The 256,666-nt window shown below is 40.0% G+C and overlaps 29 protein-coding genes across 38 annotated transcripts; 18 read left to right on the plus strand and 11 right to left on the minus strand.

Annotated features, from left to right (window-relative positions):
• Positions 1-3,391: 3,391 nt before the first annotated feature.
• On the plus strand, positions 3,392-8,201 carry adprh (ADP-ribosylarginine hydrolase). Its single transcript, XM_068304808.1, has 8 exons — positions 3,392-3,505; positions 4,447-4,561; positions 4,724-4,832; positions 5,390-5,488; positions 5,568-5,673; positions 6,565-6,831; positions 7,001-7,215; positions 7,752-8,201. Exons 1-8 carry the CDS (start codon positions 3,498-3,500, stop codon positions 7,898-7,900), a joined length of 1,068 nt encoding a protein of 355 aa, XP_068160909.1. The 5' UTR covers positions 3,392-3,497; the 3' UTR covers positions 7,901-8,201.
• A 1,272-nt stretch (positions 8,202-9,473) lies between these two features.
• On the minus strand, positions 9,474-22,131 carry LOC137588055 (ataxin-2-like protein). Of its 2 annotated transcripts, XM_068304802.1 has the most exons (23): positions 21,456-22,131; positions 20,659-20,698; positions 18,916-18,972; positions 17,604-17,675; positions 17,270-17,429; positions 16,554-16,675; positions 15,707-15,798; positions 15,123-15,359; positions 14,222-14,664; positions 13,682-13,768; positions 13,485-13,592; positions 13,281-13,361; positions 13,031-13,092; positions 12,204-12,562; positions 12,042-12,111; positions 11,756-11,890; positions 11,579-11,642; positions 11,290-11,471; positions 10,998-11,139; positions 10,760-10,869; positions 10,460-10,639; positions 10,197-10,368; positions 9,474-10,103 (listed from the first exon to the last, which is right to left on the minus strand). In XM_068304802.1, exons 1-23 carry the CDS (start codon positions 21,578-21,580, stop codon positions 10,054-10,056), a joined length of 3,150 nt encoding a protein of 1,049 aa, XP_068160903.1. In that variant the 5' UTR covers positions 21,581-22,131; the 3' UTR covers positions 9,474-10,053. The 2 variants fall into 2 exon arrangements, with proteins under 2 accessions (XP_068160903.1, XP_068160904.1); XM_068304803.1 differs by lacking the exons at positions 17,604-17,675; positions 18,916-18,972; positions 20,659-20,698; positions 21,456-22,131 and having other exon boundaries at positions 15,757-15,798; positions 17,270-17,587.
• Positions 22,132-22,267: 136 nt separating this feature from the next.
• On the plus strand, positions 22,268-28,118 carry mto1 (mitochondrial tRNA translation optimization 1). Its single transcript, XM_068304805.1, has 13 exons — positions 22,268-22,915; positions 23,215-23,417; positions 23,510-23,709; positions 23,800-23,917; positions 24,160-24,458; positions 25,233-25,345; positions 25,526-25,716; positions 25,804-25,934; positions 26,337-26,541; positions 27,070-27,241; positions 27,327-27,436; positions 27,545-27,702; positions 27,837-28,118. Exons 2-13 carry the CDS (start codon positions 23,228-23,230, stop codon positions 28,002-28,004), a joined length of 2,055 nt encoding a protein of 684 aa, XP_068160906.1. The 5' UTR covers positions 22,268-22,915; positions 23,215-23,227; the 3' UTR covers positions 28,005-28,118.
• LOC137588057 (tectonic-3-like) lies at positions 28,025-33,380 on the minus strand. Of its 2 annotated transcripts, XM_068304807.1 has the most exons (15): positions 33,200-33,380; positions 32,868-33,104; positions 32,135-32,249; positions 31,954-32,051; positions 31,710-31,822; positions 31,494-31,602; positions 31,253-31,365; positions 31,119-31,157; positions 29,929-30,003; positions 29,715-29,834; positions 29,528-29,632; positions 29,325-29,428; positions 29,049-29,196; positions 28,580-28,714; positions 28,025-28,465 (listed from the first exon to the last, which is right to left on the minus strand). In XM_068304807.1, exons 1-15 carry the CDS (start codon positions 33,204-33,206, stop codon positions 28,226-28,228), a joined length of 1,758 nt encoding a protein of 585 aa, XP_068160908.1. In that variant the 5' UTR covers positions 33,207-33,380; the 3' UTR covers positions 28,025-28,225. The 2 variants fall into 2 exon arrangements, with proteins under 2 accessions (XP_068160908.1, XP_068160907.1); XM_068304806.1 differs by having other exon boundaries at positions 32,868-33,380.
• A 5,587-nt stretch (positions 33,381-38,967) lies between these two features.
• On the plus strand, positions 38,968-44,261 carry sult1st6 (sulfotransferase family 1, cytosolic sulfotransferase 6). The gene is made up of 7 exons (XM_068305126.1): positions 38,968-39,429; positions 40,586-40,714; positions 41,451-41,548; positions 41,720-41,846; positions 42,827-42,921; positions 43,011-43,191; positions 43,783-44,261. The coding sequence occupies exons 1-7, from the start codon at positions 39,243-39,245 to the stop codon at positions 43,893-43,895; spliced, it is 930 nt and encodes a 309-aa protein (XP_068161227.1). The 5' UTR covers positions 38,968-39,242; the 3' UTR covers positions 43,896-44,261.
• A 152-nt stretch (positions 44,262-44,413) lies between these two features.
• Positions 44,414-55,013, minus strand: atp2a1l (ATPase sarcoplasmic/endoplasmic reticulum Ca2+ transporting 1, like). Of its 4 annotated transcripts, none has more exons than XM_068305125.1 (24): positions 54,747-55,013; positions 53,801-53,818; positions 53,366-53,448; positions 52,308-52,412; positions 51,265-51,403; positions 50,502-50,582; positions 50,240-50,325; positions 49,843-50,140; positions 49,591-49,757; positions 49,397-49,485; positions 49,193-49,295; positions 48,967-49,098; positions 48,678-48,794; positions 48,370-48,588; positions 48,160-48,271; positions 47,768-47,991; positions 47,453-47,673; positions 47,147-47,349; positions 46,969-47,054; positions 46,750-46,883; positions 46,491-46,608; positions 46,257-46,374; positions 45,902-45,937; positions 44,414-44,727 (listed from the first exon to the last, which is right to left on the minus strand). In XM_068305125.1, exons 1-23 carry the CDS (start codon positions 54,862-54,864, stop codon positions 45,933-45,935), a joined length of 2,976 nt encoding a protein of 991 aa, XP_068161226.1. In that variant the 5' UTR covers positions 54,865-55,013; the 3' UTR covers positions 44,414-44,727; positions 45,902-45,932. The 4 variants fall into 4 exon arrangements, with proteins under 4 accessions (XP_068161226.1, XP_068161225.1, XP_068161224.1 ...); XM_068305124.1 differs by having other exon boundaries at positions 44,414-44,730; XM_068305123.1 differs by lacking the exon at positions 45,902-45,937.
• A 6,799-nt stretch (positions 55,014-61,812) lies between these two features.
• LOC137588694 (serine/threonine-protein phosphatase PP1-gamma catalytic subunit B-like) lies at positions 61,813-67,762 on the minus strand. Its single transcript, XM_068305911.1, has 7 exons — positions 67,365-67,762; positions 66,239-66,370; positions 65,480-65,710; positions 64,408-64,512; positions 63,174-63,397; positions 62,809-62,943; positions 61,813-62,708 (listed from the first exon to the last, which is right to left on the minus strand). Exons 1-7 carry the CDS (start codon positions 67,417-67,419, stop codon positions 62,613-62,615), a joined length of 978 nt encoding a protein of 325 aa, XP_068162012.1. The 5' UTR covers positions 67,420-67,762; the 3' UTR covers positions 61,813-62,612.
• Positions 67,763-67,965: 203 nt separating this feature from the next.
• On the plus strand, positions 67,966-74,189 carry pelo (pelota mRNA surveillance and ribosome rescue factor). The gene is made up of 13 exons (XM_068306123.1): positions 67,966-68,329; positions 68,712-68,804; positions 69,871-70,021; positions 70,404-70,494; positions 71,819-71,982; positions 72,487-72,547; positions 72,740-72,901; positions 72,984-73,030; positions 73,118-73,191; positions 73,274-73,345; positions 73,647-73,721; positions 73,799-73,830; positions 73,990-74,189. Exons 1-13 carry the CDS (start codon positions 68,289-68,291, stop codon positions 74,082-74,084), a joined length of 1,158 nt encoding a protein of 385 aa, XP_068162224.1. The 5' UTR covers positions 67,966-68,288; the 3' UTR covers positions 74,085-74,189.
• A 322-nt stretch (positions 74,190-74,511) lies between these two features.
• On the minus strand, positions 74,512-77,082 carry paqr4b (progestin and adipoQ receptor family member IVb). Its single transcript, XM_068306124.1, has 3 exons — positions 76,770-77,082; positions 75,746-75,964; positions 74,512-75,247 (listed from the first exon to the last, which is right to left on the minus strand). The coding sequence occupies exons 1-3, from the start codon at positions 76,987-76,989 to the stop codon at positions 74,811-74,813; spliced, it is 876 nt and encodes a 291-aa protein (XP_068162225.1). The 5' UTR covers positions 76,990-77,082; the 3' UTR covers positions 74,512-74,810.
• A 750-nt stretch (positions 77,083-77,832) lies between these two features.
• Positions 77,833-81,632, minus strand: LOC137588857 (uncharacterized). Its single transcript, XM_068306162.1, has 16 exons — positions 81,621-81,632; positions 81,435-81,479; positions 81,291-81,329; positions 80,869-80,937; positions 80,662-80,730; positions 80,440-80,505; positions 80,266-80,322; positions 80,041-80,112; positions 79,859-79,924; positions 79,676-79,741; positions 79,474-79,533; positions 79,315-79,374; positions 79,210-79,245; positions 78,826-79,092; positions 77,934-77,990; positions 77,833-77,837 (listed from the first exon to the last, which is right to left on the minus strand). Exons 4-16 carry the CDS (start codon positions 80,876-80,878, stop codon positions 77,833-77,835), a joined length of 891 nt encoding a protein of 296 aa, XP_068162263.1. The 5' UTR covers positions 80,879-80,937; positions 81,291-81,329; positions 81,435-81,479; positions 81,621-81,632.
• A 13,227-nt stretch (positions 81,633-94,859) lies between these two features.
• Positions 94,860-100,463, minus strand: patl2 (PAT1 homolog 2). Its single transcript, XM_068305953.1, has 20 exons — positions 100,440-100,463; positions 100,098-100,257; positions 99,674-99,697; positions 99,295-99,572; positions 99,150-99,212; positions 99,017-99,070; positions 98,775-98,933; positions 98,582-98,656; positions 98,341-98,489; positions 97,964-98,038; positions 97,747-97,870; positions 97,517-97,634; positions 97,251-97,357; positions 97,118-97,171; positions 96,906-97,048; positions 96,638-96,794; positions 95,987-96,115; positions 95,813-95,910; positions 95,596-95,736; positions 94,860-95,522 (listed from the first exon to the last, which is right to left on the minus strand). The coding sequence occupies exons 1-20, from the start codon at positions 100,461-100,463 to the stop codon at positions 95,489-95,491; spliced, it is 2,166 nt and encodes a 721-aa protein (XP_068162054.1). The 3' UTR covers positions 94,860-95,488.
• A 548-nt stretch (positions 100,464-101,011) lies between these two features.
• On the minus strand, positions 101,012-110,396 carry LOC137587989 (transforming growth factor beta-1-induced transcript 1 protein-like). Of its 2 annotated transcripts, none has more exons than XM_068304673.1 (11): positions 110,212-110,396; positions 106,390-106,538; positions 106,163-106,218; positions 105,308-105,441; positions 105,154-105,232; positions 104,527-104,611; positions 103,729-103,914; positions 103,437-103,610; positions 103,276-103,357; positions 102,708-102,856; positions 101,012-101,798 (listed from the first exon to the last, which is right to left on the minus strand). In XM_068304673.1, exons 1-11 carry the CDS (start codon positions 110,222-110,224, stop codon positions 101,532-101,534), a joined length of 1,374 nt encoding a protein of 457 aa, XP_068160774.1. In that variant the 5' UTR covers positions 110,225-110,396; the 3' UTR covers positions 101,012-101,531. The 2 variants fall into 2 exon arrangements, with proteins under 2 accessions (XP_068160774.1, XP_068160775.1); XM_068304674.1 differs by lacking the exon at positions 110,212-110,396 and adding an exon at positions 106,988-107,088.
• An 869-nt stretch (positions 110,397-111,265) lies between these two features.
• On the minus strand, positions 111,266-114,682 carry LOC137587992 (elongin-B-like). Its single transcript, XM_068304678.1, has 4 exons — positions 114,595-114,682; positions 113,746-113,880; positions 113,418-113,526; positions 111,266-112,612 (listed from the first exon to the last, which is right to left on the minus strand). The coding sequence occupies exons 1-4, from the start codon at positions 114,595-114,597 to the stop codon at positions 112,500-112,502; spliced, it is 360 nt and encodes a 119-aa protein (XP_068160779.1). The 5' UTR covers positions 114,598-114,682; the 3' UTR covers positions 111,266-112,499.
• A 38-nt stretch (positions 114,683-114,720) lies between these two features.
• pkmyt1 (protein kinase, membrane associated tyrosine/threonine 1) lies at positions 114,721-118,244 on the plus strand. The gene is made up of 8 exons (XM_068304671.1): positions 114,721-114,835; positions 115,288-115,701; positions 115,805-116,042; positions 116,140-116,419; positions 116,507-116,613; positions 116,707-116,879; positions 117,079-117,299; positions 117,544-118,244. Exons 2-8 carry the CDS (start codon positions 115,327-115,329, stop codon positions 117,893-117,895), a joined length of 1,746 nt encoding a protein of 581 aa, XP_068160772.1. The 5' UTR covers positions 114,721-114,835; positions 115,288-115,326; the 3' UTR covers positions 117,896-118,244.
• A 474-nt stretch (positions 118,245-118,718) lies between these two features.
• On the plus strand, positions 118,719-120,651 carry LOC137587991 (uncharacterized). Of its 2 annotated transcripts, XM_068304677.1 has the most exons (3): positions 118,719-118,862; positions 119,228-119,417; positions 119,522-120,651. In XM_068304677.1, exons 2-3 carry the CDS (start codon positions 119,228-119,230, stop codon positions 120,349-120,351), a joined length of 1,020 nt encoding a protein of 339 aa, XP_068160778.1. In that variant the 5' UTR covers positions 118,719-118,862; the 3' UTR covers positions 120,352-120,651. The 2 variants fall into 2 exon arrangements, with proteins under 2 accessions (XP_068160778.1, XP_068160777.1); XM_068304676.1 differs by having other exon boundaries at positions 118,719-119,417.
• Positions 120,652-121,538: 887 nt separating this feature from the next.
• Positions 121,539-124,377, plus strand: LOC137587990 (zinc finger protein 569-like). The gene is made up of 3 exons (XM_068304675.1): positions 121,539-121,755; positions 122,308-122,498; positions 122,622-124,377. The coding sequence occupies exons 2-3, from the start codon at positions 122,309-122,311 to the stop codon at positions 123,527-123,529; spliced, it is 1,098 nt and encodes a 365-aa protein (XP_068160776.1). The 5' UTR covers positions 121,539-121,755; position 122,308; the 3' UTR covers positions 123,530-124,377.
• Positions 124,378-124,657: 280 nt separating this feature from the next.
• On the plus strand, positions 124,658-128,098 carry LOC137588527 (sesquipedalian-1-like). The gene is made up of 4 exons (XM_068305656.1): positions 124,658-124,699; positions 125,079-125,189; positions 126,335-126,638; positions 127,389-128,098. Exons 2-4 carry the CDS (start codon positions 125,109-125,111, stop codon positions 127,808-127,810), a joined length of 807 nt encoding a protein of 268 aa, XP_068161757.1. The 5' UTR covers positions 124,658-124,699; positions 125,079-125,108; the 3' UTR covers positions 127,811-128,098.
• Positions 128,099-129,909: 1,811 nt separating this feature from the next.
• LOC137588228 (myosin regulatory light chain 2, skeletal muscle) lies at positions 129,910-132,696 on the plus strand. The gene is made up of 6 exons (XM_068305170.1): positions 129,910-129,974; positions 130,603-130,701; positions 131,688-131,868; positions 132,012-132,090; positions 132,209-132,257; positions 132,337-132,696. The coding sequence occupies exons 1-6, from the start codon at positions 129,972-129,974 to the stop codon at positions 132,439-132,441; spliced, it is 516 nt and encodes a 171-aa protein (XP_068161271.1). The 5' UTR covers positions 129,910-129,971; the 3' UTR covers positions 132,442-132,696.
• A 4,739-nt stretch (positions 132,697-137,435) lies between these two features.
• Positions 137,436-143,182, plus strand: pgap3 (post-GPI attachment to proteins phospholipase 3). The gene is made up of 8 exons (XM_068304782.1): positions 137,436-137,826; positions 138,617-138,714; positions 138,869-139,021; positions 139,150-139,212; positions 139,949-140,010; positions 140,249-140,385; positions 140,581-140,785; positions 140,946-143,182. The coding sequence occupies exons 1-8, from the start codon at positions 137,613-137,615 to the stop codon at positions 141,007-141,009; spliced, it is 996 nt and encodes a 331-aa protein (XP_068160883.1). The 5' UTR covers positions 137,436-137,612; the 3' UTR covers positions 141,010-143,182.
• A 3,109-nt stretch (positions 143,183-146,291) lies between these two features.
• Positions 146,292-169,391, plus strand: erbb2 (erb-b2 receptor tyrosine kinase 2). The gene is made up of 27 exons (XM_068304781.1): positions 146,292-146,548; positions 153,540-153,691; positions 153,965-154,145; positions 154,248-154,388; positions 154,983-155,048; positions 155,145-155,260; positions 155,392-155,533; positions 155,655-155,783; positions 156,811-156,952; positions 158,182-158,255; positions 158,435-158,525; positions 159,179-159,381; positions 159,640-159,769; positions 160,592-160,682; positions 161,206-161,360; positions 161,447-161,494; positions 161,608-161,746; positions 161,821-161,943; positions 162,036-162,134; positions 162,223-162,408; positions 162,541-162,696; positions 163,936-164,011; positions 164,373-164,519; positions 164,720-164,817; positions 164,963-165,154; positions 165,712-166,102; positions 166,206-169,391. Exons 1-27 carry the CDS (start codon positions 146,476-146,478, stop codon positions 166,565-166,567), a joined length of 3,903 nt encoding a protein of 1,300 aa, XP_068160882.1. The 5' UTR covers positions 146,292-146,475; the 3' UTR covers positions 166,568-169,391.
• A 1,459-nt stretch (positions 169,392-170,850) lies between these two features.
• LOC137588858 (lysophosphatidic acid receptor 6-like) lies at positions 170,851-171,717 on the plus strand. Its single transcript, XM_068306164.1, has one exon. It carries the CDS (start codon positions 170,851-170,853, stop codon positions 171,715-171,717), a length of 867 nt encoding a protein of 288 aa, XP_068162265.1.
• A 6,450-nt stretch (positions 171,718-178,167) lies between these two features.
• kcnh6b (potassium voltage-gated channel, subfamily H (eag-related), member 6b) lies at positions 178,168-184,168 on the minus strand. Its single transcript, XM_068305460.1, has 12 exons — positions 184,055-184,168; positions 183,559-183,716; positions 181,922-182,347; positions 181,341-181,734; positions 180,834-181,033; positions 180,465-180,717; positions 180,181-180,374; positions 179,727-179,835; positions 179,372-179,641; positions 179,056-179,203; positions 178,707-178,911; positions 178,168-178,620 (listed from the first exon to the last, which is right to left on the minus strand). Exons 2-12 carry the CDS (start codon positions 183,700-183,702, stop codon positions 178,330-178,332), a joined length of 2,634 nt encoding a protein of 877 aa, XP_068161561.1. The 5' UTR covers positions 183,703-183,716; positions 184,055-184,168; the 3' UTR covers positions 178,168-178,329.
• Positions 184,169-184,899: 731 nt separating this feature from the next.
• taco1 (translational activator of mitochondrially encoded cytochrome c oxidase I) lies at positions 184,900-188,139 on the minus strand. The gene is made up of 6 exons (XM_068305766.1): positions 188,028-188,139; positions 187,641-187,920; positions 187,446-187,552; positions 187,159-187,286; positions 186,045-186,207; positions 184,900-185,323 (listed from the first exon to the last, which is right to left on the minus strand). The coding sequence occupies exons 2-6, from the start codon at positions 187,915-187,917 to the stop codon at positions 185,114-185,116; spliced, it is 885 nt and encodes a 294-aa protein (XP_068161867.1). The 5' UTR covers positions 187,918-187,920; positions 188,028-188,139; the 3' UTR covers positions 184,900-185,113.
• A 1,783-nt stretch (positions 188,140-189,922) lies between these two features.
• Positions 189,923-197,627, plus strand: pth3r (parathyroid hormone 3 receptor). The gene is made up of 13 exons (XM_068305653.1): positions 189,923-190,114; positions 192,621-192,726; positions 193,240-193,350; positions 193,556-193,680; positions 193,888-193,982; positions 194,201-194,354; positions 194,923-195,076; positions 195,150-195,210; positions 195,295-195,361; positions 195,440-195,534; positions 195,624-195,765; positions 196,029-196,070; positions 196,165-197,627. The coding sequence occupies exons 1-13, from the start codon at positions 190,049-190,051 to the stop codon at positions 196,630-196,632; spliced, it is 1,686 nt and encodes a 561-aa protein (XP_068161754.1). The 5' UTR covers positions 189,923-190,048; the 3' UTR covers positions 196,633-197,627.
• Positions 197,628-198,833: 1,206 nt separating this feature from the next.
• rundc3ab (RUN domain containing 3Ab) lies at positions 198,834-205,195 on the plus strand. The gene is made up of 11 exons (XM_068305618.1): positions 198,834-199,123; positions 200,759-200,874; positions 200,998-201,125; positions 201,314-201,399; positions 201,488-201,577; positions 201,659-201,739; positions 201,952-202,117; positions 202,603-202,760; positions 202,948-203,067; positions 203,261-203,361; positions 203,464-205,195. Exons 1-11 carry the CDS (start codon positions 199,017-199,019, stop codon positions 203,604-203,606), a joined length of 1,296 nt encoding a protein of 431 aa, XP_068161719.1. The 5' UTR covers positions 198,834-199,016; the 3' UTR covers positions 203,607-205,195.
• Positions 205,196-209,244: 4,049 nt separating this feature from the next.
• Positions 209,245-216,196, plus strand: fam117ab (family with sequence similarity 117 member Ab). 2 transcript variants are annotated; one of them, XM_068305540.1, is made up of 9 exons: positions 209,245-209,475; positions 209,726-209,890; positions 210,291-210,436; positions 211,130-211,225; positions 211,534-211,650; positions 212,771-212,899; positions 213,045-213,222; positions 213,418-213,589; positions 214,541-216,196. In XM_068305540.1, exons 2-9 carry the CDS (start codon positions 209,767-209,769, stop codon positions 214,827-214,829), a joined length of 1,251 nt encoding a protein of 416 aa, XP_068161641.1. In that variant the 5' UTR covers positions 209,245-209,475; positions 209,726-209,766; the 3' UTR covers positions 214,830-216,196. The 2 variants fall into 2 exon arrangements, with proteins under 2 accessions (XP_068161641.1, XP_068161642.1); XM_068305541.1 differs by lacking the exon at positions 211,534-211,650 and having other exon boundaries at positions 209,245-209,890.
• A 682-nt stretch (positions 216,197-216,878) lies between these two features.
• ndufa4b (NDUFA4 mitochondrial complex associated b) lies at positions 216,879-219,446 on the plus strand. Its single transcript, XM_068305678.1, has 4 exons — positions 216,879-217,046; positions 218,620-218,708; positions 218,868-218,928; positions 219,142-219,446. Exons 1-4 carry the CDS (start codon positions 216,999-217,001, stop codon positions 219,196-219,198), a joined length of 255 nt encoding a protein of 84 aa, XP_068161779.1. The 5' UTR covers positions 216,879-216,998; the 3' UTR covers positions 219,199-219,446.
• Positions 219,447-220,286: 840 nt separating this feature from the next.
• cenpt (centromere protein T) lies at positions 220,287-226,155 on the plus strand. 2 transcript variants are annotated; one of them, XR_011034072.1, is made up of 13 exons: positions 220,287-220,603; positions 220,759-220,879; positions 220,979-221,123; positions 221,207-221,300; positions 221,496-221,632; positions 221,725-221,782; positions 221,970-222,106; positions 222,406-223,524; positions 223,759-223,932; positions 224,022-224,121; positions 224,339-224,519; positions 224,649-224,753; positions 225,798-225,915. XR_011034072.1 is itself a non-coding variant. In XM_068305792.1 (13 exons), exons 1-13 carry the CDS (start codon positions 220,518-220,520, stop codon positions 225,925-225,927), a joined length of 2,583 nt encoding a protein of 860 aa, XP_068161893.1. In that variant the 5' UTR covers positions 220,287-220,517; the 3' UTR covers positions 225,928-226,155. The 2 variants fall into 2 exon arrangements, 1 of the variants encoding a protein (XP_068161893.1); XM_068305792.1 differs by having other exon boundaries at positions 224,339-224,515; positions 225,798-226,155.
• Positions 226,156-227,206: 1,051 nt separating this feature from the next.
• Positions 227,207-238,255, plus strand: LOC137588324 (speckle-type POZ protein). The gene is made up of 10 exons (XM_068305333.1): positions 227,207-227,281; positions 232,413-232,610; positions 232,710-232,831; positions 233,035-233,186; positions 233,282-233,409; positions 233,504-233,681; positions 233,889-233,944; positions 234,986-235,108; positions 235,468-235,610; positions 236,632-238,255. The coding sequence occupies exons 2-10, from the start codon at positions 232,533-232,535 to the stop codon at positions 236,774-236,776; spliced, it is 1,125 nt and encodes a 374-aa protein (XP_068161434.1). The 5' UTR covers positions 227,207-227,281; positions 232,413-232,532; the 3' UTR covers positions 236,777-238,255.
• Positions 238,256-256,666: the final 18,411 nt, after the last annotated feature.

Below are 256,666 nucleotides of genomic sequence, written 5' to 3' on the forward strand. Positions count from 1 at the left end.
ATTTAAAAAACATGATAATCACATGTGGTGAAATGTCCCTGGCTCCATAATTAGCAGCGGTGAATGGAGGATATCTGTGATGCTGTTTGGTTTGGCTGCACTGCAGCATCATAATGGGCTTCTTCATTACCCAGTTCCCAGCTGACAACCAAGCCCTATCAGAAGTAAGAAAGTGAATTTTTTATTTATGCAATTTTCAGGCTAAAGGGCTTTTGAGCATAAGCTGCAACCAGAAAATCCTTCTTTTTTTTAGCCACAATCAGATGTGCTATGTCTCCTGTTTGATATTTAGAGGGCCATTGTTCTATAGCAAAATGTTCCACATAGAGTACTTTTTTATTTTACTTCGTACAGTATACAAAACTGTACAGTGAAATCAAGGTAGAGTGAAATAACTGCACTGACTGCAATTTGCTTTTGTTTTTGGACCAACATTGAAAATGACTTCATTAGTTACTACTTCTTTAGAGATTAATAATGTATACCTTCCATTATAACAACACAAACATTTACTTCTACCAAGAAAAGCAAAACGCAAAGTGCAATGCTGTGTTCAAGCTACAGTATATACAGTCCATGCAGACACAAGATGAGACAGGGAAAGCCTAGCTCATTCACTTCACCTGCAAACAGAATTTTATTGCTTGTTGATCACAGGATCAAAGTGGAATAACAGGCAGAACTGGTTTGGTTTCATATTGTGATGCTCATTCATGTGCTTTGTGTGTGTGCAGAAGAAAGATACTGCACTTAGGCTACTGCATGACACTGCTGTTTTCAAGTACAGGTGGTCTTGAGTGGATTTCAAGACAATTTTGTGAAAATGTGGGTTAGGGGAGGAGAATGAATAATTATATTTTAGGTTTATCCCATAGAGAGAAGAAGATAGCTTCTATTAGCAATTTTTATTTTATTTTGTCCATTTTTTAAATTTTTTTTACAAATCTTATCATGAAGAAGGGGCAGAGAAGATGGGGCAGAGCAGGATGTACTACCTGATGAGGCTGGCCTCCTTCAACATCTGTCCTAAGCTCCTTCTCATGTTCTATCAGTCCGTAGTCTCCAGTGTGCTGTCATACGCCATTGTGTGTTGGGGTGGGGGGGCCAGGAAAAGAGATATGGACCGTCTGAACAGACTCATCCACAGAGCGGGCTCAGTGGTCGGGCTGAGCCTGGACTCTGTGGAAACAGTTCTGGAGAGCAGGACCATGTCTAAATTCAGGGCCATCATGAACAACACCAGCCACCCCCTACACACCACCTTCTCCCAGTAGAGAAGCACCTTCAGCGACAGACTGCTGTCACACAGCGCCTCCACAGAGAGGCTGAGGTCCTCCTTCGTGCCCCGTGTCATCAGGGGGTACAATGACTCTCTCAGGAGGAGCGGGGGGTGGGGGGTGGGGTCAGCACACCGTTGAATGGATTCAATTTAATTTTATACTGTTTATATCTTAATTTTATACTGTTTATATTTTAGTTATAGTTTAGTATATAAGTCCTGTTAGTGCTGCATGTGTCTCTTAGTGTAGTGTATGTCTTGTGGTATGTCCTGTGATGTCAGTGTTTCTTTTTGTCTCCTGGTGTTTATCCAGTATTTATTCGGAATGTAATGCCTGAGCAGTGGATATGTACAATTTCCTCTGGGATTAATAAAGTATCTATCTATCTGTCTGTCTGTCTGTCCGTCCGTCCGTCCGTCCGTCCGTCCGTCCGTCCATGTATCTATCTATCCATCTATCATGACACCATGACTTGCTCTACTCAGATCAGATTTCTTCCTTTCTTTTCTTTTCATTTCTTTTCTTTTCTTCAACGGATATATCTCTTTGGAACTTGGATAGGTTCACTGAGTGAGTCAGTAACAGGCAGTTTTATTGTCTGGTCTGTTGGACATCGTTGATGCAGTCACTTTTCTCATCCACTCTAGAGCATACATTCCAAGACACCCACGTTCATGTTATATGAAGGCCCCTCAGCTACAGCACTTGTGATAATGAGACTTCGCTGGTGTCCGCCCAGACAAATCTGCACATGGACCATTTGTTTCACCACTTTCGCCGTTGAACCGCACCAGCTTTTCTCGCCATCTGCCTTTATGACCCCCCTGTCAACTCATTTGACAAATCGTCTCCAGACCACCTTAAACCTAACACCTCAGCTCCCTCTACAATCTACACTCTCACTTTGACAATTGTGATCTGGAGACACTCTAACCATGTGCATCGGCCTTGAAACCCTGTCAAGTACTGTCTGGGATCAGGATCCACCAGCTGCTAACCTCCATCATTCAGGTGTTGTTGTTGTGCTGTTGTAAAACTATGCCACCCTGTGGAAGGATCTAAGATGTGATTTTAATGTTAAGTGATCTCTAGGGGAGAGTTTTACTTTTCTCCATCACCATTAGGTAGGTACACCAGGTCAGCTACAACACAGTTGCTTGAGGACCTGTGGGCAGAGTGGACACTTGATGACACTGCAGCTTAGAACGGACTTCCCTCATCACGACGGTCTGCATACTCACATTACTGTTTTGTTGCATGAGATGCATACTGTATACGTACAGTAATTATCTGAGCTTTGATGTTCACTAGATCTGTAAATTATCTATTCTAACTGATTTCATCAGTGAAATTACTGTGTTATTTGGAAACTGTCTTTAGTCCCAACATTTTATCATACTTCAATAATTTATCTGTTCATGCTCATGCATGTGTTGCTGAGTGTGAATTAACTTGAACTGTAGTCTTCAGATGACAAGTTCTTACCTGAGAGTTTATTTTTCAGGTCAACCTTTGTTGTTCTGGCATCAAATATGGGTGATTGTTGACCTAAATGAATCTGGTGGGAAATATCTGCGGTTGTTAAAACAGAAGCATATTTAATAATTTAATAATACAGTACGAAATTATTTATTTGAGCCGCATGGAGTTTCTATAATACAAACAAATCCTTCAAAGATATGCCATAAATGAACAAGAGATACACAATGACAATATGTTATGTGTTATATGTGTTATAATACTATCACCAACTTCAAATAGATAATATTTTGACTTTTCATTATTTAATGAATGTTGTCTTTACTTAATGAGGCTTTACTTCTTTGTGTGAATGATATTACACAATTTCAGAATGCTGCTCCATAATAAAAGTTTGTTTGCTTAGGGTGATATTTGCCTGACAATATAAAATGACATAAACATACAATAAAATCTATTATTTAAACATCTGTGTTTGAACTGAGACACATTATTTTAATAATGTTCCATCAAACATTAACTAGTTTTACTGGTTGTAGCTGGTATTTATTATGCATATATTATAGATACTCTTTGGGTAATTTCGGACTTTAATCTCCCGTCACAACCACTTTGTAGAACTTCCTGGTTCAGTAACCCGGATGTTCAGTCGCTCCTAACGGACCCTTCAGTTCGCAGCCGAGGTGTTCGGCCGGTGTGACCGTCTGGTGAGGTGGATCTTCGCAGCGCGGGGCTACGATGGACCGGTGAGGCTGGCGGAGGTGTCCGCGGCTAACGCCATGTTTAATTTAACTTCCTCTGAAGCCCACAATCATTAACTTGGTTCTCAAAGACGTGATCACGTGTTTGAATGACGTTTATTAATTTATCTTTAAACTCAACTTTAAGTTCGCTAATAAAATGGGAAGTAAATTTGGAGTACGCCTTATTATAAAGCTCTCAAAATGAATGCTGTTTTGCAAAGTTTGCCTTGAAGGCACAGCTGTTCAAGTGGGAGACATTTCCAAAAATATGACAGCAGAAATAGTAGAAATAGAGTCTGACAGACAGGCTTAAACCCAACATGCATGACTTTTTACATCATCACAGATACAGCAACTAATGTATTAAAGGTCACAAACCCCAAAAGCTATCAGAAATAAAGTATTTTGATAAAACAAGTTTTATTTTTTATTTTTATTTTTATTTTTTAGTAATTTGTGGTGTAATGCAGGGGCTTTCCTACACATGAATGTGTCTGGGGCCCCGGCCCCCACAACCCAGGTTGGCTTCTTTCATCAGGAGCCTGCTGCATGTATGTGACATGGAGTACAGTACAATTTAAGGCCTGCTGAGTTGGATTATATGTTGTTGTTGCACCCCAGCGCTGCAGCTGTTGAATATTTGATATTAATATTAATTTTTTTCAACACACATTTGAATGTTTATGTGGTCTAAAATTCCTAACTAAGTAAAAACCAACTCAAATCCAGACGTTTCTATAAATGTTTAATTTTTCACACTTCACAAAGTAACCTGATCTGATCAATAGTTTGCTGTGTTCATGAATAACTTCCTGCTTGGCTGGTTTTTAAACTAATGGGTACCACCATGTATTTTTTTAGTAGCACCAGCTACCAGCTAGCTTTTACATAATGAAGAACTAAAACAAGTCGACTCAGGTAAAGCCACTCTTTCTTGTCTCCAGACCTGCTACACTGGAGCACTACAAGGCGGCCATGCTGCTCAGTGGTGCTGGCGACGCTCTGGGATACAGGAACAAGTTGTGGGAATACAACACATCAGGACCAGCTATTCTTGAGGTCAGTGCAGGACCTGGGAAAGAGAAGTCACACCACTGCGACGGTGAAAGAGTTTTAGGGGGTACAGTGGGTGAAAATGAGCGACTATACGAGGATTCTTCTTGTCACTTTTACACTTTGTGTATTTCTATCCTAATGGTTCTCATCCTTCCCGTCCTCCAGGAGCTGAAGGAGCTTGGTGGTCTGAATCAGATCCAGGCGGAGCTCCCCGACTGGCCGGTGAGCGATGACACGGTTCTGCATCTGGCGACAGCCGAAGGGCTAGCAACTGGTGAGCTAAAAATACAAGTGACCGAGTGAACCTTGCTCTCTCTGGGTTTCTGTCTTTGCTTTGCTCATTTCATTTCAAACAAGGAATTGATTGGATTAATCTGATAGTCAGTGTGGCTCTGATGAGACCTCATCAGGACGCACACCACACCCTCCTTTCTCATGGGCACTAACTAAAAGGTTAAATCAAATTTTCGGCTGTGCCTTGATTTGTTTCTGTACTATTCCGCAGTGCAAGTAGAAGGAAAATTGTAGAAATTCCACTTGACCTTTACCGTGATGAGGTAAACAACCTGCCTTGTTAACCGATCTGTTATTGTCCCCCTGATCATGAATTTGCTGCAGGACATATTCATTGATATATCTGTCTGCTCGCAATAATTTATTGTCTGCTGCACTTCTCACAGAGAACAGGCTAATTTCACCAGTCTTTAAACATACATAGATGATAAAACGTAGTTCTATCTTATAGTATTTACATTGTTTTACAAATAATATTTCTTTTAGTTCTCCATGGAAGTGAGTGAGTCTGAGGTCCATTCATGTTCTCCCTCATAGGGAAAGAAGGAGAAGAGCTTTTGCATGATGTGGCTGCTCGATACGTGGAGGGAATGAAAGACATGGAGGGGAGAATGCCAGGGCCATCGAGCATGTTAGGTGAGATGAAGTTGACTTTAGAAATCACATAACATTTTTTAGTTCTGGTGGAGACATGACTGTCATTTACCCTTATTAGGGGTCTCCCAGCTGAAGCCTGGAATGGAAGGGGGCTACAGGGTGCCCTATAATGCTGAGGGGACGGGCTGTGGAGCAGCCATGAGGTCCATGTGCATCGGTCTCCGGTAAGACGTATCCTTATTCATTCCAAATTCTGAGTCGTCTCCTTTGCCAGAGCCCTAAAAAGATTTGCTTGTCATTTATTGATTGTTAGTGACCTTTTATTTTCACTGTTTTGACGGACCGTTGAATTCCTGAGATACAAGATAAATAACGCAAGTTATTTATTTATTTTAATCACGTCATATGTCTGAATGTCAAAAGAGCAAACAGAAGCATTTATGAAGCTGCTGTGGTTGTATCATATGAAACAGTGAAAAGTTCCTTCATCTACAGTATTACCAATGTGACGTCCAAAGTTACTGTCAGGTCCAGACCTACTCGGTCTATTTCAGAGACAGTTCTTTTATTGGTTTTAAGGGCTTACAAAAATTCCTTCAGCATTGACTCAAGAAGAAATGGTGGAAGTAATGATTTGCTCCATTGCTAAAGGACCTTTGTCTTATTTTATCACATAGTCTTCAAAATGTAGTTAAACATTTCAATGAAAGTCCACATTTTACCTCTTAAAGTTGGTTGTTTTACATGTCCGCTGTTTGATTTATGATCTAGAATCCAAAGATACCCATTCATTGGGAAAATATTTGTTTAATTTTCTCTCAGGTAATTGAAGTCAGATTTGATTGTAGTGGGGAATTCATCCAAGTGTGCTTTTATTAAAAATTAATCAGTTATTCAACAGTAGAGAAAAAAGAAAATTCCAGGCATGGTGTCTCCATCTTAGTTTAGGTAATCATGTATGATAAAAGGGGTAAAAAGAGTATTTTATCGTTAAAATGAGTAAATCACTAACAAAATATGAATATCTGACACCTGGAAATATAAACAAAAGATTTCTCATAGAAAACTTATGTTAGATCCATAGTAAACACTGATAAGGACTGATGCTTCACCAGGTATCCAAAGCCTGACCAGTTGTTGTCGTTGGTGACGGTTGCGGTTGAGACCGGCAGGATGACCCATCCTCACCCCACTGGTTTCCTGGGTGCCGTGGCGTCGGCCCTGTTCACCGCGTACGCCACCCAGCGCAGGCCGATGACGACCTGGGGGCTTGGCCTACTTCAGGAGGCCTTACCAATAGCAAAGGGCTTTGTTAAGGATCAGGGCTTCGCTGTGGAGGAGACGGAGAGAGACTGGAACTACTTTGCTGAAAAGTGGCAGTGGTATGAGTCACTGAAATTTTGGTGTAAAAACTGAGGATTAGAAGTTAATCTCCCAAGTTTAATCAGTGATGCCATGATCTGATTACCACACAGGAGTTTGTACCTCATATTGTAAAAATGACATAATCAAGATTTTAGGGTTTCATTGAATTCCGTTCCATCTCCTCAGGTACCTGGATTTGAGGGGCATCTCTAATGGAGCGGGGCCTGTGATTTGGCCGTCCGCATACGGCGCAGCTGAGAGAGATGAAGCCTACAAGAGCTTCAGTCTGGCAGGTTGGGGGGGCCGCAGCGGCCATGATGCCCCTATGATAGCGCTGGATGCCCTGCTGGGGGCAGATTCAGACTGGAAGGAGCTGATGGAGAGAGGAGCCTTCCATGCAGGTTACAATGTTTGAACAAAGTGTTCCAAACAGAATTCAATTTGGGACTTCTATCCCAAAGCTGTTTCCTCTTGACCTCTAGTGTTAACATTAGACTCATATTTAGCTGAAACCCAGCTTCCTGGTTTTGATAGATGATTTTATAATTTCAGATCCTTTCACTGTCCTGTTGTTTTATTTTAAACTGATGTTTTCCTATCTCATCTAGTCAGGGTACCTTTAACTCAAACAAACATATGGACTAATGGTCCTCATTTATCTTTGCGTCAGGGACCGAGTCAGCTTTGTAGAGGCAGCAAGAACAGAGAGAGACTTCTCTGCAGCTGTCATAGACATTAACAGACTGACATTACATAAATCTTCCAGTCAACCTGACAGATGCTTTGATTTGGCCCGAGTGTCCGGTTATCGATATGTGGATATCCAAACCTGTCAGCGCAGTGATGGGTGACTGATGAGAATATTCTATCTAGACATGAAATGGATTTCTGATTCATTACAGGACTGCTTTCCTTTTCTTCTTCACCTTCTTGCCAGGTGATAGTGACAGCACAGCCGTGATCGCCTGCTGCATCTGGGGTCTCCTGTATGGCACCCAGGGGGTCCCTACGGGCAACTACTCCAAGCTGGAGTACCGGGACCGGCTGGAGCGCAGTGCTGAGAAACTGTACGCTTTGTCACACTGAGAACGTCGCAACTGCAGACAGAGTCGAGATCTCTCGCTCTTAATATCCTTCACTACTGAAGAAAATAGTTATGATTGATTTAATGACGCTTCATGTAACTTCATGTATTTACAGAGCAGATGAACGATTTTACTTTGCAGTCATATCAAAGAAATAATAATCAACATTTAATATGAATGCAATGTTGTAGAAAAAGAAGGAAATGCGTTTACTGGTTCTAAACATCACAGCTGACGTTTAAATGTGACCTCTAACCTGAAATAACCTGTGACATGAAAATCTTTGTAAATAAAAAAAAGTAAAGACAGTTTGAACATTTTATTACGTTAAATGAGGAAGAACCTGTGTTCAGTCCCCCATGAAGAACATCGAGCAAATCTCATTCAGTGTGTTTCTACTAACAGACTGATCCAGCTGAGTTGGGCAGTGACTGGGACGACTCTGAGGCTTCACACTCACCACTGCAATGACAGATAAGACGGTCACTTTGGACAAGTCAATACTTTTTTAGTGTTCCTTCTCAATCTTCAGATCTAATCAGTCAGTTTCTCACTCTGCCTCCAAATCTTCATTCAAAGGGGGGGAAGCTCCTGAACTGAGCTTAAGGGTATGATTTCAATTCATCATTTTAAACAAATTTTTAAGAATTATCATTGACTGTTGATTACTAAGAATGAAATGAGTTGTTTTTTGAGCTGCATTCTGCTAATATTATGCCGTCACACGTAACAGAAAAATTAAAAAAACTGTTAAACTTTTTGATCATTAGCTTTGAAATTTTGGGTTCAATTAAAATGTATTTTATGGGTCCAACAGGTGATTTCTAGCAATACAAAATAACTGATTCTTGTGATTATCTAAACCACTACATTTAATCAATCTACTGAGAGCTCAGATTACTGAAGTGGGCTGATAACGGATGTGGCTGACTTCATGTGCAGTTAAAGGGGTATTCTGTGTGCTTCCTCAGAGTCAGTGTGGTTGACATCCACATGATAGCAGTGAGAAGTTATGCAAATACCCATCATCTCATTCATTGGGAAACCTCCATCTGGAGGCTTCACCCCTGTAGAGGAAAGCTTGTTCCATTCCCCATCTTATGCATAGAAAGAGGACAAATCGGGAATCTGACTACCTCCTTCCTCCAAATATTTGACACTGAAGGGAAGCGGCCACCTGGTGATGCTGAACCCACAACTTGTGTTGATCCATCTGCTGTCATGCGTTTGAAGGGAAAGCAGCGTTCCACCAGCCCAGAGAGGAGTGGTTCACATGAAGGACAGCCGCGGTATTGGAGGCTGGTATAGTCAGGGGTCCCCCTAGTGACCAATTTAAATTTACATGCTGAGCTATACCACAGAATGGAATGAATCCAAGCTAACTACTGTAACTAGAGTGTGAAAGGAATACAAAAGGTCCCTTGGAGGCAATTACTTTGCGTGGTCAGCCTGACAAATACAAATGCTCAGCCAGCTTCAAATCGTGCCGTTATCACCTTAGAGATAAACTGAAAGAAGACAGGAGTTTAACAGTTGCAAAGGAAAAAAAACAAAAATGCTTTGTAGTTGTTGAAAACTTTATTTTTTGGTCATTTTGTTTTAATACTTTTTTTTGTCTTATACATTTTTAATAATCAGATTTTCCTACAGGAGAGAAGAAGGGGAAAGGGATGGGTTCAACTATGGGATCAAGGTTTTATTTTAAAAAAAAGATTAAAATATTCCTTCTATTCAAACTCGCCCATTTATGCTGTACTCATTAGAATTCTTGTGATCGGCTTGTGTCATGTACTTCTCAAAACCCCACAAAGCTATACATCGCTGGAAGATAAAATATCTGCTGTTTCTTATCCATGAGCTTCACCCGTCGGAGAAGCGGTGGACTGGGAGGCTACTGCTGCTGTTGTGTCACCTTCATCATTAGTATTAAAAGGTTCTCTGTCTGGGGCTGACACCAGGTCGATATCAATGCAGAACCATAGAAAGAATAAGGTGCTGTAAGACTATGTCCTCTGCCTCCTCTGCGCGATCCACTCACTTTGTTTTTGAGTCATGTTCAATCTGGCTTTCACATCCAGCAGGCAATGTAGATGTCGGGATTCGCTCCTTGGAAAAGTTTTAGAGGCAAGGTGGACGAGGTGGGAAAGGTGGGGTTCAGTTTCCAGGTGGATGATAGGAAGCAGGATGCGTTTGTACCTGCATTGCTGGGAAAGTATACAAAAACCACCATAAATACCACACTTAGAAAAACCATAATTAACGAGTCTGAACCAAACAAGTGGCATCGTGTTTTCTACCTTGTGGATGCCCGATGTAAAAGTGTTGGTGTGCTCCTTGCTGAGGTCCATGTTGGGGGTGCTGGGGCACTGAGCCTGGGCCCTGCTGAGGGGGCGGCTGCAACATCACTAACTGAGGCTGGCCATGGCCCCCTGAGTGGTGGGGGCCCGACATAGCTCCCTGTACGTGGGCCTGCACAAATAAAAACATTTTCAGTTCAAATTTGTGATTAAATTTTGAGTGAACATGCAGTCTGACACGTGGCACTACTGTGGATCCATACCTGTGCTATCTGTCCCAGGGGGTAAGTTGGTGGAATGCCCTGGTGGCCATGGATGCTGTAGCCCTGAATGGGGTAAGAGCCCTGTGGAGATGTGTGTCCTGGTGGCATGTTGGGAGGGGTGGGGGCTGACAGGGGACCTGAGTGGTACAAAGACTGGGGCTGTGGGCCTGACTGGGCATTCTGAAAAAGATCACAAAATGAAAAAAACATTGACATAATCACGATAACCAACTTTTCCCACAAAATTTCAGTAGTTGACTCTTATTGTGGTATGTGGCAGCCCTGTTGGGGGTGTCTCACCTGCCCAGGGCTGGGTGCAGCGTGCTGAGGAGGGGGTTGATTGCCTGTTGGGGTGCTGGAGGGCTGGGGCTGATGGACTGCACCTGAATGGTGGGAGAAGGACTGAGGAGCTGGAGGGAAGAAGAGTTTCAAAGATGTTATTTACAGTTTCAATGTCGACATATGGATGAATGCATTTATGTCAACTATTTGTGGTGATACTTGGTTTACTGCAGTATTTTGATCTAGTACCACGTACCATAGATGCTCTGCTGTGGTCCCTGAGGTCCATCTCCCTGAGCAGGGAACTGTGGGCCTCCAGGAGCTCCCAGGGCTTGTGGATGAGGGCCCCCACCTTGGCCTATCATTCTGGCTCCACCCTGCATCATGGAATACATCGGCTGGAGAGAAGAAGAAAATAAGTCATTTTTCACATTGTTACAAATGTAGAGGAGAAATACCTGGAAATCCTCTAATCCCTTTATTAATACATTTAATGTTGTGCTGCCGCAAACATTTAACATTGAGTCAAAGGGAGTTTGAGGCCCTACCTGTCCTGGATAAGGTGTCATGGTCTGAATGACTGGCTGCTGGCCGTACTGCGGGGGGTTATACTGCAGATAGGACTGGGGATAGGGTGACGCGACCAGCGGAGCTCCGGCAGCTGATGCTGCAGCTTGCAGCATGGGAGGTGCAGAAGTACCGTGGTCAGATCTCTGAGCCACAACTGAGCCTGGAGAAGACAGATTGAAGTTATGTTCAAGACATTTACAAATGTAAAAGGTCAACTGCAAATTAAAAGGACAAAAAACAAAACAAAATATATATATATATATAAACCTTTGGTCCTAGGAAATTTTCCCTGGCTGATTGTAGACATGGTGTACTGGTACATTGGTGGAGGCTGAAAGACAAATGGTCTACATTAGACAATGTTTCATCAACGTGATCAAACTAGATAACTAGAATTTATGATAGATGGATTCTGTTTCATAAACAGTTTTTTGGTTTGTGTACCTGTACAGAGTGGATCTGTGACACATAGGAGAGGAAAGGAGTGTTGTAGATGGGCCCCTGTCCACCTGGGTGCTGAAGGACCACTGGGCTTGGGGGAGTTGGACGTGGAGGCGTGGGCGCAGTGTTGGGTTTTGTCTGAAAGTTAACAATTCAACACGAGCTTAAGCTCACAGCATTTTGCCTCAAGGCTTTTGGTTTTATACTGCCAAAAGCAGTATAAATAACAGTGCAAATGTAGAATACAAATGTGCATGTCTGGGAATTGGCAAGAAGTTATTTTACTTACCATTGGCATTTGAGGTTTGATGGGGTTGAACTCTTTAGCATTTGGGTTTAAAGTAGATTTTTTTACTTGGCTAGAGGATTTAGAAAAAGGAGAATAAGACAATTAGCAAAATGAATCAAACTGAAATACTTCTCAAACTCAACCTTTGATTTTGAAACTCACTCTGCCACGCCCTCTGTACGCTCTGCTGCCTCGGACCTAACCTCCTCACTTCCCAGGGCCCTGGACGGCTGGGAGGCTGCAGGCGAATGTCTGTCTGCAATGGATGCTGTGGCGGTAGCTGTGGGGGCGCCATGTGTAGCTGCGGTATCCTTGGTGGTATCCTCAGCTGGACTCGGGGAAGGCTGAGGCTGGGGCTGAGAAGGACTGGGAGCTGGAGTCTGAGGTTTGGGCTCTGCAGCAGGGTGAACGTCTGATGGTGAGGACTTGGCTGCACTGGGTTGGGTGCTTTCGCCAATGGCAGGAGGGGTGGCTGCAGCTGGGGAGCTTGGAGAGCTGGAGCTGCCCCCACTTGCCTGGAGCTGGAAAAAAAAAGAATATGATCAATTTGACAGGAAACCAGTCATCAAAGATGGAAATTTTGTAGATTATGTAATTTTATGGCATCTAAATTTGTCCATTTTGCTTTAGATCTGAACTTCTACAGAAATTTTAATCAAATAAAGAAAATAAAGACAAGCATGAACTTAAAACTTTTAAAGTCACAAAGTAGAATAAGTTGTGCTATTACTCTTACAATTAAGTCCTTACTTGATTTTTTTTTATAAATGGTAAAAAGTAAAGATACCTTCTGTAGCATAGTGTTCTGACTGATCTTCATGGAAACAAGTAAACCAGAGAAAAGGTTCTGTGGACTATGATAATAGTCACAAGAAAGTGACTCTTTTAGGAAGTCAATAAGCACCAGTGGCGCCTTGGGTCACTGCCTCTTGATTTGTCACAGACATTAGAGGATTTCACGCTTCATAAAACGGAAAGTGAACTCTTACCCTGAACTCCTTGCCAAATTTCCGCAGCTCCTCAATTTGCGACCTCTGCTGAACTGAGGGACCTGGTGGAGGACAGAACAGACAAAGATGAATGAAAATGTGGTAATCAGAAAAAATGCAAACTCAGTGAATGCAGAGATACATACGTAAGATATGAAGCTAAAAGCGCAAGTGATTTATACATGCACAGACTAAAACGTATTTAGTGTTATGCTGTTACCAGGTTATTCACACACACACACACACATACCTTTGCTGCTCTTGCCTTCTTCTGTGCTGCTGGGACTCTCAGCTGAGCGATCCTTTGCAGCAGTACCGAGGATCTCATTCACTGTAAAGAGACAAACACATTCAGATGTAGTTCTCCCGCCTTCATTACCTCTTGTTTACTGTAGAAATTGAGGCAGAGAATGATGTTTATCATAAAACAACAACAGGAGGAGGAAGGTAGTACCGTCAACAGGGAAGAGAGGAGCGGGGCCAGACGTCTTCTGAGCCGGCAGGGAGACAGACGATGTATCTAGGTAGGGAGTGTCCTGGCCCGATTTTGGGGACCGGGTTGCTTTAAGGGTGGAACAGGTAACAACAAAGTTTTAGGCAAAAGCTTTTGATGATGCAGAAGTCAATTCTTTAATAGGTGACTGCATGTACCTGAGGACTGACTGTGAGAGTTTGTGGAGCGTCCAGTTCTATTCGACTGTGGAGGTCTTTGGGCTTTAGGAGATGTTCTGCTAGAAACTGAAAACGACAAAAAAATAAAATAAAATAAATAAATATATATATATATATATTGTAGGCATCAGTTTGATCATGTTGTGTATTCTGGAAACACTTCCAGTCATTTATTTTGAGATTTGGTTGTAAATTTGGGCTTTGATTATGGGTACCACAGGGGATGCAAAAAAACAAAAAAAAACCCCCAAACACATTTGTATTTCACACATATCATTCTTTCCTGTAAGTTTTATGAAGATTCGAATAATAAGTCTCCTTACATTCAACAGTGTCTTGTTTCCATAGAAACCATCTAATATTGTGAAACCTTTGGTTTCACTGTTCTGTTTTTTGCATCCCCGTCTATTCAAGATTTCTAAACTGAATAATGGAGGGTAATTATGAACCTGACTTCGCAATTTACATAACCTTTGCCAAATCCAGTTTAATTATTTTGACACAAGTTCAACCACTTGCCTCCATTAACAGGCCTGCCCGTCTCAGACAGCGAATGTGGGAGTGAGTGGGAATGAGGAACTGCGTGTCCGTGTGGAGCGGGGGGGCTGGCTGGAGATGATGCTGTAGAAGCTGAGGCTGACGTGGACGTCTGTCCTGGGGAGGCAGGTGTGTATGGGCTAGCAGGGCTGGACCCTGGGCCTGGACTGGGACTTCCCTGGGGATGGTGTGGAGTGTATACTCCACCTCGGCCTGACATAGGGCTGCTCCTCTCCGAGGGGGACGCACTAGGCTGTGGCCCGGAGGCAGAGGGCAATGGAGGTCTGGGAGAGGAGGAGGATGGAGGAGTGGAGCGGTAACCTCCACTCACACGGTTATGAGAAGGAGGCCCCCCAGGGCCTCTCTCAACACGCTCCCGATTCATCTCTCTTTGGCGCTGAGGTAATGGAATGTACTTGCCCTCCCTGAAAGATGGAAATACAAGATTATGAGCATCACAATCACGATAGACAGAAGAAATACTACACAATTTAAATCCACTTCTGCACGGAAAAAAAAAATCACAAATTCAAGAAACAATTGCAAATCTCGAAACACAATTGGGGAAAAGATTTTTAAACCATTAAACTTCAATCAAGACAACTGTAGAGATACATGATCAAACACTTCTCTCAACAACTTTGTAATGAGGACATTTGAAAAGCTGAACACTGAAGTCTTGTATTGCATGAACTGGGGCAGTTTCAGGGTCTTTGGGCTGTTGAACTTTCGGTCTTTGGACCCTTGACCAGAGCCGATACGTTAAGATTATGAGACAAGTCAGTCTGAACGTCTGTGGTGAAACAGGCCTATTTATCACATTAACATACAATGGGGTAAAACATTACCATCTCTATGCCTACAGACACTCTTCCCATCTAACCTGCTGTTGGCTCCGGGGCTGTCTCTGCCTCTCTCGCGGGGACTTTCTCTGCCCCTCTCACGATCGCTGCAGTCACGCACCACAGCGCTGTATTTCTCCTCCTCACTCTTGCCCTCGTCGTTTTCCAGGCTGACGCGATGGCGATACTGGGGGTTAGACTCAATCTCACTGGCCAGGCGAGCTGCTCGAGCCTCCCTCTGCCGGAAGACCTCAGAGTTGCCCTTTTCCAGAGGCACACTACAGAACAGCAGGGGTGGAAAAATTAAACAAAATGTTGAATATAGATTAAAAATAGCCAAAAAGAATCAACCAAACTTACTTTAGAGAAGCAAGAAGAAGGAACCAAATTAATGTGGAACATATAAATCAAAATTTTAACTTATTTCAACATTCAAAAGACAAGTATCTGGAATCAATCCCCTGTAAAACCCTGCTGGTGAAATTAATCAGCTGAGAGACAATCATTAGAAATTCAAAGATATGATTAATAACAAGTTACATTAATGCCAGTTAAACATTTTTTAAAATCTATCTAGAGAAAGATTTCTTGTGAAACGTTTCACAAGATATCTTTCAAAACTTACGTGTACATGGAAAGACTGGAATCGTAAGTAGATGTAACACCATATTTCACCTCATTGTAACGAAACATCTCGTTGGCATCCCAACCGTTGGACTGAAGAAAAAATGCAAGAGAAGAAAAAATGAGCAACAAGAAGTCTGGTCTGCAGCACAAAACAGTTCTTCCAGTAGTAGTCAACAGGATCACAGCATCCTACAGCGACTTCTTCAGCACTGACTGACCAGTGTGGAGGTTCAAGTGTTTATACCCATGCCTGGTCATTAACATGTTGATGGTCCTGAAAGTCGACACACCCAACACTATGATGGCTTGTTATTGTTGAAAGCAGTCCTGGCCACCTCCTAGACCATGTGATTGATTAGCATTGTAATCAGTTTCACTTTGTTCAAAGTGTTAATGGTGGAGTTGACAACTGGGGGGAGGGCTAGACTATATTGTAACGTGGGTTTTTAAGTAATTGCCCAGATATACTTACCTGATATGAGAGGTACTGCTCCAGTTTTAAAAAGGAAGCCTCTTTTATTTCTTCTTTAAAACATCTGCCCTGTGTTTATACACTGTAGTCAAATTAATCTCCCTTATCCTTTACATGAGGGAGGACCCCCTGACTCATCACGGGTTACAATGAATCTCTGTTTCCTCAAACGTGTCAATAACCTCAAATGAATATCAATACCCAAAACCCCCCACCAGTCAGTTAGAAGTTGTGAAACCCTTTGATTGAGATTAGATGTCTTCAAACTGGACCTTAAAGCTCCATTAATTCTGATTAAACCGTGACTGAGTAAATCGTGATTAATCAAATTGTTTCAAAAGATGACAAGAAACAAAGATAAAGAGCGACTCACTGCATCATTGTCCAAATCGTAACTTTCTCCGTTGCTGTCTCCCCCTTCCCATCTCTGTAAAACTTTTTCTTTGTGCTCCCCATTGACACGGCTGGAGCTGATGGCTGTATCTGTGAAAGTGTCTAACACAAAGGACACAAGAAAGGTTAAGCATTTTTCAGTCTTTAATTTGGCAAAATTTATTTGCAGCACACAGGGCTATTATTAGCGGTCTTTAAAAATAATGCATGGACTTCAGGATAAAAATAAAGCCAAGTTCAATGTAGGATTAGTATAATCACTCTTATTTAGTCACGGATAAATTTAGAGATTGTTATGCTTCATAGATGCATCCAGCTTACAGAAACATATATGCAGACATCCAAAAAGCACTATAACTGCATAACTGCTGTTACCATGTAAAGACACACATGGACACATGATGAATGATAGAATGCTCCCCTTCCATGAGGGTGAGAGCTAGTTTCTATTAAACAATAGCACTTCCTTGGTTCTGGTTTATTCAAATGATGACTCTTAAGTCGCTGTCAGAAGAGACCAGTACTGAGAAACTTTGTGAGAATATCACATATTAACTCAACCAGTTCCAAGGAAATCAAAAATCACAAGTCAATCAACTCAGACACTTTAATTTTTAATAGAATTGTGTCACTTTTTTTTCTTCTTTGTTATTTACTTCCTCGCAACCCTCGCCTCTGTTATGTGCACATTTGTACCTCTGGTAGCATAGTTAAGGTCGACATCTCTGCAGATCATAGTCACCAGGTCAGAGGGGCTAAAGATCATAGTGTCAGTGATCTCTTCCCTTCTTGGTGGAGCTGATGTTGAGCTCTCATCCTCACTGCGTTTGTGTACCGCGTCAACAGCCAACTCACACTAAGAGCCAAACATGAGGACAGCAGAAAATAACAGAGCTGTGTGATGTTGTAGAGTAGAAATCAGAAAACTAAAAAAGGTTGTGTTTTCCCTCAAAACATGATCAACATCAGAATGCAATGATTAGCAGCAGGGACTCGTTATGTGTCTGTACATGCACAAAGAGTTTCTTACCCGGGAGCTGAGAGTCTTGAATACCCCTTCAAATACACTGCCATTTTTTACTCTAATATCACAGGTGGAACCCTTAAAACAGAGAGAAAGAACGTGTTAAAGACATTTCTCTAACTAAAAAATACACAAGTTTTTAGTTGGTGTAACCTAATGTTATGATGTAAACTTGGGAACCATAACGTTGCTGGCTACAGTCTTTGTGCTGTTGGTGATAAAAAAAAAAAAAGAACAGCAGTGATACAATTGTTATTGTTACCACTGTTGTAAAAACAAAGTGTCTATGCTCATTACCATGATGCATACTGTGAAAGCTATGAAAGAGTTTTGCGTTATCTTTCTCTTTATCTGTAAAAGTAACACACACTTGTTTTTTGTAATTACATGTTTTTGAGGTGAAGTTAACAACACAAGCCTCAGGCCACAACCACATGTTGCTAGATCTTTTTGAAAACACAACTTTTTTCACCCGCATAGAAAAAGATTTGCAACCACACCACAGCGTTTTTGAAAAAATATCCGTCCACAAGTATTCGTAGGTGTCTTTGGCGAGGAAAGAATGAATAAATAACCTTTATGACTCATGAAGAGAGAAACAGACGAATATTGAAGTGTCAAGCACGTTTATCAACGCATCTTTGACGTGGAGCTGTTACATGCCAGAAAATAGCCGGTTTTAGCTCCGTTTGTACATGTAGACATGGGTCGCATAAATGACGTCACAGCAGTTTTTGTCGAAGGGAGATGCTCCCAGATAGAAAAAGTTGAGGATACAGCATCCACACCACAACGGAGACCCGGCGTTTTCAAAAAATTTCACCTTTGCCAGCATTTTCAAAAAGTTGCAATTTTATCCCGGATATCTGAGTTGTCGTGTGGACGTAAGGCGTAACATCAACAAAAAAGTTGCGTTTTCAAAAAGATCTGGCACTGTGTAGATGGGGCCCCAGAGAACAGCCCTCTGCCAAAGCAGCTTGGTTTCTCCTTTTATCACATGTCAAAGACATGAAAGCCCTGTCTCACAATGTTAAATTAGGGGAAACATTCCAAGATCCACTCCAAAATGCAAGAGTTCCCTGTCACATGTCTAACCCTTCCATGAAAACCTGCTGAGGAGCTTTAGCATAATTCCGATGAAAGGAAGACATAACCTTCTTTCTGCATCAGACAATGTTCTGCTAGCAAATATAAGCCTATAGCTGAGACACAGCTTTTACTCAAATGAAGGTGGTTTTATAGTCGGAAAAATTGTGTTACCAGTAACTATCACGGTATATCAGAACCTATTCTTTTTGGCCAAGGTCAAATGACATACCACAACTGCTGTGAGGAAATGAAGCATTCTGGCATTGTTGTACACACCCTCAAATACCTGCAGAAAAGAAAAGTATCCATCAAGAAAAGTTTCACAGAAACATTGTATAAAATACATAATGCTTTAAAAATTTTTTGATATGCTACTAACCACCATTTACAATTAGGTACACTGTTCCCTTAACCCTATAGTAAGTAGGGAAATTACAGACATGTTCTGAAGCCACTTTTTGTAGGTAAACTGATCTGTCTTTAAAAAATAATGCATGAGCTTGAGCTCTTTCTCCCAAAATAGAAAATTCTGCCACAATGCTTATGAAGGCTGTTTACTCCATTATTACATCAGCTGCTCAACGGGTTGGGACTTGGCTTGGGAACCGGAGGGTTGCTGGTTCAAGTCCAGTATGGACTGGTGGCTGGAGAGAGGCCAGTTTACCTCCAGGTTCCTAATCCACTGCCGTAGTACACTTTAGTGAAGCACCAAACCCAACTGTTATATCTTAGTTATATCATTACACACACACACACACACACACACACACACACACACACACACACACACACACACACACACTTCAGCAGCTGATAACTAAATTGTTTGTGGGCTTTTTGCAGGTTTAACACAATGAAGTCAATGATGTCAGCCGGACTAAACATCAAAAACGAAAATCTAAAATGCCACTGGAAGTATGAAAATTCAGTTATAGCCCCTTCCTCACAACAAGCTAGCCATGCAGACTTTCCAGGACTTCGGTGAAACATTCCCAGAGCTCTTTTCTCGCTTTGTGGGGATTCTCGATGTCCGTGGTATTCCAGGACGCTTCTTGTGGACATTCTGAAATGTTCCATGAGATTTAAATATTATCTCTAATTGAATTGATGGTAACTCGTGTTGGTGTTTTTTTTGAAACTCTCCTAAATTGTCTTTGGACTTTGGCTGTATCTTCATACTTACACTACAGAATGAAATTCCTTTCTTTGAAGTTTAGTCTTGTTGCTATCATTGACTTCAATGCGCAAAACACCCATAAACAATTTAGATATCAGCTGCTTAAAGGTATATACTGTACATCTTTTAGGACACATTGTATTTATAAAACACACACACATTTATTTTACAGACACATACATACACACACCTGTGTGAATTGTTTAGGAGGGCCTGTAGAAAGGTGTCAATGTCATTTCATTGTTTGTGTACTATGTGTGCTGCACAATGACAATAAACATTTCTTCTTCCGTCAATGACTTTTAGAAAGTTATGAGTTGAACTTAATATCCTTAAGAATTTGTACTGTCAGATCTTCACTTATTTTAATGATAATAATAACAATGATAATAATAATGGATTACATTTATATAGCGCTTTTCTAGGGACTCAAAGACACTTTTTACAGTGAATCTATTCACTCCTCATTCATACTTGATGAAGGGAAGCTACATGTGTAGTCACAGCCGCTCTCAGGTAGACAGACGGCCTCTCCGACTATCATCAGAACAATCACACACATTCACACACCAGTGAGTCCCTCCCTGGAAGGAAAGCGTCTCTCCCAAGGACACAAAGATGGGTGCCTGGGGGGGGAGGTCGAACTGCCGATCTTACGATCATTGAACGATCTGCTCTACTACTGAACCACTGCCGCTCCTAAACCTTGGACAACACGGTCCAAAAGACAGTGGCTCAACCATCAAACACTTCTTCAGTATCACCTGCCATAATTTTCTGGACTGGGATACTCACAGGAGATGACTGGAATGACGGCTTTGCAGAAGGTCGGTTTCTGAGAGAAACAGAATTGAGTTTGTCATCTTAAAGTTGAAGAAAGAACAGGTAGTGTTGCACACCACATTTTAAATACAGAACTTGGTTAGCTGAGAAGCTTAAAGGCCATGCAAGGTAAAAAAACAACAACAACAAAAAGTGCACGGCACCTCAAAATCACATTTTGTAGGTAGGCTCAAACTTTTCATGTTAACAGACTATCAAATGCAACCTTCCACCTTCAACGCTTAGAGGGAAAGCACTTATATTTTCAGGGCACAAATCGCATTAATGTTTACACTTACAGGAAACTACCTATATCATGTGCATATTTTTATTGATCTGATATTGATCAAATTCCTTTTTAACAACATTTATAGCAAAGACAGCCACATCATTCAAGCGATTTTGGACCACACATGACCTTGTGCTGGTGAAACAAGCCTTACCACGTAGGCTACATTTTATGGTAGCCTTTTTTTTTTCCCCCAGGAGCAAAGAAGCGCTGATGGAAATGTTCTACACAGTAGGGGTACTAGTCGCATCGGTTGTTTTTTAATTTGTTACTGCTAGACTTTCACCAAACTTTTTCGGTTAAACTAAGGATTTTGATAGGCCAACAACCACAATCAATCCAACATGGACCGATTCCATTGGAATGGGAATAGCTTTATTTCCGAGACACACCCACTGGGCACCAGCGCTTTAACCGGTAGGCCTCTGAACCCTAGCACAATCCCCGGGCTCGTTTCCCGAGAAATGCCCAATCCTCTTACCTTCCGGCCGGCGTCCTGTTGCCACTGTTGATACCGCTGACTGGGGACGACATGCCACCGGGGCCCGGGGTTCCGTTAGACGCTTTCCTTCCGCCTGAACCGGACTGCTGCTGTTGTTTCAGCATGGCGAAGCACAAGGCTTTAACAGTCTCAATAAACGGCTAACGGACGCTCGTTGGTAGCTCCTGATGGGAAGTGGCTTTAAAGGCGAACTATCTTGAAAAATACCACCGAAGAGCAGCGAGCCGGCGTAGCCTCAGCGAGACCGGCTATAGTAGCTAAGTGACCAACAATTGCTTGTGGCCTAAAATATGAAGGCAAAACAAGCTATATTAATAAAATGTAGCATATAACTCGACAACGGTGCTCAAACCATTAAACCAGAGCCGACCGTCGCTGTGCCAAAGCAAACGACAAACAGACTCATACGAGTCTCCGTGTAATTATTTAGCAATGGCTAGCTGAGTTAGCATTAGCTTTGATCCTCAAGCTCACTTCGGACACTTTCCATCCAGGATTTACACTCGTCTGGTTGTTGCGTGGCCTTAAATCCGGCACCGCTGATTCTCCAGTGAGAATTAAAGGTGTTGTCCTTTCTGTCAGATGTCTTATGAAGTTTAATTTGTCAGGTTTCGTTCTGAAATCCTGCTACGGTCGGTCATTACCACCTCTCAGTAGGTTTGCTAGACTCAATCCGCGCGCGGCTGAGTGGAAGCCGGCTGGAAGGGGGAGGGCGCTTTTACGTGCACGTGCGTCTTTGACCTACTAGTGAACGCGCGTACGTGGAATTTACGTCCTCCATTGGAGTTTACAGTAGTGCTCTTTTCTTCCTAAAGCCCCAGTGGGAAAATTCTTTTTACACTCGACATGCTAAACACACATAGAGGCCGGGAGTCTGTAGACACGCACCGGATGAATCAGCCACGTAGAAGCGTCCTTGGAGCTGCTTGTGGGGTTTGGTGCTTTTGCTGAAGGGCACGTCGGCGCAGCTCAGGAGTTGAAATGACAACAGCTCACATTCCACACGTTAGGTCTACGTTGGATTTGAACCTGTCACCTTCTGGTTCCCGAGCCAAGCACTTGTGGACTGGGCTGCAGCTGCCCTGACGTTTATTGATCGTTGTATGATTAATCCATATTTATTTCTGATTGAAACATGTGATTGTTTCTATGGGACATGTGGCAGTCAGCAGACAAATCAGATTTTTTTGTACCTCAATATGTATGAATTTCACCTGTATACCTCCACATGAGGTGTCTGTAATGTGGAGGTAAAACCCCAGAACTGAGAGCAACAGCTTTTCTCGTGCGCCATCACAACAGTTATTACGGCAAAGACAGTAAGCATGGCGGCTTCCATGAAGGGCTGCTAGAAGCGGTTGTGTAACTCTACCATTTATTTTGTAACTCTCTGTACACATCGCCATCTCAGTTTGCCAGCAACCTAAACATCGTAAATTGTAAGTAGCATTCCTATCTTAGTATTTATGAAATTTTCTTGGTTGGATTTCCTAGTTTCAACGTGCTGAAGTATAGAATGCAAGCTATCTTTATGTATCGTAGAGATATATACAGTAACACGTTTTCAGGGTTCATTACCAAACCTCCACAGTATCTCATCGATTGTTTTTCTACACTTTCACTATACCATCCGTTATTGTCTAAATAACTAATGATCAACACTGTTTTGCCTTTGAATGTTCCTTTTCAAAAAGTCAGCATTGTTCACACTTGTAATCTTATCACGCTCCTTCTGCAGGTGAACATCTCACATGCTGCTGAAGAAGATTTCTCCTTTCAGGAGTTTCCTTGTCCTGGTTTCCAGAAATGCCAGTCACCTTACTCGACAGCACTATGATGTCATTGTTGTTGGTGGGGGTCATGCAGGGACCGAGGCAGCAGCTGCAGCAGCCAGGACGGGAGCCGAGACCCTTTTGGTTACGCAGAAAATACTCACCATTGGTGAGAATCATGGTTTCATTCATTGACTTTCTTTTTTGTCCGTTTTTTTGTTGTTTGTCAAGGTTTTAATGAAGGATTTTCTGACTTTCTAGGAGCCCTGTCCTGTAATCCATCTCTTGGAGGAGTTGGGAAGGGTCATCTCGTGAAGGAGGTCGATGCCCTGGATGGGCTTTGTGGTCGAGCAGGAGATTGGGCTGGGATCCATTTCTCGATCTTGAATCGTAGAAAGGGTCCTGCAGTTTGGGGACCAAGGGCCCAGCTGGATCGGCAGCGGTACCGTGAATATATTCAGGTATCTAAGGCAGATGAAAAAGAAGGTCTCTTTTTGTATGTATGAATCACAAAATATCATTAACTGTTTCTGCTGGCTTTTTCTATTTAGTCTGAACTGCTGTCCACTTCCAGACTCACAGTGCTGGAGGGATCAGTGGAGGAGCTTCTGGTAACAGAACCGAACCCAGCTGAGCCCGGACAACACAGAGTCACTGGGATACATTTGGGTAGGAGTCTGCTAATATTTGCAGCTATGAATTTCTCATACAATATGGCTAGTGTGATTTGTCCTGTTTGCCATGTAAACACTATACACATATACTGTATATTAAAAGATCCATCACTGCTGTCACTGTAGAATTAGAGTAAATTTATTCTATAGAGAATCACAATATCTGCAAATAAGTTGACAGAAAATGCATTGAGCCAATTGGTGATTGATTTTTCACTTCTTCTGATATCTCCTCAGCAAATGCAAACGACCCTATCTCAGCCAGCTCTGTGGTTCTTACCACTGGTACCTTCCTGTCTGGGTCCCTCTTTGTTGGTCAAACCACATCGCCAGGTGGTCGCATTGGTGATGCCCCTTCAAGTGGTGGATTGTCACAGACGCTTAGGGACAGGCTGGGGCTGAGGACTGGCAGGCTGAGAACCGGGACCCCTCCTAGGATTGTGAAGGACTCAGTTGATCTCTCCTTGGCTTTGCTTCACCCCCCTGACAGTAATCCAGCTCCTTTCAGCTTCCTTAATAAACACACACACATCAAGGTAAAGTTTATATTAAGTGCTTTTTACCAAAATCCTAAAATTTATAAGTTATTACAGCACACCAACATCAGTAGTTCAATAATATATTTTCAATTTACTTCGATGTGAAGGTAGCAAATCTTTGTTTGATCCTTTAACCAACAAATGTTTAGAATGTTCCAGTACAGTATTTGTTATTTTAGTTTTTTTAAACTCCTTAAAGCTGCTTGAGAGGCAGAGAATAGATCCTGTAAATTTGTCTGCTGCTGTGGAAAAGCACGATGACTCCAGGATACGTTCCGAGATGTTTAATGTAAATCCAAACAGTCACAGCGGCTTACTGAATGCATTTGCTTTCCATGGAAACGTGCACATTGTTAGCGAACAAAACAAACGAAAACCAGTAGAACAGAAACAGTCAACAAAAGTCCCGGCTACCAAACTGGCCTCTCTCCTACCCTAGTGCAGGTGACCTGGCCCTGATATAACCTAACAACTGTCCTTTCTGGTGCACACATACCGCAATCTCCGCCATCACCATGACGACCAGACTCAACAGCTACAAAAATACAAAAAACTGACAAAATGATGTGTGGATCCTACATTTGTGACGTTTTAAAAATGTAACATAGGATCAAAGTTCAATTAGCTGCATTATCTGTGAATTTACCAACAGTGTTTTCTGCACTGACAGTCGATGAGATGTTTAGAACTCAAAGGACTTCTGTGTAATAATGTTCAGTTCAGTCCTTTATAAATGATGCATTTTTCATGTCTAACTTAATTCTTCGCTAGCCTGAAGAGCAGCTGCCGTGCCACCTGACGCAAACCACTCCCGGTGTGGAGAGAGTGGTGAGGGAGAGTCTCCATCTAAACAGTCATATACAGCAAGACACCAAGGGACCCAGGTACACGCACACACACACACACACGCACGCACGCACGCACGCACGCACGCACGCACGCACGCACGCACGCACGCACGCACGCACGCACGCACGCACACACACACACACACACACACACACACACACACACACACACATACTGTAAATGTTAATATTAACCCCAGTTCTCCTCTCTCACAGATACTGCCCCTCCATTGAGTCACGAGTGCTTCGCTTTTCAGGCCGAAATCACCAGGTGTGGCTGGAGCCTGAGGGGTTGACCTCTGACCTTTTATACCCTCAGGGCCTGTCCATGACTATGCCCCCTGATGTACAGCTACGCCTCATCAGAGAAATCCCCTGCATGCGCAAAGCTGAGATCCACACACCTGGTGACTCTTCCTAAACCCTGTTTGTCAGCGATGTGACGGAGTAACTGAGTAAATTGGTCCTGAAACTGAAAGTTTCTTTTGTTTCAGGTTATGGTGTCCAGTATGACTTTGTGTGTCCGACTCAGCTGAACCCTTCCCTGCGGGTAAAAAGCACTCAAGGTCTCTTTCTTGCGGGTCAGATCAATGGAACTACAGGTTATGAGGAGGCTGCTGCGCAGGTATGTGTTTTGTTTCTGTTGTCTATATTGCACTATTAAGGGTTCATACATTTTTTATGGTCCTAAAACAGAAATTCACTCTGTCTTTCATCACTGGGATATACACTTAAACAATGCATAGATAGTCATTAATCCACTGGTTGTCCACTGGCATCTATGATGTATTTAGTAATGCCTAAATATGAAATTTATATTGAAGCATTCGTCCTCTGTTATGGAGTAGATGCTGTGTAATAATATATTATTGAATATTATTTTTTATACTGTCTAGGTTGACTCTTAGTCCCATTTTGATTGCATGTCAAGAATAGAATAAATAATAGCTCTTGGTAGTTGGAGTGAATTCTTGCCACGTGAAACATACTGGTGTTATTTATCGACTAAGCTCCCTTGTTTCTGCAGGGTCTGTGGGCGGGGGTGAACGCTGCCCGCTGGGCGCTTTCCCTTCCTGAACTCGCTTTGTCTCGGACAGAAAGTTACATCGGTGTTCTCATTGATGATTTGGTGAGTCGGGGGGTGACGGAACCCTACCGCATGTTCACCAGCCGGGCAGAGTTTCGTACGTCTCTGAGGCCAGACAACGCTGACCTCCGCCTCAGTCTGAAAGGTGGGGGCAGGATCAGACACTTGAGCTGTACGTCTAAAATAAAAGGAAGAGAAACCGCTTTGGAGTCTGCTGTTCTGAACAAGGAAATACAACACAGATAATCTCCACCTCTGAATGGGTTGCTATGTGCACGTTGCAGCAGGTTATAAAGAAAGTAATGGTAGTAATCCTATGTGTAATTGCACTACTTCGTGTGTTTTTTGGTAAACACACCTGTCTAATTTAAACATATCTCTAGTGGAGGAGTGTCTGAACAACAGAGAACATCCAGGAACCACTGCCTTACAGTCGAATAATATGGTTTTGACATCTAGTCATTCTGTTTTGAATTATTTTAAAATCAATTGCTGTACGGGTAATTTTGTGATGAAGAAAAGACATCAACACCTTACATGTAACATTACACAGAGGAAGACTGCAGTAAACCTGCTTGTCTCCAACTTTTATAGATGCCTATTTGGAGCTACGACTACCTAAAAGGTGGTTTCAGGCTTCTGTGAGTTTTTCTTTCTATTCTTCCCTTCCAAGGTTTCGAGGAGGTGGGGTGTGTGTCTTCCTTACGCTACCAGGAGGCTGTGAGAGTTAGGGACAATCTCCAGGATGCAAGGGCAGCCCTTCAGGAGTTCAGTCTGTCCACTGACAGCTGGAGAGTTCATCTACCAGACACCCATATAAGCGAGTTCAAGCACACCGCACTAACGTGAGTGACATTTTTCATTACAAGATATGACGTATTATCTGTGATTGAGTTTTTGTTACTTTGCTTTCTCTCTCTCTCTCCTCAGTGGGATGGAAGTGTTGCAGTATAATGATGCTTCCTTTGAAATGTTGATGTCCGCCTTCCCAGAGACCTTTTCACCTTACATGGAATTTTCACAGAGGCTCAAGATCGAGGGTAATTATAGATGATGGCCAAACTACACATTTGCACCAACTCTAAATGTTTGAAGTTATAATGATGCCACTTTCTAAAAACAACTTCAGAATATCTCCTGTTATTCAGCTGTTTACAGATCTCACTGTGACCTCCAGAAGAAGGAAATAGAGAGAATCCAGAGGGAGGAGAACATGTCTCTCCCACAGGACATGGACTATTTCACCGCAAAGGTGCCATTGTCTCAGGAGGTCAGAGAAATTTTGGACAGAGTTCGACCCAGCACCGTAAGTCTACACATCCATTCAAAAAACTTTATCCCGTTAAATCTCAAAACATTAAAACTTTTATTCTTGGCTAAATTAAGCAGTCTGTGATGATGGCAATGAATATACAGCTAATGATATGCTTTGTCCACCAGCTGGGTGCTGCTATACGTCTGGAAGGCATAACTCCATCTGCAATCGTCCATCTCCTCCACTATGTAAATAACACAAGACAAAAGAAGAGACGAACCCACAGAAACCAACCAGACCAAAAAGAGAAAAGTGAAGAGGAGCAGTATGCTGGGAACACAGCTTTCCCTTAATGACACAATAACTCATAAAATATTTTATAATGTATTTATTCCAGAAAATGTACAAAAAATAAATTAGTTTTAACTGGGTTACTATTTACATTATAAGCAAAATCAAGTTTAGCAACAACAACAACAACAAAAAAGCAGTAAAGTCTTTCATATAAAACTATTTTTACTCCAGAAAAAAACACCTTTAAACCTCACTAGCTGCTCTACATTTACAGATCTAACTAAAAGAATGCTAATCCTGTTACCAACATTACTGTGAACAGCATTAGACTCCATGTGACCTTCTTAGTGCCACTGCCGTTAGTAACAACGTGCCCATCCAGCTCAGGCGCGCCTCTAGTGAAGAAACCAAATGGAAACTTCCAATTAGGCTGAGGTGAACCCCAGGGGGGTTCTGGGTAAACAGTTGCGTCTGCAAATGTGACTTCCATGGTGAGAGCAATAGGAGACGACACAGGGCACTGGAACAAAAAAAACAAGCAGCTTATTTGAAAAATTTTTTATGGAAATATTTGATGAATGGTTCATTTTTTATCCCGACCTTAAAATAATCCAGTACGAATATGTTTGTGTACCTGGAAATGTTGACACTTGAAGATGTATTTGGCTCCAAGAATGTAACTCTGGGGAAGGTCTACGAGACCCTGGCGAGCCCACAGTATTTGGATAGAGGCAGAAACAGGGAGGACGCAGCCTGCTTTACATGTTTCCTGAGAGTAAGAGAGAGAACAAAATGAAAAAACATCCTTTAGAAAATTCTGGAAAAATTTGCATGTGGTTAATTGTGGTTTGTTAATTTATTTTTTTGTATCTTTAAACTTTATGCACATCTTTCATGGGAGAAGGGCCTTTTGATATTTTGAAATTTTTTTACCATTTTTTCTCAGGTATGCAATTATTAGAAAAATACGTTCAAACAGTTTTTCCTTAACAAAATACAGCGGATTGTGAACATTTTGTTTGTTTTCATCTCAACAAGCATACAGGTGATTTAGATTTTCCAGAAGTTTTTTAAACTTTTTTCCTTTCCTGAGTCGGTGGTACCTTCAGGTTGACAGGACACTTCTGGGTGAGGACTGTTGTCCAGTCTGGCTGGGAGCCCCAGTTCATAGAAATCACGTCAGGAACAGCAACTCCCTGTAATATCCTGTAAATCTGAGCACGCAGCTCTGAGCAGTTAGCAGATTGAGGGCTAAACACCACACAAAGACAGCAAAGCGACAAAGAAGACAGAATTAAACCCAACATTGTAATAATAATAATAATAATATTCTTCAGGTAAGAAACATCAAACTAGACAGAGAACTAGTGAATTCTCACCTGAACATGCAGCCAGCGATGGCGTTGTGTTTGAAGAGGATGGGTGTTCGGCTGCCGGGGCCGGGGGAACACTCCCAGCTCTCTGACACCCCCAGTGTGGTCACCTGACTCACCGTCAAGGATCCTGGATCCAAAACTGACAAATCTGGTTCTAGAAATGAAATGCTACCTTGGAGAAAAGCTTGTGATGTTTGTTAGGATACAACTTCCACTTTTTTGTTGAAGCGACCCACAATAGGCGATCCAGCTCTGAATCCGACTGCAGGGACGACTGCAGGTAGTCCTGGAGTGGGTTCTGCTGTTGTGATCTGGAAGAAAGAAAAGGTTTAAATAATTGATCGAAACTTTTACTCAAATGTTGAGATCTACAGTATGGTCGTAACAGGATACCTGGAACTGTACAGAGTGTGTCTGCAGGAGCAACTGATTTAGATCCACATCAACCAGAACTACGTTCACTGTTGCATTAGTCAGCTCCCCTTTGCCCGTGTATCCTATGACAAACTCAACCTGGGGAAGACAAAAAAGTGAGAATTGAATTTGACAAATTTGCAAATTAAAGAAACAATTGCTGAATAGAAAGTCACTCTTTTATTGTGTTCACCTCTTTCACCACATTGACACAAGAGTTGTTTTGTACTCTTGGTGCTGGCCAGTCAGAAAGTGGAGTAACTGGGATCTGGAACGAAAGATAGTGCAGCTGCTTAGGTAAGAAGAAAAAACGTTTTGAAATGGAATTGACTATTGGTAGAAAGTGTTTCCTTTTTAATTCACACACTTGACCTCTAGGGGCCGATAACTCCATACTGAATAACCAGTTTGCTATTGACCACATGTGTCAAACTCAAGGCCCGGGGGCCAAATGTGGCTCGCCACATCATTTTATGTGGCCTACGAGAGCATAAAACGTCAGTGTCTTAAAATAATTAGGCCAAAAGTGTGCTTTGAGCAAAACTACACTACCCACAATGCAGTAATTAAGCCCAAAACTCCGACAAAAAACGTTTTGAACAAAGTTAATGTCATGACTTGTGTTTGATGTTATTTTTCTTTATTCACTTGGATAGTTTTGATCTTTGATTGATGAAATTATGTGGGTTTAATAACCTGACAAACATAACAGCAACAAACAAACATTTTTTCTGTGCAACTGTAACATTTGTAACTTCAACAAGTAATAAATACAGAGTTATTTAACATTAAGGAGTACGGTAGTTCCATTTATTTTACTTTATATCGAGTTACATTTACTTGCATTTTTAAGTTACATCTGGTCCTTTGAGGACAGCCATTATGCTGATGTGGCCCTCGGTGAAAATGACCCTCCTGATCTACAGACACTAGAGAGGATCATTTCTCTTTGCTCCAGGTCAGGGATGTGGACCATGTTTTATAGTTGGTACATGTTCGATATATATGTGCAAAGAGCACACGCATATACTGTGTCCATATCTCAGGACTTAAAACACTGCACATGTGTAACATGTACACGGAGCTTATCATGTTCCTGTCTTATACACTTACTGATGACAGAATGCACATTACAATCAAACAGCAGGGTACAATCTATGTAAAGGGCAGGTTAGAAGTTATGTTGCCTTGTTCATCCTCCTACTATATTTATTTATGTGGTTATTAATTTTAGTTCAACTGTACCTCGCCCCAAAGTGACCTGAAAAATCTTATCCAGATGTACTATATTATGAAGGACGCGCTGTTTATAGTGGTAGGTGAAGTGCCACTTGATAGCATTTCTGCCATATATGAATTTGAGCTGCACAATCAGCAACTTACCAGAAAATCTGGCACTTGTGTCATCTCAGCTAACGGAATCTGTAAAGAAAACATATGTATCAACTATCTGCAGTGAAATTCTGACAGAAAAACTACCAAAATATAAAAGCAATAAGTGCAAGCAGGGCTCTAACCTTAACCAGACAAAGATCGGAGAAGTAGGAGTGTGCATTGAGGTTTGGGTCAGTGCTGCATGACTGATAAGTTAACACACGGGCACAAGACTGAGACACGGACCTCAAGAACTCTTAAAGTAAATGAAAACGGAGGGCATTTAGAAAAAGAAACTAAAATGAGTGTAATTGGTTTTGAGATAAACTGTGGGTAGAATTTATCACATATTGTTTGCATCTGCTTTTTAGACTCTGAGCTTACTTGCAGGGTTGCGGTTGGTGCAGAAAGCAGAGGCGGTTCCTGGAGATGGCTGGCGAAGAACACCGTGCACAGATGAGTTGGAGAAATATGTCTGGATGACATCATCCACCTATTAAAAAGCAATCAGTCTTATGTGGATTTCACGTATTTAACACAATGCCATCTAATAATTTAGAGTCTCCAAACATTTCTACATTGTTATAAAAAACCATTTACTCTGTAGAAAGGTCTGCTGTAACTGCTACTCGTAGGTGCCAGTGGTGAGAAATGATATGAGTCCCCTAAAGCTGGAAACCGAGATATAGCTGGAAGAGTCTGGGGTTTACTTTCTGTTGGGAGATGTTGACATTTTTAAAGCAATTACTGGGACAAATATATATACTGTATATCACTTTTGTAACATGATCAAATATTTCCTTACTGATTAAGATTAGATATATTTATGAACAAATGTACGTACCTTCAGTCCTGATGCAAAACAAGGAGTCAGTTTGTGTAATGAGAGATGAATCCACGTTAGCTTTGAATATCAGCCATTTTTCAATGCAAACTCCAGACCTAAAAATAAAAAATATTGATCTGAAATGCTAACAATGTGCAACGTATGCCCTGCAAATTAATAGCATGTACAGATAACTTACAGGGATTTCTGTGGACATCCGGTGAAGACAGTGCTCAGATTGCTGATACCACAATCAACATTGTCACAACAGCAGCCAATGTCACAAAAGTTAGGGGTTAAATCACACAGACAACCTGGACAACAAAAGAATACAGTTCTTTGTGAGGACAATTTCAACTGTGTGTGAAAATACATAATTTCACCTGGTTTAATTTTTTTTTTTAAATTATTGAGCTATGCACCAAAAGCTGAAGAGTGAATTATATTCCATTTTTATTTATTCCAATGTTATTGACATTGATCTTTTTAGAAACAGCCAAAATAAGACTGTGCAGTATATTTGCATTGTGTACTGTACTTTAAAAAAAAAAATTCATTTAATGGTTCACCTTTTCATTTTAGACAAGCTCTTCTTAAAATCTCCCATTATGCCCTAAGAACTCAGTTGTTTCTTAAATTCACCATAATAATAATAATAATAATAATAATAATAATAATAATAATAATAATGATAACTGTTAAAAGAAGACAATTAAAACCATGAGAAATACAAGATCTTCTCAAATATCAACAAATAAAACAAGTAGCTTAGATTGCTAAAGAGCACCTAAGCAGGATGTAACAGAGTTTATTTATATGCGGTCCAGTGGGCTCTGGTGTGAATCCCGCATACCTGCACAGGCTAAAGACTGATGAAGGTATTCGTGAGGATATCTAACATTTAAAAACCCCGAGAGCTAGGTGATATTTACCCTCGGAAGGCACCACAGTTTGGGCAGTGGTTGCGGAGGGTGTCTCGGTGGAACCCTCAGACACAGCGGGCGTCGTGAACTTCAGATCGGAGCCCTGAGTGACCGGCTCATCGGTACCGACATCGGTGATGTTTACAGCCTCAGGAAGTCCCGGAGGCGGCGTTCCTGAGCTGAAATACTCCATGTCTGTCGGGCTGACATCGGCGTTTGAAGGGAACCCTGAATCTTTGTCTTTATCTGATAAACATCCACACAACACGACGCATATCTGAACCAGGCACCACTTGAGCAAATTCATTTCGTGGATGTAGCTCGCTGGCTATCACACTTACTACACATGAGCAGCAACGAAATGCTCCTGACATCTAGCTCGGAGAAACTCACTCCCGTCGCTCGTTACACCAAAACCTAGCCGTTAAAATAAAACAACCTTAAAGTTGACAAGAAATTCAGAGAGCGCATTTCCAGCTTCTTTACTGCGCACATGACAGTTAACGCTTTGAATCTTCTAAATCTTCTTGTTGCCAAGGAAGTGGTCACCTCCACTTCCGTTTCCTGTTTGAGATCTACCGTAAAACTTGTAAATGAAGACAATGACGCGCAACTGTATTCTATCCACTGCACTGTGTTTGTGTTATGTGACAAGTCTCTTTTGCCGCAATTGCTTCATGCAACATATTCAATGTTAATACATTTAGAACAAGAGCTGTCGTACCGTTTGAAATGGTTTGTAGAGGAGATTTAATCAGTTTTTTATGTTGAGATTTAAACTCATTGACCTCTCCTTCTCCTTTCAGCTTTTCCCTTCAGGGGTCACCACAGCGAATCAATTGCCTCCATCTAACCCTGTCTTCTGCATCCTCTTCTCACACCAACTACCTTCATGTCCTCTTTCATTACATCCATAAACCTCCTCTTTGGTCTTCCTCTAGGCCTCCTGCCTGGCAGTTCAAAACTCAGCATCCTTCTACCAATATATTCACTATCTCTCCTCTGGACATGTCCAAACCATCTCAGTTTGGCCTCTCTGACTTTATCTCCAAAACTTCTAACATGTGCTGTCTGATGTACTCATTCCTGATCCTATCCTTCCTGGTCACTCCCAGAGAGAACCTCAGCATCTTCATCTCTGCTACCTTCAGCTCTGTCTCCTGTCTTTTCCTCAGTGACACTGTCTCTAGACCAAACAACATCACTGGTCTCACCATAGTTTTTTACACCTTTCCTTTCATTTTAGCTGAAACTCTTCTATCACACATCACACCTGACACTTTCCTCCACCCGTTCCATCCTGCCTGTACACGCTTCTTCACCTCTTTTCCACTCTCCATTGCTCTGGACTGTTGACCCTAAGTACTTAAAATCCTCCTCCTTCTTCATCTCCTCTCCCTGTAACCTCACTCATCCACTTGGGTCCCTCTCATTCACACACATGTACTCTGTCACTGCAGCTAACCTTCATTCCTCTCCTTTCCAGGACAAACGTCCACACAATCCTCTGTATTTATCCGGACTTGGGACCGGCACAGTTAGACACTGGCTTGTGCCCTTTTGCGGCTATCAAAACTAATTGACCAAAGTTATTAAAACTTCCTTTTTTCGAAATGCCAAATTCCAATCATTACCAAGCCCACCCTCCCAATACATGATGGTTTTCTCTTGTAAAAATCTAAGCTAAAACTACAGTTTTGTTTTTTTCATAAATCAGGGAAAACAAAAAACAAAAAAACAAAAATGTAATCTAAAGGTGACATAGAACGGAGTGCAGCCCGTTCGTGTTTATGGATAACAGTCCGTGAACTATGTGAGTCAGTAGTCTCCCATAAACAACCCCTTGGATGGGATGAACTGTTATCAGTGGGGCAATTTCCTGAAAATGTTTGATTCCGCATTCAGATTTTGGAGATTAGTTTCCAGTTACAAAGGACCCACAGTAATGCCATGGACAAATGTTGCGCTCTACTCACAACAACTAAACGTTACTGCGTTACTGTTGTTTGACTTTGTACTCTATTATATAAATAGCTATGCTGATAATAAAACCCACTTATCTTAGGTAATGATTGAACTTAAAATGCACTCAATGACTGCCGTTTATTTACAAAAATTCCTAAAATAGTTTGTAGTACTCAACCCACGTGTATCTTTCAATAAGGTCTGGCAAATCAAAGAAATAAATCTAGTTTATCTCTGGGAAACCAGAGTTGACTCTAACTTCAACCTGTAGACAGACAACACAAAACTGTTGAACAGTTGTTTACAATGTAATGGCAGCAACACGTGTTTTACCAAAGACCTGTTCCTGTTTGTGTAAATCTAGCTGGTAGTCAGTACCCAAGACAATCTGGAGAGTTGTTGCCTCTTTGATAGAGGATAAATCCACTATTTCATGAAATGTGGTAGATTAAAACATAATCTTACATATCACATCACCTGTAATCAAATGGATTAAATCAATGTCTTTACAAAACCTCTAGTTGGGAACCGGTTTACAAAGAATAAATTCTTTCACCTGTTAAAACCCAGGAAATAGGACACCTCAGTGGCCATGATGGGATTAGCAGCACCCTGCAGGGCTGCAGACTGCAGGGAATGCCAATGTCAGTTGAAAGAACTGTTCCCGAAGCACCACACTTCAAACTAATTCAATCTATAGCCTGATCTTTGAGTTTTATTACTTTCCATTAATGAACTGAACAAAATTTAAAATATTAAAAATAATGTCATTTTTAGATAGCCACAAGAGTATTTAAATTGTACCTTTATGTCAACTCACAAATTAAGTGCAAAATAAAATAAAAGTACAGTAAGTTTAACAGGTCTCAATTTTTTTAATGTCTTTTAAGAGTTGAGGTAAAGGGAAGAAATATTGTGGAAATATTTTATTAAGCTTCATTAGACACAATGGATAAATGTGGCATTTTGTTCATAAGATGTCATCTAATCAAATGAAGATGATAAGCTACATCTACTCTGTCAAGATTTATGCTTTGGGTAACACTTTATTTTAAGATACACCTATTCACCATTAATTAGTTGCTTATTAACATGCAAATTAGTAACATATTGGCTCTTAATTAGTCATTATTAAGTACTTATTAATGCCTTGTTCTGCATGGCCTTATTAAACAACCAGTAAGCCATTAACTAAGAGTCTTCCCTCAATAACCTCAGAATTCTTGCTTATTAGTATTAAGTAAGGAAGTTGTTGTATATGAATTACGATCTCAATATGCTTTGCTTAGTATGGACTTAATAAGGTTGTAGTACCCCAGGGATAGTTATTCTCCCTTAATACCACTTAATGAACATAACAAAACACAAAATTACAAATATTAAGTGTCCAAATAACTCTAAATTAAGTCTTTGTTACATAGAATATGTTCCCCATACTAAAGTGACATCTTGATCATTACTAATTCACTAATAGTGGAACACTTATTAACCAACACATGTTCCCTAATCTAAAGTTGCCTCCTTTTCACAATTAGTTAATATGTTATAGCACATAACTACTGCTGCAATAAAGAAGTGATGGGTTACATCTTTGAAAAATGGATCTATCTATACAGTAGGTTCCCTCTCATTCAGTGGTACAATAACAAAGACAGCACAAGTACAAATACTTCATTTATTAAACCGCTTACTGGTTGTTTAATAAGGCCATGCAGAACAAGGCATTAATAAGTACTTAATAATGACTAATTAAGAGCCAATATGTAACGAATTTTCATGTTAATAAGCAACTTATTAATGGTGAATAGGTGTTCCTTAAAATAAAGTGTTACCATGCTTTGATTTAGACTCAAATTACATCATTTTTATTTTCCTGGTAACAAAGGTTTCCTCCTGAAACGTTACAGAAAACATTACGTGTAATTATTGTTCCTACTTTCCTGACGATAAAACAGCAAAATGACACTTTTGTATAGTGCATGCTTTGCAAAATATACAACAGGTTCACCAAATTTTCAATAAACTATATATTATTGATAATAACTACAGTGGCTGTGCCTTTTTGATATTTAAATTTTCAATAACTTAAAAGTTTTGTTATATCTGTGGAATTATTTGATTTTGTATGAATTTCAATGAGTTTGGATATTTTTCCATTGCATGTAGCCAAAAGAAAATGCACTAGACTCATTACAAGACTGACAGATGTGGTATTTACTGAATAATGTCATCTTGAGATGAATCTTGCATAATTCTATAAACTTGCTTATCCCTCAAGTTGGAATCCCATACATAGTTGGAAAGTGACTTTTTTCTTTTTCTATCTTATATTTGTTGGTCTCGCTGACAATATAAGATTTGAGCTGAAAATCTTGCATTTTTAATGATTCGGATTTGCTATGTCCATTTAATAAAAATATTATCAGTGAGATTTACTGCAGGCAAGATAAAAATGTGTTGCAGATGTGGAGGCGGTTACGCTGAGTTGTTTGGCTTCACTCTTAACGTTCCCTTTGGCATCTGTGCAGATTTTACATCTGTGACTACAGAAGAAAACAAAATTCTGACTTGAAGTTCATTCATATTCACAGATTTTTTTTACCTTTACATGCTTCTGCTCTGTTATTTTGTTACTGGACTTTTCTTTGCATGCTTTTATCCTTCTGAAACATCCCCCAACTCTGGTGGAGCTACATGCTAAAGAAAACACTGAGCTCCTTGGGTGGGGTGGGAGCAAGCAGTTCTCTATTAGCTTAACCTCTCTGTGGATAAAGCAATTTATCCACAGAGACATGAGCCAAAGGATTTAGTATTAGTACACACTGTTAGTGATATATCTTGTTTGGTCTCTTCCATGTTATTTTCCCCCTTTCTGCAAAGACTGTATGCTCTAAAGGAACAAATGTATTTAAAACATTTCAACTTAATCTCTCCATTCAGTTTGTTTTTTGTTCTTGAAGAAAATCGCTCAAAAATCCATTTAACAGTGTTTACTGATGTGGCACTGGTAGTCTGGATTATGATGAGTTCACAGACAGAGAGTGGGTGTGGGGAGGTAAACTGGCCCACAGCTGTGTATGTATGGTTAACTAGAAGATGGGGTGCGGTGAAAAGCTGACAGTCACAATGGAGTGTCTTGATCAAATTTCTTGACAATGTATTATGGGGCCAAGTTTGTTTGAGCATCAAAGATCACCTTTAGCTGAAGCGATAGCATGTGTGTTAATGCAACATGACCTTTCTGTTTTTCATTTCTTCATATTATCTTTATAGTTTTCCTTAGTTTAGTTCATTTCTTCATTCTGCTGAGGCTGCTTGTTTAGGCAAAGTTTCATCCACACGGGCTATATTACCTCTGATCTACATCTTTGACTTTAATACACTCAGGTGTAATTAAGCATGTATTCTAGTGTGTGTGCTTTATAAACTTAAGGAATATGAAAACGACTGTTAATTACTACATTATCCAAGTAACTGTCCACTTTAGCTTTTCTTTGTTGAAAATTTGGCAGAATTGTGACTGCAGAAAGCATGAAGTCTGACATTTATACAACTGTTTGTGGTTAAACTCAACATAATATTCCCCGAGGTCAAGGGAATTTGTAGTTTGCTGTCCAGCTTTAAGTCCACATACACACCTCGTGTTTTTAAGAGCTGAAATGAAAACATGTTATTTTTATTGGGCAATTCTTTGCCGATGTTTTATTTAAGTCCAAAGGTCTTTTAGCTATAAAGCATCTATAAATGTTATGTCAGCCTTAAAGAGTTGAATTTTACATTCAGTAAATAATTACACAGACTCAGTTTCTTCAGTGAGTGTGCGTCACATAATCCTGCATTAAATAATTATTTGTTGTCTGACTTTGTAATTACTGAGTTTGTATCTTTGAGGTTTTTAAATCACTTTAGAGACTTTTCCTTGTTCCCTCCTCAAATTAAAGCAGGAGCTCTTCAAAACATTAATGAGAACTGTATTAGAAGTAATATGCGAAATGAAACTGAAAATTAAATAAAGCCATTTTAGAGTATGCCCGCCTGTGAATGTTCCACTGATTACCATCAAGAACTTGAGACAAACACACCCACAAGTTAAAGTGAAAAAGATTGGGGGAGGGAAAAAGGAAATAGCCTCCGGTGTCTGAAGCACACAAGCTCCAGCCAGGACCTCAGGAACGGTTGTTTTAGGACTCAGATGGATTGAAACGGAAAGGATTAACAAATCAGGACTCAGACAAGGAGGGGACACAGAAAAAGCAGTAATTGTCTGACAGTCAAGGAGGAGGAGATTCAAATCAACTGGTAATATTAGACAAAGGTCTCAAAGCCTGCTGAGGGACAAGCAGCAGGATACAGGACTTTGGAGATCTTTTTTTGACCTGTTTCTGGAATTCTTCAAGTAAAATTCTAACTGCATCAGTCATGGCAGAGAAGGAAGAGCTTACCTACAAGGAAGCCATCCAGGAGGCCAGTGGCTCCATCACACGTTTCCCTCTCATCCCTGTGAAAGGAGTTCCTCTCATGAGCTACATTGTTGAGATCTGGGATTCCATCTGGGCTTTTTCTCCAGACCCCTCAGACATTCTCATCGCCACTTACCCAAAAGCAGGTACAGTTGTATTATTAATCTTTTGTAAAAATCGACCAATCAGCAAGCGAAATAGTTTGAATTATATTTTTCTGGTAAAAAATAGTGAACAGAGAAAAATCTGCTTATATTTAATATAATTTTAATAATAAACCAGTGATGTACAATAATATAACAGTTGGATTTTCTGTGTACCATTACATTTGCTCTTTATTTCCATTAGAAGGTAATGTTTTTGTTGATATTTTCTGTCTGTCTGCATGACTGTCAGTCAGAGGGATTACTCAAGAAGCAATGACTGGACTCTGTTTAAATGTCATGGAGAGGTATTATATAAATGCACAAACCAAAGTCCAGATCTTTACAAAGTTTCTCCATCCATGTCACATTTGCGATCTGGTGATCCAGAGTCTTTAATTAGTTTGATTTGTGCAATGCTCCTGCACCATACATGTGACAATAGCGACACTGAATATCTCTGAGAAGGTCAGATGATCCATATTTTTATCTAGAGCTCAGAAGCCTTTTATTTTGAAGGGATCAAGGTTAACCTGTGTCATAATCATGCTGTTTATTCAGCGCCTGTCAAATAGGTGTATTATCTTGGAAAAGGAGTAGAGTGTAGTGTGTAGCAGTGTTTCTAAAAATATTCTTTTGAAAATAGATGTTGAGAATTTTAATTTTCATAAAATCATACCTATTCATTCATTCATTCATTCATATGCTGCTGCTGAATCTGCTGTAGCAGGTTACGGGGAGCTGGAGCCTATCTCAGCTGGCATAGGGCGTGAGGTGGGGCACACTCTGGGCACGACGCCAGTGCACCACACACAAACACGTACAACCACGCACACACACTAAATTCTACAGGCAATTTGGGACCGGCCAGTTTACCTGAAGTGCATGTTTTTGGAGGTGGGAGGAAGCCGGAGAACCCGGAGAGAACCCACGCAGACACGGGGAGAGCATGCAAACTCTGCACATAGCGGAATTCGAACCCGGACCCACCGTGTTGTGAGGCGACAGCGCTAACCACTGCACCACCGTGCCGCCTTACACACTCATAGACACTCATACAGTATTAATAGTATGAATGAGCAGGCAATTTGTAATTGAGTCTGTTGTGATTTAGAAAATGAAATGAATCAAATTTGTGTTAATTTGTGTTCATCACCAGGGACAACGTGGACCCAAGAGATAATTGATCTGCTCCTTCACAACGGAGATGCTGCGGCCTGTAAACGAGCCCCGACACCCATCCGCAGTCCTTTCCTTGAGATCAACTCCCCACCTCCCATCCCCTCAGGTGTGCATGCTTTGCAGTAATGTTTTTTATTCTTGTTATTCAACTGTTTCAAATGAAATCACATCCCTGGGAAAATAATTTCATAACAGTTTAGGCTAGATTTTGAATGAAATGGTCAGCCGAGAATAACCCTTCTGCACGATGATGACCCACTGACCGACTCAGGAAATTATTTTTCATTGTAAAACTTTGACATGAATTTATAGTCAACTATAAAGAGTATTCAGCTGTAATAATGTCACAGTGACATGATATAAACTCCAAAGCAATTTTGGAGAGATGTCATCAGAGCACTTCAAGAGAAAGCAATCATTCACAGGATCATACTGTAAATGTAAGAGTAAGCAGCAGTGTGTCATGAGAAGGTCAAATCAAAACGCTTGGCAACTACAGTTTCAACATCCACTAAGTATGAGCAGTTGCCATTTTTAGAATGCCTTGTAATGGGGTTATTCTGGGTTACACTGGTCCTTCTATCCATGAATTGGTCCTGAAGATGTGATAATGGCTGTGGTCTGTCCACAGCTCCTCAAAAAGTGGACGAGTTTAAATTTCATGTATGATCTGTAGATGCTCTGAATGTGTGCCTCTTGTAACTGGCTTCTTGTTATTCTTTCATGTTTAGGCACTTTTGATCTTAGGTAATTTTTTTGTGTCATAGCATCGCAAATACACAAACAAGCGTTTCAATCATTCAGGAAACATTTACTTTCTTTAAACTGAAATGCTGTTTCAGGTCTGGATTTGCTGAAGAATATGAATCCGCCAAGACTCATAAAAACACATCTTCCCTTTCATTTGGTGCCACCTGGATTTTTGGAAAAAAACTGCAAAGTAAGAACAGATCACATTCAATTGTGATGCAATATTTTTGACGTTTATGATTATAGGGCTCGCAAAAAATAATAGTCAGAAGTGCTTAGTCTGTAATTCTTCCATCTCAAGGTTCAAATTCTCTCCATAACTGTTGTGTCTTTTTTTTGTCCCATTTAATCGTGTGTAAAGATTATATACGTGGCACGCAATGCCAAAGACAACCTGGTGAGCTATTTCTACTTTGACAATATGAATCTGTGCCAGCCTGAGCCAGGGCCCTGGGAGGGGTACATCCACAAGTTCATGCGAGGGGAGTGTAAGTAGACTAAATCACATGCTACTTTATTCGAGTAACGACCCGCTATTCTTTTGCATAACCGTATACTATGAATCCTGCGAGACTGCAGAAATCAGAAATTTGAAATCAGAAATCTAGACAAATGTGAAAATAATGTTCCCTGAGATCTACACTACAAAACAATATAATTTGATTTGCATTTTCAACTTTGTATTTCATTTGCATTTTGTATTTTTTGTCTCATATATATTTTTTCCGTGTGATATACCAAAGAAACAAGAATATTTTTTTAAAATTTTGGTTCATTCTAACTAGAAGTAATGATTAAATGAGTGATATAGGATATTTCCATAATAGATTGATATTTAGACACGTTAATTCATGATTACACAACAAAGGATTCACACAACACTTAGTTTCATTGTTATTGATAATGTTAGATCACTAACTAGGGTGCACCACACTTGATCGCATAATAGACCCGTCCCGACATGTCAGGTAACGGATTCGGTAATAGTCAGCATGTAACCCCAGATTTTTTATGTGCATATTCTCATAAATACATTGGGAAGTTGGGGGTTGAATTACAGAGTTAATATCAACTTCCTGTGACTGTTTATCATGACTGAGATATTTAGGTTCAGTCGACTCAACTACAAGATACCCCGACTCCCTGGGTAACGGTTGAACTTGATTCATAGTACAGATACCATCTCTGGATAGCTTACAATAAGGGTGCAATACATAGAAAAAATACTTGACTTGACTTGAGTGACAAATTAAAGAGCTTACAGAACAGCCAGAGAGAGCTTTTGATGATAAGTTCATTCTTTTACCTCAATTAAACGTGAGTTGTTAGAACATTATAACAAGTTGATCTAATCAACCAAAATTAAATTAACTGTTCATGAATCAGATTGTTTGATGAGTGGATTCTGTTGTCACGGTTGGTATAAACCTTTAACTAGACTCATGCATCCCAATGATGGTTTCTACAGTGTCTTGGGGCTCCTGGTACGACCATGTGAAAGGTTACTGGTTAGAGAAAGAGAAGAGGAACATCCTCTACCTTTTCTACGAGGACTTGAAAGAGGTAATGAGAACTCTTTGACCTGTCTTTAACCTTTGCACCCTATAATAGAATTATTCTACAAAGTTTTATCATCACATGTACCCCACAAGAATCCTCGACATGAAGTGGAGCGAATCATGAGGTTCCTGGATTTATCAGTCTCTGATGAGGTCATCGATAAAATTGTGGAGAACACAACCTTTAAGAACATGAAGGACAATCCAATGACTAACTACTCCTGCATCCCACCATCTGTTTTTGATCAGTCAATCTCTCCCTTCATGAGAAAAGGTGAGTCTGTCCAAGTCCAAAGTGAAGACATTGATCCAAACTATTGGAAGTGCTGTTTAATATTCTAATACTAATTGAAATATTAAATAACGCAATGGATAAACTCATCTGTGCACACAATACATCAGCATAAGCTTCACAAAAAAGGACTCACTGTTCTGATAATATGTAGTGTTATTTTTTCCTCGCCTTGAAAAATAATACACATTGAGGCCACATAGAGGTTACCAGATTCCTGACCTTTGATTTTTCTGTTAATTATGAATTATAAATGATCAGATAATTCCTACATCGTTTAAATTCTTAAACAAGGATGACTAACTGTTGCTGTTTGCAATGCAGAGATGGATGTTTGTCTTAATGTTATGGTGGGTTATGGTAATTTTTAAATTTTAGTTTTATTTTCCAACCAAACAACAAAAGCCAACAGAAAACAGTGCTCTTAGAGATATTTAAGAAAATTGTGGATTCAGTAATTGATACAGCAACTATTATTACATCTGGGAAAATCTGTTATTGGTATTGTCAACATACAATTATGATCTACACATCTAATGTTATTGTGTTCTCTTGTAAATTCTTTCTTTACAGGTGAAGTAGGTGATTGGAAAAATCATTTCACCCCAGAGCAAATAAAGATATTTGAAGAAGATTATGAAAAACAAATGAAGGATGTCAACATACCATTCAGGAGCCTTATCTAATTTCTTTTTTTAAATCTACGCAACTTTGCAAATCAAAGACCAATGAACGAACACTGTGTAGCTATCAGTCAGAATATCTGACGCAAAGAAAACACCGAAAGATGTTAGGTTGATGCTTGACAATATATACACAAAATGCATGATTTAAATGTATTAAAATGTGCTCCATGACACAGCTACACAAGTTTGTAATCATCACTTTATTGCAGCTTATCACGTAAACAATATATAAGACCAAAAGTGTTGTGACTGAGTGGACATGCCCATTTTATGTAATGAGATCTCGGACAGTCTGTTTACTGCATAGAACATATAGAGAGCACTGGCAGCTGGAGGCATGTGGTTTCTCTGCCCATATGAAATCATTTGCAACCCTACACCACGCTGTACAGAGACCAGCCAAAGCAGGGAGGCCGCTTGAGACACGAGGAACAAAGACTAGAATAAATATAATGAGCTGGAAAGTCAATCATATGAAAATGGACAGATGACACAAAAACACAACAGCTGAGAATATCCAAGTTTAACAAAAATCACTTTTAATACATACTTTATTTTAGAATAAAATCTTAAATATTTGAAAAGTTTATCAGCAAGGATACTTCTCCCCATTTAATTTCAATCTCCTTCGTTATCTATCGGCTATGTTTATGTAGATTTTTTTTCTTTGTTTTATTATCTTTTTTATACATTTTCCTGTGTTTTCTCCTCTCTTTTCTATTGGTTGGCTCACTATGGTCTTCGGCACTGCTCTTCCTCTCTCTCCTCTCCTGTATCTTTCTTTCCAACCTTTAAGATCGTCGTCTTCTACATCTCTATTTAGCTTCTGTACCTGCTGAAGAGAAAAGGGACAAATGAGCAACAGAGAGAACCAACACAATTACAGATCGACTATCTTTGAAGCCAGATCTTTAGAGCTGGTACTAATCTCGACGATAGATCATCATGTAATCCATGAAATAATCTATCACTTTATATTTATTAATGAATTCTAATGGAAGCAGTTATCATGCCTGTGCCACAGGCCTCAAATAAACATTACAAGAGTGTTGCATTGCTGCTCAACCAACTCAAGACGTTTAGCATAAAGGCAAAACAACTTCTCACTGTCCTAACACTGTTTCTGATGGAGCATGATAACTGCTTCCATTAGAATTCATTAATAAATATAAGTGTAAGTGTAGCTTCACCAAGCCTGACTGAGGAGCAGAAATGATCACAGATTTTCTTGAAAGGAAGGGATCATTTCAAGAAATATCAAGAGTTTCCTAAACATCGACATGCGAAGCATAGCAGTTACATTTAAGATTTCTCATTAAAAGTTTGGTAATATTTAATTTCAAATCCCTCTATTTTCTGTAAGCAGTACTTTATTCATTCTAAACAAACATAAACACAAAATTATCATTCATTTTCTTCACATATAAGCATTTTTGCTCTATTTGTTTCATAGCCTAGGAGAAAAATCTGTTCATAATTAAGTATCTTCTTAAAGATGTCCGCCTGCTTCCATTATAATATGCTACAAAAATATATTGAGGTTCAGTACTGCTTATAAACTTTAAATGAGAGGGTAAAATGCTTGCAATATCAAAAAAGCTAGCAGAAAATAGCAAAACTGTTGCTGCAGACAGAAACAACCCAACGAACATAAGGTAGCGCTGATGCTGACAGCAGCAACTCAGAGGTGATTTACTCGCCTTCCAAGGCATCTCAGGAATTGGTATGACATCATAAATAACAATAAATACAGTTCAGAGGAGGACAGCAGATACACAGAGCAGTTGGTCTACTAGGAGCTCCCAATTCATCTGCCATCATGCCACTTTGTCAGTCTGACAATTTAAAGATTTTCTTTCTTTTTCCCAGTTTTACAGAGAGAAGAGTTCCACCTCAGCAAAACAGGGATATTTTATACAGCAACATGACACAAGAGTGGAAACGCACATACGACATTCAATAAATACACTCAACTATAGCTACACACAAAGGTAGCCATAGCATACCTTGCTTTAGTTACAGGCTAATGGTGGTGGTTTAGTCTGGAAATAAACATAAGGGTGAAGTGAGTTAATGATGAATGGGTAGAGGAGGATGAAGTGGTGAGAGGGATGAGGAAGATGAAAACTGTCAAAGTGAAACTGACAGAAAAAGAGAAGATAAAACAAAGACAGCATACAGATGCAGAAGATTACACTTGTTAAAATATTAATAAAAAATTATCATGAAACATGCTAATATTAATAGTATAATTTCTCATTTAATACTTTTAAAAATAGATCAGCATTTTTTTTAAATAATTCAAATATGTTACATTAAAGAAAAACATGTTAAAATATAAAACAAAGCAAAACTACTTACTCTCAATGTAGTTGCGGGCAACAAACTTCAACACCTCATCAATGCCGATGACGGGGAGGGAAAGCTTCAGAACCATTAACCACTGATCCAGAGACAGATGTTTCAACTTGAAGATCATCTGGTGGGACAAAAGAATGGCAGTGTTTAAAATAAAAAGTAAAATAATTCTTAGAACTAGGAACGTCACAAGGATCTTTCAAATCAAATTGTGTGGAGCACTGGCGGCTGACTCACGGGAAGTGGGTCAACATAGATGATCATGAAATGCAGGGACATGGAGAGAGTCATGGCAGCAAGCAGCCAGAAGTTGCTCCATGGGGGCATGCGCAGCAGAGACTGGTTCTCAGACAAACTTTAACAAAAAGGAAAAAACATGACAATAAATATCTGGCAGGTTCAAATTTCAAACTACATGCTCAGTGATATGTATTTTTTTACATTATACAATTCTCCAATGGGTGTTTTTTTATATGCAACAAATGTAAAGTGTTACCTGTTGAGAGCATTGCACATTTCAATGGTGACCAGCACAGACAAGGCCATGGTCATGGGAGGACAAGCCTCAAAGATCTCACAATCGATGCCGGCAAAGTCCTCATTGTCATCGTGACACTGCATGAAGTGAGACTGCACAGGAGAGAAATGGGGAATTTCAGTGTCTGCAAGAATTTTTTGAGAGAAGAAACTACCCAGAAGGGAGAAAAGTGCTAACCAGCTGGTAGTAGGTGACACTGGGGCCATCGGGATCGTAGATGAACCACCAGGCAGCACCAGCAACGGTGGCCCAACCGACATATCCTGTTGGGAAAAGTTCACAGCATCAGAGCAGTGTAGTTTTTTTTTCACCTCCATTAAATCTAAGACAATCTACAAACTACAGTCTTGCTCACCGCCAATAGCCATGTATCTGAAGAACAGCCAGCCAGAGATCAAGGGCTCCTTGGGAGAACGTGGGGGCTTGCCCATGATGTCAAGATCAGGGGGGTTGAATCCCAGAGCAGTGGCAGGCAGACCATCTGTCACCAGGTTGACCCACAGCAGCTGGACAGGGATCAGGGCCTCGGGAAGACCCAGAGCAGCAGTCAGGAAGATACTGAAAAAGGAAATTATAAGGAACAATGAATGGCTGAGACCGAGAGGAAGGTGGCAGCAATAAGATGTTTCTGTGTGGAAGGAGTGCATGCTGTGCCACTCACCAGACGACCTCACCAACGTTGGAGGAGATAAGATAGCGGATGAACTGCTTCATGTTGTTGTAGATGGCTCTGCCCTCCTCAACAGCAGCCACAATGGAAGAGAAGTTGTCGTCAGCCAGGACCATTTCAGAGGCAGACTTGGCAACGGCAGTGCCAGAGCCCATGGCGATGCCAATCTCAGCCTTCTTCAGGGCGGGGGCATCATTCACACCATCACCAGTCTGGGATTGAAGCAGCCACAGCACAATGTCACACATATCTTCATAGACAACACCCATTATAAGTTTAGGTTGACATATGCTGCTGAGTTCTTACCATAGCAGTAATGTCATCAAAACCCTGCAGATACTCCACAATCTTGGACTTGTGGGATGGCTCCACACGGGCAAAGCAGCAAGCCCTACGCACAGCCGCAGCCTGCTCACTGAAGGGAAGGTCATCAAATTCACGTCCGGTGTAGGCTTTGCCAGTAACATCCTGTTCCTCACTGAAGATGCCAATGCGACGGCAGATGGCAATAGCAGTTCCCTTGTTGTCACCTTAAATAGGAAGACACACAGTAAAAATGACATCATAGATAATTCTGTGGTGGACGGTATATCAAAAAGGGACTGATATGCTGGTTACACTGTATGCTATGTTTCTGTAAAAAACTATGTAATACCATCATTTATAGTTCATATGATGTATAAAAGTACAATACAAACCAGTGATCATGATGACACGGATTCCAGCAGCTCTGCACAGTTCAATGGAGCCAGTGACCTCCTTACGAGGAGGATCCAGCATACCCACGCAACCAACAAAGGTCAGGTCAGTCTGAGGAAGAAGCATGAATGGAGCCATTAAATCCCAGGTTTTAGATGAAGGTACAGATATGTCATCATATTTCAATATCAATTCTATAAAGTTTTTACCTCATAATCGGCAAACTTGGTTGAGTCCTCGAGGTTCATCTCGTCCAGCTTCAGTGGGGTGTCACGGGTGGCAAGAGCCAGGCAACGCAGAGTGTCACGGCCGGTACCCCAGTCCCTGATGACAGTCATGATCTTCTCCTTGATGGCGTTGGTCAGGGGTACACGAGTGGTGCCAACACGCACATATGCACACCTGTCAATCACACCTTCAGGGGCACCCTGTGGGACAAAGATGATTTTTTTGGTGATCATTAGAAAGCTTTACTGTGTCTGACCAAAGACTATGGGAAGCGAAGACAAAAACTCACCTTCACAAACATCTTGGCTCCACCATCACCCTTGGTAGGAGTGCAGTACACCGACATGGACTTCCTGTCACGGGAGAACTCCAGAGTGACATTCTTCTTCATGAGCTGCTTAACCACCTGTTGGAAGCCACATTGAAACATTAGAAAGCATTTGGTTTGTCTAGATTTTTCCCATATAAACTTTTAAAACTGCAAGTCGTTGGCGTGACTAAGATTGAATTATAGCTAATATAGCAGTAAATATAATTTCTCAAACTGTTGTCATGGTCAATGGAGGGAAGACACTTACAGAGCAGCAAGCATTGGCTCTCTCAACCCTAGACAGATTCTTCACATTGGTGTTGAAAACGTTCATCTTCTCAACCAAGCAGGAAAGGGCAGTCTCAGTAGCCTCACCGACCTTCTCATAGATCTTCTTGGACTGGATAAATGGAAGGAGATGAAAGCAACTGGATCAACTACAGAAGAATTTGTTTTTAGTAGAACAAATGTACCACACAACTTTATGAGTTTACCTCGTTGTAGTCCAGAGAGGAGTCATTGCACAGGGCGCAGATGGTAGCCAGCTCAACAAGGCCATCATATGCACTACAGTTGGTTTTGGCACCTCCCTGGGAACTGCAGGATGAATAAAGAATTACAAACAAATGAGAGGTGGTTCATGTCCACTTCAGTGTATAACTGATGCTGGTTTTGAGAGAGGACAGGAAAACGCTTACACTTCTCCCTCAGGAGTGTACTTGGAGCCAGAGATATCAAAGGCATCAAGATCAACATGTTCACCATTAACACCCTTGATAATGAACATCTGTAGTGGAGGAAAGAATGAAATTTCGTATTAGATTCAATGTAGTTGTTTGGACAATCTGTCAACTCAGTTTCCTCTCTGAATGCGGCCCAGTTTGACAGTCACCTTGGTCACACACATCTGGTTGGTGGTGAGGGTGCCAGTCTTATCTGAGCAGATGACGGAGGTGCAGCCCAGGGTCTCTACAGAGGGAAGGCTTCTGACGATGGCGTTCTTCTTGGCCATACGGCGTGTACCAAGAGCCAGGCAGGTGGTGATGACAGCGGGCAGGCCTGAGAGACATTAGTGAAAAGTGTCATGCAGGGGCAGTGTTGGAACAAACAGTGCGTTTTGGGTGGGATGACATCCTTCTCTCACCCTCAGGGATGGCAGCCACAGCCAGAGCAACAGCGATCTTGAAGTAGTAGACAGCTCCACGGATCCAAGAGCCACCATGGACGGGGTCGTTGAAATGGCCGATGTTGATGGCCCAGACAGCTACGCAGATCAGAGAGATCACCTTGGACAGCTGCTCACCAAACTCATCAAGTTTTGCCTGCAGGGGGGTCTTCTCCTGCTCGGTGGCAGCCATCTGGTCACGGATCTTGCCAATCTCGGTGGCGACTCCAGTGGCCACAGCAACTCCAATAGCCTTGCCAGCAGCGATGTTAGTGCCCTATAGAGAGTGAGGAAAAGAAAGGTAACAACAGGGGAAATAAATGGGCAGCTAGATGCAATAGCAAACATAAAACACTGAAGCCATTAATTCACTTACAGAGAAAAGCATGTTCTTCTTGTCCTGGTTGACAGCTCTGGGGTCAGGAACAGCCTCATTATGCTTGATGACACTCACAGACTCACCTGTGAGAGAAATCAGAGAATTAGCTTGAAGCTACAAAGCACACGCACACACACACACACACACACACACACACACACACACACACACACACACACACACACACACACACACACACACAAACACACACACACACACACACACGCAAATTAGGTACATTACATTTCTTGAATCGTACCAGTAAGGATGGACTGATCAACACGCAGGGTGGTGGACTTGATGGAAACAATCCTGATGTCAGCGGGGACTTTGTCACCAACTGTGGGAAACAAGAGAGAAGCCAGAATTTACACTCATGTCTGAGTAAATATGATGCACAAATACTTTTTCTGTTTAGAACATAGGATGAATGCAGAATTTGGTTGACTTTATTTTGACAAATACTTTACTGTACTTCTAATTTGTCATCAATTTCTCGCTCATATGTCATTCATATGACAATGGGAAAAGTCGAATCGAAAAAAAAAAATCATAAGTTTACAAATATCTTTAAATTGTGGCAGAATTTATTCCAAATGTATCACCAGATGTCTGAAAGATCTTTCTTGTATTGGATTTGTTAATAATGTACGTTTTAAAATGACACATTTGAGGCCAAATAAGAATGAACCATACATCATCGGGGGGGGGGGGGGCAGCAAGTTAGATAGGCAACAGGTGTGCACTGACAAAACTGGGGAATGGCATGGGGGGTAAGAGGTGTGGCAGGTGCTCGTGAGGGTATTTATACTCATCCCTGCTTTCCCTCAGTCAGCAAGTTTTCACAGCAGTGCTACTCCATCCTGCCTCACTCACATGGCCTTAAAAAGGCATAAGGCTTTGCTTTCAGCCTTTATACACACACATTTATATCTTTCTTTACCTTAACAGAAACAGAAGTAACTGAATTTCGCTTCAGCATGTATCTAACAGAGACAATAAATAATCTTGACATCTCTTACCAGACACCTCCACGATATCTCCAGGGACAATTTCTCTGGCCTTAATCATCTGCACACTCTTTCTGTCAGAACGGTAAACTTTGCCCATCTCAGGCTCGTACTCCTTGAGAGCCTCGATGGCATCTTCAGCGTTACGCTCCTGTGGCACACATGTATAATAAAAAGTTAGATCAAGAAAAGCATGCATTCAAAAAAAAAAAAAAAAAAGATCCTGAAATCCGAGAGGAAACCTAATGCAGATTGCATGGATTTTCCTTAAATCCTTTAAAAAGAAATCCAATACTTGCATATTCCAGTAACAGATTGTAATCATTAAGCTGATGCTGACATGCCTGTTTGTCCTGGATTGAATGTAAACCATACTCAGTTTGACCTTGGTCTGACAATGTCCTCCAGCACAATTTAAGTCATTACACCAACAGCAATTACATACTGATACGTAACCAACTGATGACACATGAGTAGGTCAAATTAATCATGGGATGGCAGCCATTCCATCTGAAATCACCATATTCTGTTTCTTGTCTATTTCTGTAATATTTACCGACAATTTTATGGATTATGGTGTATGGATTATGGGACTCTTAATATATGGGGATAATATTTGTGGACTATTATCACGGATACATAGCATAAATCTTTTAGAGCAGTTTGTAAGATATTCTGTTCCAAAATGAGAAGAACACGGCTGAAGCAGCTGATTTAGACACTTGGCAGAGATATGATAACAACAGTGTCCTCATAGTGAGTGATGCATTGCCAAAGTGCTTTATGGCATGTGTGTAGAAGTGCATGGCTTGCATAACGTGGATCATCCATCCCTCAAATTGATGTCACAGTGAATAAATTGCTAATTTAATGTTCACCCCATGTTGCAACTGCAGTGTCAGAGTACCAACCAACAACTATTTTGAGCTTCAAAGCTGTAAAAGTGATAATGTTACAGTTGTGCAACTGTGTCTGGGTGAAAAGCACAGCAGTAACCGGAACCTGTGTTCTTTCTGTCACCATTGCAGTTGATGTGTCTGGATCTTGTCACTAACCTGCCACACTCCAACGACGGCATTAGCGATGAGGATAAGAAGGATGACAAAGGGTTCCACAAAGGCAGTAACGGTCTCCTCACCTTCCTCGAACCAGGCCAGCACCTGAGGTCAGACAAATTGAGAAAATCACTGACAAACTGTTTGCCAAACATTATTTTTGTCTGAATTAAAAGTTTACTGTATAAACTTGTATGTAATACATAGTATTGAAATAATAACAGATTTTTTGAATGCTGCTGAATGGTTTCCATTAGCATGTAGTATATAATAACGTGCAAACAACATGAAGCACTTAAAAATGGATAATGACAAGCAGGGATTCCTGTTATTCTGATAATGCATTGTCATTATGTGATTATGTAATTGTTTTTAATTTGATCTCAATGTCCCATAACTCCTTGCTCCTTCTGACTTCAACCCTCATTTGGGGGAGGCCCTTCGTTCCTTCCTTCACGCCTGACCTTTCCCGAAGGATTCAGTTTCTCTCCTCAGCTTGGGGCTTTCTTAAAATAAACCCTTACCCTTCAGCCCCCCTATACTTTCCTGACCCCCGTCTCTCACTGGCTCCTCAATATTCGCCTTCTAAGGCCATCATGACAGCTGCCTGAAGGGGTGAAAGCTGGGGATTGGAATTAATACACCTCCTACAAGCCCTTGCAATGTGGCTCTCTCAAGTTGTCGTCCTCAAAAATACACGGAGTGGAGAAGGGTTATCTTGTTCTTGACAAAGTGTCCACACAGATACGATCAAATACAACATGTTTGTTACTGAAGGAAGTACGCACATGATGTTAACTTAATGCAATTAATTGTATGTTTCAAGCTAAAAACCCAGAATATGAGGTGCCTGAGTTTACTGTGCCACAAATGTGACGGTGAGAAAACTCATTGGTGATCAGGTCAGGTGTAGTGTGCGACCCCACGTGACGTCAGCGATCTAATGGACGATTATGTCTACTGCAAATCCTACTACTGCTATTAAGATGAATGTGACAGGAATAACCACAGCTAAAATTACTGGCATAATTAAAAAATACCAACATTTGCTTACTTACAAAGGAGATGCAGGCAGCCAGAAGCAAGATTCTGACAAGCAAGTCCTCGAACTGCTCGACAATCAGCTCCCAGATGCTCTTACCTTAGAGAAAAGAGGCAGTCAGGGAAAGAAATTAATAATAATCATTGGACAATTAACAAAAAAATATGAATGCTATTATGTAAATATGCAAATGAGAATACATTTAGCTGCTGTGGGAATATTTAATATAAAGGTCATATAGGTTTGGGATGTTTGCTGCTGAAGACAGTGGTTATGGTATGATCAACATGTGGGCATGACGCCATCAAACGGCTGCCTGCATGTTTGTACGAATCCATTCTATACATGTGGGTCAGTTTGGATTGTTATAAATGGTTCTGTCAGTTGAGTCACATCAGGTTGTCGTTTGTCTTTACATTTATTTTGTAAATGTCAGTGGGTTTTCACTTACCCTCCTCAGCTGGCAGCTCTGGAGTTCAACACATATGAGAAAGAGGGGAAATGTGAGGAAGGGAGTGGAGACAGACAGGAAAAAAAAAAGACTGTTATTTATGACATGAAAAAACCTGGTGGAACAATTTCATCAAAAGCTGCACTTCTTGGTATGAGATGACAAATGTGACCCCTAACATCCATGTAAATTCCTCCTGTGCTCACACTGTTAACAAGAAACTGGAATTAAAAGTCATTGTTCTGGTCTGACTTATTTGATATTTAACCAGATGTTCACACTGACTTCTAACCACCTCTTAAAAACCTTACAACACCTTAAATGTTAATAAATAGAAGTTTAAATTTATAGACAAAATTAAACATTGCTTTTAATGAAAATTCACAATAATTTTCCAATGCAAGAGTCTCCATAAAAACAAGAATGTCTCAGCCATATGACAGAAACTTTGCTCTCCCCATTGCCATTCCACTGATAATTGATTAGCAATCAATGGGTCAATTATCCATAACCATCCAAAGGGCCTCCCCTTTTTACCCGTCCTAAAATTATCTGTCTTGTTAATACCCGCCCCATATATTACCCAGGAAGCTTCTTGAGCCATCACCTGTCTCTCTCGCTCTCCAGCCATCTTCTTTTGCTGTCTTTAAATAGCTCTTCAAAGCCCTGAAACTCTCTGCTTCTCAATGTCTCTGAATTTCTATCAGCTGTTGCAACTCCCCTCTAAAAAAGCTTCCCATGCAAAAAAGTCAACCCAGTCTGAACCAACAGTTGCCTCTGGATGCTCTTCTAGAGCTGGGAAAACACTTATTATACTCGCAAGAGCACCTTGTGGAATATTTAAAAGAAATTTTCCTTTCCTCTTGCTGCTAGCTAATAGTTACTTAATGAGACTCCATCCTTTCAGGAGGCTTCCCACCCCATCCCAGATGCCCTGCTTTCTCACCATTGTAGCCATGCTTTTCCAGGTTCTTCTTGAACTGGTCGGTAGTGAGGCCGGTCTGCTCATTCACCCCGAAGTAAGCCAGGCATTCTGCCGGCCCCTTTGTGTGTGCGTTCTCCATCCTTTCTGGATAGACAAGGAATTGCCTGTCTAACCGTGCCTATCCACGCTCTTTAACTTCTTCTTGTTCTCTGCAGTTTTTACCCTTGGTCCACCACCCTCACCTAGAAGTGTGGCACCCTCCAATTTCAGGAGTGCTGGACTGACAGAAAGAGCAAATAAGCACATACATGCTCAGGGTTTTATACCACCAAAGGTCCCGGGATTGGTGGACCCCCCACTTACACACGCCTCCAAATTCTTGTATGGGAGGACATGGTGGGGTTGGTGGGGGGGCGCGGGTGGGGCTTGGGGTGGTGCAGTGGGGAGGTGAGATGGTGGACTTGGACAGGAACTGAAGACAAGGCTTGGATTTGGAAAGGAGGTAATGCAGGAGAGTGGTGGTGCAGGGGCTGGAGTGGGGGGGGGGGTTACACCATGGATGAAAATGAGATCTGTTTTTGGAACATGCATGGTCAGTGGAATAAGACGAAGGGAGAAGGTGAGAGAGTGAGACAAGAGATCATCCAGAGGGGAGGAGGAGGTACTAGTTGGGACACTGAGTGACGGCTCATCTGGTTTGTGCTGAGGAAGGTGGCTGAGCCAGACTGAGAGTATTGAACCACTCATAGACTTATAAACCAATGAAGCCTTTACATTGGAACAATGTCATTTTGATGTGTCAGCACTTTGACACTCAGCGTTCTCAAGTGGAAGCAGAAAAGAGAGCTTTGTGCTTCAGAATCACACCATCTTCTGCAGCACTAATGAATATACAGACACAACAAACCTCAGAATCAACCCACTTAATTAAGACATTGGAGTGATAAAGGGCAGAAAAAAGTGAGTGTGTAGTACAGACATGACTGCTGGGGTGCAGGAATGCCAGGGGGACAGCCAGAGTGTCATACAATCACACTGCAGAGGAGAAGCCGGGGCTACAGTTCCAGGAGGATCAGGTTTTATTTCTCTTTTTTTTTTAATGAGGAATAGAAGGCCGCCTGGCGATGCAGCGTGGCTTAAATAGATGAACGACAGAAGATCCAGCTACAAATTGTTATTGGGTGAGGCACAATGGCCTCTTGTGGTCAATTCAGAGCAATGAAAACATATTTGTTTTCAAGTCAGTGAGCAATTTTTTTTAAAAGAAGGAGAAGTAGAACGAGGGATACAGATGACAAGATAGATAGATAGATAGATAGATAGATAGATAGATAGATAGATAGATAGATAGATAGATAGATAGATTGATTGATTGATTGATTGATTGATTGATTGATTGATTGATTGATTGATTGAAATATGGATAGCGTTGCGTGCAGACTGTGATTTATTCTTTGTTTTAACAGCAGTAAACAGGCTGCTGGGTGGCTCAGAGTCCCAGACAGGAATCCTAGTTGCTGTTTCTAATCAATAGCCTGACATGTGATCCTGCAGGACCAGCAGTGGTCACTGCTCATCATGTATGACAGCTAATGGACACATTTTTGCCGCAAACTATTTATTACTGTATTACTGTATTATTATATTATTGCTGCAGGGAGAAGATATAAATAAAAGCAGCCCTGACTGATTTGGCTTGCTCAGGGGCACTATGGCATTGATGATTCCTCCAACAACTGCAAGTGAGTCTGAGTTTTTATTTATTTGGAAAGTTTTTAAAAAAAAACCCAACCCATTAGCTCAAATCCTGCTCTCACATCTTATTATCGTAAATGTTTTATTGCAAGGGTGTATCAAAGTTATATTGAATTTGTGTTGTATCATTGATCCATCACACAGCCATGGGGGCATCTACATATGTGAGCCTATTCATGACACAAATATGAGCTCTTGCTTCTCCTTCACAGAGAATTTCTAAATTCGGAAGTTGTTTTGTGGTAGCTTTCGAGTTTCCAGTCAGCTGCTGGTGGCCGACTGACCCGGCACTCTGACCTGCTGGTGAGTCGCAATTCCTTCCCCCCGTCGTTCGGTACGTTATCCATGATGCAGGGGACAGAGGGCCCCAACAGGGTCAACTTGTTAAATAACACCATTTAAATTCAGGAGACTTACAGCCATGTTCAATTAAGTTTTTTTTTTTATTTCACTGTCCTTCCAGAAGTACATACAATAAAAATGAATGAGTGAAAGTTGCGCAATATCTGCATATAAAATAGTATTTTACGTCTCTGTTCAAGTTAGAAGGATTTATATACTCGCAGACATGTTGCAAAAGCATTTTATTGTGTTGTGCCAGCGTACCCATCTCTGTTTCACCCAGCTTTTCTCCAGGCCTCAGCTGTTGGGAAGCACTGACCTCTGAGATTTGGGAGCTGTGATAGGAGTCGGCCTGTCAGTGTCTCCCTCAGGGCAGCGCAGTGACATTTAACTCAATATCCCAGAAGGATAAGGTTTCTCCATTGGTCCCCTCCATCTTCAGCTCGTACTTCTGAGGTGTCAGTGGCCTGTAGGTCTGGGGAACACAGAGTAAACCCCTGCTCGCTCACACGGCCATCCCCATGTTGTTAACAAGCCACACCCTCACGGCGGGCTGAGGGATCACCATGTGCCCCCTTAAACCGCCCTCCCTCCCTCCACTTGGGAACTCTATATGTGTTCCCAGTTGTGTATAAATGCGAAGTGTTTACGCACGCTTGTCTTATGCAAGATAGTCTTTCTCTGCTGACTTGCACGCCACAGTTTAAGTTAGAGGGACACATTTGTCATTTTGGAGCAGGAAAGACTGACACGTTTCTTTAGCAACGTAATTTAGATAGATAGATAGATGGATGAATGGACAGAGAGACAGACAGACAGACAGACAGACAGGCAGGCAGGCAGGCAGAAAGACAGACAGACAGATAGATAGATATGGTCATGGAATGCAGTACAAAGAATAAAAGAGTGTAAATGAGTATATATGAGATAACTTATGTGCATGACTCTAACAGATAGATATTACTCCTTGACTCCATGACCCCACCCAAATCCTGAGTTTAACTACACAGGTGGATTAAACTCATGATGTTTCACCACAGGCTCAATTGGATCTGCATCCAGATCATAGTCTGGACCTGAAAGATTAAATATATACATACATATTTATTCGGACTATACTGAATATTGGGTCAATGGTAATGTAGAGGGGGCGGTAGTGGATAGAGTGTCGCCGCGCAGCAAGGCGGTTCCAGGTTTGCGTCCCTCTCTGTGCGGAGTTCGCATGCTCTCCCCGTGTCTGCGTGGGTTTTCTCCTGATTCTACAGCTTTCTCCCACCTCCAAAAACATGCGCTTCAGGTGATTGGCCGTTCCAAATTGCCCATAGTGTGTGAGTGTGAGCGTGCATGGTCATCTGTCTCTGTGTGGTGCACTGGCGTCTTGCCCCCGCCTCACACTCTAGGCCAGCTGGGATAGGCTCCAGCTCCCCGTGACCTGCGACCTGCGACGGCGGATAAAGTGGTGAAGGAAAATGGATGGATAGATGGATGGTAATGTAGAGGGACAGAAATGTGATGCTGCCACCAACGGCTGAGATAATGCAGTTTTTACGTTAGTAATTTAATTGTGCATGAATCAGATTCCATACAGGCAGAAGCATCAACCCTAATTTATGGTGATATTATGGAGGGTCTTGCGATGGGCTGCGTCTCATGCGGAGTGTATCCTGCCCTTTGCCCACAGCCAGCTGGGATAGGCTCCAGCAGAGCCGGACGGATGGATGGGTGGATATTACTGTTTAAAATGTGTGAATAAATCTTTTTATATGAATACACCTGTCACGCTCGGAGTGTATCATAAGTCAGTTGGGATAGGTTCCAGAAACCCCCGCAACCCACAAAAACAGAGAAAGCAGTCAGGAAAATGAATGAATGAATGACTGAAAAAAAACTTTTTCACTGCACATTTTTTGATCATCGTTGACAAGCAAGCGTTAGAAAATCTGAGTATTTACTAGTTTGTTGGCACAATTCTTAAACATGGTGACTTATTTAATAAACTCTGTAATAAAAGAGAACTGACGCCTCTTAGCAGCATGTAACTCAGTCCTGCTTGAATCAATAATTCAGAGGTTTATAACAATATTTTTTTTCATTTTGAATTTTTACGCACTGATGAAAATTACTGATGGTACCAGAAATGTTCTATAGTGAATAACTTGAATCGTGTGAGGTAATGACAGTGTCACACTGGGCAATAAGGCAAAGGATAAATGAGCTAGAGTGTCTGTGATAGCTGGGCACTTGTTACAGCATTAGCTAATAGTAATAATAGAAGTGGCAGCTGAGTCTCTGAATCCAGAATTCCTCACAAGATATAAATAGAGGAGGTGACAGTGTGCCTCTGGGCCTGGCACCACGACAGCTTTGCAGCCTTTTCATTTCAGAATGCAGAACCTTGATGCGGCCCGCAAGTCAAGCTTTCTTCGATTAGGAGCGAATAAAGCTGGATGCTGGAGGGTGCATTTGACTCCACGGCGTCATCAGTATCCATGAGGCACATTGGGCCAAAAGAGTTCCTCGTTGTTCACACCATTCCACACACTTAGGGCTGTACTATATAAGCCACAGGGGAGCCAACAGGGAAGTGAGCTCGTTGATCAAAAGTGGTTTTCCTTTTACTGATGGTTGTCTTTTACTGAGCTGGCTATGCATTCATGGAGGCCAATTGTTAATTTGCAAAGCATTGGATTTGACTACTCGGCAGAATCTGCTCCTCCAGCGAGCTTTACTTACAGAGACCAGTTCAGATTTCACTTACAGCTGCTATGAGTCAGTGTACTGTACATTCAACAGTTTTTGCTGTTGAAAATATGTGACAAGAATAGCTAATTTTATATTCATATAGTTTGATCCACTGTACATTTGATGCACTGATATGGTTTCATCTTTTTCGGTCCATTATAGGATCTGAAACACTTTAATACTCTTTATTCTTGGTGCACTACATGTTAAAATCATTTTCATTTATCTTTGCATGTTGATGCAAATTGAAGATGGGTTTCTGTGTGGTCACGAATTTCTAATGTGACAAATGTGTTTTCACTGAACTACTTCCTCGCTTGTGCATTTTTTCAAAATAGAAATTGTATTTCGGTGCTTTCACTAAATTACTTTGAAAAACTTTCAACCTCTATTTGGACCATAAAAGTTTTCAGTGGAGTTTTTTAATATCTTAATCCTGTGATAAATTCATTAAACGCTCTGTCCAAAAGCAACTGCAATTGATCTAAAACTTGTTTAAATTAAATCACGCTTGTCTTTTTATATTAAGTTTTCATGTGAATTTTTAACACTAATCTACACATAGTTTTTTGATTGATAAATTTAATTGACGAGGCCTGTTGCCCCTGCAGAAATAGAGTGGTGTCTATAGCTTACAAAGCAAAGTTTGAATTACATCTTTCTAGCTATAGTCAGTAGATCAAATCTGCACACAGAGAAAACAAGGTCAAACTTCATTCCTTATGTTAATAACTTAATCTTGAACATTTCTCCTATAAGACAAATTGTGATGCCCAATGATGACTAAGACAGTCATATACAGTCATCATGCTGTGTGCGCGGTGGAATTTATTCTTTCATGACAATGAGAAATTTCTTCCACTTTAAGAAATATTAACCTTGAAAACATAAAAACTGGAGTCACCTTCCTTTTTAGCCATTATTCGAAACAAGCTACAAGAGGAAAAAAGAGAAAATCAGTTTCCATTAAAAAAAAATCCCTTCTTAAAATCCCATCCCCTTCAGCAGTACCTTTCTCCTCTCAATAGTCCTGTAAAAGGAAGGCAAAATGATGGACAGAGCGCCTTGAAGAAGGGCGTTGATGACAGGAAGACGAATGAATCCAAAAAGAGCCAAAGAAATGCCTAAGAAAGAAATGGGATCCATGATAAATATAGAATGAGGAACATCAAACAGAGGTGCATAAGTAAATGGACAAGTCATGATGTTCCACGATTGGAATTGGATCAAAAAAAAAAAAAAAGAAATCCAGAGCCAAGGTGCAACTGACAAATATTATTTTAAAAAAACTTAATTGGCACTAATTTTTAAAATTTTTAATATTGCATTAGACTTGGTTTTTTACTTTTTCAAACATTCATCACGTTTAAAATGTCAGCATTCCTTGGTGTAAAAATGAAATCATAAATATTTTGACCTGATCTCTCAACTCAGTAATTAATGGAGAGCCTGACGGGAATCAAATCAGCTCCACAGCGCCTCCATGTGGACAAAAGCTGAACGTATTCATACTTACCACAGATCAACACTACTGTATATCTGGTAAAAGCTGCTGTGGATGTGTTGTAAACATAAAAAAAAAAAAAAACTCTCAAGTTTCAGTCAGCTTTTGTAATGACAGAACAAAATTACCCGACTAATCCATCATTTGTATTTAGTCGACATGAAAGTGTTGGTATCACTATTTCCCCACACAAAATAGTGAAAGAATAAATCCTAATACCTGTAGATCAAAAATACTGGACAGATATTGTACATTTAAAAATATAATTAGCATATGAGAAGGTACAATAACCACTATAGTTATAAAGGTTAAGATGCAGACCCCTCTAATTTCTTATTACAGTATTAGGTTGAGTGCAGACCCCAAACAATCATATATGGAACAGAAAAATAATTGCTGGCCAAGTTTGTGAAATTAAAACTGTATGTCTGGGAAAGTTCAAACTATTAAAATGTGATATTTTTAAAATTCACAGTAAACTGAATATTATTACATTTGAGTTTTAACCAAAAAAACTAATTTCACACGGTTTTTGTTGTCCCCTTTGTGCAATCCTATTCTAGTAGTTTTGAAATGAGGTGTAATACATAGTGAGATGATCAAAGTCTGAAAAGACGAGGGGCCGGTCCTACATTTGCTAAGGAACAAACATAAATCACAAACAGCTATTTACCAATGATTAAAAACTATATCATACAGCAGATGCAGGATTACAATAAAAATGACGAACAGACATTTTAGCTCAGATTCTCGCTTTATTGGTCAACTTGATGAAAGACTACAAAACGAATTCACAAAAAATCTCTTTCAAGTAATCAAATCTGTACAAACCTAAACTGTATGGGGTTTTTACAGCTCTGGCTCATATGAATCTGAAGTCATACACATGAGAGCGTGTGTGTGTGTGTGTGTGTGTTTGGGTGAGAGAACGAGACAGAGAGAGGAGAAAGAGAGAGAGAGAAAAAACACGTAAGCATGTGGCTTGGTGTGAGATGTCATGACACACTTCTTCCTCTTTAAGGATACCAAGAAACACACATGCAGGCGCATGCACGCACACACACACACACACACACACACCTGTGATTGAGATTTTACAGTACAGAGGACAGGGAAAATAAAACACTCCCTCCTCCACACATCACCTGCTGGCAGCGGTTTGCTGATAAATTAACGATGTCAGCCATTTCCCAGACTCCGCATTTCAGTCAAAATTACTGTACAGACAGACACTGTGGTTTCAACCTTTCAATGGGAAGAGTGGTAAGAGAGGGAAAAGTATAAATCTCTAATACTCTCACACAAAATGTACACGTGCACACATGATTTTAATGCTCACCAGCAGACGAGACGCATTCATTATCTGCGGACGCACACACTCACTCATTCGGACAATTTGTAACATTAAATGTTTAAAGTACAGATAAAAAAGGAAAAAAGCCCTGGGTATAGGTTTGATTTCTGGCTGTTTGGTGAAAGAAAGGAGAAGAGAGGTAGAGAGGGCAGGAGGGGAAGGTTGGAGGTCGAGGGCCAAACTACTGGTGTCATTTCTTAGCTTTCCTTGGGGGAGTGACTGGACGCCCGGAGCCCATGCCCCCTCCACCACCATAGAAGAGCTTCTTGTCTGCAGGTTTCAGAATCTGAACATGGGAGGGAAAAAAACAAAAAATTAATCTTGAACGGAATATTTGTTGAATCCAGTTGTAGTAGAATCCAAAACGATGGTTGTGTTTTATTGACCTGGAATGAACACATGAGGGTCTCGTCTACACTCATCATGGCTCCAGCGTTGTCGAACTCCCCACAGTAGTTTGGGGCTGAGAACAGCGTCACCAGCTGCCTCTTTGCAAAGAACTCATATCCATCCTCAACCACCTGAAATCAGATTCAATGTCAAACGATCACAAATCGAACGACCTTCTTATTGCTCGTCATCTCTATATAATGAACCAGGTTACAGCAGTAGCATCAGTTATTCACTGTAAAGAAAAAGGTCACATGGGCTTCCTGTCAAGCCTAGAGAAATGTTGTACAACAGAAAACACAGAGCACCAAGGATCAGCAATAGTGCATTTTGAACTGTAGGACTGAGGTTGTGCACTCACTTGATGGGCCCGACAAATGAGGTCCATGTCGTGTTTGTGGAGAAACTTTGTGACCACGTCAGCACCGAAAGTGAAGGAGACACCGCGGTCGTTCTCACCCCAGCCCAGCACATCTTTGTCCGGGTCGGCCCACAGCAGGTCACACAGGAGGCCCTGGTCAGGCACATCGGTGGGACGCATGACCCTCCGGACCTGCTCCATAGACTGAAGGTCCGGTGATAGGCCTGCAACACATTATGGAACATAAAAAACATTTCTGGATGAACTGAAGACTTAGTTTTTAACAGACCTAGAGGTGAATATTTAGACGGATCATGCACACACAGAAAGAGGGAGGAAAGGGGAGTAAAAAAAAAAAAAAGCATTCAAGCCTGCAAATTCTGCAAGACTGACATTCCTGTAAACACATACAAGCCTCTGGTGCTAAATGTTATGATTCAAAACAATGGAGCTATTCACACAAATGTTATCTTGATAAACATCACGATCCAAAAAAGGCATACAGCATGTATACAAAATAATCTTCAAGATGTGATGTCGCGTTGAGACCCTATGACTGTACATTGAGTTTTGGGTTGTTAGTAAAACAAATCGAGACAACTGCAGAGGTTATTGTGTGAATTAACCAATAACCTGAAAATGTAAATATTAAGCTTAAACAGAAATATCTAAAAGGAAATGTATATAAGCCTCTCTGTGCTCTGTCTTATGTAACTGTATATGCGATACGGTGGCGGCTGTGTTTACCGTCATGATTATCAGTGCTGTTTACATATTTTGTATAGGTCTCACAGACACAAGATAGCTGTGACGGCGGTCTGTGTCACCATGTCTGGGCCCTTAGGTCCAATGTCCTGTGCTATTGTTGTACTATAAATAAGTCTCAATTTTATCTGTCGTTTACCGATAAACTGCTCTAACAGTTAAACGTTGTGTCATGTACTTAGAAAAGTTACTTATTCTTTCATCAGCCCTCCTTTATTATTTTTTTTAATTCTTAAGGTTGACTTTTGCAAGTTTAAATGGAATTGAGCATTTTCAGTATTCAGTAAATACAAAGTGTTCTATGGCCACGTCTGCTGAACAGGGCGAGGTTACATAAATACAAGAAACTATGATCCCAAAGACCTACATGTCTGACTATTATGTTGACAGTAAAAACAGGGCAGAGGTGAGGGTTTTTTTTGTATGTGCGCTCTGGATAAAAGCCATATGCACTGTTTGATGAGGTTACCTCCATGGCAACAGAAGATCTTCTCATCGACGATCGCTGCAACAGGCAAACAGTTGAAGCAGTCAGTGAAGGTCTTCCACAACTTTATGTTGTATCGCCTTTTACCTGTGGAAAGCGAACCACAATGTCTTGGTTATAATCTAATCTTGAGGCTAATTAAAATCTCAACAGCTGCAAATATTGCATCATACTGAAAACAAAACATTTTTCTTAATCCTGGCTGCGTGAATGGCAGAGAGGCATGTGATTAATCACTAATGCCTGATCATGCTCCTTAGCTTGAAGCCTGGCGTAACGAGGTTGTCTGTATTTAGGCTGTTGTTACAATTATTAGTAAGGTCAGTTTCTTGTCACTTTGAAAAGAAAAAATATTAAATAATTACTGTACCTTAGTAGAGTCATTTCAAAGTGAAAATTATTTGTTTGATAAAGACCACAATTCCTAAAACTGGTAATACCTACAAAGAAGGGGAGCATTTATTTAATGCAGTTAAATCTATACCAAGATCTAAGACCTTCCTATATATAGATCCATTTAAAAATGTAATCACATTCTTCATTAACACTTTAGATATTACAGTTAATGGCATCCTGATATTAGTTGTTCTGTTGTTTTATAAACCTACAATTTACTGTTAAGATTAATCATTTCAATTTGTATTTAAAACTTGCGCTGCAGCAGGCAAGGCTAAACTTAAAAGTCACTCCGAGTGGGACAGACCAGCATTAATCAGTGAGCTCACCAAAACACTGCTTAGTTATGTCTAGTGAAAAAACAATAATCCATTGCTTCTTGTCTTTGATGGATATTCATTGGTCCCCATGAATTGTTTTCAGGGAGATACAATTTATCTCAATTTTCTATAAAGCTGAACATTTCACCAGTACAACAACAGCCTTTGTGTATTGCAGCAGTCAAATAAGAATTTATACTCCTGTCCAGTAACATCTGTCCCACCCATTTAAATCCACATCTATGCTGCAAGTGACCTAAAGAAAAAAGGTAACGCCTTTATACAACAGTGTCAAGACTGGTGTCAATACATATCTGTATGTATGCCATATGACTTACACTCATCGTAGAATCCATATATTCTGTTAATTGAGGCGCACTCATGGTTTCCTCTCAGAAGAAAGAAGTTTTCTGGATACTTAATCTTGTAAGCCAGCAATAAACAGATGGTTTCCAAGGACTGCTTTCCCCTGTCGACATAGTCTCCCAGGAACAGGTAGTTGCTCTCTGGTGGGAAGCCGCCATATTCAAAAAGCCTCAACAGGTCATAGTACTGCCCATGAACATCACCTGGAAAAACAAAGACAGAAAGGAGACCTCAGTGTTGGTCAAAGGGGTCATTATCTTACTGTGCATATATCATAAAGAAAAATATATTTAAATAGAGGCACAAAATCTATTTACTTTTATTCAAGTGTTTGCTGACTTGTTTTTGTTGACCAAGAGCCAAATAAATAAAAGTGCAAGCTTGCATTTGGTGCACGGATGCTGGTGATTCTCACTGAATGGCCAGTTTTTGAAATCTGAGGACTGTTCCTTCAATTAGCCTTAGGTTACGAAGCGAGAACACCGCCACAGGGGGGCAACTCCAGGCAGATGCAAAAGTGCAAAACACCACTTCACTGGCAAGTCAATATTTATAGTTTGTCCCCACAGGTCATAAAATACATGACAAGGTCATATGTATGCACTGCAAACTGCTTTAAATGAGTTACAACATATACACAAATGTTATGAAGAGCTGCGACAGCATTTGTAAATATTGTCCAACAGCACTAAAGAATTCCCTCGACTCTTAAGAACACAACTAAGCCTCACCACAAATCTTGAGGGGTGCCTCAAGTTCGAGCAAGATTGGCTGGCTGAGGAAGATCTCTCGGGATTTGAGGCAGAGCCCACGGATTTCATTCTCTGTCAGTTGAACATTTTTGCCGGGTCTTGAGCCTTTCACTGCAAGAAAAAAATGCAAAGAGAGTGACAATAGAGTACTGAAAACAAAAAACACAAGCACATTAGAAGTAATTCTTCAAACTATTTTGTCAGAGGGAGAAGAACAACTATGCTATGTAAAAATAATGTGCAACAAATGACAAATTAATATTTAAAAGTATTTTTCAAAAGTCCAATAAGCTGTGTGAGACAGACTATTAAATTTCTAATCATATAAATTACCTAATAATGATTTTAAACGTTCAGAGCAATGTCCTTGGGAAGTCTGCACATTTGTGTACACTATTTATTAACTCTTCTCCTCACTAATCAAATTCATTATGAGTATTTGAATAGATTTATTTTATTAATAATACTTTACTGATATTCATGCATTATTTTTTGTTTAATTCTGTGTTTACAATTTTGTCAAAGCAGCAGAAAAACCCAGTATGTCTATCATATTTCTGGAGCTGATGAGTAATAAGGAAAGTAAAACAATTAACCTAACTGGTTGGATTCTCACAGTGTATTTTTTACTTTATTTTGACCAGAACTTACCAAAAATTCAAAAAACTTTTTTTGTGACTTTTATAAACAACAATCGGCTTTATGGTACATCTTGCAAAAGGATCCCTTTAACCTCAGGTACACTTCAGTCATTTGATTAAACATGTCACGTTACATTATTCATCGGATTTTGAACATTAGTTATATTCATGTAAATTTAAAACATGACGTTTCCGATGTATACCGCGAAAGTGACAACGTTCTAGGGAATAATAAAAACATAACAAAGTACCTAATCTTGCAGCATCAAATATCAAATCCTGATTTTCTGCACAAAAAGGTTTTATTTCCAATAGCAGTGACGTTCAATTTAAAGCCTGTCCTTAGTTAGAGGGAGATGAACTTAAGTTAACATAGCATATAGATGGCTATCGTTGTCTAGCCTGTTAGCTAAAATGGCTACCTCGGTGAATAAATACTGAGAGAAATAATGTTTCTATCTTACCTTCAAGCAGACGTTGTATAATGGAGTCGATGTTCAGCTTATCAGCTTCTGCCATGCTATTCCTCTATTGTGGTCGATTATAATAACTCTTATAAATTTAAGACGTAGTAAATGTGCTAAGAAACCGTTAGCTCAACTAGTTTAGCTTTAATCGGCTAACGTTAGCTCGCTAGCTGGCTAACCTTGGGATAGAATGGGCAACCTCAAAAATTGAGGTTGGGCGCTAGATTATTACAGATGCAATGGCTGTCATGGACTTCAGAAATCCGTCTTAATCAAATTAATAACCATTAGATATCAAAATTCACTTTAAGCCTTCGTATTTTGTCGTGACAGCGATGTTTCTGCCTTAGATACCAGCACCATGCCATCGACAAAAAAAGACTAGGGGAGCGTTAGCTCAAACCGAGGTTGAACGGAAGTGGGCATCCCGCTTCTGTTCATCTATTGGTCAGTTTTGTCAGTGGGCGGGTTTAATGGAAACATTCTTCTCTTCGATTGGCTGTTGTCCATGTCGATTAGTATTTAGAACCCACTATCGAAGAAAGGAGAAGCCTTTATGAATTTAAACTACATCTTAATTTCCTTTATCCGAATGTCTCAGCGAGGAATGCAGGTCAAAACGTGCTTGTTCACATTTAGTCACTGTTATCTTTGACATTGCTCTGCGTCTGTTGCGCAGTAAAAGCGACACCCACGGAAGTGACCAAGAAGGGAATAATTGACGATGTATTTTGTGATGACGCAACGGCCTGAACGCTTTCTATTGGCGACACGCGTCGAGTGAGCCTCTCAGAAGTAGAGCTATGGCTTAGCTAGCAAGTAATACATTTACTGAGATAAACATGCCTCAAACTCCATCCAACGTTGATTTTAACACTTTGGGATAATACTTTTGGTTTATCGCACAACCCTAAACCGATTATGAAGTTGCTCCATAAAGACATTGAAAAGGATAATGCCGGGTGAGTGGATAACAACAGCTAATGCTAGCATGCTAATCAGCATGCTACTTTACAGCTGGATGTACGTTTGTCAACTTAAGTTGATTTACATTCGATTGTATCAAGGAAGAAACGTTTATAGTTAACGTGTACTAGCACACAGAACACGTAATAGTTTATGTGCTTCACGTGATGTACAATAATGTATGTTTGTATGTACATATGACAACAGAAAAAAAAATAGACTAACATACGAACTGCAGTAGCATGGATACTGGTGAGAATGAGCATTTACTCGTCAGTGGCTGGCAGAGGACCTCATAGGAGCATCCCTCACCCCATCTGCTTATTGAAACGATAACCAACTTAGAATGTGGCTGAATGACGTGTCATTCCTCCACAGACAGGTGACTCTGATGCCAGAGGAGGCAGAGGATATGTGGCACACCTACAACCTGCTGCAGGTGGGGGATAGTCTGAGGGCCTCCACTATCAGGTAACCATTTATTTTCTGCCCAAGATGACAAATTTAAGAAGAACAATTAAAGAAGCTCAACTGCAGTTTCAAAGTGAATCTTAATCAATAGCACATCTATGATGCTGTGGAGCAACTTTTTGCCTGAATGACCTGCAAATGCGACACTTGACCAGACACCAGCTTCTTGCAGTGTTTCTGAGGAGCCTTAGCTCATTCCTTCTGGATTAAGGTTTCCAGTTCTGGAATATTCCAAGGTTCATGCATTGCAAAGACTTTCTTCAAAGTCTTCACCTGTATTGAAGTCAGGGGACTGTGACTGCCACTCTAGAATGATGCTGGACTACTACTGAAGCTAAGCGTTGGTACACTTGGAGGTCTGTTTGGGATTATTGTCCTTTTAGAATGTCATAAGCTGTCCAAGCTTCAACTTCCCCACCCACATTGAGAGGTTTTCTTCAAGAATTTCAAGATGTGTAACAGAATGCATTTGTCCGTTTAAATGCTGCAGGTTGACAGTGTGGGGAAAAAAGCAGAAAAGCCATCACCATGCTTCTATCTTAGAGGGGGATTCTATTTAGTGCATGCCTCATTCCTCCTTCTCAAGCAATGCTGTATCCATGGTTTTGTTTTATCACTCAATGGAAAGGTATCCAAAAACATATGCCGCTTATTGGTTTGGTTTTTGAGCAAACTACAGTAAATACTACTTTTCTGGTGTTTTTGAGTCAGAAGTCATGTACATCCTGTAGTGCAGGCATGGAGTCGACATGTAAATTTAGATCAAAACAGAAACCACTTTGGGCCTAGAATGCTAAAAGTAAGTTACAGTATTTTAACAACATCACAACTTATGTTGCACGCTAAGTTGAGACCAGAGGTGATATTAAAAGTAGAGTTCTGTGTTGGTTTTGGAAGAAAACAGCAAATACAATCAGCTGCTTTGAGCTCTTTAACTGTTCTTGTGTTATTTGTTTATTTAAACAGCTGACAAAATACAATTCACAATGAGGCTTGAATGATGTTGGTTTTGTCTGAAAAATACCGTCGCAATTGTAACTCATTTCCCTTCCCTGTGTTCAAACAGGAAAGTCCAAACGGAATCCACCACTGGAAGCGTTGGCAGCTCCAGAATTCGGACTACTTTGACTTTATGTGTGGAGACTATAGACTTTGACTCCCAGGCCTGCCAGCTGAGAGTTAAGGGCACCAACATAGAGGAGAACCAGTATGTCAAGGTCTGAGATTTTAAAGCAAAATATCTCTAGTTTAAAGGGTTCTGGAGTAATTACAGATCATAAGCAAACAAAAAAATATTATTCCGAAATGTAATGAAAATAATTCTTTTCGATTTTAGGTTTTGCAGGCAAGATTAATTACATCCCTATAATTAACACACAAACTTGGGATTATTTACAGAGTGTGTGCTATGACTTGACAAAGCATATTATGTGTCTTTAACCTTAACAAATAGTGTTCAGTAGTGCCCTATATTTGTTTTTCTGTTAGGGTTTGATAATTTTCTGCTGTAATGGTTTTTATTTTGCTCAGCCACTACAACCAGTCTGTCTTAATATCAATGTGTGATTTTGTGTAACCAATGTTGTCTTCTCTTGTCAGATGGGGGCTTACCACACTATTGAGCTTGAGCTTAACAGGAAATTCACTCTAGCTAAAAAGAGCTGGGACAGCGTTGTGCTGGAACGAATCGGTAAGCGGGTGTTGCTGTTTGCACTTGACTGAGTTTTCATAATGTTTTTATTCAATCGACACACTGAGCTTTAGCCAGTGCACCCTTAGCCGCCTAGATATCAACATGTATTTCTTTATATAAATAAAATGGTGGGTTTTTTTTAATACTTTTTGTATTTCATGAAGATTTTTTAACAGAATTTGTCCCATACTACTAACAAACTAATAAAATTTGGACAGCATTTATTCCAGTCACCTTATGTTCACTATTCACTGTCCAGGACAGTCAGTTTGGTTCACACTGTTTTTGTTTTTTTTACCACAATGTGAACATTTTGACAAATAGTTTCACACGTTTTGACTCTTGGTAAATTCAATCTCCTCTTATCAAAGAACTTATTGTGAAGTGAACAATTGTGGTTAAAACAACACTGAGAGTCCAACTGAAGAGCCTGTTACCGCTGAAATAATTTAAGGGTCAAATATCATCGTAACATTACAAAACAGTTCTGAGCTATGACTAACACCAAGCATGACTAATGTGACTTTCGCATAAATGTCTGATAGTATGAAAATGTTTTTGTGACAAAATTTTATACCAAAAGGTCAACTTCACTGTGACATCATAGTTACTTAACTGTCCATTATTCACTAACATGAGTCAAGACGAGAGGGAGGCTGTTAGGAACATTTTTTCAGATCTGGTCTGGTGCTGAATTGTTGACACTATTCTGAGGACCCACTGTGATCCTTCGGAGTTTGTAGATCTTTGATAGCCTTTTGCTATGCCGTGTAATGAAGGTATCTGTCATCTGCACCCATGAGGGACATGAGCACAGGATTTAGTTTCCTATAATCATACACCGTACTTTCTGTGAAATATGCATTAAAACCTTTTGATCAACTCTAAAGTCTTGCGCATAGCATTATGAGTCTGGATGTTAGAACTCTAGTATCCCTGGAAGGTATAAGGCAGTGAATCCAGTTGTAAATATATACCATACTGCAATTCCTAATTAAGTCAGAGCCAAAATCAGAGTGGGAATGTTGTGGAATTCCGGTTAACTGATCCTTGTTAAAAAGTTTAGTGAGGACTGTCTTTGTGAGCATTACAGGATGTTTAGCTTGAACAGTTTTTCCATCCCCCAATGCAGTAACGTTACAAGACTCCGATACAAAACATTCTTGCCAATGCTGGCCTTTTTAAGAAGATTAATTTGACAAGTAAGATAACTCCACAGGGTGTGTGTGTGTTGCACCGCCCTCACTAATGATTTTAGCCTATTGTTCCATCAGCATCAGTGTTGCTCAACCCCCGTATGATTTTCCTGTCTACCCTTCAGACCAGGCATGTGACGCAACCCAGAAGGCAGATGTGGCGGCTGTGGTGATGCAGGAGGGCCTGGCCAACCTGGTGCTGGTGACTTCCGCTATGACCCTGCTTCGTGCTAAAGTGGAGGTCACTATCCCTCGCAAGAGAAGAGGAAGCTGCACTCAGCATGAAAAGGTAGTGACCACACAGCTTTACGCACAAGCATGGATGGTTGGATGGAGGGTGGACAGAATGTTGGGAGAGTTAAAGGGGTGTTGGCAGTGCTTTGACCAAGCACACTCGAGATGACAATCCCTTTTTTTTTTCAACATGTATTTTCTTTTTATATGACAAACTTTGTTTAGAATAAAAAAGGGCATCTCTGTTCAATTTTCTTTAGTGCATGTGTGTGTGCGTGCTTGTCTGTCCCTGTGTGCCTCCACGGTACACTGGCGTCGCGACTGGAGTTTCCCCCACCTTGGCTCCAGCTCCCCATGACCAGCCACTATGGATGAAGCGGTAGAAGACGAATGAATGTGTTTGTGTGTGTGTGTGTGTGATGGTTTTCATCTCAATTCATACGTTATCACTGTGCCACCATCCTGTTTTCTTTGTGTATAAATGAATAAACATTTATTTTCAAACCAGTGCAGTAAGCAATGTCTCGGTCTTATTTCGATCTGGTGTAACTGTTTGCAGGCGCTGGAGAGGTTCTATGAGGCTGTGATGCAGGCAATTCTCCGCCACATAAATTTTGATGGTACTATACACACACTTAAAACATGCATAGAATTCCACTTCCTGTTGTAAGTCACCTTTCTCTTCTTTTGTTGTTCCCATTTGAGCCTCTTATCTATTGCACTGTAGATGGTTTATACAGCACATAAAATATTTCAAAGCTGTGCTCCCTTTTTTTGTTTAAAAGAGATTTCCCATCTTTTCTCACTCCTAGTGGTGAAGTGCATCCTCGTTGCCAGTCCGGGGTTCGTTAAGGACCAGTTCATGACCTACATTTTTAGAGAGGCAGTTCGACAGGACAACAAGATCCTGCTAGAGAATCGTCCTAAATTCATGCTGGTCCACTCGTCATCAGGTCACAAGTACTCACTCAAAGGTACAAACAGACGGGCCCTGAGAATGGAACGATCTAGTCTCGTCTCAAGATGAACACTCATTGAAATGTCGTCGCTTTCCAGAAATCCTCTCTGATCCCACTGTGACAAGCAGGCTTTCTGACACCAAGGTGACATTGCGTGAACAATTTTTCAGGTGTTTTTTTTTTCATTCTTCATTTTGTAAACTGAAGAAATTACGATCTGTTTATTTCCAGGCAGCAGGTGAGGTGAAAGCCCTGGAAGATTTCTATAAGATGCTGCAGCATGAACCCGACAGAGCCTTCTATGGGTGGGTGATGATGGAGCTGAACAGCCAGTGTATCCTCATTGACTCACACTGATAACCAGCAACCTTTGTATCGCCCTCACAGACTGGCTCATGTGGAGAAAGCGGCCGACGCCCTTGCCATCGACACCTTGTTGATAAGCGACAAGCTGTTCAGGTAAACAGATCTCAAGGTCACAGCTCAGGTGAAAATTTGTCTCGAGCAGCAGCTGCAGAAATGGATGATCAACTGCTGCCATTTTTAATATGTTCTCCAAGATCATTTCATGTCAGTACAAATAACCAAAAATTGACCATAGAAATGTAGATACTGAAATCCTTTTAAAGTCATACACTTGGCTTTAAATGGTTTTATTTTACATACTCCTAAGCTTATCCCCACAGCTCAATAGATTTTATATAAACACTGAGGAAGCAAGTCTGCTCTGTACATGATTATGTGTTTTTCTTGTCTCCAGACATCAGGATATCCGCACCAGGAGTCGCTACGTTCGCTTGGTGGACAGCGTGAGAGACAACGGCGGCACTGTCAGGTACCGATTCTTTAAAATAACTACATTCACCAAGAATTGGCAAGAATTACTGACGAGCTTTTTTTGTTTTTATGCAGAATATTCTCAAGCCTTCATGTGTCTGGTGAACGTAAGTTATCAGTTCTGAATTATCTAAATTCTGTGTTAAAGACCCACAGGAATTCTTACCAATGAGGTTTTGTAGAGTTTAGACTGAACTATTGGTCAAAATTAACACAAACCAACTGTGTGTCATCACTTCTTAAGTCCATCATGTCCCTTCCCTCAGAGCTGACTCAGCTGAGCGGAGTGGCTGCCGTCTTGAGGTTTCCCATCGCCGACCTATCAGAGGCAGAGGATGACAGCAGCTCAGACGAAGGCTAAAGCACCTACTAGTAGCAAAGAAGGGGAATCTCATCCAGTGGTGGAAATAGCACAAGGATGGATCGACTCAGTGCGTCAGAAAATAAAGCTGCTGTGTTCATGGGTTATGTGTTCAAACTCTGCAACATCTACACACGTTTTCTTAAATTCAAACGTGTTTTGAGGTTTTTTGGTTTGAAGATTTGACGGGTAAAGATTACACTGATGCTCGAAACAACTACGTTAATAAGAATGGAAATGAAACTTTGTGCAAAAACCAAATGAAAATTTTGATTGGAATTTGGTAATTTTCTTTCCAAGTGTATATAAAATGTAAATTGTTCTTGCATTTAAACAAGCATTCAACTGCATTTATTTATAACATGAACCACGAATATGAGGTGTAAATGAAGCAAGATGGAGCATATTATAAAAATATAGAATTTATTTATACATTTCATCTCAAAACTAGTTTGGTTTTGGGTAATCAACCCAAAACGACTGCATTTCAACAAACTAATAGTCAAGTGTGCTCAGGATTTAAGGAGTTCCACAGTTAGAACACTGTTGGACTCTCTGCTCTGACAAAATGTCAAGTTTGCAAACTTCCCTTGCCAAATATTTAGGCAGCTATAACTAAAGTGCATTTTGAAAGACCTTTCCACTTCTTTTTATACTCTTGCCTCATTAGAACCTAAATCTGATTGCTATCATCAGCCTTCAGTCTACATGAGTATTTACTGGGTCTTATACCTCAGCAGGACACTGATAGGTTTTAATCCATGCTAAATCCTCAAGTGTTCCCCAGTGCAGGTAGATAATTGCACATATAACCATGACATGCATTATCTGGTGACTGTTGCCCCAGTTGTCAAACCGGCCTGGGATGAAGCGCTCGGGAATCTGGATGATGTTTACCAGTCCTCCCAGCATGGCCAGTGAGTCCATGATGACGAAGAGGCGCAGCGAGTTGGGGCTGCCTGCCCCGCTGCCGTACACCCTGAATAGGAACAAGCCAAAACGGAAGAGGACCTGCCAGATGAAGGCTCTCAGACGCAGGATGTTAGTCCTCGCTGTGGTGGCGCAGTAGATGCCGTAAGCTGACAGGAGGATGTAGGCCAGCAAGGCAGCCTGTCTGACAGCAGGGTAGCAGAGAAGGGTGATGTGGATGATGGGAAGTGCCCCTGGAGATGAGATGAGGTAACAGCAGTCATTAAAGCCCCCAACATATAAAGTTACATCTAAGTGGGGATTTTATACTAACTACAATTGGATTCTCTTTGGACTTACTTTGAGACTCATCATTAATCAAGTAATACTAATTAGCTTGGTATAAAGAATGAAGTGGAGAAACCTCTAACCTGCAAATTCTCAGCTTGTTGCCTGTGAAAAGTGTTCAAAGACCTCAGGAAGTCACTGCTACCACACTGGAAATTGTCCCCAAACCTTTGGACTTTACACTTAACACCTAGAATATTACATAAAGGAGATGCACCGTGATTTCAAAATCTTTAGACTTCTGGAAGGAGGTTTCTGTCCCCTTAAACCAGGGTTTGAGCTGCTGTTTTTCATGCCTCCAGTTCTTACACTCAACTACCCATTATCAGTGGTCATTCAAGGATTTATGTGGTCCTTAAAATGGGAAACTACTTTAAATCTTTACACAACTCTCCATGACCAACCTAGAGTGTTGACTAAGCAGACCCCAAACATGTCCAGGGAGAGGAGGGTGTCATAGACGTGCTCTCCTCCCACGTGGTTCATGAACACGTGATAGACAACCGAGCCCACAGTGGGGCAGAGGCAGGCCAGGTAGTGCACCACACAGATCCACACACAGTCCACCTCCAGCCAGGGGATACTAAAAGGCAGCAGCACCAAGAAGAGGAGGAAAGGGATGCCTGATGAAAGAAAAGGATGGAAATGAGAATTTAAGTCAAAAGCAATTACTATTTTATGTCCAGACAGACTTATTTCTTCAGTGTGTATGGTGGATGTCTTGTCAGTTGTCACAGTAGATCATGTTAATTCAGAACAATATTCAGATGCCCCTATGTGATATTATTTCCTAGGAACAATGTGAAATATATTGCTGTTGGACGTATGACTTTAGAAACCTGAGCAACACACTATAGTTAATAACCTTCACTTCCCCTTAGTAAACGTATTAGAATTATCTTACAAGGTAGCATGAAAATGCCTGCAGTTCATGTTTGGACAGTTAAATCTCATATTTGGTGTTTCAATAGCTTAAATCAGGGTCATATTAATAAGCTTTAAATACAGGGCACCAATTCTGTAAATATTTTCACACAATCCTGTAATTCTGCAATTGCATTCTATCTATGCAAAAGTGTATCTGGGCCTGCATAGCACAGAGGGGCATTTACAACTAAAAAGTGTCGGCAAATCTCACACGACCATAACGACCTTGTGAGAGGAAGTTATTTTCAGGGCAAGGATTCCCAGGGCAGATTACAGCTAATACGCATATCCTCATTACACTCATTTCAGGTGTGCTTATAACAAAAGTGAGAGTAGTCAACGTCAATGTCCTGTTTGAATATATTCTGAAAGGGACAGACAAGAATCAGTGAGAACCATTTGCTGCTAAACTGTAAGATTTATTCCAGAGCTGCTCAAATAGTTTCTAAGAGACTGACAGGCAGGGGAAAACAGTAATAGATGGTTCATTTCTGGACTCACCATGGGTGTAAATGTTCCCCAACTCATTGTGCATGTAGAAGAGACTCCTGAGGCACTCCTGACCTGTGGACACAGGCCGGTAGCCTGTCAGGACATATTTGTTGAACTGAAGGTGAGTAGGAGTCTTTGCCAAGTCCAGCAGCCGGGGCCCTTTGCAGAGAACCATCACAACTTCCTGCAGACGATGCCCTTGAATGAAGTGAATGGAGCAGGTGTCCATTTACATCCTACCTGAGGCCGCACTCCAAAGTCAACAGAACAGCTTGTAATAACCTGAACTTGTGGCTCTTGGAGCCATCGTTGGACAGGTGTAAATCCAAGCAAACTGTTTAACTGGGAAAGTGGCATGCTGTCAGTTGGACCAATCAGTGAAGGGTTCTGATCCTTAAGCTGAAGTAATCCTTACAAAAAGACGTGCAGGACGGAAGCTCCTCCTAGTCGCGGTTTATGCCAGACTCACATCTTAAACTCAGTGATTATATATTGTGTTTTGTTGTAGTCAAAATTATCCGTAGATCAAACCTTAATGAAGTGCATTTAAATTAAACAAGGCTAAACTGAATGGGTTTAACCTCTTCTGTAACAATACATAGAGATGCATGTGAATGAAACACTGTTGGCATCCACTGATGGTGTTATTTAATCATTTACTGTACAATCACAGATGCTTGCTACAAATAGTAAAAAAAGAAAAGAAAACATTTGTTATGCAAAATAAATTATGATTTACATTTTAAAGGATTATTTAGAGGTAATAACATCAGGAAACATTAAGTGATCCAAGCAAAACTGACTGATGTGAACAAGACAACCACCATTTCTGCAGCAAGTGATTCATTACATGCACAATGTAAAAAGTATAGGACCAAAAAAGGTCATGCAAAAAATAAAATACACATAAACAGAAAACCTAATTTCTTTCAATCAAGATTAAAAAAATTTTTACCTGTAGATGTACTAACAATAATGAAAAGACTATTCTGAACAAGGGAAAAATACAATTACCGTACAGCCAAAAATAATATACAAGGACAGAAAGAGATTGTGCTTGTCATCAGCAGGGTTAACCTGTGTGCATAAAAGAATAAAGTTAAAGTATAAAAGTTATGTTTATGAAAACCACAGTGAACTGAAAATTGGTGCTTAGTTTGAGGCAGTTCTTACCTTGATAGTCACTATTCCCAAAGAAACCATTCAAATCATGTTTTCCATTCTTTGATCCTAAGAAGAAAAAAAATGCTGACTTTAGATGTGCTCCTTAAACATAGAAGTCATGTTGATTTCCATTACAAATTATATCTTTAATTTGATTTGGTGATTGACATTTGCCAAAGTTGAGCCCATAACATTTTGGAATAGCTCTAGGTAAAGTGGGAATTCTTCTTTTTATAGCAAGGCACAGATTTTAAACAATCGATTCATTAGTTTTATTCACAGATTACTATTAAAAAGGGTAAGATGCATGTGTCAATGAAAGAAATCATTAATTTTGGTGTGGATCTGGATATAAAAACTGATCCATAAATTTTCTGTTTCAAGTAAGCTAAATGACTCCTCCCCCTCTAGTTTTAACCAGTGTGCAAAAACACAAAATGTCTTCTTTTCCTTTCGGCTTTTCCCTTCAGGGGTCGCCACAGCGAATCAGTGTCCTCCATCTAACCCCGTTTTCTGCATCCTCTTCTCTCACACCAACTACCCTCATGTCCTCCCTCATTACATCCATAAAACTCCTCTTTGGTCTTCCTCTAGGCCTCCTGCCTGGCAGTTCAAAGCTCAGCATCCTTCTACCAATATATTCACTATCTCTCCTCTGGACTTGTCCAAACCATCTCAGTCTGGCCTCTCTGACTTTATCTCCAAAACCTCTAACATGTGCTGTTCCTCTGATGTACTCATTCCTGATGTCCCATGCGCACATATTTTTGTACAGTTTAAATAAATCTGATAATATCAACAGCAATGTTTTTAAATGGGCAAATAAAAGTCCATATTTTAAATTTGCTCAAAATTGTTTTACTACTTCCCACATATCAACAGTGATTCCTCAAGTACTTGCCTTGGGGGTGAAAATGAAGCTTTAGATGCTGTTGAATGTGTATTTGACGTGGCAGCTGCTGTTGGGGGTCATCAGGTTGCTCGTGCACCTCGACACCACCCTCTGTTAGAGCTGGAGCTGCTGTGGAGTCGACGGAGAGGCTAGCCGTGCCCATGGGGTCAGGGAGATCCTCGACACCTCCAGGCCCCGCGTCGGGTGTGAACGAGGTTTCCACAGGCAGGTAGGATGGGGCTGAGGGGTCATCCAGGGTGGGGCTTGATGGGGCCGCTGCAGAAAAGCAAATGAGATACAGAAAAATAAGATTGCAATTCATTCATTTAAGTCTATACGTCTTGAATGTAATAGGTATTATTTTGGTGGATAACTTCCTGTTTCCAGTTTTACCTTCTGGTTGCACTTGTCCATTTATATAGCCCACATCTGAGAAGGACAGTTTAATTTTACTGTAAAGCAGTGAAGCCACAACAGACAGAAACAAAGGATACTCACCAAATCCACCAACGGGCATTCCCTCACCCTCAACTGCGGGAGTCGGTATCTCTCCATTTACTGAGAGACCAGAAGGAAAGAGAGAATAAACATGGGCATTACATTTTTTCTTATATTTATACAGCAAATCTGTCAAAAATAAACTTCTCTCTTTCAGACCATAGGGTTTTCCAGCAGAATCTGTCTGAGTAGGCAGAGATTCATGATGTGCAGCTGTATCTGTCAGACAAAAAAAAGTAAGTCACACACACACACACACACACACACACACACACACACACACACACACACACACACACACACACACACACACACACACACACACACACACAGTCCTTAAACAGATAATTTCAAATCTCACCATGTGTTAATTGGCCATTTTGTCCAAATCCATGAGATTCAGGCTGATATGGTGACCCAGTCATACCTAGAATAAAATTTTATTTTAGATAATTGAAATCATAATAAAATAACCAAGATTAACAAGATGTACACAACAGCACACAACAAACAGGAGAATTATCCTAGTCTTGAAATTTTTTACCATATTTGTGAGTAGATTCTGGGCTGAGTCCGGCTGGCTGAGGTTTATAAGGCATTCTACCATAACCTGCAGACGAGATGGAGAAAGAGAGGAAGAAGAAAAATAATGAGAGTTTGAGAGGAGAGGTAGGAGGCCATCGCAACAACGACAAAAAACAAAACAAAACTAAATGTGATGTCCACCATATCTCCCGGCTATATTTCCAATAGTGCCCAGACCCAGAAGTTGACCACCATTAGGGAACCCGCCGTGTCCTGAGCAGAGATGATGGGGAAATATTAAATTATTACATGAGCTTCATATCCAAACTAGATTTACTTCTTAGGAATAGTGGTTTGTTTCCAGCTTGTACATCACAACCATGAAACAGCAAATAATGCTTAACCAAAGCTCATTACTTTATTCACCATATTTTCCAGAGGATTTGCCATCACCAGCAGGTCCATAGTGATTTCTACCGTAACCTGTTCATGAAAAATGAAAGGACATATGAGACTTAACATATCGGCTTGTGTTAAAGGCTTTAGTGGTGCTTGTTAGCACAGATGTGGGATGCTGCAGTAACATAATAACAGACATACCATTGTGTCCGGCACCATTAATCCCAGTGCTGAGGGGCTGTCCACCAAACTGTAATCCACCAATGCCTAAATAAATGAGGGAATGGAGCAGAGAATTATGTTGGTGGTCAAATAAAGTCAGCATCTTGTATTAGAGTAATAATATTTCTTAATTTAAAAGGCGGTTTTTTAGCACATGATAAAAATCATGCAGAAATAAATAAATAAATAACAAGAACTCACCATACTTGGTGCTGGGTTGTTCTGCTCCTGTTCCCAGAAGCTGACTACCAAAAGGAAAGCTGTTCATTCCTGTAAGAAAGTTTGGTTCTGGTGTCATAAACGTGTTTCTTTATCAGGTAATTTTTATGAAGGTAGTTCTCCTTACATAAGGATTTTTCATTGAGATATTCTTTAAAATAAATAAATAAATAAAACTGTTATACCTACCACCATACATGCCGTCTAATTTTCCATTTGGGCCAAGACCAACAGACTGAGGCTCAAATTGACTCACACCTGCAGCAGTATACAGGAAACATTCATATAGTCCAAACAAATGACGTCACTGCTAGATTACATAGCAGTTAGATCCACAGACCGGACCTGTGATATTAAAACTGACTTACAGAACTGTGTGGCTTACTTCCCAGTTGCAAAGGGAATAAAAAAAAGACTTGATTGAAGCTTTATAAAACAAACACTTGCACAGAATATCAGCATTCATGTTTTAGATTCAGCTCCTCTTTAGTTTTCTTTTTCAGCTTGGTTTTCTACTTCTGTATAATCAGAAGTGAATCTGGCAATAACGGATTCATTTCACCGTTTCGCTATGTTATCTGCATTAACATATAACCTCATTAATATCATACCTGGTTTGCTATTAGCAGCAGGACCACTTTGGCCAAGACCTGGAAAAAAAGAAGACCTGGAAATGCTGACTTTTTCAAGTCCACACAACATTAAATGGCTCCAAATTGATTTCCAGAGGAAACTTTCATTACTTGGTTACGTACTGGCATAGTCAGGCTGCACACCAGCAATGTAGCTGTTTCCATACCCTGTAAAAAAATACATCACAAACTAGCTTACTGGTCAAGACTTACAGCAGCAGCTAAGAGAATAGACGGTTCAGTATTATCTTTCAATTCTTGGACTTTTTTTTAATACATCAATGGATCCATTGTTTAGTCTAAGCTTACCTGATTTGGACTTTCCTGCTTCACCCGCAGCTTTATTTGCTGGGAAAAAGAAAAAACTCAGACTAAAGCAAACACTTTATCAAAATGTCAATTCTGTCAGAGCCCCTTAAGCTACTATAGTTTTAAGCCATAATTGCTTTACAAATTAGTGCTGGTGCCCCAGTAATATCCCTACTGGGAATTAAAATCAGTAGTCTATATAAAATTAAAAAAAAAAAAAAATTAAAAGATTAAATCTATTTTATAATGTAAAAAAATGCACCTCCGTATGAATTTCCATTTCCATATCCAGCCCCGAGGTAAGCTCCTTGTCCATAACCTAACAGCATACAGCAGAATCATGTGGGCACATGTTCTCCAGAAAACTAAAATCATTTCTCTGCAGTCATGTGAAGCTGAATCACAAGCGGTGCAGAGAGAAATACCCACCATGCTGCTGTGGTTTCCCTGCATAAGGATATCCATGGCCTGCACACATAAAGGTAAAGGTACTACTAAAATCCCTTACAAATGACAGTGGAAACCAAGAAATTATTAAACAAACATCCAATGTACGTCTATACTGAGTGTACATATTACCAGCTCCATATCCGTTGCCAAGTCCAGGGAGAGAATAGCGTCCTGCTCCGTAAGCTGTGGATAAATAAACTTCAACTTCACTATTATACCACAGAAAACAATGTTCAGTTAATGAAAAACGCCTAAAACATTAAATGTGTTTTGTGTGTGTTGATGTGGTGAGATTTAAGGCGAGATACTATGGCCTATTAATTTTGTTCAAGATATTAAGGTTAACACATTTCATACAAATGACAATAAGATAAACAAGGCAGTCAGAGACTGCAACATCCCGCGACACCCCTGATTCAACGTTTTACCCTGACCTATCCATTTTTGTGCCTCTGGCGTCCTGAAAATGTTGATTTTCTTTTGTGATTCTGTCTCATCAGGTTTCAGAGATGTGTACCTAAAAAGCTATACAGTGCTCCGTCGTTCCTCGCGGTTAATGCGATCCAGGGACCACACACGATTAACGAATTCCACGTCGAGCAACAAACTATATATCTTATTATTTATAGTAATTTAAACGTTTATGAACCCTCCCCATACTGATATTAAACCACCTTCTATCTGTATTAACTTTTCCCACACTCTGATAGACTGTTTAAACCACTTCTGTGTCTCACGAAAGTCAGTGACTCACAGAATGTAGCACACTTCCGGATGCCGCCAGCCAATAGAATGCACGTACAGTATCACACGACTGCCTACCAAAAATCCACGATGAGTACAAAAGTTGAAATTTGACCTTGACCTAGTTTTCTCAAGGTCAAGGTCATCATCTCATTTTCATCCCCTTTGCTGCCCGAGTCATGTGCTTTTTGTTTCATCTTTCCATCTGCAACGGTTGTGAAGATATTTGGTGGACGAATGGACGAATGGACAGACAAACACTGACCAATTACAACACATCACCGCTTCGGATGTAAACATCGGAGCAGAGTTCACCATGAATCTCAGCAGCAGGTCTGACCAGTTTGTCCTGAAATGATCTGGTGTAACAGGAAACCTTTGAATGAATCAATTACCCGGTCTGTTAGATTTAGCTCCCCCTCCATTTGAATATCCCCCTCCATTGGCACCGTATCCTACAAACGACACAAAATCACTCGCACAATAAAACTACCATAGGAGTAACATCTAAAACAATGGAGAATTTATTCACATGAATGTTGAGAAAGGACAAAGTACTGTAGTTTACCGTTGGGCTGACTGCCATATCCATTTGGAGCACCAGCTCCTGCTCCATAACCTTAACACAAGGAATCATAAATGAGACAATATATATTATCGTATCCATGTAAATATGCGGTACTGACCCACAAACTAGCCTGCAGGTACTTAGAAATCACTAAAACTGTGGTTAAAATTCTTACACATGGTTGCACAAATCATAAATACAATATTTTTTGTACTATAAGGCGCACTGGACTATAAGGTACACCTTCAATGAACAGCCTAGCCTAAATTTTTTCCATATATAAGGTGCACTGGATTATAAGGCACACTGTTTTTGAGAAAATGAACGGCTTTTCGGTGCGCCTTACAGCGCGGAAAATACTGTACTAGTTTACTGCCAGTTTACCAGGTGGAGGTAATTTGATCCATTGTCCATTTGGTACTCTCGATTGCCCGCAGTCTAGAAAAACAAAGTAAACATGCATTACCTACGTAATCTAAACAACTAATGTATCACCCGACAAACAATTCACCTCTGATATAAACATGACAAATCATCATGCAAGCGCGTACACGACAAATTAAGGGATCATAAGCGTAGCTGCGGAGTGGACCTGAGCTTTTAGATTATTTGTTGTTTAACGGTAGGATAGAGTTTTACCCGGTTTGGCTTGTGTAGTTCCTTGTGACGTGGATATTGGAACCTCCCCTCTATTCTCTGAAAAGCAGAGGAACAATTTGACAGCTTTGAGAATGATTCACTTACTGTATGCCATAATGTCCCCAACTATTGGAATTACAAAAACAAAACTAAGTCAAATCAAATTCAAAACAGTAAGAATTAAGGAAACAAAAATACTGCAGACATTTACTGAGGCACACATTGAATTTGTTGTTATTAAAAGTGCTCGAAATATTAAAAGGATAGGGAATACTGTATGTCAAGCTATTACAGTCAAGCTAGACTGAATCCTACTCAAGCAAACACAAGCACTTCAGTGTAAATCACACAGATCATTATATAACAGACGTAACAGTTTAGCACTAACACAGGTGTGACGCCTCATTTTTATGTGCCGTACCCCACGAGACACACCCAGATCTATATTTAGATCGCAATACCAGTTTCCCCATGTTGCCCTGAAGAGATGCTTTTGACCCCGAGCCTGTCGGGTCCTGCTTCGGGTTGGCTCTTGTAGTTTGCCTCTTCTGGTGTGACCTCAGGCACCCCCACAGTTAGAGTCTCTTCAGGGGTGAAGCTCGCTGTACCCGTCACCGCCACCGTTTCAGGGACAGCTTTGGTTTTCAGGGGTTTGGAGCCAGCTTCCCCTTCTCTGGTGACATCTGCCCCGAAAACAACATCTGCCTCTTTCTGCTCAGGCACAGCACTTCCAGTCACATAACCTGGAGGCCAAGCATTACATCATCATTCACTTTATGTGTATTCACATTATAAAACACTGATAAACAGTGAGTCTGAAACAAATCAGTTCACTAGAGACTGGATTTTTAACACAATTCCCTGCCACCAATTGGACAGCTTGATGCTATGTGATTGGATAGTCAGCCGAGATCATGGCAACATGATTGGCAGTCAAACTGAAAAAAATGGACTTGTTTTTAACCTATGGAGAGCTTGCACAGATGAGAAATGCCTGTCTCAGACATTATTGCACAAATTTCCTTTTTGGTAGATGTGCTTATTGTCATTGAGAGTAGAAAATCATTAACTTTGATTCTTTTGATTTAAGGCCTTAAAAACTAAAGTTAAATATAAAATTGAGTGCATACTTACACCATATAATTGCAGATAACAGACAAGTGTAGCAGCAGTAAAACAGTTTTCACTCTCCTTTGATTTGACTTGTAGAACTCATTTAGTTAATACCAGTTAAATACAGTATTATCCATCGCTGGGCATTTTTTAAGTGTAAATTCTTCCCTTCCCAAAAGCATTGCACAGACTCAGGTCCAGACAACCCACCTTGAGGAAGTTCTGCTGCCTGCTCTGGTGCCAGGTTTGTCTGTGGATTCGCCGGTACCTCCGGAGCCAGTGGTGCTGGTCCAGGTATGGATTCAGGAGCAGGGTTCGGGTTGTAGTGTTGAGGAATAGCTGGTGCAGGTTCTGGTGTGGCTTGAGGGATTAATAGTGTGTGTTCGTAGCTCTTTCCTTGTGGAACGGGTGAGGGCATCTTGTTATATTTCTCCTGTGTCACCATGACAAGGATTCCACTTGTAGGCTCAGGGCCAACTGGCACTGCATCTTGAGTTGCTTCAAGCTGAGGTGGATATCCCATATCTGGGGCTGCACTTGGCTGCTCAGGTGAAATAATTCCACCTTTGAGAGCTTTACCATTGAATGTACCAGCACCCTTTGTACTCTTCCCATTCATTCCATAACCTAAGGAATGAATGGGAAGATGAGGACACAGGAAAGATGAGAACAGGACATGAGACCATTGTAGTCAAGAAAAGAATTTTCACAATTTTTTGCATCCATAAGCACTGCAGACAACGCAAACTTTCACATTGATGCAAACAATCTTTTTGACATCATTATTCTTTCACTTTGGTTTCTTACATTTTGGAAATCACAAACAAAATTCTTACCGGTGTCCAGTGTTTTAGTGCCTTCACCAGGCGATACTGCTCCAACTCCTTTGTTGTGTTGATATTTTGAACCTGTGCTTGCTCCTCCACGTCCTACAACCAACATATTACATTTTTACCAATATTCTACAGTTACAATGTTTAAGACTAGAAATATACAGTATTCACAAAATCCTTACAATATGATGACACAAAGAGCTTACTAAGAATATGCAATTTGCCATCTGACAGAGTATTAAGTTTACCTCCATATCTTCCAAATGTGGCTCCGTTTCTAACTCCATGACCTTGACAGATAACAAAAATAATGAATATTACGCATTGATTTTTTTTTAATGCTTATTGTGAGATTAAACTGCAATGCTTCTAAAAGCACCCGATCTACGCAGCTCCAAGGATCGCATTACATAATGGATACATAAAATGGATAAATGGATAAAAAACAAACAAAAATACGTAAACATTTAGAGGATGTTTGTTTCTGCGAGGAACATTTGTGACGGTAAACAAAATCACTTACCATTATGTTTCTTTCCATATCCACTGGAAACTGCTCCATTTCTATAACCTTGATATTAAAGACATCATGACATGAAATATCATTTATTTCCAGCCTGAACATGTCATTTAAAACTACACTTTGTGGCTTTTTTGCAACCATTACCTGATTGGGGTCTCACACCTCCTCCTCTATTTGCTCCATACCCTGTCACACATTAGTGGAAACAAATCATCCTAGACCTGGATTGATACACATATATAAAATCTTGAATCATAAATAGATCTAATGCAGAAATTACTAACCTTGTTGTTTGGAGCCATACCCATTTGGAATATTACCAGATCCTAACAAGAAAAAAAACAGAACAAAGTTGTTGTTCTCCTGTCGGAGAGCACCTTACCCATTCTTACAAAATTATATACTATAATTCATCACAACTTTGTGCAACAGATGGATTTGACTTTGACTTCACTGTTACCTGATTTAGCTTGCTTGGTGGCTCCACCGTTAGGGTACCCATAACCTTAACAGTTTCACAGGCAGCATGAAAATCTAACCTCAAACTGTGAATTGAATATGGATAAAACATTTCTCACTTTGACTCACCGTTTGGTAAAGCTCCATTTCCAATAGATGCTCTAGCGCCGACATAACCTTTACATTATATGACAATAATTACGGATTACTTTAACTGCCCTCAGGATGGATGTGACGTGTGTTTTTAGATATTACTTATGAGTTTACCATTTGTTTTTGCCCCCTGTCCATGAGGTACACCAGCTGCAGCAGCATATCATGGAAGTTGAACAAAGAATTATAATTATTAATATCCATAAAATATAAAACGAGTAAAGATATTTTTACCTTGCTTTGGTCCCTTCATCCCTCCATTTACATACTGAGTGCCCAGACTCAAACCAGCATTGACATAACCACCAGTGTAGCCTGTAAATCCAATTTTATACTTATTATTCTGCTAAGTGATGTCAGTGCAGAGTGACTGATGTATAACTTACCTCCCTTGGGTTGAGCTCCATAGCCATTATAACCATTACTGCCATGTGCTGGAAGGAAATATTAACATTTTCTAAGTGGTGAAACAGGAGGTGACCTCAGTACCGTGTTACTGCGTTCACTCACCCCAGGTCCTTTGGTTCCTGGCTAGTTGGGGTACCCCCAGACCTCTGGAGGCTCCTGTACCCACTCCTGGAGCTTATTCCACAAACATATACCTATCGTTAAAGTGGATTTTATCTGGACAGCAATAGGTAAAATAGAAGTTACCTGCCCCATAAGATGGTCGGCCATATCCTTTCAAAGATTTAGTTCCTGTTCTCCCTTGTTCTGTAGAATGCAGATATGTTTTAAGATACATAAACAAACAGATAATAATCAAAGTATCATTGTGCCCATTGCAAAGAAAATGGAGGACAACATTACCATTGGTTTTAGCCCCGTTTCCATTAGGCACACCAGGTCCAGCACCATATCCTTACAAAGAGAAGAATATCATGAGTCCACAAGACATTATATATACAGTATATATACACAGTATATATAGTATACACACACACACACACACACACATATACATATATATATATATATATATATATATATATATATATATATATATATATATATATATATATATATTTACATCCCAACATCCCACTTCAAAGCAATGATGTATTGTAATTGTCAGTGTTCGTCCGTTCGTTCGTTTGTCCACCAAATATCTTCGCGACCGTTGCAGATAGAAAGATGAAACAAAAAAGATTACTCGGGCGGCAAAGGGGATGAAAATGACATGATGACCTTGACCTTTAGATAACTAGGTCAAGGCCAAATTTAAACTTTTGTACACTCAGGAACAGGATAAGATAGAAAGACGAGGGAGAAGGCCAGTGTGAGTAAGACCATAGATCAAAGCTAGTGCTTCAATCTACCTATGCACTAGCTTTGTTCTATGGTCAAAGCTAGTGAATAGCTTTGACCTACCCTGAAAGGTCAAAGCTATGCACTTGTCAGATACTACTTTCATGTACTTTTCAGTACTTTGACTGCCTTGTTAGAATTGTGGTTACTGCTTTTTAAAGCATCATTCATCATAAACAACCAGATTCCACACTACCATTTCCTTTTCTTCCAGGCCCATTATGTGCAGCACCATTACCTACATAGAGGCAAAACACATCTTTACTCACTATTCATTACACTGAATGAAATAAAGAAAAAAAAAAGCATGGAAAACAACCATTGAGAGTCAAAGCCACATGCAATCTACTACTTCATTACATCTACAATACCGTAGCTTTTATGTCCTTGTCCACTGTGTCCACCATAACCTGGACCATAGAAAACATTAATAGATCGCCGCTATCGTTCAGTCTGATAGAGAATATGAACCTGCCCCCAGAGAGATGCACAATATGTACCGATACCTTTCATTTGCTGTCCATTGGTCACACCAGCATGAACACCGTATCCTGTAACAAAGGCCAATATAAAAAAAATAATGTTTTAAAATAAAATGAAAGTGATTTGTACAAAGATTAGAGGAACATTTGCAAACTAAAGACGCTGTCACAATATAACAGTGTTTATTTGTATTAAAGAAGATATTTACTTTGTCTCTGGATAGCAGCTTAATGGCATTCATTTTGCTGAGATTTAGACTTGTTGGACCATGGAGAGATACGCTCTCCATTTAATGATGTGCTGTAATGTCCAGTTCTGGTAAATGTGATCTTTTTTAGGCTTGAGACCTATCTCCATGAGGATCACAAGATCTAGCACAGCCAATAATGATATAGTGAAACAATACAGAATTATGTGGTCAACTGTTACGTGATGTGAAGGTTAATGAATAAATTAATAGTCACTTACCACTGGGTAAAGCTCCATTCCCACCAAGAACACCAGCTGCAGCACCATAACCTAGAAGCCGATGAGAAACAAACATCAAAACTCTTTGATCTGCTACTGATAGTGGGAGCATCATGTGATCCTGATTATTTTAGCAATGAGACAAAGCTCCAGGATGATTAAAGCACCTCAGTGAACATGGTTGAAGTGAAAATGGCTTTTATTACATAGAAATCATGATACATTTGTTTTAAGATCCATCATGTCACCAAATTTTTAAGTACAGAACTCTAGACTGCATCACAGAGCTTTTGACGTGTGTGTGTGTGTGTGTGTGTGTGTGTGTGTGTGTGTGTGTGTGTGTGTGTGTGTGTGTGTGTGTGTGTGTGTGTGTGTGTGTGTGTGTCCTCAATGATTAAACATGATTGCCTTTCAACTGTTGTCCATTGGTTTGGCCAGCTTGAATGCCATATCCTACAACAAAGAAAATAATCATTTACTTAGTTATTTGTAAAATAGATGCAATCTGGTCGACATAAATTCAGCATGTACCATTAGATTTTGCTCCATTTCCATGTGGCATCATCGCTGGAGTTCCTTAAAACAAATAAAAAATTATTGGCTGTTCAGCATCTCTGTGACATCAATATATCTTTTTGTTTAGAAAGTTAAATTGGAATTATTTTATCCTACTGTTTTTCACCTTTCTTACTGCTTCCACCAGAAGTTGCTCCGTAATCTTAAAAACACACGAAAAAACGATTGATGGTTGCTCTTTCATCAGAAACCTTTTTTATTCTAATGACAAATTCTGAGTCATTAGAGTGAGCTATTCATTTTCCCCTGCTCCAGTCAGCATTGGATTACCACATTATTATCACATGACATTCAAAAACCATCTTCAGAGATTTTCTTTCAAAAATCACACACCTATTCCTTTTGTGGCGTATCCACCGTACCCATTTTGTGTTCCCATTGCCTGACCAACACCTTAGAAAAAAGAAAAGTCATAACAAAATACTCGAGAGAATTTCATGTTATTCATTTCACGTTAGAAATTTGCTCCAAGTTCACCTTTTGATGACATCAGCATTCTTCCTATGCCACTGCCATTCTGAGGTTTCCTTCCTAGAAAAATCACTTGAACTTGTGAACAAATGCTACGGCTTGTGGGGAAACTTCACAAATGAGTCATGAGCAAAAAAAAATAGTCAATGTGATGGATTTACCATTAGGTTGTGGTCCATGTCCATTTGCTGTGCCAGATGAAACAGTATAACCTTGAACAGAACACAATTTATGCAAAATCTTACATGATGAGCACACTGAGTCCATTGATTATTGCTCCACAAAGAAGAAATACAGTAAAGCCTGATTTGCGTAAACCCAGTATATACAAATGAATCAAACAATAAAAATGTCAGAAATTTTAGATTTCATTATTTTCTCTAACTTTCCTAATAGTTATGCTTTATTTCAGTCTGTTCCACACATTTAGACATAAACCAATTTTAGTGCAAATTCAGCCAAAGCCCTCATGCTGAGTGTCATCAGAAACATACGTTAGGTCTCATGTTAGGTGTTTGAGAAAGACATGAATTATCAAGCAGACTTAGAACAATATTGGAATATTTGCCTCTCATAATTAACACCGTGGGAAAACAATTACACAAAAACTCCCTGGAAAAAATGTGTGATGTAATTAATTTTATACTTTTAATACATTCTCTTAATTGATTAGTGAAATTTGGATTCCTCCAATATGCAAATCTTCTAACTCATCTCAAAACTGAAAACCAGGACATGAACATTATCTCAGTTTGGTTTTTGTATTATTCCATATATCTTTATGACAAAAGAAAAACAATTAAAAAAAGGTTAATGAATCAACAAATTATGAAATTGGCTTGAGGCTCCACAGAGACACGGAAATGTTGGAAATGCTGGATGAGAAAATCTTAAGATTTTATTAGTTGGCACAAAAATGATGAAGAGGGGGTTCAGAAATTTTGTAATTCTTGGAGAGGACTTCAGAAACTGCCTTCACCTCATGTTACAGTCCCTAAACTGAATCAAGTCGTCTTTTCACGAGTCAGAACTCGGACTAACATTTTTGAGAAGTCGTGATCTGAGACATGAGAAGTCAATGGAGTGACTGTGTACAAGCAGTAAAACCATTCTCTTCCTTTCTCACAGACAGATGTTAAATTTAGACTGCTGCTGTCACCAAAGAGAAGCTGCCTTTGATTCTACTCAGACCGCCGGTAAAGAAAGAAGAATAAGTCGCTGTTTCGCATCATCACAGAAGAAACTGGAAGAGGGTTGAATACATGAAAGATCGCTTCAGCAACCCCTGCTAAGAGTTCAGCTTAACATGATCGCTTAAAATTTGACAGGTAAACTTAAGCATCTGAAGGACATTGGTGTCCGTTCTTTCAAGAATCTGAGCGGCACAAGACAATCTGTTTGTATAGTAATGTACTCCATTTCTTAAGGATTGCAATAACTCCTTGGTAATTTGTATTAAACCACTTAAAGGAAAGTCAAAGTTTGGCTCTTAAAAAGTGTGTATATTAATCAGTCTCTGGTAATGAAGTTGGGACTGTGTCTAAATCTAAAATAACGCAAAACAGAACAGCACAGACAGAAAAAGGGAATTTCTATGAAAGTCCAATTTCCAACAGTATTGATATTGTTGTACATTTTGTAGTTTGCCAGTCAATTTCCTAGTTTTTATTGGTACATTTAATTTCATTATCAAATGAACACCAGCATAGCATTAATTTGCACATATATATGCACTTCACTCACCCAGAGTGTGTGCCGCCTGCACCAGCCAACAGATCACCACACTTTGAAGTAGATGTCCCAACATAACAGATCTGCAGGAAATAACCCCAGAAGAACCACCAGCAGGAAGGCAACACAGATGATCTACGGTGGGTAACATACCCTGATTCTGAGGGCCTAATATACACTCTGGCATGATGCGCCACTCCTCCTGCTCTCAGATGCTCCTGTCCTCAAGGTCCTCCCCCCATTAGTTGAAACTTCAAAGGCATACACGGACTAAATAATTGGTCCCTTTAAATACATTAACACTTCAGAGGTGAGCAGAGAGGAAGTTCACTAAAGTGGACATTGATGAACTAAATGGAACATCAGTGTCAGTTAAATTTATACACAGACATGACATTTTTGTCATTTGATATAAATCCTCCCAGTTGTCCATATTGGCTCAAGGTGCCATCACATTATGTTCCAAAGCATCAGAAAATGTTTTACCCTGGAATGAAATCCATTTTATCCAATGAACTGCAGGTGGATAACTCACTTTTCCCAAAGACCACAAAAATATTGAAATAAAAACCACTGAGCATGAACCCTCATCAAACCATCCTCATAAAAACGTGTAGTTCCCCCCCCAATATTTAGTTGCAAGTGTGCTTTTTGAATGTTTTTAAATAGAAAGGCAACAGATGCAGTTATACCGAACATATATGTGAGCATTTCTGATCTTTATGGAAATGCCGTCTTTGTGAATGGAGGTGAAGGCGTTAAAACAGAGAAACTGCTTTAAAGAGGGGTAATGGAAACTGCCAGTGAGCTTGATTCTTGACTCATGCCTCTTGTGGACGATGTCTCCATAGTCCCAGCCAGCAAACACTAACATCCAGTGGCCTCTCGCACATGCAAAGAAAAAAGCAAGTAATAACAGAGGATGATATCTCACCTGTCACATACATTCCTCACTTTAAGTCCAAATCCTCTTCTTATGGGGTCAAGGAGAGGTTAACGTCTGACCCTATGACCTCCCCAGACCTCTCACATACTTGGCTTCTCTACACTCAACTCTGCTGCTGATGGAAAATTATCACTTTTTACGTTGACAAATGGGTCATTTTAACAAATCTTTCTGCTTCAAGAAATGTTCTTTTAATGTGTTAACTGTCAGCTGAAGAGTAGAAAAGCTGTTCTTTAAATTTCCCAAATTACCATATTTCCCATCTATTTTCACAATGTCAGTTTTAAACATGTGTACCGTAATTCAAATACATCCATGGCTCTGACAATGAATTCTGATTACTTTGCTCTAATTTCACATCAGTTTAGGTCATATTTCATTTTTCCATGGAATTTGTCAAATAGTTACCCGCTTCAGGTTTTTTGTAACCCTTATTTTCTAGTTTGAATTTTCTTAATTCAATCCTTTTTGACTACTCAACTCTAAAAACATCTGCCTGTCAACATCAGGTTTTAGCTCAGAACCGCTGGAGGTAAGCTCAGCCTCAGAACTGCTTGTGTCGCTCTTGACTTTTACTTTTATAGGCATGCATTTCCTGCAGCTGACAGCTGTGCGAAGGAGTGGAGAGGTCAAAGGTTAACATGTCTATCAACCTACAAATCCTGACAGAACACACATTGATGTGTTATGTTGATCTCCTACAATCTAGTACAGACTGTCAACACCGTTTTCATAAAGTTTATGACTGGAATGTGATGCCTTATGCATGTGATAAAACCACAAAAAGCACAAAAATAAACTTATTTTAGGCACACAGATGTCATTATTATCAGACAGATGCTAAAGCTGACTTTACTGTGCACTGCTATGGCAGTGGTTGCCTTTTGAGTCATCAATGTGTTGGTCTATGTAATAGCAAAAGTGTAAAACCACAACCCGTTCACTGTTTGGCAAGGATTCTGACTCCACATAACCACGTCTGCTCCTGTCCAGATGTGTGCAGCCACCAAATGTCGACTTGCTGGGGATGAGTCAGTGTTTGGTTGACAAGCAGTGGACTTAGCCAAGTCTGGAAACAACTTCAAAAAACCAGACAGCTGTCTATCGAAGGAACTTTTAGCATGCAAAGGAATATAAAACAGGGGACCTGGGACAGATACTGTTCAAGAATGAAGATCATAAGAGCCATAACTTACAGGTACATTTTTTCATGGTTAGACAGATTTTACCAGAAAGTTGAAACTCCTTGTTTTATCGTCAATGAGGGGCAACATTAAACTCCAGTGTTTAGTTACCTCATTTTAGCTCTAGGACAGTTTGTGTTCTCTCGTTTGCTTTTTTGGCAATCATTTTAAACACAAAAACAGTCAACATACTAAGATTGCTCTGCATCTTTATTAAACAACATCTGGCTCTTCTCTATGCAACCAATTTCTATTCACTCCTGTTCCTTTATTCTTGTTGGATGCCAAAACTTTCCCTATGTTTCTGTAATAAAACAACATTTTTGGGATATTAAGGGCCTTTGAAGGAGTTTCCATGCACAAATAGCACATCATGTATTCCAAAGCTCACATTAAGAGACATTTTCTACAAACTAGATCAAACCGTTTAACATTTGTAAATTTTTTTATTCGTGTTGCAAGTGCTCTACAAGGGTGCAATTTAAATTATTCCTGTTTCCAAATGAATACAGTAAATAAAATTCTTTGTACAACTGAAACATCTAAGAGAATTACAACAAATACATATTTAGTATTGATGCATATGGATACACAATGCATGCCTTTGTACAAAAACCAAAAATGCATGACTATTGAAGGATCACGCCAAACAATTTACATGATGGTTATTATAACAACATAGGTTCAGCTGTGACAAATGTATAATCCTCAAACTGATCACCTATTTCTGATCAAAATATTTTACCTCAGTAAGTGAAAGCTCAGGTTTCTTGTCCAATGTTGAACTTGCATTAATTGACACTTGAAAATGTGCAAAAGGTGAAGTGGTTAAATGGTAAATTAGCTCAATTTGCTAGTTAATGTAATGCACCCTGCCCTGTATGTGCAAGCTCATACATTAAATGACAACACTTGTTATGGGAGATAAGAAAAAAAAAATCAATTTGTGATTCCAGAAAAACGTCACTGATGTACCCAACTGGAGATCAAAGGAAGTAAAAAGGTCAGATGAAGGAAATTAAAAAGGGAAACAGATTGAGTGAAAAGTGTGAGGGGATGAGGGAGAGGGGGAGGAATAATGAATATTTAACCTTAATTACATAGCTTGTGTTATAATGAACACTGAGGACTTAAGTCAGGGCGGTACTTCAGCTCCTTTCGCTCTAGTGCTCACCACAACCCGGTCATAGGCTGACTGTCTTATTAGTTCCAGTCCACCTTAAGATGGAAGGGCCAGGAATCCGGTTGCAGACCTAAACATTGAGACATTTAGTAACAATATATTGGTCTACCTTCAAATGCAGAAATAAAGAGAAAAGGACCTACTCCATGTTGCTTTTCAGCTGATGCACTGTGCGCTTGTCCAGGTAGCGGCAAAAGAGCGTGAGCAGGTTTGAAGGAAGGAGGAGTGGCTCCACTAGTGAACAATGGGATAGTTGTGCTGCCACCTGGAATATCGTGTCAGTCCTAAAAGAAAGCAGAATCAAGACTCTTTTTTATGTTGTTGAAATAACCTTCCCATTATTAGGCTTAACATCCCTACCAGGTCTCAAAGTCACCAATGCTGGGCTCCAGGGGAACACCTGAGGAGAGCAGCTTCTCTCCTTGGGACAGCAGAGCATAAAGTAAGGAGAGTCCAAACTGAAAGAAAGAAAAGTTCTTGAGACAGTCAAGTTTTACAAAAAATTAAAGTCAAGCAACATCCAAGAACACAGACCTTGTTCTGACATGCCAGCGTGAGGGACGTCAGAGACTCAGATGTAATATCTTTGAGCACCCTAATGAGCTGACTGAACGTCAGGCCCTCAATCACATTTCGGAGAGGTGGGTAGAGCACTGGAAGGGACTAAAGGGGACACCAGGACAATCAGATTATTTGAGATTTCATGCAAAAAATATACAGTACTCCCTCGTTACTCACGTTTAATGTGTTCTGGGACTACCAGCGAAAAACGAAATAGCATGATGTAGTGACCAGTGACCAATTACTTATTTACGGTAATTTAAACATTTATGAACTCTCCCCACACTGATATTAAACCACCTTATATCTGTATTAGACTGTGAAGCACTTTTGTATTAAAAAAAATTCTTTAATACACGGAAGTGCACTGCATTCCGAGAGTCTCGGAATGCAGTGCACACACGGACGCTGTCAGCCAATAGCATGCACATAAATCTGCAATGTAGTGAAGCCATGCATCGTGAAGCGCAAATAAGCAAGGGATTACTGCACAGTAATTTTGTTAAGTAGAAGGGGAAGAAATTCCAAATTGGGGTCAGTGACAATTTTTAGAGATGAGCGTTTGGGACTAGATTAGGGAAAATTGCTTTGACACAGCAGAAAAATAAAAAATAAAAACGGCACCTCTTCAGAATCTCTGCTCATCAGCATTGGCAGATTACAGGTCACAACTCTGAGGATTTTCACTGCAGTATCATCTTTGAGGAATGGGAGCAGACGAGCAAGTAACTGTTTGCCTTTTGAAACCAGCAGGAAAGGAAGAAATTCCCCTCCTGAATCTCTAGCAAATCAAAAGGGAAAAGGAAAAATAGCTAGAGATGAACCAAAGGGAAACAAGCCTTATTTCCACAACACATATCTCCATTAACAAATGGTGGTTTTGGCAACTCACACTAGATTGTGGTGTTGTAGCTGGGAGTAGATGTGCTTAACTTTCCTCTGTGTCTCCTCCATCAACGTTTTTTCTTCTGTTTCAGATAAAACTGCAGTTTTCTTTCTCTCCGTCTCCTCAACCTCCAACAGAACTATGAACAACTGAAGGGCAAAACAGGTGTGAGAATATTTTTTAAAAAGGCCACCAAATGTGTTAAACAAGTCAGGTACCTTTTCTATTTTACTGAGGACTTCAAACCGCTGTCGTCTCGTATCTTTTTGTTCCTGAAATGTGGAAACATGTGTCAGTGCCATGGAAGATTTAACAGTTCTAAAATGCTAGAAGATTTTACCAAACGGGCACCTCTGGTAGACCCTGAGCTTGGACTGCATGAACTGCACCGATGGCGCGACGTGGAGAGTAACAAGTAGACACCGCAACTTGACCCAAAGAGCCTTCAATGTGCACCACTGGAAAACAAATTTGTTGGTAGCAACTCCTTTTTTTGCCCTGAGGTGGCTCAACACAGATTGTCAGCCATCAAAACATGGTTAGACACATGAAAGGGGACATGCCATACTCCACAGAATGATTTGAACTTCTCAGCATAAAAAGTTGGAGAGAATAACCTGGAGTGTAGGAGTCTGTTTTTGTGATGTAGGGTGTGGTGAGTTTGAGAGGCTCCCTTTTGCCCCTGATGCCCTGTTCTTCCTCTGCCATCTTAGCTTCTATTCTACGGTAGTACTCCTATGACGTTTGAACATGGGAGACATGACTCAGTCTATACACTCAAATACGCACTTCTGATACAGAAAAAAATCAGAACAATGAATTAAAGAAAAGCAAAGGTTTCCCCCACCTGGTAATAGTAGTCCTCAAGGTACGGATGTTCACTTTGCAGCTGGATCATCTGCAGTCTGATAATCCAGTCCTTCTCTTTGGCCGTCATGAGATTACAGTAAGGATCCCAGCCCTCTGTTTTTCTATGAATTGGTCATTCTTCAATAAATACACCTGTCCTATTGACTGGCATATCCAAAATGAAAACAATCAACTTTAAGGGAAGCAGAACTAACCTTTGGAATATGCGCTGTTTTTGATTCAGCAGTCGTTTATGTTGTGGGTGGAGCTGCGTGACGGGACCAGGGTACCTGGAGAGCAACGAGAAGGATTTATAACCTCCACTAAGAACCAGGGGTCCCCACATTACAATTACCAACTAAAGCACGAAATTCCATTACCAACCCTCCTTTCACCGTTTCATAGTCCATCATGTAGTTTATTTAACAGAAAGCTTTCACACATGGCCGTTGCCAGGGATTACATGAAACCCATGAAGATCAGGCCAATAAAGTGATTCATGTGCTGGGATCAGGCAAGTCAGAAATCTACTGACAGATTATTTCTTGCCACACATTAAGAAATTCCCTGGAGATGTACAAGACTGTCACACCTGAAATGCTGCACTGAGTTAGGTGATAGGCTGTGAACAGGGGACGGTCTTGGTGAATTGGCACCAAAGCGGAGTTGCATCATCTTAGGAGTCAGAGACTGAGGTGTGGACGGGCAAGTCCGGTTCACCGGAAACATGAATCCCCCCGGCTGTTTCAGGAAAGAATAACGTCAGGAGTTATAACACATCTGATGTTTGCTTCAAAAGCTCAGACAAAAGTCTGACTAATTGTGAAATAGACCTGACTGTAATGTTGGCGAGTGGTTAACGGCTGACGTGACAGGATGGGTGATCCTGGCAACATGGATGGATGGATCTGCAAGAGAAAGGATTCTCAAGGGCTATAATATAATCATTAATTGAAAGGGACACAGTTATCCATTTTATTTAACCCAAAACCGTCCCAATCCTTATAAATAAAATCAATTCTCCACCTGGGAGGGGCCTCTTTGGCCGTACTGTCTTCTGGGGTAGCATCCTCTGAGCTCCCCTCTCCTGCCCCTGAAGGAAGAGACAGGATATGGAGAGTCCACGAAGTTGGGCGTCAGGTGCTGACCTCTTCGACCGTCGATCACACATACGATAGCACTATCCTAAGAAACAGAATAAAATGTGCCAAATGATCATGTTATCACCATCATACCGACAATAGCACATGTTCTTCAGTGATCGTAACCTGAAGTATTGATCCTGACAGTCTTCTTGTCTTTCTGGAAGATGGAGCTGTATACTGCAGAAAAAGCCCAAGTCAAAAATATTTGATGTACAAATGAAAACATGAAAAGGTGTCTTCAAAAGTGAGCCCTTACATCATTCTCAAAGGTATTCCGATATAACGCATGTCCACAGTCCACTATGGCGCTGTCAAGACCCTGGAAAAGCACAACCAGACGTGCGGTAAAATCGAGGTGTGCAGTAAAATCCAAAATTGTTCAATAGATCCAAACGCCTTACCTTGAGGCTTTGTCGTCCTTGGACTATCCTCATCACCGCTGGGTCGTCAAATATCAGCCCCCTGCCCATCCCTCGCCTCTGTCCCCTACCCCTGCTCCGGTGCCCCGGGGGCACTCGAGGCAGATACCTCGGCCTCTGTCTGGGAGGGGAAGGCAAGTTGTGGTGGGACACGGGTTTAGGGTCTGGTGGTGGCATCTGAGGTAGGGGGGAAGGTGGCAACTCTCCAAATTGAAGAATGCTACCATTGGGGTCCTCGCTGGTCTTGTGTGTGTCGAGATCTATGATACAGATGTGTTAAAAAGGAGTCCATGGGTAACTTTCACCCTTTCAGGTAGGTGACATTTCTATTTATTTGGTTTAAAAAAGTTAAAATTCCAACTGACAGGCCTTAAAACTACAACAACTACAACAAGTCCAAATGAAAGCGGCTTTTTGCCATCCCTTATAGGACCAAATAATTGTGTCGACCCCACTATCACTAAAATGTGCCACTAAAGCACATTTTGTTCACCTTCAAATATACCCATTTAATCTCCAAACGGGCAAAGTTTTTATTCTACCTGACAAAAACGTATTAAGACCCGCCTCAACACAAAAGCATTCCCAAAATCAGATTTTTTAAAAGATTCCTTATGGACGATGGAGCAACCAGATAATCTAAATTAATCTGCATACAGCCCTTATTTTAAGTAAATCTTTTACCAACAGAGAAGGAATGAGAGAGATTCTAAAAACAAATAGTTCAATGATTAAAAGTCATCGTGGGGAGCTTTGAAGATATACACATGGACACACACACACACACACACCCATTCCAAATGTCTCTTCATTGTAGACGTTTATCTCCTCATCTTCCTCAGCCATGGCCTGCAGAAGCCCACAGTCCATGTTGTTCCCGTCCTCCCCATCACTCCAGGCCTCTCCATTCTCCGGCCACTGCGGCTCAGACACATTTTGGACCTGCTGCGTGGATGGAAACGACGTGTGGATACAAAAAAGTGTAGAAACTGAGCGGCTTCCAGAAACTTTTACAGACGAGCGGGGAAACTTGCGTCTGCGTCCACGTGGAAAATTAAAATTTACACAGTGAAAGAAAAAAAAGAAAAAACAATTTAAAAACAATTTATCCAATGACGCTGACTTACTTTTTGCTGATCTGAATCGCTCATTGTGTATTTTGTAAAGTTTTTATACACGTGGAGTCAACGACAGAAACATTCTTCTGTGCTTCCTTCGTTCAGACTGTCAGAGACGCTCATTGACTTTTAAATGAACTCACCTGTGCAGCGCACAGGTGAGTGCGCCTCAACACCGGTCACGTGGCTGCCATCGTCTCACGTCAATATGGTTAGCGACAAGTTGATCGATATTTCGTAATTGGGTTTTGAGTGTGTTAAAAATTGGATACATAGTAATAAATGATTGGACGTTCGGGATGCCGATGTTTATTTTTGAAGTAGTTGAGCTCCAGCTTAAAAAGCTGGCGGCGATGAGGAAATAGCGACACCACGTGGTCACAGTTGTTACTGACGGTTTGCGTTCATTTTAGAGTTTCTTTGGAAGCATTAATAATTCTGACTGATGAGCATGAAATTATATGGATTTTATAAATATTTAACATTTCAACTTACTGTTGATTTTTTTTAATTTCTGATAGAATAAAGATAAAATTAGCTGCCGTTTCTTGGAACCCCATTTTTTCTAAGGAAACAGCGAGGCCAGTTGTGTTCTTCTTTATTTTAATCTTTGGAATTGTTTTTGACAAATTTGCATAGAGCGGTAGGAAAAGAATGATGCAAAAATATCTGAGAGTAAACATGACAGCTTCCTTTGTTACACAAAAGCACACAGTAGCAGTCAGCATACTATACATGAAATTGCAGGAATTCTTACGTCTTGCATTACAAAGCAAATATATTAGAGGCCATGTTCTTCATAACAATACTAGTCTGTCACTGAAACAATAAATTCAGTCTTAATAAATTGTTTCTTTTTATCTTTGGTAAAATATTTCAATATTCAATGTAATATCCATACAGTATATAAAAGATGTACATATAGGACATTTGGAGTTTTCATTTGCTAGTCTAATTTAAAGTCATTTGGTTGGATTCTTTTTTTTTTTAAATTTCTCTCCTTCTAACAGTTTAATGTTCTTAAAACCAAGAAAGAGACCAGCTCCACCTGCATTTCCACAATTAAAAAATCAACACAAACTGAGAAGTCCTGCTGTGAGCTCAGCCAAAGAGTTTGATGAAGCAGGGGTGGCAGTAGGGTTTGTTCTCCTGCTCTTTGAAGCAGCCTTTGCTCAGGGGCTTCAGGCAGAAGTGACACACGAGGTGGTGGGGATGGAATTTGGCACCCATGGCAGTGACACAGCGGCCCAGGATTGGCTGCTGACAGGCCTGGCACATACTCCCACGGGACTGATGGTAGTGAGCCTCACACAGAGGCTGACCCTCATGTTCAAAGAAGCTGCCGTTGAGGAAGGGGCTGTAGCACTCCTGGAAGAAGCAGGGAGATTCAGTAAGAGCTCAGAGCCTCACAAGGACAGCTGGCAGACACACTGCTTTAGAAATATAACTGTGAAGGGAATATTTAGATATCCACTTCTGTGTAAAAAAAAAATTTAATAATCAGAGTCAGCATTTAACTTTAATAATCATTCATCCTTACTCTGGTCTCTGCCTTCACTTTGACCTTAACAGAACTTTTTACCTTTGAGAGACAGAAATCTAAACATTGAGTGCCCACTTTTGAAATCAAGTCAAATAGCAAACTTACAGGTAATTACATTTTAGGGATCGGTTTAATTTTTGGGTGAAATTGTGATCTGAATCAAGATCACCAACTATGGCCTTCCTGTTGTGTGGATCTGCAGGTTTGACCACAAAAATATCACATGATTTTGACCACTGGGATAAAGGCAAAGGTACCCCATGGATTTTAACTTAGTTCGGAGTGTTTTGTAATAAAAATTCTGTTTTGTTCTGTCATAAACAAAGGCGAAGACACGTGTCATGCCAATGGTTTCTCAAAATGCCACTGATCAGTATGTGGTAATAACACATCAAAACACAAAAAAGAAACAAAGCAATGTGCCAGAAAAAGCAGTGAAGTCATTAGCTGATGTGACTGCTGCATGTCTGTCTGTGAGAGGAAAGCCTGTTCTGTGGAGGATCCTGAGCAAACAGCAGTCTTTGAATTTCTTCACATACATGAAATTAATTTGACTTGGAAGCAAAGAATGAGTAAATGACACTGGTTTTAAATAATTTATGCAGACATTTGAAACTAAATCTGCAAATACCTTATAAGAACTGCCAATATAACACACAAGAGATCAAACTCCACCTTATAAAGATGTAACATTATCATTGAATCATGCACTAAAAACACAAACAAAGACTCACCCTACAAACAAAGCACTGTGGATGCCAGAGAGAGTTCAGAGCTGAGATGTAGTTTTCCAGAATAGGCTGGCTGCAGCCTTGACAGCGAGAAGCAAACAAAGTCAAGAAGCACTGCTGACAGTACTGCTGGCCATCACGGTCATGGAAACCTGCAGAGGATACAGTCACAGTTTTACACGGTGACAGAGTTGCTTTGAAAATGTTTAGTTAATTATATGATGCCGGAAGAAAACACTGAGCGAATTTTACATGACTAAGATTTGTGGACATCTACATGTACAGTATACTTGTCAAAGTCCTGGAATCCAAAGAAATTACTGTTTTCCAAGAGTTAACAGCTTTTTTATTCAGGCCTCTTAAAGCCCTTCGGCGTCAAACGGCATGTGGACATCTATATAAAGAGATCTCTACCTCTAGATTTCTATAATAAAGAAGCATTTAACAGTATTCTCATTGATCAAATTAATAATTAATAGAATGTGAATGTGTGCTTGATGGGTCAGGAGCCTGCTGAGTTTCACTGTTAACAAGTTCATGTTGAACCCAAACAGGATGTGCCACCCATTACCTTCCTCTCCAAACGCCCGGCTGCACTTAACACAGCAGAAACACTCCGGGTGCCAGTTCTTATCCAGAGCCGTGACCATTTTCTAAACAGGACGTATGAAAAGTTCAGTGCCTGGGGTATGAAGTTCTGGGTCAACTGATACAAGCACGTCTGTTTCTCACATTTAGAATAGGCTTGTTGCATTGTGCACAGTGAGGGGAGAAGAGGGTGAAGTAATCCGACTCGCAGTACGGACGTCCGTCTTTCTCAAAGAAGTTGCGACTTCCTAACTCTGTCTCGCACTCAGTGCAAACAAAGTGCTCAGGGTGCCACACCTTCCCAAGAGCCGTTACCACCTGCAAGAGGAAGCAGTCAGAAGTTGGACAATGAGGAACATTCTCTAAAAGTCATCTTTATGAATGACATTATACTTTTTACAATTAGTTAGTGCTGGATAGATGGAAAGTGAGTCACCTGTCCTACAACTGGTTTCTGACAAGCTGAACAATTTCCTTTAGAGGAAGTTTGAACTCCTTGTCGGCTCAGGTCCGACTGAAGCAGCCCCAGCATGTTGTCCAATGAGCCACCGGAGGAGGGCTGCATCGGGGCGGCGGCGGGCTGCTGAGGTGCCGTCACCACCGGATTGACAGGGGCAGCTGGCTGGAAAGAGACAAAAATGGATGGATGGACCTGTCTTTTGAGAGTTGTCCAAGAGTTTATCAATCTAGACTTTGAAATTAACAGCACATAATGACAGTTAGTCTTGGCATCCAGATTTGACATGTGTCACACAAATCATCAATCCCACCAGATACATATCTGGTATTTGAAACTACTGGGCACAGTCAACGTCAGGAATTCATTCATTCAGGCTTGTGTTTCACCCTTTTTTGACTCCATAGTGAAACCTAAAATGAGAGAACCATTTTCTCTGCTGACAATCTTGATATTGACTCACTGATTGAAGAGAATTACTGAATTATATAGCCAAGGTGATCTAAAACTCAGACTTCCATTTAGCTGAAGCTATTTATGAAGCTGTAAAAAGGCTCCAACAAGATGGCTTTCCATCATCAGGCCGGAATTGCCATTTCTCCATCGCCATGCAGCAACAGAAAAGTCATCATACAGTAAAGTGAATATCTTCATGAGTCCACCATCAATCAGTATGAACAGTTCTGTTTGATTGGCAGAAAAATTTCAAGCCGCTGCAGACCTGTAGATTTATATTAAGGACTATCCTCTGATTTATGTGCTTGTACGATCTCTTACTGTGCTCTGGACTCTGAAGTCTGACAAGGAAGCCATCAGTTTGTCCAACTCCAATGTGGCTGATGTTGCTGATGGCTTTGCAGAACTGAATTAAAAGAAAACAAAGATTCCAATATAACAATAAACCAACAAATTACAACATTTATTTGATCTACTTAAAATACTGAACAAAAGATCAATGCACATTAAGTAACACAGACATGTTTGCATGCAGTGGAGCTTACTTAAAATACTAAAAATAACTCAACAGAGTGAGGCTATGTCAATTGATATTGACTAAATGTACGTTTGTGTTAGGAGCCCTCTGTGTTTGAAAAGAAATACTTTAAGACCTAAATAGAAAAGCCAATTTCTGAATTTCCTGAATGATATTTACACATAAGTGCTTAAAAATGGCAGAATTCCTCTAGGTATGTTGCATGAAATACTCACTACTTATTCACTAAATATTATATTTAATATAGTTAATGGAAATTTTGGAAAAACTATTTTTTTCTTTAAATTTTACATTGTATTGTGGTTTCTTGAAACATTTTCTGCATGTTAAAACTGACTGTAATGCAGAATATACACAAAAGTTGCAATGAACAATGTTGAGTAATTTTTTTGACTTCACTCATTCAGTACCTGGAAGAGGAGCTCACGGCTTTATCCTTGATTTTGTCCATCTCATCTTTCTTCGAAGGAAACTGAGCCAGGATCTCATCTGATGACAGAAACAAGGTCGTGTAGAAGAACAGATTCCCGTGAAACACAAGCATGCACACAGAGACACACTAACCTGTGATGTTGAACTGGGTGGCATTGAGCTCCTGTAGCAGATGGTCCAGTTCACTCAGACCACCTCCCAACAAGGAGGAAGAGAAGGCTGGAGGAGGATCTGCTGTGCGGGGAGAGCGTGGTTTACACACTGTGCTGTAAGAATCGCAAGAGAGGGAAGCAGTAAGAGGGGTGAGGAAACATCGAGTCAGAAATGTGGTTGGTTTCTTCACGGTCACACTGAAATGAATCATAGGAGGCTCTTGATCTCTGTCCATTCATAACTGACTCATGTAGAGGAATACTCTCATTTGTCCCTCAGTGAGATGATCTAACCTCACTCAATGACAAAAGTGGACAAACTGATTAAAGTCAGTTTCCTGGTGGTTTCTGACCAGCTTTAGTCCGATATTTTGCATTTAAAAACAAAAGAAAAACTTTTATTTCTTCAATGTGAAATTAGTGCAATGGAGCAATGATACATTTTTAAAAGCACTCTGTTACAACAAAAAGTAGCACACTTTGTTTTATTTAATTTGTAAAGTAAATTAAAAAAAGTATTTTTATCAAAGTGTACTGAAAGTAACAAAATAGAACTCATCATGTCCAAAGGAAATATTAATAATGGATTATAACGGTTGCAGAATTAATATCTCTAGGTTAATATTAAAGCTGAAGAATGTGGAGGTAACAAACTGTTATACTGTACATCTTCTCTCTATTAGCTTCTGAATTTACTAACCCTAATTTGTTTATTGATTCTATTTTATATTGCAAATACATTGATCCAAATTTAGAAATTAAAATGAAACTGAAAGTAGAAAGTAAAACAGACCCAAACTGAAAAAGACTGGATTTCATGCACGTAATAATTTACCTGTATAATTTGTCTGGGTTGGAATTCTGGGAAGATTTCATAGCAGCAGAAACGGTCTTGGAGACAAAACAAGTGCAAGTCAGCATGTACAGTGAAGACGGTTTAACGATATCTATGGATTGAAAAGACACTTTTGGCCGTCTAGATGAGGCATAATAAAACCATTTTGAATCTTTAATGTAAAAATCATTATGAATATTATCCCTCCCCAGGAGCTAGTTATTTACCTGCTGTGGGGTGTAGGCAGGTGGGGGTGGCCGGGATTGGCTGGTGTCTTCCGTGGCAGGATCAGCATTTTTTGGAGGGTCAGAGGTGAGCAGGACAGGACACCGAGCTAGAGGAGAGCCGGTGTTCTCCAGATCAGCAAGGAGGGCGTCTGCAGGGAGGGAGGGGGGCATTAAATAGAAATATTCAAATGTAATAGAACTTTGGGATTTACAAAAAATATATCCTTCCGTTATTAAAGAAAATTAACTTCCTCAAATAAAAGCTGTACAACAACAACAACAACAAAAACAACGAAAACATCAATAATAATAACAAAAATAAATTAAATTATTGGTGCTTTTCTTAACACTGAAATAACCATACTGCAGTAAAAAAACAAAAAAAAAACAATGCAACACAGCCACATACAAAAACAATTATCAATCATTATTGTAGGGAATATTATGATTAGAAAGAGATGTAAGTAGAGAAATAGACTCTTGCATGCAGCACAGACAAAAAACATTGGATCAATGACAGATGATATGGAATCAATAATGTCACATACCGGCAGACAAATGGAAACAGATGCAAACATGTGCACATACATTTACGTACCAAACACAACAATACGAGGACTGAGAGGGTAGTTAGGTGGTTCAGACACTCCTAAGAAGAGACAGAGAGCCTGGGTGACCAATGCAGCACACACAAAACTGACTAACTTGTCAGATTATGAATTAGTAAGGACAGGAAAGTCAGAATTGGCACAACGCAGGAGGAAATTGTTGACATAGTGACGGGATTAGAGCGCACAAACATTTCTGCATCCGCTTCCAAGACATGCCGGCGTGAAAAGGAAACAGAGTAGGACGTGTTAGGCATCTGATATCTAAATACACCCCCGCTGCTTTCATACACTCATTCCATGGGGAGGTGGAAGCAGTTCAGAAACTAAACTTGCTCTGGACGAGGCTTTGCTGCTGCTTGGCATCACTTCCTGCTGACTAGAGTACTGTATGTGTGACTGAAGGCTAAAACTGCCACACAAAGCATGTCTTTCCTTATCTTGTTTCACTTAATGTTACCTTTGCATTCTATACGATGAGATGAAGAATCTCTTCAGAGCCAACACTACTGTGCCAAATGTATTTATTTATATTATTTTTGCTCTTTTGTGCAGAACTTGCTCTATTGATTCCTGCATTCCAGCAGTTGTATGAGTTCCACAGGGTTCTGTGCTGAATCAATGCTATTTACTCTAAGTGTTTCCTCTCAGTTATATTAATAAGAACACTGTAAATTTTGCATTATGTGGTAAATTGCTGATACATCTATTGATGCCCAAACACTATGAACCATATTATCATGTATTTAGGAGTATAGTTATATCTGATATCAATATAAAAGATACAGCTTTTTAGAAAATATTTTATTATTTTATTGTTTATTAATGTTGTTGCTCTCTGTGTCTCTTCTTCACTCGCTCTCTCTCTCTCTCTCTCTCTCTCTCTCTCTCTCACACACACACACACACACACACACACACACACACACACACACACACGCAACCCAGTCAAAGCAGTGTTTTCTTCACCAAGCGCTCCCTCCAGGGGTAATGACGGTTCTCTGTTAAAAAAAGAGGAGAGTCTAGACGTGTTCTCAAGATAACTAATGTTATCATGTCAGCATGTTTAGACAAATGTTATCATGAGATAAGATTTGTTTTCAATTTGTACTGTATAAATAAAACTGACTTGATTTATTTGACAAGAAACTGCATATTACTTATAATGATTAAAGGCCCTCCAGATATTGCATTTTCTAAGATTTGTGGGACTAATTAAATAATTCAATGATCTGTTGACTATTGGTCACTGTCAGTACAGGAAACAAAATATCCTGGTTTTTCCACTAGTTCATCTTCGTAATACAAATGAATAACTTTATTCAAGGGTATAGAACCCAGTAGATAGAACCCAGTAGATCAGGTGGTTCTATGACAGTAAGTGCTCCATTAGAGACATTTTAGTGGTAGATAAATAAGTTTGTTTCTCCTGGTTTTAGTGTTGAAAGAAATAGCAGTTTAGACTATTAAAATGCAGCTTATGGATGGTTCAAGTGATCCCATACTTTTATTTATTTATTTATTTTATTTAGCTATCTATTCATTGAGTGTTCACAATCAGTGCATCTCGTGACAAATGGGCTGACTTGGGTTGGTGGAAAGTATATCACATAGGGTAACTTATCAGTTTGAGACATGAATGAAAAACGAATGTTTAGTAAGATTAGCCCTGTTAAAGATGTCTCCCAAAGAGCAGATACTCAACAAGTGGTCAGGTTTCTAATCTGCTTTTTCCAGTGTCGAGAATAAGTTCTGAACCTCAGATTCTTGCCTTCTGGTGGTCTTTGTTGAATGATATCAGGGATGTTGGACCAAATTTCTACATCAACCTAATTTACCTCACCCTGTCTGGGTTTGTGTCGCTTCAGCCCCAGATGATTCACACGTAAGGCACGAGCATGTGGTGAGAATCTGCATATACAACTTACTCTCCCCCTGGCATTCTCTCTCTCTCTTTCTCTCTCTCTCTATCTCTCTCTCTCTGTGTCTATCTATCTATCTATCTCTCTTGCTCTTTCTCTTTCTCTCAAACACAGACAAACACACACACACACACACACACACACACACACACACACACACACACACACACTTTTACAGACTAAACTGCTCATATAAGGAGCTGAACCTCACTCATTGGGAATTATGACCATATTTAGAGCTGCCCGTCGACTTGTTTGTCTTGGCCAAAGGCCTCTTAAACAAGTGGTCTCTCACAACGGAAAGCCTCCCCAGATCCAACACATAAACTTACAACATTGGACAACAGCTTAAACTGAGAGTCCCAAACATGGCCACTGCCTGACTTCAACACTCAGCCAGTCGCCCAGGACATTCTTCTCACTGCATACAATCCGATCCAGATGTGCCCAGATGTGCTTGGCTAGATCTGCTCATGCCTTCCAGTAATCTTTAAAAAACACAAATCCTTCAATTCTTATGTGGACTAAAGAAAGAAAAAAAAAGCAGGCAACTAGGTCAAAAGAAAAATCTTTCTATTTTCATCAAACTTTGTGGCTTTATGAAACAGCAGTGTGGCCCTGGGCTATTTCAGGGCCTTTCTCACATTCCCAGAGAAGGACAGCTTCTTGTAATATTCCTCTGAGGAAGAGAAGAACATCTTTATCAGTCCCAAACAGCCACGCTTCCTCTGTGATATCTTAAAAATGTGAAGCAGTCTGTCGCACATTAAGTGGCTTCTGTCCATCCTTGACTTGTTAATATTTATGGATGGGGACTGCCTGCAGCCGATCCCCCTTAAATCTAATTTACCAAGCATCTATTGAATTTGCAGGGGCATACATGAAGATTCACCAGTAGTCCACGGAGTACAGAAATAGTGGTTCTCATACTGCTCGTGTCATTTTTGTCCCAACTGCTTGTAAATTTAGACACACACACACACACACACACACACACACACACACACACACACACACACACACACACACACACAAGGATAAAGACATCACTTGATGCCATATGAGTAAAAGCCCTTGTGCAATATAAAAAAGAAGTTTTGCCTTTTTTTTTGTGATACAATCTGTAAAAAAAAAAAAAAATCCATTTTATCCGACCTGCCTCGCTCATGTCTTTGAAGACAAAGAAAGGTAATTCATATTTCCTCTGAGTACCACCCCTTTCCTATAGAACCCCTGATGATATCTCATCATGTAGTTTAACGTCTGGAGGGCAGAACAGCGGTAATACGAACCCAAATCGTCCATGATGTCGCTTCAGCCGAGTGTTTCCCTCTTGGTGTGACACACGCGTACGTGGACCGCATTAATAGACGTGGATCCCGGCCGCGCACGGTGAGACTATTGTCTGCGTCGGTCGGAATAACTTGTAGGGCACCGTTATCCGCCAAGAGAGGAGGAGGAGGAGGAGGAGGAGGAGGAGGAGGAGGAGGAGGAGGAGGAGGAGGAAGAGGAAGAGGAGGAGGACGTCCCGTTTTTTCCACACACCACTCTTTTCCTGTGTAATGCCTACCCGGACCTCGGACAGCAGACGGCAGAGTTAAATACATGCGGTTGCAGACCCCGCATTCCCCGGACACGTGACGTCATCCTGGACATTCTGAGCCCTTATTTGGCTGCGGCTATAAAGTATTTAGTGGCGCTTCAGGACAGATGACAGAAGTTACTGAGAAATGTCTTCGTGTTCTTTAAGGTTAAAACAATTTAAACAGTGTCGGATACGCACCTCCCCTTTAAGAAAAAAAAATTGCAGATGCAATGCAATTAGAGCATTAAAGAAGCTGCTTTTTATTTTATATCAAAAAGGGGAAATCACACGGTTTTTTTCTGTTGTAGTTATCTATTGAAAAACATTTAAAGTGACTAGAATGGAATCTACATTAGTTGAGAACATATTTCAGTAAAGCCCCTTTTAATTCAAACATTTGGATACGCATTTAATAACTCGCTGTCATCCATCTAAATATGCTTTTTCCATATTTCACTCCCTGAGGAATTTAACTTTAAAATAACATGTCATGTGGCAATGCTAAAGATGTTAGTAAAAAAAAAAAAATCTCCCCCTCCAAATAAATCCTAACCGAATTCAAATGAATTTATCGTGTTAGTTTTGATAAACAAGGGAATCCCTTTATAGCTGGTATGGTAAGAAATTCAGGAACTTTGTGAAACAGAACTACATTTTAATTTTAAAATTGAGATAAGAAGCAGCTAAAGTCAAGTGACTTAAGCAACCTGTGATTTTTTAATTTATTTTTCTTAGCCTTAAGAAACCTCAGGACAATAACAAAATCTTAAAACCATGGTGTCTTTATTAAAACATCATGTATGAACTATAAAATGAACTCTTCATTGAATGACCAGAATTCCAGCAAAACAAATTTAAAAACAAAACAAAACACCAGTAGATTTTCTCACTGGAGACTTTTTTTGACATGTGACAGTAGGAAAAGCACAGGTGTAACACTAAAACAAATGATTCATTTGGTTGCTTCAGTTTCAGTTTCACAGTGCAGGCTGGCTCTTCATCACCTGTGCTGCAGAAGCTTTAAAATCGAGTTGGCCTAAATGCTTTTAGTAGCATCTGTGGTTTTCTTCCTAATACAAAATGTATCTCCATCAACCCAGTCACACATAACACTGACCAGATAAATAATTTTAAGTTCTTTAAACAATTAATACAAATCTGTGTTTAAAATTAAAAGTCAGTCACCAGTTTATTTTTATTTAAATTACGGAAGCTCACAGTTGTAGGTTATGGGGGGTGGGGTTGGGGGGTGACACATTGATGCTGGTGACATGATGATGCATTTTCAAAACTCGTGTTTTAACCGCAGAACATTACTGTGTCACAGGCAGAACTCATTTGAGAACACCGCCCCCCTCCGAAAAAAAGAAAAAACCTTCTGTTGTCAGAAGTATCTTCCCCCAGTCTCAGTGCACAAAACATGAAACAATGAACTGACAAAGGAACTAAAATGAAAAGACAAAAACACAACTATTACAAAGACCCTTTGCAAGAAATTAAAATAAAGCAAAACTGGAAAAATTACAACAAAGAGACTTGTTCAGTTAAAGGTTTATCTATTTTTGAGAACACAAAGAATTTCTTTTGAAACTGTTCATGCAGTTTAAGGACTTTCAAAAGGAAAACAAAATCTGATTCTTCTGCATGTTACACTAGAGCGCCGTGACATGTCTTTGCCTTTCCCCAAATATTAATTACTTGAATAACTGACACAAACACAGTCATACTCACACAAGGCCTAAATCAAGGAGCTGAACTGCTTGTGATGTGGATATAAAGAATTAAAAAATAACTTGTGAAGAAAACTGAATAAGTAAATTGAGGGAACGATTGGATGATGGCAAGACGATAACATGGATACGCTGGGTTACGTATAACGTCCCACCACACCAATTGAAATTATGTATTTTTCACCCTGCCACTTTTCAATTGCAGTTAATCCTCACACAGCCACTTCCAATTCTTCTCCCCACTGCTCCCTTCCTTTCCTTGTCATCACTGCACAGCTTGTTCATTGGCAGTACTACCAGAGTCCTGAGGCTTCATAACATCAGGAAGTTCTGGGGGACTGGAAAAGGCCTCAATGTGCAGCTGTTCGAACATCTCCTCTGTAGGGCAGAGCAGAAATGTTAGCTCCATTGTGACAGAGATGCATGTCACTCCAGTCCTTTACAAAGCTGCTTCAAAGAACGACTGCAGCAAAGCCTTCTGGGTGGATAGTCTATAGCTTCCTTGTGAGAACAAATCTACATGATGCATTACTTAAAAGATTCAAAAGGGATCCTCAAATACAATAACTGTGCATCATTTGTCAAATAAATTCATAAATGACTCAAAATCCAAATCAATTCTAATTCTTAGAGATGTATCAAAGGATTATAAAATTTAATTGGGATTTTTTTCATTGTCACTTACACTGAAATCAAAATAATTATAATAATAATAATAATAATAATAATAATAATAATTAAAAAAATAAGTTAAATAATAATTTCATAAGTAAAGCTCAAGTAGATTTGTGGTCAATATTATTACAAATATATCTGCCAATATTGGAATTTTGGCATCATCATTGATATATTAAGAAAATGGAAAAATAAGAATTCAGCTCAATCTTGAAATTGGATCATTTTTACTAAATGCAAACTTAGTTTAAAAAAAATTTCCATTTCCTGCTGCATATTGAATTCAACACAAGTACCTGAACATATGGATGCCAAGAGAAATGGGGCAGGAGCGGTTCTACTGATACCAGCTACCAGATCATGAGATCATTTCAGAAAAAAGTAGAAACTAAGCAGAAAAACGTGATTATCTCTTCAAAAAAAATCACCCTAATATGAGGGAAAAACAGAACATCCCTATTACTGAGAAGCCCACAAAAATTAAATTGTAAATATGAATTAAAATTACCATTGATGCGGAAAGCAAGACCAACTGTAGCTGGGGCTTGAGGTCTGGCAGTCTGGTTGGTGAATCCGGAGTCACCGAGTGTTTTGCTGTCCTCTAATAACTGGTCATCCTGTGGAAAAAAAGTTTCAAGTAACAGAGAATCCTCCCCCATCCTACAAAATATAATTTTGTCTCAGTGACATTTACAGAGAATATTTTAGTTACCCAGAGGAAACAAAAGTAACATGTCACCACTGTCACTAAGGATGACTGAACTAACGTTTCAGTGATGCTGTAAGTTATGTGAGACTAAATTCAGTATCACTGGCATACTTGGCTCTAAACGCACTTTGTAGAGCCTCTGATCTTCAGGTGTTCTTTTCAGAATTCCTTCAACAATACGCTTCAGCTCATAAACAGTGGTAGACTCTTTGGCATCTGTGAAGATTGTGGTCTTGTGTCGTCGGATCATTAAAAACACGTCCTGGGGGAGAGAGAAGACAACAAACATGTTTGACAAAAAAAATAAAAAATTCTATCTCTATGGCAACCAGTTCTGATGGTTCTTACATACAGTTCAACACACTTTACACAGGATACCTGATGCTCAGGTTCAGATATTACTTAAAAGCTCAACAGACTGTAAATCCTTTTATTTGATGGAACGCCTCAGTAGGTCAAGAGTATTTTTGTCTAAAGCGTTTTAAAACAACTAAGCCTTTTATAAATGTAAGTATTTATTGGGTGTTTTACTGATATGTCAGGGAGCTTTAAACACTTATTCAAGCTAATCGACCCACACAGTTCATGCCATTCATGGGCTAGCAGCCAACTGCCTGGATGAGGCATCGTACAAATCCGAAAAAACAGTCATCACGAATCATATTTAGGGTTTTTGATGCGAAATTTGAACCGTCAGTTAATCGGTAATCGGTCTGATAACGACGGGAAACTTTGATTTGATGTGATTATCCTCACTGGTTTGGACGGTGATCAATTCAACACCTCCAGGTTAGACAAAGATAGTTAGCACGCCGGCTAACAAACACAAGCTTGAACCGAACATGTCGACATCGGACAGCATCGCTTGTCGTTAAAGCGGTGACATTTTTCTGACAACGGGCTGAACGTTCATTCTGTGCTTATAAAGAGACAGAAATGTTATAAAGTACGGATAATAATAATAATAAAAAGTTACCATTTCAGTGGGTTAGCTAGCTACTCAATTCCGCCAGCCCCGTGTTTGTGCCGCAGAGCCCCAGACTGCACCGCTTGCGTACTTCCGTATATTGCGTAATTGAGTTTTGTATTCACATAAGGGAAGTACGCAATACTGCGCATAATTTTAGAATTTGGCGCGGGTTACTTACATGCTCGAGAGTGTACGCACCGTCTGAGTTCGACACAGCTAGTAATTTGTCCTTTGATACTGGATTATGGTATGCCATTACGTTATTTATTTTATATGTTGGTTAACGTTGAACTGTCAGTTCCAGTTTTTGTAGCGTAAGCTTTCAGTCTAGGTTGTGTTGTTGACAGAGTCCGCCCTGAGTTAACGTTAGCTTGAAGCTGTTTTGAAGTGTTGACGTTTGTCTTTAATGTTTGGGATTGTGTTAATGTGGTTTTTTTCAGCATGTAAGTCAAAATGTAAATCAGTTAATCCACGTCAATGTTCTGCGTTAATCAGAGGTGAAATTCTTGGTTAAAATTTAGACATTAATGAATTGCATTTGTTTTGTTTTGAGTATTGTTTACCACATGAGTTTACCAAATGTTTAGAACCGCAGTATCAGCATGAATGCATATGACTGTATACTTTACCCATGGATGCTAGTTCTGTTTCATTATATTTTTGTTTGTTTTTGTTTGTTTTTCCTTTTATATTTTGCAGCTCACTGTCTTCAAAGAAAAGAACTGAGGTCCTGGCACCATGTCGGTGGCAGTGGAGACCACCGTGTCCGGTGCTCCTCTGCCTCTTCCCACCCACTTCTCCCACGCAGAGCAATCTTTCTCCCTCAAAAAGCGGCGCACACGTTTTTCCTCATCATCATTATCCAACTCCCCCTACTGTTCCCCGGCACGGATCTCTCACACTCTGCCCCCACTTGCGCCATCCAAGGGATGCCCCCCTCTGAGCAGGATACTGCCCCTGCATTCATCCCCCTGGACACCCTTATCTAGTTCCCTCAGTGAGTCCCCCCCTCCCAATTCTGTATACGATCCCACCAAACAACAGTCCTATTTTAGTCAGTGTTTTACTAATTTGGGCCTGTTAGGAAGAGGATCATTTGGAGAGGTCTACAAGGTTAGCAACACACAAAAAAAATTCATGTATGTACCATGTATTTGTATATGATAATGGCATAATATAGATGCTGAAGTTTCTTTATTTCCTGAATTTTTTTAAGGTGAAAAGCAACGTTGATGGCCGTCAGTATGCCGTCAAGCGGTCGGCTCATCGCTTCAGGGGGAACAGTGACAGGAACCAGAGTGTGAGGGAAGCCAGGAATCACGAGCGTGTCTGCCCCCACCCTCACATCCTGCATTTTGTGGCCGCCTGGGAGGAGTGTGGCCGGCTTTACATCCAGACGGAGTTGTGTAGCACCAGTCTGCTACTTCATGCTGAAAACCAGCCTCCTGGCCTAGGTCTACCTGAAAGACATATGATGAAATCTATGGATGTTGAATTGTCTGTATCTTATCATATTCAAATCCCATGGCATTCTAACTTGTTTCAATACAGATGAACCTGGAGCGTGGGCCTACCTGTGTGACCTCCTCTCAGCACTGCAACACTTGCACTCTCATGGTTTTGTGCATCTGGACGTTAAGCCTGCTAATATCCTCATGACTAAGTCTGGACGTCTCAAATTGGGGGACTTCGGCCTGCTTCTTGAGCTCAATAAAAAGAACAGAGAGCCAGTAGGTGTCAAAGTGAAAGAGGATGTCCAGGAGGGAGATCCGAGGTACATGGCTCCTGAGCTGCTCCATGGAGAGTATGGAACTGCTGCCGATGTTTTTAGGTACTAATGCTAAAAAGAGTAAACCAAAAACCTAACAAATTCTTCAGATATAAGTTACTCCCTAAATATAACTTTTTTTACATGTAGTTTGGGTGTTTCTATTCTGGAGCTTGCCTGTAATATAGAGGTTCCAAACGGAGGAGAGGGCTGGCAACAACTCAGGCAGGGTTGCCTACCCACAGAGTTTGCCAGTGGTAAGGTCTTTCTTTTCAAATGCTCTTAACTTGCTGTTCTTGTTTTCTTCATTCAAACAAGCAGTATTTTTTATTATTTTCATCTTTTTGAAGGCCTGTCAGCGGAGCTTCAGACAATACTACGAATGATGCTCGCCCCAGACCCGACTCTGCGACCAAAAGTCTCTGAGCTTCTTTCTATCCCCTCTGTCTGTAAACACAGGTGGAAAAGGCAGATATATCTAATGGTTGCAGAGGCTGTGCTCACACTGGTCTCCTTCTGTCAGGTGACGTGTCTTATAAACAGTTAAACATTCTTGTTTGACATTGGTTATTTAAAGTCAATTTGGTAGAACTGTTGGCTTAACTGGTTCACGATCTGCTGTCTTTACCAAGTCAATAAGCACATGCCGCTTATCATAAACTTGGTCTAATATAATTAAACCTTAAACTTGTGCCACTATGTTGTTCTGATCTTCCTCACAGTCGGTGGTGTGCTTTGGGTGTAGCTTCTTGTCGTCCTTTCACGTGTCCTTCGTACCGTACTGGACCAAGCCAGTACCATGCACTCCTCCAAAGGAAGGCTCGGACAGAGATTTCTCCTTCGCCCTCAGTGCCTTGCACGCTGACTCGGGGAGCCCAGAGGATGATTCAGTGTTTGTGTTGAACCCCGCAGACCCAGAAGTTTCTCCTACTTTCTCACACAGGTATAGCGACTCATTATATTAATACAATGGTGTTCTTGATATCTTTTTGGCCCTGCTCTTAATGCCAAAGGCACAAAAGATCATTTCTCAGTTTGTTTTTCTTGATATCAGAAATACAATTGACCAAAAGTTTGTCTAATTACGTTTTTTTCTATGTTTGAAGTGATGTAAAGAAATGCCAGTCAAGGATTCTTTTCTTTGAGCTGTTTTCTTTTTTCCTCACTTACTCTAATTTCCTCCACAGGATCAAATCCAGACTGACTATGGAAAGCACATCCACTCCCCTCCAAGGTTCACCAACACACAGCCATCGCAGTCCTGCCCACACACCAACTCACTCAAATCTTGGTGACTGGTCACCCTGTAACTTAGCGGACACCCCTTACAGCGTCTTATCAAACGGTTCCCATCACGTATTGGCACCCAGTGCAAGCCCCATACATGCAGAGCTACACACAGAAAAATCCACACATACTTCATCCAACAAGTCCTTTCAGCGACACAGTCGCAACTGGACACGAACAGATGAGGATTTACCCCGACCGAGCTTGGAACCAAAGAACCTGCTGAGTTTGTTTGAGGAGACAACGCCATGAATACACAACTGCCAGTTTACATTCAAGCGCATGTTTTATTTTTTCACTATATAATGATGGTGAAGACGATCAAATGCATGAATTTACAAAGTTCACTGCTGAATTTGTCAGTATTCTGTGTTTTATTGTGGCAGCCATGCAACAGCCTCTTTATTAGGAAAAATATGAGAAATGTTTGAATATGTAACCAGACCTTTAAAGCATATTTTTTGTTTGGGCAAATGCAATCTGTTGTTGAAATGCAAGTTGAGATGTGTTGTGAAATATGTGACCATGAGCTCAGTGGATTATTTACCTCATAACATACAAAATAAATTAAATCAATGAGGAACGCAGGCTTGATGACTATATTTTAACAATAAGGGACTTTCTAAAAGTGTTTGTCACGAGTCAAGAGTTATTCAGGATTTTGTCCATCAGTGACAGGAAGTTGATAAATTCTACAGGAATCGGAAATAACGCTGGAAGAGATCACCAGACGGGAAATAAATGTGTCAAAATGAACCTGTTCGAGTAATTACCACAAGGTGGCAGCAACGCGCTTCGTGTTGGATCCCTGCCGCCTCTGGTGCTTGAAGGAAACGAAGAGGTTCGAGGCGTGAGGTCACATCTATTACATATGACAAAAAAAAAAAACCAAACACAACTTTTTGTACTCTCACCACTCATTTTATTTTACACAGTAAAAACTGTTGCAATTTGTTACCCGTTCATGTTTAATTTGGATGTTTCGGCTCCATACACCCTTAATTCATTTTGGGCTCACAAGCGCCTCCCTCGTAACCCGGAAGTTGAAAGGTCACAATCAGACTAATGGACTATTTCTTGCAGGGTGTTTCTGGTACGGACGCATTAAACCTTCGTCTACCGGCAGAATTATTCCGTCAACCATTGTTGGACTTCCTTCATTTCGTGAAAACCCAACCTGTTGTTTCTGGATTAGTGTGAGGAAGACATTCTGCACAAGGCAAGTGTGAATGTTGTGAACAATGACCGTTCTCATTTGGAATATTTTAAGATAAATATAGAATTGATACCGGATATTCATTAACAGGGTCACGATAAGTTCAAGGTATGATCTTTTAAGATTTAAAAGTTTTGATAATTGAAATGTGACATTGAAGAGCCTGTCAGTTCACAAAGGTGAAATCCTGGCGTTACTTCTTCTAATTCATTTGTGTATAATTGTGGTGACCTGTTTTTATATGTGGACAGTGTTATATTACACTATCATTTTGGTAATTGACTTCTACGGGTGGAATCATATGCAAAGGTCTGTCAAAAAAAAGCACAATGCTGAACACATATTCTCTATATTTTAACGCCATAAAGATGTCCAAAATAGACCGTTTGACAATCAGAGTGGAAAAATTGCTGGCTAAAGCTGTGCAGGAGGTTCTGGAGGTGGTGAAAGAGACTGTATCAGAATACCAGGAGAAAACTGCTAGAACACAGAGAGAGAACCAAACTCTGAAGAGGAGGTTGCAGGAGCTCCAGGATCAGTTAAAAGTGGAAAACTCTGGTAATGCAATATATGTCTACAACTTTTATTATGCAATTTTGACAACTGTTTGATAAAAATCTTTTGTCTTTTTATTCTGCTTTGTTACCTGTGCTGTCATGCAGGTGTAAGTCCTGCACCGGTAACGCAGCGCTCTGATGCAGAGGAAAGTTTCACAGATCAAAAAAAGAAAGAAGATTTGGAGGAAGGCGTTGCCATCATCTGTCCATCGTATCCATTCCATGATATTGACTGTGAAACATCTATCACATCCTTAGCCACTTCCAGTCTCTCCTCTAGAGCTGTATCAAATCTCCCTGTAGGGGGTGGAAAGGCAAATACTCCAAAAACACCTAAAATAGAGATTGACATTGGACTCTCTGCACCTATTTCAAAGTATGTAGACCATTCAAAAAGGAAAATAGAGCCAACGTCAGGTAACGATCCCATACCCATCACCAATTATTTTTTGGATGATGCTGATACAAGCGCATCCTTACAGAGACACAGCTCAGGACAACCCCTAGTCAACTCAGGAATCTGTTATGGGTCAGGAGCCGTCTTCAGTCTGTTCCAGAATGGAATAGAAGAGTCTTTGTCTCAAAATTGCAACAGTACAACTGCTGCTGGTGCAGAAGGCGAAACCACCTCTCAACTAAACACAATAGGAGGTTCAGGCTCAAGACCATTCCTGAAAAATGCCCCAAAACGCTACTGCTGCTCGCATTGTGGACGCATCTTCACGCATGCAGGCGATTACAAAAAACACAACAGGGTGCACACAGGTGAGAAACCATATTGCTGCTTCGTATGTGGGAAGAGGTTCAGTCAGTCAGGCTACCTCACAGTGCATCTGCGCTACCACACAGGAGAGAAGCCATTTGGTTGCACTCATTGTGGCAAAAGTTTCAGTCACTCAAGTAACATGAAGAAACATCAGAAAACTCATCTGTAAGACTGTAGTGTTTCATTACTGTTGTGTGTTGTATCCAGATGTTTGATATGTATTGTGTTACTTGTATTTAAGGGCATGTTATTAGCTGGCTCTGTAAATGCAAAGTTAGCCCATAATGAGGATTTTTTTTTTTAGATTAGTTGAATGTACCAAAGTCTTATTTAGAAAAAGATGCAGCTTTAAAAGCAAAAAGGTAATGGTGCCTTCTTGATATTTTCTTTATTTTGGTCAAAATTTCCCTCTTCCTCACTTCCCGCTAGTCAGTTGCTAGACTTGTTTCATGATTTCTTATCGTAGAGATTATTGTACGGATCTGTTATTTCCAAACCAAATAAAAGTGTTTGGTATCGTTCTTTTTATGTGTATCTCAGTGGGTTTTTTTACAAGAGCCCTTCATCCTACAAAGTTTCTTTCCTAAAGCAACATTGAGCAAATGATCATTACACAGAAAACTCGACAGGAAAACACTGAAGCAAAGGGCTTGCAGCACATGAGGCATTTTCTGTTACTACAGCAGAAAAGGAAATATAGGTGATAAAGGTTCATTTACACTGAGTCACATTCAGTGACCCTAAACTAGTATTGAATCGTTTTTCCTGTTATGACATGTCAAAATGGGCAACAAGCCCACTGCAGTTTTAGGATTGATCTCTCATAAAGAAGAGAAAAGCAATGGCTGTAAGCAAATAAACTATCAAAGGAATACCTTGAGTGTGCTTCAGTTAACTTGGCTGGAGTGGATACTGTGATTAACATGTACAGGCTACTCTCAGTAATTCACTTACCACAAAGAAAGCCATGGATCTTTAATTTTGATGTGGTTAATATTTGTGGGTTTTTCCTCTAGATTTCCATCTTAAAATATTTGTGCATGTGAATGCTTAGTATGACGTTTAGTAACATGGATGCATACTTCCATATTTGATAAAATGACATTTAAAAAAAATAATAATTTCATATTACTAAGATATTCTCTCTTGTGACTAGTTTGCATGTATTAAGACTGACGTCACGTTTTATCTAGCTGGAATGGCTGCGCCATGGAAAATGACAACTAACTTTTATGTTGTATCAGAAAAATTTGTGGATAAATGTATGTACATTATATACAACTTTTATTTTGAAGGGCTGCGTGACACAGGAAGTGATTCGTTCATGTTTCCGTATGTAACCTTGTAGTCGGGAAGGTTTTATGTCGCGCGTAGATTTGCGTTGTATTATTGTTTACATTTTTAAGTAACGTTGATTAAAATCAAAATAAGGCAAGAACATTGATAAATTAACAACCACACTGCCGTACCTTATTTTAAAAGTTGAAGAGAACAACGTCAAAGTGCAGGGTTAGCTAATGTAGCTAACATTGGCTATCAACGTTCGCGTTTGTCCAGTAATTTCTATTTTCAGGTAAAGTATATTTTTATACTTTTGTCAGGGGCATTAAGACATGTTTGAGCTGGTTTAATATTTAACGATGTCAAATATGAAACACAAAACAAAGTAATGTTTCTGTATGTTATGATGTTATATCATGGGAACGCTGGCTGGAGTCTGTACTTGAGTTAACGCTTGACTGACTGTAAATACAGATCTTACAGACTGAGGAGCGGCCCTTGTTTGAGTTATATATCTGCACTCCAAAAAATTGTCCCCCTCCACCAGCATGGATTTGAGGAGTATTACCCTTGGCGAGGATCAGTATGGTATCCATAGATGACAAATTACCACAGCATCATCGATTGGGACCAGTTTATGATCAGAAAAGGCTCCTCAAGTCTCAAAGTGTCTTACATTTGTGACGAAAAATATGTCAAAAAATTGACTTTTTGCAATTTTCTGTACAGCAGGGCTGTATTTAGTTGATTATAAAGTAATATTTGATACATGCTTCTCATTTTCCAGAGGCTTTGCCAAGGATGTTCAGTGTCATTTAGTGTTTTTACTGATGTTTTTATTCAGGATGTCAAAACTTGAACGTCTGAACGCTCGTGTGGCCAAAGTACTGACCGAGGCTGTGCAGGAGGTCCTGGAGGTGGTCAAGGAAACCGTGATGGAGTACCAAGAGAAAACTGCCAGAACGCAGAGAGAGAATAAGAGTCTGAAGAGAAGACTGGAGGCACTTCAGGACAGCATAACAAAGGAGAACAAACGTGTGTAATAAATTGATTTATCTAAAAACCTCATTATGGATATCATTATCATTTGGTGAGATGTTATTGATTCATGACTTAGTAAGTATGTAACGCTTTTTATTGTCTGTCTTTATTTCACAGATGATGCACCAACAAGCAGTCCATTACCTGAGGGACAAGTGCAGAATGAAGAGCAGGAGTCAGTCCATTCTTTGAGGCAGAACTCAGAACTTCCTGTCACTGAGCAGAAGATCATCAGTCACAAACCGGACCATGATGTGGAAAACATACTGAAACAACATGATTGCTTCAATAGCATTGAATCACAAGCCCATTGCAACTTGGTACAAACAGTAGAATGTTCTAAAGCACAACCAGAAGTGGTGCCACACATGATCGATCACACATCACACACGGCAAGCAGTGCTCTGTCATCCAACACTCTATGCACATCTAACTCAAATAACTTACTTGGGATGAACTTGGCTCATATTAAACTAGAACCAGAGCCAACAGACTTTACACCATCAGAACCACAGTGTCCTCAAGAACAGTCTAATGCTTTAGTTGAATTAAGTTGTAATTCTTCTTGTACCAACTCTGATGAGGCACACAGTCCACAAGTTGTTGCTGACCCTTGCAGGCTTTTCTTTGTACACTCAAATAATGTCTTACCGAGGAGAAATGGATTTGCAAAAATGAACAGGGTTGCATTTGATGGACGAAAAATAAGGACGGATCACTTCAGGAGAGAGGACTCCCACTTGTGTGTTATATGTGGCAAGACTTTCAGCAGGGTCGGGAACCTGAGGATCCACCAGCGTTGTCATACAGGAGAGAAGCCGTATGGTTGTGTACAGTGTGGGAGGCGATTCAGTCAGGCAGGAGACCTGAAAAAACACAAGAGGGTCCACACAGGTGAGAAACCGTACTACTGTAACCAGTGTGGGAAGAGCTTTAGTCGGGGTGAGAATTTGAAAAGACACCAAAAGGTCCATATTGGAGAGATTTTGCAGTTACAGCAAGATTGGAGGGAGCAGCGGCAATGATTATACTGAACTACCTGCAAGATCAGCACAGTAGCTGATCGAAGAGAGTCCGCGAAAGATTTCGTTTAGAAGTTCTATTTTAAAGGCCAGTCTTTTAACTCATCACTAGCAGGAGCAATTTGCTGATTGCAGAGAAATGTGTCGTATTTGTTCTAGTCTCGTCTTTGCACATAATGAATGGTTCAGGACTCGGGCATAATGTCAGCATAGCCAATGTCATTTTTGCGTAACAGTGTGGGCAGTTTTGCCAAAAATACTGTATCTTTAATTTGCATTATTCTTTAAATATCCTGGCTATTGTGATATATTCATACAGTTTATTTCCATTGTCTTAGCTAATAGATGCCCTGCACATGGCCAGCATTTCCATTAGCACTTTTCTCCTTCACAACTTGAGTGTGAAGTGCTGGTCAGCAAAGTGCATATTTCATTCAGCATCTCCAGTTTTTAATGTTTGTCATTTAAATGTATATTATCAGCAATGCTTGAGATAAAGAAGAGTATGGAAAGTGAAAGAAACTGACATTTACTTCACAAATGTATTAATACATCTCTGTTAGAAGATGTGATAATTATTTTGTATTAGGAAGATTTATATCTAATGGTGTCAAAGGGTTTCTTCGATTATGTGTTATAGATTACAGTAGTGTATGTATGATGATTAATTTTTGAAGAAAATGAGATAGACAGTGAAACTAATTTAAATATGACAAAAGTTACTGTCAATGAAAAGTGTTTTTTCCAAACTAATTTCTTGCTCTGTGACAGATATATTTATTACAGATTTATTAAGTTATTATTTTGTTGTTGTTTAACAAAAAGAGTTTCCACAACAAAAATAAATTTATTGTCGCTACAAGTGATTTCAGTGATTTTTTTTTTCCTTAGAGAACTTAACATCAGTCAAGGTTTACTGAAGTAACAGTTGTAACGTAATATATTATGAACTAACTAGAGAACTTATGTCTGACACCCCTCCATGGGTGTAAGCCGTTTTTAAGGAATACTAGAAAGTAAAGAAATAAACTTTCACCAGCTAAAAAGTTCACCTGTACAGCAACAAGACTCAGTTTCTAAGCGGGTGCGTGACGCGCTGATGACGTAGAGCTTTACCTTTTCAACCAGGAAGTGATTGACACACCCGCTGCTGGCAACTGCAACGCTTTAAAGGTGAGTGAACGAGAGAAAAGTGGAAGTGACAGGACTGCCTTCACAGTTCCTCCACTGAAAACAGTCACGTTAAAACAAACAGACAGACAACCAAACAAATAACAACGTTCAGACTTGTTTTATTGTAACTAAGTCAGACGGTAGAAACTCGGCTGGTGGGTCGCTTCCGCTTGACAGACAGTCGCTGTTTTGTTGACGGTCCGTTTCCAACACGGTTTAAACTGTGTTATTGTTAAAGATTTATCTCAGGAATATGAGTGCTGTGCGCTACCGAAGCGCTTAACAATGATTACAAAAACAAAAGAGAAAGAAACAACAACAAAAAATAAGGAAGTAGACCATATAGTCAAGTTTCCTTTTTTAATTTTTTTTATTGCAGGTTCATTTCCGAGCAGCATGTGGTGTTGAAATGAAGATCCATGAAAAAATAATAAGTTATTACGAATCCTGTAACTCACCAATAGACAAAGAAGGGTATCTGTACAAGAAGGTAAGACCTGTCACACAGCGCTGGTCACAAGAGGAAGTAGGTCACACGTGGCCTGTTTACCTTTTCAGCAAAGAACAATAGTTTAAAGAGAAAGTCTTTCTCTTAATTCAGAGCGTTTTGTCAATTAAAATTTATTTAATGTATTTAAGGATGAAGAGTGGAAAGGCACTCGGTCCTGAAGATACACCTGTGGAGGTATTGAAGGGTCTAGGAGAGGTGGCAGTAGAGTTTCTGACTGGGTTGTTCAACAGGATCTTAGATAGTGAGAAGATGCCTGAGGAGTGGAGGAGAAGTGTGCTGGTGCTCATTTTTAAGAACAAGGGAAATGTGCAGAGTTGTGGCAACTACAGAGGAATAAAGCTGATGAGCCATACAATGAAGTTATGGGAAAGAGTAGTGGAAGCTAGACTAAGGGCAGAAGTGAGCATTTGTGAGCAAAAGTATGGTTTCATGCCAAAAAAGAGTACTACAGACGCAGTATTTGCTTTGAGGATGTTGATAGAGAAGTACAGAGATCAGCTCTGTACTGCTCAGAGCTGATCAGGGAGTCACTGAAGCAGAGAGCTGATCAGGGATCAGCTCTGAGCCTCTTCTTGTTCGCTATGGTGATGGACAGGCTGACAGACAAGGTTAGACAGGAATCTCCATGGACTATGATGTTTGCAGATGACATTGTGATCTGTAGTGAGGGCAGGGAACAGGTGGAGGAGAAGCTAGAGAGGTGGAGGTTTGTCCTGGAAAGGAGAGGAATGAAGGTTAGCCGCAGTAAGACAGAGTACATGTGTGTGAATGGGAGGGACCCAAGTGGAAGAGTGAGGTTTCAGGGAGAAGAGATCAAGAAGGAGGAGGATTTTAAGTACTTAGGGTCAACAGTCCAGAGCAATGGAGAGTGTGGAAAAGAGGTGAAGAAGCGTGTATAGGCAGGATGGAACGGGTGGAGGAAAGTGTCAGGTGTGATGTGTGAACTGATTCGCTGTGGCCACCCCTGAAGGGAAAAGCCGAAAAGAGAATAAGATCTGTAATTTCACACCACACATTAAAGTTCCCATTCGGCTGCTTATTTCACAAAGCCTGTTGTGTAATGAATTGAGTAAATGAGTTTCTAAATGACACCATAAACCACAGATGGCACTAATTTCCCACAGGGTGAGATCAAAACTTCCTATCAGAAGCGCTGGTTTGTGCTGAAGGGAAACCTCCTTTTCTACAAGGACCGACCGTCCGACCGCGACCTGACAGGAGTGATTGTTCTCGAGGGCTGCACAGTCCAGCTGTGTGAGTCCGAGGAGCAGTTCGCCTTCTCGCTGGAGTGGAGCGAGCCAGGGCTTCGAACCTACAAGTTTGCCGCTGAGGACCAGGACAGTCAGGAGAGCTGGATCAAAGCCCTGCAGTCAGCCAATCACAACTACCTGTCCCTGATAGTGCTGGACATGGAGAAAAAGTACAGAGGTGAGGACCGGAGAGTGACTTCATGTTTTATCTCTTGTTGAAAGAGAGCTCTCTTTGTTCTATGCAGCAGCTGTGTGGCTTTGGATCCCTGTTTACAGAGCCCATGTACACAGTGGTACACGGTTTAGACATAATATCTGTCAACTTATATCTGCATACATTATGATTACCTTAAGTCAAGTTAGTAACAAATAAATGATCAGATTTTATCAAAGAGGAACTGAACCAACTGTTTGTAGATTTGTTGTTTAGTGATGTATGACATTCCTCTGAATGATTCCCCAGTTCATATTCTTTATTATTCATTTTGATTAAACCATAACTGATTAATAGAACTGAAACTTTTGTTCGTATGAAAGTCTTAATATTAAATATTTGATACTGTCTCGGATTTGATGGAGTATTTGATCCTGAGGCAGAATTCTGTATGAAACCCAAATTACATTTGTAATTAATGTACAGAACTCCAGTATAACTTCTAATAGATGTAGCTTTGGATCTGTTTAGCCTTTAGGTAAGACTCCAGTCATGTGCAGTGAGTTCATGTAGGAAGCTTTGTAGGTGGAAACCCAGGTGGCCATCCAGTCTTTTAATATAGTCTGATGAGCCGAATGGTTTCATCATTGATTACTGTCAGGATGTAAAGAGTTTGAAAGGCAACAAAAACTTCCCTAAAATATTACCAACTCGAGTTCTACTTAAGAAACTGTGATTAGACTTCATCTGTTTATTTGTGTGTCTGTTTCTCAGATGCTTTACACGAGTTCTCCAGTGAGCCAACAAACCCTTTCGTCATGCCAAATTTCAACACAGCAGAAACAGGATATCCAGTAACCACTTTTAGTGCACAACCTTTGTGTCCAGCGCCAGATGTGGGATCAGGACCGGGTCTCAGCTCTGTGCCGACTGCTCAATCTCCGACCGTTTCATCAAAGCCAGCTTATAAACGGTCACCCAAACCAAAACCCAGGAAGAATGCCAGTGCCGTGCCCCTTAACACTCCTGAGATGCAATTCGGAGAGTGGTCAGGGGTTTCTTTTGGCACCCAAGAAGAATTTATTAAACTGCATGAAGATTTTGGAAAAGAGGTGAAAGAACTGATTGCTGACTGGTCAAAAAAGGAACGAGGAGCAGAATTTGTAGAGGAAGGAAATTTGATAGATTTTGGATGAGGTTACCTAACACTACACTTCGATTTTTTAATAACTAGTGACATTGCATATCTTGTAAATAAGAATTACAATAACGGGAACATACATTTCTCATTTTTAATGTGTATATGTTTTTAAACAAAGTTAAATCTATAATGCCATAAAGGCAATAAATAATCTGACATTATTCATCTCTGCTTCAGTGAAATGATTTGTTTTATATTTTAAAGATGTCCCTAACAGTAACACAAAGTGTGAAATGAAATAATGTTCTTGTTACTTGAAATAAAACACTATCATTCTAATGTACTAATGTGTCCAGCATCAAATCCACACCAGCCACTCCAACACAATCAAGTATCTTCATGATTTGAATGATTTTGTGAGTCATCATACATATTGAAAAATTTTAGATTGGTAGACATTCTTTTCTGCTAATGCTTTTTTAAAGATAATGAACAGAATTACATTTGATGCTTGATTTGTAATTTGAAAATCAAATTTGCGATATCAAGAAATCTTTGACACTTAAATATGTTTATTTAATCCAAGTTCCCAAACACTCCCACTTAAAGCAGGCCAGTGATTCCTTGGGTTAAAAAAAAAAACAAAGGACCAAATTTGTATAGGGTCAAACTAAACCAAGAAGGAAGTCTGTTGAATTTTAGAAGAGACAAAATGGCTGAGAAACAGAATGGCAGGGATAGGCAGAGCTAATTTTGTCTGTACAGCTGTCTTGTTTTTATGGTCTTTGACGGAGCTCGTCGCTTTCTCAGTGAGCGTCTCTTTTCACCTTTAACTCCATACTTGAAGTGACTGGTCTGCTCCTTGTGGCATTCTCATTGCAATTGCAGTTTTGCTTCTCTGCAAATAATTGTCTTTACGTCTAATGGTTAGATCTTAGATGAGGTTTTTTTTTAACAATACAACAAATCTAGTGAAATCCTTATCTTACAGACACAGTGTCATTTCACACACTGGTACTGGATTCCGGTAGATAGCTCTACAGTGGTGTGACTGATGGTAGCCTATGGGACTCATATATGGACTTCGGTGGGTGGGCCACTTGTCCTTTTCTAAAGCAACTATACTGGGAAACTCCAGGAGTCACCAAAATTAGTGCAACCATGGTGAGAAAGCTGTTCTTTCAATCTAATCATGTTTTGTTGCTCATCATTTATATCATAGAAACTAAAATTAGATGTTTTTACAGACAAGCTAAAAAGCTATTTTTTTCATGAACAATAAAAAAAAATTTCATTTTAAATTTCAATATTTAAACTGCAAACACAGTGAAACTGCATGAATAAAACAAGCTGGTTTAAGATAATTTAATATATATCCCTCATTATACTCCAAGAATACATACCTTGGAGTATTACGTCAAGTTTTTTTCTGTTTTTGTTCAAATGGCCTATATTTACTTATGTTTTTAAAAGCTATAAATTCAGTAGTCATACCAATGAGTATTAAATGACTTTTAATTTCTTATCAATACAAGGTCACAATTTCTCAAGGACTAGCAGCTACGTGACTTTGGAGCTAGACGAATGTTCATCAGCCAAGTGATTTCAAGTTTCACGACTGTTAGTGGGCTAATCTCAGACCAGACCTATCAATTAGATAGGTGATGACTTCAGGATATGTTGACTGCGAGTTTACATTGGCACTTTGAGCAACACGTGGCTGTTAATTAGTCCATGTGTGCTTTAAATGTGGTAGGTAGCAACAGTCTGACATTGTACACCGTGTTTGATCTTTCATTTTCGATGTAAAGGAAACCAAAATAGTCACAACAAAGACACGCCGTGTGAAGAACAAGAAAAGTACGGAGGCAGCTCAGTTGTCCTACTGCATTTCCTGTCTGTCAGTTTTGCCATATTAGTCCACAGATGACACTAAAGTCATTCCTGTGTTGGCATTGAATTCACCTCATTCCAAGACTCCTGGGACCTATTTCGGAACATCGGTAAGCCGACCCACCCCGCCACCTCCTCGCTCCTCCTTTTTTCTGTTACTTTTCCTCAGCTCTGTTTCCCTGCCAAACCTGATGGTGTGGCTAAAGTTAGCCCACTGTGGGCTAGTATATAAGGCCCCATGGGTCCAATACTTACACGTCAGTCACATCGTCTTTGGCGTAGGCTTCTCTTCTTGACCAACAACAACTCCACAATCTTGAGAGATGGTGAGTGAAGCCATGTTCCTGGGGAGAGCAATTTTTAGGCATGTGGGATCCTCTCTACACTAGGCTGATGACATAATGGCATCACTGAAATATTTACTGGATTACCAAAAGCCCTCAAAGGAAAATTGTCATAAGCTGAGTTTTCCAAAGTGTGGATTTTGCCCCAACCGAAAGTTTTATCTGGTGGCTTAAGCTTAAGTTCCACTTCCTCCAATCATTACCAGATACTTTGAAATATTTTGGAATGACTGGAATATTTTTTATAACCCCATAACCAAATGCATAGTGCTTTAAATTTTGGGTGAAAGATTTAAAATTTATTGACTACTTTTGCAGAAACAAAAACAAAAATGCTTTGAAAAGATAAAACTACAACTTGTTCACAATTTTGCAAAAGCCAAGACACATTGATTTACCTTTGTCAGTGTTCTGCAATTGTAGAAGAAGAAGTTGATGAAGAAGTTAGTAAAATAATCCATTAATTACATTTTGTATTTTTTTTCCAACTCAATAAACATTGTAACATATCCTTGAAGGTCCCAGAATCTTTAGATTAGAATCATAAATGATCACTTTGTCTAATAATTTAGTTGAATGTTTGAATTAAATTTAATCTTTCATTCCACAGGCACCCAAGAAGGCCAAGAGGAGGCAGCAGCAGGGTGAGGGTGGATCCTCCAATGTGTTCTCCATGTTTGAGCAGAGCCAGATCCAGGAGTACAAGGAGGTAAAAATTATCTGCATCACATCTCTAATGCATCAAGTTTTTAATTATTGTTTGATTTTTGGAGTAGTACAAATTGTACTCTTCCCTGATGCCTTTGTGTATCATTTGACCTTGGAAGCAAGGTAACTGTTTCCACAAGGTATAGACTTGATTTTTTAGAGTGCGTTAGAGCAAAAGTCCTCGTCAGCATGGTCAGATTGTAAATATGAGTTTTCCAACGGCAGCGGCTTCTTCTCCTTTGGGGTTTAGCTTAGTAATCTTCCTCGGAGACTCAAAACACTCCCTCTGTGACCCCGCAGGAATGCCGACCAGCAGCTGGTGGACAGTGATATTTATCAAGGCAGGAACAAGTGCTCAAGGTTGAAAGAACAAGACAAAATTTGAAGTTGAGTCTATATTTAGGAATTTAAAAATGGAGATCAGTAGATTTATAGGTATGAAGAAAAGGGAATACAAAGGTGACAGAGGCTGGGCTGACCTGTCACATGCTCCAGGAGAATGACATTGGGGACAGGGTCATAAAATACATTCACAAGGTAATTTTTTTTTTTTTAAAAAGGACGTGGTTGGTGACAGCTGTAATTGATACCTTCTCCTTAAATGTCAGAAGGGGCTTGTCTCAAATTCCGAGACCATTTTAACACCTAAGAAAGACAAGTGGCTGACCAGCTGCCAAGTCCCAAAAAGTTTGCAATGCCATCTTTGGTTTCACAGGGTGTTACACCCAGCTATGTGGAAAGAGAGGTGCAGAACAGCTCCACATTTACATGTTGATGTTGGCAGACTACCTCACAAAGTAGTTATTATAAACAAGTCTTAAGACAAGGACTTGTGTGAGAAATTAGAGGATCTTAGTTTTCACTGTCGTAATTTCACCGTTGTTTTTATTTAGTGTGTAGCGGTGAACTTTTATTTCAAACAACAAATGAATCACAGTTTAATTTCTCCACTGACCACTCTTAAATTCCCTCACTCCACCCTTGTAGGCTTTCACAATCATTGACCAGAACAGAGATGGCATCATCAGCAAAGACGATCTCAGGGACGTGCTGGCCACCATGGGCCAACTGAATGTGAAGAATGAGGAGCTGGAAGCCATGGTAAAGGAGGCCAGCGGCCCCATCAACTTCACCGTCTTCCTGACCATGTTCGGCGAGAAGCTGAAGGGTGTGTTGCCATATACATTTACATGGTTGAAGTCTTCATTGTTTGTTGTTTTTCATGGATTATTTAGTGTGTATGATTTTCTAATACACCTGCTTGTTTTTCCATCCTGATAACTGGGACTATCTGGATGCTTTTGCTCTCAGGTGCTGATCCCGAGGACGTCATTGTGAGCGCTTTCAAGGTCCTGGACCCTGAGGGCACTGGCGCCATCAAGAAGGAATTGTAAGGGCAATACCCTTCAGTTAATCTCGGTCAAAACCTTTTGAGCTCTTTGGTGGCACAATTTTGACTGGACAGAGAGAATCTGACATTTAAATAATTTTCCGTTAACCCTTTGCAGCCTTGAGGAGCTCCTGACCACCCAGTGCGACAGGTTCACCGCTGAGGAGGTGAGTTAAACCATCTTCATCTCATTCATACTCCTGATGTGCACGGAGTTGTAAGACATTTCTCATATCTCTTCTACAGATGACCAACCTGTGGGCGGCTTTCCCCCCTGATGTGGCTGGCAATGTGGACTACAAGAACATCTGTTACGTCATCACACACGGAGAGGACAAGGAGGAGGAGTAAATCCCCCTCTCGCCAGATCTCTACCTCTGTTCAACCCCATACTTGCCGCACCATATACTCACTCCCCCTCCTATGACGCCGTGGCTTCCTCGCACACTTTCACGCCCCTTGCCTATTCTTTCCAGTTGTCAACTCGCAATGAAAAGACTTGTCTCCTCCATCGAGGACTGAAGGCTGTGGTGGTGTTTGTGTGTGAGTACCAACAGGGGAAACATAGGATTATTTTCAATAAAAAATAATCTTGTGACACTGAAACACTCCATCTCTGTCCCTGCCTCATGTTCCTCCTCCTTTTCCTTCCATCTCTCATTCGGATCTTCTGTGTTGAGATCAACAGTGTATGCATCATACCTATGTGCAGAATGTATGCATATGCAGTCCAGTGTGTACAGCGAACAGCGAAGTGTTTCTTGGGTGCTGTGGTGCATGCACAGTCACTTACTTGAAACAAGTAAGTTATCTGACCCGGCAGTCTGTTGGTCTCAACCTTACGCTGAGTGCTTAATGGATTTATCCCTTTGTTTGTATAAAGGAAGAGTGCACAGTAAGAGAAGGAGGATTGCACTATAATAGCTTGCTTTCCCATTCTCCTTTTGACTTGTGTCTATTCTTAAACTCAGGTATATAAAAAAAGGAAAAGTTGCAGTGGAAATTGGAAAGCTTGATTTTTTTTTAAATTTAAATCATCATTAGAGAAAGAGATGGATAAAGGTAGTGAGTGGGAGGCAGTGAAAAAATGAGCAAAAGAAAATGATCTTTGTCTTTGACTCCTCTTCCTCCCACTCACTGCCATTTCTCTCCTGTTGTTGTGACTGTGACAAATAAAGACATAAAAATAAAATCTGTTATCTTTCTTATGGACCTGTCTCTGTTGGCTTCAGTGGGGGTGTGGGTGACTGTGCATTGACTCCACTAGGCACATGGTGAACCATTTTCAGTAAGAGAGTATTTATTCATTATCATCACCTCAAAATCTAAAAGAGGGAAATATTTGTCGAAGTGCAATATAGACAATATTAGTTCTTAATTTTTTTACATACTCATGCAGTGTCAGTTGTACTGATGTTAAGTCAAGAGTTGCCCTGTGACAAATAACTCCTGTTCAGGTGCACAAAAGCAACGCGCCTTATAGGTCTGCCCTTCAGTTTGAATGGAGTCCCTTGCTGTGAGAGGAAACACACTGGCTGACTAAGTGCAAAAATGCCAAAGCAAGCACGCCAATATTAGAAAAGTAAAAATAACTTCATGCTGCAGTGTCAGGCCGTGGTATCCCCCCAGCCACAGTCATGACAAAGAAACACTGCACTTTTTGTGTTCTGCATTGACAATTTCATCTAAATAAACTGATGATTATTACACAGACCTTATTCCAGGTGGTGTAATGAGGGTATTTAATTGCATATGATGGAGCTGCCAGGAAAGAGAAGAGGAAGAGTCTTATCAATTATATCCCGTTTGTTTGAGTGAAATTTTTAAGTGCTACAAGGAAACCAATAATGAAATTTAAAAAAGCACCTGTAATGGAAAAGAGAACATTTAAAATGGACTTCTTTTTAGCTCAAGGTCCCAGCATCTGAGTGATGACAACATAAAAATATCCATAACACTTGTGTTATTGACTTTTTCCTAACTGTCACCAAATGGTTTTCTGCCTAAACTGACTCAGAGCTTGAGCTCAGTATTGATAGAACATCAAATTGAAACATAAAATACAAATCGAATGCAATTTTCAGTACGAAGTGCTAAATCTGGATCCTAATCTGGCCATTAGTTTTTGTGTAATTACGTACAGTATGTTGACAAAGAACCCAACCAATGGACATTTGTTGAACATATAATCCCCTCTGCTGAGGAACACAGTTTCCACATATTCATGATCTACAGCAGATGTGTCAAACTCAAGGCCCGGGGACCAAATGTGGCCGCTACATAATTTTATGTGGCCCGCGAGAGCATAAAAGGTCGGTGTAAAATAAAAAGGTCAAAAGTGTGCAGTAATTAATCCCATTTTGTCACTAACAAAAACGTTTTGAACAAAGTTAATGTCTTGACTTGTGTTTGATGTTATTTGTCTTTACTCTCTGGGATAGTTTGATCCTAGATTGATGGAGTTCTGTGAGTTTAATAACCTGACAAATTAAAAGGATTTATGTTATAACAGAGAAACAAATAAACATATTTTCTCTGTGCAACTGTAATGTTTGTAACTTGAATAAGTAATAAATTCAGCGTTATTTAACATTAAGTAGTAGTTACGTTTATTTTACATTTATGTTACGTCACATTGAGTTACATTTAGTTACATTTATAAGTTACATCTGGCCCTTTAAGGACAGCCATCATGCTGATGTGGCCCTTGGTGAAAATGAGTTTGACATCCCTGACCTACAGAATTCAACAATCCCAACATTTTTTTCTGGTGTCATAAAGTGATGTGCTGACTGATGGTGTTGGATGATTGTCAGATGTAAATTTGTCCTGCCACACCTACACTATTCAAATCAACAGAACTTTTTCCAACACTGCAAAACGTCGGGTCACGACAGAGGTTGACCACTTCAGCTGTTGTAGGTGTGTGTTTAATTGAATAGCTTCTAGAGAGAAGAAAAGTCATTTTGTAGAGACAATATTGCCAATAATCGATATGTCCTGGTTAAGCAACATAATAGAGGACTCAAATGAGACAACTGTTTTGTGTGAAATGCAACAAAGCGGGACCATTTTGTGGACCTGTTGTTGTATACTTTCCTTTCTTTTTGGGTTTCCAGCAGTTTTTGCAATATTTTTCAACATGATTCAGAAGGCAAGAAAAGGAACCAGGTTGTCTCCCAATGATGTCTTTATGTTACATCTAACTTTCATGGACGGAACTTATTTTTTCAGTCTTTTTATAGAAGCATTTACCAGAACATTCAAGACTCACTCTATCTTCTTATTGTCTCTTCGCTTCTTGAATTCATTTGGTGTCTGTGGCAGGCCTCTGTTTACAACTTGTATGTGCCTTGACTGTTACCTGGCTGTTGTCCATCCAGTTACATTTCGGGCAACAAACAGTCTGACGCCGAGGTTCCTGGTGGCTGCTGGTGTCTGGATTGTGACTGGTTGTTGTGGATATATTTTTACCTATGGGTCTATAGAAAAAATTGACTTCACTCAGTTCTTGGTTGTAATTTCGACTGCCCCTGTTATTGGATTCTGTGACTGCTGCATCCTCTGGACTCTCAGCAAAACTGGCTCTGGAGGAAAAACCATCCATCCCCAAAAGAAGAGGGCTCTGAATATCATCAACAACAATATGGTTCTTGCTGTGGTTTCTTATTTTCCTGTTTTAATTGTTTACTTGGTATCTGAGTTGATTGAAGGGAATGTCATTGTATGTTTTTTAGGGGATGCCACGATGAGTATCGCTGTAATCGGGGCAGTAGTTTCTAACATCCTGTATTTGAATAACCTGCAAAAACTAGACTGGCTAAAATGTTGGCAAAAGAAATGAACTTCATGAAACTGGTGTTTTGTTTTTTCAGTTTTTAATATATGAACTTTTCCCAACTGTGCATAGCAACGAAGAGTGTAAAAGAGCACAAAAATGCATGTCACCATGTTTATCATGGCAGTATAAAGCTTAGTGTCATAGAGTGCGATATCTGAAGTGTGTAATCTATTGTAGAATAAGATGGACTATTTAAAACAGAGAAACCTACTAGATTTTCAGACTTCTTATGGTAATAACAGATAAAAGTCTGACCCAACTGGAAGACCACAACCCTTTTAATAAAAAACCTTGCTAATTGCACTCATTGATAGGGATTCATGATACTGCATTATATGATTTAAAAAGATCTAAAAAAAATTCCATTTTCATATTTTATTTAATATTACGTGAAAGTTTTGTGTGTGGCTATTTCACCATTTGGTTGTAAATTGTTTTCATTGCTTTGAGCATATAAGGACCTAGGAGTCATTTGTGTTTTGTCAATTCAAGTATGTAGTTATTTAGTAATTTTATACAACTTAACATTACAGCCTACTACATCTACAGTATCTACCTGTCTGTCTGTCTGTCTGTCTGTCTGTCTGTCTGTCTGTCTGTCCGTCTGTCCGTCTGTCCGTCTGTCCGTCTGCCCGTCCACCCGCCCATCCCTCCCTCCCTCCATCCATCAATCTACCTATCTATTTAGTTATTTAGTTAATTAGCTAGTTAGTTACTTGGTTATTTCCATCATCAATGACATTTAACAAGTCATAGATGATGGAATGTTGTAAGTTTGCTTGACATTTATGAAGCAAACCACTTCATTTACACAAAGAATATTCAAATTCCCACTGAAGAAACACAGATGTTGACAGACCATGGAAAATGAATGGTGATGAATTAGAAACGATTTGCATATTGACAGAGGGAAGGAGAGAGAGATTTGATTTTGATTTTTAAAATCACGTTTATTCATAAAAGTCAAATTACAAGATAATCACGTTGACAGAAAATTCAAGAGATTCCTGCAAAAAGGAATTCACATCTCAAGAAAAAAACAAAACAATGGTAGGATTGATTATTCTGTAAAGCATTATGATTATTATTCGAATAAAAACAACTTACCGGTATATTGTTGCTTCTGTTTTTAAGGAAACATTTACAATATCAGGCGTATTAAAAAATGTGACTACAATTTATACATCGACGAGATCAATGAAACACGTGACGATGTGACGCGCAAAAAACAGGAAGTATCGATTAATCGTTCTTCTTTCAAAATTAAATCCACCATCAATTTACTTTACAGGTCAGGTAGTAAGTCTCCTCAAAATTTAGAAAAAAATAAACAAAAATCACATTTAAAATCTAAATGGAATTATAGCATTACACTGACATTATATTATAACAGTAACTCGATTAAAATGTGATAAATACAACAACAATTTTCCTAAACATCTACTACTGAGTGTTTTATTTTGAAAATAATAACCGGAAACATTGTGTGGTTGTGAAACTTGACCCCGATCAAAGAGCAAGGGGGACAGCAGACATACAGCGCAACAACAGAGACCCGGTTTATTGTCTCAGATTAGGAATGGCTGTCTGGTAATGTGGACCACCGTCACCCGTAGGAGCACCGATGCCGTTCTGATCCTCCCGTGCCTTTGTGAGGTCTGACGGACCAGGACTCACTACCATGGCATCAGCGTCACGCCGTTGCACATCTGTCAGACTCCCCACTGTGGCCGCTGCCATCCTGCTCTTGATGTCGGTGACGACTGTACGCTCCTCTCAAGGCGACAAGGAGCCGGTTTACCGGGACTGTGTGAAGCAATGTGTCCGGACCAACTGCACCGGAGCTCGGCTACGGGGATTTCAGTCTACCCAGCCGCAGTACATGGCGCTGACAGGTGTGTTGTTGTTGTTATTATTGTTGTTGTTGGTGCTAAATTGGTGTTTAATTAGCTAGCTAGCAGCCTGTAGCTACACTTTTCACCGCTGTAGCCACATGTAGCAATATCGTAGCTACCTTTCATGAAACGTTCTGTTTGATGGACCGAAAAGCTGACAGCCCGTTTTTCCGGATGAACAAGGTGTGGTAAAGGGCCCATTGTAACTCCACCTTTAGTCCACCATTAGAAGCTGTATGGGTCTGTGTCGGTGATGTAGAAGCCACTCATGAGATGTAATACCGGTGTTTCAGAAACAATCGATAATGTCCAATCCAGCCGGAGAATAAGTAGTTGAGCAGAAGTCCATCTTCTCCCTTCGTGACACGTGTTTTGGACTGCCGCTAAATATTATTCACGTTATTGATTATTTTATCTACTGTTTTCTTAATTAATGAATTAAATGTGTTCATAAAGTAGTAGAACTAGCACATCACATTTCACCATAACCCAAAGTGGACATCATGAAATGTTTTTAAATTTGGATGACCACTATTTGGGTTTGAAAATATTCCTTTTACACTGAAATTACACTGAAAAACAGAAAAATGAAACACTGGAGATACCAACCACCACATTTATTCATTCAGTTGAAGTCAATCTAGTAAATAAATACATTTTAAAAATCCAGATTGTTGTTCTTGTTGAATGTTTGTGTCTGTTATCTGTGAGTCAATCAGACTGTGACTTTTCTACCTCTTCAGTTGTGGTTCATGCAGTAAACTGTTCAGTTTTTTTCCCTATATTTCAGGCTGGACGTGCCGTGATGACTGCCGCTACCAGTGCATGTGGACTACTGTGGGGCTTTATCAGGCCGAGGGATACAGGGTGCCACAATTCCATGGAAAGGTTTGTGCTTTGTACAGTTCAAGGTTTTTCTTACACTATAAGATGTTTGCATTAATTAGTCGAATATCTGCAAAACGTGAGTATAAAACGTGCTGCAGCATTGTCCCTGTCTTTACTGAATTAACTCACATTTTGAATATTTTTCTCCATATAGTGGCCATTTGCTCGCTTCTTGTGTTTTGAGGAGCCAGCTTCTGCCCTGGCTTCTCTCCTCAATGGCCTGTCTTGTCTTCTCATGCTGCTCCGCTATCGAAGCATGGTGCCACGCCAGAGCCCCATGTATCACACCATCAACGCCTTCTCTCTGGTTAGTCCAGTTCTCTGTCTGAGGGATGCAGAAATACTTCCACACAAATAAACTCATCAATACAATTTCCTTACTCTAGTGTTGTGATGGTTTCACTGTTTAACAATCAGCCTGGTGTTTTTATTTAGGTATCTCTTAATGCCTGGTTCTGGTCTACAGTATTCCACACCCGGGATACCTATCTCACTGAGGTAAAGAAAAAATCTACTGAGTTTTGTCAAGCTATTCCTGTCTGATTAAAACTTCCTTTGGCTTGTCCAGCGTGCCATCTTTTTCCATTTTAGGTAAATGTCCATATTTTTTACATATAGTTTTTTATAGTGGATGCCCCTCCTGCCACAACCCTCTGCATTTAATGTAATTGGCTCATTGTGTTATATAACTGACATGTTATCAGAGTTGAAAAGTCGCACACTTTCGAAAGAAATAGAACAGATTGCAGTTGTCGTCTTTCTGATATATTGACACGAAAGATGTAAGATCAGCACTTTATTAACCTTGAATCTCACTGTTGTCCAGGTACTGTTGGGAAACAAGACTGTTTGGTCAACTTTCTGGTTAAATGGAAAATTTGTGAAAGAGGTTGGAGCTCGATAGGCAGGCAATTAATGAAAGAGAATAAATTGAACATGGCTAAAAGGAATTTTATCTCATCACAGTCAGATGATGTAGTGTGAGCTGAGAAAACAGCTGATGCCTTCTTGATGCTTTACTGGATGCTAAATGGAGAACTGCTGAACTTCTTTTCCAATTTCTGGACCACCTCCTGAGATGATGGTTTTCTCCTTCATTGGCTAACGAGTTTAGCTGATCAATAGCATCCTAATGCATTAATGACAAGCCCCCCAGTTGTGTCACAGCAGGCGATACAACAATTTGTTTTAATCTTGATCTTGATTTCGTTTTTTCTGTGATTTTCTCTTTCAGAAAATGGATTATTTCTGTGCAACAGCAGTCATTCTTTATTCAATTTACCTATGCTGTGTCAGGTATGCTCTTTGTATTCCACACATCCAAAAATGTTATGACGTGTCCCATGATAAGAGCTTAAAAATGGTCACTTTTTTATGGTATTTCCTGAGTGAAAAGTTGTTACGATCGGACTTCCACAGACATCACTTGTTGACATCATTGTGTTTGTAGGCAAACAAACAAATTCTTTTGGACTCTGATGTTGTCATCATACTTTCTGTTAATCCACAGTTTATTCCTCTCTCTCTTTGTCAGAACATTGGGCCTGAGGCGACCTGGGGTGTCCAGCATGGTGGGAGCCTTGCTAATCCTGGTCTTTACCTCACATGTGTCCTACTTAACCTTCGTCAGTTTTGACTACGGCTACAATATGGCTGCCAACGTTACCATCGGTACAGGATACACTAGAGTCATATTAAAGCTTGTATTTTGGTTGCCAGTTATAGTTTGAATTTATACGTACTGTATTTAGCCAACCTACGGGTGGATGTTTTGTATTTATAGTTTTTACACTACCAGTCAACCCTAATCCTTACAGACCTTAAAAGACTTTTTTCTCATACTTGAATGTTATGTTGTCTTTAAAGGCATGGTGAACCTCCTCTGGTGGCTGTGTTGGTGCTGGCAGAACCGGCGCACGCTTCCATACTGGTGGAAGTGCTGCCTGGTGGTTTTGCTCCTTCATGGTCTGGCCCTGCTGGAGCTGCTGGACTTCCCCCCAGTGCTCTGGATTCTAGATGCTCATGCTGTGTGGCATCTCAGCACCATACCAGTTCACTTCCTTTTCTTCAGGTTCGGCCACCCACCTGCATTGCTTTTTAAAAAAATGTTAAACAGTGTCAGAGATTTTTTTCTTTGAATTGTCATTTAAAATTAGAAAAAAGTGACTCATTTTGGTGTGTGTCTGTGTGAAAAATACCTCTGACATGATCCTTATTTCTTTTTCATCCAGTTTCCTGATAGATGACAGCCTCTACCTACTAAACACAGAGAAGATGGGTGTGAAAGTGGAGTAGGAGGAGTTCATCGTGTCATCATCATGCCTCCACCCTTGCACTTCACCAATCAGGGCAGCCAGACACCCAAACATGGAAGTAGCTCAGCCTCCCAGATGACATGCATGACACCATTATGACCTACATGACTACAAAAATTGTTTACATTTTTCACATTTTTATTTTTTTATGCATTTGGGAGAAACTTTTCTCTCTTTTAAGATGATTATGCTTGATTCTTGCTCTACTTAACTTTGCCTTGTACTGATGTGCTCTTCGTGTCTTTTGCCATTTGACATAACTGCAACACACAATGAGGGAAACGGCTTTCTTTTCACAGTAGACCCCATTTTTTGACTTCCAACTGCAATGTTTATCCTGTTTCTTTAGACTCTCCCCTGAACCTGTAATTCGACTCTCACCAGCTTCTTGAAATTCCAACACGCTCAGCTTCTCGCAAGTGGTAGTTAGCTGTGGCTGACAATAGATGGCACCAAATCACTTTACCAGACCATCATAACCACCATGTGTTGAGGTCCGTCTCTGACTAAAGTGAACTGGCAGACACGAGAGATGTCCTTGTGAAGGGGAGGGGTATGGGGGGGGCTACAGATTGTTCCAGAGAGAGTGGGAAAGGGCTTTATGTTTGGAGGTCATTTCAGCTGACACTGTTTTTTTGTTTTCTCACCATCACACCTTTATTTTTGTGCCTCTGTTGGTTTCACTTGTGCTTTTGTTCCCCTTCTTTCTAACTTCATATTTCCATTCACACCAGTTGCCTTTGTTGTTTTAATCCTTAGTCTTTTATTTACCAATTTGCTTTATTATGTTTGCATTTTCCTTTTCGTTTTGATTAGTTTAATTTAAATTTCTGTAAGATATACCTTGTGATCATGAAATGATAATATATTTATGCGCCTGTATTGCCTTTTAGCACGAGAAAAATCAGGAAATAACGGAGGTAGGATAAATAAGCTGCATAAAGAAGCTAGTTAGAAGGTCTTTTTGACTGCCTCTAATTCTGGGGTTCAGTGATGTGTGTGAAGGAATGTTTAAGAGTTTGACATCCATTAATATGATTTGGTTCCTTTTTTTTTTTTTGCTGTATTTCCCAGAATGATGCACAAACAACCAGCTTCTTCACAAATAACTGCCCTGTCATACAAAATATTCCACCGATGACCCTCCATGTCTGCCTTATACACTGCATCATTGCCTGCTTGACAAAAAACAATTTTCTTTTTCTAAATCAGTTTTCTCCTCTTGACGGTTGCCACCAAAATGCGTGAATTCATACCATGTATGTGTTCATGCTCAGAGTTACCCCTCCATATGTGCACTTTACGGGTATATATACACTGACAGGCATTTTGTTTGAAATTCCGCACACACCTTTGTTGTTTTTGTATGAGCATGAAAACAATGACCAGTACACGCTGCCTTGACTTGACATTGTGTTGTTTTTGCCATCATAAACTGAACCCATGTTTTTGTGTGAGACCTAAATAATGCTTGATCCCTCTGTAATACCACTGCAGTGTGTATGTGCGTATACATGTATATGTTGGAGGTTTACTGTGTGAATGTGTGTGAGGTAATGGGTAAATGTAGCTTTGCTGACAGCCTGCGATGGGGGTGTGGGGTGAGAGACGTGGAGAGGATGTCATAGGTATGGGTTGCAAAAAGATTCCTGAGATTGTGGTAGAGATTCTGACCTTAACAGTTATGAATCACTGGATATATTATTTATCATTTGACAATTTTGGTTATATTATCGAGCATGAATTAATCACTAGAATTCATTACATGAAGTCTGGGGCCAGTTATAACAATATATAAATTAAAAACCCAGTGGTTTGAACAAATTTTAATTTCTAATTATCAAAAAACTTTCAAAACGATAACAGTTTGTCTATTGATTTAGAATTTGTTCACTTCATATTTGTTTTATTAAAGAGTTCCCTGGCAGATTAGCATAAAACAAATTCCAAAGTTTTTGCTCATAAATAATTTTAATTTTTAGCTTCTTTCACACATCACAGCAGACATCCTGTTTTGTCAGTCATCTACTGCCCCCTGCCTGTTGCCCTGTGCCCCTTCACCCATTTGAGTGCACCTTTTCCTCATCTTGCATCAATATTAGACCAAAAAAATCTGAAACTGAACAAATAAAGTTTTATTTGTTGATAAGGAATGGACTCAACTGTGTCTTTCCCTTCAGGTATTAGATACTTAGCTTGTTTGTCTGTAAATACAGTATGTCTCCCTTCAATAATCTAGTTGTCTTTTAAGGGTGAAACCCAGATTCAGTGTGTTGAGAGAATAATATATGTATTACTAATATGAGGACACCACTGATTCCATAGGCATAGCCCATTTAAAGAAAGACATAATCCATAACGTCTTATAAAATGCAATTGATTCATTTAACGGAAGTTTAAAGCAGGATAGTGACAGATTATGTGGTAACCAAGTTTGAAAGCACCTCCATGACCAGTAATACTTGCAAAAGAACTTGAACATGCATTTGGTGTGGCTCAGTGTGGAGCTCTTGGTTGTTTCCCGACAGCTATGTGCAATAGGATGGACTCTGACCCTGGTTGCTGTGGGTGGGGAGACAGACCGGGATGAATAGAGTTTATTCTTCCTTCTTCAGCTTTCTATTTGTGACCATGAAATGAAGGGCAAGAGAATAACAAGATGCACTTTTGGTGTGATCCATTCTGCTTTTTACAAATTCAGTGCAAAGAATACTGAATTGGAATATCATGATTTTGAGTGTGACCGCAAACAGTGTAACATGTGCTTACAATACAGATGATCAATGCTTTACGGATTGAGGTTAGCGTTTGTGGTTACTAATGCACGTGAAAAAAACTGCTTGGCTTGACCAAATAATGATTAATAAAGACAAAATTAGCATCATTAGCATCGGCAGGCATGTCTTTGTACAAAATAGTTCCACTTAACCAGTTAAAGTGGGAAATAATAGATTTTAACATTTTATACAATTCTTTGATGTTGCCGGATGGGTGAACATTTATCAGGGACTCTGCATATCACTTCACTAAAATTTTGACGTATTTGTGCTTTTCATGGGAACACTTTGTTTTCCAGTGAGTCAATTGATCTATTCCATCATACTCTTTTCTGCACTAAATTTATTTGACATTTATACTGTAGGTTCTGGTTATCCACATTATTTTATAGCCTTTACAGAACAAATGCCAACTAAAACAAGTCAGTCAGAGACTGCAACATCCCGCGACTTCCTCTGACCTACTTTCAGGGTAGGTCAGGGTACCCTGAAAGTAGTACCTGACTAGTGCATATGGAGAAGGCCAGTGTGAGTAAGACCATCGATCAAAGCTAGTGCATAGGTATATCCAAGCACTAGCTTTGATCCATGGTCTTACTCACACTGGCCGTCTCCCTCCTCTTTCTATCCTATCAGGTTCCTGAGCGAACAAAAGTTTAAATTTGACCGTGACCTACATCATCTCACTTTCATCCCCTTTGGCGCCCGAGTAATGTTCTCTTTGTTTCATCTTTTTATCTGCAATGGTCTCGAACATATTTGGTGGACATAGAAACAAACGGATGAACGAACGAACGTACAAACGAACACACGAACACTGACAATTACAATACGTCACCGCTTTGAAGCGGGATGTATAGTCAGTCATTTTCATATTACCACCACTACATAGCGGGTCACGGGGAGCTGGAGCCTATCCCAGTGGCATAGGGCGTGAGGCGGGGGACACTCCGGGCACGACGCCAGTGCACCGCGGAGCGGGATGTATAGTAATAATAAAACCACCAAACTGTAGATAAAGGAAAATGTATCAAGTTATTTGGCATAATGAGTAAGGGGCAGTCCACAACATTCAGGTGTACTTTAGATCACTTACCCATTTAATTATCACAATTTTTTGAAATACAATTTTTACATTATTGTTTACAGAAGGGTTGGAAACTACTGGTGTTAATTCTTCATGCTTTGTACCTTGATCACTTGACTTGTGAGGATGACTAAACCTTCTTGGAATCATGTTCTCCTACTCAATTCCACTCAACCTTCAGTTTTCCAAGTCACATTCTCATATGCTGCATGCTGAACTGTGGTAAGTGATGATGTCACATAATATAGGAGTCAAAAACACGTTTTCTGTACAATATTCTGTTCTCTAAAGCTCAACAAGTTGCAGGAGGTTCGGTAACGAATTTGGTCACAGGTATGAATAGTTCTTTCTCTATAGTGTCAGTTGTTTGATGGACTACTGACCCATCTGAGGATGTACCCTTCTTGCCAAGGGTCAGCTGGGATCCATTCCAGCCTCCATTCAATCCTACAAACTTTAACTATACATTACAGTATGTTCAACTATGACATTTCAGTTTAAAATGTGACAGATAATATCAGTCCATAGATACTACTTATATCTTTGTAGATGGAATAAACCATGGGATAACATGTTTGTGGTAGGTGTATCTTAGTTAAAGAACTGTACTTTAAAATACAGAGATACTTCATTCACAATATTGGTTTCAACCTACCTTTCTGAACATTTGCAACATGTTTTAATGGTGATAAGGTAATACTCTGCATGTGTAAATAATGACAAGCCCAGACTAAAGTTGTTAAAACATTGCACATTCCACAATAATAAGCAAAGACAAGTTGAAAAAATGTTCAAAGCAACAAATTACTGAATGACTTGAGCCAACATTTTCAAATACAGTATAAATATGTAAACTACAAGTAACGAAAATATTCCCAAATGATCCAAATAACGCTGTTTTTTTTTACTTTTAATACCTTATGATTGAATAAAAATACAGATTGACAGCAAATATATTAATTGTAGCCAATGTTTTCATTGGGGAACAATAGATGATAATTATTAGGCATGCACAAATCTAATGTTTAACTTACTGAATAGAGTATTCGAGTCATGCTGACATAAATTTACAGGGCCAGCAGTGGGTTGGTACAATATTTACTCACAGTTGGGTTAAAAAAAAATTGATTAGATTATAGTTATGTTTAATCCACATTACAAACAACATGCACACTGATGGATTTTGGGTAAAAAATGCATTCCTGCAACATTCTAGATAAAATAATAAATTATCTGGGCCCAAGAGTAACCCAATAGATAGAACATGTAGTGTTTAGTACAGTATACTGTATAGTATATAGACCCATAGCACGGAGGGGGGGGGGGGGTGAGTCAACCTGCCACTCCCCGCTCAGGCCTTCACGGGAGCGCGCCTCAGCTCCTGCGCGGTCACGCTCTACTACCAACAGGCACGGAATTCCAGGGAGGAAGTCACTGAGATTGGGAAAGGGACGGCAAAGGTGCCACTAAAAGTTACCTGAAGATAAGATAACAGGAAGTTTGAACAAGGCAGTATCTCATTGGGAACAAGTGAAAACGTGTAGGTGTGGAACATGGACTAGAGACGCTCGGTTCGTGGGACATGGAGGCGGCGAGAAGTTTGCTGTTCGTCGGGGCCGTGCTGCTCGGAGTGACGGGCGCGTTGGGCAGAGAAGGTGGGTAACTTTCACAGTCCGTTTCGGCTTTAACGTGTCCACCCTCTGGTAAACACACACCGCGACTAACTTGAATACACACATAGGGTGCGTGTTTCATATATGAATTGATATTAAAGCTTCAACTTGGCCCCCCCCACAGTGGTTGATATTTCTGTGCGGGACCGCATTCCTCCGTGAGTCCGCAGACCGAGTCGTTAGCGCGGGGGGCTGGTGGGATTTACGGAGCGCTGATGAGGAGGAAAAATCACACCTGTTGCTCAGGAGCGTCGGTGCTGCGGATTGACGCGACGCTTTTGTCGCACAACTTAGCGCTACTTGAACTTAGTAATAATAATAGTAATAGTAGTAGTAACAGAGAAACAGGTAGCAAATGTGAGAACCTGCTGTGCAGCTCAGGCGCTGACTGACTTGTAGGCGCAGGAGGACGTTTGGCTGGTTTGCGCGTCGCGTAAACAAAAACACAGAAAGCGCACTGTGTGTCAGCGAACATGACGATGTCAATTATTCACTTGTGGCCCCAAAGAGGACATTGTCTGAGAGAGAGGGACACTTACCACACTTGGAGCCTGAGCGCATGCCAGTGAAATAAGATCTAACTGGAAGTGCATATTTGCAAGACAGTCCAACAAATCAGTGTGTTATTGTTGGTGATGCTCAATAAGAGGTTCAGTTTTTATTTTTATTTTGGATGTATTTCAACTACATGTTGAATCATCTTATCGTGGAGAAGTTTTTAACACCCGTCATATTTGATCCATCTTAAGAAGGCTATTTTTAAGTAAAAATACCACATATCTGACCATTCTTTGATAATTTACATTATAATATTACATTATAATAACCTGGTTATAAACAAGTACAGTATTCACAGTCACAAAAACAGTATTTGCATATTTTATAATCCTCCATAGAGGATGAAGGATGCTTTTGTTTGTTTTTATGTTGGTATGGATAATGTGTCAAGGAAGAAGTGAGTATATTTTGAGATGAATCGTGTATGGATGTGAATTCTAGATCACTTTGTCCCATTCTTTAGCATGATGAGACTGGGAATGTTTTTTTGTCAAAATTTCACATATTAGTAAATTATGTCCCCATGCATGACAATGCTAACAGGATTTTGTGTTGATCTGTCTGCACACGTCGTTCCAGTTCTTCATGCTTTGGGGACAATCTAATATCAGTGGTTGAAGTTCAACTTTTTAACAGATTCAAGTTTTTAAAAAAACAAAGGTTAAAAAGTAACACAGGTAACATTTTAAATAAAGATGGTTGTATTTCAAATGGAAAATGTCAAACAACTTTCAATTCCAGTCTGTTAATGAAAAATTCTGTCTAGGTGCACATTAAAAGCTTCTTTGGTCAATTTTTTTACCGAAATAAAACTGACGTGATCGCACAGGCGTTAATAATTGAAGGCTTTTTGACATCGGATAAATCTATCCAGATGATTTTATACCCATTGATGTGTGACAGGCTAATGGAAAACCACTGACATCTAAAAATTACTCATATTCAATCTCCATTGACATAGACTTGACAGCTGTTATTGACAAACCAGTGTTACAAATCAAAACCTGCTAGAGTAAATAGGCCAATGCATCATAACTAGACTTCAAACCATGTCGCTGTTAATATGAGTTAAAAATCATCACAGTGAGGATTTTTGACTTTTATCAGCTGCTGCACACACAAAAAACGCAAAAAACGCAAACGCAAGTGAATAATCACAGGTGAAGAAGTTTCCAAATATAACTACATTGTTGGTGCAAACAGGTTAGTGCACTTCACTCCTGAGTGATCAGCCAGTATGGTACAGCATGCACAGGATCACTTTAACAGTCTTACATGCACTTATTATGCATTGGTAAACAGTGTTTTCACACACACACACACACACACACACACACACACACACACACACACACACACACACACACACACACACACACAAATTTTGTGGTCAATAATTGCATGATTTCAAAGGTCAGTCGTTGTCTGTTTTGTTGTGAGTGAACGGTTTCATCGGCGTGCTCCTGTCTGTTTGTTCGATGGTCTCGGTATCCACAGAGTTCATGTCCTTGTCACACTCCAGTGCACCCATTGAGACAAACACACGGTCGATTTATTAAGTCCACTGAATCGCCCTCAGTGGCAGGTTAACTCAGCCAGCCATGACTCACCAGTCTGGGCTACGTGTCAGGGATCTAACTCTGAGCTGGGGCCATCATGGAGACATTTACCAGCCTCAGAGAAAATGGTCAACATCTCTTGTACTTTTTCTCATGTTTAAGTTACAGACCTTTACTGAAATGGACACACATCTGTAGTGTTTCAAAATTAATCACCAGTACCTCCCACCACAGTCTTAATCATGTCGATTTTCTTCTGCAGGGAGTCTCAGGATCTTCATCACATCTCATCTTCCTCTCCCTCTCCCCTTATTTCCTGTTACCTCTACATTGTCACTATCAAGAATTAAGAAAGAAATCACCCCAAAGAAACATAAGAAAAGAGGAAATGAGTGTTGCACTTCAATATTGTCATCCTGTCAGTGGAATCAGATTGTAATAAGATAATAATCCAGAGCTGCTGTAGTATTTCAGTTCTTTGGCACCACTTCTTAAAAGGCATCATGAATGTAGTATTATTAGTTAGAGAACATATTTAATAATGGTCATTGGTAAGTATAATTTGTGTTACAAATCAGTTATAAAATTCCTAAATTGCTATTAAAATTGACTTTCAGTTTTAAGTTTTTAGTTTTAAATCTAAATTTTTAACAATTTCACATTAGTGTTAAATATTTTTTGTTGAAATTAGCATCACTACAGAGAAATTATTTTGAATTAAATTTAATAATTTTTTAAAATTATTTTTCAACATTCTACAGTGTAGAATTACCATTTTTTAACGTTCATTATCGTAAATAAAGATATGATCATTTCTCGTAGGTGGTGTTGAAAAAGTTTTCAATGTTGTGATGGATTCTTGTTATTGGTGTGATTCTTTATTGATTCATTGATCAGTGATTGGAGAGTTGAGTTACCCTGATTGTTAACTGACCTTTTTTATAACACCATCACCTACCGTGAAAAGTGAGCCTGACTGTTTGGCATTAATGTTCTTAGAACACGAGATAAAGGATATCAAATACATTAATTGCACAGAATCCATCATTTATCAATAATATGGACATTATGACCAGCATGGTTTCTGCTTTTCTTTGTGAAGTTAAGTCACATTATAGTTCCTTGTTAACACTACTGCATCGTGAGAGTGATGTCTCTCTTTTTGCATTGCAAAGCTGTCAAAAGACATTCCGGTGAATTAATTTTCAAGCTTTAAGGCATAAGATTGTGATGCATCATCAGATTCTAACTGGTTCTTCTTTTCATCTCTAAACATGATGAAAAGAAGCGTTTGGAAAGCTGATTATTGATCTGCTCTAGTTTGTGTACCACATCACCACATGAACACAGTCCCGATGCCTCAGTGTAACATCCAGAGAACATGTGAGACATGTTGTGATCCACTGGTGTTGTCTTTGTTGTAATGTAATGTGACTGAGTGAGGAGTTCATATCTGTGGCTCCAGACCAGCGCAAATCCTGTTTTGCTTGTCTGTTGAGCAATACCTGATTTTTCTTTCTCGGCAGTGAAGGGGGGGGGGGAAATAGACTGAGCGAGGTTGGAAGAAAGTTGAAGTTTATGCAAGACCGGTCGGTAGGATTACGTTTGTGCTGGAAGTGCTACTGACGTGTTAAATCCGAGGGATCATAAACTGCCAGAAAAAGTCCTGTTGGATCGTCTCGTTCAGTTTGTGTTTTGAAGGGATCTGATCCATGAGAGGAGAGATCCATATCCTTTGGTCTCTCGTATCATGTCATGCTGCTGGATTTTCTGTTTGTGGTCAGTCCAACTCCTGCAGTAGCATCTCTGCCAATTTGTTACTGTCCCTTAGTGCACACACATGCTGGTAAACACACTCACTCCCTGTGTTAACTGGTGTGTAGCCACACACAGGTGTGGCTTCATGCTGCCTTTCAGTTTACATGCAGTTCAGAGCAGCACACAGGTGCAGGACAGCCAGTCCTGCAAGATATCATCTATTGTTCTAAAATAACTTGCAATGTCAAAACAATATGACTGGCTTCGCTCTGTTTTATGTGATATTATATTTAATGTGAATTATTATCTGGATTTGGATTCCAATGTTATTACTGTTAGCTCCACAAACGTAATAACTCCCACAAATGTAATATTTATTACGTTTGTGGGAAATTAGGTATTACGTTTGTGGTAGGTGACGGTGTTACATTTGTGGGAAAGTTATTACATTTGTGGGATTATTACATTTAAAGCTGCAATTTTTGATTACGTTTGTGGGGTTATTACCATCCCACAAATGTAATAAATTCCCACGAACGTAATAATTATTACGTTCAGGAACTGAACAATCAATTCAGCTTCTTATTCTCAGCTTATATTTACCAAATAAAATGCAGATCACATGTTAACACTATGGATTATGATAGGAACGTGGCAAACAAGATTATGACATGATTATATTTGTGAAAAATGAACATTGAACATTTCTCAAACTCTACTAAAGGTTTTATTTGCTGTTACAAATTTCAAGAAAAACAGCAAATCTTCAAAAATTGAGAAACAACCAAACATAGGACATTTTGGCTTGAAAAACTGCATGCCAGTTATCAGAGTAGTTACCAATTCAGTTTGTTCCAATCCCCTGCTCAGTAAACTATTCTAACTGCAAAGATGTGTGTACTGTTGCATGAAATTAAGAGTAAAGTTTAAAAGATCGTAAATGAGAACTTAAATTGAGCATGGAATGAGCAGGAGGGAGGGAGAGGGTGAGAGAGAAAGAGAGATTTTCTGTCGTTCTTCTTGGTGACCGCAGATGGATCTGACCAGTGGAAGTTTTCATTGCCAGGTTGCCAAGATACATAGTGCAGCAGCCAGCACTAACACATTCTGTCTGTGCGTGTGTGTGTGTGTGTGTGTGTGTGTGTGTGTGTGTGTGTGTGTGTGTGTGTGTGTGTGTGCATAGGCGTGCATGCACGTGTGATGATGTCATGACCTCCAGGGTCACAGGCTTCCGACTGGTCGTTCAGCCAGACGGTGAACTACGACCTGGTTTCTCTCTTGGTGCATGTGTGTCATCTTTTAGATATGTGAAGACACACATTCCTGTGAAATGACACTTTCCAGGACCCAAAAAAGAGTTGGGAACAAGTCATGGACTCTGAGTCTGTCAGGATGAATTCAGTGGGAACTGAACTAACTTGGCTCTGAAACAAGGTAATAAAAAGAAGTGAGTGAATTATGAGGAGGTAGGCAGGGATCGTGACATGACAGTTGGCTCTGATAGTGATAAAAGAGAGTGCAGTGTAGGCTGTGTGGCTAAAGGGGTCTCCATACTGACACACACACACACACACACACACACACACACACACACACACACACACACACACACATACACACACACACACACACACACACAAAGACGTTGCTGAGAGACTTTTGGAGAGCGAACAACGAGGGAATAAAAGGAGAGGAAGCTGAGAACTGGCTTTAGATGCTCTTCTAAGAAATGAATGTTGCTGTTCAGCTCTGCTTTCTGTTGCAGCACATTTACCTAATCCCATGTCTAGAGCTGTTTTTAACTTTCTGTTTCCCTCATGGTTTGACATGGAGGCTGTGATTCGTCATCTTGATTTGATATTTGACCCAAGCTTTAAAGAAGCGACGTTTGGATTTTTGCTTGCTAGTTTGTTTATTACTCATTTGCTTCTGTAGCTCCAGAATTTAATGCAGCAATTTATTCCACCTTATGACCCAATACTTTATGATGTAAAATTCAGCGTGCTTGTTCATTGCTGGCAAATGTTACACGTGGCATTAGGCACCGATGTGATAAAAGCTTGCCTTAAGTTAAAGTGTAACTTGAAAACCATTCTCCCCGTCCTGCCCGACATCACTTCCTGTTCCTCTAATGATCGACGCTAAATCCATTCAGCCATCTTCCCCAAAATGAGGGACAGAGATATCATGGGGTTAATTCTTGAAGGCTTGTTGGAAAGGAGCCAGAGGAAGTCATTTATAACCCCAGCAGAGGAGGGATCGTCTGCCTGCTGAAGCATGGGAGCTATGTGTGTGAGACAAGCCCCGTGAATTGTTGTGCTGCATGACCCTGAATATAATGCTGTGTGTGACCCACTGTGGGGAATCTGTGCACTTGTATGCCAGTGGAAAATATATCATACACACAGGCCGAGGCAGTGCAGCTGGTTTATTCTTCAGAGTCACCGTTTAAGGCTGCTTTAAAACACTTATAGTCAGAACACATGGAAGTCATAGTCTTTTAGCATTAGTCATTTTGTTATACATGTACATATATGCATGTAGATTATGAATATATATATATATACAGTATTTTCTGCACTATAAGGCGCACCTAAAAGCCTTTAATTTTCTCAAAAACTGACAGAGCCCCTTATAATCCAGTGTGCCTTATATATGAAAACAGATTTAAAATAGGCCATTCAAAACATTTGCTTTTATGTTGCTGTTCAAGTAAAGTTATTTTCTATTGCAGCTTAGTGACTTCAATCTAGTCGAGGTGCTGCTGAGAACAAATAATGTTCCTGTGGGACCCCTGCAAGTTTGATTACACTTCTAACTGCTTTGGTTTCTCTTTGATCCTTGAATGTGATCCTTCAGATTTCACACACTTGAAAGAAACTCACACACCAGTCAATTGAGCACATTTCCCTCTAAAGACCCAGAAGTGAAAGCAACTATTTTACTGATAATTTTATTTTTCTACTGATAATAGCTGCCTTCCAAATTATTTCGCAAACAGATTTAACGCCATGATCCGTAACTCAGAAAGAATTTAGAACAAAGTAGAGGTTTTTAACAAGCAGAATAAAGTTGGTTGTGTTTTTTCTGTGCTGTAGTGTGCCTGGGTACAGAAATGAAGCTGGCCCTGCCTTCCAGCCTGGAAAATCATTATGAAACGTTGAGGCTGCTCTACACAGGATGCCAGGTTGTTCACGGCAACCTGGAGATTACACACCTTCATGGGACCCCTGACCTCTCCTTCCTACAGGTGAAAAAGTTTCTGTTAAGAAAGAGAAACCAAGAATATTACATTTCAAAGAGGAGACCAATGTTTCTGTTCCTTGAAGAGGAAAAGAAAGTGTTTGCATGGAAACCTAGTGCAGTCGTGACACAATTAGTATGTTATAATAAATGAAGTAGTAAAGATAATATGAGTGTTCTGTTATGTTTGTTCAGATGTTTTATCAGATTTTATACTCTTGTTTTTATATCTGTTGTTACAATCGTCTCATGCTTTTGTGTGTCTTCACCTTTTCCTCAGGGTATCGTGGAAGTGCAGGGCTATGTGCTCGTAGCCCATGTGTCGGTGAGTCTGGTGCCTTTAGACAGCCTTCGGATCATTAGAGGCAGCCAGTTGTACAACTCCAGCTACGCCTTGGCTGCGCTAGATAACACGATGAGTGGACGGGGGCTCCAGACTCTCCGGCTTCGTAGCCTCACAGGTCAGATACTAAAACACAAGAGGCCAGATTTGCTGCTTAGGCCCAGCAGCGTGATGCCTGTCATCAGCGTCTCTGTAACAGTATGTGTCATCTTCTGTACAGAGATCCTGTTGGGTGGGGTGTATATTTGGGGCAACCCCCATCTGTGCTTCCCAGACCCCCAGGAAATTGTTTGGAGGGACACTTTGGACGAGAATAACATCCATGCCAAGAGGCATCGACTGCAGCCTCGGGCCTCTAATTGTGAGTACCCCACTGACTCATTGTAATGTTGAAACGGTAAATATACTGTCAAATAAGCACAAGTAAAAGCAAAGTGACGTGTGTGAAACCAACATGAACTTTTTTCACCGTTTGCAATAAAAACTTATGCAAATGTATTAGAAGTTGTTAAAAAGAGTAGCAGTCTGTTGTCAAGGCTGGATGTGTTAGTAATATTTCTGTTGTGTGGATTAAATGGACACAGATACTATTATTAACAGATACTAACAGAATTTGATGATCTCCTGACTCTTGTGCCACCATGAGGGTTAGATTTGTGGTCATGGGTGAAATATCTTGACTGCTAATGAGATGGATTGTTCATTCTCTTGAGTGGGTGTAAATTTTGATTGCTGGTTTTGGGAAATTACAGAATCCCCCCACCCCCCCGCCCCATTCAGACATTGGAGAGATGTTGGGATAGGGGCTCTCCAAAGCTATTTGGCTATCTAACAGGCAGTTAGCTGGGTCTAATTACACTTGTATCTCTTACAGCCTACAGAAACACTTGCATAATTGTAGACTTGTAGTTTTCTTTCTCTCCTTGTGATATTTCTGGGGTTTCTTTTTATACAGGTCCAGATTGTTCCTCTGTATGTGGCAAAAGCTGCTGGGGAGAAACTGATCAGGACTGCCAGGCCTGTGAGTTAATATGTGTAGACCTGATCACTGTTTTCAGTGAAAAAGTCTGCAGCAGGTGACCGGCAGCTGAATATTTGATGTTTTCTTTGTTCAAAGTGACCCGTATTAAATGTGCGTCCGGCTGTCGGCGGTGTAAAGGTCCTCTTCCCAATGATTGCTGTCACATGCAGTGTGCTGCAGGATGTACCGGACCAAAAGACTCAGACTGTCTGGTACAAGTTACACACAGACACACACATTTGTCTGATGTTCGCTGTGTTTGTGATCTTCAGTGTATTCCTTCTGTCAGACACATCTTTGTCATTTCTGGAAAAACATGTTTCCTCCTTCCTTTTGGCTTCAGGCCTGCCGTCACTTCAACGACAGCGGTGTGTGTAATGAGAACTGTCCTCAACCCACCATCTACGACCCCGTCACCTTTCAGACCAAACCCAACCCAAACAAGAAGTTCAACTTTGGAGCCACCTGTGTCAAGACATGTCCTTGTGAGAGCCTTTATATATATATATCTCCATCGTTCCCATTCCATCATACCTAAATAATTCTTCCCATTTGCTGCAAAGGTTGATGAAATGCCCTTTCAAAATTTTTTCTCCACGTTTTCAGATAACTATCTCCCTATGGATGTGGCTTGCACCTTGGTCTGTCCTATAGCCACCCAGGAAGTTACCATCACCCATCCGGATGGAAGTGAGACACAGAAATGTGAGAAGTGTGAAGGAGACTGTCCAAAAGGTGGGGATTGTGTCTTTTGGCCTTTTCAGCTGTCTGCTAGTGCACACATCTGATCAGATGAACATATGCCATTGTTGTTCACTTGAGACTGGGTTGAAAATGTGATCTGAGTGATTTTAAACACAAAGAGACACAAGGAGAAAGGACAAAGGATGACCAGACTAGTTCATGCTAATTGGAAAATGACTCCATAACTCAAATAAATACCCATTTCAACAACAGAGACAGACTGCAATTAATCCCTGACACCCTAGAGGGGAAACAACTCATCTCCATTCACCCCATTTTGCATGGAGGTACCTCCTTGTCACGTCAGTCTGCTAGCAAACAACAAAATGCCTTTAAGTTGCAGTTTAATAGAACACATTCCCAAAAGGAGGAAAATAATCAAACTAAGATTTTATAAGATGTCAAACAAAAAGAAGTCCTTTTTAGGAGACAAAAGTGGATATAGTCTGGGAGACACTGACTCTCATGTCATTTAGTGTGCAGTAAGCATATTAATTTGTAATAAGCACACTGATTGCGTGCACTAGTTATATGGAAAAAAGAATATAACATTAAGGATCATAAATGTTCCATAATTATTGTTGTGCGTTCTGCATGTGCATGACTTGGTGCTCCAGCTGATAATTTATGCTGCCCTTACTGATGCTCTCGTGCATCATATAATAACAATGGTGCAAAGTGAACTAACCTGTTTCTTCAGTATGTTGTTGTTACAGCTAAGGTTTGTCTCCTTAATCAGGATAGGTAAATTTAGATAATTTAAATAATCATACTTCAGTTGTAGACTTTAAGAGGTGTAGATTTCATTTGAAACAGTTAAATGATTCAGTTAAACATAGTGCCTGGTGAGTGGGACTCCAGACACAGTGGATCACCTTATTGATCATACAATGCATTGTCTCCCTTTTAACCCTTTTTGTTTAATGCAGTATATTCTATTTACACCATTGATATCTTCGTTTTTTGAGTATTTTGAACTTTAGCTGACTGGAAGATATTGTGATGGTTCATATTGCAGTATGTTATGGCCTGGGTATTGACAGCCTCGGAGTAATGGATTACCATGGCATTACAATGGTGACCTCTTCTAATGTGGAGCAGTTCAACAAGTGCAAGAAGATTTTTGGTAGTCTGGCTTTCCTCCCTCAGAGCTTCACAAGGTAAGGGAGACAAAAAGTATAACATGCACATTGTTTTATCTCACACAGGTGCTTCTAAAATGACCAGGTAAAGGCATTAATTTCTCAATAAAAAAAAGAAAAGAATGAGTGATCATGGAAGTTCTCTTCAGAGTGTAACAACCACCATGGCCAATACAAATCTGTCTCACATGACAAAGGGAGACATTTTCGCAGATGAAGCAGTTGAGTTTGCAGACTTCCGTCCTCTCTCTCTGACGGAACTTGCAGTAACTGTCAGTATAAATCAAGGAGATGCTGTTAGATTACTTCAGTCATATGTAATTTATGCTAAGAAATAAGTGTTTTACACCCTCACCTTGTTTTTTATCTCAAATAGAAAAATATTTCTTTTGTGCATTGTCTTCTTGTCATTGTTTAACTGAAATGTCATAGTCAAAAAATAACGGTTTAGAGTGAATGTCTATATTTATGCACCGTAATAATATACAATATATGTATCAATTAACTATTAATTAAATATATTAAATATATTGATTACAAGAGTCACCCCTTTTCTTTAATGTCTGATGGACAGGCCTCCATGAACCCATCTGATCGTGAAATGCAAATCCTAGATTATTTTGCCCATGCCTACACACACACACACACACACACACACACACACACACACACACACACACACACACACACACACACACACACACACACACACACACACACACACACACACACACACACACACACACACACACACACACACACAAAGTGTGAAATGTAAATACCGATCTGAGATAAGATTTCTCAGTGCAGGTTGCTTCCATGAATACAGAAACATGAGTAGAAAATAATCCTGAAAGTATTTTCACATCTTGCTGCACTTCAGTTTGTAAAGAGGTTCAGTAATCACCCAGGAAGAAGCAACTACATTTTTATCCACCATCATAGAACATTTTATTTTTATTGATAGCTCCTACACTTCAGATAAAAACCACATGATTCCGAAAGCTAACGGCAGGTTTAAAGAGGAAATGAATGACTTTCTTAATCTGGCATGAGGCAGTTCCAAGTAAAACATGGTTATCAAGTGGAGTGCTTACCTGTTTGTTTTGGTGATACACGCCTGTGATCAACAATTGTTGCAAGATTTTGTTTTGCCGTCACCTGGAAACTGTTATCGGCCTGTTCGAGTTTTCACAAGTAGGAGTTGTATTAGTTTCCAGTTTTGATCTTGTGGTGCCTTTTTCCAGGGACCTTGTGAGCAACACATCAGGCCTAACCCTGGAGCAGCTGAGAGCCTTTAAGAATCTAGAGGAGATTACAGGTACTGAGCATTGAAGAGAGAGAACCAGGCTACTCACTCTTTGAAACTACATTTGATTCTGACATGTTGCAAATGCAATCACCCCAGTTCTCACAAGAGTTCCATAAAAAGTGCACAGAATCTTGATGTACAAATATTACTATGTCACCTGCATTACAATGCCTAATTTTGACATGCAGGTTATTTATATATTGATGCCTGGCCAGATGAGTGGACTAATCTGAGTGTGTTTGAGAACCTGAAGGTGATCAGAGGCAAGATGCTCTACAAGTAAGATATTGAAACTTTCTGCATTACCCATGTCCCGTCATACTTTGTCTGTCTTTTAGTTTTCTCCGCATTCCACCATATTAACCCAACCTTCTTGTGTCCATATTGTTGTCTTGAAGTAAAATCATAACTCCTTCCCGCTACCATTAAGTTTTTTTTTCACCTTTATGATTTTGGCCTTTGGTTCAGTTTAATGTGCCACAGAAAATCTTACAGGTATAGTTTTGTTTTGTTATTTGTTCTCTGTCAGTTAAGGCACTTGTTTTCGCTTTCAGGGTTATAAAGGGTAATTATTAGCCAACAACAGTGCTCTAACGTCCACCACATGCCATCCTGGCTAAGAGTAAATGTCAGTGGGACAGTAGATGTGTCATGTGGCATATATAATAAGGAATAAAGTGAAATGAACACTTATGTTCTGGCATTAATAACTGGTCTGTGTTTGTATAAGTTTTGTTGCTTCTTGGTGTTAGTTAAATTTTCTGTTTCTCTGATTTACTTTGTGTTTAATATATATTGTTTATATTGTTTTATATTGTTAATTTGATTTTTTCAAGGGGAATTTTGTTTTTGACATTTGGTATTTTTGTCTTGACTTTTTTATTGCACTACTCATTATTAATTTGTTTTTCACTAACTTTTATTCTGTTCAGGGGTGTTTTTTCACTTGCAGTCCAGAATCTGCACATCCAGTCTCTTGGGTTGCGTTCACTACGAAGTGTCAGTGGAGGTTTAGTCCTGCTGCACAACAACTCCCAACTGTGCTACACCAGTTCTCTGCCCTGGGAGGGTCTCCTTCATCCCACACAGGGACCCCATCGCATTGTCAGCAAAAACCAGGACCCCCAGATCTGTGGTAAGTGAACAAAGCAATGTTGAGGTCCACTAAAGTTACTGGGTTGTACTTAGACAGTTTTGTTACCTGTCCGCAGTATCTATCCATCTTTAATACTATGGTTAGATAAAGGATTTTATTTTATTTATTCTTCTGACCAGAATCTATCTGCAAATTTAATTTAGAATTATTTGTGCATTGTACATACTTAGTTTTGCATAATTTCAAACATGCCTCAGTAAATCCGGTTTAAACGTGTGCTTCCATGTGTGTTTTCAGAGGCAGAGGGGCATATATGTCACCCACTGTGTGAGGGGGGCTGCTGGGGTCCAGGGCCCAGCCAGTGTGTGTCCTGCAGTGCTTTCCAACGTGGCACTGAGTGTGTGGAGCAGTGCGACATCTATCAGGGGTACGGGTTGTATGTTTTTGCATTTGTGTGGGTGTGCCTGTGCTATATCAATAAAAAGCTACCTGATAGTGCTCCAAGGAATACAGTAAACACTGCTTTATAGTTACTGAGTCGTCCTCCAGGATAATAAAATGGAAGTAATCATGCCAACAGCACATGATTTAATGTAGCATTGACTGGTTTGGCAACTGATGTGTGATTGGCACAACTAAATGATTTCATTAGATAATTTTAACGCAAGTACATGTAATGTTACTGAGTAGATTTTCTTTGTGCTGTATTGAGATTGACTTTGGTATGACATATACTGTGTGGGTGCAATAAGACTAACTACTTCTGCACCCCACTTAGACCAAATACAACCTTTGCTCCCATTGTAATACAACCCTCTATTAGCAGGATAACACATTCTGCCACACCAAAAAAGATATTCAATAAGAGTGTGAGGAACATGATCACTCATCTAAAAAGAGCAAATGAGAGTATTTTTTGAAAGATACCAAATTGATTGCTAGCTGATCAATGCCACGATATAGTTTAGGAGGGTCAAAACACTAATTTCACTGAATTTGATTGACAGTTATTTTTAACTATACATTGTTTCCCAGCTCTTGATGGTTCAGAGAAATTATCCCATGCAGGTCATGTGGGAAGGTTAACATTGGCAACTGGGGCCCCACTTTCTAAAAATGTATGTCTATATGAAAGCGTCAGGTGCTTGAACTCAGCCAACAAATGTCATACTGTATATAATTGTATATTATATATAATAAATATAATAATGTAATGGTTTGTTCTACCCCTGCTATGCTTGTGTTGCAGATCTGTGCGTGAATTTGCAGATGGATCTCGATGCGTTGTCTGTCATTCAGAGTGTCAACCTCTCAATGGGTCTGCCTCCTGTTACGGCCCGGTAAGATGAGGTTCAGTGGTGTCACAACAGAATAAATCCTGAAAACACCACCATGTATTAACCCATCAGGATTTCTGACGCTGCAATAAATGAAGCTTCTAATCTGACAAAAGTGGTTACTTCAATTTACGATGGAATGCTCAAAGAAGACCTGCAATGTTTAGTTATTGCCAGAACTCGGCAGTGTAATTACCTATAACACTACTTTTTTTATTTATGACATTCATTCATGGTAGTATCCTTGTAGTTAACAAATAATTAAGAAGCTTTTATCATAGAAATAATATAAATATTATTATTATTAAAAAATTATCAAAATATCAAGATTATCAAAAAAACTGCAGAAATAATAACTGATTGAGTAAACAATGAATTATTCATGGCTGCTTTCTCTCTAGAATGTGTTGGTTGGATAGCTGCGATTAGTAAAAAATTACATTAAAAAAATAAATACATTATATCAAATGAAAAAATAATTTGGATAACTACCTTTTGTAATTTTGTAAATGTTCTCTGACTTCAGGGTGCAGATCATTGTGCAGAGTGTCTAAAATTTCAGGATGGTGACTTTTGCGTGGATCATTGTCCCAGCGGTGTGAAGGAGGATCAACAGACAGTGTGGAAGTACAGTAATGATACAGGACACTGTCTACCATGCAACGTTAATTGCACACTGTCGTGAGTAGATGTCGCAGACACAGAAGCGTAGTGACACTGCATACAAAATGAGAATGTGTTCACAATCATCTCTCTCTCTGCTTCAGTTGCACCGTGATGGATAACAGAGGTTGTCCAGTTGATACTAGGACAGGGTGAGATACTTTTTACTCCTATATATCCATTTAGTTCCTCTGGATGAAATTGAACAAATTCAACCTTTTTTGAAGGAATCATAACTATGCTGAACATTAATTTCTCTGTATAGACCAGGTACGACCATTGCAGCTGCAGTGGGTGGTGTGGTGCTCTTCTTCATCCTCCTGGCTCTGCTGGTCTTCTACCTGAGAAGACAAAAGAAGCTGAAGAGGAAGGAGACAATGAGGAGGATCCTGCAAGAACATGAGGTTGGCTAAAAAACACTGATGTTTACATCATCTGGTGAAAAGACTTGCTAAGTCTGACTGCTTCTTTTGGATAGCTGGTGGAGCCTCTAACACCCAGTGGTGCATCGCCCAATCAAGCTCAGATGCGCATCCTGAAGGAAACTGAATTGAAAAAGCTCAGGGTCTTGGGTGCAGGGGCGTTTGGAACTGTATACAAGGTATGTGACCTTTCTCTCACAATGTTGTAGTATGGGCTCATTTAAATGTTTAGCTTTACATCATTTTATATTAAGTATTTGAATTCTTTCAGGGAGTGTGGGCACCTGACGGGGAAAATGTAAAAATTCCAGTAGCCATTAAGGTATTGCGAGAGAACACTTCGCCAAGAGCCAACAAAGAGATCCTAGATGTGAGTCGAAGTCAGATACACTCATGTACAGTATATCATAATAAAGATAGTTAACAACCACTTAACAAATAGCCTTCATCTTCCTCAGGAGGCTTATGTGATGGCGGGAGTAGCCAGTCCCTATGTGTGTCGTTTGCTGGGTATATGTCTGACCTCCACGGTGCAGCTGGTCACTCAGCTGATGCCATTCGGCTGCCTCCTTGACTACGTCAGGGAGAACAAAGATCGCATCGGCTCTCAGTATCTCCTCAACTGGTGTGTCCAAATCGCTAAGGTATTTAAACAAAACAAGTCATTTTTGCCTCATTGGTTTAGGTGCATATCTACTGATACTTGTAATTATAGAATCTCAGCAAAACAGAGTCTGAAAATGGTTGAAAATGTGTGTGTGTGTGTGTGTGTCTAGGGAATGAGTTACCTGGAGGATGTTCGGCTGGTCCACAGAGACCTGGCTGCCCGCAATGTTCTGGTGAGGAACCCGAACCATGTGAAGATCACCGACTTCGGTCTGGCCCGTCTGCTTGATATAGATGAGACTGAATACCACGCTGATGGAGGGAAGGTAAGGCAGGGCCGTGACTGCTGGACAGCAGCACTGGTGCATTTGTGTTAAGATATATTATCCAGCAGATTTCACCAGAATTTGGTGGAAGGGCAGAGTTCATTTTACACCAATAAAGTTATATACACTAGAAGCGTACGCAAGGATTGAGTTTTGCCAATAGTATAATATAAAAACTAAACAAACTGTTAATTTTAAAGTTTTTATTAATAACATAAGTGTTTAAGTAAAAAGAAAGAAGAGTAAAATTATATTGAAGTTTTATCAAAATGCTAAAGCCTGGTAGTAATTTAAAAAAAACTGTTTTAGAAATAAAGAAAGATGTAATAGTTTTTTTTTTTCACATTTGCTTTTCACTCAACAGTTTTCTTTGCCTTTAATTTATATATTCTCCTTTGCACACTGCACCAAGCTGACAGAGCCTTCTCCACACACATTTCAATAATATCTATCAGTAATATCTCTCTCTTTTTTTCATTAACTTTTGTTACTCATTGTTACTTGGTTTTTCCTCCCAAAATTTGCATCTTTTTCGTAGGTATGGTGATAATCAATCAATCAACCTTTGTTTTTATAGCGCTTAATCACATCAGCAGACATTTCAAAGGGCTTTAACAGAGAGAGAAACCCAACAGGACTCTCCAAGCATAAGCGACAGCTTATGTTGCTCTGGAGGGTCTAACTAACTCTTCGCTCTGACTGCAGCACGTAAAACGAGCAGACGTCGTGTTACCGGTGGTCGATTTTAATAAGACAGAATCAGGCAGTTGAGTCTCGTGACGAGAAACTTGCGCGAGATCAAAACATAATGGTGATTTCCGAGTTCAAATTTTAAGTGGAGAAAGGGAGAAACTGAATATTTTTGTTGAACCGAAGTGCATTTAAAGCTTGCGTCCCAGGGATGCATGCTCTCTGCATCCCTGTCAGAAAATGTGCGTCAAAGACGCAAGGATGAAAACACTGGAAGGGTAGTGCATGGGTTAGGGTTAGAAGTAGATCTGGAAAAATAAAATTAAGAAATTTTTTCCTGATTTCTTTCATATTGCTAGAAAAGAGTTTTTCCAGCATTTGTCCTAGTTAAACAAAAAACATGTAATTGATGTCCACAAAAAAGTGGTGAAGTGAGATACAGATTAGGAGATTTCCATTAAATTTCGGTGAAAATGCAGGATTTTTTTTTTCTTTATATAACACTGTGATGGAGCATAATGCTGAATTCAGAGTTCTCTGCGTTTCCAGGTCCCGATTAAGTGGATGGCCCTCGAGTCAATTCTGCACCGGAAGTTCACTCATCAGAGTGACGTGTGGAGCTACGGTCAGTACCAGTCAAAGCTGAAAAGATATTACATTTAATAAACAAAAAGTAACTATTGGCATTTGACATTGCTGAGTTTCTAATATCACGTACTATAAGGTGTAAGCCAGGTTTAAAGGCCCCAGATACTCTTATTTAATTAATTTCATATAGCTGCCAGACTCCCTGGCCATTGAATGTTAATGAGATAATGAGTACTCTGATGTTCTTTTAGTTGTTAAAGAACAACAGAGTGGTTTCTGTCACAGAAACAGACACTGTCATCTTTTTTTTTAATAACTTAATTTTTAAAATTTCATTTTCTTGGATATTTTTATACAGAATCAAAGTGTTGATGTTAATTGTGCCTTTTTTTTGTCAGGGGTAACCGTGTGGGAGCTGATGACATTTGGCGCTAAACCCTACGACATGATCCCAGCCAGAGAAATCCCAGATGTTTTAGAGGAAGGAGAACGGCTTCCCCAGCCTCTCATCTGCACCATTGATGTCTACATGATTATGGTCAAATGTCAGTAATGCCTGAATTTAGAAATACAGCAAGATGAATGAATTACAATTCACTTAAAGTCCTTCAAAAACTAGAGCAATCAGTGTTCATTGCAACCTTGTGTTTTTATAGCTGCCTTTATTTGTCCCTGACAGAGCTGCTGGTTGGTTGGTAGTCTTGAAGATGATTGATTGATGTGATGATCTTCTGTTTGGTCACAGGTTGGATGATTGACCCAGACAGCCGGCCACGGTTCAAAGATCTGGTGAATGATTTCAGTGCCATGGCCAGAGATCCTCCCCGTTATGTAGTCATTCAGGTTTGCGTGTTTCATGTTGGAAATGTTTTAATTCATGTCGTGCACATTGCATCATGTTACTGTTGGCCTGATTGCCCTGTAATGCATCCCTGGAGACCAATTTATGTTATTGTTTCTCGTCCATGTTCTTATCTTTCTGTCACAGAATGATGACCAAATGAGTTTGTCCAGCCCGGTGGACAGTAGGTTCTACCGGATGCTCCTGGAAGAGGAAGGGAACAACATGAGGGAACTGCTGGATGCTGAGAAGTATTTGGTTCCTCAGCCAAACGCCTTCCCCAGGACTCAGGGAGAAGGGGCTCCATCCAATGGGCCATCCAGACACCAGTCATACAGGGTCAGTGGGAAATACAGTTCTCACTCTGACTGTTCTTATTTTGAGGTTTTATTGGTCTTAGCTGTTCAAATCCAAGCAAGAGATTCACACTCTCTCATGTGTGAGCTTTCCCTCCCTACTTCAAAATTTCAATTACCCCTGACTTTGAGGTTTATTGTGAAATACCTGCTTTGTTTTAAATGCTAAGAACAAATGTTAGCACATTGACAAGCTACACTAAGAAGATGTTATTGTTAAAATGGTGTCTTGAACATTTGGCTCATGTCCAGTAGCATATCCAAAAGGCTGCTAACAACCGTAGACACTGTTTGATGAAATGTTTTGAGTTTATTACTGTTTTACCTTACTGCTACATAACTAACCCTAAAGTGTCTCAATAGGAGTTGTTTATTGATTTTTTTGATGGCTTTCATTCTAAGCTAAATTTAATTTCAAAATACAATATGATTTGTAGACTGCTTATTATTGTCCTGTCTGTTTGGACGTGGTCACATTTAAGTAGCTGAACTCAACCTGTCTTTGTTATTTCACATCTATACCTCCTGTCCCTCCTGCAGAGCAGAGATCAGGGCTTAGATGTGGAGCCCTCTGTAATCAACGGCCCCCGGAGTATGTACTCCTCACTGAGCACTCTAAGCCGAAGCCAGTACCCTACACTACCATTAGGAGCCAGCACCTCCAATGGCCTGTGGACTTCTCAGTACCCAACACTGGACCGTAGCCCCTCAGCAGGAGGCCAGTCTGATAATGTTTTCTTGGATGGACCTTCAGATGACCCCTCATTGCCCCCTGCCAGTCCTGGGCGCTACTGCAAAGACCCCACCTACTCCAATGGGAGTCAGTGTGACCTGGAAACAGACGGACCGAACGGTTTCTCTCATCCTCAAAACCTTCATCACTCACTACCCAGGCGGACTCACGGACACAATCAAAATCGCGCCATGCCAGGTGAGTGAGACATTTATTCCCCTCTTGACTCTCTATAAAACATTAAAATTAAGGGTTTTATGACAGAAACTCAGAATGTTTGAATTTTCTACTATGTTTTTAGAATACGTCAACCAGGAGATTCAGAATTTCAGGCCGGGGGTCCCTGAGCGGCCCACTACATTGCCTCGCAAAGGCTCCAGAACAGAAAGACGAGTCCCCAATGGCCTGAGCTCCGGTCACAGTGTGGAAAACCCAGGATACCTGGTCCCTGTGAACACCTCCACCTCTCCAGCCTTTGACAACCCCTACTACCTGGACCTTGTGCCTAAAGGCAAAGCTGTAGCCGGCGTTCCAGCAATGGACAGCCCTGAGGCACAAGACATGGATGGAGGAGTTCCCAGGCATGTGAACGGGTTTATGACCCCCACAGCAGAAAACCCAGAGTATTTGGGACTCGCGGACACCTGGACTGGATATACCTGAGGGAGTAAAGCCATGAACTCAAGAGGAGTCACAGTTTGTCTTCTGCTGAGGGAAACGAGCAACAAGGAGGAAGATGACTACTGATGTTGAGGATGTTATGTGCGTGTGGTCGTTAGTCTGTTCTCAATATCAAGTGAAGTCCCTAAATCATCCAGATCTCGCTCACGTTAATCTGGTGTTTGTGGCAACATTCGTATTCCCGTCTCTCTCAAAGCCACCTTCGCTCGCCACTGTTAGTGCCAAAATTACCAACTATCAGCTTCTGTATGCAGTTTTTCCTCCCAACATTTGAGCAGCAAACAGTTCCACACACAGATTCATTTTTACATCTCATTTTTGTTTTCTCTACATTTGATGTCATTCTGCATTCCCTTTGGTTCCCTTGTGTGTTTTGGGATGCACCGCAGCCCAGCTATGTAAAAAAAAACCATGTAGAACTCCAAGACAAAGTGCTCCATGATCTGCATTGGAGGTGATGTTTAGTATTCTGGTAAGCCTCTGACCTGATGGGGGTCTTCACCACACTCAAAGCCATTTTGTTTTGGCCAGAGAAGGCCCTGCATCCCATCTGGCCAGTGAACATGCTCTCTAGAAGAAAGACTTCCTATATGGAGAAGACAGGGAGGGGCATTGTGTCACACTGATGGATGTTTTTGTTGGTGTGTGTAGCTGCTTTTACTTTTTGGTTTGGCAGAGGAGGTTTGAGGTACTAGCAGACTTTTAAAGATGCAAACAACCTTAAATGTGTGTTCTGGTAGCTATGTTAGAGGAAATGTATCAGGGGTTTGGGGAGATAATGTGCATAATATCAGGGTGCTTTATATGCACCCCCTCCCTCCCCTCACAGGCTGGTGTTGTCACAATGAACCATTACTTTTAGGAGCCTTTCACTATATAAGAAAGCACCACAAGCTGTTAGTGAGTGCATTCCTAAAGAAGTGAAGAATTTGCATGTATGTACAGATGTTTGCTACCTTCGGTCAGAAGAAGAGCTGCACTGTTAGTGTTTGTGCAAAATGTTAGCGATGAGTTACACACTGGAACTGAATGTGAATCTGAGGAGGTAAAAAAAAATTGCCCTACTCAGTTTAGATAATCAATGCATAGTTCAAATTCCGCCCAGCAAGAACACACTGGCATCCCAGTTAATAATCAATGGCATGTGTTTTGAAGGTTTTTTTTTTTTTTTTTTTTCATGCTAACTGGTGCTGGGCCGTGGGGAGGTCAGACGCCAGTCAATGGAGCCATTGTTTGACCTTCATGTCTTTGTTTGAAAGTCAATGCTCTCCCAACTCCCAACATCCCAGTGACTGATGTCACAGCTTGGAAAAGGGAGAAATGCTTTTCTTCGGCAGTGGATTTAAAATTCTGCAAAAGCACTTGACTTCAGGTTTGGATCTAGAGAACCTGAAGGAGTTTTGAAACAGTTCAAAGGCAATATGTTAAACTCCCCCCACCCCCTTCACCCCCTGCCACTGGGCTATCTTTATTTTTAGCGTATTTGGGTCTGTCGTCCTGATGTCTTCATACGGGTTGAGAAGCTTTTGAAAGGGTTTTTTTAGATGTTAATACCCTCACTTGGTATACGCTAACAATTTTTTAATGGAAATATTGAGTGATGTGATTCATATAGCAGAGTGTCAGAAATGTGTGTTTGCTTTGTGATATTTTGAAAGTTAAAAAAACACAGCAAAGCTTGTGATTACTCACCTGAAATCTAATAGTGCATGGCCTGATCGATTATGTTGCTCAGTAATATTTAGTCATTGGAAATATAAAAGTTGTGGGTAAATTTGAGAAAATTGCTATGAACATGAAGATTACCGGTACCTTTGCTGGAGTTGCAAAGTATTTATATGCTTATATTAGCGATAAATCAGCTCACAGATGTACCCATTGTTGTCCTCCTGGATATTATAGACCACCAATCATGCACAATCATGATTAATGTGCTTATGTTTACACTTTAGTGCAAATTGTTGTTTCAAGTGTGTCCCTTAGCTGAGACATGACAGAAATCTCACAGATGAGGTGCGGATCTGCTGTCCTCTTTAAAATCTATGTCCTTTGTCTGGTTTGTCTTGTTTCTTTGACAGTTTTGACATTAAACCGTTCAGTTGCACTAGACCAGTACAGAGCCTGAGGACTGACACCTGCGGTGGCTGGTGGCTTAGTGGTTTATGGTTACATTAGGAAGCTCCTGCCATTCTCTTCTTGAAGTGCTATTGGGCAAATTCCAGTTTCTGATTGGAACCAGGTAAATCTAAATAATGAATGCACGTTGGGCCTGTTAAATTGTAGATCACTTGAAGTGAATGAAATTGAGGCCTGTTTTCTGAGTTTGTGAAACATGTACTCATGTGCCTTAAAAGTCCGAAGGAAGAAGCTACATTTTTCCCTCCAGAATAAAACCCAAGAGGAAGGAAGGAATAGTTGACCAACAGAATTGTGTTAATGGTTTTATAAAATGAAAAACCTGTTTGGAAGAAAATATATCTTTTGTACTTTTCTGTGAATAATTTTTACCTTCCAGTTTATTTGATTGTGACATTAATATTAATTTTATTGGGAATTTTTGAATGCATTTTTTTCTTTTTGGTCAGTAAGTCCCATAATGTAAATGTTGTAAATATATTAAAAATCACTTTGGTAGCTAATTTGATTGAACAAATTGTGACCAGTTGCTCTACTATGGGGGTAGGGGGAGTAAATACATGAGAAAAAAAATTATGAAGAAATGGTCATTTTTATATGGAATTGTTATGCCTATGTTATGTGTGTCATTAAAATATATAAAACCCATAACCACATTTTTAACATCTTTTTTAAAAATCTTTTTGTGGGATGAAAATAAGGATCTTTCTGCTTCTAACAAAGCCTCTTTTATTTACACTCACGGCGAGGTGAAAAATCTAAACAAATACACATAAATACAATATATATATATGTTAAATACATGACATGACAAAATTACAACAACAAAAAGAACAACTCGAAAAAATAAGACAAGATATTTAAAGAAAACACTAAAACACCAGCAATAGAAGGCAGGACCATGATAACAATAAAATGAAACACTAAAAAGCATACAAAGATTATTTCTAGAAACAAAAAAATAAATACTGACATTGCATCAAGTAGCACATAAGACAGAAAAATCAGTCACTATTAAGTTTGATCTGTTTCCTAACATATCTCTGGTTTGTTAATTTTTGTACTTTTCTTTTGTGAAATATTGTGTACTGCGTTTTTTGCATCTGAAGGGCCACCGTAGTTTACAGGAAAAACAGGTTTAGTACGAAATGTGCCAGACAGATTTTACAGTCTTGAACTATTATGATTCAAGGTTATAAAACTCAGACAGTCCTGGATTTACCTAAATTATTATATTTATTTAATGACACCAGAATTAAAATGTCTAAAGTGTTTGTTCAAGTTCAGCTATAAATAGATTTTACTGTAAATCACAATAGGTTGTTTACAGCAAACCTCCTCTGCCATCTAGTGACAATAAATGGAACTGCGACCATGTATTTTCAAGAACAGAAAGAAAGAACATGTATCGTTTTGAATTATTGTAATTTTTTTTCATATTGCATTTTTGGTCCTTTCATTCTTTAAATATAGTTTTGATATTATTTGATATTTTTATATTTCAAAAATATACTGAGATTATGTCGCTCTGGCCACTCCTAACGGAACAATGGATGTTTATTCAGTTGTGATTTTTCATTGTGTGTGTGTGTGTGTGTGTGTGTGTGTGTGTGTGTGTGTGTGTGTGTGTGTGTGTGTGTGTGTGTGTGTGTGTCTGATGCTAAGCCCAATAATATCTGACGAAGCACCAAAAATAGGAATCTCCCCGTAGAAAACATGGCATCTGGAGAGCTTGGTTGACTGATCTGGATGAGCACCTTGATCTTTAACATCAACCTCCACAATGAAAGATAACATTTTATTTTAACACAGATTAGCAGATTAAAATCTGATGACTCAATTAATCTTTCCTTCCACTTGTGCTTTCAATAATACATGAACCCATGAAACGCAAACTCTCAGAATATCTATCCAAATCAAGACTGAAAAATTATCCTCAGTGTCACTTGCATATTCAAATTCTACATCTCATGAAATAAACAAATTGGCTTCTTCACAAAGTATAAAAATACCTGAGACATTTCACATCCACTTTGTATTGCTTCATGAGCAGAGTTCCCTGTTTCATTTCAGGAAAAGATAATTATTGATTCCTCTGGGGCCAATCGAATTGTGATCGCTGGTAAGAGATGCTTCTCCCTGTGACTCAGAATCTAACCTTCAACCTCAGTGAGTCTTCAGAGGACGTGTTTGAACGCTGTGGTGACATGATTACAGGTATAATTATCTGGGCCACTCTTAGCGCTCTCTTCTCTCTGATTGGATGTCCTGCATGTTTTGCTGTTCTATGGGAGCTGTTTCAGAGACAACAACCAGGAGCCCCCATCACCCCCAACGTGTTTTTCATGCTCAATCTCACCATCATGGACTTGGTCTTCCTGTGTTTCGTCCCTTTTAAACTGTGCAACTTCCTCGTGTGGCACTTCAAGTTTATTGAAATGTTGACCAATTTCCTGTATTCCTTGAACCTGGTTGGACGTCCTCTTCTAACGGCATGTATTTGTCTGGACTGCTACCTGGCTGTGGTCCATCCTGTCACCTACCGCACCAGGAGGGGGTTGACTCCCCGGGTCCTTATGGCTGTTACAGTATGGACCCTCACATTGGCTCAAGGAGCCCTGTCCGTAGTCTTTGATGAGCTGAACCACAGTTCCTGGGCGATGCTTCTGTATGCCATAGCCCTGCCGATCATCTTAATCTGTGATGTGTCCATCCTCCAGACTTTGAAGAAGTCTCACCCGTCAGGGGGAATCCTCCACCCCAGGAAGAAAAGGGCTCTTCAGATCATCATCAACAGTATGATCATGACCTTCATCTCATACGTTCCCCCATTGCTGGCATACGTCCTCGGGGATCTGATTATTCATGACAGAAAGGTGTATGAGTGCTTGTTAGCAACGCCGATCCTGATAACCCCGACTGCAGGGAGTATAATCATGTCTCTGCTCTATTTGGGGAACCTGGGCAGTTTGCGGGGCCCCTGCTGTTTGGTGTAACATGCAAAAGAGAATGTGTGTAAAGTTCTAAACGAGTTAACCTCTAATAATTTCTGTTAGTTTTGTGATTTTAACAGGAAAATAAAAAAGATGCAAAATGTGCATTACATTACATTTCACTAGCTACACTGGAATTTACAGGAACATTAAAATGTATGAGAAAATAAAAATAATGGAAAAATAGGTGAGATTTAAGAAGTTGCCTCCATTACAATGATAACCATGCTTTTGTCGCCTTAACATACAGGAGAAAATATCTGATCTAAGATCTCTAATTTAAATCCAAAATAAAGAAAATACAGTAGACAAAAATAAAACAAAAAAAACAACATAGATTATGAAGTCCCAAAGTAAACAAAAGAATCTTTATTAGTGCTATGAATATTCAGCTTGATTCCCAAGACCTCTTACTGGTGAGTCTCTTTTACCTCATTACAAATTTACAGCCAATCACCACATGGCTTCATTCTGTCATCCTCAAATCATATTTCTTCGTCCAGAGTTAAATTAAAACTATCAGTAGTGAAACTGGAACTTTTGGAAGTAAAGAACAGCTTTTTCTACAAAATATTTGGAGAATACCACAATGGTGACTTTTCTGATGTTAAAAAAATTAAATTCACTAATTGCATCAGATGGAGCAGCATTGATGTCTAACCTTAACTACCACTTATGTTTTAATGCTTGTGAAAGACATTACATTGCAGGAGTGCTACCAACACCATAACCACCTAAATAATCACTGAATCATTTGTGTGAAGTTAAGATTCAAATAGAATTTATGTAACAAAACTTTCCAAACACATTTTTACATTTTCCAGCTTATGTGCAGCATCACAGAATGCAGGCAGAAATGATTTGCTTGCACCTGCACTGCCACAAATGTCATGAAAGATGATCTGTCTGCCTCCAGTATTTACATGTGTAATCGATCAGTCACGAAGGGCACCATGCAAATCTATCACGGAAAAAAAGGGTTTGTTGCTACAAAAAGATGAGATGATCATAATCGACAGCCTAACCCTAACCCACCAAAAGGTGGGGTACATCCCAGACCAAATGCCAGTTTATTACGGGGCCACAAGAAAGACAGACAACATCCAAACTGCACAGAACAGAATCTCTCTCTCTCTCTCTCTCTCTCTCTTTCTCTCTCTCTCTCTCTCTCTCTCTCTCTCTCTCTCTCTCTCTCTCTCTCTGTGTGTGTGTGTGTGTGTGTGTGTGTGTGTGTGTGTGTGTGTGTGTGTGTGTGTGTGTGTGTGTGTGTGTGTGTGTGTGATCATCATATACGAATGAAGAGTTTGTCCATATGTTTTGACAAAATGAATAGTTTAATAAACTTTTTATTAAATCACATTATGTGATCCAGAATCCACATTCATGCTCAGATCGGTTTTACTTTTTCAGACTTTTAACTATTTATTTCTGAACAGGCTGACAACATTAACATCGCAACTTTATTTTTATCTTAATTTTTTACTGTACAAAACAATAAAATTACAAACATAGGGCCGAGTAGTGTAAACTAAAAAAAAAAAAAAAGGATAGGGAATATGGTTCTTGGAATTACAATAGTATAAGCTATAACTTGAAATAATGAGTAGAACAAAAGGTACAATTGTTCAAATAATCTCCATACGTGTTTCATTTAAAGTTTCTCATGAAAAACCACACATACAACAATAACATAACATTAATAATGACAGCAGGCAGTCTCATGCCAAGAGTCACTCTGATAGGAACTCACGTCTGACGTGTCAGATATGATGACATCTTTGAAAGCACAGCTATTTTCTGGTCTCTGCAGCATATTGTTTTATAACAATTTAGAATCCTTGCATTACTGATCTTCAAACAATCCAGTTTATTTTCATGTTTTAGGTGGAGCCAAGGCATGACAGTAGATCCCAGAGTGGTAGTAAGAGTTAATGGGATAGCAAAGTTACACATAAAAGCACTTAAATCATGAGCTTTGGTTACCCCATATAATATCACAATTACTGGGGGAAGGTAAGAAATCACTGACACCACTAGGCTGTTGATGAGTGTCTGAACAGCTCTTTGTTTCTGTGGGTGGACGCTGTTTCTGCCGGGGTCAGACTTTAACAGTGTATGGAAAATGCAGGAATCGCAGACGGCAATTATCAAAAGTGATATCAAAAATGGAATTATGGCAAAGTACGAGAGGAACGCCTTGTAATAAAGAAAGTAAGTGATGCCAAATGCAAGTGTAAAAGCCCAAACAATGCACACTAACACAACTCTGGGAGTGAGATTTTTTGTCTTGTGGTAGATGATGGGATGAACCACAGCCAGGTGACAGTCCAGACAAATGCAAGCCATCATGAGGGGTCTCCCACATGTACTAAATGCATAGGTGGTGTTCCAACTTGCTTCGATTAACCTGTTCTTAAAGATGTACTGATTTAATATTCCAAGTGGAATGAAGGACAAGAAGAGAAAATCCATGATGGAGAGGTTCAGCATGAGAAAGCTGTGTGGCAATAAGGGAGTCCCTCTGAGGTGTATCTTCAACATCCTCCAGAGGATAACTACGCAAGGAGGAAAACCAAAAACAAAGCACAGCATTGTGAAAAGAGCCCAAATCACCTGACTTACATAAAAGTCATTACAGGTGTTAAAATCAAATGTCTCTAAGACGAAGCCAGATGTGGCAGAGCTATTGGGCAGATAGTTGGAACGAAGATGTTTCTGGAGAATCATTCTGACGTTGAGGACTTCAGAGGATGATGGACCTGAGGGAAGAAATGCTGCAAGAATGAGGAACATTTTTGGTAAAAAAATATAAAAAAGCCAACATTTATTTTGTAAGAAGAATTTCAGTTTTTATTCAGAAAGTGTTTTCTTTTGAAATTGAATTGCTGGTAAGGACATACCTCTTCATGAAGTACCTGAAGGCTTTCTCACACGATAAGACTGAAGCATCCCTGTGAGCAGTTAAAAGTCATGCAGCGCAAGAGTCAATCACACACTTGGTGTCAGATGAAGTTTTGCAAATTGCATAAAAAATGGAAACGAGCTGACCCACAGAACTGACAAGGGTGTGAACAGAGAGTGACTAAGATATACAGCTTTGTGTGTTTAGTTGAGTGCACACACCCTAAAATCATTCAGTTGACATCTCTGATTCACTTAAATATGAAGATAATGACGACGTTGTGTAGGATTCACACTGAGAGTCGTGGATATCTGAGGCATGTAACTTACTAATCATTTCTTTTTCACTCAAAGTCACAGATGTCAACTTACACATAGAAATCACACACAGAGCTGTGGAGAGCTTTCTCAAGTCAACAGCAATCCACACAACTGATAAAATATAAATAAATATATAAATATATATATATATATATATATATATATATATATATATATATATATATATATATATATACACTGTATATATTGAAGCGGAGTACGACCTACTGGCTCCGTATATATATATATATATATATATATATATATATATATATATATATATATATATATATATATATATATATATATATATATATATATATATATACACAGTATACACACACACACACACACACACACACACACACACTGTCACTGTTTCCAACCACAAAGTGTGAACGATGACAACAAACTGTCAGATCTGTCATTGCTAATGGACAAACATTTGCATCCTGAGTATTACCAGAGTTTAATGAGAGTTTACCGGGTAAGATGAACTATTTCAGTCAAGAGTGGTATTCTGAAGGAAGCAAGTGCTACCTTCATGTTCACTGTCACTGGCCATTGTTACTGCTATCAATAGCAGATTTTTAATGCTGCTTACCAGCACTGCTAAAAAAGATTCTCCTTTCTATTCATGACTTCATTGGAAAAATGAAAAAAAAAAATTAGTAAAAATAACCAATTGCAGATGAAAATGTAAAAAATGAATTAAATTCATGCAACTAAAGGAATGTATAATCACTGAAATCCCATTCCTGAGTATTATAGGTCATGCCTTGTAAATGGCACACCCTTTAGTGTGTTTGCTGTAGTATTGTGTTATGTCACCGCCTCACCCAGACAAGTCCTTTCTATGGAGGTGGGGATCATGAGTTTGCTCTGAAGGAAATATCCAAAAAAATCTGATTTATCTAGAAATATATTGTTACTTGTTGGTAAATAAGAGCACATTGTTTAGATATAAGCCTGAATATAACTTCAGTAAATACTATTATTTACTGCAGTAGGAGTAAATTAAAATCAAGCACATACTGGAATCAGGATCTGGTTTAGTCCAGGATAAAACATAAACAAATACATAAACAAATACATAAATACATAAACAAATTCAAACCCAACATCCTCCCCAAATCTGTCCAGTACAGGACCACCAGGCTCCAATCTGGGCCATCCCGCAGATGCCGTGGGCTAATGAGGACTCCATGATGGCCTGAACAACAAAGGAAACGATCAATAATGCCCAGTGGGTCCCCACCCTGCCTGATTCAATCTCTGTCATCAGTAATATCTGCCTGGAAATCCTCAGAGTCTGAGTGGCTGTAATGTAGTCGCAACTCCTGCTTCTATTGTATTCATGTTTCTGCAGATTGGTGAAAGCTTTTCAATGGCGGCGCATTAAATCATCCCCAACGACCAATTTAAATTATAGAATATGTACTTATTTTATTCATGTAATGTTTTATTTAGTCACTTTATTCTATTACATATATGCATTCCTTTACAGAACAATTTCCCATACATACATTTAGACAACAAATTAAATTATTTCACAATGAGATGATTTATGAACAAATTGATAAGAATCTAACAAACAGGTTCACTGTTAGAAATTAAATGGCGAAAATCCCAGTTTTTTTCCAGTTTCATAATACTGAGAAAATACTGCCTTAGGTACATCATAAAGACCCCTGCTTTATAGACTTTTTTTTTTTTATCAAACAACCAAGAAAAGAAATTACATCCTGTGAGCCCCTGCTGTGACATCAGGGTTAGAACGGAACGTCAAAGACAAGCTAGCCACTCTTTTTACCTCCTGCAGGTGCTTCTGTGTGGTCTTATGATGGGTGATTACTTTTTTCCAGAACCACATCAAGTCCACTTTGTAACCTGTAATAAGTGGATTAACTAAAAGAAAGTCATGAAATAACATAGTGTAAATGATTCAAGGCTGAGAAAACTATAGCTTTAATAACTTAAAGGTTTCATAATATGAATCTACTTTACTTGGAATTTTGAGGCATTATTTCCTTCTTTTTTAGTTGTGTGTCGGTTACGCCAGTCAATAATAAGTCAGAAAATGCAGTAAAGACATCAAAGAGATATGTTTACTGTAATTTGGAAAATAAATCCACTATGACATCATTTATGCACCAGAGAGCACTGACAATTTTAATTGTTTATTCATTGAGATCCTACTGTTTACTATTGATGAGTTTCAAAAGCACCGCTCCTTTTTTCTCTTTTCACTTCTCCTTCTTTTTGAATTGGTTGTAAATCTTTATGTGAGCAGATTATTTGTCGGCACGTTTTAGTGAAATACCTAAAAGACAAATAGCCCCTAATGTCCACTTCCTCCTGAAAGTAACCTGCCTCTGTGAAAGGGCTTGTAGACCAGGAACAAACTGATGGATCTACAATAATGCCAGAGCTGGTTGGTGTACCAGACAGGCCACCATGTAACCAGACACAACCACAGACAGTGTGTGCCCTGTTTGATCATGTGTAATGACCCAGAATCATCACAATCATCCCACAGGATGACATCAGGAGGATGTGCCAGTTCATGAGGAGGAAGATTACAGCAGTAATCAATACTGATTGGGTCATTGTTTGGTGTGGTTTTTGGTGTCCATCATTAAAAGTTCACGCAAGAAATGGTTAAATTACCAATTCACACATCTTATTTATATGATAGATAAAAATTCTACAAAGGAGGGTTTTTTTAAAGGTGTTTAAGGGTTGAAATAATTTTTTGCTGGACTTGATTGCAGGAAATTACCATCTGTGGCAAAGAAACCAAAACCTTTATATTTAGAGATTAGAAATATGTTTATGTTACAGATTATGTGCATGAAAGTGTAATAACTGAGCTTTATAAAGATCTGATGGATGGGTTTTTTTAAGCTTTTGGATAGAGCATTCCATTTCCCTTTTTCTGTGTTTGTATTAACAAAAGTTAACCAACAGATGACATTTGATAAGAATGGCACCAATCACCATATCTGATGCAATAATAGCAGTGATAAAAAATATCAAAAAAATATCCATAACACCTGCCTAGTCTCTTGATAGAAATGGATGGATGGATGGATGGATAACAGAACAAAAATATATAATGATGAAATGTAAAGAAAATGTATGCACTCTTAAACCTTCACAAAGAACAAATGTCACTAAAGACCATGATAAATGTGTTATAAGTGTCTTGACTGAGTATGACCTGTTTTATACGATGACCATAAGACAATGAAATGGAAACCCTTGTATTCCAGTTTCTGATTTTGTGTAATTATACCTGAACGTTGCCCTAGTCATTCGGCTCCTTCAGAAAGTCTGTATTACCACTTGAAAAGTCAGTCTGGTTGTCAGGGTGACTTTTTATTGTGACCATCAAACCACAGGCAGCACTGGGTCTGAGAGATGCTTCTGGATCTCCACCAGTCCTGAGCTGATGTCCAGGTTCCCTGGCAGCGAAGGGTAGCGGAGGCTGCCGCTCGCTCTCTGGTTCTCCATGAGGCAGGCTTTGACTGACGGCTGAGGCAGCTGTGGAGTCGACCCTTGACGTATGTCGGCGTCTGGGGTCGTGAACATGATATCGTCTGACGCCACAGTCACATGGATGCCACTGGACAAGGATTCTTGGGACTTTTTGGTGACTTGAAGTTCAGTCTGAGCAGAGCTCTGTAGTAAAGAAATCAGACATTTGCATCGATTTAAGCAAATGCATGCAAAGATCATTCACTCTATTATTTACAATTATACTATACCTGTGTTGGAACCCGATTGTCCATCTGCATGGGGGAAATGGGGTACATGCTGTGCAGCACTTGTGTCCCAGCTCCATACAGACCAGGTGAGTCAGTGGGGAGGGTGTTAGATGATACGGTGCAGTAAGCAGGAGGTACAGGAGCGATCTGCCTCTGGAGGAGCTGGAGAATAACGTTGATGTCAGCCGTCATTCGAGTCTCCAACCTGAGGAATCCGGTGAATAAAATTAATTAGGCAATCGAACAATAAGATCCAGACTAACAATATGACAACTACAAAGACAAATAATGATGAATTACTCTACTTAAATTTTGCATTCCTCTCCATACAGGGCATCATAAAACTCACCTATTAAGCTGCGAGTGTAAAACCTCAAGTCGAGACTCCAGCTCACTGGGTCGTTCTTCTGTAAATGGGGGAGGGTGGCACGAGGAAGACCGCCACGCACGACTGGAAAACTTCTGTGACTGTCGGTCTGGCCAGTATCGATACATTCCTGGCACATTCAAAAAATATAGAATTGAAATATCAAGACATGCTAAAACTGAACTTACAAATGTGAAATATTTTTTAAGCCTCAATCCACCGTACGCCATCAACACCATTACTTCATCAAACTGTCCTGTGTTTCCACAACAGACCTCAGGTAAAACCTATCCTCTACCTTGGTGGTTGACATCCAACATAGCTTCCCTTCCTGCTGAGGAACCACTCGGATTCAGAAGCTGCACCACAGACGGGGAGTAGTCCCGTCTGTTTTCCTCTGGAGGGTAAAGCTCTACTTTTGCACTGTGTGAAAGAGGCTTTGCCAGGTCTTCACTCGACTGGGAACAGGGAGATCCGCAGCTACAGCAGTCGTCCCAGTGGGGTTGAGAAGATGGATGACAATGATGAAAGGACTGAAGCGGGTACGAGTCTTCATGATCAATTCCATCTGTTCAGAGATGAGCATTCAGTTCATTAACTTCATTTTAACCCCAGTGTGGCAGCTTGTTTGAATGATATTCTGGATGTGTCACCTGGTCTGTTCCGGCAGTCCATGGTGTGTATTCTGTGTCTTGGCTTGTGGCGACAATCACACTCATCACCACAATTATCAGCTGTTATTATTGGCGGACTTTGATCAGACTGATTAAAAGAGGAAAAACAGGATAGAATTAAAGTTCTTACCTAGTATAATAGTTACAAATACCATACCACAAATAGCTCTTAAAGAATTAGTTCTGCTGGAGACATCATGTCTTTATTAAATTATAAAATTATCAATACTTTAAATGCTAGCAATAGTTCAATTCAAGGACTCCTTGCTGTCTAATATTCGTTTGTGTCTACGTGTCATGAATATAGACATATGCTTTCCTAGTATATGCTTTCCTAGTATAACTAACAATCTTTTTTCGTGACTTGATGAGAAAAATATTTGCAACTCGTACAATACAGATGACTACATTCCATAGCTCTCTGCCAACCTACATCTCTCAGGTCAAAAGTTATCTCCAGGTTTCTCCAGAAGTTGTCTGCAAAGCTGGGGTAGATGTCAAGGACCTCCAATAGATCGTCCCTTAGGATCCGGTGCAGATCACAGTAGGTGATGGTGTGGACATCTGCATTGGCCTTCCCTGGTTCATCATACAGATGGATGGACTCCCCAAAGATGTTATTCTTTTCTGCAAGAGCATCAATGTTTTTACACATATGGATGATGTTTATTGAAGTATGCTTTTGGAGCAGTTATGAGACAGCCAAACTGACTTCACCTAATATGGCAACCACCACATCATCCCTTATGACTTGAATGGAACCTCGTGAGATGAAGAAGAGCGAGTCCAGGATGTCTCCATAATGGATCAAAATATCTCCTGGAGGAGCATGGACGGTCTTGAACCTCATACTCAAAGCACGCAAACAGGCTTGACTGCCTCCATGGAAAGCCTTGCAGTTCTGCAGCAGAGATCTGTTCAGGTGCAAACAGATGTCTGCCTGCAAAGATCCTGGAAACCCCTTCAACACCTGAATATGAGACAACAAGATTGTTCTACATATTAGAGATAAGACACAAAACAAAAATACTGGACAACCTTGGCAGGAGCTGCAAGTTAGCACTAAATCATGTCCCTTTTCCTTACAGCGTTCATGTCGATGCCATTTGTGTAGGACCAGGCATGCTGAAAATACTCCTCCAACCTTTGGCGAAGGCTTCCTGGGATCTGGTGGAATCTGATGAACTCTTTGACTCGTAGCATCTGGGTGTGGTAGCGGGTTGTACCAGAGTATAGCCGCTGGATGATTGCTGACACATTTCCAAATATACTGGCATACATGAGGGCTGAGATGAAAGAAGTAATGAGAACATAGTTCATAACAATATCGTTTCTAATTTACGATCTGCATATTAATCAATCAAAAAGTGGAGGTTTACATTTGCTGAAAATGTTACATGTACTGTATTTTACTCCAACATTTGCTTGCTGTTTTGTCTTAACACAAAAGAGAATAAAGAACAACTCCTCCTTCAATTAATTATTGAAGTTGACTGTCCACACACTGACTTTGGAGATTTATTCTTGTTTTTTTAAATGAAGCATGTGTTTCAAATCCATCCACCCCAAGCCTTGTACTATTTTTCAACTCACATCCAATGACCATGACGCAGATGGAGAAGATCTTCTCTGAGTTGGTGTTTGGAGAGACGTTACCAAAGCCGACGCTCGTCAAGCTGCTTAAAGTGAAGTAAAGCGCAGTGACGTACTTGTCTTTGACCGATGGACCAGAGGAGGAGTCGCTGTCATTGTACGTCTTTCCCAGCTGTTCAGCCAAGTTGTCCAACCAACCGGTCTCTGTGTACGGCCTCTCTACAAAGCCGATAGCATACCAGATGCAGGCGAGCCAATGTGCAATGAGCACAAAGGTGCACATCAGGAGGAAGAGGACAGCAGCACCATATTCAGAATATCGATCCAGCTTTCTTGCCACGCGGACCAATCGCAGCAGCCGAGCTGTTTTCAGGAGGCTGGTTAAGGTGGCCATCTGTGGTATCCGGTAACAAAGGGGGAGAGCAAGTTAGTTAGGGAAGTCTTTATGGAATGTAAAACAACTTTGGAGAAGTTAATGAAAAAAATGACACTCCAATTATATCAAGATAAGGATCATATTGGAATAAGCAAAATAATGTGGAATCTTCAGCTGACAATGAACAGAGAGAAAGAATTCTTACCTCATCAGATCCAGATCTAAAAATAAGGAGGTCAAAAGGGATGGCTGCAAACAGATCTATTGGAAACCAGCCTTTGATATAATGCTTGGCTATCCGGCTTGGCTGTGTGACCACCTCGTCATTTTGGTCCACGTACGTCGTCCGAAAGTTGATGATTATGTCCACAATAAACAGCACATCCACCATGAGGTCTGCCACGTTCAGAGGGTTACACGTGTAGCCACAGCGCCTTTGACGTAAATCCCCGTGTTCGTCCAAGAGGAAGGTGGCTGAGTACGGAGTGAAAACAGCTGTGTAGAGAACAAGGATGAGAATAATCCAGTCCCAAAATGCTTTGAAGGGGCTGTAGTGAAGCAAGATCCACCATCTTGTCTCTGAAGACTGAAGTTTATACTCAGGAAGTACATCTGACTCCAAAGAGAGTACCTAAACAAAAAGAATGCTTTAGTTTAAATGGATTATCACACGTGAAAATTTCCTTTGAACGTTAACTTTGTTTAGGGAAAACCTAAATTTCAATCTGTTACATGATTGTAATAGATCATCTCCCGAAACAAACAGCAACATTTTCAGAAGTGCTTCTCCCTGAACCACAGTTGACCGACGGACCTTTCCAGAAGACATATTGTTCTTGATGGAGACCGAACGCTCTGGTTCAACCCTTTAGATCCAACAGATCCTTGATCGTCCTTGCACAGCTTTGATGCACCCAGACATTAATATTATATAAAAATCCTTGAGGAGAGGCGAAAACAATTCTGTAGTTGCGCTGTAATCAAACAAGCACAGGCTACCGAGTGCAGGCTGCTTGTGGACTAGAGGTCTATAACAATGAGTGGGGCGTCACGGTCACAGTCAGTCACATAACTTTGTGCTGCCACAGTCCTCATGTTAACTTTAGCATAATTTCAAATGAATATTTACTACCCTGATAGATCTCACTGAAAAATATATACCTATCAGGTAGAAATAGGGATCGATTTATAGACATAGTAGTTGGAGAGTGATCTATCAGGAAGGTCACGGGTCATTGTGATCGCTTCCTTTGCACCATCCTGCAGAGGCAGTGATGCAGAATGCCGAGCCCCTGGGCTCAGGCAGCAGCAGCAGCGGCTTTGAATTGAACTGTGGTTCAATGTGAAAGTACGCTTTACATCCAGCCACCAAACCACATACTGATTTTTCCACCAGCGGGTTGATAAGCCACAGTCCCGTGTAAGACTTTTAAAAATATCAGCAGTGACTATCTTGTGGTCTTTAAAGCCTAAACACATAAGGTCTTTAAATATTTGTATACAAGAAAACAGCTGTTTGTTGTAAAAATGTAAATTGGAGTATACCTTATAGTGTACATTTTTGTTGAACAGAAATGATTTGGTGTTTGACAAAATTGTCTATGTTTGAAGGACTCTTTCCATGATGTTGTTGAAGTAACAGTCTCTGTTTGCCAGAAACAAAACTAGGGATGAACGATTTTCTCCAACCATTTAAAAAATATTGAAAATTTTGAATACAGTAATTTTCAAATTGTAATTTTAGACTTCTTGCTTGGCATTTGGAGATGAGAGACCTGGTTCTTAAATGGGATTATGTGGTTCTAATTCAGCCAGAACCCACATGGTTCTGGGCTCCCGTACCTGTGTGACCTTCTCTGTGACGTTCTGAGAGCGTTCCTTCACCTTTGAGGGACTGAGAAGCTCCAACCTGGGAGTCGGAGGTGAACGACATTCGGGGCCCCTGCTGGATGGTCCCACATTCCTCATAGGTTCAGAGTCAGACATGGAGCTCTGCTGGCCTACAGGTGATTGGAAAGGCATGTTGATTATTTAAATTTAGCCTGAAGAGAATGCACAAACCCATGACTTTTTTTTCTCTGAAATTTTTAGAACTCTTGACTTTCCTTTAATAATGGTTGCATAAAAAAAACCAACTTCTCAATGTTTACTATAACCTCCAGCTACCCCTCCAAACCAATTCCCCTCTGGTCCGACTTCCCAGAATGTCAATCTAACAGTGCCCCTCCGAAAAAATACTCACTACTTGACTCAGTATTGCTGGGTTGTGATGGAAGGAGTAAAAGAAAAACCTCACTCCTGTCATTGGTCAGAGTCTAAATAAATAAATAAAGCATACCTGATTTGAATCCAGGGTATCAGATCCCTTGTAGTCTTGAACAATCAAGAGTCATGGATCATATATCCATTCTTCAAAATGCTGTTAAAAAATATAATTCCCAGTTCATATTTGGGGTAAAAAAAAACCCAAAACACACTTCTTTCATTCAGACATCAGTGTTGAACTCTTCACTCTGACACAGGCATAGGACTGGCCTGCAGCTCGCATGTCGTGCAACATTCACCATCACGGGAAAACAATCGATACCATGCTGTAACTGAGCAGAAGTGACAGGAAAATCGATGAAGAGTATTGCAGCAAATGGGCTCCAAGCCATTACTTTGGAATTCCCTGTTCACGTCAAATTTCATGTTCAACGTACGCAGCTGGGCTTTTTAACTGGAGTCTAAAATCTAGTTCACAATGTGACTTACTTGCACTGATGTAAAAGCTAAAGGTACATTACTCGCTCAATACATTGCATGTATTCTGTTAATGTGGGATTATATTGACAACAACATTGACACAACAATAATGTAGCAATGACCTTTGATTCAAAATGTCCTTCAGCTATAACCATCAATGATGTCTTCTTTTAATGTTTAATGGGGGGGTTTTTTAAAAGCTTTTTGTGGACATTTTTCAAGAAGAGAAAATATTTGACAGGTCACCAAAGCAGATTGTTGTAAGAAAAAGTATTTTACCTTTTGTTCATTTCAATCTTAACATTCTACATTTTTTGCTGGAGGGTTTCTGTCTTTAAATCTATCTTCAAGACAAGATTGATTTTAGAACCTCCTCTCCAAGTACTTAGTCATCTAGTCAACAGGAAATATTTTCAAGGCAAAAATTCTGGGTCATGATGAAAAAACAGTAGATATCATTTTATTGGTCTTTTAGTGGAAAATCTATATCAGACCCAAATTATGATTTTTATTCATAAAAGAAAAGCTGAGGGAGGTTATTAACACATTTTCCCACACATTTATTCTCACGGGGTGGTTGACTTGTGCAGAAACTACAGAAATAAAATGTATTTATTGTATTTATTGTCCACCAAGCGCCCAGAAGGCCGACTCAGCTGTTTGCCTGGATGTTGTCCCATATTCGACATATATCTGCATTTTCACTGAGGGCTTCTATTAGTGCTGAAGCAGCATCCCGATGATCCTGGTCCAAAGATACGAGGGTATTGGCAAAATACTCCAACTCAGATGATGTTATCTGCATCCCCAAATCCTGCAGTGAAGTCTTTACCTTCCCCATGCCCTTCGTGTCACAAATGAACTGAGGAGAGAGACACAGATCAAATTATTAGTGGTACGGTTGAAACTATTACATAGCCCTATTAAGCATTCTACAGTTTATCTTGAATGATGATCAAACTAATAAAAATAAAAATGTGCTATCATATTCATTGGCTTTGTTTCAAAGGTCTAGGGGTCATTTTATGAGGGTCAAACTATTATTGGATGATTGTTTTTAGATACAATTCTATGATAGGAAAAATTCAGATGCCTTGGTAAAGATTAATGTCATCTGAATGCTTCAAGTTTCAGATTTAATACTTCCCCTTTGAATGAATTTAATAAATTAGACTAAAACTTTCAGGGAATGGTGAGATACAGAGTCTATCAAGCATTCCAGGAGAGCAAGGGTGGATTTTTGGGTCGTCTTTGTTCTTATTTTTAAAAGTTATTGGTTATGCCAAATACTGTTTATTAATATACTGGCATTAATAACGTAGCTCAGAAACCTCACACTGGATATCTGTGAAGATGGGACTGAAAGAAAAACAACTGTGGAGCTTGGACACAGTTGGATCGTGAATTGAATAAAAATTCACTATCTGAAATATTGATGTCATGTTTTTATTCAAAGCTAAACTTCCACACACAGGATGTCTGAGCACATGCATTGTTTCCATCACTGATGCAATTATTATTTGTATATATAATAACGCATGCTGCCCAAATCTCACTAGACAAGCTGCTTTTTCCTGTCTGACCTGCATTTGGGGCTGCCCTTCTTCATCCTCAGTCTCTTGGACATCTTCAGCCCCCACCTCAATGGCCAACTCCAAAGCTCGCTCCATTGAGATGTTCTGTGCTGGTACCACCACCACCCCCTTCTGAGTAAAGAAGTGATGAGCTCCCTCAGTCAGCTTTGCTCTGTGGATGAATAGAGATTTGCATTTCTGGGTAAAAACATAATTCTACATTAAATCATACGAATAACTTCACTGGTTAATTTTGATTATTTCCTACTTTTAAAAATGACATGCAGCTGCTAGTAAAAAAGTCAACAGGTTTTGTATTAAAGATTTTTTTTTTTAATTCAATGAAAGCCTTAAATTAAGACCGTGCAGATGCTATTAAAGCGCCACAGCTTCATTGTTGAAATTTGCTTTTGGCCTCTTGGTGAAGACATCGTTTTTTAAACAGAGACATCTAGTGGATAATACCACATGTACAATGGCAACAGCACAAACAGTTATCCCCATATGACAACAACCACTGCTTTCTTCTTCTGCATTACTCAGAAAATGATCTACATTGAAATTACTGGATTTCTGATATACACTTTTAAGAATTCTACATATCAATATCCATTAAATAGTAAATGAATTTTGTTTTGGCAATTAACATGTAAAATGTTCAGAACAATAAACTCCATAGAAATGATCCATAACTACACAGTATTGTCAAAATCATCCGTGCACCATCCTTCATATACAAATGAACCAGGCGACTTACTATAAAGCCAATCTATCCTTTGCAGCTGTAACAGCTTCATCTCTTCTAGGAAGGCTTTTCGTAAGGTTTACTTATAGGAACTTTTGACCATTCTTTCAGAAGGGTGAGGTCAGACACTGGTTGTTCTGTCCGACCTCTGTTGATCCCAGTTGTTCCACCTTGTGACCAATTCTTTTACAAATGCTTGCAGAAGACATTGGCATGCTTAGATGCTTGACTTTATACACCTGTGGCCAATGAAGCGCCTGAGACATCCTGATTTCATAATTTGGATAACTGAGGAAATACTTTTGGCAATAAAGTGTAAGTTAACCGTCAATGGCTGACGATCATAACAGAGTAAGGTTAAAGGAAGATAGTCCTAACCCGTTCCTGTTCAGCAGTCTCTTGATTTCGACGTGGCAGAGCGAGATGTTGTCAGTCAAGACTTCTATGATGACCAGATATCCTCCAGGCCCGCGAGCGATAAACAAGGCCTGCGACAATGGTTTGCTCTGTCATATGGAGAACAAACACAAAAACATGAATGAGATAAATGGACGATGTATCATAGTAAATAATTATATTCAAACAGACAAAATTGTTAAGTTACTTTTTAATTTATTTTATATATTTTTCCCCCCACTTATTTGCATGAGGCAGTGTCAGCTTACAGCTTTCTTGATGGCTGTGTCAATGGACCCTTTGGGCATGTTCTTGGCTTTGCACTGCTCCAGTACCCGGGCTAAATGTACATTAAAGTCTGGGTTGGGTCCACTCTCTGCAGAGAAAAAATTAACATCAGCCACGAGTGGCGAGAAAATCATCTATTGTGAATAAATCCCCTCCTTCAGTTTTTCCCGCGTTACCTTTGACTGCTACCTTTATCATCCAGGCAAACCTCGAGAACAACTTGTTCCTCTCCAGATCTTTAGGACCCTTGATGTTCTTCACCTTTGACCACTTGTTGTGTCCGGCAAGTAGGGCGGAGCAGAGCCGCAGCGGCCGGACAGGAGGGCTCTTCCACGGCGTGTACAGCCCGCATGAAGTCGACGGATGGACGGGTTCCGTCGAGGCCAGGAGTCTCCCTGATGTCACAGCCAGAAAGCGGGGACGGATGGTCTTCAGCACCTTGGGCCACAGCATGCCCTTCAGCCACACAACCAGTGTCAATAAAACAGTTTTAGTCAGCTGAGGTACGTGTGAGTGGAGACCAGAGCCCGAAACATGTGTCCTACTGCTGGGGAAGCCCTTACCTTTGGAAAACAACACCTTCCAGACGGATAAATAAGCTAAAATAGGTCTGAAGGGAGCAGCGAACCCCCTGTCACATTGGTGGAGGAGCTGCACTTCCTGCTTTGTGATGACGTCACCAATTCGCTTTTCAAAATAAAAGTCAGTCAAGCTATTGTTGACTGTAAGCGAAAACATTCACCCGTAAAATAGGTTGACTGGGAAAATACTGTCTGCTATTTATCAGTCGTTTGCAATACAGAAGATTTTCTCAATAAAACCAAATTAAAGTTATTTTTGCCAAATTTAATTAATCTTTTGCCACATTACCACTTAAAACACTTCAAAACACACGAGAAGGCTCTAAATGTGGGTTTGGTGACTTGTTATTTGGAGCAATAAACATAACTGTAAACAATGTTTTGGTTACAGAGAACGGACTAATGGTTATAAATGTTTGTAAATTTGATGATTTGAAGTTAATGGACAGTGGGGAATAATTCAATTTATGTGAATGTTGTTAAAAACCAAATGAAAGTTGATTTTGTTGTTGTGATTAAGTTATGTTAACCAGGGTGGGCTTATATAAGCAATTTGCTTCAGCCCAGTCCTTTTTTGGTTACTATTCATACAATATGTTTTATTTTTGTTTTTTTTTATATTAAAATGTGAAATATGAGCAACCAAAATACCTTTCTTTCATTCATTCACCTTTACATTCATTGTACAAAATTCATAAAACTTATGGTGAGACTGAAACGGGAAGCTGCAGGATACACTGTAATCCGGGAATATTAAAGAACGGCAGGCTTTGTTTATGATCATTGAGCAAAGACACCCCAGAAATGCTGGGTATGCATTACAGTTGCAACAGGTCACAGCTTCACCAAGCTTCTACACAGTAGAAGCTTGTCATGAAGTGGTTGAAATACCTTATGTGAGTGATTGTTTGTCTCTGCATGTGTCATGTCTGGCCTATAGGTGTGAGTGTGAGCAAGAGTGGTTGTCTGTGTGTGGCCCTGCGACGAGCTGGCGTCTCTTCTGGGTGTAGTTTGTAGCCAGCTGGGATAGCCACCAGCATAATACATGACCCATAAGAGGCTGAAGACTAGACAGTTATGGTCTTTTAGAAGAAGGTCCACTGTTATTTTAGTTTGCGATGAATGACGGACATACAAGTACACACAATCAAAATCACAAGATCACTTGTTAGTTCAAGGAGGTCAGCACTCAATCTTATAAATGCAATCTAATTTGTACAGATTAGGCAGTGCCAATCTGGTTTATATCACCCCTGTAAAATTTCCCATGGATGGGAACTGGAAAGAAAAAGTTGGTCTCGTGCCATGGGATCAAAATCTATTAAATCATACATCTATTTATAAGGAGAGAATATATTAATAACAGGCTTGTCGTGCAGTATGATGTACTGTAGTGGATAAAAAACAAAATAGGTCCATGTACAGAATCCTTAAACAAATACATATACAGTATAATCAATATATATGTAATTATCAAAAGGTCAAAAGTGGACTTTGTCTAGCGGTGGCATCATGAAATAAGAAACATATAGTGTATATAAATAAAGATATAAAGAGAAGATGACAGGGCTGAGGAGCGCAAAGAGTTAAGTGAGATGGAAGCCACAGCCAATGGAGGACAACCCATTTCTGATACACAACAGTCCCAAGAACTCTAGAAGGAGGAGATTCCTTCTACAGTGCTCTCCTTTCTCCCTCCCCTGCAGGAATCACCTCTCACTGCACTCAGAAAAGAAAATCCCTCAAACATGATTCGGGATGTTCAATCAGCCACGAGGATTAATAGCAGAAAGGAGGCGCTGATAAAATGGATGTCAAAGCTCAAGACAATCCAAGCAGCCATCTGATCACTGAAACAATTATAAATTTTTTGAAACAAAAGAAGCACTGATGGGAAACCAGAGAAGAACAGTCTCTAATTCTGGGATGCAGTTTCCTTAAATGAGGAGAACAAGATGATCTGATTTGCACATCCTGTTTAGGTCGGCAGTTGAAAATACATCATGTTGTTTGTACACGGAATTGGTTCCTTGGCTCTTTTCCACTGTGTAATAATAGTGACTGCACTGGTAAGTTGATACTAAAAGTCTGAGCAATTACTTTATCGGTTGACTTGTTAAAATAGGCAGAATCATTCCCATTGCTCTAACCTGAGCAATTTTCATTTGATAAAAAAATTATTTTCTAACCTTGTTTTTAGTCATTTTCATTGGAATAATACTAACCTGCTTACATTAGTTTGCTATGGCTGTAATATTCTATGGGAAACCCACAAACAAAATAAGGTGAAAAACAGTTTAATGCAAATCTGTAATGTTGGTCCAGTCGTAACTCATCAAACTCTGGTTTTCATGCTCTAAATTTAAACCTTTCACACGGTAGGATCATATCTAGCACTATCATGTAACAGATGACACTGAGTCAGAAATATCAGCTCAATCTTGCTACACTTTTGGCCAGAAAGGTTTCATGCATCTGTGACTTTCTTTCAGTCATTTGAATCCTGTACATAGATTTATCTTGCACAGCTCAGTTTTGAATCGGGAGACTGACTGTAAATGAGAGGTGCAACACTCTTTTGTTTTTAAATAAGGTGATATGAAGTAATTTTTGTAATACTGATGATTTTTTTGAAACTTTCATGTGTAGAGTATTTCCATTTGTAGTATAAAGGGAAATCAGACTTTTAAATGGCGACTTAGCCATCACTCATTTATCTTAATTATCTTGCACCAACCTTTAAGAACAGAATAGAACTAAAAGGAAAGTCACTGCGAAAATATTTCTCAATTTTGAAAAAGGACATATCAACAGAGAGTGTTCCTGTGTTACTTGAGTTTTTCCCTTTCATATTTTTATTCTTTATTTTTAAAGATACTGAATTGAGAAAACCTATAGAAATTAGACACATTGGCTACCACATTGGCACTCTCAATCTCCACCATCAGAAGTCAACTATGATCAACTTTGCCTCACAAACCTCCATCAGCTCTTATTGCTCTAACCTTTGACCTCCATAATCATGACCCTCCTGCAGCTCATGTCAAAATCTCATCTCTTCATCGATCCTTAGTGTCAGCCTAACGCAAACTTACAACCTCCTGCTCAGTCAGCCTTAAAATCACCTTAGATTAAGCTGAAGCTGGAAAAAGTAAATTCAATTATGAGACAAAGGAGAGGTGATGTCTGTGCCTAATTGTTTTGCTAACTTTCCCTCTACATCAGCAGAAACCCTCCATTAAATTATCAATAATGCTGCATGTCAATATATCTGATTTGTTTTTGAGACGCAGGTTTGGATTTGGTTTGGCACAAAATTGTTAAATTGGGATGCAAATACAACAAAATAGAAACACAAACACACGTCTTTTCACTGTTGGTTCTGTCAACACAGTGTTTCCACAACCTAACACAAGGTATGGGTGATGGTGAATGTTTTATCCACATATCAACTTATATGCTTGTTTTGATTTAAATACTTGCACAGATAAATTGGCAAAATCTGTACATTAAAATGTATTTTTTTTGTTTGTGTCCTATGGTAATGTGCTAACTGTGGTAATATTAAACTGACTGAACATTAACATATTAGCACTAGTCACTGTCAGCATGTTAGCATGCTTGTATTAGAGTTCACACTACTGCAATGCTTATGCACACTTCACAGGGTCGCTTGCATTGCAGTGGTTTTTGTTCACAAAGAGTTTAAGGCCAAACATTTGTTGGTCACTGCTTTAGCAATGTAATTCATTATATAATATTATCTAATATTAATTTATGTTTAATACTGTCTTAAAAAGAAATTGTAATTACCTTTAATGACAGGAAACCTTTTCCTTCGAAATCTGGTAAAATAAAAGTACAAAGCACCTAAGTGAATTTATCCATCAAAGAGGGAGCTCATTCCTCTGGATATGTTCATCTCCCATGGATACAACTTTTATTAATTGTGTCTCTCTCTTTCTTTGTACCTTTTTGCCTCATCATCTCTCAAACTGCTCTCTGGCAAACAAAGGACCCTCATCTCTAGTTGCTATTTCTGACACTCTGTTGTGAAATGTACCTCGGAACACAAAGGTGCTTGTGTGGACTAGTTCTGAGCAGCACGGCTGAGGTCCAGGGGCCAAGGCCCCGATGTGACCACTGGCAGCCCTGTCGCTGGAGGAAAAAGGGGTTGGCGGGGGATCATCACATACTGCACCCTCACACAAGTATTTCACAACACCTAGAGGCAGCACATCAGAACTAACCCCCAGGAGGGTTTGGGGTTGACAGATTGCCTCTATTCATGAGATACATCAACTCATATTAGGAAAAGTTTTAATCTGTTTTATCCCAAGAATCACAAGCTTTTGGTTTCTTGAGCAACAATATTACAGTGTTTGACAATATGTGGTTACAACCTATATCATGTCCTGTAGAAATCATATCAATTACATTATTTTGACTTATTTCTACTCTTCTATTCCATCACATTTACCAGAAGATGTGTCATTTGCCTGTGTTCTAAAATTAGCATTTTATTGCATCTCCTTATCTTAATTTCACATCTCATTTTCTATGCACTTGCTACAGATAGACGCCGATGATGTCATCACACGAGATGAGCAGATCTATGTTCTGATTGGTGCTCGTGTCAAGTGCGAAAACAACATCCGGGCACAAATCGCCCTTGTCAAAGGTTTGTGTTCTGCTGCTTTATAACAGTAAGGTTAATATAGAACCTCAGTCTTTCCCTTATCCTTTAGGGTTACAGTTAAATATATCAGCTGAACCCTTAGAAGTGCCTAATAAAATGTGACTTTCTTAAAAGCTCAGATTTTTTTAACTGTGACATGTGTTCTTTCAACTCTATTTTATTTAAGTCATTATCAGGAATGTAATGAGTAATCCAACTGACATGAAGCACGTTTGGGTTTTTCCCCCCCCAACGTTCAAAGGCTGTCCACATGTGCAGCATTAGAATTAAACCTTAAACAGACACACACATCAGTCATATATTAAGGGTCGGATATAAACATTCATCCAATATCCTGCAGGTGGCTATCTTTGTAATTACAGAGGGGGAGTTGGGTGAAGACAATTGTGTGGAATATTTCATTCAAACTGATAAAGTGCTTCATTAGCTTTTTCAAAGAAATGTAATAAAATGGAACCTCAGTATGAATGAAGATTTTCCCCACATTTTGTGCAGAAGGCGATTGCCTCCCGGAGTGGGATGGGATCATCTGCTGGCCACAGAGCAGAGCGGGGCAGCTGGTTTCTGTGATGTGTCCAGAGTATATCTATGACTTCAACCACAGAGGTAGGAAGGGACAATACGAATCAGTGTCGTGCTAGCTTTGCCCTGATACATTCTGAAACACGAGAGAAAAAGTTGTGTGTGAGTTACCAAATGGGATTTAAACATATGGGCATGCACCAGCTGATTGTCTACCTGTTATACCAACTTCTGTGGCATTGTTCCTGTATCACATACTATAATATTGGGGCTGTGCTTTGCTGTCTAGGGCAAGCCCACCGCCAGTGTGATGCATCGGGGAACTGGGAGCAGGTCCTCAGTATCAACCGTACTTGGGCTAACTACACAGAATGCACCACATTCCTGATCTCTAACCACAGGAGTCAAGAGGAGGTACATAGAATGGGTTTGACTGCCCTCTGTGTAGTGCTGTATTGATCATTACACTAAAAGAAATAAGAAATATTTATCAATCATGCTATGTACTGCATATATACTGCATACATTTTATATTTTCTACTGAATATAGAAAATATGATCTGTAAATATGCTCTGTCTATTGTATCTGCACACCCTAAATGTGTCTTTGTTTTGCTCTAGAAGGTGTTTGAGAGACTTCATCTCATGTATACCATTGGCTACTCTGTGTCTCTAGCATCACTGCTAGTGGCTGTCTCCATCCTCTGCTACTTCAAGTAAGAAAGAGAAAACCTCATTTGTATTCAGACAAAAGTATTTTTTTGTGATATGGAGAGGTAATCAGCAGTCGATTCATAAACCCCTGAATGAGTCATAAAAAAGTCAAGGAAGTGATGTAAGCTGCACCCATGTAGGATGTGATTATTCTTTAATTCTAACATCTCTTTCTCTGTCTGACATTTTCTTTTCTTCTCACACAAAAACATATGTGAAGACGTCTCCACTGCACACGTAATTACATCCACATTCACCTTTTCACCTCCTTCATATGTCGGGCTGTCAGCATCTTTGTGAAGGATGCTGTGCTCAACGCCATTTCTGATGACAGCAATGCAGAGACAGATTTCAGCGTGCTGAAGCCCCATATGGTAAACTTAAAGTTCTTGCATTCAGCACCATTTACCCATAGTTTATTTTATACATGTAATGTCCTTCATTTTTTTTGTCATAGAGAAAAAAGTTATATTGTTATTATAATATATTGTTTCTGTACGGTAAATGACGTGTTGGCATGAGCAGCTTGTTACATTTTATTGTTAAGTAACTACAGACTATAGAATACATGTAATATAATAATTATTGTAATAATAATAATAATAATAATAATAATAATAATAATAATAATAATAATAATAATAATAATAATAATAATAATAATAATAATAATAATATAATAATAAAGTAGAAAAAGAAAGAAGAAAGTGTTATTTATGCAGGACTTTTCAAAAGTAAATAGTTACAAAATTAAGTTCAATATTAGATAGAATAAAAGAAAAATTGATCAATTTAAAATAAATGTGAAAAATCTAATTAAATTAAAGAAAAAGAACAAAATATAAATCTAATGATTTATTGACAATATATATTACTTCTTTTTTTCATGCACTGTACCATCTTGTAGGACTTTTTTGAATGCCTTTGCACCTTTTGCTTCAGGCCGGATGTAAAGTTGCTGTTACGGTCTTCCTTTACTTCTTGGCGACCAATCATTACTGGATTCTGGTGGAGGGGTTGTACTTACATAGCCTTATCTTCATGGCTTTCCTCTCTGACAAGAACTACATTTGGGCTCTTATCATCATCGGCTGGGGTAAACATTACACCATACATATGTTAGTGGGTGCAAACAGTTGCTGATTTCTTTCCTGTTCTCTCAACCTTAGGTGTTCCAGCTGTGTTTGTGTCTATTTGGGTCAGTGCAAGAGCATCTTTGGCAGACACACAGTGAGTCATAAGCTGCTTTCACTCATCTAATACATAGCACTTATATCGCACATTCTGTCTTCAACTCTTTTTTCCTGTGTTCAGATGCTGGGACATCAGCGCAGGAAACCTGAAGTGGATCTACCAAGTCCCCATTCTTGCAGCCATTGTTGTAAGAAAACTTTACTTTTAACCTGTTAATTTACATTCGACACTTGAGTATTTTTGCTGTACACCTCTGCCCCTGCAGGTGAATTTCCTCCTCTTTGTCAACATAATACGTGTGCTGGCATCTAAGCTGTGGGAAACAAACACTGGTAAATTGGACCCACGGCAGCAATACAGGTTTTTTTTTTTCTTTACCATCTCAGAATTGGCTAAGACTAATGTTTAGCCTTTATTTACTGCATGATGTTTATTCTGTGAATCTGTAGGAAGCTGCTTAAGTCTACATTAGTCCTCATGCCCTTGTTTGGAGTTCACTACATGGTGTTCATGGCTCTTCCCTACACTGAGGTCACTGGGCTTCTGTGGCAAGTGCAAATGCACTATGAAATGTTCTTCAATTCATCCCAGGTCAGAATGTAACACCCACAAAAAACAATTTGATGTAGGATAACATAAAACTACTATATAGTTTTGTAATGAAGAGAATACAAAATTATGTATAAATTATAACTTTAGCCATTCAATTCCATTTTATATTCCAAGAACTGAACACAATAAAACAACAGTTTGTTGAATGTTGAAGAATTTCCTACATCATTTTAGGCAATACGACACATTTTTCAGTATTTACAGACAGTAATGTGGTGCAAAATCCATATGTCTTCTTTCAGGGCTTCTTTGTGGCATTTATCTACTGTTTCTGCAATGGGGAGGTAATAAAGTTATAATTCAGTTTTGGTGAAATCACATAAATTCACTTAGACTTTCGATTTATGAATACAACCATAACTTTCTTCCTGTTCTCAGGTGCAGGCGGAGGTGAAAAAGGCGTGGTTAAGACGCAGCCTCACACAGGACTTCAAACAGAAAGCCAGAATGACCAGCAGTGGCGGCGGGGGCAGCTGCTACTACGGCGGCATGATGTCACACACCAACACCCACAGTGTCAGCTTGTCTGCTACCAATGCCAGGTCACTTTCCTTCACTGGAGGTGCAGTGGGAGGGTCAGGGGTCAGGCTGCCATGCCAAAGCTCCCTACAATCACCAACCAGCCTGCCGGGATACATGTCAGGTGATTCTGAGACCTGCCGCCCCCAACAGGAGCTGGTTGTGCAAAAGCCTGATAGTAAGGAGCGTGGAATTTTTGCCAGACATGTCAAAGTCAGCAAAGGAAGTCATGACCAAAAATGTCAGGGAGTATTTCCAGTCAAAAGCCCTGGAGCACTCGATCTAAATAGCTCCATAACTCTGAAAGAACTGGAGACGAGTTTGTGATTATTCCTTTCTAACTCTTGCTGACTGACACAAGCATTTAATCCTTCAGGTTCATTTGCATCTGTGAACACAAGACTGGCAATATACCAAACTGGATATTCTGGATATATAATTTGGTATATTCTAAGTGAAATCCAATACATCATAAAATGACACTGAAGGCCTTGACTCTTTTTGACATATCAGATCAGGATTATTGATACTACATTGTCAAATTGATATGTGGACTACGTTGGTTTGCATGTGCTGTAATGTTACCTTTCTATTCTAGTCACAATTTCCTGATAAATGTAGTGTGTATTTAATTTTTGTCTGTGTATAGTTGATGCTAATGTAAAGGTGAACAGAAGTAAAATATGTGTGATGACACGATGATGAATGGAATTTAGAAAAGACAAATGTGGATTTCATTTGGATATTCTCTGTGTTGGATTTTCCAGGCCAGACAGATTGACCCCACCTCAGTTTTCACCTTAAGTTGTATGTTTTTAGCCAATGTCAATGAAAAGATAATGTAATCCTCCGTTTCCCCCAAAACTTACATGATATGGTTACTGTTTGTAATTTTGTTTTTAATACTGTAGCTGGTAATTCCCAGACACAAGTTGGACTCCTCTATCCACCGTTGTGTCGTGTTCATTTTGGCTACTTAGCCCTTTGTTCAGTCTGACAGGAGTCTCAGGACAGACACACAAACCTTTAAGCCATTGGAGACCCAACCTCAGATCCTTCCTGTGTGTGACCTCTCCCCTAAATGCCTTCACAACACTATCCAGAATTTCACACAATCCCTATAAACCTCAGCTTAAAGCAAGAAGCACCGGAGCTGCATATGGACACACCATGTAGGAGTAGTAAATAATAATAATAATAATAATAATAATCCAGACTTTATTGATCCCCAGAGGGGAAATTCACTTGACAAATGACAACAGCCTAAAAAAAAATAGACAAAAACAGACAAAATTACATTAGAAATGGACTTGTAATCTACCGGAAACAACAAAACAATAAATTAGTCAATCAAGATAAAATTATATCTGACTGGAACAGAAAGAAATCATGCATGTTTCTGGTTGCTGATCTTGAGCAGATCAAAATATTTGGAACCCAAAATTGCCCAAAATTGAAGATTCAGCTCATGTCTGTAGAAAAATTCTGTGCCGCTTTCATTAAAGTCCTAAAATACACCCGTCATTCTAAAAATTTTATTTTTCAGACAAACTTGCAGCATCTCTGACAATCACCATTTAGACACCATACTGCATGTAATACTGCATGTCATTTGTTGGAGCTCACAATGAAATGATCATTGCATTACTTCAGGGAATTTGTGTTAGTATTTGCTCTTAAGAGGGAGAAGTGTTCACATAATTATTCAATGTGTCAAATAATTGCAAGAGTACATTTCCAAGGGTGTGTGTGTGTGTATCATAATAACAGGGATATAAAACATTCAAACAGATGGGGTACTAGACATGGCTACGCATGAGTAATTACCCCTCCATAAAGGAGGAAAAAACCATATGGTGGCAGGCAACCACCTGTCAGTTTCCAAGAAAGAAAAATATTGGGAACCGGAATGCCATAATTTGATGGTTTACAATTCAGACTCCAGATAAATGATCAGAAGAGGGCAGATGTTTTCTGGTAGAGGGAGGAGGAAAACAAAGGGATGGAGGGAGGCGAGTCAGGAGGATCCTGATCGGAAATCGCAAGAGCAAAAATGATCCAGCGTGATGACAGAGGGGTTGATGAGATCACCATTATTGCTCTCTAACCGTAATTCTAAAGGCTGTTGTCGAGCATGAATGAATGAATGAACATGGAATGCAATTATTGTGAGCTCAAAGATCATAATGGAAACAGGAGATACAGGATAGATACATAGTAAAACACTTGTTTTGTGATCTCATCTTCAACAGCCTCATCAGTAAAGCTGAAGACGTTTCTAATATTTCATGAATTCTTTAGATCAAATGAAAATATTGATTTGTTGTTTGTTCATAAACACTGCAAACATTTCACTAAGCTGACTTCTGTGAAGAACAGAAACGTGATGATCTCTGAAGTCACGGAGGTGATTCGTCATGCGTGATAAAGGCCGGATCAGTGACGTCATGATTGAGTCGAAAAGTAGGCGGGGTTAGGGAAACAGAAGGAGGAAGAAGAGGAGGAGGAGGAGGAGGAGGACGGGGATCATTGGTGTGCATAGGAGTGATATTGAGAGCTCATCAAACACACTCTCTCCTCCGACGGACCGACCATCGATGCGGGCGCTCAGCGGCTCTGATGCGGGCAGGCGGCGTCCCCTCCGTGCGTGAATGAGGAGGGCCGGTGGCTGACAGGGAGGGGTCCTTTGATGTCAGGCTGCCTCCTCCTGGATGGAGTCCGGCGGTACTCGGGCAGCGATGGCCATGGAAGATGTCTCCAGATTAGCGTTGGCTCGGAACGTTGCGGTGGAGCGACAAAACCTCATTACCGTCTGCAGGTCGGTTTATTATTGATAGAAATAAAGGTTTAGTTGGAGGAGAGCTGCATTAAGTCTAAAGAGGATTTAAAAAACAACAACAAAACAAACAAAGAATAGGTCCTGTGGTTTTATTTTAACACTCATAAACATTTAAACATGCGCCTTTATTTCAACCTCATAATAACCTTTACCTGCGTTCACCTTCAAATTACGACATTTTTTCATCCAGCCAAGGCTTTAAGCGATCCACAGACAAAAGTGGTTTCTCCTTGAGAGTTTAGCAGTGTCATCTTTGTCAGAGTGATTTATTTTCACCCCACTGATGGCGTGGTTGCTATGACGACAATCTTCCTAGGGCAAGAAGAGCTGGCACCCCAGGGACAGTTGACAGTGAGTTAATAGGTGGTAAGGCCGGTACATCAAGTCCTGATCAGACAGTTTGGGGCATCTGGAGAAACACCTGCCCTTAAATGCCCTTTGATACCATGATCCAAAGTTCTAACAAGGTTGAATAAACACAACGTAAAATAACCTTCACATGTCATGTGGTATTAGACATGGATAGGCTGGAATATGATTACAGTATATAGTCTTATAATAATTAAACATGTTGAGGATTTAAGTTTGGTGCCAGTTAAATATATCTGGGATGCTATTGCAACTAAACATATTTTGACATAAAGGTACAATTTTTTTTAAAAGGACACAACAACAAAGGTGTCTTCTCCGTGCATGCATGCAAAGTCACATCAGACTGTAAAGTAGAATACCTGTTAGACAAACACCACACACACTCATTTAGACATCTGTACAGGTGAACAGGACAGCACCTCTCTAAAGCCCCTCACAATCCTTTCTGGGTCATGACACGTCTCCTCTATCTGTCATACAGTGAAAACATGGAGGCGGGGGGTGGGAGTGGGTGGTTCTGCTCCTTCTGCGCCATTTATTGTCCTGTGTCTCCACAGTCAGAGTGGCTGAATAGATCTGTGTTGTCTTTAGAACAATGGGTAGTGGAATTCCTGGCCCTGGTGGTCTGTGGTAAGATCAGAGCTGTCAGATAGATGCTACTCGGACAGGCTTAAATTTATTCAGCCATTAAAAATCCAACTGTGAATCAGCAAAACAGCCTATATGAGAGAAAGATTCTCTATTTACAGCAGAGGCCGCATCTATCTGACCCTTTTTAAGCCCTGGTCTAATAGCATTTGTCTGGTTTTATTGTAGTAAATATAGTTAGACTTAGCAGAGAAAGGGGTTTGCAATGTCTTTGAGATTATACATCAATACAGGGGATCACCACAACTGGCATGAAACCTTCACAGGTACATCCTACACACATATCCATATTATTATATCGACATGACAGAGACTCAAATGTTGAAGTTAGGTCTACCTGGAGATACAACATCACTGTGGGTGATGTTGTAAGATGACTGTGTTGTAAATTAACAACATGTGTTCTGATTTATTTGGTTATTGGTCAGTTCTTTCATTATCAATGTTTTTTACAACTTCTTATGTTAGTAGTATGTGGGGGGGTTTTTTCTTCACAATAAATGAAGCAAAGAAATCAATCATTCGTTAATTTGACCCATTCCCTAACTGACTGTATTAAAGTTTAAAACTTCTTTTTCTCATCTTTCTGTTCAGATTTTCGGTTAAAACGCTGTTAGAGAAATACACAGCAGAGCCCATTGATGATTCATCTGAGGAGTTCATCAACTTTGCAGCCATTCTTGAACACATCCTGAGCCATCGTTTTAAAGGTAAGGGTCAGACTACATTGGAAGTGGACCAATAAAATGCTGAAAAATAAATTTGCATGTTGGAAATGCAACAGTTGAGGTTTCTATGCAGTATTGTGTCATAATAATATCACTCTTTCTTAGGCTCTGGGAGCTGGTTTGATGGTCAGAGGAGTTACTGGGACTACATTCGTCTGGCCTGTGCTAAAGTTCCCAACAGCTGCATCAGCAGCATTGAGAGCATGGAAAACATCAGCACCTCACGAGCCAAGGCAAGCTGCGTCCAAACCTCTAACAATCGACTGATATTCACTGACTTCAATTTCAGATGTTTATTTTGGTGAATTGTATTCTGTATTCTTCTATTTTTCGCAATTTGTACTGACTGTTGAAGAATTGCTCTACTGACATGAGCGTCGGTCTGTACACTAAGATAAATGACCTCTGCTGTTTTCTTCAGGGGCGAGCCTGGATGAGAATAGCCCTGATGGAGAAGAGGCTGTCTGAATACATTGCCACAGCTCTGAGGGACAGCAGAACAACCAAGTTAGATGCCCCACATAACTGACTACATACAGTACAGTATCACTCCAGCCCTGCTGGTACCGTGTTCTCATCTGGTCGTATTTTTTAGGAGGTTCTACACAGAAGGAGCCATAGTGTTGAGAGAGGAATCCACGGTCCTGACCGGGATGCTCATAGGCCTCGGAGCCATAGACTTCAGGTGAGGAGGACCATCATATAGAGACATTTTGGATGGATGGGTGTGTATGTACACATGCTTCAACTGGGTTCTTGTACATAGTTTTTGTCTGAAAGGAGAGGCAATGGACGGGGAGTCTGCTGCTGTGATTGATTACACTCCATACTTGAAATTCACCCAAAGGTAAGTTAAAAAAAAATTTTTTTTGGTCATTTTCATTCCCTGTGGCAATAGATTTTTTAAATGAATCTATTGAAAGATAAATTCAGCTCAGAGATACTTATTTGAGTACTCATACAATACTTTCTCACAGTAGTGCTCAGTTAAACCTTTTAGGTTCTGGTCTATCCCTATTTTTCACAGCAAATATTTTGACTTGACTTTTTCCATCTCAGCTATGATTACCTGAGTGACGATGAGGATCGTCAGAGTGTTGACAGCAGCACCAGCGATGACAGCGTCCCTGAACACCCCTACGTTCCCCTGGTTTCTGACGAGGAGAGCTGGAGCACCAAGTGTCGCAAGATGGAGCAGAGGTTCAAGATAGTCAATGCTCAGAAGGTGTGAAGCCATCTGTTGTTAGTGGTCCAATACTTAGGGGGGAAGGATTGATTTGAATTTCTGAGACGTTTGATACAACTGTCAAATTTCATATTGTTAAAGATGTTTAATTGTAGTCAGCAGCAGTTATCTGGTGTGTTTTATAAATTTTTTTAACACAAATTTTTTTATTTTGAACAGAACCAAGCTACTTTTTTTTACCCTGTGTTTGTATTTTGAATTTGTATTTAATCAACAAATATGGGACTGTAACAATCTTTTCTTGTATTTTTCTGAAATACTTCTGAACATTAATTAATTGAAATGAGTCAGTGGGGAAGTTCCACTGTGAGAAACGAGTGCATTTGGACTATGTCTGAAAACTATACCATAAGTAAGAGCATCACAAAATAATATGGCCAGTATGCCAAAGCATCACAGATTGATGAGGAGTAATATGAATATCCAAGGATGGATGGTTCATGTAATTTAGTGTGCATTGACAGGGTTACCTGGAGGAGCTCGTGCGCCTGCGTGAGTCCCAGCTGAAAAATGCCGAAACAGAAAACAAGAGGCTGAAGGCCCGACTGGAGGAGGTCCAGAGTCACAGCCTTCAGGAGAAGAAGGAGCTCGAAGCCGTTGTCTTGGAGCTTCAGGAGCAACTGTGAGTGTGCGGAAAAATGGAAGTTTTCAAATCTTCACCCACGTGTTCTTTAGTGTAGAACACTTTGGGAAGCAAAAACTTTTCACTGTCTAAATATGATAAGCCTGTTCATCCAAGGTGCTGGTTTGTTGATACCAGACCAATATGATCATGTCATGCACACATATTGTATCTTTATGTTTGTCAGGACTTGCTTGGTTCCGTGTGATTCCGACCATCTTGCCAAAAATCTTTCAATCCCTTTGATCAACCAGTGGCCGGCGGTCCAGCCGTACAACAACCAAGAAGATGTCAAGCTATTCCGCAGGTTTGACTGCCTGTCTGTCTACCAGGAATATTTCAGTTTACAAGCAGCATGAAAAAAAAGAAGAAATCTTTATTATGTCATTGGGCGTGCAGCACACAGTACAGACACACACACGACAAAATTCTATTTTCATCCTACTAAAGCATGCTACTGTATTGTTAACCAAAAGCCCTTCACTTCTGTTGATTTACAGGAGGAGTTTCCCCAGCACAGAGTTGCTCTCAGTTGAGATAAGCCTGGACTCAGATTCCCAGGGGATGCATATGAAACAGAATGGAGAGGCCTGGTGCACAGGTGACATTTTTTAACACGCCTAGAGCACAGTGTTTTGCTAAGATAAGCAAGTAAGCATTGTTGAATTTACCCTCCCTGTGTATGTCCACCCCACCCCTACAGAAAAGGACTACACCCCCTCCATGATGGGTCTTTGTGGGTCTTTAATCTCCCTCCCGAGCTGCAAATCTCTGGCAAGCCTGAAGTCCAGTGAGTGCCTGGTCAATATCAGCACTGAGAATAGTCCTGCCATCTCTCCCAGCTAGGAGGCGCCAAAGACACGCTGCCAACCACATGAAAGATGGATACAAATGGATTGCTTTTGGTAGGGAAAGAAATGGTGGCCCCATTGTGGTCCTTATGTGAGTCCCTTCATTTTTATAGTGTGCGCACTGCTGAACTCAAAACGGTTAGTGAAAAGTAGCCTTTGTCTGGGGGACAGTCCTTCAATGCAGGAAAACCTGCTGTACTGCCTGATGAACTCCCTCAGTTTCACTGTTTAATTGTGAGTAAGCCTCTTGAAATGCAAACGATTCGTTCAACTTTGACCTCTCTTACAATGATAGATTTTGTGCATCCACAGTCATGTATATGTACTGGGCACATTCATAAGAAGTGTGGGGGTTCCCATGTACTTGTTCATTTGTCTGTGTCTTATCAGTCTGTGTATTTTATTCTGACTCCTGCACAATACTGGTACTTCAGGTTGGATGAGCCATCAAGTCTTCAGGTTGGTAGTAAAATGCATATTAAATACAAAGAGTCATATTCTCTATAGTCGTGAACAGAATGGAGATGAGTGAAATAGTATGTCGGGAAAATTTTAATAATTTACCTCTCATCCTTTACCAGTAGAAATTCCCCAGGCTTCTGTCTGTATCATTTATACAGAAAGTGCAAAAGCTTAATGTCTTATTATTTAAATCCCATTTTAGATAATGACTGTGTATCATTGTCAATTGCATTCTTCTGAACACCCCAAAGTCACACACACACACAGACACACACACACAATCCAATTATTGAGAAATTCCCATATGGGTGTCCATAGTCTCTAAACTAGTGAATGCAAGCGTACAGATGCAGAATAACACTGCATCATTGACTTAAAATCAGTTTTTATTGGCAAGTGGAGCATTCACTTTCTGCTGTCTCAAGATAGCAAAGCACCAACAACGCTTCTGACCACACCTCATTTTGAGCCCAACACTCCCATAAGCTCAGAGATGGACACAAGTTAACACTTAAACATCATGGATGCTGAGTGTGACATAAAATTTTGGATCAGCGTGCACCACTTTGTAATCGGGAGGAGATAAAGCCTAAGGTTTGCATCACATGAGTTTAGAGTTAAAGAAAGAGTTGTGCTGACTTAAAGTGGTCAAAGTGAGAGTAATGGTTTTATGGCAATGACCACTTCAAGTTACCAGATGCAGCTTTGTGATGTTTGGATGAATGACGGTTTTGGATTTGCTAAATCATACGCTAGTTTAGAAACAAAAAGAAAAACAAACTAGGTAGTGACATAAAAGATCTGTCCTGCTACAGAGGTTTGCAGAGCCAGCACAATGTGAACATGAAATTCAGACATAATATATATGGCATACAAATGCAAGACGCATTGTGACTATGCAGAATGAATGTTTTCATTGTCTTTTCCCTTGAACCTTGCTTGATAGAGTAGACTGAGCAGCAGAGAAATAGTGAATGAGTAATGTCTGTACCCTATATATATTGTGTCATTTAATTTCCCTTTTGCCTTAATTTACTTTTTTTTAAAGATTTTTTAATGCATATGTTTTCTTATAATTTGCCATTTCTAAATTGCAATCTCTTGCAGTGTGTTGTTGAGAGTTGGGTTATGCTATGTTATTAAAATTGCAATAAAACTGCCTTTTTTAAAAATATAAAATCCTGTTATGTGATGGATGTTCTCCTAAGGGTGGCAAAGGTTTGGAAGTTTTCTTTTACTCAATGTTGACCACCTGAAAACCAATTACAATCATCAGCTTCAGAGCTTCACAAGATGGATTGACATGAAATGCTAATAGATATTTGTGTTCCCAGATTATAATCTATTTATTTAAATGATCAAAGATCTTAAAATATGTTGATTTAAACTTTTCCTGTATTTTAGTTCATGTTTAAAAACCAGCAGCTGTTCAACTCACTGTGGCTGTAGTTTGTAATCAGGCATAAATGGTCAAATATTAGCCTTCTAGCAGAACAGTTTACGTGGACACCACTATACTTCACCACCGTGCTTCATTAATGCCTGCAGGTCAGCAGTACCTATGTTAGCATGATAAGAACATCTTCACTGCTCTTTAAAAGGTTCCTTGTCTTCTTCCTATGTACTGTATGGCTATTGTGAATTGCCTCCACAGTTTGTTGATTCATTCATTCATTCATTCGTTATATTTTTGGAAGGGAAATTTAGATTTTCATTTAGCCTCAGGAAAGGCTGAATGAGTTAATGACAAAATATTTCAGACACAAAAAATGATGGGATGGAAAGAAAAGACATTTTCCTGATCTCTTGGTCACTTTATTTACTGTAAGAAAGAAAAGATATATTCCCCTTGTTCTGAGGTCACTATTTGTTCTCATGCCTCCCCTTTTGGTTTGAAGTTGCTACCATGAGGTCATAGGTTACAATCATTCATTCATTAACACAGACAAATACACAGGGTTAAACAAACAGCAGCAAAAGGTCCTTTGGTAAAAGTTGAGACGCATTATGCAGCAGTCACATTCCAGATCGACTTACTGTCCAATTAATTGCTTGGCTGTAAAACGAATGGTTACCCGAGAGTTGTGAAAAGTTCGGTGTAGTTATCTGGCTTTGTCTTTGGCTGTTTTGTGAAAGTGACATCAATAGATGGGCAGGGCTGCTCTAGATAAATGATCATGCTTCTAGATTCACGGTTCATCAATTCACCGCTCTGAGATAAAGCCACTCATACTTTAGTGGCATGGCATATATTGGAATGTTTCACTGATGAACAAGCATGGGTTTGGGTGGCACAGGGAATCCCACCGCTAGTCCTTCATCTGCTCCTGCATGGGCATGACATTTTATCTCTAACCCCGACTCAAGACTAGACACTGGCACTCCCTTTCACAATGACTCAACATTTATCTCCCATAGTTGACATTCGTGCATATACTGTATATATGTGTGTGTGTGTGTACAGTATATCCACACTATTCATGAGTGTCTACCTAAAAACCAGCAATACGTATTAGCAGGCAGATCCTAGACCTCCATCTAAATCCCAATAAAACCTTGTGGGTCTGAGTGAGTGAATGATTGTCCTTCAAAGACTCGTTCTATCCCGTGACATCCAGAGGTCCTGCCGGTTCATGAGACAGAGGATTCCTGCTGAAGTTGACACTCATGGAAGGACAAACTACAATGGATGTAATGGTGGTATGTTGAAGTTGGGTGACAAATATATGATCCTTATGGTTTTTGTTATACGTTTTCTTTGTGTCTTTGCGTTTGTTACTGAAAAGATTGTTGACAGTTTGTGAAGAACAAAATACAGGCTGTTATTTTTATCCTACTTAAGCAAATTTCTGTATAAAACAGACCTGTGTCTTCCTTGTTTTTTTACACAGTTTTTGTAAATTTCCCGCTGTAGATTATCGAGTAGCTTTCATTCATTTTGGATGGTTTAAATACTGGTGGTATTTCCATCAAGGGATGCCATTAAGTCAGCATTGGTTTCGTCATATTAGATCTTTGCATGATGTAATAGAGTAGTGACTTCTCCATTTAATTGTTTCTTGTATTTTATCTTCAGACAATGACACAAGTAAACATTCTCATTTTCATTCTGTTGCTTTCAAAAATGACATAGCAAAAATCAATGAAGGTATTAAACCCATGTCCAACAGGTGTACCATAAAAATGGTAACATACACAATCATACAAAATTATCATGAAGTAAAAAACATTTACCTCTCCAAGGAACCATCACCTTATCGTGGTGGAGAGGTTTGTGTGCTCTAAGGATCCTGGGAGCTATGTTGTCGGGAGTCTTGTACTCCTGGTAGGGTCAACCAAAGCAAACAGGTCTCAGGTGAAGGATCAGACAAAGAATGGTTCAGAAGATCCCATGAAAAATGGAAAAGGGAAAAATGTGACCCTGTTCGGAGGAAGCCCGGGGCCCACGTCTGGAGCCATGGGCCTGGACAGAGGGCCCATTAGCGAGCGCTTGGTGGCCAGGTCTGCCATGGGGCCCAGCCGGGCTCAGCCCAAAAAGGCAACGTGGACTCTTCCCACCCCTGTGGACCCACCACCCGCAGGGCAGAACGATGGGGTCGGGTGCGCTGCCATATGGGTGGCAGTGACGACAGGGGGTCACAACGGACCAGACCCGGGCGGCAGAAGTTGGCTTTGGGGACGTGGAATGTCACCTCACTGGCGGGGAAGGAGCTGGAGCTTGTGTTGGAGGTGGAGCATTTCCAGTTGGATCTGGTGGGGCTTACCTCCATGCATAGCCTCGGTTCTGGATCCAAACTCCTGGATAGGGGTTGGACCTGGTTCTACTCCAGGCGTTGCGTCAGGCGTGAGGTGCAGGGCGGGTGTGAGGATACTCACAAGCCCCCAGCTGAGTGCGCTGTGTTGGAGTTTGCCCCGGTGGATGAGAGGGTCGCCTCCCTACACCTTAAGGCTGTGGGAGGGAAAGCTCTGACTGTTATTTGTGCGTACACACCGAATATCAGTTCAGAGTATTCGGCCTTCTTGGGGTCCCTAAATGGGGTCCTTGATGGGATCCCTGCAGGGGACTCCATTGTTCTTCTGAGGGACTTCAATGCACACGTCGGCAATGATGGAGACACTTGGAGGGGCGTGATTGGGAGGATTGGCCTCCCTGATCTGAACCCGAGCGGTGTTATGTTGTTGGACTTCTGTGCTAGTCACGGATTGTTCATAACTAACACCATGTTTGAAAACATGGATGCTCATAAGTGTACCTGGTACCAGAGCACCCTGGGTCGGAGGTCAATGATTGATCTTGTGATCGTATCATCTGACCTTCCACCGTGTGTTTTGGACACTTGGGTGAAGAGAGGGGCAGAGCTGTCAACTGATCACCACCTGGTGGTGAGTTGGGTCCGTTGGCGGAGGAAACCTTTGGATAGACCTGGTAAGCCCAAACGAGTAGTGCCGGTGAACTGAGAACGTCTGGAGGAGGACTCTGTCCGTGAGGCCTTCAACTCCCACCTCCGTAGGAGCTTCTCGTGCATCCCTGTGGAGGCTGGGGGCATTGAACCTGAATGGTCGATGTTCAAAGCTTCCATTGCTGAGGCTGCAGCTGAGAGCTGTGGTCTAAAGGTCTTGGGTGCCTCAAGGGGCGGTAACCCTCGAACACCGTGGTGGACCCCAGTGATCAGGGAAGCCGTCCGACTGAAGAAGGAGGCCTTCAGGGGCATGTTGTCCCTGGGGACTCCTGAAGCAGTGGCAGGGTATCGACGGGCCAAAAGGACTGCAACCTCGAGGCAGACCCAAGACCAGGTGGAGGGATTACGTCTCAACACTGGCCTGGGAACGCCTTGGGATCCCCCAGTCAGAGCTGGTGGATGTGGCCGGGGAAAGGGAAGTTTGGGGCTCCCTGTTGAAGCTGCTGCCCCCGCGACCTGATTCAGGATAAGTGGTGGAAGATGGATGGATAAAAACATTTAAGGGAGGTAGGAATTGGGGGCGGTGACACCAAAATTTAATTGTCAGAAGTTTGACAGATTGATGTAGAATTGTCCAATAGCATTGAAGTCAGGGGTTACATAAACCAATCAGAAGTGAGCTCCTGCTTAAGGCCCGCCTCCACATATCATTAAATCCACTACAGCGTGGTGGAGGTTCCTGGAGTGGAGTTTGAGTTACAGCGACGAGAAGAAAAAATAAGCACTTCGTAACTTTCAGGGGACGTTTATAAGACGCTATATCCCTGAAACTATCCAGAAATCCAAGATTGTTTTCTCAGGAGGCGCAGGACTTGTCTGTAATCTGACTTTTACAAACCGGAGCTGCTTCCTTGTTCGAGAACGCGTTGAAATATCTCAACATCTTCACAAAGAAACTTTGCTTGCTAGGCTGCTAACCTGCACACACAAGGGGGGGAAAAAGTATGTTTATCGCCGAAGACTTAATCTCGGTCTGTTAGCATCGTCTCCTCTGACGGATTAGGTGTTTGTGACAGCATTGCTTATCAGGAAATTATTCTTCAAACGACCCAAGAGTGAGTTTTGTAACGGTTTTGGGTTGTCATCACCAGTGGAGGAAGGGCTGCAGCTGGAAACGCCAGCCACCACCGACCAGTGTGTCTGCACAGCGCCCCCAAAACTTTGCTCGGCAGCTAATCCATTGTAATTTCAGTCAATCGGGATTTGAAGAGTTCCAGATTTGCCACTGGGAAGATGTCTGGGCGAAGTGGAGTCGGACAGCCCCGGGGAGCCACCTTGGGTCCACAACCCCTGAAGGCGACTGTTCCCTATCAGCTGGCCAGCAAGCATCGACACCACCGTAGGGATGGGAAGTCAGGTATGAGCTGCACACCTGTCGGTATGACGTCACGGTACCCCCGGAAATGTTTGTACCAATTTGTGATTCCTCGATGCAAAAGGTGCATGATCGATAACGTGCACTGATGCTATATGCATCACGAACTCAAGTTATGAAATGTTTTTGTCTGTGACTTGTCTTTTCTCTCTTCCAGTTGTGATGTATTTGCTTTTTTTTATTCTCTAGATGGTATTAAAGGTTAGATGCAGCCAAACACTTGATGTAATTTTCTCCTTGATCAGTTATAAACATTTGGAAGGTATCAGTAGCACAATGAATTTCAACAATTCTGCAAACAACTAAAACAAACTTGATTAATAGCAAAACAATTTAATCAGTTGCCGCTTTTATTAAAAGAAATGTTGTCTGAACCTGACAGCTGGAAAGACCAAACTCCACCAGCTGAGCTCCGGCATGAGGCGAACGATGTCTCTGGATGCCATCATCGGGCCGTATCTGCAGGGCCAGTGGCCCAAAGAACCAGAGGGCCAGAGCAGCCTCTCTGTGAAGGACAAATCCACCCAGGTCAGCTCTGGATAAAGAATGTTTGCTTTAAGTTACTTTTATACTAATGGTGGATTTGAGTCAGTTGTTTCATCAGAAATATATGAAGATGAAGATTTAATTAACTACAAATGCTTCTCTATTCATAATTTAAAGAGACAATCAGTTATGTTTTCAATGGCCAAATAGGGTCGACTCATGTTAGCAGTGCAGTTAGGTGTTTTTGCAGATCAAGACCAGGAGAATGATGCATGGAGAGAATGAGTATGCACAACTTTTGCAGAGTGAGAACTTCAGCACAGAGAAAGGTCGCTGAAGTCCGCTCATGAGGCCATTTCAGCTGCACCTATCCTCTATGCAGATACTTTCCTCTGTGCGACAGTTGCCCACATCCTCCCACCCTTTTTTGTTTTTTAGTTTCTTTTGCTCTTTCGGTCTTCTAAGCACAAAGAGTCTGTGGGTGTGGATGGTGTAAGGGCTGCAGATTAGTCTTGAGAGTGAAGGCTGTGCGAAGTTGCATCCTTTGCTAAAGTATGTGTGAAATCCTGATTCAATGCACGACTTAAGTGTTACACTGTCCAGACTTAGATTTTGAAACGATCGATAGAGAACCTCAGGCTGAATCAAGACTGTATACATATACTAATTTTTTTGCTGTAAATAACAAGTGATTGTATTTGAAAACTCTAATTCATATGATTGCTTTCTTTTCAGACTCCAGACTCATGGTCAAATATATCTCCAAGTGGGAGAGGCAGCAGCAGTCACAAACGATCTGCATCATGGGGCAGCGCCGAGAATCTTCAAGAAGTAAATTTCTTTCCTTTTGGCTAATTCAGGCTGGCTGAGCGAGATTGTCTTTGTATAAAAAGGATCAAAATCAAAAAAGCCATTGAGCAACATGAGACCAACTGATCTTATCTGTAAATAAACATTCCTTTTTTAACCGGAACTTCACCAATAACATGACTCATCAGCTGATTTGATTTTCACCACTATAAATGATGACAATGCACCCCCAAAAGTGAGCCTTGTTACTAAGGCTTTGACATTTCCAAGTTTCCATTAACTCTGCATTTTGAATAAGTAACCTCCTTTTAAACTTTTGCTTGTCGCAGATTGCTAAACTAAAAGAACACCTGCATCAGATCACCAGACTTGCAGCCTCAGGGGGACATGATAAAGACTGCCAACAGAGCTATCCTCAAGGGAGCGGCATCTTAGGAACTACCCGGGTACCATAGCACCATACATAAACAAAACCATTACTTCATACATGCATGCCTGTGCGTGAGAATACAATTTATAAAAGCAATACAGCAAATGCAAAGTATTTGCCAGTGCAAGCTGCTTGGCTTTAAATCTCAACCAATCAGTGGAGCTCATTGGAGGAGGAGAGTGAAATAAAACACAGCAACAACAGGAAAGACCAACTGCATCACACTGCTTGTGCTTTTTATAGCACATATGTAGTTCTGCTTTTTACAGCTGGTCTTCACCATCCTTGTTCCACGGCACCACACTCTGCTGGGTTGTGCTGGTTTCAGACCAAATGCTTGTGATTTGAACTGACAAGATGTAATTGGAACTGAAGACTGTTAAAACCTGTAGACAGCTGAGCTGATCGCCTCTTTTTGTACAACAAATCTTAATTGTGTAGCGCTTCTCATATTGTACAGAGAATGTGGTTCAAATGCATCACAATAAGAGAAAACAGGAAAACCTGCCAGAACTGCCATGTCTATGTATTGTGTATGATTGTGTGTATGTGTGTCTGTTGTGGAGGGTGGGAGGGAGAGACTTTTGTAATTGTTCTTCTTTTTACATCCCACTTCAAAGTGGTGATGTAATTGTCAGTGTTCGTGTGTTTGTTCGTTCATTAGTCCACTAAATATCTTCGCAACCTTTTCAGATAGAAGGATGAAACAAAAAGATTACTCAGGTGGCAAAGGGCATGAAAATGAGATTATAACCTTGACATTAAGAAAACTAGGTCAAGGTCATTTTTCAACTTTTGTACACTCAGGAACCAGATAAGATGGAAAGACGAGGGAGAAAGCCAGTGTGAGTAAGATCATCAGTTGATCAGAGCACTAGGTTTGATCTTTGACGGTAAAATTTTGAATTCAGGGCTGTCGCGGGATGTTGCAGTCAGTGACTACCTTGTTTTAATTGTCTCCATAGTTTTTAATTCTGTGAAGCACGTAGTGTTGCATGTTCTTGTATGAAAAGCGCTGTAGAAATAAATTTGATTTGAACTGTAAGAAACCCCCTAAAAAGCAATCGATGTTGGTGTGCTTGGAGTTGCTTCTGCTGAGTAATGACCTCTATTGGACTTGTTTCTGCTGTCTTTAGACTCAGCCCATTCCCATCCCTCATGCTCCCTTGTCCACGCTGGCTCCTCGTCTGCGCTGCAGCGTGGAGGGCCTCAACCAGGAGCTGGAAGGCATGTTCATCTCTCTGCCGCCACATCCCCAGGACAAGGTGCTGGTCGCCTCCCCTCCACATGGCACCTGAATATACTGTATTTGGGACTTGTTTGCTCTCTAAATGAAGGAGAGGTAGTTCTCAATATGACGGTAACATGGACTAAATCGATAACATAAATGCTTGTTTGTCATCTTGACAGTTTCTTGAGGTTCCAGATGGTCACAGGGCTCCAGTCCCTCCTCTCTGCAGCAGCGGATGTCAGAGTGATGCCTCCACGACCATGTCTTCATCGTCCTGCTCCTCTTCCTCACCCAGCTCCCCTTTCACCTATATCTTCCCGTCCAACCTTGAGAATTCACCTCCTGATTTACAGCAAGGTTAGATTCTGCCCACATTGTTTTTTTTAATACCATAGATTTAAGATATCTGAAATTTGCAAGAGTTGACATGAACATAATTGTACTTGGAAAGCAATTAAGTTCAACTTTTAATAAATGCACTAAAATCCTGTTATAAAACTCTTTATAGATGTTTTCCTTATTGAAGTAGTAGTTGCTGTTTTATCTTTTTAGGGTTGATAAACAGCACAGAGATGTGCCTCCCGGCTTCCACCTCCTACCAGAATGAGGCCGAGCACTCCCTGCTTCCACAGGTGTCGTCCTCCCCAGGACCCAACAAAAGTTTCTGCTTTCAGAGACAACCTCCAGAGGGCTGCGAAAAAGTTAAAGCCAGTGAGGAGATGAGGTACGATTTGTTTCTCAGCAACAAACTTTTTTTGTGTTTTCTCCGGCTCACACCTACAATAGTGTGAAGGAACAAATAAGTATACTCCTAATTAAGCATTACACTAATATCTTTAGATGGACAGTTTCATTATCTAAAGCAACAAATTACAGCAGAACCAGAGATTTGTTATTTAACAAAGTTTATTCTTAAAATGGTGCTTGAATTACCCACAATGCAATGTGATCACTCTTTTAAAGAGACTAATTAGAGCCTTCTATTATATTGTTTCTCTTAACAGAAATATCTTAAGGGCTTTCTTTGAGTGACTGACTGAAGCATTTCTAGCTGGACAAATGTGAATCAGTTCAAAGTGAGTGAGTGTGGACGCCCTCTGGTGGTTTTACTAGTAAAGTGTTTGGTTTTAAACCCAAATTAGACACGACCAGACATTTATTTCAGACAAGCTTTTGATAACGTGCACATGTGAAAACGACTTTTTTAGAAGTTGCACGATGTTTTAGGTATGTTTTTGTCCATTTATTTTTCATCTCACTTGCTAACACTTCTCTAAAACATATTGAATGATATAGCCCCTCACAATTCTCACTCCTATACCTTTGCATCCATTTATTCGACGAGTCAATTTGCAGATTTTCTTAAAATGTGACCTGAAGTTGCACATAAGGACTCGAATTCTTGATTTGACCTTTCTGGAGTCTGTAACTTGTAATGTCCTTGATTTTTTTTTTTAAACCCCTGTAATGCTGACGCCAGCATGGCCAGGAAGAGAGAGAGAACGGTTGTACGGGTATTTAAAAAAAATATGAAAACATGATCCTACATAAACTTAACAAATTGCTATGTGTTGTAGTTGTACAGTATTATTTACATTAAATCTACCATTTCAGGTCCTTATCCACATACTCATACTTATGTAATCATGTCTTTACGCCTTCTGTCATTTTGCAGCTCCTCACATCAGCTCAAGCCAGCCCTCATCTCCTCCTGCCCAGACCCCAACAAGGTAAACTTCACTCCCCACGGTGTCTCGGCCTTCTGCCCCGTCAGCCTCCTCAAGCCCATGCTCCCCTCTATGGACCTTTTGCTTAACAACCCCAGCGTCTCCCCGACAGGCGGGTCTTCTAGCCAGGGGACTAACCCTTGCCAGGCAACGTCCTCCAGTGGCCCCGCTGCTCCAGATCCTAATGACGCCTCTGCCATCACAGGAGAAAACTGTGGGGAGGGACTCACTTTGTAATCGCAGCGGCAGATCCTTTTCTCTGAAGAATATGGAATGCAAATATTGGCGGTCTGGGACACGTTTGCGGATGTTGCTTCATTTTAGTGAAGGATTGTTCTTTTTCCATACAGGGTTAAAATGACCATGATGAAAAAAAAATTGCTACTGGAAAAAAAAAACTACTCGATCCAGTGAATATGCTTAATGTTTAATTGTTTTGGATTTCTGGGCATTTGGATGTTCCTCAATTCTGACTTTTTTTAAAAAAAAGGTTTTTTTATTCTGGTTTTCATAACCCAAACGTATAACGCATGTGAATTTGACAGTTTTGCGAGAGAACTTCACTCACTGCACAAATTGTTTCCCAAAGAAGCCATGACTTGCGTATTGGTAGATGCTGCGTTTTAAGCTGTCATTACTGTGCGTCATCTCTGCCTGAAATGTAAGGAGACTGGATCAAATGTAAAAAACACAAAAAACACCTATTGGTTTTCATTCAAATATTTTTATCTATTATACACCTGAAATGTTTTGCCCAACTTGATTTTGCAGCGGTTGCTGGTGTACAAAGCACGACAAATCACTTGCGTACATTTTTATTTACCTGATTTAAAAGAAAAACCACTATAAAATCACTTTTTGATTCCTTTATACTGAGTGGGTTCAAGGCTTTGGACCTAAACGCTTAGTTCACACGTTCCTGCTTTAAGAATTGTACAAAGTTTATTTTTGTTATCTCGTTTACTTGCAAAAACAAAAGTTGTGCACGTGTTGATGGTTAGACACCTGTTTTTGGTTAGATGTGTGCTTGATGGTATGATCATAGTTTTGAGGATTCACAGCCTTGTTGACTACCTGACCAGTTTTAGTGGTGTAGATTTGTTTCCTGAAGATGTTCATTTTTTTTCTGCCAAACTGACAAGTTGACGTTCAGCTAGTTTTATCTCTGGTAGACGTGTTTGCACAAATTAACGGCTACTTTTACATTTTATTTTTATATTCACTTTTGTACTTTAAGAGTAGTAAATATGTATTTTCTACATCGTTTCAATTACCCAAAACATAAGCTAAAAAAACAAAAACAGCCTGTTCCCATTAGTTTTGTTCTGTCAGTGTAAAGAGGCTGGAGTGACACGACATACTGCACTGAGTGGATGGAGATGCTTCCTCCATACGCTGGTCCTGGCTTTATGAACAGGAGCTTGTGGATGGAAAGTGTATCAGTCTGATTGTTTGACTCATCCTAGTCTTAGAATTCTCGTCAAATATTCAAGATGGAAACATTGTCCGTATAAGCCTCTATTCCAGTGAATCAGAATTGGTGTGGAAACTTTTAACATGCTGTTATCTCAGGTTCTGTATTCTGTTGACATAAATATATGACATTTAACACTATTGTCTTTGTGCTTTCTTAAATCCATAACTATGAGTGATCTGCACTGTATTTCCGGCATCTGTTGACCATTTAAATGAATGAAGCTTGTCCTATTGAGGCTAGAATATATTGCATCCTCTTCAATGCGGTGATTGTCAGTGTTCGTCCGTTTGTCTGTTCGTATGTCCACCAAATATCTTTGCAACTGTTGCAGATAGAAAGATGAAACAAAAAACACATTACTCGGGCAGCAAAGGGGATGAAAATAAGATGACCTTGACTTTTGAGAAAACTAGGTGGTCAAAACTTTTGTTCACTCAGGAACAGGACAAGAGAAAGTCGATGAAGGCCAGTGTCAGTAAGACCACAGATCAAAGCTATTGCTTTTGATCTACCTATGCACCAGCTTTGATCTATGGTCAAAGCTGGTGCATAGCTTTGACTGCTTGATTCTTGTTGAGAGTCCAATTTTTAAAGGCCTTTTCTGGTTCTAGATGATGGAGCTGATGGAATTATCCTTTTATCATGAAAGCACATGAAAGCCTTTTTTTCGCAGCCTCTTTTTAAGTCTGAGATTTTATTCCCAGACTCCCGGTGAGATTCCCGTAAGACCTTTAAGACCACGCACGGTAAAGCTCCGAGCATACAGCTGTTGTCGTTACGTCGTGCGATTGGCTGACGTCGAGGAGGTGGTGTTCAGTTCAGTGTCCGTCCAGGCCTGTAGGAAACCAGAGACACCCTCCGGAGAGGAGCGCCTTTTATCCTGCAGAGATTCTCTTTAACGGAGTCCGTCACCCAGGGTGCTGAACGACATGTCGATGTTGGGTGTCGTCGCCAAACAGCTGAGGAACCACCCGGCCGTGAGTGTGGAGCGTTAATAATTTGTGGAACACACGAACGACCAGATGACATTGAAGGCGCTGGGAGGACGCGGTGCGGTGAAGCGCGCTCCCCCGTTATCTGGCGTTAATTATTATCCGGTCTCCTGTGGTTTGTCTGGTCAGGTAGCGTGATTAGTGTGACGTTTGGGGTGTTTAACCTACATTAATAATAATTTTTAATAGTTGTCTAATTGCTTGATATTACAGATTTCCACAAAAAAAATTAACGACCACGTCTAAATTCCTTTTCTCATCCATATTTTTTATAACCACCCCTACAATAGAAGCCATTATTATTATTATTATTATTATTATTATTAATCTTGCAGTTCTCAAAGTCACCTGCTGATATGCAGTACATGCGGCAAAAATCAATAGCTGAGCTAGGGTTGGGATTATTTTTGTTTATAGAGTTGAAACTGAACTGTGATGGGAAGGGAGGATAAATAGCATTATTAGAGATACTGTACATACCTCTGTCTTCTGCCATGTCTGCTGCTCGCTGCAGCACGTACAGTTCTGTTTAGTCACAATGCTGGTATGACTCTAGGCCGAAGCAATGCCTGACTTCTTCAGTCAAGGGCGACGAGGTGAAACGGCTTACTTTACGGGTCTGTAATAATAGATCACCGGGTGTATTTGTTACTCCTGTCTTGTATTATTGACAGTGCGTAAAAGTATCCATCATTGTCACTGGGTGGAAGTCGTTATGACGCTGTGGTTGTTTTATCATTTTATCACACGGCGCTTGAATATGACTTTGGGATGAATGTTGGACTAAACTGAGGGCTGGTCAGTAATTAAAATATGCACTTCCCATTCAAATGATGGATGGTAAACTTGTCACTGGCACTACAGTTATAGTAAAAAGTAAACAGTAATTAAAAAAAAAACCATTAGAGAATAGAATTATGATTAAATTGTGAATGAATGAATGAAAATTAAATTGGGATATTATTATACTATATGATACTGATTCTATGGTACTCAAAAGGATTATAAAAATGTACCAGTGTCTTTCACATTTGCCAGTGTAAACTATGTTGTATGAAAGTAACAACCCATATATTCTTCTTAAAATGTCATTTCTCAACACGTGTGATTTTCACCTGGACAGGGAGGGTTGTGAATTTGATTCAATTTCAATTTAAGTAATAAAACCAAGATTAAAAACATAAATGTCACAAATTAATAGTGTATAGAACTGTACACAATCGGTGTGTCCAACATGAGCACTGACTCCAGCAGTCACCCTTCTCCTCGTGGATTTCTGCGACCTGTGGGTGTCATCCTGTGGGATGGTTTCCTGCCCTGCAGTCAGGGCAGCTGTGGAGTCTGCAGAGAATGTTGTTGCTGTTGTTCTTTCAATCAACCAACTCCACAAGTTTTCTTTGGGATTTGAGTCATGACTTGTTACTGGCCAGTGCAGAACCCCAGAACTGCTTCCCACATGTCAATGGCACAACACCAGTCCTAGTCACTGTTATTTTCTCTGTATACCTCTTCACCTGGGGTGGGTTGTGACTATCTCGTCTTTTTCTTTGTCTACTAGCTCATCCCACTCTTCATCTTCATCGGTGGTGGGGCAACCATGAGCATGCTGTACCTGGGTCGGTTGGCTCTGAAAAACCCTGATGTCTCGTAAGTCTGAATCACCGCTAAGAATGTACAAACACACAGAAAAAGGGATGGTTTTTTTTTTAACATTCAGTTTGCTTATTCTCATCAACCATCAGTCATCAACATGTAATACTTTGAGGGAAAATGCTGAGCAATCAACATGTAATGTTTCACCCTCAGGTGGGATCGTAAGAACAACCCTGAGCCCTGGAACAAACTGGCACACAACCAACAGTACAAAGTATGAGCCTCTGCACACATTATGCACAAATAACGTATAACACTGTGACGCTTACTGAAAATGTATTGTTGTTTATTTTTTACTTCACATGGCTCCTTGGTTAGTTCTAAACTGAAAACTTTCTGTGGATAAACGACCATATCTCTGCTGTTATCTTGCCTCAAAGTCCACACTTTATCCCTTACAGTGATTGTGTGTGTATTTGTATTTCAGCTTTTTTCTATTAACACGAACTACTCCGAGTTGAAGAAGGACAGGCCTGACTTCTAATTCGACGTTTGTTCACACTTCAGTCTTTGACAACATCCTTAAAGGGAGGAAACTTCGCATTTATTTCAAAATTCTAAACAATCTTCTGATGCTGAAATAAAGTTGAATCATACAATTTGTGATGCACTCAATCAGTCCTTTAATTTTGAGAGTGCAGGGGGTCATTTTTTTCCAAATGGATGAAACAGGCTAACACCTGTTTAAGTAAGTGCTTATTATTTCTGTAAATGATTAAAATTGTTTTAAAAAAAAGGAACACTGTTCTGATTTGCATGTGTATTTTTAAAAAAAATACAAGCCATTCCAGCTTCGCTTTGACATGGAACACATTTTATGATGGTGAGTTTAGGATTTTCGAAAGCAGACACATATATGTGTGTGTATCTTATTATGGTAATCATTGACTTGCAAAGAAATAAATTTTATTTATTGCTCTCTATCCTTGATCATTGATCATTATGATATGATCCCACAACATGAAGGGTGTCATAATACCCTACACAGACCAATATTATGGTAACAGTTACTATTTGTATGTCTGTGCGTCCACAACTGTTTCTTTGAATGCTTGAAAGAAAATGTGAAAACTACAACCAATGCTGTCACAGACTGCAAATCTCGCGACACCCCTGAATTCACAATTTTACCCTGACCTACTTCCATACGTCAAAGATCAAAGCTGTGCACTGACCTGCTGTCATTGATCAAAGCACTAGCATTGATCTACGGTCTTACTCACACTGGCCTCCCTCGTCTTTATCCTATCCGGTTCCTGAGTGTACAAAAGTTGAAATTTGGCCATGACTTACTTTTCTCAAGGTCATCATCTCATTTTCATCCTCTTTGATGTGAGTAATCTGCTTTTTGTTTCATCTATTTGCGACGGTTGCGAAGATATTTGGTGAAGAAACGAACGGATGAACAAATGAACACAGACACTCACAATACAGGTACAGTAGTACATCACGGCTTTGTTCCCAGTTAAATCCAGTAGGTGGCGACAGCGTTCTAATCGGTGGCAAACCGGTATTTAGGAAAGAAGAAGAAGAAGACGAGGTTTCACTTCAAAATAACGCGGGACAGCGTGAAAAAGTAAAATAGCTGAAACGGATTAAACTATCATTAACTAAATGGAAGCTGTTATAAACCACATTTTCGTTGTTTTTTATCCAGTTGTTGGACTCGGTGTTATTTAGTAGTTATTTAGTAAATCTGCCAGATTCCTAAGAAACGGGAGGCTAACGTCTACATCGATACGTACCCTTTGAGGACGTTTCCTAGCTAACGCAGAGCTCCATCTGCTTGAACGTACATCCGAGATGGATCCGACTGAGGACTTGTCTGCTCGGGTCCTGCTGAAACACGTTCTCAACACCGAGACACCCAGGACTCCAGTCACCCGCAGGTATGCAATCTCCAACAGCACCGTAATGTAGTTGTTTCAGGAGATAGCCAAATTAGTCATGTTTGCTAAGGCTGTCCGTGTGCAATTTCATCTTTAGGCTGATGCTAACGTGCAAGTAAGATCATCAAACTGTTAAATAACAAATGTTTCTCCAGTGCAACCAAAACACAGACTACCACCCCGCCCAGGAGAAGCGCTAGACCTGGTAGCAAAGACCCGGGTGCCCAAACCCCTCAGGACATCCTGAGGCGCAGCCTGAGGCATAAACTACGTGAGGTGAGGACAATGAACAGATTAAACAGTGCTGATCAATGAGTTGTTGAAGATTTTAAAGTTAAATTACGTTATTATATATTTTTTTTAATTATTATTCAGAGTATAACCAGGAAATCACTGCCCCCTACCAAGAGGAGAACCGCTTCGGTCGTGCTGAGACGGACAAACACGCCCGCCCCAACCTCTATGCTCGTCGATGATGGAGACACACCAAGACACATTCTCATGAGCATCCTGCAGACTGGTATGTGCACGACCTTCCCTTTTATTTTTAAATCGCAGCAGTGACTGTCATTTTACCTTTACAATTTGCCATTTGCTGTTCAGAACCAGCCAGGTCCCCTGTGGTTCATAAAAATGCTGTGCCAGAAAAGCCACTGCCGTCTTCAGCCAGCTCCAGTATGACGAGAAAGCGTCCAAGGTGAGCCCTGTGTTGTAATGGCTGTGATGCTTCTGATATTTGAGATTTATTTCTATTTCTAAGTATCTTTGTCATTGCTGGGTATGACTGTGGTCTCCAGTTATAGATAAACTATTATAACTGATATAAGCAACTAGATCCGTGATTGTTTATCATTGTTTGTCCATGAAGAATTTGTGTTTGCTTTACCTTCAGTACTGAGCTGTCAGGATTGGACCTGCCTGATGTTACTATCGGGAATGTGGCAAGTATGGCAAAAGGCCTGAGCAGAAAGAGACCCCGTCGAAGCCTTAATGTAACAGCTTTTGAAAAACGTCTAAGGGATAGAGACGGTACAACTTTAATGCTTCAATTTGTTTTTCTAAGATCCTAAGCATATTTAATATGTCAATTTCTAAATTTACATGGGTTCTTGTGCTTGTAGGTGTTGAGGAAGAAAATGAACAATCTATCGGTGACCATTCCTCACTCTCCTTATCAAGGTACATTTCTTAAATATCTCAAATGGTGTGTGATTTACAAGTAATTTTTTTCTGATGTCTGTTTTGCAATAATTGGTTTTAAGTAAATATTATTTTGTTCTTTGAAACCATTTTTTCTACTGTTTACAGTATTAACATGTGAACTGCATGGTCAACCAACTGTATTGTCTCCAATCTACTTTTCCAGTTCCACTTCTTTAAGTCTAAAAACACCATGTGTGGATGTTCAGACGGAGAAAAGGGGCCTGCAGAGAAGAGTTTCTAACCGTCGAAAAATTACAGCGGATGAATTTGGCGCTGCTGTAAATAAAAGGCAAATGAAAGGTAGTTATGATCACTAAAATACTCTAACTACATCTTTCTTTTTTGCTGGTCAAAAATGATTAAAAAATGAAGAAATTATAGTTATAACCACATAAGAATGACTTATGTGACCTTATATTTTAAATATCAGGTCAGCTATTGGATAAACAGGTTGAAGAAAAGAGTTGTAGCTGCTATTCTTTAGAAGGAGATAATAATGTAACATATAAGAAAATCATCAAAGTTTATATGTAACTAGTTGTTTACAGTTGTTTTTCGTGCTTTATTCATGGTTTTCTTTCTCCCTATTTGTTACCCAGAAGTGAGCAGCTTTGTGGAGCAAGGTCCCAGTGAAACTGTGTTATCGGAGGGCTTCACTTTGGGCATAAGCAAACTCAGTGAACCTGATCTCACTACTGATATCATCCACTGTAAAACGGCTCTCTATGCCAAGTCTGATGCCGTGACCTCCAACTTTTCAATTGTCGCAACTCAGGATAAATCCACAGTGATGATGTCTCAGCTTCAGGGAGAGATGGAGGTAAAACAGGGGAAAGCAATGGAAGCTGATCATGACATGTGGGTGAAAGAGAGATCAATAGAAGGTGAAGTTGTTATCCAGTCTGAGAAAGATGTTGCCGTGTCTCAGTCTGACAAAGAGGAGGAGGATACACCAGACTCTCAGACTGAAGATGATGATGCGGTCGACTCTCCAATTGAACAGGGTGAAGAACCTGAAGCCGATGCGCAGTCTGAAGAGGATGCTGTGGCCAAGTCTCAGTCTGATGATGAGGGAGATAACCGAGAAACTCAAACTGAAGAATTAGCTGCCGTTGATTCTCAGTCAGAAGAAAAATATGAAATTGATCAAAAGAATCCTGCAGTGGGTGGTTCGACTGATTCTCATGATGAATGTGATTATGATGGAGAGATAAAAGAGGAAGGTGACAAATGTGTGTCGGAGCAGCTGGAACCAGGCTTGGAAACTCGCAGAGCTCATCATTCTGGGAGTGGAATTATGCAGTCTGAGAAAGATGTTAACATGTCTCAGTCTGACGAAGAGGAGGAGGATACACCAGGCTCTGGGACTGAAGAGGATGATGCGGTTGACTCTCCAGTTGAACAGGGTGAAGAAAATGAAGCTGATGTCCAGTCTGAAGAGGATGCTGTGGCCAATTCTCAGTCTGATGATGAAGTGGTTGACCGAGACACTCAAACTGAAGAATTGGCTGCTGTTGATTCTCAGTCAGAAGAAGAATATGAAATTGATCAAGAGAATCTTGCAGAGGGTGGTTCGACTGATTCTCATGTTGAAGTTGAGTATGGTGGAGAGATAAAAGGAGAAGATGACAAACGTGTGTCGGAGCAGGTGGAACAAAGCTTGGCAAATTGCAGAGCTCTTCATTCTGGTAGTGGAATTATGCCTATTACAGAGTCGGGTGAGGGTTTCAAAAATGTCTTTGATCATCACAACACTAAGGTTTTTGTTATCTAGGAGTTAGAATATCTGCTAACCCATATGAAGGTATTTAAATGCTAAACTTTTTATTTAACACCCATGCATTGCTATTTTGTAAGTAGGATGGTTTGATGGCAAGTCTAAAGCACAGAGTGCAACTGAAGACAACAGCCTGAAATGGGAATTCATGAGAGTAATCAGTTTTCTCTTCAAGGACGGAGAGATGCTTCTCATAAAGAATCGGATGCCGGTGATGAAAACTACTTTCATGCATCTAATGAGGATGAGGGGAACCTGTGTGATGATCCCCCTGAAGAAGCTGCTGCTCAGGACCCAGATGTGCAAGAGGATGATGAATGGGAGGATGGAGAAGATGAAGAAAATGAAGGTCAGTCTCTATTTTCAAGTTTGCATCTTTTTGGGTGAAGTACAGTAAGTAAGATTGAAGCAGAACTTTTGTTTTCCTAAAATTATCAGAGGTCCCAAGCAAGACTCCAGCATTCGTCAGAGAAAAAAGAAAGATTGTCAATCTGGATCATCTGAGGTCATCCTCTGTGCACAAAAATATTCAATCCAGGTAAGTTATCAAAAGTCATGTCCTTTCTTTCTTGCTTTTTGAAGAAAGTAATTGTATAGTTCCATGCTGAGAATTGCAGTCCATCTTGGGCAGAATGTAAGATCTCAAGTTTGTATTTTAAAATTTATATTTGTTAGCTAGTTTTTATGTGACAGGCATCAGAAAGTCATTATGAATTACTGATATTCTTTCATATTACTCTTTCTTCCATTATCAGTTTGGTCGCTCATCGTGCTGGGGAGGGTTTGCCTGCATCTAAACCTAAGCAGACAAGAAGGAGGTCGAGGTCAACTGCAAAGAACGATGGTCTACCTAAGAACTACCTTATGAATGTGTTCAAGCACTTTGCCAAAACAAAGGTCTCTGCAGATGTTTACCCTGTCCTGAAAGAAATGTGGGTAACTAAGATTGCCAAGATTTTTACGTTATCGGCTGTTAGAACTGATGAAGAAAAAGTGTAGATGCTTTGTTTAACCCAGATTTTATTACTTTTACCATTATATAATGTGTTTTGTGTTCATCAACAGAATGGACAAATACTTTGAGAGACTGGCGGAGGACTTGGAAACGTATGCCCTTCATGCAAAAAGGAAAACCATAGAGGTTGAAGATGTTGAACTTTTGTTGAGAAGGTAGTTATGTTTTGTATGCTCATTCTGGAACAGCGTTAATAATCTCTCGTAATGAAAAGTTTGTAAATGTGACAAATCATATCTGCAAAATCTGCCTTTTGAAGCAGCACAGAGAGTGTTCCAGGTAGATTCTATGTGTATGTTGTGTGATTTTAATAATTAGAATGGCAGCTTTAATATTTCCATGTCAGTAGGAATGTCACTGCAAAAACTGGAATTATTTAATTAAGAAATTATACAACATAAAGGATAAATAAGTCTTGTACTAGGCTGAGGATGTGGCAGAGGACTTACATGCTGATAAAAGCTTAAAACATTTTTTGTAAAGCTGTGATGGAGCCCAGGAATCATCATGTTCTCATCCACATAATAATGGAAGTGTTGAACGTGTGCATATGTATGTGATTTACTGTATATCATAAGTGTTATAGAAAACATTTTGCACAGTGTCCTGATTTTTCCTGTATGGATAAAATGAAAGGAGACAAATGATCTGATTCCAAGTCCAAGCTGAGCCGTGTCTGTCAAAAATAATAAATAAAATGTGTGCCATAATGTGGCCATTATTATTATACTCACTCAAGACAGGGAGCAATATTATCATTCAGTTGTAGTTACATTTGTGGATAGAAAAGAATGAATCAATGGTGAGACTGACTAAATAGTGGTTTCATAGCCAGAAAACCAAAACACTGAGCTATAAGATGCTTTAAAAGGTTTTTGTGATGAAAGAAACTGCAGAGTAAACTGAATCTAACCTTGAGTAATTCCTAATTTTAGACAATTCCATTCATCACAAAAATGATATATTTATTAGAGTAGCATTAATATAGTAAAATATAATGCATATCATCTGGACAGTACTGGCCTCTACATGACAAAGTTGAGCTCAGTGTTCAACCTGAACCAAAGCACAGGCATGGGCCAAAGAAAATAAAAAGATAAATCTGACCTGTGGCAGTCATCTGCTTTCTCACAGAATATAGGAAAAAATTTAATTATGTTTATCTTACCTTTAACCAGTGTGTTTCTTTTGATTTGCAGGCAGGGTCATGTGAATGACAAGGTGCCAGTGGAAGTCCTCATAGAAAAATATCTTCGGATGGACCAACGCAAGCTCCTAATCCCCATCGCAACGAGTGGAAATGTTGTTGTCCCTAAGTCACGCCGATGAATGCTGGCTGTGTGTGTTCTCCTCGCATCTGATTTTTTGTTCTTTGACTTCTACATATTTGATTTAAACTGCACCTTTCATTAGGTGCTGTAAATCAACATGTACATATGTAAACATTCTCTATAATGACTTATGTTTTGTTTTTTCTTGTCTTATCTGCATTACTAAACTGTGTGGGGTTGAGAGAGAATGCTTATCTGTATGTAATACAAGCGTGGGCTTGTTAAAAACGAGGCTTTGTTATTAAAATGAAAGTTATATTTTAATTTTTAAAAATTTTTCATGCTTATAGTGTACTACATTTTCTTAAAGTTAAAGGAACTTGTGCAGACGTAAATAACTGAACCTTAAAATAAAGTTATGTGTCAGTGTTCTGAACTTTTCTGCTGTCTGATTCTTAAATTCTATTCTGAGTACTGTAACTTTCTTGAGTCGATTGAAAAAATAAGTCAACATTTTTCCCTGGAAATATTTACACTTAAGCTTACAAGTCAAACTGTTCTGTGTGAGAAAGGCCTGACATCATACTTGAGTAAATTTGACATGATGGCAACATTTTGCTTGTTGACTTACAAGTTCCTGGAAATTCATCATAACCAACCTTGACAAACTTATTTTACTCACCCTAGCATCCATGTGAATGAACTATAAATCGTTATTGTTATCAATTTTACCTTTCATATGCATGATTTAGAGATGGTGACACTGACCAAAAGGCTTAACAGAGGTGGCACATCTGAGGATGTTCAGGTTTTCACTGGGAGTGACCAGAATGGACAAGATTAAGAATAACTACAATAGTTGACAGTTCGGTGGGGAAAGGAGAGCGACGGGATGGAGATGAAATAAAAGAGATGAGGATGGAAAGAAAAAGAGATCAAAAAAAGAAAAAAAAAATCAAAAAAAGAAAAAAGAGATGAGGATGGAATTGCATGAGGAGAAGGGGAAGACCAGTGAAGAGTTTTATTGATACAGAGAGGAAGGACATGCAGGTGATTGGTGTAAGGAAGAATTGTTTAAAGAAGACAATCTGCTGTTTCAACCTCAAACGGAATACAGCAAAAATGAAAAGGAAAGGAAAAACGAGAAAAAGGAAGAACAAGATATTGTACACAAATAAAAATTCGAGTCATTACATGTAAATATTGAAACTATAATTGGGGAAATACCATGTTTCAGAACTTACGGTACCGTATATCACTTTTTATTTTGCTTCAGGCCTGTGGAGTTACTCCGAGACAGCAGGAGGCGCGCTGGAGCAAATTGTCCTGGTCTGCCAGTTCTACAAACAGCTAGCCTGTTAGCAAACAACACTTCCCGGACGGCTAGTGTTGTAATTCAACCTCACACAAAGGTAAGTTTGTCGATATGTGAAATATTAAGTGGTACCACAGTTATTAAAAAAATCTAATCACACGGTCGAAGCTGATATATTGTACTTTCACTTGCAGTTTTTCAGCCAATTTCCCCGATCTTTTCTGGTTTGTCTAAGCTTTGCTGCTACATTAATGGGGCTCAGCAGCGAATTAGCTTTATCGAGGTAGCGACTTGCTAACACCAGATTGTATGGAGTGTTTACAGTATGTATTCACGTTATGGGTATAAGACAATGTAGATACGTTATAAATATTAGGATTCGTTTTACTTGAGAGTATACAGTTCATTACTTGTTGCTTAAAATGTTTATTCAAAGTAAGAAATTGTTGGATGGATTATTAGCTGGTTGCCTACTTGCTACTATTACCACGCGACGTTACGACTACTATTAAAAGCTGAGCTAGATAATAAAAACACGCTAAATAGAGGTACTAATAAGGTGTATGTGTGATAATTATCTGTTGGGCCGCCGTCATCGAATAAAACGCATCAGTGTGATTACATCCTGTAATTGGTAATTATCTGTATTGTATACAGTGATTGAATGGGGTTACAAATGCACGTGTAACTGTGTGTTGCTGTGTTAATTAGCCAGATGTTGGTTAATGTCAGTATTAAGTTGAAAAGGATGAGTTTATTAGTTGTGACGCCGAGGCACTGAATGCAATTTCCTCAGTATTCTCACATTTGTACATGTGCAGTGGTATGAGTCACTGAAAACAAACCCAACATCACAGTAATAATGACAGTCACATTATGCCATTAGTGGGGAAAGTTTTGTGAATCTCGTGCAGCGATGCAGATCACAAAGGCAGGAGAATTAATACTGGCATGTTTTCATCTTGATGATTAAAATTACTGTATGTTTTTAATCCTTTGGAGAAAGAATTTTCCACTTTCTACTATATAGTGTGTTATGGTTGTAACAGGCAACTGTACTGCCTATATTTGATTTCCACTATATTAGTGTGTCCCTTACATCTAGGCTGTTAGTGTCATTTTTTCCTCCAGAGGACCTTAAACTATATTTTCATTTTATTTGGCTGTAATGACAGTAACTATATTCCTTTATGGTGAAGATTTACAAGTGTATGGTTATCTTATAGGTAAGACTTTCTTCTGTCTTGCGTGCTTTTTATTGCATTTAAAGTCTAAGTTCTGACACAGCAAATTTAACCTAGTACTCAGGTCAACGTTTCCTGAACCAGTCTCTACGTTCAAGATATTTTGAGAAAATATCAGCTGAAGCTGATCCTATCTGTGATGTGATGACCCAAAGTAAAATCCAATGTTCTTGCTCTTGTTATTGTTCTTTCTGTGGAAGTTTGAGTTTTGAACTCAAACTTTAGATTTGAGTTCAAATCTAAAGTTTGAACTTTAGATTTGAACTGTAAATTTCATAATACAGTGATGTGTATTATGAAATTTTAGCATTGTTAGTCAGAGGCCTTTGTTTCATCTCTGCTTTGTGAAGTACTTTTTTACTTTTTCACCTTGAACTTGGGCTTGAAACTGTCTATTCTGAGTAGATTAACGTGCAACTTGGATAAACATTAAAATTCCGTGGCTCCGTTATTTAATAGTCATAATAGTTCTTATTACTAGTATCCAAAAATATGTTGACACATTTTGGCTGAATTCCCAGAGATAAGCTGAGATATTGACATTTTCTGTCACAGACAGGCCACTTGATAAAAGAGAGATTAATTTTGATTAGAAACTTCAATGACAAGTTGCATAATTACAGTTTGTTTATATCTTGTGGCTTTTTCAGATACTACGTTTCATGCTTTTGAATGTACAATTGAATGCAATCAAGTGACACATTACAAATAGAGCCAGAAGCGAGAACTTCCTTGATTCTATCAACAAATGTTTTGTCATGTGGCAAATCAATGACTGAAAACGAAACATGACTCTAACCCCAGTCTACTGTCCATTCAGTTTCAGCCACGAGGTCATCTTTTCTGAGATTGACTAAGTACAGAATTCTAATAAACTAACCAAATTAACTATTCCTCAGATGCCCCTGAAACCTCTTGTATGACCATTTGCTGTGGTTTGGAATGGGAGACTGGAGACATTAGTGATGCATTGAGGTCCTTTTTCCCTTTAACCTTCTGTAACTGGCCAAGTGAGGAGGGTTTTAGTGTGGAAGTAAGGGTAGGATCTAAAGCCTGGGTGCTAATGCTGTTTTGTCCTGTCAAATCCCTCTCAACGTAATTGTGGGTCTGCCCAAAGTCAGAGATGACAGTGAGGCAAGCTGGTAAAATCAATAGTTCATACCTCTCTGAGATTGAGTTTTTAGAAAAGGACGAGCACCGTGACCAAGGGCGGAATATGAAATCACACAGAAGCTCAACACATACAGTACAATCGATCTCTGGCCCCTGTACCAATTAAATGTTTAAGGTTTGTCTGTGGCTCACTGCAGTCCTCAAAGACCAACGCTTTGGAAACTGACATTGTGTTCACTGACACTTCGACAAGGGTTGCAATTTTTTCATTCCCCTTGGATATGGCTGTGTGAAACGCTTCTGTACCGCTCGTCTTAATTTAGAGCAGAGATTGATTTCTTCTTCTCAGTAAGGGAGTGAAATATCAGGGAAAAAGCATTGTGGTCAAAGCTGCTGCCTTACGTATCATATTTCCATGGATGTATATGTTCACATATTTTACTTCTGTACTTAGATATTTAACTCTACATTTTCAAGGCTACAGAAGTCACCATGATTTGATAAACACAGTGTTATTCAAGATTTGTCATCACAGGATTAAAATGGAATTGAAAAAAGCAAAACTTACTTCTTAGAGAAATTTAAAGATTTGTTTCCTTTTTGTCCACAGTCACCTAAATTTAGATTTTATTTTTACTCGGTGATAACATACATTTTTGCTCTGATTGTGTCACACAGATAATATTTGTAAGGTAGATTAGATCCCTTGCTTGGTATTTCAGGGTATATTAGACTGATTAACAAAAGTTTTGAATTTTTTGACGAATACAAGGAGTTACCCATGGCTTCTTTAATAATTATGTTTCCAACAGGAAGACATGTTTGGTTTGTGTAAGCAGTACTTTTATGCAATTCTGCCTGTTTTAACAGTGAACTTTTGTCAGTGTCATAAAGCGCGGTTGGATTACATGTGTACATATCTTTTTTTAAATCCAATCATACGTTGTTAAGAAATTTGCATACTGTGATGAGTAGCTAAACATAGAGATTACTGTTGAATGGAAATTCTTTGAATGCCGATCTTTGTCCTCTGATAGCTATCTTCAGCTATATAACAATCAGACCATAGAGAATAAAAAAGAACCTGTAAAAAATAAACTCTTAAAAATGTGCTTGTGTTGTTCCAATGCAGTTTGCACTGCAATCGCTGTATATTTGTCCAGAAATCAATTTTATTTCTCTCTCATACCGCTGTTTGATTTTCTTTTGTCTAGAGCGAGCCTCTTTTTGTGGCAATTTATCTCCTTGAATGGTCCCACAGATTGGGGCCCATCTTTCATTTGCTACAGTACCTGCTTTTCCATTTGGCCTCTCTATCCTTTTACTCCATTCAATTTCTTTCTCTGTACCCCTTCCTTTTTGTTTGTCTCAGAGCTGCCATCGACGAAGAAAGGTTCAGTGTTGATTCTTTGGATTTTTTTTTTAGCAGATTCTGAACAAGCCTCTGGCATGTATTGTTTTGTGTTGGCTGGACTTTCAAATGTAATTTAGGTCGCAGCTAACTTTGATAGCACAATTATTTCCCATAGTTCATTGATGTCACATCAGACTAAATATTTAATTTAAAATAAGATGCACTGAAAGAACTAATGTTCTCATAAGCTTCATTAAGTACACTGATTTTTCCTTGTCAAATCCATATTTGCCACAGAAACAGGTTATTTTTCTCAACGAGTATTTGTAATTTATTTGTGTCATTTCGATCCAGCAGAACGTTTTCCGCAGTGCTCGTGTTATGAACCGCTTGCATAATTTTATAGTTTTTTACTGAGTAAAGGTTTGTTCAGGCAATTGTTCCTGTGTTCCAGTGTCATATCACATACAAACAGTATACAGTATGAGCTATTATCATCAGCTCCTTTTTAAAGTACAGGTAGTCCTCAGCCTACGAGCACAATTGGTTCAGAGAGGCTCTTTGTAAGCTGAATTGTCTGCAAGTTATTTATTAGATTTCTATCTATAATTACCATTTGTGGTCATGTAGCTGCAATTACTACTCTACGTATGAAATTACTATTCCCTAAGACGTATGCGAAACCATTACAGGACATAAAAACAACACTAAAATGAGATAGAATACTAAAAAAGAAAATATTTTTCCCCACAGTTTTTATATAATAGATCTGGTTCTCTAAGTTGTTCCTAAGCCTTCTGCTGTCTGTAGTTTACCTAATTACTTGTAAACTTGGGAGGTCAGCAGCTTTTTGCTGCCATTGTTGCTTAGAGAACGGTCTTTGCTGCTGTTCATCCTGTAAATGTGATCACTCTGCCATCATCTAAGGGGCAAACATTTTCATTTTGTCAATCTTAGGTAAGTTTAGGTGTTACTGATATTTCCTAATCCTTTGTCCTGGTGAGCGGAACACTGTTAGGTAGAAGGAAATGTGTATCAAATATCGTCACAATGCTCCAGTGTGACTTCAAGGTAATCTAGGATCTTTGGATTTTTCCCAATTGCTCCAACCCCCCCCAACTGCAGTCCTGGGAGTCAGCATGTTTACTTACAGTTCATTTTGGAGACTTGATTGTGATTGCAGCAGGTATTGATCCCAGAGCAGCCATGGACCATCGATCTTCTGCTGTCCCCTAATGGGTCAGGGACAATTCATCTATTCCCGACACCACGAACCTCAATCGCATTCAGCATGGCTGAATGCATTAAACGATACTGAATGTTAACTGGATAAATGAGAGATGCAGTTCATGTGTGTTGCATCACAATGAGCTGAGCTTTGGTCCAACAGTGTTTTTTCTGGATGATTGTTGTCCTGATTTAGAAGACTTTTTTCAGAAGGATTTTCATAAAAAATTGGTATTAAAATGGGATTTAAATAGTATCTTGTTTATTTATCAGACATTTTCTCACTCTAGGGGGCAACCTGCTTCCATCTGGCGCGTTCTAATGCAGATGGACTTCAGGACTGAACACTGACAAGTGGCTGGTTCCTCCTCCTCACCCTCTTGCCCCCAACACCTTCTGTCACACTGGCAATGTCAAGAGTCCCAAGTCCCCCTCCCCCTGCGGAAATGTCCAGCGGGCCTGTGGCTGAGAGCTGGTGTTACACACAGGTAAACACAGTCGTCTGCAAACCAACCTGGATGCAGTTTTATATTTTTTATGTCCGAACTCAAATTTTGAGCCTTACCAAACGTTTCTTAATTTTCCAGATCAAAGTGGTGAAGTTCTCTTACATGTGGACCATCAACAACTTCAGCTTTTGTCGTGAGGAGATGGGTGAGGTCATCAAAAGCTCCACCTTCTCTTCTGGGGCCAATGACAAGTTGAAATGGTGGGTGGGCCAAGAGAGCTTAATTTGTTTTACCATAGTGAAACACCGCTGTTTTTAATCTTGTGAAAGTGGACTGTTAAAAACCCCCAAAAAAGACCAAAAAAAGTCCCATCATATGTGATTAGAGCTAACACGAGTACAGTAATATTCATCCAGAACATTTTGAGCTCCATCTTCACTATTGCACCCTCCTCCATCAACAGGTGTTTGAGAGTGAATCCCAAGGGCCTGGATGAAGAGAGCAAAGACTACCTGTCTCTCTACCTGCTGCTGGTCAGCTGTCCAAAGGCAGAAGTGCGCGCCAAGTTCAAGTTCTCCATCCTCAATGCCAAGGGAGAGGAGACCAAAGCCATGGGTGAGTTGGCTTGGTAGTATAAACCTTTCACTGTAACAAAGCGTCATATTTTAAGATTTTAAAGTCACACTTGATGTGAACTTGGATGTGTGCAGAAAGCCAGAGAGCGTATCGCTTTGTCCAGGGGAAAGACTGGGGCTTCAAAAAGTTCATCCGGAGAGATTTCCTCCTGGATGAGGCCAACGGACTCCTGCCTGATGATAAGCTCACGCTCTTCTGTGAGGTACACTGCATATCCATGTTGGTTTACATTTGTCCTCATGATGCAATATAGTTTTATCTTAAAATATTCCATTATTTCAATTATTTTGTTGTAGGTTAGTGTGGTGCAGGACTCTGTTAACATATCTGGGCAGAACACCATGAATATGGTGAAGGTTCCTGACTGTCGGTTAGCAGATGAGCTGGGGGGCCTGTGGGAGAACTCCCGCTTCACAGACTGCTCCCTGTGTGTGGCCGGCCAGGAGTTTCAGGCCCACAAAGCCATCCTGGCAGGTACAGACACGAGTCAGACACACCCCTCTTGCTATCTTATGTCTTTTTGTAGCTGCAGTTTGAAATTCTTAATTGCATCTGTGTGTGTGGGCGTTACGCATGTGTGTATACATTTAATATCTTTAGTCTAGCTTTTTGATCCCAGGATTACTCACTTATGAATGTTTTTGTCATTGCCCTAATGTCCTTTCATATCATTTCTTTCAGCACGCTCCCCTGTGTTCAGCGCCATGTTTGAGCATGAGATGGAAGAAAGTAAAAAGGTGAGCCCAAGGTCCCAAAGCTTGTTTTATTCTTGAAATTAAATTTTTTCTGTTCTTCAGTGACACAGAGGCTCATTTTTTTCCCCCCAGCAGTTTGGAGGGTTTAAAGTGAGTGAAGGATTGCTCTGTCAAACGGCTGCACTGTAAGGTTATTTAATGATAATAGGGAACAGTAATGAAATTGTCCTGCTGTACTTCAGAGCTGGGATTCATCCTTCACTGACAAAGTTTCAGAGGCAAAGAATCATTTTTTCAGTTGTGCACATATTACTGTCAGAATAGAACCTGCAGGAGAAGCTGCTCACATGTTTGTCTCACCTATAGCTGCTTACCCGCCTTGTGGGTCACAGTATAGCAAAATATCTGGTATTAACATTAGCATTACCAGTATTAATTCCTTGTTTACTGTCACCATTACAAACATGAACTCTTAATGATAAAAATAAAATGATTTATATTTGATTATATTTGAATGTGTTCTCTATCAAAATCTGATATGACTTTATATTAAAGTGGTTTACTTTATGTTCTACTGCAACAGTTTCAGCAAGTAAGAGTGAATAATCACGCAGGTTGGGAATTTAAATATAAGATTCACACTTACAGTATAAACGGGAAAAGTATATCTGTTTAAAAAATGACTTTACCTCTTTGGCTGCAAGATCACTTAAGATGCACGTACTTTATATAAAATCGTTTTGCTTGTAATGACGTTTATAGTTCTAAGCCAGAAATATTCATGAAATGATTGCACCTCTGACAAGTGTCTCTGCTTGACAGTTGCTGCTGCTGATACTAGTTATCTCAAAGACCCAAAGGAAGTACACATTCCACAGAGAAAATATGAATGATACTTATCCTATTTTATTAGGTAGCACTGATTAATCTCAGGTGTTGTGGAGATATAAATTATACATTTTTACAATTTTGTTTATTCATTTGAACTCATTTCTATTAGTCAGCAAAGCAAATTGGAGAATATGGGGTAGGTCAATCTCAAATTCAGGTGAAACGCTTTAATCCAAATATTCCTTCTGTCAGAATCGAGTGGAGATCAACGATGTGGAGCCAGAGGTTTTCAAAGAGATGATGTGCTTCATTTACACGGACAAGGCTCCCAATTTGGACAAGATGGCTGATGATTTGCTGGCAGCAGCTGACAAGGTAATACAAAAATGTATATTACAAAGATTTCCAGCTGTGCATGGATTTTGTTAGTCAAGTGGAGATAGCGATGCTTGGTTAAAATGGCCAGATATTAATTTACATCTGAAGGATTCAATGTCATGAGAACATCATGACATTAAACACTGGTGTTAATATAACGGTCTTATATTTAATTAGATTATTTTAAGCTTTTTTGTTTTCATTCTATATACCAGGTAAGCAGGAGCTCTTCTGTTTGAAGCGTGATATTAGAAACCAATGTCGCTGTCATTCTTAAATAGAACTGATGTGTAAATGCTGCGTGAACATGAAAGAAGACGGGGGAGTGTACCGATGTTGTGTCCTCTGTCGTTCAGTATGCCCTTGAGAGACTGAAGGTCATGTGTGAGGACGCACTGTGCACCAGTCTGTCTGTGGAAAACGCTGCCGAGATCCTCATCCTGGCCGATCTTCACAGCGCCGACCAGCTCAAAACTCAGGCTGTCGACTTCATTAACTAGTGAGTTGACAAGCAGACGGAAGCTCATCCTCTCTGCTATCGTGTCACCAGCACCTTCTTAGAAACTCACAGCTCCTCAAGGGTCAGAACATTCTTTCTCTGTTGTTGTGTTTTTGTGTTACTTCTTCTTTATCCTGTCATCATTACTGATAATACAAGGGGTCAGTCTCACCCTCTCTCATTTTTTTTTGCCATCTCAGTTAATTAAATTTTAGTTGTCTTCCCCATGGATCTGTCAGACTGGCTGAGAGATCAGGGCAACCTGACTCGATACCTTCTGTGTTAAGTTAGTGTTTAAAATGCTGAATAGTATTCAGTTTTGTTTCCTTGTCAGTGATTCACATACAGTATCTTTGTCTGTTTGTCTGTCAGATCTCCTCACTCTACATTTAATATAGGCTCATTATTAGGCCATGATAACCCTAAGATATACTGTATATATGATGTTTCCTGTGGTTATATATTAATATAATTATTGATAATTATTGATATGACTGTTTTCTTTCGTGACATTTAGAGACAATGATATCTTTAGAACTTCAAGTAGAAAATAAATTAGTTGGTTCAAGTTTGTAGCATTTAATAGGTATCTTCTACTTCGACACGTTTTCTCCGCATGATTAACACTTACTGACATCATGAGACTGTAAGAGGGGAAAAGTGTCCTTCAAGTTTATGTGCTTTTCCTCCCTGTAAGATTACATTGTATGTTGCAGGAAGGAAACCCCCGAGTTGCGATCTCAATGTTCTAAATGAGGAAGCAAATTAATTTCCCTCATCCCCCACAATAGCATCTGGATTGTTCATTCAACGAGCTCATCCTCAAGTTAAATCCTACTTTAAATGCGTTTGTTAACGGCTAATTGTAATTCTGATTTCTTTCTAAATAATAGTTTTCTTATCCAGAAAATGTAGTCATCCTTCCACTTAAGAATATATATACACTATAAATACTCAAGAAAATAACCTTATATTAAGTGAAAATGACCTAATGAGTGTTGTTCAATGATCTGTTTTCCAGCCACGCTGCAGAGGTGATGGAGACAGCAGGTTGGAAGTCCATGGTAGCGTCTCATCCACACCTGGTGGCCGAAGCTTATCGCTCCCTGGCTTCAGCCCAGTGCCCTTTTCTTGGACCCCCACGCAAGCGCCTCAAACAATCTTAACTGCCTCACATCAAGGCATCTACATCATGCATACACACGCGCACACACACAAAACGACACAGATATCCCCCCTCAAAAAACACGGGACAACTTCTCACCTTGCTGTTACCTACTACACTACCTACAGCCTTCCCCCAACCCACCCTCTGCCCCATCCAAACCTGCTGTATTTAGTCTCTCCTAAAGATGGAGGAATGGAGGAGGAGGCTGAAACAAGAGGGGTAGGTGGGCTGGTGAAGTGGATTGTTGTTGTTGTTTACAAAGAAACCACAGCGCCCGTGTCTTTCTCTCCTCAGCTCTGGCATAGTGAAGTCTGACATTGTACTCTTGTCCAGTCTGTGAAGCTAAATCCTTCGACCACCTGTTACTTACTATATTGGAATCCGTTCAGAAGGAAGGACTGATCACAACAACCCAACGAGAGCCGATTGTCAGGAAAGACAAATGCAGAAAAAGTCTGTTTTACCATGAGGCTTGTTTTTGCTGTTGTCTTATCATTTTGGATTCAGGCACCTGGAGAATCTCCCAAACAAGTGGACGCATGGGCGTGAGGGACTAAAGGAGAAAAAGAAATGGGCTTGTCAGTTACCCCCCCCCCCCCCCCGAGAAAGACAACCAAGGGCTAGTCAAAACAAAGCGGATATGAGACAAAATCAACATAATTCTCCCAAAAAAGTTGGGAGACATTGCACTAAAGTCACAGGTCACCTGTCGTCAAACCCTTACCAGCAGTAAAGAATAAAATACTGTAGGCAAGCACACATTGGAGCAAGCGCCATGGATGAAGACCCAGCTGGACCACCAAGAACAAACACCCTTTAAGATTTATTAGTGACGAAAACGACACATGTACTCCCATATATGAATCTGCTTCATCTGCATTCATTTGCATTTTTTAAATAGCCGCGGAAGAAACATAGAGGATACAGAAAATAACGCACAACTGGATGTCATTCTTGGGGAAATTATATTGTATGGACCTGTCTTTGTAAACCTTGGGCGAAATTTGAATCCAAGGTGTCAGCAGACGATAAAACCAGATCTATTCAGGCATGTTCATGTTGTTTTATGATGGATTTCTGATTTTATTCCTCAGAACTCTTGATTCTTTTTTTTTTCACAAGAGTTTGTGCAGACACCAGTGTTTTTGAAGCTGTGGAAACAAAGCATTTTCAATCACGACAGTGATAAATAAACGGATGTTTTCTTTGCAGGCATGAAGACTGAGGGGAAATGGAAATGAAATGAACACGTTTTAATGTTCAGAATTGACAATGTGAAAAAATGCACACCGAGGCAAACCACATCAAATACATTTGCAGTTATCATTTGAACCTGGTGGTAAATGGTAATTGATAGAAGGAACCATTGTTGTTTCTTTCCTGTAGATATTGCTGGTTTTGAGAAGTGACACTTAGTTGTTGCCATTTTTTTTTGTTCCCAAAAGAATAAACCACAACTATTTTGTATTGAATGCAATGCAAACTTGTCTGGGTATTTTTCTATCAATTATAACTTTGTATTGAATTATTTATTTTCTTCTGTCACATAAAACTAGAGTTTCAATCAGAATTGTTCATGAGACTTCAAAGAAAAGTATCACAGCAAGATTGTTAGGGTAGTGTAAAATCCCCCAAAACTTTGCATTTACTTTAGAATGGTACAAAACCATGGATGTAGTCTTTTGTGGAAACTGATATACAGTAGTTGCATCTTGTGTCTAGCCTTTTAAGTTCAGGGTTTGCTAGTGCATATAATGGTTATACACCACACAGTCCCTAAATTCTTACAGCTATATTTTACATTTTTCATCAAAAAAGCATGTAATTATTCTGTCAGTGGTGGCAGAAACATATTGCATGCATGTCAGACTATGTGTTAAATGAATGGGTTGAATGATGATTATGCTGTGTGTGTTTAGTGATTGAGAATGTCAGAGTTGAGGTCCTCAGATACCTGGACACTGTGCTTGTTTACTCCAGAAATGGTAGAAGACAAAGATATCAGATATAAATAAATCACAAGGTTCATTGAACAGACAATTAAATGAATGAAATATAATAAATGGTTTATTCAGTATAATCAGATCTTAACTGCTGAGAACTTCAGTCTTTTTGGGAGGCTATTTTAAGCTAAATCTCCCACAGACATTGCAGAATGACCCTAGTGTGCTTTAACCATTTATTGGATGACTTCTGTTATCTGGTCTAAACACTGACATTTCAGACATTTTAAAACCTTAAGTGCTCAAGGAACAGATCATTTATTGTCACACACATGAGAATATGCGGAAGCATAAGTTGAAGTGACTGACTCCGTTATATTGACAGTGAATTACCCTTTAGAACAACTAATATATTGTATATAAAATGATTACATGATTGAGCTAGCATATATTTGAGCAAACATCACAATTATTTGACCAGGTTGATAATATGATAGGTATAATCTAACTGTATAATTATGGTACCTGAAAAGTACCTGAAAAAGTAATTAATATATGATTTACTGGTTTATTCACATGATGAAAAATGATGCCTGGAATTGATAATTATTTGACATGTAGTTGGCTTCTGCAAACTGCAGCTACTGTTGAAGTACATGATGTACAGTATATACTGTATGTACTATAAAGCGCACTGGATTATAAGGCGCACCTTTAATGAATTGTTTATTTTATAATTTATTTCACATAGAAGGCGCACCGGATTATAAAGCGCATATAAATCATAAAAAATATTAAAATAGATTTAAAAAACCAGTGGCTGTAGTTGCGCTATCCGTCCACTAGCCAGAGCGTTCATGACAGTGAGTACCTTTAGTCATTGTTATTTCAACAATCCATTCTGAGCCTCATCAATGAAACCTGATCGCTTGATCACTTTGCCATCTTAGAAAGGGGTCAACCCGCGTATTAAAAAACCTGACATTAAAAGCATGTTGAATTCATTACGAGTGCAGTCAGTTCGCCCGCCCAGAGCTATCAACTACATTTGTAAATCAGTGCAGCACACCAGACACCTTCGTCTAGCAGGGACTCTGTTCTTGAATTTCAGAAAAGGCTGGTTCAGCTTTGAGGGTCTTTCATTCACCTTTATGCCAGTTTCTCCATGTGTTTCCACAGACTAATAGAATGGACCGTCACTAGATTCCCTCACAATGGCATTTTTTAGACCAATTAACTTTAAAGTGGGTTATTTCCGGCCCCACAGCGGTTGGGAAATACTGAGATCAGTCAGTCGGTCAAACTTTATTAACAGGGTTGTTGAAAATTCCCTATGTTTTGCTACGTTATCTTAGCCAGTCACAGGTGTTCTCAGCAGGCTGCTCAGCAGTCAAACAGCAAGTCAGTGAGAGTCGGCACTTCTGCAACGCCCCTTGACTACCGTTGTTAGGGGGCGTGGTACGGCCTGAATACTGTCTGAGGGTGCCCCTGGTGGCGGAGTGCAGCATGACTGTCGGCCAGACCGCCGGCTTTTTTCAGCGATCTTGTTTTTAACTAATATTATATTAACCCATATACAAGGCGCATCGGATTATAAAGCGCACCACGGGATTATGAGAAAATTATAGGCTTTTAGGTGCGCTTTATAGTGTGGAAAATACTGTACTTAAAACAGCTTTCAGGTGGAGGCTGACCCACCATTAAAATGACTAGGAATATTATTTGAGTTTATTACTTCATTACTTGCTGCTTCAGCATCCAGAAAAAAAAGGTTTGTAGTTGGCAACGGTGCGTTCATGTCATCACCTCTGTCACTTGTGGTCACTTGAGCGTGGTCAGTGAGCAGTCAGTTAAATTATATATTATTGACCTGTTTAGGGCCACACCTATGTTTTCTTGTTGAATTTGAATTTGAGATCACCACCATCAGCTCATTTACTTAAAGAAATCTGCTTCTAAAGCTTGTTTTTTAATTGAATCATAGGTGGTTGACACCTTCACTGTGCTGTATACTCTAGACTTTCATGAAGGGGCTTTCCAGAGATTACCATTAAATTGGCTGCTGTAGAATACTATTGTTTTAATTAGAAAATTCAGATTAATTTTAAGTTTGACAACTCCAGAGTTACAGACAAAAGACTCGAGAGAATGATTAAACATGAATCTGGAAAACAACACAATATGTAGCATGTCTTGATTATTCAAATCATTTGTATTTTGAGATTAAATTAATAGTTTGACCAGAAATTTATTGTTACACTGTCAACCTCCATTTTCTCATTTGTGAGGATTTGGAGTTTTTTTTTCATGCACAATCATAAATTGCATGTTCTCTTTTGAATGATTAATCAAAATAGGTTTTTGATGAGCACATGTCACAGTTTTGTCATTTCATCAAATGTAACCATAAACAGAAATCACATTAATCGATATACATTAGCAGGACCCCTAAGTGTATGCAATTCACATGAAGACCACAAGCAAGGCATTGCTCTAAAAACACATGCTGGTTAACACAGAGCTGTAAAAAAAAGAAAGAAAAAGAAACACTTCAGAATGCTTTTAAATATTTTCACAGCTCACACATTGCTACTGTTTCAACTTGATGCACTGGACATGATTCTCTATTACTGTCCTTGGCTTGACTTCCTGTTAACCTGTTGGCAGGTAGCCTCCTGGATTCTGGTAGCTGTAGTCTGGACAGACTTTTTGTACCAGTCTGTAGTCTGTGCTGTAGAAAGACATATAGATGCAGATCACCTGGAAGGGTTTGGAGCAAATCCAAGTAGCGTGGCTTTGGGTCTGCTCCTGAGCACAAACCTTGGATGGATCATAATTGCACAGTACTACCTTTTTGTTTCGTTCAGTTTTCTCATAATCCACCCTGCAGTTGAATGTCTTTGAGTCTTTGGGGTTGACCACGCTTTGACGTTGCAGATCAAACTCCACCTCTTTCATCAGGGGGACGAGACTGACAGAAACGTTGCCCATGCCAGTGGAGTTGTGATGGAAGTAGACCCAGAGAGAACCATTACCATGATCCACAATCTTTCCCATTATCAGCAAATTTAATCTGACAGTCTTGATGTTTGAATAAAAATCCCCCCAACTGAATGTCCTGGAGAACTTAGATGTTCCGCGAACGTTCATGATGGGACCAAGCTTTGTCTTTAAGAGTGGGTTAGAGTATGACTGGGAATTTCCTCCAAGTATTTCCAGAATTCCCTGCTTTGAAAGTGGAATTAAAGGCCCAACAGGTAATTTGGTGGTCTGACTTAATCTCCCAGTTTGGGGTGTCCAGCTAGTCTGCGGGAAAGTATCTTCATCTCCATGTTGAGGTAATGTCTTGGTGAAAGTAAAATTCCCAAGTTGTTGTCCCAGAGTCAACTAGACAGAAAGAGATATCTGGACATTAGAGTTCAAATGAAAATAATTAATGATGAAGCAAGTTTAGTAGACAAATTCTAGAGCATCATTATGCAAAATATTGATGCAAAACAAATTATTGAAAAAATATGCTTCATTATTTTCTTCTACTTTTGTATGAATGTTAAATTTTCAATTTCACGTGGTTATTAGACTTTAATGCTTCTACTCACCCAAAAGGTTCCTTTTACAAGCAGCCAAACAAAGCAAAGCATGGGCGACATCTCCGTAAAGCTTCGGTTGCTGTTTGAGGATCTTCCCCTCTCACCTGATGTTCATCAGGCAGAGTCACCTTTTAGAATCCATGTGGTTCAATACCAGAAGAGACAGGAAAGCTTCTGCAGTGTCCACTCACAGCACACACTGAGAGGCTTTCTCAGGTCTCCAGATTCTTAAAGCACAGTTTTTTTCTTTCTACGCTGCCTCTCTCTCTTTCTCTCTCTTAACTCACCCCCCCCCATCCCACCCAAAAAACACACCCATCTCAAAACATGATATCTTCTACTGAGAGTCCCCCACCTCTCTGATCCCCCCCATTATTTTAGTGATGAATATTGATATTTTTATTGGAATGTGTTCATTCCTGGTGAGCAGATGAGGTGTTACTGCCACACAGTGGCCATATCCTAAAATGCAGCCTGAGCTGAGTTTTGGAATTTCCTTTTTCACTGCCTTCCAAATATAAACAAGGTCTCCAAAAGCATTGTTTCACATTTCAGGGTTTCTCTCTGATCTCTGTCGTCAACACTGATTGGTGTGGTTTGATAAGGAGCTTTGAAAATAAAATTTTATAACAGACAGGCAAACAGTATTTTGATTAAATTTTTATTTTAATTTTTTAATTTTATATACTTATTTGATGCCCGAAGAGAAATAAAGAAAGCACACTCTAGTTAGATCAAATGCATGCATACACACACACACACGACCCAGACACACACACACACACGACCCAGACACACACACACACACACACACACACACACACACACACACACACACACACACACACACACACACACACACACACACACACACACACACACACACACACACACACACACACAGACATACACACACACGCACACGCACACACACGCGTTGCGTAGTGTTGCTAAATCCCAGGTGGTGCTCAGATGAATGTTATCTATAACTAATCAAACCTTTTACTTACTTAGTTCATAATATATTAACAGGCAAGTATTACTTTTAAGATTTTGTTCTGAAGGGAGATATCTATGACTTATGAACTGGAATGTTAGGATGCATAGAAGCGACAGTCCTTGTTCAGCGTTTAATAAACTGATTGCTAGTGAATGCTGAAAACGCTTGGGTAAAAACTCCACGGTGACATTCATTGTAGATCTATCACATATCAAACTTTGCTTTTCAACCAAGTAATGATTTGGTAATCTTTAAAGAATAAATAAGGCCCTCAGTGAGTTCACCACAGCCAGATAATCATCATGCTGTAGATTAGACTGCAATAGATAAATACTTTCTAACGGCTGTGTCTGTGTTTCCAATTTAATTTACCTTTCTGAAATAAAACAAGTTAGAAGTGTCTCAAAAAAAGTAAATAAGTAAGTAACCAGCTTAGCAACTAACACAACTTTGCATAACAGGACAAAAAGATAAGAGATAAGATAGACCTTTATTAGTCCCACAGTGGGGAAATTTGCGTGATTGCGGCAGCAGAGGGGAGTGGGGTTCATACATACATACATACATACATACATACATACATACATACATACATACATACATACATACATACATACATACATACATACATACATATTCACATATGTAACATATAACATTTCACAATTACAACAACAAACCTCAAACTACACTGCTCAACCAGATTGTGTGCATGATTGTCTGTTTGCGTGCCCTGCAGGGCGTGGGAGTTGTTCTTCATCATTGATGACAGCTTGGCCATCATCATTCTCTCTCCCACCACCTCCACTGAGTCCAGGGGGCATCTTAGGACAGAACCTGCCTTCCTAATCAGCCTGACCAGTCTTCTCCTGTCGGCCGCAGTAATGCTGCCCCCCCAGCAGACCACCCCATGGAAAACAGTCGAGGCCACCACGGTGTCGTAGAAGGTCTTCAGGAGTGGCCCCTGCACTCCAAAAGACCTCAGTCCCATGAGCAGATAGAGTCTGCTCTGACCCTTTTTGAAAAGACCATTTGTGTTGGTAGGCCGGTCCAGTTTATTATTCAGGTGAACACCCAGGTACTTATACGACGACAGCACCTCAATGTCCATTCCCTGGATGTTTGCTTGTGTCACCGGGCAGACTGCTCGCCTGCGGAAGTCCACCACCAATTCCATGGAAGAGAATGCTTCTTAAAAAGGATGGAATTTATAACATCCTTAAGTCTTTAATTCAGATTATAAATACAAGAGCTATAGCCATAAAAATGTCTTTAGTCACTGACGTATGCTGGGTTTGAGGTAATGTAGGGTTGCCTAGTTACCTAGTCATCAAAGTTAGCATTTAACACATGGACGTACACACATACAGCTGGAATTGGGCAGGTCGTAGGTCACATTCAGGACAAGCTAGCAGCTGATCAGACATTGACTGTACTTGTAAATACACTTCTATTGTTTTCGAGAAATACAAGCCGGACCTGAATAAATTTTATTTAGGTGCGTCTGCTTTGAATGACACACACATTCCGCAGATAACCTTTTAAAATAATGTAACATGCTGTTGACCGGAACGTTATAAAAGATTAGTTATGACAGATATCATCCAGTTACTCTGAAGACGAACAAGACTGTTGTGTGTGAGCAGGTTAAATAAAAGGCCAATGAAACTTTGGAAAATAAAATCTATAAAATTTCTGTCTTTAATTGAAAATTATATATAGAGCACACACACACACGCACGCACGCACACACACACACACACACACATACACACACACACACACACACACGCTCCTAATCAATGTTTTAAAACAAGTTTAAAAAATTGTGAGTATTAACATTTTACACAGTTTCATCTTGAGAAGGTTCTAAGCAGTGCTTTGAAATGCGAAAAGAAGAAATGGGAGTAAGACAAACATTTTTAAAGTAATTTATTGCAGACAACTATTAAAATTAAATAGGCTGCTCATCAGCTGATCAAAAGTTTAAGAATCTTCTTCTTTTCCTTTCGGCTTTTCCCTACAGGGGTCACCACAGCGAATCAGTTGCCTCCATCTAAACCTGTCCTTTGCATCCTCTTCTCTCACACCAACTACCTTCATGTCCTCCCTCATTACATCCATAAACCTCCTCTTTGGTCTTCCTCTAGGCCTCCTGCCTGGTTCAAAACTCAGCATCCTTCTACCAATATATTCACTATCTCTCCTCTGGACATGTCCAAACCATCTCAGTCTGGCCTCTCTGACATTATCTCCAAAACCCTAACATGTGCTGTCCCTCTGATGTACTCATTCCTGATCCTATCCTTCCTGGTCACTCCCAAAGAGAACCTCAGCATCTTCATCTCTGCTACCTCCAGCTCTGTCTCCTGTCTTTTCTTCAGTGACACTGTCTCTAGACCAAACAACATCGCTGGTCTCACCCCAGTTTTGTACACCTTTCCTTTCATTTTAGCTGAAACTCTTCTATCACACATCACACCTGACACTTTCCTCCACTTTTCCATCATGCCTGGACACGCTTCTTAACCTCTTTTCCACACTCTCCATTGCTCTGGACTGTTGAGCCTAAGTACTTAAAATCCTCCTCCTTCTTGATCTCTTCTCCCTGTAACCTCACTCTTCCACTTGGGTCCCTCTCTGTCTTACTGCGGCTAACTTTCATTCCTCTCCTTTCCAGGACAAACCTCCACCTCTCTAGCTTCTCCTCCACCTGTTCCCTGCTCTCACTACAGATCACAATGTCATCTGCAAACATCATAGTCCATGGAGATTCCTGTCTAACCTCGTCTGTCAGCCTGTCCATCACCATAGCGAACAAGAAGGGGCTCAGAGCTGATCCCTGATGCAGTCCCACCTCCACCTTGAACTCCTCTGTCACACCTACAGCACACCTCAACCACTGTCTTACAGTCCTCATACATGTCCTGCACCGCTCTAACATACTTCTCTGCCACTCCAGACTTCCTCATACAATACCACAGTTCCTCTCTGGGCACCCTGTCATAAGCTTTCTCCAGATCTACAAAAACACAATGCAGCTCCCTCTGGCCCTCTCTGTACTTCTCTATCAACATCCTCAAAGCAAATACTGCATCTGTAGTACTCTATTTAGGCATGAAACCATACTGCTACTCACAAATGTTCACTTCTGCCCATAGTCTAGCTTCAACTACTCTTTCCCATAACTTCATTGTATGGCTCATCAGCTTTATTCCTCTGTAGTTGCCACAACTCTGCACATCTCCCTTGTTCTTAAAAATGGGCACCAATCCAATCCAATCCAATCCAATCTTTATTTGTTGAGCACTTTACCATAACCGCAGTCGACCAAAGTGCTGTACAGACGAATAAATAAAAATAACAAACATTATAGATAAAAGATAAAGTGGCTCAAATAGCACACTTCTCCATTCCTCAGGCATCTTCTCACTATCTGAGATTCTGTTGAACAACTCAGTCAGAAACTCTACCGCCACCTCTCCTAGACACTTCCATACCTCTACAGGTATATCATCAGGACCGACTGCCTTTCCACTCTTTATCCTCTTCAGTGCCATCCTCACTTCATCCTGACTAATCTTTTCTACTTCCTGGTCCACAACAGTCACCTCTTCTAGCCTTTGTTCTCTCTCAGTTTCCACGTTCATCAACTCTTCAAAGTACTCTTTCCATCTTCCCATCACACTACTGGCACTTGTCAATAGACTTCTGTCCCTTTCCTTAATCACCCTAACCTGCTGCACGTCCTTCCATCTCTGTCTCTCTGTCTTGCCAACCGGTATAGATCAGTCTCTCCCCCCTTACTGTCCAAACTAGCATACAAGTCATCTTAAGCTTCTTGTTTGGCCTTTGCTACCTCTACCTTCACCTTACGCTGCATCTCCCTGTACTCCTGTCTACTCTCCTCAGTCCTCTCAGTGTCCCACTTCTTCTTAGCTAACCTCTTTCTCTGTATACACTCCTGTACCTCCTCATTCCACCACTAAGTCTTCTCATCTACTTTCCTTCCAGATGACACACCAAGTACTCTCCTACCTGTCTCCCTGATCACATTATCTGTAGTTGTCCAGTCATCTGGAGGCACCTCCTGACCACCCAGAGCCTGTCTTAACTCCTTCCTAAAAGTCATGCAACACTCTTCCCTTTTTAGCTTCCACCATTTCGTCTTCTGCTCTGCCTTTGCCCTCCTCATCGTCCTCACCACCAGAGTCATCCTACACACCACCATCCTATGCTGTTTGGCTACACTCTCGCCTACCACTACTTTCAAGTCACTGATCTCTTTCAGGTTACACCGTCTACACAAGATGTAGTCTACCTGTGTGCTCCTACCTCCACTCTTATAGGTCACTCTATGTTCCTGCCCCTTCTGGAAGAAAGTATTCACTACAGCCATTTCCATCCTTTCTGCAAAGTCAACTACCATCTGTCCTTCTGCGTTCCTCTACTGGATACCAAACCTGCCCATCACCTCCTCATCACCTCTGTTTCCTGCACCAACATGTCCATTGAAGTCTGCACCAATGACAACTCTCTCACTTCTAGATATGCTCTGCATCACTTCATCAAAGTCCAGCCGGAATTTCTCCTTCTCCTCCAGCTCACATCCTACCTGTGGAGCATACCCACTAACAACATTAAACATCACACCTTCTATTTCTAGCTTCAGACTCATCACTCTATCCGACACTCTCTTTACCTCCAGGATATTCCAGACAAACTCCTCCTTCAAGATAACTCCTACTCCATTTCTCTTCCCATCTATACCATGATAGAACAACTTGAACCCTGCTCCTAAACTTCTAGCCTTGCTACGGGTTCTGCAGAGGCGTCAAACGGCAGCTCGCTATGTGGAGATGTTGCAGGGGGCGTCAGTCATGTTTCAAGTTTCAAGTTTATTTATTTTATATAGCCCAGATTCACAAACAATGTCTCAAAGGGCTTTACAATCTGCACATGGACGATATCCCTCTGACCTTTGTGCACTGCAAGCAGTGCGACCCTCGCATCGGATAAGGAACAACTCCCCCCAAAAACCCTTTTAACAGGGGAAAAAATGGATGGGAGAAACCTCAGGAAGACTGCAGAGGAGGGACCCCTCTTCCAGGAGTGGACAGACGAAGCAATAGATACCGCATGTACAGATTAACAACACAATAATAATAACAGTAACAATAACAGTAACAATAAATGTATAACAAAGGCATGCCGATCCATCCAGTAGAGCGAGTCACCACCAGCCGATGACGCACACAGAGGTCACCGATTGCCGAGGATCCACCACTCTGAGGACAGACCAGACAGTGCCTAAGTCATTCAGCTCAAAAAAGTTAAAGTCAAGGTTACTCTGGCAAAACCCCAAAACCACAGCAGAACCAAATGAGGCAGAACCAGCACTCCCCTAGTGGATGGTGAAACAGGACCACTGTGCAGCTTGTGCTATCGCCAGCCATGGAAGCAGACAGAGGTAGCCGATTGCCGATGATCCACCACACAAAGGCCTGTGAGAGAGAACAGCAGAAGAAGGAAGAGAGACAGAGATAGCAGAGATAGCAGGGGCGAGAGTGGTGCTAGAGGGACCAGAATAGCAGAGAATTAATGGGAGGCAGGGGCCTAACTAAGAAATCCTATGACTCGTCGGCAGGACTAGGCTAAACCTAAACATTGAGACCGCCATCCCCGATATTACTTATATGTTAGGTCGAACAGATATGTTTTGAGTCTAGATTTAAAGACATTTACAGATTCAGACTGTCTAATATTTATAGGGAGGTTATTCCACAAGAAAGGGGCACGATAGGAGAAGGCCCTCTGGCCAGCTGACTTCTTTTTAAATCTAGGAACACACAAGAGACCAGTATTCTGAGAGCGGAGAGCCCTAGTCGGCGTATAAGGTTTAACAAGATCAGACAGATAGGTTGGTGCAAGCCCATTAAGGCTTTTGTATGTTAGTAAGAGTACCTTAAAATCGGATCTAACATGAATCGGGAGCCAGTGTAATGCAGCCAAAACTGGGGTGATATGGTCAAATTTCCTAGTTTTAGTTAATATTCTTGCTGCTGTGTTCTGAACCATCTGAAGGCCCCTAGTTCTAGACCGAAGCAACCCTGATAACAGAACATTACAATAGTCAAGTCTAGAGGACACAAAGGCATGAATCAAAATTTCTGCATCAGCCATGGCTAAAGAGGACCTAATTTTGGAAATATTACGTAGATGAAAGAAGGCGATCTTTGTCACCTCTTTAATATGCTTGTCAAAGGCAAGAGTCGAATCTAACGTTACTCCTAGGTTCTTGACTGTTGAACTATGGGTTATAAGACAGTTATCTACAGATATTGTTAGGTTTTGAAAATGGTTTCTATGTCGTGCAGGGCCAATGATTAACATTTCAGTTTTGTCTGGGTTTAGGAGCAGGAAATTACTGGACATCCAACTATTCACAGCAGAAAGACAGGCCTCTAGTTTACTCAATTCAGATCGATCATCTGCTTTTATAGGCATATAAAGTTGTGTGTCATCCGCATAACAGTTGAAACCTATTCCAAAGCTGCGTATAATTTGACCAAGAGGTGCAACATACAGGGAGAATAGTAGAGGACCAAGGACAGACCCCTGAGGTACGCCATATTTGATGTCAGAGAAGGCAGAAGTTTTATTATTGTAGGAGACACATTGTGTCCTATCAGATAGATAAGATTTTAACCAAGCCAGAGCTAACTCACAGACACCAAACTGTCTCTCCAGTCGGTCAAGGAGTATACAGTGATCTATAGTATCAAATGCTGCACTAAGATCCAAAAGAAGGAGAACAGAAGTGGTATCAGAGTCCAGATTTAATAGGAGATCATTCACAACTTTGGTAAGTGCTGTTTCAGTGGAATGGCGGGCCCGAAAAGCTGATTGGAATGGTTCGAAAAGACCGCTTAATGATAAATAATCTAAGAGCTGTTGAGATACTACCCTTTCTAGTATTTTAGATAAGAATGGAAGGTTAGAAACTGGTCTATAATTATTTAAAGACTCTTGGTCGAGATGTGGCTTTTTAAGCAGAGGTTTAACCACGGCCACTTTAAAGCTAGTGGGAACAACACCAGTTGCAAGAGAAAGATTAACTACATTTAACATAGTAGGGCCCAGCAATGGCCATAATTCTTTAACTAATTTAGCAGGGAGAGGGTCTAAGAGGCATGTAGTAGGTTTGGAGAATGAGACCAACTTCGATAATTCTACCAGAGAGACATTCTCAAAGTGTGTTAAAGAGAGAAGTTGGGTTTTAACACCCAGAGAAGGAACCACATCAAATTTTGATCCAGGTGAAGCTGAAGAAGTAATTTCATGTCTAATGTTATCAATTTTACGGCAGAAAAAATCTTGGAAATCATCAGCCGCCAATAACAAGCTGCTTGCCGTTGACTGTTTCTGGGTCAATCTGGCTACAGTATTAAACAGAAATCGAGGGTTGTGTTTATTTTTACTTATTAATCTGGAGAAATAGGCAGCTTTAGCGGTGGACAGAGCACGTTTGTAATTTAAGACACATTCGTGCCAAGAGATGTAGCATGATTTAGATTTAGATTTACGCCACCTGCGCTCTAAACTCCTACAGGCCCGTCTGAGAGCGCGTGTCTCCTCGTTAAACCATGGTGTAGACCTGCGCACCCCTATGGTTTTAGTTTTTAGAGGTGCAACTGAGTCCAACAGACTAGAAAGAGCAGCTACATTGATCTCTTCACTCATGACTGAAGGCCATCATTTGTTTTTCAACAGAAAAGCAGTTCACAATGCTCACCTGAAAAAGTACTTCTTCAAGAGAAATAACATCACTCTTTTGAACCACCCTGTGGTTCCTGTCAAAAATGACTTTTTCAATACAGGTAATTATTTTTTTTCCACTGATGTTCCAGTTAATGTATTGTTTATTTTTCTGTAAGTTGTATCTGTTTTTATTAGGTACACACAAAAAAATCAAACCCCTCCCAAAAAAGAGAAAAGATACTTTTAAATTTTTAGAAAAGTCTATTGTCTGTATTTTTCATTCTCATGCAAGACATGCAAGGTTGCTAGGCGGGTTCTTAAACATCATTGTTCTTTTTATACATTGCTGTCATTTATCGAGGACTTAGCCTGCATATTTTTTAATGTTGTAAATAGACACGCCAAATGTCAAACTGTTCATCAAGTGCTTGTAAATATTCCAAACAATTGAAGGACTTTAAATAAATGCAATGATGCCATAGACACAATAAAAAGAGGACAGTGACATCAAGGCTCACCCATCAGTCTTATGATGGAATGATGAATGATTTTGGAATTTTGTGTTCATATTTGAAAAACACAGTACGGAATATGAATTATTCTTTAAGTGTGAGCTAGTACCTAGTCCTGGAGAAAAGAAATGATGTTGATGTATCACAGCAGAATTTGATGGGCACCCTCATTTGGAGGGTCATCCGGAGTTCACAATTTCAGTAGAATTCCTCAGATGCCACTGAGTGTTTCAATCATTATTAAGCGCCCTCGACTGAGGAAGGTCCTACGGGGGTGATCAAGTTCCTTAGGTGTGTCCCCCAAATCACCTTTTCAAACAGGGGCTCAGCAGGAGTCTTTCCTTTTTATTCATATCCACTGACTGCTTCTTTTAGCTGCCTCTGAAATTGCTTTGATGGTTTGGTGCAGGCTCAGGCCTCTGAATTCCAGATCCTTCAGCAGCCTGGAGGAAGATGCTTACATAAACCCTCTGCACCCCACCTCCACCTGTCCAACTTCAGTGTTCTAGCCACAGTTATGTTTCAGTAGCTAGCTCGACATAGTGTAGCTGTTTCTGATTGTAATCTTCGTCCACTGGGTCCTCCCAGGATTCAGTGAGTTCAACAAAGAATAATTTTTTCCTTACAAGGGGCCAGAGCACCATGTCAGACCTGAGGGTAGTGTTTGCAGTCTATAGAGGAGAAACAAGCTGTTTGCAGCGTGACCTGCTCGGGGTTAAGTACTGTTGGTGGTAAGGGGTTGGTAGCAGTTTGCTTGTTTTCCGTGTTGGTGACAAGGCTCTAGAGGACCCGGTGATGACGCCAGGTGTAATGTCCTTGGGTGACACTGACTTTACACCCTCTCAATATGTGTCTGAGGGAAGCTGGCTTGGAGCAGGAGGCACATCCTGGATGTTCTTCCACCCACTGATGATTTCTAGGTGTTGGAAAGACACCTTATCTAACTCTGATGATGAGCAGCTTTGCTTCCATGCTCCACAAATTTTTCTAGCTGATCCTCCTCTTCACACTCTCCCATGTTTATCAGGGGGAATTGCCTTGGCGCACCTTTCTGATTCCTCCTGGTGATGTACTGTATTTCTTCTACCACCATTTTCCTCTGTTCTGGTGCTTTGGCTTTGTTCCAAGCTTGCTGCTTAGCTTTTAGTCAAAGGACTCCTCTTCCTTGCTGGACATGCCTCACTATGTCTGCATGTCTGAGAGATGCTATTACATCCTCCACTGCACCTACTGGTCTCCATTTGTTGCCTGTCACCAGTGTTGTTGTGCTGTCACTCACTGTTGCATCTCGGGGTCACTCAGTGTCAACTGGAGCCTTGCTTTAGCACACTTGAACTTCTCTATAGTGAAGTGATCACTATAGAATGCATATAAAATCAAAACCTGAAATTGACAGGTAAAGACAGATTACTTCCAAGTGTCTCTCTCTCTCTGCACACACACACTCATACTGGTGAAGAGGACAGTTCTGAGTTTCTGAAACACACACAGACACACGCACGAACGCACGCACGCACACACACACACACACACACACACACACACACACACACACACACACACACACACACACACATGCACACACACCTAAATAAAACCTATTCAGCTCATGCTTGCAAATCTTGAAGACAATAAAAGTGCATTTACGAGTAAAATAATGTCCACAGGTGACGTGTCCTCGGTTAATCTTTTCACCCACCCAAATCTGTGATTTGCTTACTGGAACATGGCACGAGGATGGAAAGTTTTTTGATAAGAATTGGTCCGTAGATTTATTCTGAATTTTAAATTATATGCTGTATGATGATTTTTTTTTAAATTATTCATTGGAAACAGAAAAACAAAGGGTTTTTCTTCACCTTAATGAGGCATATTTAAAATCAGTTTAATAGGACTTATGTTTTTAAGTTAATGGTTAACGATTCAGAACTGTCAGTTGTGTGATTTCTGTACCCCACTGTTGCAATGGTTACAAAAACAGTTGAGGACATGTGAGGACACTCTACTGCAACAATAAACAGTATGCATCCATAAATTACTGAGATGTAGACACTCAGAGACAAGGGATGTTTATGTTATTAACAACATTGTTTGTCGAGGAGGAGGCACTGAGTCACATGATGATGTGTCAATAAACTTAATACTGTATTACACAAGAGTCTGGGCCCTCCCTTTTCATATCTAATCAAACAGAGTTAACGTCATTGTGGATTTAAGAGAGGCAGTAACAATTTGCCTATCTTGTTATTAATATTATAAATCAGTTGTTACCACGGTGAGGAAAAGACTGTTGTGCCGTGCACCACATCATCACTGTGTGTCTGTTAATGTGTGTTTGTGTGGATGTGTGGTTGTGTGCACGTATATTGTCATTAATTTTCATGCATTTGATTCATTTTATACACGTACTATATTTTAATCCCTATTTTTATTCCTGCTTTATACAAATTACTGATTTAATTTGGATATTTCTTAATTGTGGGATTATTAACTTACATTTGTGTTGTTAAAAACAAAAATCGTGAAAAAATTTGATTGAAATATTGATTAATTTTGTGTGTGTGTGTGTGTGTGTGTGTGTGTGTGTGTGTGTGTGTGTGTGCGCGCGCATGTAAAATAGTGACTGTTAAGACCTTACATTTCCTTAAATTTTTCATGCCCAGCATAGCTCAGTGAATAAAAGCATGTTCAGTGCTGCAATGCATGGAAGTATAATGCAAATTGAAGACTTGAAGATGCTATAATTTGTTTCCCTTAAACAAGCATACTATCTTCTTTTGCCCTGTTATGCAAGATATGTCTATTTATTTTAGGAGGTGAATTACAAAAGTTCTATTTTATTGGAAACAGACACACCTACAGAACAAATATTTAGTTTATCCTTGTAAAGCTTGTAAATCTAATGACTCACTTCACTGGTATCTTCGTTTCAGAATTATGTTAAATTAAATCAGAAACAAAGGTACAGCCACTCTGCGATGCACTGGCATCGTACCCCAAGTGTACCCTGCCTTCATTACCCTGTGACCTGAAACCGCGGACGAAGTAGGCATTGATGATGAATGAATAAATGAACAAAGCCACAGTCATTATACAGTATATGTCTATACAATCTCACAATAATTTGACTCATTAACCATGAAAACCTGCTCCTAGAATCTGGAATAATGTTGGTATTTTTATTAATCCTATACTATTATTATTATACTCATTATTCATTCATTCATTCATTTTCTTACCCGCTGCATCCGCTTGCGCGGGTCACGGGATTATACTCATTATTAGTTCGATAATTTCTAAAGAGAAAGACTATTACAAGTAACTTTTGACAACAGATTAAGTTTGACACTAAACTAAATCAACACAGTTCCAATGACAAACGGATCTACACATCTGTAACACGAGTATTTGGTGTGCCATGTTCAGCACTGTGGGATTTGTAATTTAAAAATTCTGGATCACTAAAACATTAACAACATTGAATTTTTTTTATTGTGTGGTAACACAGGATCCTTTGAATCATAACAAAATGTATTGAAATGGTAAGATCAATCAGTTACATTAAACAATTATTTAATTCAAACATTAAGCCCTGTTAAATCTACTATCAAAACCACAATCAATTACATGTATGTACAACATACATGATTTATCAAAGGACAGAAATCATTAGGAGAAAGAGAAATGTCCAGGAGATACTACTGAAGTACACTGAGAAAGAGATAATGAACATGTCCACCATGATAGTGTATTTTATTAAAGACACATTTTTGATGTTTGAATGCTGGTTGAACCATGAAATCATTCTGTTCACCATGAATTTAAATTTATCAAAATATTTGGAAAGTACAAAAGTTCAGAAAGTTAACAGAATGTCTTTGTATAATACATAATAACCTCAAACAAATAAGTCTATCAAAGAAAAAATATACATATACAAATATTGACCAAAATAAAATAAAAAAGCTAAATCTCTCTAAATTCTTTCTGGAAAACTTCTCAAATTCAAAGGGATGTTGTTGTTTGATTTGATTAATGACTTGACTAAATATTACTGCGATGAAACCATAATATACTCCAAATACTACTACATATAGATATGTCAAATCATTAAGTGAGCAATAATTTGTGGCCAAACCACTATGTATATAATAATATGCATATTTAACTAGTTCACTAAAAATTTGACTCAATAAATACAATACATAATATATACATAGGGAACCGATCAGATTAATTTTAAGAAAACACAAATTAAATATTTGTGTGTTGTTATGTCCCTTAACAAACAATTCCATGTCTCACAACACTGCCTAATCATTATTTTTACTAATTGTAAGAATAGTATAAAGTAGCATAAAAAGTAATAGTATAAATCGTTATACTGTACTAAGTCCTTAAACCTCTTGGCAAACCTTTTTTAATTGCACTTAATATAGTCTAAAACATTTATTTTTAATTTATAGAGGAGGGCTGGTTCACTTTTTACGAGAAAGCTTTTTCTATCTGAATGATTGTGTTTAACAATGAAGATGACAGATTCATGGGACTCTGCCAGTTTATACTGAATAAAGCCACGATGCAGCCCTGCTGTTAGGTACTGTTGTGAGACATATGGACAGGAGGACCACAAAATAACAGGTAATGAGCTTTTCTGGATTGCAGGCTGGGTGTAAGAAAAAGCAGGTCTTTGGTTTGTTGAATTCTATTCTCTTAATGATGATGTTATATATGCAATTTATTTTGGCTTTCCATTTGTTTTGTATTTGATATTTTTCATGAATTAACTTCATTATGTTTGTTGAACAGATTTGAAAGTTTGCCTTTTGAGAATGGCAAGCCAACTCCAGTTGCTTGTGCTGCTTTTTTCACTGATAAGTAAGCATTCAATTAGAATTAAGTTTCAATTCAGTTTATGCATTTATACAGACCAATAACTAATGTTTCTTTAATGGCTAAAAGTTTGTGTTTATTTCTTTTCTTAGATGCAGTGAAGGCTCAGCTGACATTACCGGGTAAGATGAAAAATACATAACCAGTTGTTTTTAATTTGCTGATCCTCTCAACTGGATCAGCATCCAG

This window comes from Antennarius striatus, chromosome 21 (genome assembly GCF_040054535.1).
Source record: "Antennarius striatus isolate MH-2024 chromosome 21, ASM4005453v1, whole genome shotgun sequence".
Lineage (NCBI taxonomy): Eukaryota > Metazoa > Chordata > Actinopteri > Lophiiformes > Antennariidae > Antennarius > Antennarius striatus.

What these genes read in the sequence shown, in the direction of transcription:
- adprh (XM_068304808.1), top strand. An exon ending in AGCCGAAGGGCTAGCAACTG is followed by an intron (nt 4,833 to 5,389) that starts GTGAGCTAAAAA and finishes TCTCCCTCATAG; the next exon opens with GGAAAGAAGGAGAAGAGCTT. An exon ending in TCCATGTGCATCGGTCTCCG is followed by an intron (nt 5,674 to 6,564) that starts GTAAGACGTATC and finishes ATGCTTCACCAG; the next exon opens with GTATCCAAAGCCTGACCAGT.
- LOC137588055 (XM_068304802.1), bottom strand. Translation starts at nt 21,580, where the DNA reads ATGCTGAAACAACAGCAGCAGTCCGGTTCAGGCGGAAGGAAAGCGTCT. An exon ending in CTCTCACAGTCAGTCCTCAG is followed by an intron (nt 13,593 to 13,681) that starts GTACATGCAGTC and finishes CCACCCTTAAAG; the next exon opens with CAACCCGGTCCCCAAAATCG. An exon ending in TTACATCGGGCATCCACAAG is followed by an intron (nt 10,104 to 10,196) that starts GTAGAAAACACG and finishes ATACTTTCCCAG; the next exon opens with CAATGCAGGTACAAACGCAT.
- mto1 (XM_068304805.1), top strand. Translation starts at nt 23,228, where the DNA reads ATGCTGCTGAAGAAGATTTCTCCTTTCAGGAGTTTCCTTGTCCTGGTT. An exon ending in AGCTGAGATCCACACACCTG is followed by an intron (nt 25,717 to 25,803) that starts GTGACTCTTCCT and finishes CTTTTGTTTCAG; the next exon opens with GTTATGGTGTCCAGTATGAC. An exon ending in TTCAAGCACACCGCACTAAC is followed by an intron (nt 27,242 to 27,326) that starts GTGAGTGACATT and finishes CTCTCTCCTCAG; the next exon opens with TGGGATGGAAGTGTTGCAGT.
- LOC137588057 (XM_068304806.1), bottom strand. Translation starts at nt 33,165, where the DNA reads ATGAATTTGCTCAAGTGGTGCCTGGTTCAGATATGCGTCGTGTTGTGT. An exon ending in GTTTTGCATCAGGACTGAAG is followed by an intron (nt 31,823 to 31,953) that starts GTACGTACATTT and finishes ATCTCCCAACAG; the next exon opens with AAAGTAAACCCCAGACTCTT. An exon ending in ATCGCTGGCTGCATGTTCAG is followed by an intron (nt 29,197 to 29,324) that starts GTGAGAATTCAC and finishes TGTGGTGTTTAG; the next exon opens with CCCTCAATCTGCTAACTGCT.
- sult1st6 (XM_068305126.1), top strand. Translation starts at nt 39,243, where the DNA reads ATGGCAGAGAAGGAAGAGCTTACCTACAAGGAAGCCATCCAGGAGGCC. An exon ending in CCCACCTCCCATCCCCTCAG is followed by an intron (nt 40,715 to 41,450) that starts GTGTGCATGCTT and finishes ATGCTGTTTCAG; the next exon opens with GTCTGGATTTGCTGAAGAAT. An exon ending in TTTTGGAAAAAAACTGCAAA is followed by an intron (nt 41,549 to 41,719) that starts GTAAGAACAGAT and finishes TCGTGTGTAAAG; the next exon opens with ATTATATACGTGGCACGCAA.
- atp2a1l (XM_068305122.1), bottom strand. Translation starts at nt 54,864, where the DNA reads ATGGAGAACGCACACACAAAGGGGCCGGCAGAATGCCTGGCTTACTTC. An exon ending in AGAAGAACATGCTTTTCTCT is followed by an intron (nt 50,141 to 50,239) that starts GTAAGTGAATTA and finishes CACTCTCTATAG; the next exon opens with GGCACTAACATCGCTGCTGG. An exon ending in TACACTCCTGAGGGAGAAGT is followed by an intron (nt 49,296 to 49,396) that starts GTAAGCGTTTTC and finishes TTCATCCTGCAG; the next exon opens with TTCCCAGGGAGGTGCCAAAA.
- LOC137588694 (XM_068305911.1), bottom strand. Translation starts at nt 67,419, where the DNA reads ATGGCAGAAGCTGATAAGCTGAACATCGACTCCATTATACAACGTCTG. An exon ending in ATATGGATTCTACGATGAGT is followed by an intron (nt 64,513 to 65,479) that starts GTAAGTCATATG and finishes CGCTTTCCACAG; the next exon opens with GTAAAAGGCGATACAACATA. An exon ending in TCATTTGTCGGGCCCATCAA is followed by an intron (nt 62,944 to 63,173) that starts GTGAGTGCACAA and finishes ATCTGATTTCAG; the next exon opens with GTGGTTGAGGATGGATATGA.
- pelo (XM_068306123.1), top strand. Translation starts at nt 68,289, where the DNA reads ATGAAGTTGCTCCATAAAGACATTGAAAAGGATAATGCCGG. An exon ending in AGGAGAACCAGTATGTCAAG is followed by an intron (nt 70,022 to 70,403) that starts GTCTGAGATTTT and finishes TTCTCTTGTCAG; the next exon opens with ATGGGGGCTTACCACACTAT. An exon ending in CCCGACAGAGCCTTCTATGG is followed by an intron (nt 73,192 to 73,273) that starts GTGGGTGATGAT and finishes TCGCCCTCACAG; the next exon opens with ACTGGCTCATGTGGAGAAAG.
- paqr4b (XM_068306124.1), bottom strand. Translation starts at nt 76,989, where the DNA reads ATGGACACCTGCTCCATTCACTTCATTCAAGGGCATCGTCTGCAGGAA. An exon ending in GGGGAACATTTACACCCATG is followed by an intron (nt 75,965 to 76,769) that starts GTGAGTCCAGAA and finishes TTCTTTCATCAG; the next exon opens with GCATCCCTTTCCTCCTCTTC. An exon ending in CTGCTTAGTCAACACTCTAG is followed by an intron (nt 75,248 to 75,745) that starts GTTGGTCATGGA and finishes TCTCATCTCCAG; the next exon opens with GGGCACTTCCCATCATCCAC.
- LOC137588857 (XM_068306162.1), bottom strand. An exon ending in AAATATAGCCGGGAGATATG is followed by an intron (nt 79,925 to 80,040) that starts GTGGACATCACA and finishes TCTCGTCTGCAG; the next exon opens with GTTATGGTAGAATGCCTTAT. An exon ending in TTCTGCTGGAAAACCCTATG is followed by an intron (nt 79,375 to 79,473) that starts GTCTGAAAGAGA and finishes CTGGTCTCTCAG; the next exon opens with TAAATGGAGAGATACCGACT.
- patl2 (XM_068305953.1), bottom strand. Translation starts at nt 100,463, where the DNA reads ATGAGCGATTCAGATCAGCAAAAA. An exon ending in GCGATTCAGATCAGCAAAAA is followed by an intron (nt 100,258 to 100,439) that starts GTAAGTCAGCGT and finishes CCATCCACGCAG; the next exon opens with CAGGTCCAAAATGTGTCTGA. An exon ending in AAGGACGACAAAGCCTCAAG is followed by an intron (nt 99,213 to 99,294) that starts GTAAGGCGTTTG and finishes GTGCTTTTCCAG; the next exon opens with GGTCTTGACAGCGCCATAGT.
- LOC137587989 (XM_068304673.1), bottom strand. An exon ending in ACTTCAGAGTCCAGAGCACA is followed by an intron (nt 103,915 to 104,526) that starts GTAAGAGATCGT and finishes GTCTCTTTCCAG; the next exon opens with CCAGCTGCCCCTGTCAATCC. An exon ending in AGAAACCAGTTGTAGGACAG is followed by an intron (nt 103,611 to 103,728) that starts GTGACTCACTTT and finishes TTCCTCTTGCAG; the next exon opens with GTGGTAACGGCTCTTGGGAA.
- LOC137587992 (XM_068304678.1), bottom strand. An exon ending in AAGATCAGAGGCTCTACAAA is followed by an intron (nt 113,527 to 113,745) that starts GTGCGTTTAGAG and finishes TTTTTTCCACAG; the next exon opens with GATGACCAGTTATTAGAGGA. An exon ending in TCTTGCTTTCCGCATCAATG is followed by an intron (nt 112,613 to 113,417) that starts GTAATTTTAATT and finishes TCTGCCCTACAG; the next exon opens with AGGAGATGTTCGAACAGCTG.
- pkmyt1 (XM_068304671.1), top strand. Translation starts at nt 115,327, where the DNA reads ATGTCGGTGGCAGTGGAGACCACCGTGTCCGGTGCTCCTCTGCCTCTT. An exon ending in CATTTGGAGAGGTCTACAAG is followed by an intron (nt 115,702 to 115,804) that starts GTTAGCAACACA and finishes AATTTTTTTAAG; the next exon opens with GTGAAAAGCAACGTTGATGG. An exon ending in ACCCACAGAGTTTGCCAGTG is followed by an intron (nt 116,614 to 116,706) that starts GTAAGGTCTTTC and finishes ATCTTTTTGAAG; the next exon opens with GCCTGTCAGCGGAGCTTCAG.
- LOC137587991 (XM_068304676.1), top strand. Translation starts at nt 119,189, where the DNA reads ATGCTGAACACATATTCTCTATATTTTAACGCCATAAAGATGTCCAAA. An exon ending in GTTAAAAGTGGAAAACTCTG is followed by an intron (nt 119,418 to 119,521) that starts GTAATGCAATAT and finishes GCTGTCATGCAG; the next exon opens with GTGTAAGTCCTGCACCGGTA.
- LOC137587990 (XM_068304675.1), top strand. Translation starts at nt 122,309, where the DNA reads ATGTCAAAACTTGAACGTCTGAACGCTCGTGTGGCCAAAGTACTGACC. An exon ending in CATAACAAAGGAGAACAAAC is followed by an intron (nt 122,499 to 122,621) that starts GTGTGTAATAAA and finishes TTTATTTCACAG; the next exon opens with ATGATGCACCAACAAGCAGT.
- LOC137588527 (XM_068305656.1), top strand. Translation starts at nt 125,109, where the DNA reads ATGAAGATCCATGAAAAAATAATAAGTTATTACGAATCCTGTAACTCA. An exon ending in AAGGGTATCTGTACAAGAAG is followed by an intron (nt 125,190 to 126,334) that starts GTAAGACCTGTC and finishes AATTTCCCACAG; the next exon opens with GGTGAGATCAAAACTTCCTA. An exon ending in CATGGAGAAAAAGTACAGAG is followed by an intron (nt 126,639 to 127,388) that starts GTGAGGACCGGA and finishes TCTGTTTCTCAG; the next exon opens with ATGCTTTACACGAGTTCTCC.
- LOC137588228 (XM_068305170.1), top strand. An exon ending in AGATCCAGGAGTACAAGGAG is followed by an intron (nt 130,702 to 131,687) that starts GTAAAAATTATC and finishes CCACCCTTGTAG; the next exon opens with GCTTTCACAATCATTGACCA. An exon ending in ACAGGTTCACCGCTGAGGAG is followed by an intron (nt 132,258 to 132,336) that starts GTGAGTTAAACC and finishes TCTCTTCTACAG; the next exon opens with ATGACCAACCTGTGGGCGGC.
- pgap3 (XM_068304782.1), top strand. Translation starts at nt 137,613, where the DNA reads ATGGCATCAGCGTCACGCCGTTGCACATCTGTCAGACTCCCCACTGTG. An exon ending in GGCTGCCAACGTTACCATCG is followed by an intron (nt 140,386 to 140,580) that starts GTACAGGATACA and finishes TTGTCTTTAAAG; the next exon opens with GCATGGTGAACCTCCTCTGG. An exon ending in GTTCACTTCCTTTTCTTCAG is followed by an intron (nt 140,786 to 140,945) that starts GTTCGGCCACCC and finishes TTTTTCATCCAG; the next exon opens with TTTCCTGATAGATGACAGCC.
- erbb2 (XM_068304781.1), top strand. Translation starts at nt 146,476, where the DNA reads ATGGAGGCGGCGAGAAGTTTGCTGTTCGTCGGGGCCGTGCTGCTCGGA. An exon ending in CCAGGACCCCCAGATCTGTG is followed by an intron (nt 159,382 to 159,639) that starts GTAAGTGAACAA and finishes GTGTGTTTTCAG; the next exon opens with AGGCAGAGGGGCATATATGT. An exon ending in CCAGACACCAGTCATACAGG is followed by an intron (nt 165,155 to 165,711) that starts GTCAGTGGGAAA and finishes TCCCTCCTGCAG; the next exon opens with AGCAGAGATCAGGGCTTAGA.
- LOC137588858 (XM_068306164.1), top strand. Translation starts at nt 170,851, where the DNA reads ATGCTTCTCCCTGTGACTCAGAATCTAACCTTCAACCTCAGTGAGTCT.
- kcnh6b (XM_068305460.1), bottom strand. Translation starts at nt 183,702, where the DNA reads ATGTCTGACTCTGAACCTATGAGGAATGTGGGACCATCCAGCAGGGGC. An exon ending in TCACAGAGAAGGTCACACAG is followed by an intron (nt 182,348 to 183,558) that starts GTACGGGAGCCC and finishes CTTTTTGTTTAG; the next exon opens with GTACTCTCTTTGGAGTCAGA. An exon ending in TTAGATCTGGATCTGATGAG is followed by an intron (nt 181,735 to 181,921) that starts GTAAGAATTCTT and finishes CGGATACCACAG; the next exon opens with ATGGCCACCTTAACCAGCCT.
- taco1 (XM_068305766.1), bottom strand. Translation starts at nt 187,917, where the DNA reads ATGCTGTGGCCCAAGGTGCTGAAGACCATCCGTCCCCGCTTTCTGGCT. An exon ending in AGACTGCTGAACAGGAACGG is followed by an intron (nt 186,208 to 187,158) that starts GTTAGGACTATC and finishes ATTCATCCACAG; the next exon opens with AGCAAAGCTGACTGAGGGAG. An exon ending in AAGGGCAGCCCCAAATGCAG is followed by an intron (nt 185,324 to 186,044) that starts GTCAGACAGGAA and finishes CTCTCTCCTCAG; the next exon opens with TTCATTTGTGACACGAAGGG.
- pth3r (XM_068305653.1), top strand. Translation starts at nt 190,049, where the DNA reads ATGTTGTTTGTACACGGAATTGGTTCCTTGGCTCTTTTCCACTGTGTA. An exon ending in TCTTATCATCATCGGCTGGG is followed by an intron (nt 195,077 to 195,149) that starts GTAAACATTACA and finishes TCTCAACCTTAG; the next exon opens with GTGTTCCAGCTGTGTTTGTG. An exon ending in CCATTCTTGCAGCCATTGTT is followed by an intron (nt 195,362 to 195,439) that starts GTAAGAAAACTT and finishes CTGCCCCTGCAG; the next exon opens with GTGAATTTCCTCCTCTTTGT.
- rundc3ab (XM_068305618.1), top strand. Translation starts at nt 199,017, where the DNA reads ATGGAGTCCGGCGGTACTCGGGCAGCGATGGCCATGGAAGATGTCTCC. An exon ending in AGATAGTCAATGCTCAGAAG is followed by an intron (nt 202,118 to 202,602) that starts GTGTGAAGCCAT and finishes GTGCATTGACAG; the next exon opens with GGTTACCTGGAGGAGCTCGT. An exon ending in GATGTCAAGCTATTCCGCAG is followed by an intron (nt 203,068 to 203,260) that starts GTTTGACTGCCT and finishes GTTGATTTACAG; the next exon opens with GAGGAGTTTCCCCAGCACAG.
- fam117ab (XM_068305540.1), top strand. Translation starts at nt 209,767, where the DNA reads ATGTCTGGGCGAAGTGGAGTCGGACAGCCCCGGGGAGCCACCTTGGGT. An exon ending in GCGCCGAGAATCTTCAAGAA is followed by an intron (nt 211,226 to 211,533) that starts GTAAATTTCTTT and finishes TGCTTGTCGCAG; the next exon opens with ATTGCTAAACTAAAAGAACA. An exon ending in ACCTCCTGATTTACAGCAAG is followed by an intron (nt 213,223 to 213,417) that starts GTTAGATTCTGC and finishes TTATCTTTTTAG; the next exon opens with GGTTGATAAACAGCACAGAG.
- ndufa4b (XM_068305678.1), top strand. Translation starts at nt 216,999, where the DNA reads ATGTCGATGTTGGGTGTCGTCGCCAAACAGCTGAGGAACCACCCGGCC. An exon ending in CTGAAAAACCCTGATGTCTC is followed by an intron (nt 218,709 to 218,867) that starts GTAAGTCTGAAT and finishes TTTCACCCTCAG; the next exon opens with GTGGGATCGTAAGAACAACC. An exon ending in CACACAACCAACAGTACAAA is followed by an intron (nt 218,929 to 219,141) that starts GTATGAGCCTCT and finishes TTTGTATTTCAG; the next exon opens with CTTTTTTCTATTAACACGAA.
- cenpt (XM_068305792.1), top strand. Translation starts at nt 220,518, where the DNA reads ATGGATCCGACTGAGGACTTGTCTGCTCGGGTCCTGCTGAAACACGTT. An exon ending in TACCCTGTCCTGAAAGAAAT is followed by an intron (nt 224,516 to 224,648) that starts GTGGGTAACTAA and finishes GTTCATCAACAG; the next exon opens with AATGGACAAATACTTTGAGA. An exon ending in GTTGAACTTTTGTTGAGAAG is followed by an intron (nt 224,754 to 225,797) that starts GTAGTTATGTTT and finishes TTTGATTTGCAG; the next exon opens with GCAGGGTCATGTGAATGACA.
- LOC137588324 (XM_068305333.1), top strand. Translation starts at nt 232,533, where the DNA reads ATGTCAAGAGTCCCAAGTCCCCCTCCCCCTGCGGAAATGTCCAGCGGG. An exon ending in GCCAATGACAAGTTGAAATG is followed by an intron (nt 232,832 to 233,034) that starts GTGGGTGGGCCA and finishes CTCCATCAACAG; the next exon opens with GTGTTTGAGAGTGAATCCCA. An exon ending in AGATGGAAGAAAGTAAAAAG is followed by an intron (nt 233,945 to 234,985) that starts GTGAGCCCAAGG and finishes TCCTTCTGTCAG; the next exon opens with AATCGAGTGGAGATCAACGA.